The sequence below is a fragment of the Melanerpes formicivorus genome, unplaced genomic scaffold, assembly GCF_026170545.1.
Source record: "Melanerpes formicivorus ecotype bairdi unplaced genomic scaffold, bMelFor1.0.p_v2 SCAF_1, whole genome shotgun sequence".
Lineage (NCBI taxonomy): Eukaryota > Metazoa > Chordata > Aves > Piciformes > Picidae > Melanerpes > Melanerpes formicivorus.
The window spans coordinates 47,358,971-47,613,819 of NW_027142353.1; the positions used below are offsets into that span (position 1 = coordinate 47,358,971).

General features: G+C 41.4%; 1 protein-coding gene across 1 annotated transcript; it reads right to left on the reverse strand.

Moving 5' to 3' along the window:
* Positions 1 to 16,467: 16,467 nt before the first annotated feature.
* On the reverse strand, positions 16,468 to 205,286 carry ANOS1 (anosmin 1). Its single transcript, XM_068141783.1, has 14 exons — positions 204,936 to 205,286; positions 164,223 to 164,270; positions 95,252 to 95,314; positions 91,836 to 92,058; positions 75,553 to 75,737; positions 68,990 to 69,119; positions 57,290 to 57,492; positions 53,966 to 54,113; positions 50,572 to 50,724; positions 32,346 to 32,440; positions 29,919 to 30,090; positions 28,461 to 28,681; positions 23,609 to 23,750; positions 16,468 to 23,283 (listed from the first exon to the last, which is right to left on the reverse strand). The coding sequence occupies exons 1-14, from the start codon at positions 205,281 to 205,283 to the stop codon at positions 23,225 to 23,227; spliced, it is 2,190 nt and encodes a 729-aa protein (XP_067997884.1). The 5' UTR covers positions 205,284 to 205,286; the 3' UTR covers positions 16,468 to 23,224.
* Positions 205,287 to 254,849: the final 49,563 nt, after the last annotated feature.

Sequence of the window (254,849 nt, forward strand, 5' to 3'; positions counted from 1 at the left end):
TGCCCCTAATTTGTGCCCTACTCTTTCCTCTGCAGAGGGACTGATTTCCTCACCCACCCCCTTCCAATCTCAAAATTTTTCCAGAAATTTTCATTTTTTAGAAATTAAATACCTTGAAGTTTGAAGATGTGTTTATCTATGCATTACAAGATGCTAGATAAAAAGTATGTCCATAGCCAGAAGAATTTGTTCACTTGATAACCAAGAAATTTGTTATATTTCTTGACAAAAATCAGAAAAACACAAATTTCTGTGTTTTACCAAAGGTTGTACACTAACTTGCAATGCTTTGAATTCAGCCTCAATTCTTCTGTCTTTTATTCTTGAGAAAGAATTTTGCCTACCCTGCTGACAGGATAGGGGCTATTTCTATTTAGACCTCTGCAATGAGTGTGCTGGACTATGAGAGGTCTCAGGCTCCTTTGACTATATCCACTTCTGTGGTTGTATCCTAAAAGACAATGCAATGAACAGCCACTTGATTATTTGTTTTTATACACACAGTGAACAGCATTAAGGCCAATGTCATGAAAAGCTGACAGAAGTATATTGCACAAAAGTGATGAAGCACGGAGAATTACTGAGAGCAAAAACTTCTAGTTGATACTGATTTTTACTCAAGGGGCAATACTTCTAGGCAATGAATAATTGCAGACATACATGGATTGCATATAGGCCTTTCCATATCTTTGACTTTCTATGTGATTTTTTTTCTATTTAGCCAATATTTAATCCTCCTCTATTGCATTTCCCTGTTAGAAGATATCAAAATGAAAGCAGTCTAACACTTTTTTCCCACAAAATATTTATTTATTTTATTAGAAATTTCAATATATATATTTTTTATCTAAAGCAAATGTTAATATATGACCCTCTGTTATAGCAGTTTTACCACCTAAGGTGACAAAAAGATTTTAAGATTCAGCTGCTAAATTTCGTCTCTCAGACATAGGTGTGCTTCAAAACCAGTGAGAATGCTATGACCATTTTTTTAATGACATTTCTGGAGGAGCATGGTATAACTCTGGGTTGTGTAAGAGCAGCATGACAAAACTGTCATTGAACTATTTGCTAATTACAGAAGTTCACTAACAATTTTGGCCACAACTCCAAGTAAATCACATTACATATTTGCACCCATTGCATATGTATAATGATGCAATTTTTATCTCATGATAAAACATTCCCAAAAGTACTCTTAACTAGTGGAGAACTCTGCTGAATAAGATGTCGAATTCTGTTAAATTAACAGGGAACACACCGTGTTTGGAGTCCATGTTTTCATCTGAGTGGAAGGTTTTCTATAGGAATAGCTAATTAATTTTCTTGCATTCTAAAACTGGAAATTTGACAATAACCACTGTTCAGTACGAGTGTTCCCATTGGTTGTGCATGACTGGAAAACACAGTGCTTGTGCCAAGGCTGTAGAAAGGGTGATGTCCTGCAGAGTGTTTTCTTATTCCAGCCCTCCAGAAGGGAGCCTGTCTCTGAGGAGAGACATTTTCACAGCTCTACTCTGCAACCCAAGGCTATAAAGGAAGGACCAAATGATATCTTTTGACTCCATACATAAGGTGTAGTCAAAACATATATCAGTGTAGACACAAATAAGATGTAACTGATATCATCATTGAAATAATAGTAAATTGATACATGTTGTTACCACCTTGTTTTTTCTTTTTTATTTTTTCCCTCCACAGTAGATGTGTATCCTTGAACAAGAAATCATAAAATAGAAGAAAAATGTTTTTTTCTTCACTCTCAGATGAAAACTAATTAGTATCTTTCCAACAAGATTCCTGAGATAAAAGTATCCATCACTGTTCTGTTGAGTTCTTTGTTCAGAGGCCATTAATCCATACTAGCTTTGTTATTGATTTTTTTAAGTCAAATTTATTAATTCACAGACATATGTAAAATTAATCTTCAGAACATATGAGAAATACCAAGTACATATGAGAAATACCAAGTACAGCTCCAACACAGGCTTCAGCTGGGAACCAGAAGAGTTCTAATAACACTCTACAAAGTATGTTTTAGCAGTGAGAGTGAGAAATTCCTTCCTAAAATTTTTTAAACAGGCAGCACTACAATAGAACAGTGTGTCCTGGATAGGATATGGAAAGCATACATCACAATGACACAGAACATGTGCAGCTGATAACTTTTATGCTTCTGTGATGAAGAGGTTGTTAAATTGATTAATATTAAAGATTAATTATGAGAATATTATTTTTATTATTAAAAATATTAATAATCAAATAATCACTAATTTATATACATGTTCTATGCACGTTCATGAAATTCATGCCATATGTGGCTTAGGATCATAATTAGAACTCGATTGACATATTTCAGAATCACTTTCTGTATTTATATAACAAAGGGTGCAGTTCCACCGCTTGGCCACTAGATGGCGAGTCGACGAGAAGTGGGCAGCTTTTGACAACGTAACAGCAATGTTTCTATGCGTCAGAGACGCGGATGCTTTGAACTGAGAGTTAGTGAGTGGAAAGCACGTGGAAGATACTTTGTAGCTGTTGTTTGTAGCGAGGTTGAGTTCCAGCAGACTACTGTTGCTGGATTGGTTCCTAGGCTGGTCTGGACGGCAGCACTGGGTGGCTCTCCTCTCTCTGCGGCCATGGAGAGGAAATGGAACTTTGGCTTAGCTAGTAAGCACGTTCCCTTGCAGGAGTCTGCAGATTCCTTCCAGAAGATAGGGAGCGGTCCTGTGGGGATCGACCTGGCAGGGCTGGTCCCGGGATGGAGGTCGGCCCTCAGAGTCAGCTCGCACAGCAGGGCAGGGCGACGGTTCCCAATAGGCGGGCTTGGAGGCTTCCAATTGGGCAGAGCAGCAGGTGGGGTGGACCCGGCAGGGGCCGGCCATTCTGCAATGGGCTTGGGGCTGGCATGGAGCGGCCCTAGGGAAGAAGTGCAGCTACAGGGAGCGGTGACTTCCCGTTTATTTGGCTTAAGGACCAGCAGGACTCTCAGAGTGGTCCCGGGTTTGGAGTATAGGCACAAACCGTGCTCTGGATTTCCCTGAGGTTTACAGGACTCAGCATGGTGGCTCCTCTCCTGTGATAGTGGGGTTATGCAGATGTGTGGACTACCAGACTCAAACAAGTCCCTTCTCCCCAGCAACTGGGCAGATCTTACCCTCAGGGGTCCAGTCCTTTGGAGGCACTGTAATAGTTGGTTGTAATAGCTGAGACAAATTAATCATTTATTTGTTAGATTATATAGAAGAATAAGAAGGTTAAAAGTTGTGAGTTGATAGGTGAATATATAATGGAACAATGTTGAAGACCACAATGTTCTGTTTTGCAAGGTATTGTGGGTAAATGGCATAGCAACAAGGACAAGACCAAGTTAGTAGAGTTGTGAGCTGTTGGTAGAGCAGGAGACTCCCTGGCCACCCAGCACTGCTTTTGCTCATTTACCCTCAATAAAAGTTTGATTGGCCATAATTTTGTCATCAATTTATTACAGCACGGTGGGCTCTCCCGGTCGGTGTGACTGGTGGCGACAACACTGGGCTTCACGGGCTCAGTGAAGGTCCTCCCTCTGGAGATAATTCTCAGGGCTCAGGCTCAACGGGCCTGCCTAGATACAGGCTCCTTCTTGTTGTGCGTATGCTTCTAGTTGCTTGCATACATGAGAGAGAAGAGCTAACATCAAGGAGCTCGATGGCAGAGGCAATGACAGAGGCTATGGCATGAGCACTGTCCTCTCAAGCAAGGAGAGGACAAAGTGAAAGAGGGGGCCACTTGTTTACCAACTGGGGTAATACTTATAGGTTCCTTGAGGCTGGATTTGACCAATGGGCACTCTTGTAAATTACTGGCTTCAGCCTATAGAAAGTGTGAAGCTAGAATTATGCCCATACTTGGTAATCACATGAGCATCTCAGGCGATGGGTATGTGCAGGGGTCCGTGCTGACCTGGCTAATGCCTTGGCTTTTGTTTCCCTCATGAAGAAGGGGAACTTGTCCACGTGCTGGGACAAGATTCAATATTTGGGCATAAGGTGCCTTCACCACAGCTTCACAATGAAAAACAAAACTTGAATCTAAAGTCCTTGCAGTAAAAGTAAAGAAAAATTACAGATGATTAAAACAATAGAGGAGAAAAACTTTTCTATGATTTTCTTCTTGCCAGGAGCTTTTCATGGTGTCAATATAAAAAGGGCGCTGCATGAAGGCTAGAGGAGCTTAAACTGGCAAATAAAATGAGGTGAAATTATGCCTGCCTACTACTTCACATCCAAGCCAGTCCTTGCCCCATTTAAGTACTTTTCCTCCAGTGTTTGCTTCACATCACAGAATGGCATGGGTTGGAAGGGACCTCTGGAGTTATCTAGTCCAACTCCCCTGCTAAAGTGGGTTTGCCAAGAGCAGGTTGCAGAGAAACACATCCAGGTGGATTTTTAAATTCTCCAAGGAAGGCAGCCTGTTCCAGTGAGACATCACCCTTAAAGTTTCTCCTCATGTTTAAGTGGAACTTTCATGTTCTAGTTTGTGCCCAGAGCCCCTTATTCTATCACTGGGTAGCACATAAACATTTTATGAAGTGTTAGTAGGTGACAATGTTCAAATAATAAAAAATTATCACAACTTTCCAAAAATTTTAAACAATTAGAAAGGAAATTTAATAAAAGTAACTTCACAACATTCAAAGGATGCCACTGATAAGTAAAATCCTCTAAAAAGCTAATAGAGCTCTGGAGAAAAAAAAAATCTAGATTTTTAGTTATTTTAAAAATGTTTGGGCATGATGGCATTACAGGGCATTGTATGCAAGATGGGAGATGATCCACATCTTTGTCCCTTGACATGAATTCTGCAATAACCACTACAACAGCTAGTTGGGAGAAAGTAGAGCTTTCTTTGAAGTCACATTCTTCTAACAGTATAACTAGCAGCAACATGGACATTTGAGCTCAAAGTACGTGGTGACATTCTTGGGGGGTTTCTCTCTGTCCACTCCACTTGTGCTGCACCTACCCAGATATTCAGCTCTTGTTAAGACAGGCCTTTCTCCCTCCAGTATGAAGCAAGAGCCTGGTCTTCACATATTGAAAGCTGAGACCTTTCAGCATCCATGTTCTTCACCATGAGAGTGGTGAAACCCTGGAATGTGTTGTCCAGGGAGGTGGTCGAGGCCCTGTCCCTGGAGGTGTTTAAGCCCAGGCTGGATGAGGCTCTGGCTAGCCTGATCTAGTGTGGGGTGTCCCTGGCCATGGCAGGGGGGTTGGAACTAGATGATCCTTGTGGTCCCTTCCAACCCTGAATGATACTATGATATTATGATACTATGATGTTCCTGAAAGCAAAATCAATTGTGCCTATGACAGACATTTATTTCAGTGGCTCTTAAGGCCTGAAAAACACATTAAATCTTTTCAGGGAAGGTACTTTATTGCCCTCACTAATACAAAATATTTTCCCAATACTGACATTTGAGTCCATTAGATAGCCATCATTTTGGTTCTCACCACAGCACATAGCTGGAAATAAATAACACTTCTTTGCTCTTTCTGTTCTCTAAATTGCCATACCACAGAAGTTCTTTATTCTTCTACCATAGACCATGATTTCTGAACTTTGATCATTCTCATTTCTCTGTAATTTTGCCACAGTCTTTCTTAAAGTGAGACTGATTTTCAATGTAATACTCCCACAGACGCTGTAGTAGTGCCAAGAAGAGGGAAAAAATGTCACATTCCTGTTTAAATTATTCTGTATAAGTTTGCCCTACTATTTTTGTAACAATACAGTACTGTTGGCTTGTGGAAAATTTTGCTTATCCCTATTATAGCCAGCATTTTAAAATAGACCATACTATTAACCTGAGATTACTTCAAATTCTAATCTTTAAGATGCACTTCCATTATGAAGTCTGCAAATTCAATAAGACCTCCCTGTTTCATCCCACAAAATGTCAACAAGAAATGCACATAATCCTGGACACAGCAAGAGTCCCTCTGGTACCTTAGTTTATGCTTTCTTCAGAATTGGCATGCACCATTAGTAATCACTCTTTAAACATTTTTTGAAATAAACTTTGCCTATACTGTAATACATTCCTCTGAATAACATTTTTCAGGTTTGATCTTAAGAGTAGAACACAAAGCCAAAAGCTCTGCTAAAATCATCATTGGCAGAAAAGCTCTTCCTTTGTATCTTGAATCACAGAATTTTCAGGGGCTGGAAGGGATCTCGAAAGATCATCTAGTCCAACCCCCCTGCCAGAGCAGGATCACCTACACCAGATTACTAAGGGGCCCAGAACCGGGCACAATATTCCAGATGTAGCCTCACCAGTGCAGAGTAGATGGGGAGAAGAACTTCTCTCGACCTACTGGTCACACCCTTTCTAATCCACCCCCCTTCTAATCCACCCCAGAATGATATTGGCCTTCCTGGCCACAAGAGTACATTGCTGGCTCACGGTCATCCTTCCATCCACCAGGACCCCCAGGATGTTTTCCTCTTCACTGTTCTCCAGCAGGTCCGTCCCCAACCTATACTGGTGCATGGCTTGTTGTTGTGTTGTATGAGGAAATTATGCTACTATTATAGTTAGGTTTTTGCAAATTCATGTTGGCTCTTATTTTGTTGCCTACACTATCTTCACGGGCTGGGTGTTGTTAATTTTTTCCATCTTTTTCTAGATGAACTTACTTTATACTTACTTTTTGTGTGTGTGTGTGTGGTGGTGGTTCCCACATCCACCTTCACTGATCTGCCCACAGGCAGTGTGCTTTCTAAGCATATGACATCAATACCTTGAACATTAGTCAAGTTGCAAGCATGGTTTGTTATTGTTTCCCTGTGGTGGACTGGCCCTGGCTAGGGGCCAAATGCCCACCAAAGCCACTCCTCAATGACATTCTGAAATGGATAGGGGAGTGGGGGAAATATAACAAAAGCCAGTAATAAGATAGAAGCAATTTAATAATAATGCTAAGCCAAAGCATTAGAGCACACAAAAGTGAAAGCAGAGAGAGATGTTAGTTGCTGCTTCCCATCAGCATAACTATGGTTGGTCTCAGGAAGCAGGGCTCTCTACGCTTGGTGGTTCCCTGGAGGACAGACGCCATGGACAAATCCCCATACTTATTTCTTTCACTTCATTCTTATATCTGATCTGACATCATATGGTATCAAATACCCCTTTGGCCAGTTTGGGTCAGCTGACCCAGCTGCATCCCCTCCCAAGATCTTGCCCACCCCATAGCTACTCTTGGGGCAGGAAAGTGTTGGAAGAACACAGCCTGGGTACTTGTTCAGCAGTAGCCAAAACACTGGTGTGTTATTAACTACTGTTACCAAACACACAGAAGGATGCTTTGAGAATTAACTCCAGCTCAGCCAAACCCAATACATTTCCTAACAAACTCCAGGTTCTTTATAACATTTTTCTCTGCAGGATTTTGCCTCCTGAGTCAATTAGGTGGTAAAACCGTCAAGATCAAAAGCTTTTTGGACTACCTGTATGGAATTCATACTATTCTACTTTAAGTATCTTCTGCACAGACATGCATGTTTTCATTCAGATTACTTATTTACAATGTAAAAACCAAAACAACCATCAAATAGACATTTTTAATTAACAGTTGCTCAGATCTTAGCAGCTTTTATGTGTTTCTCTTGACTAGAGTGTAGCCAGCACAGATACCAGCAGAGGTCCTCTCCATAGAAGTCCACCCTTAGAAAGGTGAATTCTTTCTTCCATGTCTTGCTGCATTCTTATGCTCAAGCGGTGATCAGTAATTACCAAGTAGTTATTATATTACTACCATTACTACTATGCTTGAATTGTTCTGGTTTTCATCTCCAGAACCATCACTATGATAGTGTCCATTTTCTTTCTTCTTTAACTCCAAGGAGATCTACAGGAACCTACAGGACCCCTACAGGAAATGTATGCTTCTCTGCAATCTGGATCTTAGAGAAGATGCAAGCACATTTAAGAATATTCTCTTACCTTCTTTATCAGTCCTCTGTTTGCCTTTTCTGAGCAAGCTATACTCTTTAATATTAATACTGTGATATGCAAATAATCTGGTAAGTTTTTAATCAGCCAAATGTAATTTATAGCAAAATGTTAGCCATGTAACAAAGCCTCCCTATCCTCCTACATTATCTAATATGTTTGAGGGACCAACCCACCATTCTCTGTTTTGTGTATCCTTTGACCTTATGGTAGATACATCTTTTCTTGCCAATATTTAGGCTTTTGTTAAGGGCAGAGTAGTTCATACTGATCTGGTGGGTTTTGTGAACCTGTCTCAATAAATCAGCAATTTAGTGTGAAAGAGGTTCAGTTTTCCCCTGTGCCATAGGGTTTATGAAGCATCATTCCATGGTCAAGGCAGCTGACTTTCTACTTGCAGCACCATCTGCTCACTCACACATTTAGCTCCATGTCACATCTGTCCCTAAGCCTTGACCTTTGATAGCAAAACAGACAAAAAAGCCTCCTGAGCTCCTGACCCCTTCACCTCCCCATTCCCAGAGCCTTACAGTAGCTTTTAATCTGTGTAAACTCATTCCCAGTAGTGTTATTAACATCCACATGGAACATAAGCACAGAGCAGTATTCAGAGGGTTGGAGGAGCCCTGCCAGCATTTCAGTAGCACCAAGGATTTGGGTTCCTCAGAGGCAGCATGCCTCCCAGAATGTCAAGTCTTGTCAACAGATAGGTCCCAGTGTTAGTTTCATCACCACTATCACTGACAAATCGTACAGTCTTGTCACAAAAGTGGCATTACTTGGTGTTGTTCATGCAACCTAATCCTTTAAATCCTAAACTTCATGAGAACTTCACATTCTTGTCTTCCAACCTTTCCTTCTTCATTACTGTTACTTTTCTAAAATGATAACTTTTCTATTTACAGTGAAAAGCTCAAAAATGTAGGTCCTGACTGGCAAGAAACCATAACAGAAATTTAAATGAAAGAGAAACAAAACCATGTATTTTTTTTCTTAAGAGAAGCCTATGTTTTTTCAAGCATATACAAGTTTAGTCATTCCAAGGATTATTTTACCAACCACAATTAAAAGTAGAGTAGAATAAAACAATATAAAAACTCATCCATCCTTAGGGGAGAGTGGTTGAAGAGAAGATAAATGTCTTTAGTAATAAGCTTTTGTCTTAGCTAAACCTCTGACTGCATTCTTGAAATGCTTCCTGAAATACACTTTTGTCAACAGTGTAAGTTTACAGTGGAATTAACTTACACACACAGAGTGCAGTGCAACAGACAAAACCAGACTTTTGGACCATTGTAAGAGACATAATATAACATCAAATCAATCTTTCTCTGACATAATGATTAGCTGCTGTGAGGATGTATACTTCACTTTCTTTAAATTTATAGCAAGAAAGCAGGCAGCAATAAGAAAGATTTAGGGGAAAATTACTGAAATGAAGTCAAAAGTATAAACATTTTATGGTGCAAATAGTGCTCCATTATGGGAAAAAAAAAGTGTTCATCATTAGAAATATTTACCTTTTTTTCCATTTTTATATTCTTTATGAAAGAAATAGACTAATTTTGAAAAAGAAAGGCAAGCAGCTGCAATCCAGCCTTTTAAAACATTTCTCATAGCTCACTTACCGAATCACCTGGGACAAAAGAACAATAAACTAAATGGGGGGGTAGGAAACTTCAAACAAATCTATGAAGCACAGAACAACTCCTAATGTTCACAACGAGGAATACAATAATGCAATGGTGACGTTATTCTTCAAAGAAGCTAGCAATCTAAAATGTCCATTATGCCCAAACAGGCAACCAACCATGATCAGGAGAAGATAAGTTTTATGAAGTTAACATATACACAAGAAGTGCAATTTTGAGACTGAGGAACTGTCTACATTTAGCCCTTACCTGGGGTTGAACTGCAGCAGCCACTCAATCACCCAGTGACCCCTCCCCAGCAAAAAAGAGGAATCTGCTTGCAGACTAACTATACCTGGAGCCACTGACCAGCCAAGATGCACAGCAGAAATGTTCAAGGAGACTGGTATTCACATCTGGCCTCTTTTTATTTCTGACACCAAACTTCTGGTTGCCTATAATTGGTGGTCTTTATCCTCTCTCCTTCAAAAGTCTTTCAGAAAATCCATATTTTCTCTTCTTCTCTGTGGCTATGGGTTCATTTAAAGGATAACCCTTTTTGTTGTTTCTGAGTAATCATAAACTATTTAAGGAGGAAAAGAAACGTTTACTTGATCTGCAAGAGTTTCAATAGTTCCACATTCAAGATGATTGTGACATATGCTTCACAATGCCTGGAAAAGGCTATCTTTTAATCATAATGCAGCAAGTCATGCATGTAGTCTTGTGTTCTGAATATAAAGGAAGTCTATTGATTTCAGAAGCTTTGGAGTATTTCACAGTAACAGTTGCTAAACCCTCAGTTTAAGTTGCTAAAAATCAGAGCAGCACACTTTTCCTTCATCTGAAGCTAACTACTTCAATAAGCAAAATTGGAAACATGATTGTGCAGAAATGCTTTGCCTGCATCACAATTTCCCCATATTTAAGACAGTTAAGGAACTAGTCATAGCCTCTAGGTCTCTTCATTGCTTGTCTTCTCTTGTATGCAAATTGCCTCCTTTTTCTAATGCTTCACCTTCAATATTCTGGCTATAGTAGGAATTTTACAGCGAGTAAAAAAGTTTTGCTTGAGACCAATGCCTTGCTAGAAGGATTGAGAATGAAGCTCTGTGTTTAAGTTGTGATATGTGATGAGCCTCCTGGTTGGTTCAAATCCTGCATTTAGGAGGAATGTTCCTTTCTTTTGATTGATACCCAGTGCAACTGGCTCAGGACCTCATTACTGTAGGTGCTTTCATGGTGGTTAAAAACAGAACCCAATCATTTGCTGCTCAATCATTTTCATTGGAAAAGGCCCTTAGGCTCATCCAGTCCAACCATTCACTAACACTGCCAAGGCTGGGGCTAAACCATGGCCCTCAGCACTGCATCTCTGCCTCGTCGAAACACCTCCAGTGATGGGGATTCAACCACCTCCCAGGGCAACCCATTCCAGTGTCTCACTACCCTCACTGGAATTTCTTCCTGATTTCCAGTCTGAATCTGCCCTCCTCAAGCTTCAATCCATTGCACCTCAGCCTCTCACTACAAACTCTTCTAAAAATTCCCTTCCCAGCTTTCTTGTAGGCCATCTTCAGGTATTGGCAGGCTGCTCTAAGTGCTACCTCCCACACAGTTTCGGTTCCTAAACTCCCTAGCCCTGCTGTGCACACTTTTCTTGATGCACCCCAGGATCTCATTGGGTCTTTTGGCCACAAGGGCACATGGCTGTCCCATGCAGAACTTGCTGTCCACCAGCACTCCAAGGTCTTTCTTCATGTAGCTGCTTTCCATCAGGGCAGCCACTATTCTGTGCTGGTACCTGGGGTTGCCCCTTCCCAGATGCAGTAAAATACAAAAAAAAAAAACAGTAAAGTACAAAAAAACAGTAAAGTATGAAAAAAAACAGTAAAATACTAAAATGATTGAGCAAATCATTGTAACTTCTGACACAACATAAGGGGAGTCCTGCTTCTATTTTCCTCCTTGGAGGCTCCCTTAGAGCAACTCCAGAGAAAACAAAAAAAGGAACAGCAGTGTTTGCCACAGTGCCAAAACAGTTCCACACAGGCCTACATCCCACCTCTCAAAGTTTTGCTCAAATATTCTCCATCTTGGAGAAGCTGAGGTCCCTAATAGTGCCAGCAGCAGAAACAAAACCCTGTCAGAGCCTGTCACTTCCAGCTAGTATCTCCAACCAAGGTGATCCTCTGCACTCCAGTCCCAGAGTTGCAGCTCTGCATCTGCAGATTTCTGGGCTAAGAGCAAATCAAGGTATTTTTATGAATCTTCTGCAAACTAGTTCAATGGAAGTAGGTCTGTGTGAACTCCAGCACAAGTCGTGTTCATGCCAGTCTTCTTCACATCTTGTCCATCCTTGTCACCCTCTCCTAGTCCCCTCAGAAAGGGAATGCACGAAAGGTGTGATGTGCTCCTCTCTCTCTTTGCTCAGCAGCAGGCACCTCTGTGCTGAATCTTTCTTCCCCTCACTCTGAATTTCTATGGTGGGATGAGAGATCTTCCTACAGCATTTTCACTGAAGGTGCTCTTTTTTTTTCCACTTACAGGAATTGTTCCCCTCTCCCCCTACCATCCTTAAGCTGGGTGTCTGACACACCATCCTACAGGCAGACCAACCTGACCTGCTTAGCTTAGCTTAGCTCTCCAGTGCCCTTAACATTCTCCTTAGCAGCTCCTACCTTGCTAAAAGCAAAGTTACCTGACAAAGGAGGACTAGTAATTTTGGTAGCAGCAGCTGTAGCTTCTCAAACCAAAACCCCATGGCATACAGAAGAGGCGACAGAAATGGGCTGTTGCCATCGTCAATTTAATAGTTCATAATTTGAACTATTGTGTTGAATGTTTTACACTATCACAAGTCCTAATTAACTCAGTTTTGGAAGCTAAGCAGCAAGTACAAAATACCTAGAAACATGGCTGATCAATCTCCCATTTCTCAAGACTTGCAACTAAAGTCTGGACAAATCCAAACATATTGAGAACCTGAAGATTTCGTTTTATGCTAGCATTGACTTCCCAGAGTCAATGCAAAAAAGGTTTCATCACAAAACTACTGAGAATTAAGCAAACCTATAAACTTAAGCTTCAAAAGGGTACTTTTTCCATTTCTTCATAATTTGACAGGTCTGCTGTGCAACTGAAATTTTCCATTTTATGTGGTTTCCCTTGTACAATTTCCTAAATAGCTAAGATACCATTGTTTTCCTTACTGATGTTTCAGAAGTAATTAGAGAGAATGTGGAATCCCCATCCTTGATTATCTCCAAAGCATGAAAGGGCAAGGACCCAAGCAACCTATCTTCTATATGAATGATGCATGCAATGAAGCATTTTGGAGAGTTTGAGATTAGTTAATATAAGAGAACAAGTTTCCTAGATAAAGTCTGACTACATTATTTGACCCATAGTTTTCCAGGAACTGTATATATATATATAAAATTATTTTTTTTAACAGAGAGATTTTTTTTTCAGTCAAAAGTTGAATTTCAGGGAGAGAATATAAAGTTGAAATGTTCATACAGCTGAATTGCACTGGTCTATGCATGTTTTCTGCTGAGTGATTCTGAAAATAATTGTAGGTAAATATTAATTTTTAAATTAAATTAAATGAAAATATCAATTTCTTGTAATTATTTCCCAATATTTTATAAACTTGCTTACAAAATTGCTGAAAAAATAATCAAGGAATCTTATTAGGATCTTATTAAAGTATTGAATATTCTTACTAGTGATTAGGGGGGAAAAATAAACCGTTTAAGTTGTGTCTACCATCTCCTTTTTGATACAATTCACAGTATCACAGTATAACTAAGGTTGGAAGAGACCTCAAAGATCATCGAGTCAAACCTGTCACCACAAACCTCATGACTAGACCATGGCACCAAGTGCCATGTCCAATTTCTCTTGAACACCTCGAGGGATGGTGACTCCACCACCTCCACGGGCAGCCCATTCCAATGACTAATGACTCTCCCGGTGAAGAACTTTCTTCTCACCTCGAGTCTAAACCTCCCCTGGCGCAGCTTGAGACTGTGTCCTCTTGTTCTGGTGCTGGTTGCCTGGGAGAAGAGACCAACCCCTTCCCAGCTACAACCACCTTTCAGGTAGTTGTAGAGGGCAATGAGGTCACCCCTGAGCCTCCTCTTCTCCAGGCTAAACAATACCAGCTCCCTCAGCCTCTCCTCATAGGGCTTGTGTTCAAGGCCTCTCACCAGCCTTGTTGCCCTTCTTTGGACACGTTCAAGTGTTTCAATGTCCTTCTTAAACTGAGGGGCCCAGAACTGGACACAGTATTCAAGATGTGGCCTAACCAACGCAGAGTACAGGGGCACAATGACTTCCCTGCTCCTGCTGGCCACACTATTCTTAATGCAGGCCAGGATGCCATTGGCCTTCTTGGCCACCTGGGCACACTGCTGGCTCATGTTTAGGCAACTGTCAGTCAGCATCCCCAGGTCCCTCTCTGTTTGGGAGCTCTCCAGCCACTCTGACTGCAGCCTGTAGCTCTGCATGGGGTTGCCATGGCTAAAGTGCAGCACTCGGCACTTGGACTTGTTAAAGGCCATCCTGTTGGACTCTGCCCATCTGTCCAGTCGGTCAAGTTCCCTCTGCAGAGCCCTTCAACCCTCTAACTGACTAACATCTGCTCCTAACTTGGTGTCATCTGCAAACTTGCTGATGACTGACTCAATCCCCTCATCCAGATCATCAATGAAGATATTAAAGAGGATGGGGCCCAGCACTGATCCCTGGGGGACGCCACTGGTGACTGGCCGCCAGCTGGCTGTGGCACCATTCAGCACCACTCTCTGGGCTCGGCTCTCCAGCCAGTTCCTAACCCAGCACAGATTGTTGGGGTCCAAGCCACGAGCTGTCAGCTTAGACAGCAGTTTGCTGTGGGGGACGGTGTCAAAGGCCTTGCTGAAGTCCAGGTAGACCACATCCACAGGCACAGTTTATATTGTTCCTGATTCATCTCTCTCCAGACTTCTGGTATTCACTTACATCTTCTGTTTTGCAGCCAAATACAGATCAGGTTTTGTTCAGTCTAAAAGTGATATAGCTAACCTGAACATAGTCTTAATAGCATTCATCAAGCTGCAAATATGACTGATAGCTATCATTTCAATATGCTTCTGTGTTTACTACAATTTCCTGTGCCTAGAATAGCTGTTGTTGAAAAAGACAATAGTTTCCTATTCTCCAAAACTATATTATGCACCTAATAATTTAAATGAGATACAGCTATAGATATACTTTATATCTAAAAACTGTTTCTTTGTTGACAAGTAGCCCTTTATTGAAATAATATTTTAATATAGGAGTGTATATGATTATCTTAATGGCTTTATTTTTTATTGGAAAGGTATAATAAATCTGATTCTTCATAGCAATGTGCTGTGAAATGTGCTTTGAGTGTGCCATGAATGAAACAGGTTCTCATGCTGAATGTGCAGCAAAAGCAGTAATCAGTGTTCCATTATAAAACTAAACTAAACTAAACTTCAGGCAAAATGATGAGACAAAATAATACAATCATCAGATAAACTGGAAGATACCAATTCATCTACTACTGCATCATTACACTCTTAAGCTACTGATTACCTCTGACGAGTTGCTCTTTCATGAAGCACCTTTAGCCATTTAATTAGGATTGTCTGTGATAAAAGGTATTATCACAAGGCAAGAAAAATACCCTCGGGTCTTCTTTGTCTCCAGCATGATTCCACAAACATCAAGCAAAAAGTTGTCCCTAAGTGCTCAGAGAGAACTGCTAATATCCACTAGCTGCCTTTTTTCTTATTTATTCCTGTTTTAAGATTTACAGCTGAATTGATTTTTGCTTGCAAGTATGTTCACTGAAAAACTGAAATACTTCTATTTCATGCACATCTCAGAAGATACATTTAAAATAATATTTTGAATGGTTGCAGATGGCTACTAATACTGGAAATTGGATGTCTGCAAAGAAACACACAGTTCAGATCATTATCCTCTTTTTGTGCCACCTATGCTCTTCTGCCCCCAGTCTGACTCTTCTTTCACTTACATAGAAATGGTAGCGTGGAAATGAAAGCCTATCGCTGAGCATCTGCTAACAACTATGCAGTCTGAACCATTTAAGTCAAGCACCTATTTGTAACTAAAACTATAAAAATCAGAAAGAAATGTTGGCTAATCAGCTAACCTAGTTACTTTTCAACATTGACAGTTTTGAACTCTTTGCACATACACATTACTAAGCTTGTGAAAAAGTTATGCAAGCTCCATTAAGAGATATTTGTGTGTAGCATATCTGCCTTACTCTCCTGAAAAATGACAAATCACTGTTTCCAAAGCTGATCTTCCATGGAGAAGAAACAGACTTCCTGAATGTAGCTTATTGTTAAGTAATATGAATAAATCATCATCACAGCTGAGGAAGTGAGTTCAGAAAGCATTCATAAATGTGTCACATGGCACTCTAGGTAAATGCTTGTAGCAAGGCATGTATTAACTATCACACTATGCTCCTGCCAGCACCTTGACTAGAGGCAGGAAGAAACCCAAACCAAAGGGGACACAGCAATTCTCTTCTGCAAAACGCACCCCCTTCAAATATGCAGGAGTTTTTGCACATTGGCTTCATTTCAAAGTTTATATTCTCACTGTTCTCCCTGATGATTTCCTCACCCTTACAGGTGCTGCATTGCCACAAATGGGCTAACAGTCAGTGTTTTGGCCCAAGGCTTTCCTTGGGGAGACTGGAATAGATCCAGACAATAACAAAAGAACACCTGTAAGAAAACTGAAGCACAGAGGGGGATCTTTTATTAATGTACTGTAAAAAGCTTTCATTGTACTTAATTTTTTTTATGAAATGCAATCTTTTTGAGTGCATTGTTTTTAGAAACACAAAAGCCAAGTTGTACAGAAATACAACCCACAAACCCCCCAGTCAAAATGATTGATACTGTTAAATACATAGCAAATTTGCTTTATTTCACATGATACACATAATCCAGTCAGTCTTTTCTAATTCAGTGTTGAATAAAACATGTACTTGAAGTTGTGGAAATTAAAGATGAATGGCTATTTTGAATTACAGTGTACAGAACACCCCAGCTGTTGATTTTGACAACTTACCTATCCACTGTGATGTATCATTCTTGCCTGGGTTTACTGAACCACCATGGCAAGCATCATTGAGACAGTCCCACTTGCAGAAAATTTAACTATATGGATTTCTGTAAATATTACCCATTTAAACAAAAGCAAAACCAAAACAAAAAGTTAAAGCAGTTATTCTAACAAAGAAAGCGATACTAGGAATTCTTGGAGTTTATGTTCAATTTAACAAAATCAACATGCCTATTAGGTAAGTCAAGATTAAGTCAAAGGTGCATCCCCAGACTAAAGATAGTGCATCTGAAAATGACAGCACATCTATGAGAAGTCTGAAACAGTTAAATGTTTGTACTAAGGCAGATATTTATATTTATTAAAAATATAGAATTTAAATGACGGGATACTGCACTTTAAAAGAGAAAATACTCCAATTCTGGTGTGTACATAGATTTCACTGTCAGTTTCAATCATTAAAATCTTGACTTGCAGGATCAGGCCACTGACATAGATCCAGCACCACTTTAATTATTTTAAGTAAGTATTACAAAGAGTGAACAAACTTTCACTGTGAATTATCCCATTAAAACAGAGAAAGGAATAGCAAGTTATTGAGTCTGATTTTTTACTTCAAGGATTGCTTTTCAACATAAAAGACTCAAATAATGCCTAAATTCATGCTGAGATTATTTTGGTAACTTTCTAAAGAAAAATAAATGCTGTAATAAACTGTGGTTAAAATGGTATGAGTTTGTACACAATGAAATTTAAGTATAGAGCAAAGGTACTTGGTGTGACTGTAAGTTTCCAACTTAAGGAGGACAAAACTATAATGCATTTATGGAGGAGATAATGTAGCAAGATTTCAATGCAGGGTAGTTTATTAACTAAACAGTATGTACAAATTCTAAACATGAAAATAGTGATTTAAAAGAAATCAGACTCTATTTACATTTCTTTACAAATTGTTTTTACATGAAGTGTAATTTTTTTTTCTCTAAATAACAGGACAAACACACAGGACCAATCTTTTCGTATTACAGACATAAATAAATATTGACTTTAAATGAATGTTATAGGAATATAATTTCTACAGCCAATTTGGGTAACAGAGAAACAGTTCTGCTACCTCTGCTACAATATAACTAAGTAAAAAAGGAAAAAACTTTACATATATATTCTGTTAATTACTTTGTAAATTGTACCTTATTAATATATTCAGTAGAGGTAATACAGTTGTTACGTTTCATGCCCACAACTGAACAATGAGTTTTGGCATGCAAAACCATATATAATCATCAACATATGCAGGTATTCATTTACATATTTAAATAAAGGATTTTTTAAGTTATTTAATACTACATGCAACAGCTTATTAGCATCATATTCCTGGTTACAATGCACACCTCTGCATAACATTATTTTTAGTAATTGGTGTTCACAGGTATTGATCAAAAGGTTAGGAATATACTTGGCACATAGTATAAGAAAATGAATTAATAAATAAGTCAATATCACAACTACATTTACATATACACAAGACAAAATTAAAAGAAAAATATGGTGTTGCACATTGAATTTAGAACTGCCTGGATCCCACACTGTTTTCCATAAGATCGTGATTTAAGACAGTATTCAAGCAAGTTTTTACATCCATGTTTTGAGGCATCATTAAAGCTCATTCTTAACTACACAGGTTTACTTCCATCTCATTGACTTATTTTGTGCAGACAGAGGTTTCCTCTTCTGCATGCCTTCCTGACTCAGGGCCTCCCTATCCAAAACTCTCCTAGACTCCAGTGGGGAGCATGGAGATGAAAGTATTGTGGACTAATATTAATGTTTCTGACAGAACCAATGGTAGGTCAGGAGGAAGTTTTACACGGAGAGAGTGATTGCCCATTGGAATGGACTGCCCGGGGAGGTGGTGGAGTCACCATCACTGGAGGTGTTCAGGCAGAGACTTGACAGGGTGCTTGGTTACATGGGTTAGTTGATTAGGTGGTGTTGGATGATAGGTTGGACACAATGATCTTGAAGGTCTCTTCCAACCTGGTCTATTCTATTCTATTCTATTCTATTCTATTCTATTCTATTCTATTCTATTCTATTCTATTCTATTCTATTTGTAGTTGGCATTGACATTGACATTAGCAAAGAGTATTTCTTTGTGTGTGACAATGCCAAACAATATTGCCAATGTTAACATTGCCACATCGTGTCCTTGGCTCTTTCTGAAGCCATTTCAGAATTTCAGAAATCAGTTGCTTATTTATTGTCTATGTGATATATACTTAATGATGATTGTGACAGTTTAGGCTGTGCCTTTAAAAAAAAAAAATCTAAGCAAATCTACACTTGGCTGTAAAAAGGAAAACAAGAGCAATAATTTTAAACTAATTTCATTGGTCAGATGAGTGGGATTTAGTTTTACAATCTTACATTCTGCTCTCATTTCTGTTCTCTTCTTTCTGCTGGCATGCATGGCTGCTTCGCTGAAGGACTCTTAATCAGCAACCTAGAGATAAGCATTACTAGCTTTTCTAACGAAGCTTTTGAACTAACTGAAATTCCCCTAACATCCTTCCTCTTCTCTTTTCTTCTAATTAACCAGAGGATAAAGGGAGGGGAAAGGTTGGGGGGAAGTGGGGCAGTGTCCTCCTGCCCAAGGAGGATTTCTGTACTGTTTGCCTTATATAAACACCTGTATAATATTGTAAATACTGTGTATTTTGTATATGTTCATTGCATTCCATTATTGCTTGTAAAATACAGTTCCATTTCACTTCCTCAACTGCGTTCAACCAAGCTTTTGTTAATGTGTGTGGGTTAAACCATCACAATGATGCAAAACAATACACACAGATGACACAGCAAAAGTTCTGTCTTATTTGAATTTCTCCTGCTCTATAAACAATTCCAAGATGATAAAACGTGGGAAGAGTGTCGAGGCAATTTGAACATCTATAAAACATCTATAAAACATCTATAAAACATCTATACTTTTACAATAAAAAAAGATATAACAAGAACAAACCGTTCTCTCTCAAACAAAAATTACTAAAGAACAAAAAACCCAACCCACTTCACAAAGCAGCTAGCAAAAAATGGCATAATCTTGTAATTTTCCTTAAGGAATAAAGATAAACAAAATGCATCCTGAAGTCAACTGACAAATCCATCAAAATCTTACACAGCAAATAATACATTAATGTAAAGATGTGGAGCATCTAAAAACATCCTATTATCTATATCGACTATTACACAACACCACTAGAGAAAATAAATCTTTAACTAGTGAATCAAGTAGCAAATTACAACTCTATTGCTGAATTAAATGCTTAGTGTGATTTAGTTTAGTAAATTATAACAATACCCTGTATGATTCAGCAAACAAGGCTCTATGAATTAGGGACTGACAACTTTAAAGCTGTACTGCTAAATTCAAAGGATAACCAGGACATCACTTAGAGCTGAGAATTTAAAATCTATGCATGAGCTTTATTGACCTTGTATTTTTCATTTTGGATTTGGAAGATGACTTGAAGGGTGAGCTGATAAACTGATTTCTAGAAGGAAAAAAAAATTACATCATAGTGGACTCTATATAATACACTTGTTCAATACAATTCTATTTTCTCAACTTAAAAAAAAAAATATTTCCAGAATCTACTTTAAAAGGGAAAACCCCTCTATGTACTTCAAAGGTACACTGTTATTTTTAAAAGTTGAATGCTTCAAAGAGGGTAGCATCAGCAAATAGTAACCACTTTGATTAATTTCAGAAGAATAAGGCTTTCCCTCAGTAACAAAGACTAAGGCTATGATGACTCAGGGCTGCCAACTTCCAGTTTATCTTCAAGCCAGATCTGGCATCATTGTAATAAAGACTGACATCCATGTTCCATGCTTTACCATTCCACCATGAATGAGACATAATTTTATTAGTGTTACTGCAGATCTGGTCCAGGATAACTGGAATAGACCATGATTGAAAGGTTGGACAGAAATTTCCAGAGAAGCCTGAGGTAATCACTTTCCCTGATCCCACTGACTTGTGTGCTCAGCAAACATCATGGAGATCACTTCTAGCCTCATCTATGCCCTGTGCGTTCTAAATGTCAAAACAGTGCTGCACATCAGTTTGATTCAAATTGTGTTGCCTTTGTAAAGACTTGTACACATGAAATGCTTTCAACCTGTCAGAAATCTCGGAGTCTCCGGCCTTCTGCCAGCTCTGGCCAGCCTGATCTAGTGTGGGGTGTCCCTGCCCATGGCAGGGGGGTTGGAACTAGATGATCCTTGTGGTCCCTTCCAACCCTGAATGATACTATGATACTATGAACTACAGATTTTATGAAGAAGAGTTCATCTGTTTATTCACTAATGAATACTGCAAAAAGGGAGATTACAGAAGAGGGAATGGAAAGCACCATAGTCCTGAATATTTTTTAAACTACTGTTAAAGGCTCAATCATGTGGCACTAAAAATATCTGGAAAAGTTCTTGTTCACTGAGTGAATATCAAAAAAGACAACTTGCAGAGTGGAACGAGAAAAGAAAAAAAGAGGCCTTTGAAATTGAAAGTAAAAAATGTAGGAAAATTAGATGAGTGAGTCCCGTGGAATTAACCCACGCAAAAGAAAAACCTACAAAGGTCATGTGGCGGGTTAACACCCATTCTGAAAAGAAACAAAACAGGGTGGAGGGCTTGCAGGTGCTTTCCCTCCCTGCAGGGTGTTTTCCCCCTGGGAAACTGAATCTGTTCCACTCCCCCCTCCCTGCCTAGCTAGGGTACAAAAAGGAGGACACATCAGTACAGGGAAACTATTTGGATATTTTGCGAATGCTCTACCGTAATAAATGTAACTCTGATCCTCAGTTTCAGGTAGAACTCTTTCTTCATCTTTGCTTTACCACAAAACAGTATGTCATCAAGAGAAGGAAAATGTATCTACCACTAATGTCTGAGCTCCTCTCATTGAGTATCTTAGACAAATATGAAGTATGGTAGAGTCTGTAGCATCTGCTGGTAGAAAAAGTGTCCACCTCGTTAAGTTTGCCTCCTGAGTGTTAAAGGTATGTTAGCTTTATAAAATGATTCAGGGAGCAATGGAAGCAGGGCTAAAGAACCCAGAAGTGCTTTGGAAGTCTTGAGCACTAGAAGCCGATTATAAGCATTAGTGTGGATGCTTATTGGCAGATACTTTCCATTGTCTCCATAATAAATCCAAGCAGTTTCTGTTTACTATCAAAGTATGTCTCTCTGTGTGGCAAATTATTCTAGACAGTTTATATTGTACAATAAGGCAATATTAATTCTCTTATGGCTAAAAAGGGCACCCTTCTGTCTAAATTTGAAAAATGCATTCAAATAAACTATAAGCCAATGTTTTCCACATGCCAGAATGCTGTCACATAATTCTTTCTGTAAGCAGAATGGCAGAAGAGAGCACAGCCATCCATCCATCCTTCTGTTCAAAAGATCCACAGGGAAAAGAATGACATGCATCAAAATCCAAAGCCAAAACATAGCTCGGTGACTACTTAAATAATGAATGCACCTCAGAACTTCACTTTCTGAAATGCTAATGCATTTTTAACTAGAAAATTGATGTTTTCTTTTTGAGATACCTTGCAATATTACATACCAAAAATTTTGAAATAGAATTTCAAGTAATTCTTCCAGAACCTAACAATTAATTTCATTGATTGCCATTAATGTTTAACACGTTTGTGAATTACCATTTGTTTCTTTACGATAGGTCATCTACCCCGCATGTTTTTCAGCTATTAACTGCATTATTGGAAGATTTACATGCTAAAAGGATAACATCTCAGAACAGATGTGTGATACAAATGTATCCTCCTCCTCCTCCTTGTGTGGTGATACTGCAATTATGAAATATGGACTATTTTAGAGTTTCTGCTACTAGTATTTATTTTCCTTATGTCCTAATTTCAGACATATCAAGATCTTCTTTAATTGAAAAAGACACTAGAGCTTAAGCTGCTGACAGACAGAGTTTTAAGTAAAACATATTATTTAAACACTCTGATGAGAACATGGCCTCCAGTGCTCAAAAGTATGTCTACATCACAGGACAACCTTGCAAATATTAACATTGAAGTGACTAAGAGAAATAGCCATATACACTGCACCATTTCAATCTACTTTAAATATTGACATACAAAAACATCGTAATGAACACACTTCTGGTTTTCTCACAGGTGTTGAGTTGGATGTGACATTCAATTTGTTGAATAGTGATGGTAATCAAATGATACTTGCTGTATGTTTCATCCTGGTCTTGGTGCAAATACAATTCATCATGGGTAAACTATAACGAAGCAGATACAGATCTTACAGGATGGTAACTCCCACTGGAAAACTGGGTTCACTGCTCCTACAGATGTGCCTTCTCTCAGCCCTCATTTCAGACCTCAGTTTTTCTCTGTTATTTGTTTAATCAGCTGAAACAGTCTAATATTTCTCTGGCAGTGGTTTATAGTGATGTGGATGATGTTGCTTCAGATGAGTTCCTAAATAAATAAGAAAATATGCATGTATCAAGCCCTGCATATGTGGTACCAAGGAATCCCAGGCCTGGCTAGCACCTGGACAGGCTTTGAATCCCAAATGCTGTAGGCATAAGCCAAAGAGCTGTGGTGAAATGAAAGGCATTCCTGAGAGAGAGAAAGATTGCATTTCCATCTGTCAGTGTTGATGGACAGTTACAGGGGGAAACCGTCAATATTTTCACACATCCATTGTCTGTGGAATGCTGCTGGAAACAATAATGATTCTAAGGTTCAAGAAAACTGTTTACACATGGACTGAAGTTTTATAACAAATAATGGTACTTACTGTGGGGTGAAAGTGAAGGAAGGTCAGGTGTTTGGAATGATTTTATTGTAGCTGGCCCTTCCCCACCAGTTGTCAGCACCTGAACTTCCAAGCGGTACAGCATTGATGGCCTCAAATTTGGCACAGTAAGTACATAATGATCCTAAAATTAAATAAATCACATTAATTCTCAGAGCATCTGAATATAAACCATGGTTCCTCCACTCAAACAAATCAATGCTTGAAACATATTCCACTACACTTGGTACCCCCCAGATTGTTTCCTTAGAATTCTGTTAAAAGGATTTAATGTATCTATCACTTGGTTGAGAGTTTGTGTTTAATTTTTTGCTTGCCATTCCATTTGAGCAGGTTTCTTTTTTTACCAGGGTGCTATGGTTTCAGTTCCAAGTTGTTCCTTTGTGTTCTGGAAAATAGATTATATGCTCAACACAAAAAGAACCCCAAACCCTAAAAAAACAAGAAAAAAATTCCCAATCTTTCTATTCAACAAAAATAATAAATACATTAATTAATAAATGCTCCCAAATGGGAACACATCTGTTTAAAAACTAAAGAGTAATAAGGAATCAAAAGTCCTGATTTATCTTACTAAGATTAAAAGGTCCAGTCCCAGGATGTGGACAGCAGGGCAGTGATTCCAGATAGTGTGGGCATGGTGTGTCTCTGTGTCCAGCTAGGCTGGGCTGGACAGGAATTTGCAGGGCAAGTTCTTCAGGTTGGCACTGCACCCAGCACCATGAGGGGGCCCTAAGTGCTCTGGGGTAATAACTGATTTGTGTTTTCTGTCAGAGCACACAGTAAAGGAGAGAGAGAAGAGTTGGGGAGAAAAGTGTACTTTTACTGCCAAATTCACATATATTCTGAGATGAGGCTACTTATAATAGACCCTGCTGAACCTGTTCCATCTCATATAAAATACTGAATGGGCAGGAGATAGAGAGTGTAAATATGCAGAGTGCATACATTGTGCTCATACATCATTCTGTATATTCAGGCACTCCTCTGGCTACTGGGACCTGTGCATTTCAGCCCTTCAGTCAGAAGTTACCAAGAATTGGTTAATGTTACATAGAATAAACCAGGTTGGAATAGACCTTCAAGATGATTCTCACTGTACAATATCCTACATTCTCTCAATGTTGTTAGCAGACTTTGGATCAAGGTCAGATGCTTAAGCCTTCTGCTGGCTCTGGTGTATCTAGCAGAAGAATTAGAATGCACTGCTCCTTCATCTGCCTCTGAAGGAGAGGTGGAGAGAAGCTGAAAAAACAAAGGCTGTCTTAAAGGAAACAGGAGGAAGAATTCTAATTGTAACACTGTAACTAAAGATAATGAAAAGGCTGAGGTCCTGAATAACTTCTTTGCCTCAATTTTCAACAGTAAGGTAGGAGGAGTTCAGGACAAGTGGCCTCCTGAGCTGGGTGATGGGGTCAGGGAGCACTGTATTGCCCCAGAAATCCATGAGACTAGACTAGACTAGACTAGACTAGACTAGACTAGACCAGGTTGCAAGAGACCTTCAAGATTATTGTGTCCAACCTGTCATCCAACACCACCCAACCAACTAAACTATGCAACCAAGCACCCTATCAATTCTCCTCCTGAACACCTCCAGCAATGGTGACTCCACCACCTCCCCGGGCAGTCCATTCCAATGGGCAATCACTCTCTCTGTGTAAAACTTCCTCCTGACCTCCAGCCTGAACCTCCTCTGGGGCAGCCTGAGACTGTGTCCTCTTGTTCTGGTACTGGCTGCCTGGGAGAAGAGACCAACCTCTGCCTGTCTACAACCCCCCTTCAGGTAGTTGTAGACAGCAATAAGGTCACCCCTGAGTCTTCTCTTCTCCAGGCTAAGCAACCCCAGCTCCCTCAAACCCTCCTCATAGGGCTTGTGTTCCAAGCCACTCACCAACTTCGCTGCCCTTCTCTGGACTCATTCCAGCAAGTCAACATCCTTCCTAAAGTGAGGAGCCCAGAACTGGACACAGGACTCGAGGTGTGGCCTAACCAGTGCAGTGTACAGGGGCACAATGACTTCCCTGCTCCTGCGGGACACACTGTTCCTGATGCAGGCCAGGATGCCATTGGCCCTCTTGGCTGCCTGGGCACACTGCAGGCTCATGTTCAGCCTACCATTGACCAGTACCCCCAGGTCCCTCTCTACCTGGCTGCTCTCCAGCCACTCTGACCCCAGCCTGTAGCACTGCATGGGGTTGTTGTGGCCAATGTGCAGAACCCGGCATTTGGATGTGTTAAATCTCATGCCGTTGGATTCTGCCCATCTGTCCAGCCTGTCGAGGTCTCTCTGCAGAGCCTCTCTACCCTCCAGCAGATCAACTCCTGCCCCCAGCTTGGTGTCGTCAGCAAATTTACTGATGATAGACTCAATGCCCTCATCCAGATCATCAATAAAGACGTTAAAGAGCACAGGGCCCAGCACTGATCCATGGGGTACCCCACTACTGACTGGCCGCCAGCTGGATGTGGCACCATTCAGCACCACTCTCTGGGCTCGGCCATCCAGCCAGTTCCTAACCCATCGCAGTGTGCTCCCATCCAAGCCATGGGCTGACAGCTTGGCCAGAAGTGTGCTATGGGGGACGGTGTCAAAGACCTTGCTGAAGTTCGGGACCTGCTGAGCCACTTGGATACTCAGAAGTCCATGGGACCAGATGGGATCCATCGTAGGCTGCTGAGAGAGCTGGCAGATGAGCTGGCCAAGCCGCTCTCCATCATTTGCCTCCAGTCCTGGCTCACCAGAGAGGTCCCAGATGACTGGAAACTGGCCAATGTGATGCCCATCCACAAGAAGGATCAGATGGAGGAACCTGGAAACTACAGGCCAGTCAGACTGACCTCAGTGCCAGGGAAAAGGATGGAGCAGATTATCTTGGCGGCAATAACTGCGCACCTGAAGGATGGCCAAGGGCTCAGGTCCAGCCAACATGGATTTAGGAAGGGCAAATCCTGCCTCTCCAACCTGATCTCCTTCTATGATCAGGTGACCCACCTGGTGGATGTGGGGAAGGCTATGGATGTAGTCTACCTGGACTTCAGCAAGGCCTTTGACACCATCCCCCACAGCAAACTGCTATCTGAGCTGTCAGCTTATGGCTTGGACAGCAACACTCCGTGCTGGGTTAGGAACTGGCTGGAGGGCCAAGCCCAGAGAGTGGTGGTGAATGGTGCCGCATCCAGCTGGTGGCCAGTCACTAGTGGTGTCCCCCAAGGATCAGTGCTAGGCCCCATGCTCTTTAATATCTTCATTGATGATCTGGATGAGGGGATTGAGTCAGTCATCAGCAAATTTGCAGACTACACCAAGTTGGGAGCAGATCTGTTAGAGGGCAGAAAGGCTCTGAGAGGGACCTTGACCAACTGGACAGATGGGCAGAGTCCATCAGGATGGCATTCAAGAAATCCAAGTGCTGGGTGCTACACTTTGGCCACAACAACCCCATGCAGTGCTACAGGCTGGTGTCAAGAGTGGCTGGGGAGCGGCCAGGCAGAGAAGAACCTGGGGGTACTGGTCGATGTTAGGCTGAACATGAGCCAGCAGTGTGCCCAGGTGGCCAAGAATGCCAATGGCATCCTGTCCTGCATCAAGAATAGTGTGGCCAGCAGGAGCAGGGAAGTCATTGTGCCCGTTACTCCACACTGGTTAAGCTACACCTTGAGTCCTATGTCCAGTTCTGAGCCCCTCAGTGTGCTCTGACATTTGAACGTGTCCAGAGAAGGGCAACAAGGCTGGTGAGAGGCCTTGAGCACAAGCCCTATGAGGAGAGGCTGAGGAAGCTGGGATTGTTTAGCCTGGAGAAGAGGAGGCTCAGGGGAGACCTTATTGCCCTCTACAACTACCTGAAGGCTGGTTGTAGCCGGGAGGGAGTTGGTCTCTTCTCTCAAACAATCAGCACCAGACCAAGAGGACACAGTCTCAAGCTGCACCAGGGGAAGTTTAGGCGCAAGGTGAGAAGAAAGTTCTTCACTGAGAGAGTCATTCACCATTGGAATGGGCTGCCCAGGGAGGTGGAGTCACCATCCCTGGAGGTGTTCAAGAGGGGATTGGACGTGGCACGATGTGCCATGGTTTAGTCATGAAGTCTGTGGTGACAGGTTGGACTTGATGATCTTTGAGGTCTCTTCCAACCTTGGTGATTCTGTGATTCTGTGAATTCTTGCACTCACAAAGAACAGTGAAATCTAATCTTTAAGTTATTTGTCCATTGTACAATGGTGAATATTGGAAGAGGGGGAAGTGATTTTTATTTTTCTTAGAACAGTGAGTGACTCCACAGGTTGACAGAGCAGCTGAAGATACCTCATCCCTGGAAGTATTTATGAGCATGCTGAATGAGTCTTTAAGCAACCTGGTCTAATGGGAGGCGTCCCTGCCCATGGCAGGCGGGTTGGAACTAAATTATCTTTAAGGTCCCTTCCAGCTTAAGTCATTCTGTGATTCTATGATTCAAAGGAAGAGAATATTCTCCTAAATCCATTGACTTGGACACCAAATAATTAGTAAAACTGTAATAACCACCAAGGTGAACAGCCTGATCACCCAAAGAAGTTAAAAAAATCTATTTCCACACAGATGATCTTTTCCTCCCTTCTCAGGCATTTCTCAGACAATGATTGCTAATTTGACAATTGTGCACAATAAAACATTTGTTGTTTCTTCAAGAAGAGTATCACCAGCAGGGAGGAAAAATCAAGAACATCCTTCTCGAGCTTGCCTGCAGAGCCAGAGAATGCTATGTGTGATGTCTGCATCAGCACTAAATGTTAAAAACAGGCCATGTACAGGAAGACTCATGAAGCCAATAGCAAAGGAAAGTAACAAACAACTTACTGCTGGAAGTATCTGTGACTGTGAAATGATGCTGTTGGGTAAGCTGTTCTGCCGACTTTCTGTGGTTACTTCTGCCCAAGTGACTTGAAACCCTGTCATGGGCTGGTGAATGTCAGCCTTAGATATATTCCAGGAAAAATGACCAGTGATGTTACCTTCCTGAACAATGAAAGACGCAGATAGATTCTCGGGTTTGGCCAACACTTTGGGTAGAAGTGGCCCTATAAATTTGGAAAGCAAAAAGATAAGCTAAACTTTGAAAGATAAAAGCTAAACTTTGAAAGATAATGTTCAATAATGTTCATTTCAATAATGTTCATTTAATCCCACAAATCAAGGTCAGATAGAGCTCTCTTTCTGGTGTTCTCCATGGTCCTGTCAGTCTCCTGACTGCATTTTCAGTGTTAATAATGCCTGTCTTAAATGTTTGGCATTTCTGGCCAAATTCAAAGTTTAAATCAAATAGTGTCAGCTGGAGGCAACAGAAAGGAAAGCCTATGACATGTAAATATGTGTGTGTCACTCATAGGCAGCTGTCCTGCTCCTCTATTTTAGGAAACCTGAGGTCCAAATTTCAGTTTTGACATGACAAGAAAACACACAGTACAGCACAGAACTCCATGGTTCAGTTAAAAAGTAAATTTCATGCTCTAAAACTATAGTACAAGTTAATAGAGGAACTCTGATTAGAGAAAACATATGCCTGAGTTGCAGTTGCCCAGGAAGGCTGCATTGCTGGAAACTGTTGGGAGGAATGGTGAGGAAATGGCAATGACAACCAGCAGGACTTTGAGGTGACACATAGACCACAGGACTATCCTTGGGGATAGCAGGGACTCAAAATGAGAGGGCCACCCTCTAACTGGAAAGGTTTCCAGACTTGGCTGTACAATGCCATGGCTGGCAACCATCCTGCTTCAAGTGTGTGGCTGGACTAGCTAACCCCAGAGGCCCATAATTCTGCCGTTCCTATTAAACTCTACAAATATCAATCGTTGTAGCAATGTTGCAAAAGGTATGAACACCTTGATTTGTTATTTGAGAACAGAACTAATGTAAACAAAATCAAACTGGAAAAAGCAGCTTGCATCAGCAGCAAAACATTCAAAAGATGGGTCATGCCAGTATAATTATGTTTACAATTATTATCCATCATTATAAAAAATAACTGGCAAGCTGTTCCTCCTTACAAAAATAAGAACTGTGGAATGACAAATGTTGTCATATGTTTATAAGCAGTCCACTAAAATTATCACCTAATTGATAAAACAGTAATATACTAGCCAAAACCTACACTGTTCTATATCTTAGTTGATTTTGCATGTAAGCATTAGTCATATTTATATTTGTTCTGAATCTTTAATTTCCCATTTCAGATCTGTTTCTAAAGAATTATTTTAGGGGAGGATTATAAATGCATTTGAAACTATTTGTCTAGTTCTCCAGACTATGCCTCACCTCCTTCAGCAGGACAATTAATGTGACTGTGTTTTTTTTCTTTAAACACAGAGCAAGGTGGGGTAACGAAGAAAGCACTCTCAGCCTTAAATCGACCTTTAGATTTTGCAGGCAAAACAGTCACTTTATACTTGCAGGAAAACAACAAGTCCTTCAGAATCATGTAGTTTTCCTACAACAAGAAAAACAAAAAGATTACATGCTGCATATAGACCTCCAGGAAAACAAAAAATGAATTGAAAAATAAGGTTGGCAGAAGATTAAAAGTTCTCTCCAATAAAATATTTCCTGTTATACTTAACACATGCCAAAATAGCTTTTACTCGGGGAACAAAGCAAACATTGCCTATGTTATTATTTTCAGTAATACAATATATTAGCACTGTATTTGGATACGTCCTTCAACTCTGCACAGTTCCTTTCCCATGCTGCATCAAAGCAACTGGCTTCTAACATTTAGAACAGCCTCTCTGACATGATGGCAGTGGGGGTAGCAATGTGAGGATGTAAATGCTAATGGAATTACATAAATGTAGTAAGTGAAGTTAAGCTGCTGAAAACGACAGGCTTCATCTGCGTTTGACTTTTAAAGTGCATTCAAAGTCCAGCATGGCATTATGGGTTCATTTTTTTTCCACTTTTGTACATGAACTACTTGTATCTTCTTATTAGGAAGAAAAGATCCACAGCTAAATTACAAACACAGATAATGTGTTTGAAGACAATGACTGAAGAAGAAAACTTTACACAAAACATAATTGTCCTGTTAAATCCTTATCGTTGCCTAAAGTAGTTTTGAAACTCACAAGCTGAAAGCTTTAGCACAAATCATATGTAAGAAAAATACTTTTTCTGTTGTTTGGTTTTGTATTTTTTTGTCCTGTAAAGTTGTCCAATAAGGTCAAAAGTCTTTCGCTGCCTTTTACTTCTTTACTTCCCTTTTATTTCCCTTTTACTTACTTCCCTTTTTAATTAATTTCCAGTGTTTTTCTGCATAACTTCCTCTTTTTTCCTAATCTCCAATCGGATTAGTCTAACCTTTACTTGGAAGGTCATTTTCAATGGGACACAGAGATTTGGCTTGGCTTGATGTAGAATGGGACTTGACTCTTTCCCTTCCACCTTCTGGGAGAGTGGTCTAACCTTCTTGAGACCTCACTAAATTTGTGACAGGGCCTAAACTCTCAACATGGGAAATATAAGGCCTTTGATGTATTGGATCCAGTACCAAACTTTACATAGCTTCCTGCTTCTTCTCTTTGCTTGTAATTGTCCTCCTTTTTCAAAGAAACACATAATTTCCCAAAGCAGATTGGACTAATTACCATAAAATGATTGTGGAGAAATACATTAACTAACCCCACAATGCATTGGGGCAGATGTACAGTCTTTCCTCACATTTGGTGAAAATAAACTTCTTAAACGTTAGCATTCTCCTATTTTCAAGAGTGCGTAACTTGAAATACCATGACTGACCATAACATTGTCACAATTTTTTTTAAACACCTCTAATATTTGTTTTGCTGACCCCACAAAACAGTGAATCTTACAAGCTAACAGCCTCCCATATGAGAAATTATGTATTTTGATTTACTCTACTTTTACATGCCACTAACTCCACAGAATAATCTGGCAGTATAGGTCAGGGTAAGAAGGAAAGGTGAATTGTGATTTCTTCTACTCTCCATAACCCACTAAATCAACTGTGATGCACCAATCACATTGCTGTGTTGTTCTCATAACACATTATGGAGATAGATGACATTAGATTGCTAACAAATTGAGCACAAAACCCAGTATTTGAGCTGACTTGTACGTTCATAGAGTTCTTCCTCTTATCTAATGTCTGTCTGACTTCTCGATTGCATGTCTAGTATTTTTCAACTCTTTTTTTTTTCTTATTCTGCTGTTCTCCTTGGGTTTGAGAAACCCACCTGCATGTCTACAATACAACCTAGTTTATTAATTGATATTAATACAGCTCATTATTTGCCCTGTGCTAGTTATAGATAAAGCTCTGTGTTCTATGTGCTTTAGAACTATGTAAGTACTTTGATAGGAATTTTGTTTGCCTACTCTTGTTTTCTGAGTAACAGAGAAAAAAAGGGTAAGATTTTAGTCTAGTGTGTATTTAAAATACCCAAACAACTAAAACCCAAATCAGCCCAGATGTAGAATAGAATAGAATAGCACAGCATAGCATAGCATAGAATAGAATAGACCAGGTTGGAAGAGACCTCAAAGATCATCGCATCCACCACCATCTAATCAACTAAACCATTTTTAGGTTTTACCAAAGAGAAATATAAAAAAGAAACATTACTACTTATCTGTGAAACATGCTATAAAGAATATTGCATTACACTACAAAATGATCTTTTTTCTTGCTGTTTACAAGTCAAATCAGAAGGCTGAATGGAGACTTACATAAGTCAGCTCAGTTACTTTCCCAAGTCCTTTGGTGTCATTGTGTGCACAGGACTCCAGTAACCAGCGGACTTGGAATTGATTCATGCTGATATCTAAATCATATAAAAAGAGAGGAAAAGACATATATTACAATTATCCTTTCATCATTTTAATTTTTCTGGCTTCTCTGGATAAAAACAGGAGTTTTAAATATTTCAGAGCTGGTAGTTTCTCACTTGTTCCTAAGCATACTTCACCAGTATAGAAACAATATTAAACACTTGTGTAATTTAAACCTTATATCTGCTATTGGAAATAACTAAAATGAGTGAATTCACTTTTTTTGGATACATAAGCATGTACTGTTTGTATTTTTTAAAAAATCAAGCACTTGAATTGAACATTAAAAAAAAAGAACCTCAATGCTGCTACTTCCAAACATCTTGCCAATGATAGAAATTACTTTGTATCAACAGTCTGTGACTGTTTGCATTATTGGAGTGTTGCAATACTTCTGCCTGGCACTACTGGAAAAAATTGTGCCTAAAGATATGCAAAAATTTCTGTAAATGCCTGATCTTTCGCCTTTCAGAATACATCTTAAGACCACTTCAGCATCTGTCCAAATAAAATTCTACTCTTCACTGTTAGGACTAATATAAAAGGCTTGACTTTGCTCCCATTTATAGACATTAATGCAGCTGCTGCAGTATCAATCGCAGAATCTTTCAACCAATTTCCAGCTCTTCTACTTTCTTTACTAATACAGAAAGCGAAAGAAAGGGTAGTGAAGAACCAGACAAAAGAAGAAAACCTCACCAGGCTGTGTAAATACATCCTGTCATGTTTCTGGATTTAGTTCTCCTCCAGGGGGTGCAAAGTTCAGTCTGTTATTATTGATTAGCTTGCTCTGACACAGTCACTAATGCCAAGTTCCTGATTGTGGGTTACAGGAGGGAAAACAGTATCACAGTATCGCCAAGGTTGTAAAGGACCTCAAGGATCATCGAGTCCAATCTGTCATCACAGACCCATGACTAGATCATGGCACCAAGTGCCATGTCCAATCTCCTCTTGAACACCTCCAGGGATGGTGACTCCACCACCTCCACAGGCAGCCCATACCAATGACGAACGACTCTCTCAGTGAAGAACTTTCTCCTCACCTCGAGCCTAAACTTCCCCTGGCGCAGCTTGAGACTGTGTCCCCTTGTTCTGGTGCTGGTTGCCTGGGAGAAGAGACCAACCCCTTCCTGGCTACAACCACCTTTCAGGTAGTTGTAGAGGGCAATGAGGTCACCCCTGAGCCTCCTCTTCTCCAGGCTAAACAATCCCAGCTCCCTCAGCCTCTCCTCATAGGGCTTGTGCTCAAAAACAAATACCTTTGATGCCTTGAGAGCTGATCTAGCATTAGACAGCTATGAGCCATTTGGATGCAGAAGGGAAGGATTGCAAACTAAAGAAAAATCAGTAGCATCTGAAACTAACTCAAATGGTATTCTGGTAAAAAAAAAAAAAATTAAAAAAAATTAGAAGCTCCTTGAAATAGATTTTTGCAATAGCTATCTTCGTAGCAATACCTATGCCATTTACCTGATTTCTTTGAAATGAACATGCTTTTCCAAGCAGAAAATTATAAAAGAACTAACTTGCTGCCCTGTGATTTTCCCCTCTCGTTTAAAACTAAAGAAATAAATGGATGTACTTTCACTTGCTTCTTTGTTGCTGGGCTTTCCCACCTGATGTGCCTATTGGATGAAGACACAAACTCACACTGTATTTGTAAGTATGTTTTGTCTCATTTCACTTAGTTTGCTCAGCAGCCTATCACCTGCTTGCACCCCTCTCCTGGGACAAGTAAACAAAACACCTTGCTTCTTGGGACATGAAAACTTCATGCTGTCATGTTAATCATGCTATATTAACAATGAACTGTCTGTTCCAATTCCATGGTTAATCTGTTATTAATTCATATTATCTGATAATCCCAACTTTTTATCTTAAACTATTAAATTATCTGCAAGTAAGGCAGATTTACTCTTTGCAAAGCTATAAAAAAGGCTATTTTCACTTATAATAACTTTCACTTGCAATCCATACATACATCACTCCCTATTTGGGAGAGATTATCCAAACCAATTAAGCCATGCCATTATCCAGATATCAAGAATTGGGTAAGACCCTTACCTCAGGTAGATCACTGAATATCACTACAGGGGCAAATAGAGAAAGATAAATCCCAATCATCAACAGTACAGCATCCAGATATATCAAATATATCAGTGGAGAGGTTTAGCAAGCCTCTGTTCAGACATTGAATTAAACAGGTTGCAACCCAAGATGTTTGGTGTTTCCAACTCCTGGCACAGTAGAATTCTGTTTGCATTTTATTGCATCTCTACCTCCATTCCTTATGTGAACTACTGCTCTCACTCAGCTCTTTTCTTTTCACTTCCTATCATCTTGGACTGCAGACATAAGTTGAAGGTTTTTAATAAACATAATTTCATGTCTTATTTAAACAAAATAGAGTTAACAAATGAATTTTATATTTAATAGTGCTCACATATGGTATTCTGGTAACAATCTGTACTGAAGATAGGATTTTCTTTCTTTTCAGTGAGTATGCATTTAAAAGATATTTCAAAAACATTTTTACATACAAGTACCTCATCTGGAATAAACTGGAAAGAGTCACGACAGCACTAGCCAAGTTTATCCAGAACTTTTCATTTAAGCAGGCCTTTCGACTTCCCTAAACTTTTGTTTTCAAGACTAAAACTTCTTCAATTCTCAATTCCACTTTTGTGATTGCTGTTATCGAGAAGTTTTCAACATAGGCATGTCAATTTCTTTTTGTCAAAAACAATTTAAAACAATAGAACCCATTTTCTCCTTTTAAAGTATCTACCCTGTGAGGGTCTAAAGCCTGAATAATTTGGCTGCAAAACTGAAATATGGTAATAATTAAGTACTTCCTACCTGAGATTTATTTTTTTAATAGGGAAAGCTGGGACATTTTGTGATTAAAGCATGATCTCCTTGGGCAACCTATTCCATTGTTTCCCCACCCACACTGCAAAGAATTTCTTCCTAATATCCAGTCTAAATCTGCCCTCCTCAAGCTTCAACCCATTCCCTCTCATCCTATCAAAACAAGCCCTTTTAAAAAGTCCCTTCCTGGCTTTCTTGTAGGCCCCTTTCAGGTACTGAAAGGCCACTATAAGGTCACTCCAGAGCCACCTTTTCTCCAGGCTGCACAACTCCAGCTTGTCCTTATAGGTAAGGTGCTCCAGCTCTCTGATCATCTTTGTGCCTGCAGTGGCACTGCTTGTCACTGGTCTCCATTAGGACATTGAGCCATTGACCACAACACTGTGAGTGCACCCATCCATACAATTCCTTTTTTTAGTGAGTGGTCCATCCCTCAAGCCCATGCTTTACCGATTTGGTGACCAGGATGTCATGCAGGACAGTGTCAAATGCTTTACACAAGCCCAGGTAGATGACATCAGTTGCTCTTTCCTCATGCTGTAAGTCCATCATAAAAAGCCTCCAAGTTCATCAAGCCTGATTTGGTGAAGCCATGTTGCTTACCACCAATCACCTCTTTTTATTTTCTGTATGCAAAGCCTTCAGGAGGATCTGCTCCATGATCTCGCCAGGCACAGAGGCAACACTGACTGGCCTGTAGTTTCCAGGGTCTTCGTTTTTCCCCTTTTTGAAGATGGGGGTTATGTTTCCCACTTCCAATCAGAAGAAAAGCTTCTCAAGACTTCTCAGAAATGCAGTCACCTACTGAGATCACTACTTTAAATTTATTTCAATTTTGGTTTTTAACTGTCCATTACAAATTTCAGTGGTAGGTACTGGACAAGCTGTCCAAGCTGCAGTTTAGCTGAATGTCAGCCACTATCACAAAAGCTAATGGTGCTAAATTAACCCAAGCTAAGGTTAATACAGTGTAACCCATAACCATATCTTATTCTGAAATGTCATTTGAGCAGTTATTGTTAGCAGAATATCCAGAATCTAATGTGACTGACTGTTGTAGCCAGCTTTATCAGAAAGCTCTCCTGTCCTTTGTAGAATAGAGACATAACACTGGAAAGAACCTGACAAGAGTCCTTCCGTCTGGTTCCTAGATATTTCGGATACCACAGTACAAATCCCTTTTCTTGGTGTGTATAATCCATATCCTTCTTAACAGTTTGGAGTTTTCTTGATTCTGTACTCACAACTAGGAGTCTTTATAAAACTTTATCTCTTCATTTCTCTCATGAAGTATATCATTCGACATTAAAAAGACTGACCTTGCACAAATAGCAAGCATTCACATTTACCAGAACTCAAAAATTTGTGTAGAAACACTGAACCTGAATGACATACTAAGTGCAAGCACTCTATTTGAGCAGCTCTAAGCTTGTGAAATAAGTCAACAGAATAGTCACTTAAGAAAGAGCTCCTTATGGAACTGTTACAGCAGATAGCTTATTCAAACAATTACTTTTATTTCCAAGTTTCTTTAATTAAAGACAAATAAAAATAAATGAAATAAAAGCAAACCAGGAAAATTCCTTTCAAAATCTCGTAAATGTTACTGATACATAAATGACCTCTTTAGCCCAAGTTAAAGATTTTTAGAGCTCTCAGATAGTTGCACTCAACTAACCTGTTCAAATAAACTAATCACTAACATTAATTATTTGAGCTGGGATTTTTAAAGTAAATTTTCTAAAGTATAAAATAAGTTCCTAGACTTAATAAAACATTTCTACACAGGCATCACAAAAGCATACTCTTAACATTCTAGATATGCTTAGTTCTTTTGCAGAACAGAGGTACGCAGCTCAATTTTTTGGACAGAAATCATAAATCTCTAACTAGAAATTTATTAATGTAGAGGATGCTCTATATCATGTTGAAAAGATATCTGATTTCCTCCTTCACATTTCACCCAAAAATAATTTCATGAGCATCTCCACAAAGCTATTTATTGATTGTGTTTAGGAAGACATTCTTCACTAGATTTATCTTTTGTCTCCCCTTCCCTAAATCTTTAGTTCCATTTTAATAAAATGAAATGAGGGGAAAATGTGCATTTACTCTGTAGCTTCAAGCTGTAAAAGCAATTCTAAATCCTACTAATGCCAATGCCAAATATGTTTTTTTGCAACTTTGAAAAATTCAGCTTCATAATCAAAATTCAAGTATCTTGGATTGAAAAGCTCTGCTTAAATACTGCAACATATCCTCAGTCATGGCTGCATAATGGTTAACAGAAATGCCCCAGGCTTACATTCTAGATTGCTAAATGTTACATCTCTCCACAGAATTTGAAGCTCCGAGACCCATTCAGAAAAAAAATCACCCAACACAATGCCAGGTAACTGCAACTCTTCCTACCTGGATTTTCTGCTTTAAATGGTTCTACTGCTTATTGAAAATAAATGAAATAGAAAAGTGCTCTCTCTTCCTCATCTTTGCCAACATCTTCCACATTTCTTTTCCACTGTCCTGTTCCATTACTGTTAGTCCTATGAAAAATTTCATCTAATGGGTTTTTTTTTTCTACCACATTACTGCAGCCAGCTGCTTTCTTTGCCTCAAATACTTTTCTCCTGCTTTATATTACATTTATTGTTGCAGAAGGGTGCCAACTTGACAATAATGAGGAACTGAAACCTGCTTCATAGCTAGAAAACTGGCATAGCATGGGCAGGAACAGGGGTGAAGTTTGTTCTCACAACCCAATGAGAACAACCTACTATCACTCCAGGAGACCAGGTAAATAGATTTAAAGAGGTATGTACGTCTTTGTATTTCTGTGATCCACAGCAAGGAAATTGCAGCAGACTGTTCTGGGAACTGGTGCCAGTTCAGCAGGTGGCTTGCCACAGGGCTTTAGTCAATGTACTTCATGGCTCCTTGCCCCTGTTCCACCCAGTCAAGTGGCGATAATGACAACAATCTCTGCTGTAAAAGCATTTTCAGGTCAAGAGCTGTGTATTATTCTGTTTGATGGGTGTTTGTTGGATGATGTGTCTCTACAATTTTGTATAAAAATTCCAATTAATGCCAGCTGTGACACTGCTAATATGCAGGCTACCAAATTACAAAAACTTATTAAAAAAAAATCAAATGAGGTTTGATGAAAAACAAGACTTGAGAGCAGGCTTGCTCAAAACCAGCAGCTCAAATTAAGGTTTAATTACAATAAAATGTCAGGCATCAATAAACACAATAACATCAAGCTGATTTCTGTATTGTGACAGCAAAGTAATTAACAAGCAGTCCCTGATAGATTTTGCCATTAGAATAAAATATGGGAATAATAATAAAAAAATTAAAAATAGACCACAAAATAAGACATACTTATATGAACCTTCACCTGGCAGCATAGAAGTATTCATTTAATATAATGAGTACATGCCAAAGGAGTACTTCAGAAAAGAGGAAATGGTATTCTCTATTTTTCATCAAGTTATCTCAGTCAACTGACTCCTTCCAAATTATAGCCGTATAATTAATATAGAATCATAGGATGGTCTGGGTTGGAAGGGACCTCCAAAGGCCATTCTAGTCCAACCGCCTCTGCAGTAAGCAGTGGCATCCTCAACTAAATCAGGCTGGGTAGAGCCCTTTTGAGCCTCACTTTGAATATCTCCAGGGATGGGGCCACAACACATCCTTTAGCAACCTGTTCCAGCATTCCACCACCCTCATGGGTGGTGGAATCTAAACCTGCTCTTCTCTAGTGAAGCCATTGACTCTTGTCCTATCACTACAGGCCTTTGTATATGCAAGCTGCATGTCAAAAGCAATTGTTATCAAAGTTTGGAAGACAATTAGCCACAGATTAATCTTCTGTCTTCATTCAAACCTAACTTTTCTTCAGGCAGAATGTCATAAGGAGACTGAAATTCCTGTGACGCTGTTCAGTACAAAAATTACGAGAATTTGTTCTGCATGGAGCTAAATATTTGGTTTCATTATCTATCATTAAATCTGGTATTTCACACAGCAAACTGCAATGATTATTTGTGACGTGCAACAAGGTTTTTGTTTTTCTTCTCATATTGGGAAGGATAACCTTACAAGCTTCTGAGCACTCTGACCCGGATTCAACAAAGCACTTAAGCGTAAGAACAGTAGCACTGACTTTAATAGTTAAAAGTAGCTAATGGATCCGACCAGAAAGCTTTGTGTCCACCATGATCCAGATGCTAATGACCATACACACTATACTTAAAAGATGGCCTTGAAAATTACTTTGATTGTCTTAGATGAACAGGAAGAAGGAAATAAAGGAAAAAATAAGCTATTTCCTTTCTGGATCATGTATCTTGCAGCATTACCACTCTAAAAATAGGCTATAGCAAGTGGTAACAGTTTTTTTTTACTTAATATCGTAGCACAGGGCATATTCTGGGCTGCATCAAGAGAAGCATAGCCAGCAGGTCAAGGGAGGTGATTCTCCCCCTCTACACAAAGATGTGTCAAAGGCTTCCTGAAGAAACGTTCCTGCCCTGTCTTCTAGTATGCAACTGATAGCATACCTTTAGAACTGCAGATGTACTACAACAGTGCAGTGCTGCCAACTCACCATTCTAGAAGAAGGATGAGCAGCAGTGTTTGCTCTGCAGCATAAACTCTGTCTGTAATTCCAACCCAAGAAGTATTATTCAAATACTTGACATAGAACATAATGAAGCCTCTTCTGCTGCCTAATGCTTGCATGCAACTGTTATCAGCAACCATCCCTCTCCATGTCAATACAGAGTTCTACAATATGCAAGTTCCCATAAACAATTTTTCTGCTAAAACTCTATTGCTGAAAGGATCCTGAAAAATATGCAGGGAATGCTTAAATATGGGAAAAGTTCAAATTAACCCAAGAAGCAGTGTTATTTACTGCTAGTTGCTTCCGTTTTGAAGACACGATTAGTCTAAAACAATTGACATGGTATTTATGGCATTGTAATTGCAGTCTGACTTGGAGAATGTCTTGAGAAGGAACACTTCAGAATATTGCAGATCATGCTAAGTATGATCTCACTCAGTACTTGATCACAACACATATTGGTTCACAAACCACCCTATGCCTCTCTGAATGATGGCATTTCTTGCCAACATTTGAATTCTGAAGTTAATGATAAGACAGGAAATAATGACAGAATGTAATGGGTTGGGGCAAACCCCCTCCCCACCACGGGCAGAAACGACGACTCAGACAAAGGGATTGCAAAAGTGATGGAAAGTTTAAATAGGCAAACAATTTAAAAACAAACACCAATGAAAGCTTTACAGAGAACCACAAGCACCGTGACAAAGAGAGAAATCCCAGAACATGCCCAAGAACATCCCATCCCCACCTGGGGGTACACCCAAACCCCCCCAGGGCTCTTTCCTTCCCCCCCAACCCAGCCTTGGGCCTGGGCAGGCCCAAGGGAGGTGGCTCACACCATTTTACCTAGGCTGCAGCTGGGGACGAAAGAGGAAGTGAAGACCCCGCATGGACATTTTATAGGGGAGCAGGGCATTATGGGATTGGAATACCTGCCTGTGACCACCCCCTGGGCTGGGCCCACCCCTTGGGACCTCCCAGGTGTGGTCTATGCAGTGGCATCTGGGCCAGCACCCAGCCTAAACCACCACACAGAACAACAAATGGTTCTTTACTGATGGTAGTTTAGCAAATGCAAAGTTAACTATCAATCTTAGTACACATAGGTAAGTACACTCTACCTTCAATCAATGACAAAATGCTGCACTGATGTGCTACCACATTGTGAGCACCTCTGCACTCTTCCTTGTAAAAAATATGTTGTCCTTCTGTTGTGTCTCCAGCATTTTAGAGAAGCTGTCTTAAAAAAAAAAATCAAACCAGCTCTGGTTCTTTAGATGCCTGTGCATTCATTCATTCAGAGTTAAAAGAAAGAAAAAAACTCACAACCCCAAAGTGTTAAATGTTTGAAGTTCATGGGATTCATGATACCTCTGAGAAAAAGAACTTTTTAATAATCACTTATTCAAGTAGTATGATTAAAATAAACACCAAAACCCTTGCCTGATATTTAAACTTCATTCAATAAACACTTTTTAACAAGGTAAACTATGCTCTTTCCTGCTCTTACGTGGTATATAAGCAAAACCGTAGATTGCGTTTCTCACATTATGCCATTTAAAACAAACTTTCTATAGAACACATTCTTGTATCATAAAATTACAAGCCTTTCTGAAAATCATATTAATAATTAGCATGTAATTTAAAGACAGGCCTGAGCCCAAATATTTCTGTCTATATCTAGACCTGGGAACCTTCAAGGTTTATAGATGTTTATATTCATTAATTTAATTTTAGGATCCTCTCTAAGCCAGATTACCTCTACCCTCACTCTTTTTTCCCACACACAACGTCCTATATGAAGTGAGTTAACAATATCTCATTCTGGTTTTCTATTACAAGGAAATTTGCTTCTTATAAAATCCAAGTCTCAAAAGAGCTGCTTGTAGCCTGAATAGGAAGTTCCTACATTCTCCTCTCATAGTCAGGTTTTCAAAGGTGTCTACACATCCAAAAACTGAATGTAATGAAAAAGAAAAACACACCAAACAAAGAAACAAGTCCAAGGCTCACTATGATTATATATCTATTGACAATGTCACTAGGTACTCTATCATCAGCTTTAGTCTTCTGTGTAACTTTGACAAATCTGAAGATAATTAGGCTATACTGAGGGTAATATTCTGAGAGTCCTTCCTAATTGTAAAGTCAAAATACAGACTCAGTTCACCCTTAACTCCACAAGGTGAGGAGATGCACTTGCTACCCCCCTCTCTCACATACCCTATGCCAAAGCCATATGGGTGGGTTTGCACCATGTACAATGTGTCACCAAGCTGACAAACTGGAATTTCATTGTACTAGTCTCAAGAAGTAAAAAGAAATGTGTAAAACTATGTAATGAGTAGACAGATATTACAGACACAGCATAAAGATGCTGGTTTTGAAAACATTTTTTCCTGAAGAATTAAAAATCAGGCAAAAATGTATTTATTAGGTATCCAGTAATTTATTTATTTTCAATGCACTGAAGTGGGTTAAGTCTTGATAAATGATTTCTCAACACAATATTGGCTGTGTATTTACAATCTGACTCATCCTGCATAATGGACTCTGCCAAACTGTATTATTTGCTGATGTTTCTCATGATTCCTACCAGCAACATTTTAAGTATTTGATAGCATGTCACATTTGGACATAAACCAAATAGCCAAGTCTTGTAGTCAATTTATAAAGTACAACTGGAGATGGTTAGATGCTCCCCTTTCTAGCCTCTCCAGGCAGTGAAAAGGTGATGAGATTTTACAAAACAGTAGTGAAATAACAAATATCTTCTTTCTGGAACTACATTAGGCCTATGTCAAACAAAGTTTGGGAGAAGCGGGAATCTCACAGAGGATACTTTTGACAGGATATTCTTTTAACTCTGGAACAGTTTCCCATAGCATTAAAACTGACAGCATTACTTCCCCAGGCAGGATGCTGGGGAAGCCCATAAGATACAGGAATCTGAGTCAGCTGCAGCACATGTGGAAAAGCAAGATTTTGCAATGTCTGCTGGTGAAACTTCTGAAAAGTCTCTCTAGTCAAAGATTCCTGTGCTTGGGGCCAGCTCTACTAATTAAATCTCTAAATACAAATACACATGATATGTACCCACATGATCAGTCTCTGCTGAGCCAATGTCTCTGTATTCACACAGAAATACGAAGGAACTATACTGGTGTATACTTCACTATAATTAACAGCAAGGTCTTCTTGTTGAAAGAGCCACCTGGACCACATAGCTTCAAGCACAAACATTTTACTGCTAAAATATATGTAATTAGAAAATGGCTAGCTGCTCAAACACTGATCTTCATAGTGCAACAGTTAGTACCATAGTGCAACAGTTGGTACCAAACGAAATAATTCTCTTGTGTTAAGCAACTGCTGCTCAGTTTTTTACATTAACAGCTAGAAGCTGCAACTGGTATTGAAGGGTTTCATTAGCTTCAATGGCACAAGTTCTCTAAGAAAAGACCATATGACAACATAGGGAAAGCTTTCACCTATTTAAAAATCTGCCATATGAAATAACTTATTTCAAAGAAAGAGTCAGCACATACAGTCACTTCATTTATCTCCCTGAACTAAGTGAAAATTAATTTTATTTTCCTAAGATCTGGTTTAAAAGCAATTGTGGCAGCTTTGTTTGTTTTGGCTTGCATTTTATTCTTCCCTTTAATATAGTTAATTATTCTTGTTTGGTTGATTCAGCAGACAATGGAGGATTCTTTGCCTCTCCCTCCCTTCAGTGTTCTCTTCTTTTCTTTCTGCTTTATCATTTACCAGAAACACAAAGAAAGATGCCTGAAGCCAAGTCTTAATGCATTTTAAATATTTGTCTTTTTAAGCAAAACCAAGGGGCAGCAGATAGATTGATTTTAAATATCTAGAAGTACTTTAAGTGTTTAATTTAAACAGCAGACATAAATGCCCATAGATATCATTCAAAGAAAAGTGAAGGAAACTAAAGCTTCACTTTGAAAGTGTTGCTTTGGAAAGAAATCAAACTAAATTACATTTTAATACTTTCATGTATGACTACTGAAGCAATTGATGAGAATTGGTGCAATTAGCTCTTTTTTTTTTTTCTGTCTTTGGGAAATATCTTATTTCATGCCCTCAATATACATTAATTTGCAGTAAATTGAAGGTTTTTCAGCTGACGTTCAAAACCTCAGCTCTCTATCTGTCAAACCACTGAAAAATATGAGAAAACTTCAGGAACTTTTTATTTTCACACTTTCATTTCATTTTCACACTTTGATTATGGAGGATAGCTAGTACTTTCAAGTAAAGGGTTTGGAGTGCATCCATTTTTGGTAATGGACAGTACTCTGTGACTCCAGCACCAAGGAGTTAAAAGGTATTTGTTTAGATTGATTCCACTATTAGACATAAATAGCACATAATTTCTAGTTTCACACAGTCAAGATGGCCAAAAAATCTGGCCACAGGCAAGTTCTTCTTTCCATTTACAGAAGTGGGATTCATGCTGCCTAAGGAATGTACTGAGTTTCTCTATTCCCAGGCCTAAGTCAGAAGCAGCCAGTGTAAGACACTTTCTTCCTTCAGAAAGAAGCTATTGTATTAATATAATTACAATATGGTGTTGTTATGACTCTGACTAGAAAAATTATGTGCATTTGCTAAGCACCTTGTACTGCTTGAAGTGTGGAATTATTTTTGCTAGCACACATCCTGAAGCAGTTATTATTCCCCTCATGCCAAAGCATTCAAACTAAAAGATTACTTCAGAAAGAGATTTATTTCATTGTAAAGTCCAGATCCTACATTCCATTCATGCCTAATGCTTACTGAAGCCTATGGGACTTAAGAAACTACACTTGAAGAACAGGCCTAAATAAATCTTAAGACTTTAACTCAAAATACTGTGCTCACTTCCCAATACTGATAAGCAGTCCTTTCTTTATTGTATAATAAAATCATGTCAGTAATAGTTTGTAACAGCCCTTCTATTGCAGTTCTTGCACAGGATAGAGGTCTGACAAATTCTATCCAGAGGGATGTTATTAACCCCAAAGCTTCAGCCCTGATGACATCATTGTGCTCTTTCACTGGCTTCCTTGATGCACATCTGCAAATGACACCGAGGAATATTATCTTCTTCATGGTAAGAGAAGAACTATCTTTGAATGTGAAGAGACATCGCCATACATTCTGGAAATCCTGAAGGTACACTGCAATAAACTACTCAGTGGCTTCTTCTGCCTGATATTCATAAAGGACAAATTCCCTGTCATTCAGAAAACAATAACAACATCTGTTACAAGGCCTTATGGATAGTACTGAACAACTTGATTTAACATCAGAGTTCTACTTGGAGCAGATGGTTGGACCATCTGACCTCCAGAGGTCCCTTCCCAGTCATTTAAATTATTTTATGATTCTGCTCTATTTTGTGATTTTAGAAAGGTAAAATGGTTCAAATTCAAAAGCAAAACAATTTCGCCACTAACAAAGGGACAAGTTAACGTAATAAGGTAAAACAGCCTTAAAAACATGTTTGTGCTTCTTAAGTGGTCTGAGACTGCAAGAAAGCCACAGAAGCCTTTCCTTCTGTGTGCTTCTGTAATTTGTGGCATGCTGTGATTGTACAGTTATCAAGAGGCAGCATGAAACTCTTCCACGGAGCCAGCTTGGTTTCAAACAGAATTATAATAAACCAAACAACCACAATGTCAGGCCTAAATAGAATGGCAGGGCCACTGTACGCAGGAACACTACAAAAATTGCAGCTATTACTATAGAAAATGATGAACACTTTTACAAAGTGGAGAATTGCTGTTTTAGCAGTTAATGTTTTCATTACAGCTAGAAGACACTGTATCAACATACCATACTTGTCTCAATGTCTTCATCTTAAAAACAAATCCAAATCCTAAATGACATTTACTTCGCCATCACCGAAACTATCCCTTGTTAGGACCATGGAGTCCTAACAGAAGTACAAAACCCTTTGAAAAATCAAACTAGACAAAGGAAAGATTGCTATAACCAACTGAAATTTGGCTTTATTCATAAATGTACAACATATTCAAGCTTGGGACTTGTACTTCATTAATTATTTTTTATGGCAAGGGAACTCTTACCATTATCAATACACTTATTTCACCTGGTTTCATGATTTTCTTAAATTTAATCTGTTTCAAAGTTATATATTCTAATTTAGGACTACAGAATGCCTATGTTCCTGTACCAATAAAAAACAACAAAAAAACCCCAGGCTTTTAATAGCAACCTACAGAATGATGAGAACATTACAGCAATCAATAGGGGCTCCTGTTTTCACTCACCATGTAGAAGACAAAGAGGTCAATTCCCTGTCAGGAAGGATTTGGACTCTGACTGCCTACTTGCAATGAAATTGCCTATACACTATGCCATACACCAGGTTAAAAACAAATCTTTCAGCATTTCCTATGATAGCTTCTGCATTCTTATACCTGCTAAGACTTCCTAAACTGAACTTAAGATATTGCAGTTCATAAAGGAGCAAGACGTGTGTACAGTTCCCAATAGAGCTGGCTCCAGTAACTTGTCTTTCATAAAGACAAGTTACAGCCAATATACTTCTCATGCTGTGTTCCTCCTCCTGCTTCTCCTCCTACGTGCCCTGCATTGTGAAAAACGCTTTCTCTGCAGTAACTCGTCACTAGTAGATTTGCAGTTAGTAACTTATCCATGTACTACAAAACCTACAAAATCCTGTCAGAGATTACAGAAGCTGCTAACTTCTCAGGAGCAGTTAAGTAGCTGTATTTCAGTTCCACATGAGCCAATGCCTTGTGCTTGGTTATGGCATATGTTGTCACTCCAAGCACAGATTTTCTTTTTTGAAAGAAGAAAATATAAAGCTAAGTGTGACAAACTGCCGTATTTTGCCCCTCTTCACATACCTTTGCCATGATTCTTATGCAAGAAAAATGAAGGCTATTTCCACTGCATGGCTGGGGCATATACCTAAACACCATAGTGCACAAGACAGAGCTTGCTCTGACCACGTGACCAAAATGGACCCCTGGGTCCCCGCCCTAAATAACTGAATGCACACAGATTTATACAAGATGGGTCAGCGGCACAGTAAGTAAGTCAGGAACTCAGCTGGTCCATTCCTGGCAGGAGGTGACAGTATGCAATTCATGTTATTTCTAAAACATCTACATCATACCTGTCTTTGAAGATCTCCAAGTGTGGACTTCACACCACTTCCAAATGATGTTATTTTCACTCTATAAAATATTACCTGGCTTCTTTTAATCTTCATTACCTCTTGTCACAGCCACTATGAGAATGCTAACTGCTTTATTTCTTTTTATAGGGATTTATAACTTTTACTACAAATATTATTTCCAGGTGTGTAACACATTGTTTCATTCAACTCCAGATTTAAATATCAAGATTCAAATAACTACATTAGACGTTTGATATCCAAGTTAACATTATAGTTAGTGGACATCTAGTTAAAGATACCTACTTTGGAACAACATAAATATTGTACTGGTCATGATTTTTCCTCCACTAATTATCAGAGTGAATTTGGAAAATTACTTCTAAGGTGAATTTTACTAAAGGTGCTTACTTTTTGGTTATAGGAAATATAATCTGTCCAGCTGCACCTGGACAGGTTGATCAGTTAGGGTGAACTCTACCTGTAGACCTAGTTGTACAACCTATCCTTACACCTTTGGCAAACATTACAGTCTCATCTTTGAATCTTGTCTCTCAATTCTTTCAGTTCAAACTGCTCAACTGGACCTCAGTTCAGAAATGTTAGGCATCTCTAAGTCTTCTAAAATGAGTTGTCCAGGTTCCTTTCTGTACTCTGTAAGGAAGAGAGGCATCTCTAAAGGTATTAATTGCTTCAGAAGCCACCTGATTTTCTTTTTTGGCTATAAAAGGAGCTTTCATGTGTTGACATCTCACTTCCAGAAACCTAAACCTTAAATGCAATCGGTCCCAAACTCAGAATACATAAATCTCATTTCAGATAATTGACAACAGATTGTTAGGTAAGTTCAGTATTCCTAATTAAAATGCTTTAGTTTTTATTTAATCTTTAAACCAGTTCCACCTTCCACAACGTTAGGCAAAAAATGAAATACAGAAATATAGCATACAGCTAGAAAAAAGAAAACTAGCATAGCAAAGAGAGTGACGAATATTTAACGTGTATGTAGTCAGGCTGAGCCAAAGTTTGCAGATTTTATGGAGGAATAAGCATATGATTTAAAAGTATTTGATACAGCAGGGCTAGAAAATTAACCAGCCAAACAAGCAGGTGATTTTTAAGAAGCAAGAAATCTCTCACAATCCATACCGTCCATATTCTTATGTTACACACCATAATCGAATGGTTATATGACCTTTCCTCATTCAGGGTGATGCTGCATGTACCTAAACTCAAAATAACTTTCTAAATCTTTCTAAAATTCTTTGAAAAATCCCAGAAGAAAAGGTGAGGATTGGTTTTGTAGCCCTTTATTCTAAACACACAATTTGAATGGATTCTCCATGTGTGCTACAGCTACACATGTAGATTGCTCCAAGTTAAAATACTAAAAGGCTTAGTGCATTTTCAGGCAGCTGCTATAGGTAAACTAGAGTAATATGTGATAACCTATATGCTCCTAGAGAGCAGGAAAAACAAAATATATATTTTTTAATTTCTGAATCTGATTAGACATTTAAAATTAATGGCATTTTCCTTTACATTGGAAGGCTTAAACACAAAATTGTTAAGATTTTTCTGAAAAACACAAGCATTCACGCAAACCCAATCTTCAGACTTTGCCAGTGGTTGTGGCCAAATATTCCTCCTCTTCTAATTCAAGGCAACTGATAAAGTTTGGCATAAAGCCAGTTGTCACCTTAATATGAGGCACTGTAACTCTAAATTTTATAACTGAAACTACAGTTCAGTTTTTGTGACACCTCTGCATGATTTCCATACGCGTTCATTGCCTGACTCATTACTCAACTGACAAAGTCTAACAAGTGAAACTGCAGAAGCACCAGCAAAAAGTCTGCCCAGAAATCACGTGTGCTGGAGACCCTCCGACCACACTTCAGGGAGACAATATTCATGCCCCAAAAAGCTCTGATGAACATAAGGTTGAATTCTACTTCCCTATTTGAGACTTTAATGAAGCAATTTCCACTGAACTAAAAATTATTTCAAGTCTGGCAACATTCATTGTCTCAACATGACTGATCTGACTTGATAGCTGACTCATGTCATTTTCCTGTAACAGGTATGCATACATCCCTAATACAGTGAGGAGAGGCAAAGTTACACTCTAACATGAAGGTGCAGTGAAGGAAAAAGGATAGGTGTAGGATTTAATTTTGAATGACTGTATAAGGTTCTTATATTACACCAACATTCTACCTGAGCAAAGCCTTCAACACTGTCCCGCACCACATCCTGGTCTCCATACTGGTGACACATGGGTTTGATGGGTGGACCACTAGATGGATAAGGAACTGGCTTGATGGCCGCACCAAAAGAGTGGCTGTCAATGGCTCCATGTCCCAGTGGAGGCCAGTGACAAGCGGAGTCCCTCAGGGATCAGTCCTGGGACCTGTCTTGTTCAACATCTTTGTGGGTGACATGGACAGTGGCATTGAGTGCACCCTCAGCAAGTTTGCTGATGACACCAAGCTGTGTGGTGCAGCAGACACGCTGGAGGGAAGGGAGGCCATCCAGAGGGACCTGGACAGGCTGGAGAGGTGAGCACAAGCCAACCTCATGAAGTTCAATAAGAGCAAGTGCAGGGTCCTGCAGCTGGGTCAAGGCAATCCCAGGCACAAATACAGGCTGGGCAGTAACTGGCTGGAAAGCAGCCCTGAGGAGAGAGACTTGGGGGTGCTGGTGGACAAAAAGCTCAACATGAGCTCTCAGTGTGCACTTGCAGCCCGCAAAGCCAATCAGATCCTGGGCTGCATCAGGAGAAGTGTGGCCAGCAGGTCGAGGGAGGTGATCCTCCCCCTCTACTCAGCCCTGGTGAGACCCCACCTGGAGTACTGTGTCCAGTTCTGGAGCCCCTATTACAAGAGGGATGTGGAGGTGCTGGAAGGTGTCCAGAGAAGGGCCACAAGAATGATCAGAGGGCTGGAGCACCTCTCCTATGAGGACAGACTGAAGGAGTTGGGGCTGTTCAGTCTGCAGAAGAGAAGGCTCCGAGGTGACCTAATTGTGGCCTTCCAGTATCTGAAGGGGGCCTACAGGAAGGCTGGGGAAGGACTTCTCAGGATCTCAGGTAGTTATAGGACTAGGGGGAATGGAATGAAGCTGGAGGTGGGGAGATTCAGGCTAGATGTGAGGAGGAGGTTCTTCACCATGAGAGTGGTGAGACCCTGAAATGGGTTGTCCAGGGAGGTGGTCGAGGCCCCGTCCCTGGGGGTGTTTAAGAGCAGGCTGGATGAGGCTCTGGCCAGCCTGATCTAGTGTGGGGTGTCCCTGCCCATGGCAGGGGGGTTGGAACTAGATGATCCTTGTGGTCCCTTCCAACCCTGAATGATACTATGATGCTATGATACTATGAAATCTGAGGTAGTTGATGAGAGTTCCTCCTTAGAAAAAAAGAGTTAAATAAAAATTTGACAAACCTGTCTTCTTCCAGTAGACTTTGACCTGAAGTTGATTGTCTTGATAGAATGGAGTTCCAATTTTAAGAAAACGAGTGGTTTTTCTTCTTTGAAATGTTGAGTACGGATCAACCAGTCCTTTCTGGGGTTTCCCAGCAGAAGATGGCTGTTCCTCTGCAGGACACAGGACAGACAGGAATGATTTAATTACAGAGCTGCGCAACAACTATGTAAACAGTGCTGAAATTCAGAACATAATTCTATCTTTAATCCAAATTACCTTATTGCAGTATTTTACTTACATTAAGTCCATACTGCTTGAAAAAAAAAAAATAATTTCTTTGAAATTTAATAATAATAAAATTACTTTGGATAAAGAGAGGAAAATGTATTTTAATAGGAAAATGCTCTGGAAAATTTCAAAGGAATAATACGAAGTGTGGGTTTTTATCCCAAATAACAAGAAATGTTATAGGTATTTAAACAGGCATAGTATCTAGCAGTAGTCCTGTATAATCATTTGTGATCTTTATATTTGTGCAAAATTTGTATATACACAAAGCCCAAGGATGGCATTGAGTGTAACCCACACAGTGCCACATGTGGTTATGACATCAAAGTAGAGAGTCCTTTGGTAGGCTGTATAAGAGCACTCTGGCCAGATTAAAGATCTTTCTTGCCCACTCTCCTGTTTCCAATGTTGAGTGGAAAATATTGTAAGAGCAGAATCAACTGAGCAATTCCCTTGATATCATGTGCCTATCTCCCAACAAGCAATGGTCCTTCATCAAGCACTTCATCTGTCAACAGTTAACCAAGATTTATCAGAGTTGACTGTATTTCTAGGCAATTTTAGTTGAAAGGACAGCAATGTGGATTCAAACTGCATTTCACTGAACATTTTCAAAATCACTTCTGATTAAAAGTGCAGTATTTGCATCAGATTAACAGAAGCTGTATTTAATTCAGTAATACATCTAAAATAAAACACAAAGACCCTAATGAATAGGAAGAGGTAAATTTTACTAACTACATACTTGTGAGAATGAGGGAAAGGCTGAGAGCAACATATGAATTTGTGCCATACACATAGCTTCAGATGAAACCCACTTGCTTTTTAGCCAGATTTTACTTTGTCAATCCTTTGCTTAATGTCATAGAATTTCACATTTTATTTGCTTCTTTTAAATTGAAGTAAACCTATCAAACTTAAGTGACTTTTAAGTACAGACGTAAATCTATTAGGTATACCTCAACTTAAAGGATTTTAGTTTTACTAGATCTGTGCTTTGCTCTTCTCTCTGCTCTACTTCCAGAAAAACAGGGACACCAATTTAGAATATTTCTATATAAAGATCAAGAGAAGTCTTGCTGCATTTCTCAGAAGTGAAGCACACAAATACAGTGAGGCAACACATTTCTGAGTGTGGGGAAATAGAGGGCCAGGGTCAAAGATCACAGAGGTCTGTAGGACTAAATTACTTTAGCGCATTATGGACTACCCTCTATTCTAACAATAGGAACAGACACCTAAAAACCCAGAGCTTAATTCCACAGAGAGGAGAACAACTCACAGTGGAACTTCAGCAAAATTGGTACATTGCTTCTGAAGCTACTTCTCAAAGGTCATGGAAGTACCCAGATAAAGAGGGGCTGTGAAGGTCATGTCCTAGATAATATTTCAAGAAATATTACTTTTCTGTCTCTTATCTCTCCATCTGCTTCTGAATATTCTCAAATGTACCTGAAGTAGGACTGGGTCTGTATCTAACTAACTTCAGTTAAGACTCAGAAGGTGAATTTGCATCTCTCTCAGGACTAGATTTTTGGTTTTCTATGTAAGCTATAATTTAGTCTTTTTTCTTTTTTTTCAAATGTCCCCAGAAGTCCAAATACACTTCACAGTAGAGTGTTCTATCCTCTACAATGTGTGGTATCAGTGGTTTAGGCTCAAAGAATCTTGAGGAGTTTACAACATGGCTTTAAAAGAATGGAAGCTCAGATTTGTCTAGAAACTTATTGAAGTATTCTATTGTAAAACAAATCTATGTTTTAGTTCTTGCAAGTGCTGATTTACAATTAAAAAGAAAATCCTACTCATTAACTAAATGGATGTTCATAACTTAAACATAACAGTCAAATATTTGAAGCATATGAGAAAACAGTAACATTACTCTTACTATAGCATTTGGTTTAAAAAGGCAATAAAAAAATAACAAACCCTTTAGTCCAAAAAGTTACCAAAGTAAAATGAAATAAAGCACAAGGCATTAGGAAATCTACACTAATTAGACATTAATAAATAGCACTTTCACAAAAACTACTGATGGACTGTGTTATCAAGTAGAACAGCCAAGAAGAAGGTAAATTGTACAAGCAGAATTAGAGAGGGAATTTAAATCTAGCTGTGATGATGAGAGGAAAGATATACTCATGGATTGGACAGAATGATGAAACTAACAAAGTCACATGTGAGGTATAAGGTATATGAACTCCATTTGGTAGAGGATTTCCAAGTAATAAATCAGATGTGACCTGAATCAGATTCAACTAAACACAATACTTCAGAGAGGGAATAGTGAAACAAAAGTCTTCTTCTCCCAGCACAAACCCATTGGTGATGTAAACCAGGAGAGACAGACTATTAGTGAGACCATGTAGAGTTGACAGAGTCCAGTGAACCAGCTGAAGGGTTTTTCACAGTAACTATAGACTGGTACAAAACCCAACATAATCCAATCTCAGTTACTGAGCTTTGGGTTAGAGTGTTTCTGATAAACAGAAAGTCTTTATTTACAATTATGTTTAAAGACTATGATGATCTGACCTAATGTCAGGACTAGCAATAAAGTCTGACAACTGATCTGTTGATCAGTCTGCTTCCAAGAGAGGAAAGCTTAGAAAACTATTCTGACAGTGAAATGAAAGCAATTCAGCAGCTTGCCAAATGTTACTTTGACTAGGTGTGTATTAATGATCCAAGAACCTGAATTAAGGTGCTACTCAAAATAGTCAAGACTTTGAACAGCACTACAAGCTAAAATTGTCCAGTTAAAACAAAGACACAGAAATGGTTTAATTCCAACCACAGAAAAATACATGTGTTTATTATTGCATTTAAGCAACAATAACAATATTCATTCAAAAACTTGCATTTTCATTGCATTTCTTTATTTCAAGTAAGCAGGATATAAGAAAAAGAGCTAGATTAAAAACTATTATCATTTTTTAGATGAGAAATTTAACATTAAAAGGTTACTCAACTTCAGAGAAACCAGATCACTATTATATGAAACAGAAAGCTTTAAGGTAACACTGATGGTTTATATTTTGAGAAATCATTATATAAAACACTCAAACTCCAGATTAAAAGAAAGACATAAAGCATTTAGGTATTCGAATACAAATGACTCACTATTATTCCTGGTGTCCTGAGTTGTGCTAAAATGAAGAGAAACCTTAGCGCTTTTTAGGCGTATCTGACCCCAACGTGTTACTGCCTGCAGTTCTACATTGTAGTTGCTGTTGGGTTGGAGTCCCTCCAGGACCACATAATTTTGGGCCTGTAATAGAGGAGAATTAATATACAAAGTAGCTGCAGTATTACCGAAACACACATTATTAAAAGTAGGATTGTTATCTTAGGCACAGCACACCTGAAATTAGAAAAGGCATGTATAAATTTCAACAGAGTAAAATTTCCTTTTAAAAAAAGAAATAAATTATTAGACTGTGGTTTTTCTGTATCATTTAAAAAATACTATCCCTCTTGCTGCTTACCTAACATCAGCAATTACTTAGCAAATACAGACACCTGTTGTTTGTGTTAAAACTAATGGGTTTCTTTAACATATAACAATGTTTTTCTTACACTAAAATTATTTTAGCCAAAGAAATTTAAGTGTTTTATTACCCAATTTCTGTCTTGGCAACTGTTTCTACAGACAGTTAGTCCGGAGACAGCTAAAATACAACATTCAGGACATTTGTCAATATTTTCTATCTGTTTCAACTGTTGGAAATAAAAGTTAAAACCAAAAAACCCCAAACCCACAACAAAAATCGACAGCCACCTGAATATGAGCCAGCAGTGTGCCCAGGTGGCCAGAAGGGCCAATGGCATCCTGGCCTGCATTAGGAATAGTGTGGCCAGCAGGAGCAGGGAGGTCATAATGCCCCTGTACTCTGCTTTGGTTAGGCCACACCTTGAGTACTGTGTCCAGTTCTGGGCCCCTCAGTTTAAGAAGGACATCAAAACACTTGAACCTGTCCAGAGAAGGGCAACAAGGCTGGTGAGAGGCCTTGAACACAAGCCCTATGAGGAGAGGCTGAGGGAGCTGGGATTGTTTAGCCTGGAGAAGAGGAGGCTCAGGGGTGACCTCATTGCCCTCTACAACTACCTGAAAGGTGGTTGTAGCCAGGAAGAGGTTGGCCTCTTCTCCCAGGGAACCAGCACCAGAACAAGGGGACACAGTCTCAAGCTGCGCCAAGGGAGGTTTAGACGCGAGGTGAAGAGGAAGCTCTTCACCGAGCGAGTCATTCATCATTGGAATGGGCTGCCCAGGGAGGTGGTGGAGTCATCGACCCTGGAGGCGTTCAAGAGGAGATTGGACGTGGCACTTGGTGCCATGGTCTAGTCATGGGGTCTGTGTTGATAGGTTGGACTCGATGATCCTCGAGGTCCTTTCCAACCTAAGTTATACTGTGATACTGTGATACTGTGAAAAATATCCCTTCGTTGGTAAGAACACTTTTCCACTGGAGAATGGAAAAGAGGGAAGAAAAAATAGTTTCCGCTGACTTATGATGCTGCAAAGAAGACACAAGGCTTTTCAGTATTCTTAGATTTCTAAGGCTTTTTAAAATGTATTCATAAAATTTCCCTTCTAGCCCATATCTCAGACAGAAGACATTACTCCACTCTTTCATTAGTGCCTCTGAAGTTTGACAGTCAGTCCAAAGTGAAAAAGGTAACCACATACTGCCATATTTAACACTTCAGGAATTGTCAAAAGCATTTCATAACAATTACCTATACATCTTTAGTGCTGAGACATTTCTACCATTTACTATAATGCTGAATTAACAGTGCCAATATTGTAGTCAAATTCTTGGAATGTCTATATGGAATGATTTATAATGCAAATCATGTAAAATAAATTAGACTAGACTACACTTAAAGGTAAAAAGTGGATAAAAAACCCATTATGCAATGAAAGATTAGATTTTTGACCTTTTTTTTCTTAATCTCTACAATTTCAATTTTTAGACACAAGAGTTGCTATAATGTTCAAGACTATTGATTATTAATCACAGAATCACCAAGGTTTGAAGAGACCTCAAAGATCATCATGTCCAACCTGTCAACACAGACCTCATGAATAAACCATGGCACCAAGTGCCAGGTCCAATCCCCTCTTGAACACCTCCAGGGAAAGTGACTCCACCACCTCCCTGGGCAGCCCATTCCAATGGGCAATCACTGACAAACAACTCGCTTGGTGAAGAACTTTCTCCTGACCTCGAGCATATAGAGGGCAACGAGGTCACCCCTGAGCCTCCTCATCTCCAGGCTAAACAATCCCAGCTCCCTCAGCCTCTCCTCATAGGGCTTGTGTTCAAGGCCTCTCACCAGCCTTGTTGCCCTTCTCTGGACATGTTCAAGTGTCTCGATATCCTTCTTAAACTGAGGGGCACAGAACTGGACACAGTACTCAAGGTGCGGCCTAACCAATGCAGAGTACAGAGGCACAATGACTTCCCTGCTCCTGCTGGCCACACTATTCCTAATGCAGGCCAGGATGCCATTGGCCTTCTTGGCCACCTGGGCACACTGCTGGCTCATGTTTAGGCGGCTGTCGATCAGTACCCCCAGGTCCTTCTCTGTTTGGGAGCTCTCAGTTCCTACAAGGAGGTATGTATTCAGCAAAATTCCACAGTAGCACCTCCACTGTGTCCAGCCTGGTGTGGATGAACTCAGCACACAGCCTTCATTGCCTTTAGTTTTGATTTTGGTGACTGAGGGATACTCTGTCATTCATCACAGTGCATGGGGACAACCAGGACTAAAACACAATATTAACGTAGACGTGGGACCAAATACTCACAATGCATTTATTAAGAGCACTGAGAATTAAGTTCAGCCTGTTATCTATAAATGATTTCTGCTTCTATTAACTACTTTAAAATAACACACAATATTCTTAAGGATGCCTAAACATATAGCTTTCCAGTAGACCAATATTTGATACATCATTCAAGAAACTAATCAGATCTTGCTGTTACCGAAGTATGTTAGATCTTTGGTGGTGGATGCTATTTAAAGAGTTTTGTGTTTGGTTGGGTTTTTTTTTCCCTTGGACCTATACTGACTCTTTAATGGCTCTATATAATAGTGTAGCAAGTTTTATTTGCATAGTGAAAGAAGAACGTAACAGATGTTAGGCTTTTTAAATAAATCTGTATCTTTATGAAGTACTAATAAAATAACTCTGAATTTGGACAACAAATAACATTCAATTTTCAGTTTCTCTTTCCTGCAAAATCTTATATTATTTATCTGCATTTTAAGTCAGAAGCCAACTTCTCTTACTGAATTAGCAAAAGATATCAATTGAGAGAATGAAATGATGCATTATGTATTTGATGATATTTACATTTAAGACCACTACCAGCTGCTGAAATCACTGCAATTAGTAATTTGTCACATTTCTATCTCATTCACTATTTTCATTCTTACCCCATCAGTAATCTTCCTTCTCTTTTTTTTAGCTGGGATTACATATTTGCTGTATGTCCAGCTCCAGAAGACTTTGTAGTGATGCACTGGGATATCAGGCTCTTCAGGAAGATCCCATGTAATCATTACATTTACAGTCCCATCATTGTTTCCACTGATATTGGCAATTCTGATATTAGAAGGAGCTGGTGGAGCAGATGGATCTGGAATTTAAAACAAAGATTTTAAAATAAAGATAGTCTTTAATAAGGAAAAGACCATCTTCATCTTATGTATTTACCAGACATACAGAAAATGGATTAAACACACACAAGATACTGAAGAAAATTCAGGCAAAATGTTCCCATAATTGATACGGCTTCTTGAAACTGAGAAATTTTAGCTCTACTGAAATTAGAATAGAATAGAATAGAATAGACCAGACCAGGTTAGAAGAGACCTTCAAGATCATTGCGTCCAACCTATTATCCAACCCACCTAATCAACTAAACCATGCAACCAAGCACCCTATCAAGTCTCCTCTTGAACGTCTCCAATCATGGTGACTCCACCACATCCCCGGGCAGCCCATTCCAATGGGCAATCACTCTCTCTGAACAGAACTTCTTCCTAACCTCCAGCCTAAACCTCCCCTGGTGCAGCTTGAGCCTGTGTCCTCTTGTTCTGGTGCCAGTTGCCTGGGAGAGAGACCAACCTCTGCCTGTCTACAACCTCCCTTCAGGTAGTTGTAGAGAGCAATAAGGTCTCCCCTGAGCCTCCTCTTCTCCAGGCTGAGCAACCCCAGCTCCCTCAGCCTCTCCTCACAGGGCTTGTGTTCCAAGCCCCTCACCAACTTTGTTGCTCTTTTCTGGACACGTTCCAGCAACTCAACTTCCTTCCTAAACTGAGGAGCCCAGAACTGGACACAGAACTCAAGGTGTTGCCTAACCAGTGCAGTGTACATGGGCAGAATGACTTCTCTGCTCCTGCTGGCCACACTGTTCCTGGTACAGGCCAGGATGCCATTGGCCCTCTTGGCTGCCTGGGCACACTGCAGGCTCATGTTCAGCCTACCATCGACCAGTATCCCCACGACCCTCTCTGCCTGGCTGCTCTCCAGCCACTCTGACCCCAGCCTGCAGCACTGCATGGGGTTGTTGTGGCCAATGTGCAGAACCCAGCACGTGGATGTGTTAAATCTCATGCCGTTGGACTCTGCCCATCTGTCCAGCCTGTCGAGGTCCCTCTGCAGAGCCTCCCTCTAATCTCCAGTAGATTAACACCTGCCCCCAGCTTGGTGTCATCTGCAAATGTTGTTGAAAGTTCACAAATATTATGAAGCTCTATCAAAATGTACTAGACTCAGTTTTACTTCTGTCATCCACTATTTTAAATACTCAGTGAATGTAAGCCATTTGTGTTCTACAAGTGACCTTGTATAGTCATAACAGAATTGTATGATGGAAACACTGAATATTTTTTCAGTGTTGCCAGAGATAATTCTTAGATGATGAAATAATGGTTTTATATGTGGCATGCATTGAACTGAATTTGCTGCTGATATTCAACACCATGCTACTGTCATGCCAGCTTCAAAATGAAAGTGCTGGCTGGAGCAAAGTATTGTGAGGCTTGAAGTTCAGATTGTAACACAAGCTGCTTCCCTTTTCTGGGTTTGGGGTGTTGGTTTTTGCTGAGCTGGCTGCTGGGTGCTTGCGTTAGGGGAACTGTTTTCATCACCGTCTTCTGCTGCTGTTTCTGCATTTTGCTGAGTGTTTTCTGCAAATAGGCTAAGGTTATTGTGCATTGTATCATTCCCATAAAACTCTTTATGTCAACTCAGTGGGTTTTTTTTTATTTCCCCTCCTGTGGGGTAAAGGGACTTGTGAGAATGGCATGTGTTAACCCAGGACAACATGTTTCTCCAAACTTCTGGTATTGTAACTGACCACCATGGGACATAAAAACTTCCTTAAAATAAAAATAATTAAGATATAATGATGTATTATGATGTCATAGAAGCCTAGAGGGTTGGTAGGGTTTTTTTTGTTTGTTTGTTTGTTTTTTACAACAACAAAAAGCAATAAACTACCACTGTGATTTATTTCCCTACTCTCATTTAAATTCTGGTCAATATCAACTCATATATTATTCTTTCAGCTGTCTCTATTCTGACTCTAGGGTTAAGGACACCTACCAGTCAGAGGTTCATATATTGCACCTTTTCCAATATTGAATGTTAGGTCCTCCTTGTGGGCCTACTATGTAATATTCTGGCCCTGAGTAAGTTGAGTCAATGGAACTTTTGCAAGTAAACTTCCCAAAGTCCAATTTGCTATTTACCAACTCCTACTTTTTGACTTCTACATTTTTATGTGGGTTTTTTTTTTAATGCCCATGGCAGCCAAACATTAGTGACAGAACATAAGGAACAGCAAACCCAAATTTTAAGCAGAAGTAAATACTGTGACACAAAAGAATTAAAAAGTATATTAGGCAGAATAAATTAAATTCTCAGTAAGTTAGGCATGTTGTAAACCTCTAGCCAAGTAAAAACAATCTGATTTTATCTGAAAATGTTTTATTCAATTTCAAATGAGACATCACTTATTTGCCAGAAATAAAACTGAAGGTGTGCAGAGGGGACACCAGGCACTCATTTACCTCCTGGTTCACCTGCATCGTCTTATAATGGCAAATGAGCTGTTAAATAAACTTTCCAGGCATACTAAGTTCATCAGATAATCCCTATGACAAATGGTCTCAATGAAAAACTCCATCATTTAGGTCATGAAAACTGACACATTCAAAATTAATAAAGACATCATTTCCTTTTTAGAGATCAGATGTGAAATAATGGCTTATTCCTGTTATTTAGCATGAGACTTGGTTAAATAACAATGGATGTCTCTGTTTCCTCACACATATAATTCAACCTAACCTTTAGCTATAAAACTTACAAATCATACAGGAAGGCTGGGGAAGGACTTCTCAGGATCTCAGGTAGTGATAGGACTAGAGGGAATGGAATGAAGCTGGAGGTGGGGAGATTCGGGCTGGATGTGAGGAGGAGGTTCTTCACCATGAGAGTGGTGAGACCCTGGAATGGGTTGTCCAGGGAGGTGGTCGAGGCCTCGTCCCTGGAGGTGTTTAAGCCCAGGCTGGATGAGGCTCTGTCCAGCCTGCTCTAGTGTGGGGTGTCCCTGCCCATGGCAGGGGGGTTGGAACTAGATGATCCTTGTGGTCCCTTCCAACCCTGAATGATACTATGATACTATGATACTATGATATCTGAGTTGCATAATTCTGGAAATTTAACTTTATTTTTAAAATCAGGAGAATTATTTATTTTTTCTTACTTGTTTTTAAATGATCTTGCAAGCCAGTTTTGGGTTGGTTTTTTTTCCTGGCTTTTAAGAAGCATTGTCCTTACATGTCTTTCTTTATCTGTGAAGTAGCAAACCACTCCATCTTAAAGCATACAAAGTTATTTATATTGGGGGGTATATATTTAAGAGATTTACTTAGTTAAATAGTTCATACTGTTCCCTAGCACAACTTTTCATTTACTAAGATAATAAAATAAACACAGAATGAAATTTAGGTAAAATAAATATAAACATAATAATATTCATAAATCCAAGATCTTTCATCTTCAGCGATATGAAGTGTCAGGGTCTTTTTATGTCATACAACAATGTAATATGGCAATAAAACATTTATAACCTGAAGTGCAACATGATGATATTACTGTAGGTGAATTATTCAGGTTATCTCCCAGAAGTACTATGCCCCATGTATTATGTATACCTAACATATTGGACAGAGTAAAATATTTCAGAGAGTATCTTCACAAATGATCAGCTACAAGCAAAAAACAATTATGACCATAGAACATGCTTGTCTTTATCCTGCATCTATACAAGATTTTGAAAGTCACTTAAAAAACCCCTAGAAGTTAACTAAAATAGTTCTCTTGGGCAAAGTAATTAAAAATACTAAATATATTTAAAACATACTTTAAACTTCTATTCACTAATTTCTAACAAGCATGAATGCAAATGACAAAGTTACACTCTTCCTTTTCAAATGTTTCTGTCTCCATAAAATTGCAGGAGAATTTGTATGTTTCAGAATATCAGGACTTTTTTTTTCTTTTAAGATAACTTCAAACATTTTTTTTCAGTTACATAAGCAGAAAAGGAAAACACTAAGGAAGAGCTATATGCATACTCAAACCAACAGATCAGTTGACTTTTGTAACAGCAGCATCTCACCTTAGGCTTTCTATAAACTCCACAGTTTATTGAAAATATTACTTTATCAGTAGCATTTCTTCTGTGTTCACTAGCAAATGTCCAGTCAGCAGACAAAATGCATTTAAAAAGAAAACCTTGCTATAGGAGAATGTAAATGTTTTATTAAAAATATCATTGGGCAACTGCAGCCAAGGAAATAACAATCATCCTCTTCAAAGAAATATACATGGGAAATAATACAGTAACAGCAGGAACACATTTTCCTGAGTGCCCCCTTTCCTCATAGTCCCTCTAGTGCAAACCTTGCAAATTTAATCCACAGAAATGCCATTGAACAGCAGGAAGAGTGGTGGTGGCACCAGCAGAAGACAGATGTGAAAAGGCAAGACATTTCTAAGTGACACATTTTCTAGAAGTGTTTTTTTTATAACTACTACACTTAGCTAGAATAAGTAATAAACTAGGATGGAAGATGACAAAGACAAACAAAATTTGTTAGTTTTTGCATTTAATCATCTGAAAAATCTTATGATTGTAGACACAACAGTAACATATTTTTTGGATTTGGAATGTATGACCTGAAAAATTAAGCCACTTAGTATTTTATACAAGCTGAGGATCCATTCCATAGCAAGCATTTCAATATAAATATATTACTTATTAATCTATTCCTATATATTTCTGTGACACTCCTCAGTGTTCCAGCTGTCATTATTTTGTATGTTCCAAACATAAGAATATTAACCTTTTCTTTCACTTCAAAGGGTTGAGTTCCACTAACAAAACAAACAGATGAGAAGGAATAGCAGTAAGATCGAACAGAACAGAACAGAACAGAACAGAACAGAACAGAACAGAACAGAATAGAATAGAATAGAATAGAATAGAATAGAATAGAATAGAATAGAATTGAATTGAATTAACCAGGCTGGAAGACACCTTTGAGATCATCAAGTCCAACCTATCATCCAACACCATCTAATCAACTAAACCATGACAACAAGCACCCCATCCAGTCTCTTCCTAAACACATCCAGTGATGGTGACTCCACCACCTCCCTGGGCAGCCCATTCCAATGGCCAATAACTCTTTCTATGAATGTTATTCAGTAAGTGTCATCTGTTATCAACATGAAAAAAATTAATTACCTAAACCCCACCCTCATAAACAACAAGACCTCTACAAAGCCTGTTTAAAAAAAACACCTAAAACACAAACAAAAAAAATCAAAAAACCACCCCTCAAACCTCAAAAACCTGCTGAGAGCATGCTCCCCCATAATGCACACCTGCCAGTTACTAGGTAAGAGATTAGTTGCTTTTTCCTGATTTTTTAAAAGCCTTTACTATTGCATTAGTGAACTGAAAAGTCACACTTCTACAAGGTGCTCTATTCTGCTTCTGTCTTTGCAGACATTAAAAGCAGTGTACAACTCATGCTGAAATACTTCAAGGCCTAGTAACTGGTACTGGATTATAAAGCTTACATACATAAGGTGTTTCTTAACCTGACAGTGAAGCTAAACTGGCAATCTGCTGACTATAAAGCTAACAGCCATTCTGCTGTTAACTTTCACATATCTGTGATCCCTTTGACTGACTGGCTACATGTATCATTCGGATACTAGATAGAATAGAATAGAACAGAATAAATCAGGTTGGAAGAGACCTTCAAGATCATCGTGTCCAACCTATCACCCAACACCACCTAATCAACTAAACCATGCAACCAAGCACCCTGTCAAGTCTCCTCCTGAACACCTCCAGTGATGGTGACTCTAACACCTCCTCGGGCAGCCCATTCCAATGGCCAATCACTCTTTCTGTGAAGAACTCCTTCCTAACCTCCAGGCTAAACCTCCCCAGGTGCAGCCTGACACTATGTCCTCTTGTTCTGGTACTAGTTGCCTGGGAGAAGAGACCAGCCTCTGCCTGTCTACACCCTCCCTTAAGGTAGTTGTAGAGATACATGAACATTAAATTACTGGAATAGAAACTACTGCAAATTTTTTCCTTTATACACAGAAATTTACCTGAGTGTTAAATCTAATTCTTTGGTTTGCAGAGTAATGTAAGGTGCAGCTTTTCTTTTGCAGTTTATACTGCAACTCCAATAAAATAAAGCATGTTACATACATCATAGAAATTGGCACAGAGAGCTTTCCTCAACAGGAAAAAATTCTGGTCTCAGCAGTCTGACACTTCTTGCTGCTAGAAATGATAGCTTATTTAGGTCAAGGCTGAAGCTGCTGTTCCAGCACATGGAGTTAAGTATTGCACTTGTCTAGATTGTACCAGGCTTAAGTATACCTAAAAGACTTGAATTCTTGTCTTGCTGGCTACTTAGGCATCACAAACAAAACTCTGACTCTAGTTCCAAAAAGGAAGGATTCCTTGCTGCAAAATTGCATATGCATTTCAAAATGCACATCTTCCCACACTCAGATTTGTAAACACAGCGATGGACTATTTATATTCTACAAAATTTGCTTAGTTAATGGGATCTGAAACTATTTTGTAACCTTAACAGAACACTATGGGCAAACCATACACAGGGATCACATCATATCCTGCTGCACTTTGGCTTTAAATGTTGTAACTGTAATGAACACAGTTAATGATTTGGAATATATGTTGGAGAAGCAAATAATTACTTTGGAAACAGAGTTCTTGTTCCGAGTTGTAAAAGTGACACGAGTTTGATTCCAATTTCAGTTCTTCCTTATAGATTACTTTTTCCTGACTGGAAATTGCTATCTTGTAAATATTAGATCTCTAACTCTTAAAAATTTGCTGAAGCTGCTCTACAGACAAGTTTCCAACCATTAAACAATTCCAAGGCATAAGTGCAAGGACTGGCTTTGCCCAATGGAAATGGCACACATAAACTAGCTGTGCAACACTATAAAAAAAATCATTGGTCCCAAAGGAGCAACAGAGAGAATTTTATTGCCAGGAGGGGGTGTCTGTTCTGGTTTTACTCACACTCAGTAATGTACGCATGAAATCACATCCAGCATGGTAGTTATGTGCTGTGAAAACAATGTTGTCTGCCTCCTCCTGCTTGACAATTTACCCTGTGTTTGCTAGCAACTGCCTTCATGTCAAAGATAACCTTCAGCAGAGGTAGGACTGGATGGCTTGGGCTCATTGTGTTTCTCTTACAGACTCTTACAGTCTTAGAAAATGGCAAAATACCTAACTATGGACCAACAAGATAATATATGACATGGAAATACCTAACACTGACCCCTCTAGTTAACTGCAGTATGTTACTAGGAGTTCATTCTCATCAGAAATGACAAGAAGGAAGTCAAATTAGTCTAAAAACTCACCAAAGTGCAGCAAATTAAGGTTTTGTTACTAAGTGTTGAGCACTTCTCATCAGTTGGGTTCAGCTATGCAGTGCCCACTTAATGTGAGAAAAGCAAAGGTAGCTTTCCATCCAAGAAGTAATTAATGGGTCCTCTCCTGCTTCCAAGGAAACATGAAGTAGCTTGGAGAGGGCCAGTCAAAATATGAAGATAAATGTATTTGTATCTTTGGGACTCAAAAATGTGCTGCCAAGCATTTGCTAGATTTATTTTGTTGTTATTGCAAACTGCTGACACTCAGCTGCATATGAAAGGGGAAGCATGCATAATATAAAAACCCTGGAAAATGCACTGGAGACTTTTTGTCAAAATAGCAGAAAGTTTTGACCAGTTTTAGATGACAGTATCAACCTGTGAATCTGTGTACAGAGATCTACTTCTAGGAAAGAACCCACGCTCCTAGGTAGAGCATTCACTTCATCTTAGGGCGACTCTGCTCCAAACAGTCAGGTATAATCTAATCAGTGTTTCTTGTGATTTTGGAATAAGATTTTATTCTCTATGAAGACAAACACACACAAATCCTTCTTCATTTTCTTCATAAAACAGAAATAAAGAGCATAAAAAAATTATCTCTGCTTAGGCCCTGAATATTTCATCAATCTTCTCAGCTGTGTTACTTTATTTCTTATTTACATATTAATGACATAAATTAACATGAGGTAGTGTAAAACAGCTAATAAGCCTTCACCTCATATGTTTACAGTATAAAAGCATCAAGAGCTGCAGTAGATAAAACTTTAAAGCACAACTAAACAAAGAATGGCAAGCTAAAATGCTTGATGAAAGACTTGCTTTCCTATTTTTCCTTTTTTCATGACTGGAAAATTAAGCTAATTTAGATAGTAAGAAGCTTTATTTAGTGCAAAGGTAATGGAAATTACATACCTCAGAAGACTTAATGTTATTTTGAATAAAACAAAAGCTTACTTTGCTGTCTACTTAGAGATCACCTTTTTTGTAGTTTCAAAAAATACAAAATAGTGTAAAATGCTATTGTGGTAACTAGACAAAAAGTCTCCAAGTAATTACAGCACCAATGTTCTGAATGTTCTTAACAGCTTCAAATATTTAGTGACAGTGACTTTGTGGTGCCGTACTCTTCCCTAGATTCAGATCATATAACATGTTTGTCCTCCTAAAAAAGCCAAATAATTCGCTATTCATTATAACTTAGACGCCATTGGTAAAAGTTCAGCATCTTGTGTGAGGAACTGTCTTAAGAATTGCTGTCATGTTTCCTGATCAAAGGGTTTCTTTTTGATGAAAGCTTCGTCTAAGTCTGAAAAAGATAATAATCTTCTCTTGGTCTTAGCACTATAGGATGAACTGAAACTGCAAGAATTAATGCGAATTTCTGTCCACATTTCACATAGATGTAACACAGGCAGTAAGCAACATTCCAACGGAGATGTGCCAAAGTCTGCTTTTCTTTTCCAAACTGGAGGTTAAATGTGCCTGTAGGAGCTCAGCAGGGGCCAGTAGATGCTGGCACTCAAAAAAATAAGCATCTCTGAGCAGTAGTTTCTTACCTCTCTGCCATGCAGGGCCTGCCACTTTCCACTAAGCTCCAAAGTAGTAATTAAATACTTACATGACACTGTAACCATTACTGCTATAAGCACCTACTCAGTGACATGAAGGTTAAGATATACCAATTGAAGCATCCTAGTATCATTCCCACCCACCACCTAGCAATGTCTTCACCTGTGTCACCTAGCACTTCTACATGAACACAGCATCCTTACAATAACAACCGACAATAACATAGAGAGATGAGCCACCAGAGTATCGTGATTTTGGCTATGAAACTGAGCTAACTGAACTCCTTACTGTTCTTCTGTCAATTCACTATTCTCTGCCAAGGGATGAAGTTTAGATTTGAAAATTGTTATTTTGAAGGTTACAGAAGCTTTTTGAAAAACACTGGCTATGTACTTTTTGCCACTATCAAATCCTGTCATTTTGATTGAGTAGTTAAGAACATGTACAGATACTACTGCCTCCTGCAGTCCTTGCCACAGTGTCCTAAAAGTGCTCCCCACCTACATCAGACAGCTGTGAGAAGCATTCAAGTAGAGCAAGTGTTTTAAGGATACCTGCAGAGACCACAGAAAAAGAGGACTCTGGTATCTGACATTTCAAGCTCCTGAAACAAATCACTACATCTGGGAAGCTATTCTGAAGAAATATCCCTGTACAGTTATCCTGCTCTTATGCTGATCCACTTTTGACTGCAGTCAGATACTGGACTAAGGAGACCTTCCATATGACTTGCTATGGATGTTCTGATATTCACACCTACACAACATATACTCCTGTGGCTAGCACACTCAGTAGGGGACAAAGTTTTTGGAAAGCAATGCAAATCTTGCCTGAAAATGTTACTCTTAAGCCAAAGCCTGTGTTATCACATCACCTTCAAGTAACTTCAATTTAAGTGGTTCCAAGCAGCACAGCTGGAAAATCTTTACAAACCCAGTGCTGCCCAGGGAGGTGGTGGAGTCACCATCCCTGGAGGTGTTCAAGAGGAGATTGGATGTGGCACTTGGTGCCATGTTCTAGTCATGAGGTCTGTGGTGACAGGTTGGACTCAATGATCCTTGAGATCTCTTCCAACCTTAGCGATACTGTGATACTGTGATACTGTGAAGTTTGTGGCAGATTCAGCTACAGTGTGCTGTAACAGTAAGCTCAACAATACTTGAAGGAACTGTATTTTTTATGTGACTGAAATGATATGCTATTTAAGTATAATAAACTATTAAAATAATACTTCTTTTATACTTGAAAAAGTTTGTGGTCACAGCAGTAATGGGATAGCTATGCCAGCCAACCTTCTTACCGCAAATGTGGTTACAGCATTAAATAATTAAGTCTAATGCATACTTTTATTCCATAAGTAATTAAACCTTCCATGCCAGCACAAGTAGTTGCGAGCCTCTGCAACTGCATCTACAAAAAGATTTTGTTTCTAGGACTGCATATGGCCAAACAGCAAGCTAAAATCTAGCACAGGAACCCTGAGATGACAACTGCCTGTACTGCAAGATAATTCCGTCTGCAAAAAGAGGAGGAAATGCATTCCTTAAACTATGTGTTACATCAATGTGAAGATTCTGTCATTAATAAACCAAAGAGAAGTCCTATCAGAAACTACCTCTGTCTGTAGAGTGAAGAGTGCTAGATCTCATTCTTTGGCACTGAAGTCACCTAAAACAGTCTGGCTATGCCCCAATTATCAACCGCCTTTGAGGGAGGGTGACTACATCCAGACCATCTGTCTGTTGGGAGTAGTTTCTGGCCTGTGCTCACTCTTACAGTATGCTTGAGAGTCATCAGGAAAATTTTGCTTTGTGTGGGTCAAAGGCACACCAGGGACAATGCCAGCAGCTTCACCAGATAGGGGATCCATTTCTATCTCACCTATCCCCCAGGTACCATTTACTGATAAAGAAATAATTTTCAAAGTTATTTTATTACTCAAACCCTTGCAAAACCTGAAATGGCAACAAAAATTCCTATAATATATTGTGGATTGTCCAACATGCCTTTCTAATTATGAGAAATATGCTACTTAGCATTTATACCCTTTTTATTCTTAAGCCCTTACAGTCAGTGCTAGAAAGGAGGGAGTTTTAGAGAGCCCACAGTTCCATCAAAACAGTGAGCCACAACTATTTAGATGCATGCAACAAAGTATTTCAGTACTTTGCTAAACATATGGAAGCAACATATTTCTCATAAGTAAAAGGAAAAGTAAGAGAAACCCTCAGAATCACACACTGAAACCCCAGTTCCTTCATGCTTTGTGTCAGGGTCATGTTGTCAGATACCAACCATGCAGAAAATGTTTAAAAGGAGATTTACTTGCTGAGGCCCCTTACTGATAAAAGAATAATACATCTTTAACCTCTAATTCCTTTGTTGACTTCAAAAAAATCCCACACCATCTCTAAAGCTCATGGCAAAATTACCAAAACCCCCGCCTCTTAACAGCCTTCTGCCACAAAAGTAGGCAGATCAGGTTGCATTCCACGTGTGAGTGAGCAGAAGGTGAGCAGCAGACATAGCAAACAAAACCCAACCTTTTGAGGATCGGAAGTGCTTGCTGGGTGCTGTGAAGCCTCTCGTCCCATGCACATTCACAGCTGCCACACGGAACTGGTACCACCTGCTTGCTCGAATGTCTGGCAGCCGAACCCGCTCATCTGTAGTCTGGTGGGGAAAACGTCACATTCATTGTTCTCATACAGCTAATTGTGCTATCATCTCACATGCAACACCAGTTAGCCAGACTGAATACATACTAGTATCAGCAGGCCATATGCAACCATCCCGCTTGACTCTGAGCATCATTTTACTCTGTAAAGCATTTACAGCTGTGAACAAAATCATATAACCACCCAATTTCACAGTGCATTTCAGGTATCTTCTGAAGAAAAATCCTAACCTTTAAAAAACTGGTGAAGTGTTAAATTCACAAAATTGGTCTTCCAATTATCACAACCTTCACCAGTGTATGAGGCCTAGCTGTTCAGGTGTTGATGTTTCAGGGAACTTGTTGCCCCAGGGTCATAGGACTGATTTATCCAATTTGCAGTTCTCAGAGATTGAGGTGTCCAAAATGGCTCCACAAAATCCAGCATTATGAGAAGCCACCTTTTCTGGTTCACAGGAAACATGACACCCTCAGGTAATGAATATAAGCCTTCTTCAGATCTTTGGCACTTATGTCAAAAAGACTCTCACAGGCTTAACTCTTCCCTACAGACTTTTCTCAGGTCATAGGAGATGACCTTTCCTCCAACAACACCCACTGAGACTGGTAGTGTCATGAGTTCAATTTCCAACTTCTGTAAAGAGTGTCTTAACTGCTGAAATATGGGATAAGCATAGATGCACTTTGAACCCTTTCAGTAGGTGCTTTATGCACTCTAATTCTGAGCTCTGCTTTCCTCTTCGTTTCGCCCTTATAACTCTTAAAGAGATACCTTCTGCACTGTTTCTTATTTTATCTAGTGAACAAAGCTCAGAATCAAATTCAGCCTCCTGGTACCTGCTGAAAATCACTGCCAAATATGGAAGTAGCAGTTTTGCAGAGCTCTTCAGAACTATGATTCTATGATTAGCACCTCATTCATTTGTTTTGGATTTTATGTTTGCAATTACCTCTTCATTATCTAGTTTTCAATTTCTTTTAGGATGTCATGTTTATGGTATTTTAATTCTTTAATAAAAATACACATGAACCTGAACCAAATGTCCTAAATATGTCTACATAGACTATACATACATTACTGATTATCATTACTGACCAAATATGTAAGCTCAGTAAGACTGTAGTAAGATGAATTTGTTTTACAAGATATGTTTTCTATAACTTCAAAAGCCCACCTTCCTTGTATAGGATTTAATACTGCTTTCAATGACACCAAGTAGATCCCAAAAAAAGGCACAGCTTAATTTCTGGGTTTTACTTCTCTTCTAATCTAACAAAGCAGCAGCTGCTCTCCTAACTTGGCTATAACTTGAGGAACCTTTATTAGAATTAGAATAAACCTTTATTAGAATAAACCAAACCAGGTTGGAAGTTGCTTCAGCTCTCCAGCAATGGATTTTGAGAACACTGACAGATAAAATTTGAAGGTGCTGTCTTGCACTTAATCTTTACATTTGGTGACAAGCAAAATTTAGGGAAACAGATATCCTGTTTGTGTGTGCATGTAAAGGGAGTTTTTCTAAACTGCACTATTAGTTGCTCTCAGACCAGTAAGTGTAGCAGACTTTGAACCCCTCATATAGTGGTGCTGCTCAGAATCCTTCTCCATTCAGATCATTGGCTTTTTAAGCTTAAGCAAGTGCACATAGTCCTGATGTTTTGTCTGCCTCACCTTCTTTCCTTTTCTCAGCTTTTGTGTTATATTACCTGTAGAACGAATTATCTCATCCAATGAAGGGCTTCCCCTAGGGAAGAAAAAGCTACCTGGACCAAATTTTACTATTTTCATTTAATGGAACACTGAAATGTGATAGTTTTATTCCAGCATGCAGGTCAATGTATTAAAAAATTTACATATAACATACATGACAGTAAGCTAAACTCATATAAAGCGTCATTAAATTACAGAAATGAAAATCCAAGCATATATTCAGGCTACCACTGCAACTGAAGTCAGGGTCATGAGCAATATCTAATTATAACTAACTAGTTACAACACCAGGAGTTTTTAAAAACCAGATTTGCTGAATTCATGTTCAAGGCAAGCAAAATCTGAATACATTTGACCCCAAATTCCTCAGCTAAAGAATCTTGTCTGTCATTTTCATCTGCTCAGCTGTTCTGCTAAGAACGATTAAAAAGAAGGATTTCACTTGTGTCAGTCTTCTTCCAGGGCAACTATAAAATAGTGCAAGACCAAATGATCTGTCAATTCATATCACCTTTTTTTTTTTCAATTTATGAACATGCCTTGGACCTATTACTTTCATCATTCATTTTGTTGGCAATGCTCCTGTTAAACTCAATGTCGTGCAGCAGGTGTATATGTAACTCCTGCATTACAAACTACTTTGGTATCTCTAAGCAGCCTTACACAGATTTTAATAACATTCCAGAAGGAGCTAAATACTACTGAGATATACATTACAATAATGGCAAATTGAATTTTTTTTGTTTCATTACTTCAGTTTAGTATGTCTCACTTCCTAAGTATATTTGGAGCCGAGATTATAATATTCTGAGTCACCCTCTTGTCTTACGCTAATATAAGCTCACTAAATGCTATGCTCAGAAACAGAACTGTAGGTGTCTCAGAACCTGAATGCTTTAAAAAGTATTAGTTGTTCACTGGGTTAAGACAAATACAAGGTAAAGCAAGTCTGTCATAATCAAGCTAGCAGTAAATGCTACTGCTTATTTGTTTTAATAAAGGAATAAACTAAACTTCACTGTTGTTTGACTATACGTATGCATGTATATATAGATACAAAGTGTTACGAATATACCGGTGATTCCGTGATTTGTGTTAAAGAGAGAGAATTCAGAGTGCACTGGGACTGGTGCTCAGGAGCTTGCAAGAGCCTGTTTTGAGGACAAAAGGAAAGCTGCATATTTTACAGACTTAAACAGAGACAGTGTGTTTGGCCAATTGGAGACACCAAGGCTGAGGAGAAGCTATATTAAGATACACGCTCAGTTCTATTCAGAACTGGGAATTTGTTTTCTTTAGATAAGAAGCCTGAACAACTGAGCATTTGTTAAAGTGGACAACTTTGAGGATGACTCATTTACTTCATCTTTCGACCCTTGGGAGGACCCTTACCAGGCAGAGTGCGCATGAGCAGGGATATGCCCACCTATTCTAAGACTCATCATCATATGCCTGCCTTCTATTTAGCCTAAGTTTGTTTATGTAGATGATGTAACTATATATAAGATGAAGAAAGCTATTGTACGGCTGCTGTGGGGTGAAGTTTGGTACCCTCACATGCCCAACCAGTTGCTTTGCTTGCTTTTATTGCCCTTTATTGCCTTTTTATGGTCTTTTATTGCCAATAAAATTGTGACCAGAAACTTTTACCTGGAGTCATCTATAGCACATAGACACATATACTTGACATCCACTCACACAATACATATGTGTTCTGTCTGAAAATAACACAGCTGGCATATTTGAATTAATCTCATTAATTAGCTTAACACTACTAAATACCTAAGTTTCTAAGGTAAACAGTAATACTATTATTTCTTCAAAGCATTAGCACTAAACAGAATGGTAAGTTTGTTCCCAAGATATGCAGTATTCTCATGGGATAGTGTGGCAGGTCTTGCTGGGGTGGTTAAACCTTAAAAAAATGTAAGAAACTTGGCACTTAGGATATTTTGTATCATAGCTAACTAGGCTAACTACTACCTTAGCTACCATAATTTTCATATTAACTAATGAAAACTAACCATATTGTACATCAATTATGTCAAGTTTTCTCCAAAATGTTCTTCTGAAGTGAAAAATAAAATGGTTTTCAGTTTGATTGCTTTCTTTATATACTTCAAGAGTTAAATAACTAATGTATTAGTAGACCAAGCCTTGCTACTTAAGAAAGCATCAAAAAGACATGATGACACAATACAAAGAAAATGAGCTTTTTCAAAATTATCTTTCAATACTAAGTAAAAATGTACATGACATGAGAAATTGCTCACAAATTATCTCATATAAAGGCAATATAAATCAGCAAGTTGGGTTGGAGGGGGGTGCGTTGTTTGGTTTTGTTGTTGTTTTTTTAAGTAAAGACCTGAAAATCAATTTATTGAAAACTGTAATCCCATTTCTGTATGGACAGATAGAATATTGGACAAGGAACTGCTAAAATACAATTAGATTTCTTATAAGATTCAAACAACAACTCTACATAATTATGCTATATATGAACATAGGTATAGAGAAAATCAGGTCTTTACCCACAACCTTTTTGATCTGAGACTGCTTCTTACATGCTCTCTCTCTTAAGTTGCAGAACAATGAAAGAGTTAGCATCATCACCCCTGGACTGAGATGCCCCAAGAGTTCTCAGCCAAATAGTTGAGCTCTTCAGAGCCTTTCCTTATAATTAAGGTTTCATCATCCAATATTTTGGAATCATACAAGAATAACTCCCAGTTATAGAGACAAGAAAAGCCCAGAGGCTGTGCACACAGTCAGTTTAGTCAAACTGCATATTCATACTTGTTGCTGATATTACGAGATGGATTCTACTGCATGCACAATACTTAACAAATTTAACCACCTGGTGGGGATGTCTAAAACTACAAATATCATGGAGATGATACATTACTCTATAAAGACAGAAATTCTCATTACTAGCACTGTTCAAGGGGGCTGAGCCTATATGTCTCATAAGACAGTCTCACAGTTCACAATGCCAGTCAAGCATTCTGAAGATTGTTCCGAACTGACATCCCAACTGGGGTACATCGCACAACCAGATACACATCTCCTATGATGCAGAAGGGACAGCCAAGTTCTTAGAAAGATGTCAGTTGGAGGAGGCTTCTCCTGCCACAGTGATTAACTCAGCCCCTTCTGCCCACATGTAACAGACTTCTGGGAAACGCATGTCAGGGTTCTTGTCACTTTTGCAAAGGAACACATTTATGAAACACTGTCCTGTATGTCTACTCCAAGACAGTACAGGTTTACATCTGTGGAGCACATACAATGCATGCTTCCAGAAATGTGGATGAGGTCTGTTTCTGAGATAAGAAAAAAGCACAGTGATGCCTTCGCATGAGGCAGAAGAGTTTGGCTTCTAGTCTAGCTAGCACATATATTTGGAGCAATGACAGTGAAAAGTATTTCAGATCTCACTCATTTTTGCTACATAGCATTTTCCTAGTAGCAAAGGAAGGAGGTATCTTGATACATATGGAGACTGCAGAATGCAGACCGGCAACACAACTGAGAAATAATAAAAAAGTCACTGCAACTTCATCAAGTTTGGAGATGGACACATTCCCTTGGGCTTGTTAAAGCTAAGAACTTACTTCTGTATGTTCAGTTTCACAAGCTTGACAATATTTTAAGATCGCTTTTTCCTACACAATCTGCATTGAGAATGAACAGAAACTGTCACAGAGTTTTAAATTCCCTACTTTATTTTGTAGATAGTTCCATTTATTCTCTTTCCTTTTCTTCCTAGCTATAATGACATTTTGCAGGTCTTTTCAAAATTAGCATTTTACTTTTCTTGTCAGCAGGGATAAGGGTGAAGCAGTTAAGACAAACTTTTGGAACTCTGCCATCCAGGTGGACTGTCAGCATGTTAAAAAACAGATTGAAGCTAGGAAGGAACTAAGTGAAAATTTATGCCCTGTTGGCTGTTTCTCGTTAAGAAACATTTGCTCATGAACCTCGTATTTTCAGTCTGGATTGCACTGAGTGATATAAACATGACATCATAGGGTTTTCTGAATTGCTAGGGTCACAGCTGAAAAAAATAATCAACTTCATAAAGGTTTTTTTTTTACTCTGTTTTGTTTTTAAAATTAAATAGCCATACACTGCATGGACACTGCACTGAATCTCACTGACAAAAGAGCTGTGTCTCTTATATGCTTCCTTCAATGGAGTTTGGTATCTAATTCTGTATTTTTCAATAAATTTGTGGCTTTCATAGACTTTGGCATTCCCAGAACAGATCATGACTGTACAATTACAAGTGCCACTTTATTGGCCTGATGAAAATCAAGCCTCCAGCTAGTTCCATAGATTTTTATGTAGAGAGAGCAAACTCACAAAAAACACTTATTTCAGAAACACAAACTTCTGAGTATTTTTAATTTTGGTGACAAGAAAACCATTACTTATTTCCTCTCTGATATACTTGCGTATTTTTCATGAAGTCATTTACAAACCAAACATACATACCAAAACATTTGATGTTTCTGTAACAGAAGAACTAGAACTGAAAATACTGAAGTTCATTTCTCCTGAGTAAATCAAAAACACACTTAATTGAGCAGTGAAGTAAGGCCTTGGAGATCTGAGGATCCCACTGCATGAGCCTCCCCAGTTGTAAGTCATCAGAAGAGGACCTTTAGGTCATGTTCTGGCTGGTAATAAGCCCTACTGCTTTAAAAAGAACTGACCTGTGCCACAGTTTGCCAGTTAGTAGCATCATCCTCACTTGGATGAATTCCTTGATTCCACCTCCTCTGAACAACATAGATCACAGGCTCAATGGAAATATTGAATTTTGAAGACCACTTCACCTCCAAGTCTCCAGACTGCAGTTCTACAAACTTTAATTCTTTTCGGGGTTTCAGTGGAACACCTGTAATAGGAATGGACAAACAAAACCATGAGTAATTTACAAGACATAATTAAACAATATGTAGATGAAGAACACTGTTGGTCAGAAAGAAGGAAAAAAGGGGGGAACAGATAGGCTGATGAGCATGGAAGTTTCAAAAGTTCTCATAGCTGACCTATCTCTGCTAACAGTATCATTTGTTTTAAAGAAATACATAAAATCAAAACTATTTATTTATTTAATTCTGCAACTGAAAGACATGAAAGTTATAAGCTAGAACTGGTCTCACAGAAAACATTTTACAAATACGTGGTGACAACCTGGAGAGAGCTCCATTTGATCTCAAGCAGAATCAGTTATAGCCAATGTTCACTTTTTCACCTAATTTGTCCTTAAGCACATCCAATTATAGAATTGCTATAGTAATCCATTCCTCTATTTCTTGATCCTTACCATTTGAAAGCCTTCTCACTATCTTGTTTAGTCTTCTCCACTGTATCTTAAACTCAATTCTGCTCCATGAATGTTCCTGGATCTTAATATTCATGGACCTTGGAGAACAGCTTCTTTGTTTCATCTGTGGAGGAGCTTTTTATATATTGCAAGACTGTTCTCATGCCTCTGAATTTTTTCCTCTTCAGTCTAATAACCACAGTGCATTCTATTTTGCTTTTAAATCATTGGGTTTAGACCTTTTATCATTCTTGCAGTTCTCTGTGTAAACTCTCCTGCTGGCCCACAATCCTTCTCCACAGTCAAGCCTAAACTGAACACAGTGTCTAAGCTTGTAACAGTGTAGACTAGAGAAGTAGTATTTTACACCTTTTACATCGGTCAAACATACTTAAGAAAGTTGTTTGCTTCCTCTGTGGCAGCATGATCTTATCGACTCACACAAGATGTATTGTATGATTTATCACTCTGTGCTCTTCCCTAAAGATCTCAGAAGGCAATTCCAAGACATTTTGGAATAAATATGCTATATCTAATATATTTTGTCCAACTTTTACATTGCAGAGATAAAAGATATCTTTCTAAAATTTCACAGTAAATATGCATTACAGAGTGACACTGAAGGGCAGCTATTTCTGTTGTTTCTACTGCTGGCAACATCACCTTTCTAAAAACTTCTGCAATACCTTGAAGAAAAAAAAAAAAAAAACAACTCTTGGAATTTGGCATCTTTTGATTAAAACATCAAAACAAATATTAGAATAAACCTTTATTTTAGAATAAACCAAACCAGGTTGGAAGAGACCTTCAAGATCGTCGCGTCCAACCCACCAACCAATCCAACCCACCCAAACAACTAACCCATGGCACCAAGTTCTCAAGACAGACCTGAGGAACTCGTGCATTTGTGCAGCATTTTGTCACATCAGGATATGTCACAATATTTCTGTGTTGACATATAAACCTTCTTAGTAAGTTATGGCACACACTTTGAATTATTTTGTCATTTCAGCAGGTGTCCAGCTGAATGGGTTGGTTTGATAAATTATTTCCTACCCAGTCTGCCACATATGACTGAATATCAAAATTTCCTCAGGTGGACAAGACACAGATATTAGGAAGCCTTCTGCTAAGTTTCGTTATACCATTAGCTAAAAGTAAATAAAAATGAACTTGTAAATTGTGAAGAAAACTAAAATCAACCTTATGACATCTCAATACTTAAATCTATTAATCACAGCAGTTTAAAGTCTGAATATCCTTCAAGAGCCTGTAGTCTTCCTCTAATATAATAAAGTGTCACAGAGCATGTCAGTTTGGATTTCTGCATTTTAAAATCCTCCTTTAATCATGACATATAATAAACCTGGAATTTGCATATTAAGAAAATTTCCATCTGCTTTACATTAGGGACAGTTGGATTCACTTGATTGCAACTATCTTGGTCTCTCCAGTGATACGTAATTGTGTGCAGATGAAGCACAGCAGCACAAACAAGAGCACAGTACAAGTGCACTTTAAAATACTTTTGTAGAAGCAGCACCATTAATTTAATATCCAGATGTGTAGATCCAATTACTCTTCAACGTGCTTTTCATTATGCAAATGGTAGTCCTCTCATTGTGCTGGAACAAATTAGTCCTCTGAAGTTTGCAGTGCTTAAATGAAACATTCAAATCACCAATTGCTGTATATGTGCTATACCAGAGCCCAGGAAAAACATTTCTAAAGCATCTTTCAAACAGCAGATGCATCGCTGTGCCATGAAAAATAAGTACACACTGGTCCAGCATAAGAATCTGTATCTTAAATGTCAGTTCCGCATCCATGGCATTAGTAAAATTGTAAGCAAAGTTGGCCAAAGACTCATAGAGATGCACACATTTAAAACTGTACACTATTTTTAAATGCAAAACTATTTTCATTAAGTTTTAAACTGTGAGTCATGCCATCATACCCTTTAAACATCATAATCTTCTCTTCAGAATTTACCTTGCCCAGTCCTGCAGTCACTTCTGCTAACACTAATTGCTCCCTTACACATTTTAGGCCAAACTGCTTTAGACAGCATGAACTCTTAACTCAAAAAGGGGTCCTGGAATGTTCACGCAAGTATCATTGCATATGAAAGATCATCAATTGCTAAACAGGAAAAAGGTGAGAGGTAGTTTTTTTCAGCTGTCACCAATTGAGTATAGAAAGAGACAGATGTGCTTATCATCTGTGGATGCATACGTGCACGTTAGACATAGTGAACTTGATCATGCACTTTGCATCCCTTTCTCTTCCTTCCTTTTTCGTCTACATTTATAAACTCTTTAATTTCTGAGCAGAGATATAGCCCTCATTTCTATCTCTACCTTAGCCACTTACTCTTATTTATAACATCATTATGTCCATATAGGTAGGCCATGGAGAAGGATCTTCACTAGTGAAGTCCTTTACTAGTTGAAATGATATAAAGAAGGTGGGTGAGTCAGATGACAGAAGACTGGGAGAGGACATTTTTAAGTCCCTGTACTGGAGACATCAAGATGAAGAGTAAGTAACTGATCAGTAATACTCTCAACAGAGATTATAAAAAATGCAGCAATAATGGACAGCTTGAACATTACAGCAAAACCAAGTCAACAAACAATTAGGATAACAAGTAAGTGGACTTGTTCTATAAATCCAACATTTGCAGTGTACAACTTTGGTGGCAACTTTGGTAGCTATATTAATATTCTTTTAGAACTGGGCTTTAGCAGCCAGAGTAAATCCAGTTTGCATATACAGCAGATCAGATGGGTATATCTGATGTTGCAGCAGATCTCCAAAGCCTGATCAAGACTAAAACTAAAGGAGTGTCTCTAGACTCTTAGATTCAATCTGAATTTATTTTCTAGCTGTGAGTGGTGTCAAAATGATATGAATAAGTACTGCACTTATCCACTAGACCTTAGTCATGCTTGCAGAGTTTGTTCTTCCTTAGTGACAGGAAGGTCATTCACCCTTGGAGGAAATGAAGAGCAAGTCTGCTCCATTCCTAGTTGTTATGTGTTGCAAAAAGACGGGTTAAAGAATCTAATGAGCAGTATTCACCAGCTGAGAAAGCAGCACAATACTAGAGTTGTCCTTCCTCTGCAAGGCATGTATGCTTTTACAAGCAAGCACCTCCAGCAGATAGGTGGCAAGATGTTAGAGAGGGTTAGCTCTGTTACTGTATAATTAGGCTGAGTAGTAGCAGCCTTCCTTATGTGGAGCTGCACAATGCATTGTCATATCCCGTGTCCTCTCCAAAAGCATCTTGTCTTGTTTCATTTGCTTGTTTGTTTTCTACCTTTTCCAGCTGTTACATTTACCAGAATGCTTTGTAGTTGTGGTACAGAGCCTGATCTTGAAAATTATGACATCTACAATATGAATGTCAATTTACCAGTCTGGTCATTTATCTCAAGATGAAAGAAATAACTAAGAAATCAATTTAACTTCTTTTCATTTTGGAAGGTGCTGTGTACAAGGACTCTGTACATTTTTAAAGGGATTGCTCTGAAATATCTTGGAAGCAAGACAATTTCCATTCTGCACTGGAATGAAAGTCTGGATGACAGTATTGCCTGCCATTCCAAATACTTTGAGTGCTATCTTCATCAGCTCTATGCTTACTTAACTTCTGTGACGTCTAGGTCAGATTTTTACCATACATGTAAGTAAATAAGACAGTTGTTCTTGATGCCTTATTCCATACACTCAAGGACAGTCAAAGCACATTATTTCTGACATGCACTCAAAAAGATGCATCAACATTTCAGTCAAAGCAAACAGAGAGGGGAAAAAAAGGGTAAGGAGCAAATCCACTAAACAATAATCTGGAGTCGGCTTGGAAGTAGACAGGTGAAGAATTTTCTTTAAACAATATATATATATAACAATAACAGGAAAGGTTCACAAGGGCAAGGAACAAGGATGGATGGGAGGGGGACAGAAAAGAATAATACAAAACCAGTCTTTCTCTGAGGAGGCAGAAGGGAGAAGGATCAAGTCTGGCCACGTGGCTGAGGAGCAGGAGGGCAGCAACAGCGGATCTCATCCAGCAAAGGCAGGAGCCAAAAGGAGAGCCAACAGCTACAATGTCCTGCTTTTTATACCCTAGCTAGGCAGGGAGGGGGGAGTGGAAGAGGCCCTCAGGGAGGGTAGAGTACCCGCAAGCTCTCCACCCTGCTTTGGTTTCTTTGTTTTCAGAAAAGGGCATTAACCCACCACACACTGAAGTAAGGAGAATGGGTTTCAAACAAACTATTCCAACTCTGTACAAGAAGAAAATAAAATGCTCATTGTTGTGTGGTAGGAGCTTATTTAAATTCCAATAAATTAAAATCTGGATCTTATCTAAGAAAATTTCAAAGTCTATATGTTCTTGCTGATGAATGCCAAGGAAAACCTTCTTTCACAGAATCTTGGCACTCAAATTAGAGGTTTTTCAATAAGTTTGCCTTAGATTTAAATAATGAATTAACATGTGGATATTGTAATCACAAGATATTAACGGTCGGAAGGGCCCTCTGGAGATCATCAAGTCCAACCCCCCCTGCTGGAGCAGAACCATTGAATGTAGCACAGGTCACACAGGAATGCATCCAGATGGGTCTTGAAAGTCTTCAGAGAAGGAGACTCCACAACCTCTCTGGGCAGCCTGTCCAGCGTTCTGTGACCCTCACAGTGAAGAAGTTCCTCCTCGTGTGGAGGTAAAACCACCTGTGCTGTAGCTTCTATCCACTGCCCCTTGTCCTATGACAGGGTGCAACAGAGAAGAGCCTGGCGTCTCCTTCTTGACACCCAGCCCTCAGATATTTATAAATATTTATTCTATCTCTTCCGTCCTCCAGACCAAAATGCCCCAGGGCTCTCAGCCTCTCCACATAGGGCATGTGTTCCAGTCCCTTAATCATCCTTGTATCACCTCCATTGGACTCTCTCAAGTAGATCCCTGTCCCTCTTGAACTAGACACAATATTCCAGGTGTTTGAGGAGTTGCATTGAAATTATTAGTAATTAATCCAAATTTTAAAATGCACACTTTTTTCTTTTACTTCTCTGAAGTCTTGGATTTAAGTATGCAGGTGTTATTACCACTAGTTCTGAGTCGCTGGTTTCATGTTCATTTTTATGAAGCACAGAACAATACCTGTCAGAAAACCTTCAGCTACTGTCTTTGTAAGGCCCTATTTTGCTTTTTCATGAGAGAGTTTTCAACTCAGTCTTTGTCTTGATTAGATGGAGTAAAAGTGGGGGAGACTTATAAGGCGAGAAACGGTTTGCTACTATACTGCAAAATGCACTGCAAATTGTTTATTCAGTAGACTCAACTTGATGCATAATCATAGCAAAGTGAAAGAGAGGAGAGTCTCAATCTCTGCTTGCACAAAGTTGCTGGAAACATTTCTGTCTGCTAGCAGTTTTTCTCCAACACGCAGAATGGTACAACTCCACTAATGCTAGGCAGTCTACTTCTGCTAGCAGTCCAGGGTGCTAGGCTAATCCAAATGCTCTGATGATTCCTCATACAGTAGGAGTAGGAAGATTATTTTTGTATATATGTAGGTTAGAGGGTGTACTCTAATCAGGCCCTGTGAAGCTTATGATGGATGCCTTATGGCTTGCTCCATCACCTGTTTTTCTTGGACAAGTTGAGAGCAGCTGAATTACAGGATACTGCTCAGCCCTTGCTCATTTTGTCCATCTTTCCTTTGCACTGTCTGAGTTGAGATGCCCACTTCCTCTGTCTTCCATGATAGAACAGAACAGACCAGACCAGACCAGACCAGACCAGGTTGGAAGAGACCTTCAAGATCATCACGTCCAACCTATTATCCAACCCATCTAAAGAACTAAGCTATGCAACCAAGCACCCTATCAAGACTCCTCTTGAACACCTCCAATCATGGTGACTCCATCACCTCCCTGGGCAGCCCATTCCAATGGGCAATCACTCTCTCTGTGTAGAACTTCTTCCTAACCTCTAGGCTAAACCTCCCCTGGCACAGCCTGAGACTGTGTCCTCTTGTTCTGGTGCTGGTTGCCTGGGAGAAGAGACTAACCTCCACCTTCCTACAACCTCCCATCAGGTAGCTATAGAGAGCAATAAGGTCTCCTCTGAGCCTCCTCTTCTCCAGGCTAAGCAATCCCAGCTCCCTCAGTCTCTCCTCACAGGGCTGTATTCCAATCCCCTCACCAGCTTTCTTGCCTTTTTCTGGACATGCTCCAGCAAGTCAACATCCTTCCTAAACGGAGGGACCCAGAACTGAACACAGTACTCAAGGTGTGGACTAACCAGTGCACGAGCAGTTCACAATCAACTGGAGGCCGTCTCAAGATCATCAGATCTTGTCCTTGGGAGTGACTTCAACCTGCCAGATATCTGCTGGGAATTTAATTCAGCAGAGAGGAGGCAGTCCAGAAGATTCCTGGAGCAAATGGAGGACTGCTTCCTGATGCAGCTGTTAAGCGAGCCTACCAGGGGACAGGCTCTGCTTGACCTGCTGTTCTCCAATAGGGAAGGGCTGGTGGGAGACGTGATCGTGGGAGGCTGCCTAGGGTGCTGTGACCACGATATAGTGAAGTTTTCAATATGCAGGGAGATAGGGAGGAGCACCAACAGAAACTTCACCTTGGACTTCTGAAGGGCGAACTTCAGTCTGTTTCAGAAACTTATTTGTAAAGTCCCCTGGGTACCAGCCCTCATGAACCAAGGGGTTCAGGAGGGTTGGACCTACTTCAAACAGGAGCTCTTGAAGGCACAGGAACTGGCAGTTCCCACGTGCCGAAAGGCGAGCCAGCGGGGAAGGTGACCGGCCTGGATGAGCAAGCAGCTCCTGGAGGATTTAAGGGGAAAAAAGAGGCTGTATCACCTTTGGAAGGAGGGGAAGGCTTCTCGAGGTATGTAAAAGGAAGTTGTTAGATTATGTAGGAATAAAATTAGGGAGGCAAAGGCCCAGTTGGAACTGAAGCTGGCCACCTCTGTCAAAGATAATAAAAAGCATTTTTATAAATATATTAACAATAAGAAGAAGGGCAGGAAGAACCTGCACTCCTTATTGGACCTGGAGGGGAACACGGTGACTGAAGATGAGGAAAAGGTTGAGGTCCTGAACACCTTCTTCGCCTCAATGTTTAACAGCAAGGCAGGAGTTCAGGACGAGTGGCCTCCTGAGCTGGGTGATGGGGTCGGGGAGCAGTGTAGTGCTCCAGTAATCCATGAGGAATTAGTTCGGGACCTGCTGAGCCACTTGGACACTCATAAGTCCATGGGACCCGATGGGATCCATCCTAGGGTGCAGAGAGAGCTGGAAGATGAGCTGGCCAAGCTGCTCTCCATCATTTTCCTGCAATCCTGGCTCACTGGTGAGGTCCCAGATGACTGGAAACTGGCCAGTGTGGTCCCCATCCACAAGAAAGGTCGGATGGAGGAACCTGGAAACTACAGGCCAGTTAGACTGACCTCAGTGCAAGGGAAAGTGATGGAGCAGATTATCCTGGTGGCAATAACTGCACACCTGAAGGATGGCCAAGGGCTCAGGTCCAGCCAACATGGATTTAGGAAGGGCAGGTCCTGCCTCTCCAACCTGATCTCCTTCTATGATAAGGTGACCTGTCTGGTGGATGTGGGGAGGCCTGTGGATGTGGTCTACCTGGACTTCAGCAAGGCCTTTGACACCGTCCCCCACAGCAAACAGCTGGCTAAGCTGACAGCTCGTGGCTTGGACCAATACACTTTGTGCTGGGTTAGGAACTGGCTGGAGGGCCCAGCCCAGAGAGTGGTGGTGAATGGTGCCACATCCAGCTGGCAGCCAGTCACCAGTGGTGTCCCCCAGGGACAGTGCTGGGCCCCGTGCTCTTTAACATCTTCATTGATGATGTGGATGAGGGGATTGAGTCAGTCATCAGCAAATTTGCAGATGACACCAGGTTAGGAGCAGATGTTAGTCAGTTAGAGGGTGGAAAGGCTCTGCAGAGGGACCTCGACCGACTGGACAGATGGGCAGAGTCCAATGGGATGGCATTCAACAAGTCCAAGTGCCGAGTGCTGCACTTTGGCCACAGCAACCCCATGCAGAGCTACAGGCTGCAGACAGAGTGGCTGGAGAGCTGGCAAACAGAGAGGGACCTGGGGGTGCTGATCGACAGCCGCCTGAATATGAACCAGCAGTGTGCCCAGGTGGACAAGAGGGCCAATGGCATCGTGACCTGCATTAGGAATAGCACGGCCAGCAGGAGCAGGGAGGTCATTGTGCCCCTGTACTCCGCACTGGTTAGGCCACACCTTGAGTCCTGTGTCCAGTTCTGGGCCCCTCAGTTTAAGAAGGACATTGAGACACTTGAACATGTCCAGAGAAGGGTAACAAGGCTGGGGAGACGCCTTGAACACAAGCCCTATGAGGAGAGGCTGAGGGAGCTGGGATTGTTTAGCCTGGAGAAGAGAAGGCTCAGGGGTGACCTCATTGCCCTCTACAACTACCTGAAGGGTGGTTGTAGCCAGGAAGGGGTTGGTCTCTTCTCCCAGGCAACCAGCACCAGAACAAGGGGACACAGTCTCAAGCTGCGCCAGGGGAGGTTTAGACGCGAGGTGAGGAGGAAGTTCTTCACCGAGAGAGTCATTCGTCATTGGAACGGGCTGCCCAGGGAGGTGGTTGAGTCACTGTCCCTGGAGGCGTTCAAGAGGGGATTGGACGTGGCACTTGGTGCCATGGTCTGGTCATGGGGTCTGTGTTGATAGGTTGGACTCGATGATCCTCAAGGTCCTTTCCAACCTTAGTTATACTGTGATACTGTCATACTGTGACAGTGTACAGGGGCAGAATGACCTCCCTGCTCCTGCTGGCCACACTGTTCCTGATTCAGGCCAGGATGCCACTGGCCCTCTTGGCCAGCTGGCCACACTGCAGGCTCATATTCAGCCTACCATCGACCAGTACCCCCAGGTTCCTTTCTGCCTGGCTGCTCTCCAGCCACTCTGACCACAGCCTGTAGCACTGCATGGGGTGCTGTGGCCAATGTGCAGAACGCAGAGGTGCTAGGGCTCAACTGAAAGAAGCCTGGGCTGTCCTGAGTGATCACTGAAACAGAGTGGCAGCCAGGCAAGGTATCAAATGCTGGAGCCTACTTATATTGAAGCTAAAGATAGCCTCATACAAATGCCTTGAACAAACCCTCTGAAGCATTCAGCATCCTGAGATTTCCTTCCAGGAGTGTGTGGTGGGTTGAAAATTCCCTCCAGCATTAAATTGTCAGACCAGCTCAGGTGGAAGCAAATGAAGCTGTATTTGCAAGCAAAACTGCAATCTAAAATGAAATGCAATGACCATGCACGAAATAGGCAAAATTTACACATATTTACAATTTATTAACACAAGACCCCCTCCCCGGGACAAAATCTAGGGGGCTAATAATAGCTTCCCCATTCCCTGCTCCCTACCCCCCCCATACATGCTGGAGGAGAGAGACGAGCAGAGGGTTGTTTTGTTAGTACTTAGCCAAAACAAAGCAATGCAGCCAAGGTCAGCAAAGAGCCAGCAAAAGCACCAGCCAGAGTGAGGAAGCCAAAAAGAGAGTAAGACAGTTTACAGAACTGGCTTATGTAGGTAATTTGTACAATGGGATTGTTTACAACTTATCATTATCTTCCTTTTTACATCCAATGGTGAGTTATTTACATTCTACCACTTTCTGTTCATGATCTGTGGAAAATTTTCTAGGCATAGCCTGACACTACCACAGAGTGCTAGCTGTTTCCCTCTAGAGCCTCCAAGGAAAGTGGTCCAGTCAGCAGGAACTTGGTCTTACTGTCAGCTCAAGATTGTAGATATGAAGGTTTAGATACACTGTGTGGCTCTGCAGCAGTGAAGCAAGAATTCAAAGGCAAGAATATGAAAATGCTGACAGACTTAGAAGTCACAGTCCCTCTGTGGTAAAACTCTTGCTCATTTAGTCTTTACACCTCTGTAATTTGGCACTAAATCTGTCAAAAGAGTTGTAAAATCGGCACGACAGTGGAATGGAGTGCCAATGTGGCATACCATACCACAGCGAGAATAGCACTCCTGAATTAATGAAACTTACTGACTTCAGTGACATTTTATAATGTACCATCCTAATAACTCTGTATACACCACAACATGAATTTCAAAGAACTCCTGACATCCAGTTCTCAGATATTTAGAATAAACTCTGGGCTCTGGGCAGCCTGTTCTAGTGTGGGGTGTCCCTGTCCATGGCAGGGGGGTTGGAACTAGATGATCCTTGTGGTCCCTTCCAACCCTGACTCATACTATGATAATTTATTAGAATAAACACCTTTATTAGAATAAACCAAACCAGGTTGGAAGAGACCTCCAAGATCATCGTGTCCAACCCATCAACCAATCCAACCCACCCAAACAGCTAACCCATGGCACCAAGCACCCCGTCAAGTCTCCTTCTGAACACCTTCAATGACGGCGACTCCACCACCTCCCCGGGCAACCCGTTCCATAGCGCAATCACTCTTTCTGTATAGAACTTCTTCCTAACATCCAACCTGAACCTCCCCTGGCGCAGCTTGAGACTGTGTCCTCTTGTTCTGGTACTGGGTGCCTGGGAGAAGAGACCATCATCAGCCTGTCTACAACCTCCCTTCAGGTAGTTGTAGAGAGTGATAAGGTCACCCCTAAGTCTCCTCTTCTCCAGGCTAAGCAGCCCCAGCTCCCTCAGCCTCTCCTCATAGGGCTTGTGTTCCAAACCCCTCACCAACTTTGTTGCTCTTCTCTGGACTCGTTCCAGCAAGTCAACATCCTTCCTAAACTGAGGGGCCCAGAACTGGACACAGTACTCGAGGTGTGGCCTAACCAGTGCAGTGTACAGGGGCAGAATGACCTCCCTGCTCCTGCTGGCCACACTGTTCTTGATGCAGGCCAGGATGCCATTGGCCCTCTTGGCTGCCTGGGCACACTGCAGGCTCATGTTAAGCCTACCATCAACCAGCACCCCCAGATCCCTCTCTGCCTGGCTGCTCTCTAGCCACTCTGACCCCAGCCTGTATGTCTGCATGGGGTTGTTGTGGCCAATGTGCAGAACCCGGCATTTGGATGTGTTAAATCTCATGCCGTTGGATTCTGCCCATCTGTCCAGCCTGTCAAGGTCTCTCTGCAGAGCCTCTCTACCCTCCAGCAGATCAACTCTTGCCCCCAGCTTGGTGTCGTCAGCAAATTTACTGATGATGGACTCAATGCCCTCATCCAGATCATCAATAAAGATGTTAAAGAGCACAGGGCCCAGCACTGATCCTTGGGGCACACCACTAGTGACTGGTTGCCAGCTGGATGTGGCACCATTCACCACCACTCTCTGGGCTCGGCCCTCCAGCCAGTTCCTAACCCATCGCAGTGTGCTCCCGTCCAAGCCATGGGCTGACAGCTTGGCCAGCAGTTTGCTATGGGGGACGGTGTCAAAGGCCTTGCTGAGGTCCAGGTAGACTACATCAACAGGCCTCCCCACATCCACCAGGCGGGTCACCTGATCATAGAAGGAGATCAGGTTGGTCAGGCAGGACCTGCCCTTCCTAAATCCATGCTGGCTAGGCCTGATCCCTTGGCCATCCTGTAAGTGTTGTGTTATTGAACTCAGGATGACCTGTTCCATGATCTTGCCTGGCACTGAGGTCAGGCTGACAGGCCTGTAATTCCCTGGCTCATCCAACCGGCCCTTCTTATGGATGGGCACCACGTTGGCCAGCTTCCAGTCCTCTGGGACCTCGCCAGTGAGCCAGGACTGCTGGAAAATTATGAAGAGTGGCTTGGCCAGCTCATCTGCCAGCTCTCTCAGCACCCTAGGATGAATCCCATCTGGTCCCATGGACTTGTGGGGATCCAAGCTGCTAAGGAGAGTTCCAACTACCGCCTCATGGAACATAGGGAAACTGTGCAGCTCCCTGGCTCCTTCTGCTAGCTCTGCAGACCAGCTGTCAGGAAGACGTTCTGCCCTTCTAGTAAAAATTGAGGCAAAGAAGGTGTTAAGTATCTCTGCCTTTTCCTTATCCTTGGTTACAATGTTCCCCTCCGTATCCACCAAGGAGTGGAGGTTTTCCTTCCCCTTCCTCTTACTATTAATGTATTTATAGAAGGACTTTTTGTTGTCCTTCACAGTAGAGGCCAGTTTAAGTTCCAAGTGTGCTTTTGCCTCCCTAATTCTCTTCCTACAAGACCTAGCAACATCCTTAAACATTCTGTGGGTTGCCTCCCCTCGCTTCCAAAGGTGATACACCCTCTTTTTTTCCCTCAGTTCCATTAAAAGTTCATGAACCATCCAGGCTGGCCGTCTGCCCCGGCGGCTCATCTTCTGGCACATTGGCACAGCCTGTCCCTGAGCCTTCAACAATTCTTCATTGAAGTAGGTCCAGCTCTCCTGGACCCCTTTGTTTTTAAGGACTTTATCCCAAGGAACCCTCTGAATTAGTTCCTTGAGTAGCCTGAAGTCTGCCCTCCGGAAGTCCAGAGTGGAGGTCTTCTTGCCGCCCCTCTTGGCTTGACCAAAAACTGAGAATTCAATTATCTCGTGGTCACTGGACCCCAAACACCCTCCAACCACCACATCACCCACCAGTCCTTCCCTGTTGGTGAAGAGGAGGTCAAGCATAGCCTTGCCCCTGGTAGGCTCTCGCAGCACCTGGGATAAGAAGCTGTCCTCCATGCATTCTAAAAACCTTCTAGACTGTCTCCTCTCTGCCGTGTTGAGTTCCCAGCAGATGTCAGGCAGGTTGAAGTCACCCATGAGAACAAGGTCCGGAGATCTTGAGACAGCCCTAAGCTGCCTATAGAATGCTTCGTCAACATCTTCCTCCTGGTTGGGTGGTCTATAACAGACTCCAACCAGGGTGTCTGCCCTGCTGGTCTTCCCTCTAATTCTTATCCACAAGCATTCAACCCGATCATCCCTAATCTCCATCTCAATGGCATCTAGTGTCTTTCTGATGTACAGGGCCACCCCTCCACCCCTTCTTCCTCGCCTGTCTCTCCTGAAGAGCTTGTAACCGTCAATTGCAGCGCTCCAGTCGTGTGAGTCGTCCCACCACGTCTCTGTGATGGCAACTATATCATAATTTTCCTGCTGCATCAAGGCTTCCAGCTCCTCCTGTTTGTTACCCATGCTTCGTGCATTAGTGTACATGCACTTCAGCTGGGCTGCTGGTTTCACCTCCAACTCTAGCTTGTCGCCCCCAGACTCTTGTCTGAGAGGACTCTCTTCAGCCCCTTCCCCCTTCGAAACTAGTTTAAAGCCCTGTCGATGAGACCCGCCAATTCCCTACCCAGGATTTTTTTATCTTTGGGGGACAGTCCGTTCTCATATACAGTGATCTTTCCCCTTCTCTGGGACAGATGTACTCTATCTGTTGTCAGCTGGCCTGGTGCAGTGGAAAGTTTCCCAATATCAAAAAACCCAAAATTCTTTTGACTGCACCAGCCTCTAAGCCACTTGTTAACTATAGCTGCTGACCTGTTCCTTACTGTATTCCCTCCTGCAGTTAAAGGTATTGATGAAAAAATTATTTGTGCCCCTGACCCCTCAACCAGGTCTCCCAGGGCCCTGAAGTCATCTTTGATAGCCCTGGGAGTTCTGGTTGCAACATCATCATTCCCTAACTGCATAACTAGTAAGGGGTAGTAGTCAGAGGGCTGTACCAGTTTAGGCAGCCTACTGGTAACATCATTAACTTGGGCTCCTGGCAGACAACAGAGTTCCCTATGAGATGGGTCAGGCCGACATATAGGGCCCTCCATTCCCCTCAGAAGGGAATCACCAATAACAACTACCCTCCTCTTTTTATTGAGGGAACAGGTCCTGATGCCAGCAGAAGACTGTTTGACCTTAGGCTGCTTTGCCTTAGGCTGTTTAATCTTAGGCTGCTTAGCTTTAGGGAGAACCCCAGATGGTGTGTCCTCCGGCATCAGGACCACCTCACCCTCAATTTCCAGTGCTCCATATCTGTTTTCTAAGAGCAGTGGGGAAGGTGAGGGGAGGCAAGGAGGTTTAACTTTGCGTCTTTTGAGAGTAACCTGCGTCCATTCACCTCTGCTTTTTGAATAACCAGCCTCTGCTGGGGGAGCCTGCAGAGCCTGCTTACTCCCATTCAACTCTTTCCTCTTCTGATTCTGATTCACCTCTTTCCTCTTTTGGTCCATCTCCTTCCTCCTCTGGTTCATCTCTTTCCTCCTCTGGTTCATCTCTTTCCTACATTTCCTTACATTTCTAAGGCTAGCAAACTTATCCCTCAGTCTGGCCACCATATTAAGTAGATAGTCAACCTGCTCACACCTTATACAAGAGTTGCCCCCACTACCCTGCGTCTCAAGGGCCAGGCTCCAGCATTCTCTACAGCCAGATACCTGGACAGCTACCTGCTTCTGTTCTACCTCCGTCTGGGTCGACACTGATTTTTTAAGGGAGATTTTGCTGCGAGTTACAACCATGGCTGTCCCTGGCCACAGCACCTACTGCCAATTTAAAAACAAAAACAAAAACAAACAAAAAAAAAAAAAAAAATGGGCGGCGCGTGAGCGTACAGGAGAACACGGGCTGCCCGACGAAGTGAACCCCCCGAGCCGCAGCAGAGCCTTTTAAATTCAGCCGCTCCCGCCGCTGGGACCACGAGTCTGACCACGTGAAAGAGCGGCTGCTCCTTCCCCGCGGCTAAAAACTCGGCAGCGATGGCGATTCCCGCAGCCCGAAAAGGAGAGCAGCGGCTGGTCCCCGGCGGTTGCTGGTCTGGGTGCTGTCTCGAGGAAGCTGCCCGACGAAGTGAACCCCCCGAGCCGCAGCAGAGCCTTTTAAATTCAGCCGCTCCCGCCGCTGGGACCACGAGTCTGACCACGTGAAAGAGCGGCTGCTCCTTCCCCGCGGCTAAAAACTCGGCAGCGATGGCGATTCCCGCAGCCCGAAAAGGAGAGCAGCGGCTGGTCCCCGGCGGTTGCTGGTCTGGGTGCTGTCTCGAGGAAGCTGCCCGACGAAGTGAACCCCCCGAGCCGCAGCAGAGCCTTTTATTTATAAACATTGATTAAATCCCCCCTCAGTTTTCTCTTCTCCAGACTAAAAAGCCCCAGGGCTCTCAGCCTCTCCTCATAGGGCACATGCTTCAGTCCCTTAATCATCCTTGTATCCCTCCATTGGACTCTCTCCAGTAGATCCCTGTTATTCACTACTTTTTTTTCTTAAGACCTGAAGAACACCAATGCCAAATACACTGCCTTGATTTGTACTTTTACTAGATTAACTCACACTTTGGTAATCTTATCTGCTTGTCTTGTAAACCTAAATGGTTTGTGTTTGTTTATTTACCATTCTTTATTTATCATTATCTCTTTATATTTTCCTGCTGCATTCTCTCTCATCTGCATCAAATGGAGATTTCACCTAAATTGACAAGTTTGTTCTGCTTAAGATGATTCATAATAGCCACATGTTTACATCCCACAAATTTCCAGACATAGGCTTCATAAGCGGAAAAAAAATCATAAACTTGAGCAGCATTTTTCTCTGGCTTTCCACAAGAACCTTTTCCTCTTTGTCCCATCCATACAAACACCTGTGAAATCAAAGTCCTGGTTTACTAAGGTTGGAAGTTATTACCCAGTATGAGTACATATTAATAATCTCTACCTTTGTACAGATTTTTTGGAACTTGGCATGTATGACCACAACCATTGGAGCAGCATTTCTTCACTCCAGAACATTCACTATCAGATTCACAGCTTTCAACACAGGCAGCAGCAAAACCACTGGCCTTCTCAGGTGCTGGGCAGTCCCCTTGCTTCACAGACAGGATGTACTTCAGGAATTCACAGCTAGTCAGGCATTCATAATTCTTCTTGGGGAAAAGAGGCTAAAAGGGAAAACAAAAAGAAGTTTATAAACATTTTCAATGGGAACAAAATCAAAGAAGAAAAGAAAAAAAAGATAAAAGAAAAGAAAAAGAATAGAAAAAATTAAAATAAAATTTAAAAAAAAGATAAAAGAAAAAAAAAAGATAAAAGAAAAAAAAAAGTTGTGCATTTTCCAAGTCGTCCTAAAGAAAAATATTTACATTTTGAGGTTTTCCAAGACTATCCCTAAAAATTTTTGTATTTAAGCCACTTCTAAACAAAAGGCATTACAAGTATAGAATGACAAATTCCCCTCAAGTAAGACCACCATCTTCAATGTAATAAAACTGCTTTATCTGCTTGCTTTCCCCTCTTTTCCTTACATTGGCTGGATACAAAGTTGCTCAATGACAGATTAAAATCATTCCCAAAGCACAATTGAAGCAATGGTCAGTCCTTTTTTGATGCCTTTCCCATATTCATCCCTCTGTACTTCATAATAGTTTTACCACATTATCTGATGTAATGCCCCTCTAGATAAATCAGTGAAATCTCCTTTCATTATACTCTTTGAACTGAGTTGGCCAAGAGAAGGTTTTGCAGCATCTTTATGTTCTTGCCAGCATATGAGTAATCTTAGAATTCTTCATACAACTGAAACAGAACTTCTGATAAAATGATCAGTGAAAGTACAGATTAAGCCTTAAATATGGTGATTAAAGATCAAAGTAAATGCTAGTCCATTGAGAAATCAGGTCATAGATAAAGCATAGACATTTTATAGCACATACTACTCAAAGATGTTTGCAAGGTTCACTTAAGCCTGTAGTAAAAAGAACATCTAGCACCCTGGACAACACTGTATGCAACATAGGGATTTCATCTTCTCTTCTATTTGGGGCTTTATTTAGCTTGGTGCAAAACCAGATGAAGTGATTCCCTCAAACTGATCACTGGAACTGTAGATAGACAATCCATGCAACTAGGGTTATCTATAGCCTGCCTTTCTATCTCTGAGCAACCAAAAACCTTCCATGCTGACAGAGCTGATTTACAGATTCTCAAGCTTGCATAGGAATTATAGCCCACCTTCCATCCAACTATTCATGGAAATTCTGCAACTTCCTTCTATCATCAAATCGTTTACCTGTTATTTTTACTGTTTCACTGACTACATATCAGTTTAATTCTCCAGAGTCACTGTGGTCCAAGAACATGCCACTAAGTTACTTCCTCTCACCTTGTCCTGGAGAACATTCCAGAATTTTTAAATCAGGCTTTTAAGGATGCATTTGAGAGTTACAGCTTAACCAGTTTAAGGGTTGCCAAAACGGGTGGTCCTTATATCTCCTACTGCCCCCAACAATTCCTGGACACACAGTCCTGTTATTATCCCCATTGGAATGCACCCAATCCTGTGGTTAGGTAGTTAAGAAGCTATAGCAGGAAATTCAATATAATGGAAAAAAGAGGAGTCAGGTCAACTGTCACCTTTTCTTCACACACAAAGTTCCTTTGACGTTAGTATGTTCATTCAGTAGAGAGAAGTAACATACCAAACAGAGACCTTGAGAATACACAAAGCTAAACTGTTGCTACCAGGATTTTTTACAGAATACAGAAAGATTAAAAACACTCTCAAAATAAAACAGTCTCATTAAATTCAGTCAGTGTCTATGGAACATACATGAATCTGAGAGAAAGGAAAATGGTCCCATGCTTTTTTGTGTGTGAAGCTAATTTCAAATCTTAAAACGTCACAAATTTGCAGCTACTTAATTAAAAACTTTATAGTTCCCTGAGGCATAATAAGTCCTCAAGGTCTCTCCTCCTCACCCTATTTCACAGCTCATTTTTCAGCTAGCTGCTAAATGTGCTGGTCTTCATTATGGTCCTTTGAAGTTCTAAATTTAGCTTCAGCCACAAAACACTCATCAAAGAGGGATGCTCCCTGTTTTCAACTACAATAGAACAGTGTTCTACAAATGTTTTCATTTTAAACAAATTTTGCATGTATTTTCACCCATATCTGGAAACAAACAGACTGAGTGAGAACCAGTGTGTGAGAATGACCTAAATTAGATCCACTAAGACTCCTTTATTACACTACCTTTGAGTTTTGTGCATGAGTTTGTATATGAAGCAGCAATTAATCTGGGTTAATTTTACAAGGATTTACTTCATGAGCACTTTTTACTTTTTCTCATGTAACTACATAGATCAGTAATCCCAACATGTAGTTAGATCTACCTATATATTTAAGTTTAAATTAAAGCCTTTCCTAGTAATTTTCATGATGTTTAAAACCATTTAAGACTTGCTCTTGTACCAGAAAACAGGAGTCCCCATAGTGATGAGGTAGGAGTTTAATCAGTATATCCACAAGATCAATGAATGAATTCAGGTCACTTCTACCTTTTCATAGAAAAAGCTGAAAACTTTCATAAAGACACTTCTAGACTTTAGAATAAAGTTGTATCTCAATATCGATTTAGTTATAATAAAGCAACTTTCTTTTCAAATGGTATTTCCCTTTTGTACTAAAAACACTTAACAACTGTAGAGCTGACTTCCACCAATCAAGCAATGTTTTTAATAATTAAAAAGTTATTATTTTTTTTTACTGGTTTAACCAATCTAGGTTTTATTCACAAGGTTATTCTCAAACAAAGACTTGTTCCGGAATAATTCTGTATTTTCATAGCAGTCTTCTGAACTATGAGTCCACAATTTGGTTATTCCTGGAGAGATACACTTTTAGAAAAGTTGGACTGAATTTCACATACAGGAAAGTCATCTTTTCTGGCTACCCTGCACAAAGATTTTCACACAATGATATTTTTAAACAATTACATTCTTTCTTACACACAAAAGACAGACGAGCATGTGGTAGAAATAGCATCTTACAGGAGAGATTTATCAGCATCTTCGGGGAGAAGCTATGCAAGTGTGGCTGAATCAAGTCTTAAATCTTCAAGCTGAAATAAATAATTTGGTTTAAAAAAAAAACAAACAAACAAATAAACAACAACAAAAAAAAGCCCATCACACTACAACCTCAAACTTAACATGGCTAAATTCTTATATGTACAGACATTCAAATTAATGTGAATGGTATAAAAATTCCATGTTTGTTAGTTGTCTCCTTGAAGCCAGTAATTTAAATGACACAGATAAATCAAAGTCAGAAAGGGTGCCCTTGGACTGACATACCTCACAGAAGCTTTGGCAATGGTTTTTCTTCAGGTCCCAGGACTCTTTGCAGGGCTCCAGGCACTAGGAAGAATCAAGAGGCAGAGAAGTGTCAGGAAGTGAAACAGAAAAAAACACAAATGACCCCATTACTTCTGCCTATAGGAAGTTAATAATAGGCTTTAAAAATACAGTTTTCTGGAGAACATGATTTTGTCATTGAGGTGCTGTGTTAGAGCAAGGTCATTCCAAGCCACGGTTATATTACAAGAAATATTTTCAGTATATCTTACTGCAGAAAGCAATTGCCTCACTTGTTTAAATGCCATTCTATTTTACACATTACCGAATGTAGGTCCTAATATAATTTAACACCATGTCACCAGATCCTAGAGACACCGACCAAAGAGCCACACTAAAGTACAGAAAGTTAAATCTTCTCTTTGATGACTAGCCTAAAGATTGGGCAGACACATTGCTCTCCCAAGTGAGAAACTATACCATCAAGCTATGGAGTAAACTGAGCAGAGGTTTGAGCACTATTCCTACACAAACAGACAATGTTCACTGGTCTGTTAGCAAATCCACCTTATTTCAAGTACTGTACAACCGTGTCTTCACCTTCAACCTCTGTTGCAGTGGTTACACAGAACTGAGATTCAAACTATGCAATCTAGGGTCAAGCTTCGCAGCATAGTATAAAGAAAAAAACCCACATGATTAAGAGCATTTACTGCAGCTGAAACATGTCTGTAGACTTGCAACGGTTCCTCTTTGTAAGACATATGATCTTGGAATATAGTGACATTATTTGGAGTTAATAACACCTACATCTGGTACCACTAGAAAGAACTTATTTCACCAAAAAGACATGCAGGAGGTTGAGAGAGGCAATTCTGCCACACTGCTCTGGCGAGACATCATCTGGAGAACCCCATCTCTGGCATTCCCAACACAAGAAAGACATAGAACTCCTGGAGCGTATCCAGAGGACTACCACAAAGATGATCAGAAGGCTGGAACACATCTTCTACGAAGACAGGCTGAAAGAATTGGGGCTGTCCAGACTGGAGAAAGCTAGATTTCAAGATGAGGAAGGCACATGGTCATACTTGAGGGGAATTCATCATTCTATACATGTAAAGCCTTTTGTTTAGAAGTGGCTTAAATATAAAATATTTTAGGGATAGTCTTGGAAAAGCTCAAAATGTAAATATTTTTCTTTAGGACGACTTGGAAAATGTACAACTTTCTTTTCCTTTTTTTTTTTTTTTTAACTTTTTTTTTTGTTTTCTTCTTTGATTTTGTTCCCATTGAAAATGTTTATAAACTTCTTTTTGTTTTCCCTTTTAGCCTCTTTTCCCCAAGAAGAATTATGAATGCCTGACTAGCTGTGAATTCCTGAAGTACATCCTGTCTGTGAAGCAAGGGGACTGCCCAGCACCTGAGAAGGCCAGTGGTTTTGCTGCTGCCTGTGTTGAAAGCTGTGAATCTGATAGTGAATGTTCTGGAGTGAAGAAATGCTGCTCCAATGGTTGTGGTCATACATGCCAAGTTCCAAAAAATCTGTACAAAGGTAGAGATTATTAATATGTACTCATACTGGGTAATAACTTCAAGCCTTAGTAAACCAGGACTTTGATTTCACAGGTGTTTGTATGGATGGGACAAAGAGGAAAAGGTTCTTGTGGAAAGCCAGAGAAAAATGCTGCTCAAGTTTATGATTGTTTTCCGCTTATGAAGCCTATGTCTGGAAATTTGTGGGATGTAAACATGTGGCTATTATGAATCATCTTAAGCAGAACAAACTTGTCAATTTAGGTGAAATCTCCATTTGATGCAGATGAGAGAGAATGCAGCAGGAAAATATAAAGAGATAATGATAAATAAAGAATGGTAAATAAACAAACACAAACCATTTAGGTTTACAAGACAAGCAGGTAAGATTACCAAAGTGTGAGTTAATCTAGTAAAAGTACAAATCAAGGCAGTGTATTTGGCATTGGTGTTCTTCGGTTCTTAAGAAAAAAAAGTAGTGAATAACAGGGATCTACTGGAGAGAGTCCAATGGAGGGATACAAGGATGATTAAGGGACTGAAGCATGTGCCCTACGAGGAGAGGCTGAGAGCCCTGGGGCTTTTTAGTCTGGAGAAGAGAAAACTGAGGGGGGATTTAATCAATGTTTGTAAATATCTGAGAGCTGGATGTCAGGAGTTCTTTGAAATTCATGTTGTGGTGTATACAGAGTTATTAGGATGGTACATTACAAAATGTCACTGAAGTCAGTAAGTTTCATTAATTCAGGAGTGCTGTTCTCGCTGTGGTATGGTATGCCACATTGGCACTCCATTCCACTGTCGTGCCGATTTTACAACTCTTTTGACAGATTTAGTGCCAAATTACAGAGGTGTAAAGACTAAATGAGCAAGAGTTTTACCACAGAGGGACTGTGACTTCTAAGTCTGTCAGCATTTTCATATTCTTGCCTTTGAATTCTTGCTTCACTGATGCAGAGCCACACAGTGTATCTACAATCTTGAGCTGACAGTAAGACCAAGTTCATGCTGACTGAACCACTTTCCTTGGAGGCTCTAGAGGGAAACAGCTAGCACTCTGTGGTAGTGTCAGGCTATGCCTAGAAAATTTTCCACAGATCATGAACAGAAAGTGGCAGAATGTAAATAACTCACCATTGGATGTAAAAAGGAAGATAATGATAAGTTCTAAACAATCCCATTGTACAAATTACCAATATAAGCCAGTTCTGTAAACTGTCTTACTCTCTTTTTGGCTTCCTCGCTCTGGCTGGTGCTTTTGCTGGCTCTTTGCTGACCTTGGCTGCATTGCTTTGTTTTGGCTAAGTACTAACAAAACAACCCTCTGCTCGTCTCTCTCCTCCAACATGTATGGGGGGGGGTAGGGAGCAGGGAGTGGGGAAGCTATTATTAGCCCCCTGGATTTTGTCCCGGGGGGGTCTTGTGTTAATAAATTGTAAATATGTGTAAATTTTGCCTATTTCGTGCATGGTCATTGCATTTCATTTTAGATTGCAGTTTTGCTTGCAAATACAGCTTCATTTGCTTCCAACTGAGCTGGTCTGACAATTTAATGCTGGGGGGAATTTTCAACCCACCACACACTCCTGGAAGGAAATATCAGGATGCTGAATGCTTCAGAGGGTTTGTTCAAGGCATTTGTATGAGGCTATCTTTAGCTTCAATATAAGTAGGCTCCAGCATTTGATACCTTGCCTGGCTGCCACTCTGTTTCAGTGATCACTCAGGACAGCCCAGGCTTCTTTCAGTTGAGCCCTAGCACCTCTGCGTTCTGCACACTGGCCACAGCACCCCACGCAGTGCTACAGGCAGTGGTCAGAGTGGCTGGAGAGCAGCCTGGTGGAGAGGGACCTGGGCGTACTGGTCGATGGTAGGCTGGACATGAGCCTGCAGTGTGCCCAGGCAGCCAAGAGGGCCAATGGAATCCTGGCCTGCATCAGGAACAGTGTGGCCAGCAGGAGCAGGGAGGTCATTCTCCCCCTGTACACTGCACTGGTTAGGCCACACCTCGAGTATTAGGTCCAGTTCTGGGCTCCTCAGTTTAGGAAAGAGGTTGACTTGCTGGAAAAAGTCCAGAGAAGGGCAACAAAGTTGGTGAGGGGTTAGCAACACAAGCCCTATGAGGAAAGACTGAGGGAGCTGGGATTGCTTAGCCAGGAGAAGAGGAGACTCAGGGGTGACCTTACCACTCTCTACAACTACCTGAAGGGAGGTTGGTCTCTTCTCCCAGGCAGCCAGTACTAGAACAAGAGGACACAGTCTCAAGCTGCACCAGGGGAGGTTTCGTTTGGATTTTAGGAAGATGTTCTATACAGAGAGAGTGATTGCCCATTGGAATGGGCTGACTGGGGTGGTGGTGGAGTCGCCATGATTAGAGTTTCTCAGGAGGAGACTTGATGGGGTGCTTGGTGCCATGGGTTAGTTGTTTACGTGGGTTGGATTGATTGAAGGGTTGGATGTGATGATCTTGAAGGTCTCTTCCAACCTGGTTAATTCTATTATTCCATTCTATTCTATTATTGCTCTCTATAACTACAAGAAGGGAGGTTGTAGACAGGCAGAGGTTGGTCTCTTCTCCCAGGCAGCCAGTACTAGAACAAGAGGACACAGTCTCAAGCTGCGCCAGGGGAGGTTTAGGCTGGAGGTTAGGAAGAAGTTCTACACAGAGAGAGTGATTGCCCATTGGAATGGGCTGCCCAGGGAGGTGGTGGAGTCACCGTGATTGGAGGTGTTCAAGAGGAGTCTTGATAGGGTGCTTGGTTGCATGGTTTAGTTCTTTAGATGGGTTGGATAATAGGTTGGATGTGATGATCTTGAAGGTCTCTTCCAATCTGGTCTATTCTATTCTATACTATTTGATTCGATTCTATTCTATTCCATTCTATTCTATCATGGAAGACAGAGGAAGTGGGCATTTCAACTCAGACACTGCAAAGGAAAGATGGACAAAATGAGCGAGGGCTGAGCAGTATCCTGTAATTGAACTGCTCTCAACTTGTCCAAGAAAAACAGGTGATGGAGCAAGCCATAAGGGCTCCATCATAAGCTTCACAGGGCCTGATTAGAGTATACCCTCTAACCTACATATATACAAAAATAATCTTCCTACTCCTACTGTATGAGGAATCATCAGAGCATTTGAATTAGCAGAAGCAGACTGCCTAGCATTAGTGTAGTTGTACCATTCTGCGTGTTGGAGAAAAACTGCTAGCAGACAGAAATTTTTCCAGCAACTTTGTGCAAGCAGAGATTGAGACTCTCCTCTCTTTCACTTTGCTATGATTATGCATCAAGATGAGTCTACTGAAGAACAAACAATTTGCAGTGCATTTTGCAGTATAGTAGCAAACCGTTTCTCGCCTTATAAGTCTCCCCCACTTTTACTTCATCAAATCAAGACAAAGACTGAGTTGAAAACTCTCTCTTGAAAAATCAAAATAAGGCCTTACAAAGACAGTAGCTGAAGGTTTTCTGACAGGTATTGTTCTGTGCTTCATAAAAATGAACATGAAACCAGCGACTCAGAACTAGTGGCAATAACACCTGCATACTTAAATCCAAGACTTCAGAGAAGTAAAAGAAAAAAGTGTGCATTTTAAAATTTGGATTAATTACTAATAATTTCAATGCAGCTCTTCAAACACCTGGAATATTGTGTCTAGTTCAAGAGGGACAGGGATCTACTTGAGAGAGTCCAATGGAGGTGATACAAGGATGATTGAGGGACTGGAACACATGCCCTATGAGGAGAGGCTGAGAGCCCTGGGGCATTTTGGTCTGGAGGAGGGAAGAGATTGAATAAATGTTTATAAATATCTGAGGGCTGGGTGTCAAGAAGGAGACGCCAGGCTCTTCTCTGTTGCACCCTGTCATAGGACAAGGGGCAATGGATAGAAACTTTATTTAGAATAAACCTTTATTTAGAATAAACCAAACCAGGTTGGAAGAGACCTTCAAGATCATCACGTCCAACACTTCAACCAATCCAACCCACCTAAACAACTAAACCATGGCATCAAGTACCCCATCAAGTCTCCTCCTGAACATGTCCAATGACAGCGACTCCACCACCTCCTTGGGCAGCCCATTCCAATGGGCAATCACTCTTTCTGTATAGAACTTCTTCCTAACATCCAACCTGAACCTCCCCTGGCGCAGCTTGAGACTGTGTCCTCTTGTTCTGGTACTGGCTGCCTGAGAGAAGAGACCATCATCAGCCTGTCTACAACCTCCCTTCAGGTAGTTGTAGAGAGTGACAAGGTCACCCCTAAGCCTCCTCTTCTCCAGGCTGAGCAATCCCAGCTCCCTCAGTCTTTCCTCATAGGGCTTGTGTTCCAAGCCTCTCACCAACTTTGTTGCCCTTCTCTGGACTCGTTCCAGCAAGTCAACATCCTTCCTATACTGAGGGGCCCAGAACTGGACACAGTACTCGAGGAGTGGCCTATACTCAAGGTGTGGCCTACAGCACAGGAGGTTTCACCTCCACACAAGGAGGAACTTCTTCACTCTGAGGGTCACAGAGCACTGGACAGGCTGCCCAGTGAGGTTGTGGAGTCTCCTTCTCTGAAGACTTTCAAGACCCATCTGGATGCATTCCTGTGTGATCTGTGCTACATTCAATGGTTCAGCTCCAGCAGGGGGGGTTGGACTTGATGATCTCCAGAGGGCCCTTCCGACCGTTAATATCTTGTGATTACAATATCCACATGTTAATTCATTATTTAAATCTAAGGCAAACTTATTGAAAAACCTCTAATTTGAGTGCCAAGATTCTGTGAAAGAAGGTTTTCCTTGACATTCATCAGCAAGAACATATAGACTTTGAAATTTTCTTAGATAAGATCCAGATTTTAATTTATTGGAATTTAAATAAGCTCCTACCACAGAACAATGAGCATTTTATTTTCTTCTTGTACAGAGTTGGAATAGTTTGTTTGAAACCCATTTTCCTTATTTCAGTGTGTGGTGGGTTAATGCCCTTTTCTGAAAACAAAAAAACCAAAGCAGGGTGGAGAGCTTGCATTTTCCCCTGGGAAGCTGAGACTCTTCCACTCACCGCTCCCTGCCCAGCTAGGGTATAAAAAGCAGGACATCATAGCTGTTGGCTCTCCTTTTGGCTCCTGCCTCTGCTGGATGAGAGCCACTGCTGCTGCCCTCCTGCTCCTCTGCCACGTGGTCGGACTTGATCCTTCTCCCTGCTGCCTCTGCACCTTCTCAGAGAAAGACTGGTTTTGTATTATTCTTTAGTGGATTTGCTCCTTACCCTTTTTTTTCCCCCCTCTCTTTTTGGAGGGAGGAGGGGGGAGTGGAGGAGAGATTCTCAGCCTTTTCCCCATCTAGGCTTTTAACTCCCAGTTAAGGTTCAAACCACTACAAAGTGATAAAAAATAAATATTAATCAGTTATTTATCTGATAGCTTTCCTGTGGAAAGCCTACTCAACAGATCTCTGCACTAAGGTCTGAGTCCAGACTTATGTTAATCTGTGCATTGAAAAAAGGTAAAATACATGGATGAGACGGTGTTTTTTCTTTTGCTTTAACTGAAATGTTGATGCATCTTTTTGAGTGCATGTCAGAAATAATGTGCTTTGACTGTCCTTGAGTGTACGGAATAAGTCATCAAGAACAACTGTCTTATTTACTTACATGTTTTGTAAAATTCTGACCTAGACGTCACAGAAGTTAAGTAAGCATAGAGCTGATGAAGATAGTACTCAAAAGTATTTGGAATGGCAGGCAATACTGTCATCCAGACTTTCATTCCAGTGCAGAATGGAAATTGTCTTGCTTCCAAGATATTTCAGAGCAATCCCTTTAAAAATGTACAGAGTCCTTGTACACAGCACCTTCCAAAATGAAATGAAGTTAAATTGATTTCTTAGTTATTTCTTTCATCTTGAGATAAATGACCAGACTGGTAAATTGACATTCATATTGTAGATGTCATAATTTTCAAGATCAGGCTCTGTACCACAACTACAAAGCATTCTGGTAAATGTAACAGCTGGAAAAGGTAGAAACAAACAAGCAAATGAAACAAGACAAGATGCTTTTGGAGCGGACACGGGATATGACAATGCATTGTGCAGCTCCACATAAGGAAGGCTGCTACTACTCAGCCTAATTATACAGAAACAGAGCTAACCCTCTCTAACATCTTGCCACGTATCTGCTGGAGGTGCTTGCTTGTAAAAGCATACATGCCTTGCAGAGGAAGGACAAATCTAGTATTGTGCTGCTTTCTCAGCTGGTGAATTCTGCTCATTAGATTCTTTAACCCGTCTTTTTGCAACACATAACAACTAGGAATGGAGCAGACTTGCTCTTCATTTCCTCCAAGGGTGAATGACCTTCCTGTCACTAAGGTAGAGCAAACTCTGCAAGCATGACTAAGGTCTAGTGGATAAGTGTAGTTACTTATTCATATCATTTTGACACCACTCACAGCTAGAAAATAGACTGAATCTAAGAGTCTAGAGACACTCCTTTAGTTTTAGTCTTGATCAGGCTTTGGAGATCTGCTGCAACATCAGATATACCCATCTGATCTGCTGTATATGCAAACTGGATTTACTCTGGCTGCTAAAGCCCAGTTCTAAAAGAATATTAATATAGCTACCGAAGTTGCCACCAAAGTTGTACACTGCAAATGTTGGATTTATAGAACAAGTCCACTTACTTGTTATCCTAATTGTTTGTTGACTTGGTTTTGCTGTAATGTTCAAATTGTCCATTATTGCTGCATTTTTTATAATCTCTGTTGAGAGTATTACTGATCAGTTACTTACTCTTCATGTTGATGTCTCCAGTACAGGGACTTAAAAATGTCCTCTCCCAGTCTTCTGTCATCTGCCTCACCCACCTTCTTTACATCATTTCAACTAGTAAAGGACTTCACTAGTGAAGATCCTTCTCCATGGCCTACCTATATGGACATAATGATGTTATAAATAAGAGTAAGTGGCTAAGGTAGAGATAGAAATGAGGGCTATATCTCTGCTCAGAAATTAAAGAGTTTATAAATGTAGACGAAAAAGGAAGGAAGAGAAAGGGATGCAAAGTGCATGATCAAGTTCACTTGGTCTAACATGCACATATGCATCCACAGATGATAAGCACATCTGTCTCTTTCTATACTCAGCTGGTGACAGCCGAAAAAAACTACCTATCACCTTTTTCCTGTTTAGCAATTGATGATCTTTCATATGCGATGATACTTGCATGAACATTCCAGGACCTCTTTTTGAGTTAAGAGTTCATGCTGTCTAAAGCAGTTTGGCCTAAAATGTGTAAGGGAGCAATTAGTGTTAGCAGAAGTGACTGCAGAACTGGGCAAGGTAAATTCTGAAGAGAAGATTATGATGTTTAAAGGGTATGATGGTATGACCCACAGTTTAAAACTTAATAAAAATAGTTTTGCATTAAAAAATAGTGTACAGTTTTAAATGTGTGCATCTCTATGAGTCTTTGGCCAACTTTGCTTACAATTTTACTAATGCCATGGATGTGGAACTGACATTTAAGATACAGATTCTTATGTTGGACCAGTGTGTACTTATTTTTCATGGCACAGAGATGCATCTGCTGTTTGAAAGATGCTTTAGAAATGTTTTTCCTGGGCTCTGGTATAGCACATATACAGCAATTGGTGAATTTGAATGTTTCATTTAAGCCCTGCAAACTTCAGAGGACTAATTTGTTCCAGCACAATGAAAGGACTGACCATTTACATAATGAAAAGCACTCTGAAGAGTAATTGGATCTACACATCTGGATATTAAATTAAGGGTGCTGCTTCTACAAAAGCATTTTATTCATATCTGATGGCTCAATGATCTCCAGAGGTCCCTTCCAGCCCCTTAATATCCTGTGATCCTGGGAACTCACAAAGCCCTGACTCAATTCTCCCCCAGATCAACAGGAGTGACTTCACTGGTGTTTAGCTTAGCCTTGATGGCTGAATAGAAAGCTGACAGCATTTCCCATCAATAAGAAGAGTTTCAAGGAAATACCTAAAATATCCATAAATAAAGCATTCCCACCCAGCATGTAAAGACTTCCATGTTTTTCCAGATTAGTGAAAACTTGTGAGCCTGTATACTGAAATCCCCTATCCTTGATAAGATGGAAACTAGACAAGCAGCAAATGGCTAGTTTGGGCTCTACTTAATGTAATAAAACAACACTATTACCACCCACCCACTTAAGCTTAGGTATGTAGACGACAGACAACTAACAGGTAGTACGGTAGTGGTGTGGGAAGCATCTTGGCTGTCCATTCAGCAGATGTTACTGTGGCAATGCCAGCAATGACCAGTGTGAGCAATCTGGCAGTGCAGGCCTAGAGCCTGACATGGTGGTAGGCCATGACCAGCATGAGTGCAGAGCCAGCTAGCAGTTTAGCAATACAGTGCTGTGCCTGGAGCATGTAACTAAAACAGGGCACTGGTAGCTATAAACACAGACAGTTATCTTGGGACAACAGGACATGCACCTGCATCATCAAACCTCGCGTGTCGTTAGCAGTTGGACCAATAATCTATAAGAGTGCAATGTGTGGTCACTCATAGGGAACCAATGAAGCCATGCCAACAAGGCACTCCGAGTTTATGTAAGTTGTAGAAGTTCCCTTGCTACGCACTTCTGCCTTTCCTTTCTCTTTTTCTTCTATGCTTTACTTTACTGTGCTATACTCGCACCATAGGCCTGCACCATAGGCCGGCAATACTGGAACAATAAAGGAACAATACTTCATCATATTGGTCAGCTGTATTGACTCCAATCTCTGTCCCGATATCTGGCGCCCAAATATACATGAATCCTCGGGATCCTCAGAGTATGATGGTGTTCGACTCAGCATAAAGAGGTACGTCCGAGCGATACGGAAAGCCGGTCGAACTAGCACTGCCCCGGTGCTGGAAAAATTAGCAGCGCATGCTCAGAGAAGGAAGTGAATCTCACCCTGGCCCTGTGAGCGACTGGGGACGGGCATGGGGAAGCACACCACCAAACAGAAGAGGCTGTGCTAAACACCCTCCAAACTATCCTCTCCATGAGAGGTATTACTGGCGATTCTGGGATCTTAAAAGGGCTATTACCCTGGGCCCAGAATCATCCCCATGGCAAATAAGCTTTTACTTCCGAAGCACGGGACGAAATTGCAACCCAGCTGTGGGATGAGGTGCTAAATACTTAAAAAAGCAGCTTTTCACTATAGCACCATGTGACGGATCGTCACATACATTGCAATCAAAAAAAGCAGAGCAGTCTACTCCCGATTCAGCTGCTGCGGCGTTTGATTCTAAGCGAGACAAAAAAGGGAGACTCGAAAGGCACCCCCGCCCTCCCCCCCCCCCCCCCCCCCTGCACATCGTCTGCCGCTCCATCAGCATCCTCCGCAAAATTTCAATTGGCCGCTATTCCTCCCTCTACACAAATCACGGCTCTCTTATTACCATCCTTTTGCACGGAAAAATCTGCTCCTGCCACGTCAATAGCGGCAGAAGCGAATCCTGATCGAACTGACAAGGCACGCAAAATCAAAATGGAGGTCACTACGCATTAGGAATTAGACAAAGAAGACACCACATCCACCATCTTGGCGAGCACACCATGTTTATTAGACACCACCACAGCCATTCGCACCCAGCAGAGAAAGCCATAAAAAAGCAGCAAAACCTATGGCTCGGCATTTTCAATCCCCTTCATCAACACCTTCCACTAATACCGCCAGCGACGGCTTGGACTTGGAAGCCAAGAGGACTGATGCTGGGAGGCCGGACAGTGCCAACTCTGCCCTACAACTGCTGTTAGAAAAATAATGGAGTGCTTGGAGGCTCGCGATTGCGTCATTCTTGTGACCACACCCCTCCCGCGAGCCCTGGCCACCCCGGTGGTGGTTCCCACCCCAGCAGTGCTCAGCCCGGTGGCCCTCAGCCCAGCAGCACCCACCCCAGCGGCGCCCCACACCCCGGCAGTTCTCCTGGTGATGGCTCCCGTGACCCCCCATGGCCCCCGCGAGTACCGGCGGCTCTGATCAAGGCAGCATCAACCGACGCACTGCAGATACCAGCACTGACACCGGCAGTGGTCGCCCCCATGGCAGCAGCAGGAACAGCCCGCACCAGTGGCCCCTTCCCCCCAGCAGTTTCAGCTGCACTACCCCCCCCCCCCCCGCCTCCTACATTCGAGACATTATCAGCAGAGTATAGCACTCTCATGGAGGTTCCAATCGAGTTCCGATAGGACAATCAGGAGGTGGGAGGGACAGGGAACTGTCCCGCTGTACTGGAGGAAAGGTGCCACTGTCTCATGACTGCTGGACACAACAACGAATGAAGCACCGACAAACAGCAATGTATCTAGCCATAGCCATAGAAGCAGTCCTGAAACCACCAGTACGACCACTGCACAAGGCAAACAACCTGGGTGGAAATCATCGTGCTTCTGTGCAACCTAGGTACCTTAAAGCAAAGTGCCTGACTGATGGACAGACTCCAAAGTGTCACAGACTTAATCATTTTACTCCAGATTGTTGTAGGCAGGGAAGCTGCTCCCGCAGCGCAAGTACACCCCGCATGACGACACCAAACCAGGGTACTTGGACCGCGCCCTCCCTCCCTCCCCCCCCCCCCCCCCCCCCGCAGCCCCCTCTGGCAGCACATAGCGGACCTGACAACAGCCGCATATCACTGTTGAATCCACAAAGTGTTGTCGAGCTCAATTGGCATGGTCCTTTGGGTCACAGACCCTGTGCTCTGTTAATTGGCAGATCGTCTACCTTTAGACAGGGCATCCTTATAATTCCTGGTTCAATAGATACTGATTATGACTGGGCTATGAAAATTATGCTCTATACCATTGCCCCTCCTGTTAGCACTCTTGTTGGGACAGAAATTGCTCAGCTAATACCATCTGAGTCCCGAGTGCCTAAAACTTCAAACAGGATCTGACGGCAAGAAGGCTTGGGTTCCACCGATATGCCCAATACCTTATTAGCCCTAGAAGTCCACAAGGGAAAACTGGAACAGACTGTAATTGTCAAGACACCCTTGTAGACAAAGTATACAATTTTCATACAATTTTCAATGATTGTGGATACTGGGGATGATGTCATCATTATACCTCGTCATAAATGGAATGGTCACTAGCCATTGCTCAGGGCAAATGCTGAAGTCACGGGTTTAAAAGGTATCCAAACAACCTGGGTTAGCAAACAGCCAGTGCAATTAGCTTTTAATTATGGCAAATCAATAATTGTAACGCTGTATGTGTTAACCCTACCAGTTGCTCTGTTGGGCTAAGATGCCTTAAGTTAGCTAGGAGCAAAACACGTTACTATTCCTTCTCTGTAGCGGCTACTAGTCAGCAACCAACCCTCAAATTAAAATGGAAAACAGACAATCCAGTATGGGTGGAACAATGGTTGCTCAGACACGATAGGCTGCAAATCATTAAGACCCTAATACAGAAACAATAGCAACTAGGGTACATCTTGCTAGCCACTCCCAACCCACCCCTACCCCCACCCCCAGAAAAGGAAGGATTTTCTGGCACGATTCTAGTCGACCAAAGCCCTGCTCTGATTTAAAGCTACAGTGCTAATTTCTTAATTTCTGATTGTAATGTCCTTAAGAGATTTGTTATTTAGAGTTTTGCTAAGTTTTCCTGGTAAGCATAATGAATGGTAAGCATTTGGTATTTACAGATACTTAATACATAGTAATTGTAGCAAGGTATACCTACTTAGTAATGAGTTCACATTGTAAGATTTTCTTTTGGTTCGAACCTCCTTAGTTGTGTGCCTAGGCATTTCAAAGGAGCTCCATGTAATATAGTTAAGGTTTGTAGTAAATAGGTATTCATTTTAAAAAGTATTCCTTAGCTAAGGTAACGTCTTTATATTTCCTTCTTAGACATAGACTAGAAAAAATACAAAAAGTACAAAAAAAAAAAGGTAAACAAAAAGGTAACAAGTACAAAACCAAAAATACTTAAACATAGAAATGTATAACAAAAAGTACAAAAACTCTGGATACAAAAAATAGAGTACTAAATAACAGAATAATAGAAAGACGAGCAACAATAAAATGAAATATTAAAAACAAAATATGACACATTAAAAAATCATAAGGATTAATAACACAGAATAGCTATTAACAAAAAAATATAAGAATTGTTAGCAAAAAATAAAAATAAGGATTATCACAACTACTAGATTAAAACAAACAAAGAAATCTATAAAACAAAAAAAAAATTACAATTAAAAATAATAAAGAATTAATAGAAAAGGTTAAAAAATATAATTAAAAAAGCAAAAATTAAAATAAAAATACATTAAATAAAACAAACATGCAAAGGAAGTTAATTAAAATAAAAAATATAAGATCAAAAATATTAAAAACGAGATAAAAATACGCTAAAAAAATTGAAAATAAAAAATTGATTAGAATAACAAATTAAAATACAGATTAAAAAATTACAATAACAAAATAAAACTAATAATAAAGAAGGCAAAAAAGAAATAAATTTTAAAATTACAAAAAGTAAGTTAAAAATAATAATAAAAATTTAAAGAACAAAGTAAAATTAAAATACAATAATAACAAAAAATTAATTAGAAAAAATCCAAATTAGATTAAAATTAACAAAACAAAAAAGTTAACAAAAATAATTAAAAAGTGCAGGTAAAAAAAATAATAAAATGCAATGAAGAAAAAAATATATACATTAAAACAGTATAAAAATAATTAAAATACAAAAATAAAAAATGAAAGATTAAACAAAAAATATAGATTAAAAGTAAAAATATTAAACATATAATTAGTAAATTCATAATAGAAAATTATAACTAAAAATTAAGAAAAAAGAAAATATAATAAAAGAAAATCAAAACAAAATAAAAAATGAAACTGATTTATTAAAAATAGGTTAAAAAATATTAAAATATTAAACTGAAAATTAATTAAAAATTTAAAACTAGCTCACATTAAAAACAAACAAAACCCAGTCAAAATTAGTTACCAAATATGTGGAACCATAGACTCGTGGAATGAGTCAGGGTTAGAAAGGACCACAAGGATCATTTAGTTCCAACCACTGCCATGGGCAGGGACTCCTCACACTGGATCAGGCAGGCTAGAGCCTCATCCAGCCTGGTATCGAATACCTCCAGGCATGGGGCCTCAGCCACCTCCCTGGGCAACCCATTCCAGGGCTTCACCACTTTCACAGTGAAGAATTTCTTCCTCACATCCACCTTGAATCTTCCCATCCCCAGCCTTGTTCCATTCGCCCTAGTCCTGTCATTTCCTGACATGCTAGGATGTCCCTCCCCACCATTCTTGTAGGCTCTCTTCAGATACTGGATGGCCACGATCAGGTCACCTCGAGCCTTCTTTTCTGCTAACTGCAGTCATCGCAATAAACAACGGCAGAAGAATCAAGACCATAAGGACACAGCATTTCCCATGCAGTCAAACATCGATCACAATAACTGCTATGATAATCTGGGATCAAACAGCATCAATCAGAAGAATGTACCACAGCATCATGTGAATTAGGACTGAATATTGTGGTTGCTTGATAACTTTGTATTCTCTCTTGTTAACTAAGTGTGCCTCTGAATGTAGACATCCTAGAGGATGCAGTTTCATCTTTGCATTTTGCTTAGTAGAGATTATTAAAAAAAAAAAAAAAAAGAAAAAAAAAAAAAAAAAAGGGGGGGGAAAGAGAGAATACCCCATAGCAAAAAATTAGCTCATGGCAACCCTAGAAATGCTGTAACCCTAGAAACATCAACCCTAGAAGTGTTGTAACCCTAGAAACATCAACTTTGCAATGTGCTGTAATCCTTTACCACAAGACAGCACGAACATGGCACAACTGTCATGGAAATGACAATCAGCAAACCTGCTTAGCACTGACCACAACGGCGGTCACGATAAACCAAGATGTTAACAGAAAGCATCTAACTTATAACTGAGTGTCGTGACTGCTTAACTGTTGTGTGAATATTAGAGATTAGAATTGCTAGGAAGAGCAAAAACACATTATTCAGTGTAATTTTATATTGGGCAATGCAATGAAGCTCTTGTTGCTTGCCTGCAAGTTTTCTGTCTGTGAAGCTAGAGCCTGGCCAGATCTACCTTTACAGATTAATGAAATCTTGCTACCATTAAACAATTCATGATTTTTGACCATCCTAGAGAAAATAAAGATCCAACATAATCCTAAAGCAGATTGTAAAAGACAGTGCTAAGGATTGCACTTGTGCCTCAATCTCTGTGTGCAATGCGTCCAGGCATAATCAAGTCTTCTCTGTCAATAAGAGGAGTGAAATGTAAAGATCGGAACAGTTAAGATCTAAGTTCTTCTTTACAATGTTTGTTATCTTTGACCATGTATTATGCCAACTCTGTAGAGCATTGTAACTAGTTCAGCTTAAGCTTTGTGCCTTGCATGGGTTACATCAGTCTGTTAGACATGCTGCGCTGCCGAACTCTTGCTTTTGCTATATAGCTTAGCTTTACCTTGCTTGCTTCTGTGTTTGCAGTAGCATCTTGTATGGGATGAGAATAACTCCCATGACCAGATTGCTCACAAAAACAAAAAGGGGGATTTGTGGCAATGCCAGCGACGAGCAGTGTGAGCAATCTGGCAGTGCAAGCCTAGAGCCTGACATGGTGGTAGGCCATGCTCAGCATAAGTGCAGAGCCAGATAACAGTTTAGCAAAACAAATAAAGATGTTAAAGAGCACAGGGCCCACCACTGATCCCTAAGGCACACCACTAGTGACTGGCCGCAGACTGGACGTGGCACCATTCACCACCACTCTCTGGGCTCGGTCCTCCAGCCAGTTCTTAACCCAATGCAGTGTGCTCCGCTCCAAGCCATGGGCTGACAACCTGGCCAGGAGTTCAGTATGGGGGATGGTATCAAAGGACTTGCTGAGGTTCAGGTAGACTACATCCACAGGCCTCCCTACATCCCCCAGGCAGTCACCTGATCATAGACGGAGATCAAGTTGGTCAAGCAGGACCTGCCCTTCCTAAATCCATGCTGGCTGGGCCTAATCCCTTGGCCATCCTGTAAATGCTGTGTGATTGCACTCAAGAGAACCTGTTCCATAATCTAGCCTGGCACTGAGGTCAGGCTGACAGGCCTATAATTCCCTGGCTCATCCAACCGGCCCTTCTCGTGGATGGGCACCATGTTGGCCAGCTTCCAGTCTACTGGGACCTCTCCAGTGAGCTGGGACTGTTGAAAAAAGATGGAGAGCAGCTTGGCCAGCTCATCTGCCAGCTCTCTCAGCACCCTAGGATGGATCCCAGCTGGTCCCATGGACTTGTGGGGATCCAAGCTGCTGAGGAGATCTCTAACAACCCCCTCCTCCTGGAACAGAGGGACACTATGCAGCTCCCTGGCACCTTCTGCCAGCTCTGCAGGCCAGCTGTCTGGAAGACATTCTGTCCTGCTAGTAAAAATTGAGGCAAAGAAGGTGTTAAGTATCTCTGCCTTTTCCTCATCCTTTGTTACAACGTTCCCCTCCGTGTCCACCAAGGAGTGGAGGTTGTCCTTGCCCTTCCTCTTGCTATTAATGTATTTATAGGAGGACTTTTTGTTGTCATTCACAGCAGAGGCCAGGCTAAGCTCCAAATGTGCTTTTGCCTCCCTAATTTTCTTCCTACATGATTTAGCAGCATCCTTAAACATTTCGTGGGTTGCCTCACCTTTCTTCCAAAGATGATACACCCTCTTTTTTCCCCTTAGTTCTATTAAAAGTTCATTAACCATCCAGGCTGGCCGTCTGCCCCGGCGGCTCATCTTCTGGCACACTGGCACAGCCTGTTCTTGCGCTTTCAACACTTCTTCCTTGGAGCAGGTCCAGCTCTCCTGGACCCCTTTGTTTTTAAGGGCTGTTTCCCAAGGAACACTCTAAGTTAGTTTCTTGAGTAACCTGAAGTCTGCCCTCCAGAAGTCCAGAGTGGAGGTCTTCTTGCTGCCCCTCTTACATTCACCGAATACCGGAAATTCAATTATCTCGTGGTCACTGGATCCCAAACACCCTCCAACCACCACATCACCCACCAGCCCTTCCCTGTTGGTGAAGAGGAGGTCAAGCATAGCCTTGCCCCTGGTAGGCTCATGCAGCACCTGGGATAAGAAGCTGTCCTCCATGCACTCTAAGAACCTCCTAGACTGTCTTCTCTCTGCTGAGATCCCAGCAGATATCAGGCAGGTTGAAGTCGCCCATGAGAACAAGGTCCAGAGATCTTGAGACAGCCTTAAGCTGACTATAGAATGACTCATCAACGTCCTCCTCCTGGTTGGGTGGTCTGTAACAGACTCCAACCAGGGTGTCTGCCCTGCCGGTCTTCCCTCTAATTCTTACCCACAAGCACTCAACCCGATCGTCCCTAATCTGCACCTCAATGGCATCTAGTGCCTCCCTGATGTACAGGGCCACTCCTCCACCCCTTCTTCCTCGCCTGTCTCTCCTGAAGAGCCTGCAGCTGTCAATTGCAGCACTCCAGTCATGTGAGTCGTCCCACCACGTCTCTGTGATGGCAACTACATCATAACTTTCCTGCTGCAACAAGGCTTCAAGCTCCTCGTTTGTTACCCATACTTTGTGCATTAGTGTACATGCACTGCAGCTGGGCTGCTGGTTTCACCTCTGACTCTAGCTTATCACCCCCAGACTCCTGCCTGAGGGAACTGGTTTCAGCCCCTTCCCCCTTCGAAACTAGTTTAAAGCCCTGTCAATAAGACCTGCCAATTGCCTTCCTAGAATCTTTTTACCTTTGGGGGATAGGCCATTCTCTATACTGTGACCTTTCCCCTCCTCTGGGACAGATGTACTCCATCTGTTGCCAGCTGACATGGTGCAGCAGAAAGTTCTTCAAGATCAAAAAACCCAAAATTCTTTTGACCACACCAGCCTCTAAGCCACTTAACTATAGCTGCTGACCTGTTCCTTATGGTATTCCCTACTGCAACTAAGGGTATTGCTGAAAAAATTATTTGTGCACCTGACCCCTCAACCAGATCTCCCAGGGCTTTCTCAGCCACCTGGGCACACTGCTTGGTCATGTTCTGTTGCCCGTCGATTAGAACTCCCAGGTCCTTTCCTGCCAGACAGCTATCCCACCACACTTCCCCAAGCCTATACTGTTGCTTGTTTGGTATATTCCTTACAAAAAGGCTAACGAAAGCTGTATAATATATCATTAAATATGCAATCAAGATTTATTTTTATTAATACTTATATAAATAGGATGATGTAGACAACCTGCAGGTGAAATATGGAACTTATGACACACCATTTGTTTCAGATAATTTTCCAGGAATTTGATTTTTCCTATTTTTCCTCACTGTTCTTGTGTGGCCAGCAGGAGCAGGGAAGTCATTGTGTCCCTGTACTCTGCACTGGTTAGGCCTCACCTTGAGTGCTGCATCCCGTTCTGGGCCCCTCAGTTTATGAAGGGCATTTGGACACTTGAACATGTCCAGAGAAGGGCAACAAGGCTGATGAGAGGCCCCGAGCACAAGCTCTATGAGGAGAGGCTGATGGAGCTGGGATTGTTTAGCCTGGAGAAGAGGAGGCTCAGGGGAGATCTTATTGCTGACTACAACTACCTGAAGAGTGGTTGTAGCCAGGAAGGGGTTGGTCTCTTCTCCCAGGCAACCAGCACCAGAACAAGGGGACACAGTCTCAAGCTGCGCCAGGGGAGGTTTAGACTCAAGGTGAGGAGAAAGTTCTTCACAGAGAGAGTTGTTAGCCATTGGAATAGACTGCCCAAGGAGGTGGTGGAGTCCCCATCCCTGGAGGTATTCAAGAGGGGACTGGACGTGGCACTTGGTGCCGTGCTTTAGTCATGAGGTCTGGGGTGATAGGTTGGACTTGATGATCTTTGAGGTCTCTTCCAACCTTGGAGACTCTGTGAAATCACATATTCCAAGTATATGCAAAACATAAAACTGCAATTTTTTAGTAATTTGATTTACTGAAGGTCTTCAGTATCTTAAGCAAATAGAGGAAGCTTTATAATCTAGTATGAGTATTTCCCTGAATAGAGATAGGGAAGGGGCTAGTCACGGTATATTGGTTAAGTCTGTGTAGATATGGGGTAGTGTCACAGGCTTTGTTCTTATAACAGAGGCTTGGTTTCAAAATTTTAGATTAAAAAAAAAAACAAAAACAAAAACAAAACTGTTCTGACTCCAATGTGTCTGAAAATCCACCATTTCAAATCTCCACATACTTTAACACCCTGCATTAGAGCACTTGAAAGACCAAGACCAAACCAAGAGCTTCTGGTCAAATGTTCTGTAAGTTCATGTAACCTCGGTCGTAAATTCCCAGAATTAAACAAAGTGAAAGCTACTAGAAAAGTTGTACATGTACTGAAGGTGAGAATCACTGAAGGTGTTGCAAATGAAGGAGCTGTTCTGACAGAAAATGTTGTAAATTATTTTTAAAATAAGTAATAAATTAAATACTTCTCAAGTGAAAATATCTTTCAGTACTGACAGCTTGATAGCTATCTGTATGGCTCAACTGTCAGGCACATCAAACTTTGCCAGCAGAAGTGTTTGTTTGAAAGGAAAATACATGTTTTACACGTTTCGATTCTTTGTTACCAAATCAAAACCATGGCCATCAATGTCAACAGAAAATTGGCTCCCAAACACTGTTTCCTGACTAGTTCTTTTCAACATCTATTTACAGGGTTTTGTACTAGAGGATGAAACTGGAACACGTACTTTCTTGCCTTTTCCTGCCTCATAGCCTAGAGATTAACAGTCACCAAAAATCCACCTAAGTTTCCGTTCTTACTCTGCCCAGTTTTGAAACACGGAATTGAGATCTCCAACTTCCAAAATTAATCCCATAAAATATTCAATGGATCTTTTTCTCTCCCATTGAAGCTGTTTTGTCCCATCTAAGCAATGAGTTCTTCTCTAGTGGAGAGCCTTAAATATTAGAATAGAATAGAATAAACCAAACCAGGTTGGAAGAGACCTTCAAGATCATAGTGTCCAACCCATCAACCAATCCAACCCACCTAAACAGCTAACCCATGGCACCAAGCACCCCATCAAGTCTCCTCCTGAACACCTTCAATGACGGCGACTCCACCACCTCCCTGGGCAGCCCATTCCATAGCACAATCACTCTTTCTGTATAGAACTTCTTCCTAACATCCAACCTGAACCTCCCCTGGCGCAGCCAGAGACTGTGTCCTCTTGTTCTGGTACTGGCTGCCTGGGAGAAGAGACCATCATGCGCCTGTCTACAACCCCCCTTCAGGTAGTTGTTGAGAGTGATAAGGTCACCCCTGAGTCTCCTCTTCTCCAGGCTGAGCAACCCCAGCTCTCTCAGTCTTTCCTCATAGGGCTTGTGTTCCAAACTCCTCACCAACTTTGTTGCTCTTCTCTGGACTCGTTCCAGCAAGTCAATCTCCTTCCTAAACTGAGGGGCCCAGAACTGGACACAGGACTCGAGGAGCAGCCTAACCAGTGCAGTGTACAGGGGCAGAATGACCTCCCTGCTCCTGCTGGCCACACTGTTCCTGATGCAGACCAGGATGCCATTGGCCCTCTTGGCTGCCTGGGCACACTGCAGGCTCATGTTCAGCCTACCATCGACCAGTACCCCCAGGTCCCTCTCTGCCTGGCTGCTCTCCAGCCACTCTGACCCCAGCCTGTAGCACTGCATGGGGTTGTTGTGGCCAATGTGCAGAACCCGGCACTTGGATGTGTTAAATCTCATGCCGTTGGATTCTGCCCATCTGTCCAGCCTGGCAAGGTCTCTCTGCAGAGCCTCTCTACCCTCCAGCAGATCAACTCTTGCCCCCAGCTTGGTGTCGTCAGCAAATTTACTGATGATGGACTCAATGCCCTCATCCAGATCATCAATAAAAATGTTAAAGAGCACAGGGCCCAGCACTGATCCTTGGGGCACACCACTAGTGCCTGGCTGCCAGCTGGATGTGGCACCATTCACCACCACTCTCTGGGCTCGGCCATCCAGCCACTTCCTAACCCATCGCAGTGTGCTCCCGTCCAAGCCATGGGCTGACAGCTTGGCCAGGAGTTTGCTATGGGGGACAGTGTCAAAGGCCTTGCTGAGGTCCAGGTAGACTACATCCACAGGCCTCCCCACATCCACCAGGCGGGCCACCTGATTGTAGAAGGAGATCAGGTTGGTCAGGCAGGATCTGCCCTTCCTAAATCCATGCTGGCTAGGCCTGATCCCTTGGCCATCCTCTAAGTGCTGTGTGATTGCACTCAGGATGACCTGTTCCATGATCTTGCCTGGCACTGAGGTCAGGCTGACAGGCCCATAATTCCCTGGCTCATCCAACTGGCCCTTCTTATGGATGGGCACAATGTTGGCCAGCTTCCAGTCCTCTGGGACCTCGCCAGTCAGCCAGGACTGCTGGAAAATGATGGAGAGTGGCTTGGCCAGCTCGTCTGCCAGCTCTCTCAGCACCCTAGGATGAATCCCACCTGGTCCCATGGACTTGTGGGGATCCAAGCTGCTAAGGAGAGCTCCAACCACCTCCTCATGGAACATAGGGAAACTGTGCATCTCCCTGGCTCCTTCTGCCAGCTCTGCAGGCCAGCTGTCAGGAAGACATTCTGTCCTTCTAGTAAAAATTGAGGCAAAGAAGGTGTTAAGTATCTCTGCCTTTTCCTCATCCTTTGTTACAATGTTCCCCTCCGTGTCCACCAAGGAGTGGAGGTTGTCCTTTCCCTTCCTCTTGCTATTAATGTATTTATAGAAGGACTTTTTGTTGTCCTTCACAGTAGAGGCCAGTTTAAGCTCCAAGTGTGCTTTTGCCTCCCTAATTTTCTTCCTACAACACCTAGTAACATCCTTAAACATTCTGTGGATTGCCTCCCCTCTCTTCCAAAGATGGTACACCCTCTTTTTTTCCCTCAGTTCCATTAAAAGTTTATGAACCATCCAGGCTGGCCGTCTGCCCCAGCGGCTCATCTTCCGGCACATTGGCACAGCCTGTCCCTGAGCCTTCAACAATTCTTCATTGAAGTAGGTCCAGCTCTCCTGGACCCCTTTGTTTTTAAGGGCTTTATCCCAAGGAACCCTCTGAATTAGTTCCTTGAGTAACCCAAAGTCTGCCCTTAAGGAGGGATGCCCTAGCAGCACTTTCTGATCCTCCTGATATTGTTCTGAAATGTTTATAATACATACAAATATTTTGGGTATGCCTCAGTAGCTATTTCTCCACCACTTCTTTTCTACAGGGATAATACTGTTTTTCCACTCTTTCTTCACTTCCTTGCTTCTTCTACCAACCTTCTCTGACCTTAAAATTGTTATTCCCATTATTCCTAGTCAAATGGTTGCCTCAAAGGCAATTTTCCTGTTCTTCTATTGCCTTGCTTTTATGTGCAAATCTCTTTTTTTAAAACCTCTTCCTATCCTTTACACTAAATTGCCTATTTCTGAGGTTTCACCAACCAAGCCATAAGACACAGTACTGGCAAAACACTGCAAAGCTGCAAGTTAAGAATGAAGCACTAGTGTGCACACAACATACACACAGTGACAAAGTGCAAAGCCATTTTAAGTCAAATAAAGACTGATACCATTTAAAAAGATGTCTATATTTAGCCTGTATCTGGGGCTAAACTGCAGCAGTTAGTCTATCACCCAGTGAACCAGTAAAGAAGGGGAATCAGGAAACGGAGAGAAGACCCTCAGGTTGAAATACAAACAGATTTCATGAAATAGCCAAATTAATACCAACATCAGTACATTACACATAAAGTTATACTCTGCCCAGAAAAGGAACAGCAGTCACAAGAGCCAGGAAAACAGCCTTCAAGATCAGGAAAGGGATGAGGAGCAATCAAAGCAGGAAGCCCAAGAAGGAGGCTCCTTTCTCCTCAGCAAAATTCCTCCTTTACATTGATTGTGATGCACACGGTATGGGAAACACCTACAGCCAACTCAAGTCAGCTGTCCTGTCTGACTCAGAACAAATGGCCTGCAGCCTGCGGCTGGGTTATAACTCTGTCCCAGATAACCAGAACAAAAGGTTAAGTGCTGCCCTAATAGCCTTTCTTCTAACAGTGGTAATACCTTTAATTGCTTAGTGCCTTGCTGCTTCTTTCTGTGACATTCCTTATGTGTAGAATTATTTGGTAGTGTAGCTACCACAGCAATGAATAATGAAATTAACCACCTGAATTAGAAACCAGCACTTTTGCTTCTCCTAACTTTCTTCCCTCAGGCTGCAGTCCCACAGTGCAGTTTACCAATAAACTAATTTGTCATGTTGGCATTCATTCCATCAATCTATTACAGACCAGTCTATGATTCTATAATTCTATGAAAAGAAGCCCATCTTACATTCTAAAATGTTTCTCCTATTTTTTTTTTTTTCATTTCCTAATAGCTGATTATTTCCTTTGGTGCTTACATAATACTTTTAAAGTGAGGATAAATATTTTGACATTATATATATGCACATAATTTTCATTGAGACAACATGATTCTTTTAGTCTCAAACAGACAAGGGAAAGCCTCTTCAAGCTAGCACTTTCCCCTTACAATCTTGTTATGAGGCACCTTCAGATAACCACACAATGTCTTGTTATAAACAACATCTTGCCATGCAACTTGAAGTGCCAGCCAGAGCAGTGCTGCTCTCACCAAGCAAAGTCAAGTTTTTTATTGTTGTTGTATAAATGAGTTAAATTAGTAACCCTTCTGATAACAGATGCCTTTCCTTATACATCACCCTGCAAATTCACACATACATTTCTGAATGAAAGAGCCGCAACTAAATGTTCTTCTTGCTTGTATCCAGCATAGCACCATGGTTTTATAGACCACCTAACAATCAGAGAAGATGAAAAAAGGGGGGCCATCTTTGTCTAAATGGTTACTTTGTTTTTCTTCCTTGGCTTTCTATTTCCCTGCCAGCACTACTATCACCATCAGAAACTACATATTCCGCATTACTAAACAGCAAGAGCCATAGGGCTTTTCACATCTAATTTCACGCTGTAATAAAATGCAGTGGTTGTTTCACTGGGGGACCTGAAAAGCCTTCCTTTGTGGGGCTTGTTTGACAGCCAGGTTAAGCATCACTCTCTGGCAGCAAGCATCTGTGCATGCCTCTTCATGCGGTTATGGCAAAAGGGGAGGAAAAAGAACAGAAAAATTAAAAGAAGGTTGCCCTGAAAAAGTATTCATCCCCTACTCTGAAGCAAGAAATTCACAGTCCATTGCTTGGCCTAAATGTTTTTGAGTATATCCATTGTTCACCTTACTGATTAAACAATCTAATAATACTAAGTCTATACAGTTTTCAGTGTACTCAAAGATACTTGTTGGTTTAATGAAACATTGTTGACCTAAAGTAAAATGACGATACAAATTGGTGTAGGTGAGAGGAAAGAAAGCCAAAATACATCTAAAGAAAATGAAATTAGCATTTTTATTAATTTCAGCGTAAATAAATTCTTTCTTTTTTAAGTGAAGATGATTAGCAGCAACAAAAAAGAAATGTGGTGTTTTTAAAAAGTACTAGGATCGTATTCAATAGAAATACTGCTGAATTCTATAAAACCTTGAGTTAAAATCCCGTTAAACTGAAGTACAACAGGAACAAAAAGACAAAATTTATCAAGGAAACTCTGCAAAGTGTTCCATATTTAGCATTTCCCAAATACATTTAAACTACACAAAGCATGCTTTTCTGCTCTGCGTTTAGGATCCCTATTGTATCCATTGAAGCTTTTGTAGAAAGGTAACGTGATTCCTTTCACAATCATCTCTTCATGTATTTTAACACAGGCTACTGAAACACCAAAACAGTCTATCATTTTACATGACGATTCATACAATTAGCACTGTTGTGTAATTTTTTTTAAGTTATTTCACATATTACTTGAAAAAAAAAAAAAATTAAAATACTTTGGGATTTAAATAATAAAGTGTCTGAACATCTTATAATATTCAAACTGACCTAAACCAGTGATCTTCTTTCAAAGGAATTACTTTAAAAAATTATGGAATAAATGCTTCTCCTCCTACTATTTTTCAGTGCATGCTACACGTGGTACTTGGTAAGTACCTCCAAGTGTTGTCATTTTAAATTTATGGTTACATGATCGGTGTAAGCGAATCTAAATCCATAATGCCACCAAATGAAGGGCAGCCCTGGACTTGGACAAGTGCTCCCTTGAATGCAAATGTGCTGACACAGCCAGCCTGGGCGCGGGGGGGCGGGAATCAGTTTTTATCCAAGCAAACAGTAAACTTCCCCATCCAGCTCACTCAGTAGGTTCATAAAAACTAGCTACCTGGGTTAAGGATGTGCACAAAAAGGGGAGGTCTGTAAACACCTCTTTAATTGAGAGCCTGCACTTAAAACAGCTTAAGCCAGTCATAAAACCTGTCTAAAAAAAGCCAAGTATTTTCCCTCTAAGGCTGAATAATAAAAGTTAATACTGCAGTGTTGAGAGGTAAGCAGGACAAACTGGCAGCTGAGTTAATAAATAAATAGTTCTGATTAAACCGTCACAGATCATAATAAACTGTTAAATCAAATGTCAGACTTGTGCTGCAACAATCAAGTTGAATAAAGCTTTATTTAGAACATTTATTTAGAATAAACCTTTATTTAGAATAAACCAAACCAGGTTGGAAGAGACCTTCAAGATCATCACATCCAACCCATCAACCAATCCAACCCACCCAAACAGCTAACCCATGGCACCAAGTACCCCATCAAGTCTCCTCCTGAACACCTCCAATGACGGTGATAGTTGGATACATTCAAGCTGGATACATTTTCCCTGGCAATAGTCTAAGCCAGATCACTGGCCATTTCTACTTCCAGAGCAGAGGGGAAGGTGATTTGGCTATCCAGAATGATACAGGCTGCACCTCAGGAACACAATCTGCATTCACATTCATGAATGTAGTAGTTCACAGGCATCACTGCATTACTTCACTGTATAAACTTGGATTATTAACCCAAGTAAAATTCTTCTTAAATATGAAATCTAGCTGGCAGATATTATTCCTGAAGGAATTCTAGGATTGTGGCTGAATACGTAGTTTTCTCCTTTTTTTTCCACTTCAGTTGGAAGCTAAGTATTTTGATTTAATAATGTTAGAAATCAGCGATAATTAAACAGACCAATCCTTCCAGTCATGGACTAAAACACATAAAGGGAAAGACTGATTAATAAAGTGATCCATCATGGTGTGCAGATGTTATGATGATGAAATAATCTTTAATGGCTAAACTCAATGATCTTAAGGGTCCTTTCCAACCTAAATCACTATGGTTCTATGAAATGGCACAGAACTGTGATAAAGGTGATGTTGCAACACAGCAAAAAAACAAGTAAAATGGAAATCTAGGATACTTAATGCTTTATCCAGTTTTCTGCCATTCATCTTAATGTGATTCTTGAGCAAGTTCTCAGAGGAATCAGAGTCAGATTATGGAAGCATGTTGGCACTAAATCCCCAGAGAATAACTGTCTGAAAAGCAGCTCTTTGCATAGCACTCTGTATGCCGACAGATGAAATGGATATCTTACCTTTTTATGCAAACATATGCAAGGAACTGCACACCAGTTAATGAAGTATAGCAAATAGGTCACAACTGGAAGTCATAATTCTAGATTAAATCAGCACAAATTGCAAGTGCCCACCAATCTCCCTGAGATTGCTCACAGGAATCCTGTATCTCATGGTTAGGCATGTCTGATAGGGCAGCAGAATGCTTGATTTTGTATAGAAAGCATGTGCCTGCAAGCTGCTCTGTAGTCACTGGCATTGTAAATTGCCAAACCTGACAATCCTAAAAAATCTTCACTGAGGGCTCTGGTGTTGCAGCAGCTCTAACTGGATGTCATTTTTTATCACTCATCTTAACACAAAAGTCTAGGTTAGGCAGCAGTGGTAAGGTGGAAGGTTGGAGGACTCTCTGCAAAAGGAAGCAGAAAAAATGGCACTGGATGAGGGACATAGAAAAGGAGAGTACAGGGGGAAAAAACAGTCCTGCAAAGCTTTCCATGTGAAGTCATGTGTAAGGACCTGAATACATCTCTCAGGGTCTAAAAATATGTATTCAAATACTGCAGCTTTTCATTCAGTCAGGAAGTCTCCAAGTTTTCTGTTTTCTATATAGCTACCTCTTTCAATTAAACACTTTAGGAATTTTCCTGCAAGAGTTAAACTCTCCTATGAAAACCAAATGTCAAGAAAGACACACAAGACATTTGCCCATTCACAGGTATTTATATCCAATATAATGTACAGTATGGCAACTATCCTCCATCTGCCACCCCTAAAAAGCATAAACCTTTTTCCTAGGTATCTGTCACACCTGCCAGTCCCATACAGATGACTCCAGAACTCTACAAAAGTTCTAATGGAACTAAGTGCTCATGTGCAAATGAACAACACAGGCCTTCTATGGGATTCAGACATCTAAGGTGCACATTTACATGAGATAGGAACTCAGGTTACCATTACCTAACAGAGACCTAGTCAATACAATCAAAAGCATGTAGAGAACAACTCAGTGGACCAAACACAGGTGTCTCCTATAGGGTGAAGTAAGTGGAAGTTTCTGACTGTACTAATTTGATCAATATTGGCAACACGAAGAGCCTGGGTATCTCCATCCCATATAAATACTATAACTAGAAAATTCAGGCATCTGATTCTCATGTCCTACCACTTGCCAAAGTAGTGTGAGTCGATTAACATGATGGAATTATTGTATTGCATAACCATTTCTTAGCCAAAAACTGTATTATTCCAGAGCATTCCTGAAAAGAGAACACTTCTGTAACAAGTAACAAGAGGATTTAAGGAGAAAAAGGAGGCTGTATCACCTTTGGAAGGAGGGGAAGGCTTCTCGAGGTATGTTTAAGGAAGTTGTTAGATTATGTAGGAATAAAAATATTACAGAGGCAAAGACCCAGTTGGAACTTAAGATGGCCAGCACTGTGAAAGGCAATAAAAAGCATTTTCACAAATACATTAACACTAAAAAGAAGGGCAAGAAGAACCTCCACACCTTATTGGACCTGGAGGGAAACACTGTGACTGAAGACGAGGAAAAGGTTGAGGTCCTGAATGCCTTCTTTGCCTCAATGTTTAACAGCAAGGCAGGAGGAGTTCAGGACGAGTGGCCTCCTGCGCAGGGCGATGGGGTCAGGGAGCAGTGTAGTGCCCCAGAAATCCATGAGAAATTAGTTCAGGACCTGCTGAGCCACTTGGACACTCACAAATCCATGGGACCAGATGGGATCCATCCTAGGGTGCTGAGAGAGCTGGAAGATGAGCTGGCCAAGCTGCTCTCCATCATTTGCCTCCAGTCCTGGCTCACTGGAGAGGTCCCAGATGACTGGAAACTGGCCAATGTGGTCCCCATCTATAAGAAAGGTCAGATGGAGGAACCTGGAAACTACAGGCCAGTCAGCCTGACTTCAGTGCCAGGGAAAATTACGGAGCAGATTATCCTGGTGGCAATAACTGCGCACCTGAAGGATGGCCAAGGGATTGGGTCCAGCCAACATGGATTTAGGAAGGGCAGGTCCTGCCTCTCCAACCTGATCTCCTTCTATGATCAGGTGACCTGTCTGGTGGACGTGGGGAGGCCTGTGGATGTGGTCTACCTGGACTTCAGCAAGGCCTTTGACACCGTCCCCCACAGCAAACGGCTATCTGAGCTGACAGCTCAAGGCTTGGACCAATACACTTTGTGCTGGGTTAGGAACTGGCTGGAGGGCCCAGCCCAGAGAGTGGTGGTGAATGGTGCCACATCCAGCTGGCAGCCAGTCACCAGTGGTGTCCCCCAGGGATCAGTGCTGGGCCCTGTGCTCTTTAACATCTTCATTGATGATGTGGATGAGGGGATAGAGTCAGTCATCAGCAAGTTTGCAGATGACACCAAGTTAGGGGCAGATGTTAGTCAGTTAGAGGCTTGAAGGGCTCTGCAGAGGGACCTCGACCAACTGGACAGATGGGCAGAGTCCAATGGGATGGCATTCAACAAGTCCAAGTGCCGAGTGCTGCACTTTGGCTACGGCAATCCCATGCAGAGCTACAGGCTGGGGTCGGAGTGGCTGAAGAGCTCCCAAACAGAGAGGGAACTGGGGGTGCTGATTGACAGCCACCTGAATATGAGCCAGCAGTGTGCCCAGGTGGCCAGGAGGGCCAATGGCATCCTGGCCTGCATTAGGAATAGTGGGGCCAGCAGGAGCAGGGAGGTCATTGTGCCCCTGTACTCTGCTTTGGTTAGGCCGCACCTTGAGTACTGTGTCCAGTTCTGGGCCCCTCAGTTCAAGAAGGACATCGAAACACTTGAACGTGTCCAGAGAAGGGCAACAAGGCTGGTGAGAGGCCTTGACCACAAGCTCTATGAGGAGAGGCTGAGGGAGCTGGGATTGTTTAGCCTGGAGAAGAGGAGGCTCAGGGGTGACCTCATTGCCCTTTACAACTACCTGAAGGGTGGTTGTAGCCAGGAAGGGGTTGGTCTCTTCTCCCAGGCAACCAGCACCAGAACAAGGGGACACAGTCTCAAGCTGTGCCAGGGGAAGTTTAGGCTCAAGGCGAGGAGAAAGTTCTTCACCGAGAGAGTGATTGCCCATTGGAATGGGCTGCCCAGGGAGGTGGTGGAGTCACCATCCCTGGAGGTTTTCAGGAGCAGACTGGATGTGGCACTTGGAGCCATGGTCTATTTATGAGGTCTGTGTTGATAGGTTGGACTCTATGATCCTCAAGGTCTCTTCCACCCTTAGAGATACTGTGAAGTATTTCAGGCAGACATTTGTAATCTTGTGGCTGTATTCTATTTCTTAAGTGTAGGAGCACTCACTCATAAAAGCAGATAAAGGAATACAAATGAAGGCATTTCTCAATGAGACATCAAATATAATCCATTTTATTTCACCACCAGTCACTTTTGTTAAATTACTCATTTTCACTCTTACAACCCAATTTGAATGTATGTGACTTTCAATTGCTGTAACATTTCAAACACATTTAGGTCTATGTTTGAAACCACCAAGGCACTATTTCTTTGTTTACTACAGAAAAAAATTGTCTAAGTCATTTTATATTTTCCAATTTCTTTGGGCAAGTCACTAAAGATTAATATGTAAGCACCTTAGGGTAATGATCCTATATTTGTCCAGAAAAAACAAAATGCATCAACTGACGCTGGATAATAAAAACCCCAATGCTCTTATTTCCCTAACCTCCACAAGACAATTAGATTTTTTTTCTGCCACCACATGAAATTGCCACTGCCCAGCAGCAAAACTGCCAGCATAGCGAATCTGTTTAGAGAATTTCTGGTAACATAAAATAGGCATACAGTCTTAACTGCAAATGCCAACTGTTACAAATCAAAAACCGTTCCTTCTTGGGAACAGCTCAAAATTTTGGTACTGCTTTTTATACACAACAGAATGAAGAATATTTTGGGATTTGAATATTAAAAGCTTTTAATAAGGTCTGATGGTGGAGAAACAGAATAGCTCTCCTGCATTTTACAATTGCATGATGGAACAGCTGTGGAAGCTTGCCTGCATCTGACAAATGCATTCTTTAAGTATTCTAAAATTTACTTACACATTCACATAGAAACAACCTGGTTTATGGTTTAACCTTAGTGACTCAGCATCATAGTATCATAGTATCAGTCAGGGTTGGAAGGGGCCACAAGGATCATCTAGTTCCAACCCCCCTGCCATGGGCAGGGACACCCCACACTAGATCAGGCTGGCCAGTCTCATCCAGCCTGTATCATAGGGCAAATTTGTTGCTTGAATTAACATGTGCAATGTTCATTAAAAATCAATAGAAGCCACTCATGCAACTAAGTAGAGTTTATCCCAAAGTATCTTAAGAATAATTTATGTATTTGGCACAAGTTCTGGAACAACATGTAGGCCAATCCATTTACATAAACAATTCATTTTCTTTAAAAAAAAAATAAGACATCAACAACAGCTGTCACAAATTGTTGTCCAAACACATCTTTCTCTTTTTAATTTCAACCTCTTAGACTAATATGTAGCTGCACTTTTAAAAGAGTAATTTCAAATCATTCCTTTTTCAATTTTTTTATTCTGTTCTGCTTCTTCAGACATTGAAAAGCAGCTTGAAAAAAAAAAAACAGTTATTCTTCTAAATTGTAGGCATTACAGTTGATTCACTTACTTTTTCCTCATCTCCTTCATATATCCTTTTCTTGTTCAGTGTAATTACTGAAATCCCTTCCAGGCCTGAAGATGACCAACAGAGATTACTATATCAATATACTTTGGATATAAGAGCCTTTCCAGAAAAGGGGCATTACTGTAGGCAAAGGTGGACTTCATCCACATTAGAAAATCCACACTTGAGTGTATCTCAAGATTTACTTTGGTTACTGAGATTTCTGATAGGCACAAAACTATTGTAATTTAGGTGAGTATCATATAAGGTGCTCTTAAAAGAGACAGCCTATCGCAGTTAAAATATTCTGTGCCCTTTTATGCCATTATAATTGCATTAATTTAAGTACTTTGACAGGGGAGTATGAAAAAGCTCTACTATTCCAATCCATACTGCTCTATGAGCTGTTGATAGAGTTTTATATTTTTCTCCTCTCCTGGACCTGACAACAGCATAACAAAGGTAAGGAAGCTTGAAGTTGCTTTTATTTTCAAAAACAGAAAAATAGTTCTAGCTAAAAATCGTTAGAACTCAGTTCTTGAGAAATGTTACAATATCTCTTCAGGCACAAATCCAGTCCAAGAAGTTAAAACCAGGCCACATCTGTAACACATTTTAAACTAATTTATTGCCACTCACTGTTCTCAACTAACTGACTTACACTGCAAATACTGTAAAGCTAAATCTTTCATTTAAGAGCTTTATTTAATTTTCTTTATGGATCATTTTGGCACATTTAGCTATTTCCCACTGCAAAAGTAGGACTAAATTTCATGTACTCTGCAAACCTCCATGTAGTATCTCAGAAGAGAGAGTGAATACTCTGAAGTTTGTTATTTGCTGCATTAATAACCCAAGGACAATCAATCACAACATTTGCTATATGAGTCTCCAGAAACTGTTTCCTCCATAAAAACATTTTACTGTTTTTTCTAAACTGCATACCACCTCAGAGCAGAAATGTAGCTTTAAAAGGATCACCTTGACTACTATAATGCAATACACAGTAAAAAAGGACATGTGACTGTTTGAAACAGTGACTTCAAAACATATGAAAGCAGAGGCAGACTGAACAGCAGCATCTACTTCCCATATTTACACAAGGAACACTTCATCAGTCCAAAATATTCACCATCCTCTCCCTACACATAAATACGCTCGAGGGTCTGTATATCCTAAAGCTTTACAGGGTGTTTTTTGTTTAGTTCCAACCCCACACTCCCTACCCCCCCACTCCAAGTTATGCCAGTGGCTTACAAAAGCTTTATTCTACTTTATGCAGATGACACACAGTACAAGACCTGTAATGGGCTTTACCTTCCAGTGCATTGCTTCCTGTAGAGCTACTCAAACCAAGCAAAAATTGAGTGATACAAAACCAGAACAATAGTGTATTCCAGCTCATTGGACCTGGTTTAATAATTAGAGAGGGTGTCTTCACAAAGCAATCAGTGAGGGTTAAGTGAGAGACACATGAAAGTATTAGTCAACATGTAGCTGAGAAATGCTGTCCTCCCTCACAAAGTTAAATAGTTCAAGTGAGAGGAGATTCAAGCACTACTGACCTCTATAATGAGAGTTTGCCACCATTTTACAGACATGGGCAGGTGAATCTCAAGAACAGCATAAATCAAATTAACTACACACATCTTCTGGTTCTGCCATCCTGCTCTGTCTGGGCTATCCACTGCATTTAGTTGTGCCCTTCTTCAGCTGAAGAAGTGAACACAGTTTTAGGCTGGCAGTGCTGAAAATTCTCCCTTTGTTGATCTCCACATCGAGCATTTTTTTGCCAGACACGAGTAGATCTTGTTCACTGCAAAATCAGTACGAGGCAGTGTGATAGAACAAGTAGCTGTGGGTAGAGAAGACTATTCTTTGCCACATTAATCAATATATAAAACACCCTTATAGCCCACCTCAAAATGCATCCTGTTTGTAAAAAACAAAATAATTTTCTTTCATGTTTCTACTAAATTTAAAGCTGACAACCAAAGGGAAAAAAAAAAAAAAAAAGTTAATTTTTTTTTTTCCTAGTTCTGCATTTAGAACATGTTAACATAACTCCCAGAGAAAGCCTTATCTGTCCTATTTCTGTTCAAGGTCTCATACACAGAAACATAAACAACCTGAGCATTAGAAAACATACTCAGTAAAAAGACAGTTATGCCATTATGCTTCTCTAGGATTGGTCCAGTGGCTGAACTGTCACATTAAAATTTGTTCATTAAATCATCACTAATAGAGATAATCTGCTACTAGTTCAGGCAGAAAGCTTATATGCTTTTAGACTGGACAATACTATTTGCAGTTACACATTCTGACCTTCTTATTTCACTGTCAAACAGATATAAAGGTGGTTGTTTTCCTAATCTCACATGCTCCCCGTAAGGCATCAGGTTATAGGAGTTGAAGGATTTACCAAGTTTCAGTTTCTACAGTAAGTGTTCCCAGATCCCAGCCAAGCCATGAACTGCCCTGGCCTTTTCCAACTCTAGAACATCTCACATTCTATCTTAACCACAAATTCTTTGCTCTGGATGTGCAAAAGAGTATTGGGTGCATGCAACTTTGTGCAGTTCCTGTTCTGGAGATTTATTATTTAAGCAGCTCAGGGGCTTCTCAAGTTTGTCTTAGCAACACAAATAACATAGGACATGTAAGAAATATTTCTCTCTTCTACAGTCTGAAACTGGTATATTGGCAGATAGTAAAGATATAAAAGAACAGATCTTTATCAAACCCTGCAAAGCTTAAAATGCAAGAAATTAAGATATAATGCTGGCCAAATTAATACTAATGAAAAATAACCAGAGAAAGGGCAAGGAATGGCATTCTGAAAACTCTACCATAAGATTTTTAAAACAAGAAGCCAGTAAGGCTTCAAATCAAAGTCATCTAAAATCAGTGATGACCTTTGCATTCACTTCAGCAGACATCCAATAGGACTACAATTGCTTTAACTGAGTCTTAAAAGATCACCCATGATCATATGATCTACATACTAGCAGACAGCTGAAAGCCAACATGTTGATCACAAAGTCCTTTTTTTACCCACTTATTTACCATCTCTGTAGTCTGAGTAAATATATAATTTGCAATTTGGTATTATTTTGTAATTTTTTTACCATTAACTTCTACACTGAAAGTTTTACATTTTTCAAACATCTTTACATATTTCTGTTCACTCAAGGTGTGAAACAGATTGTGTTTTGAAGAAAAGTTGCAGTTGTTTTACCATCTCCTTCCACTGTAACTCCTTTGGCATTTTACCAGTAAGAAATTGGCAGATCATTTCCACAGCTGAGTACATTTTCAGTGTGATGTCAAAACATGAAACATTTTTAACTGTTTCCTGAACTTAAGCAATTTTATAACAATAAATATTGTAGGTAAAGATTTACATTTTATTGTAAAAATGTCTCCAAAGTCCTAGAAGTTCTTGTCTCTCCCTTTGAAAGATCATCCAAACTATTGTACAGGATTTTACAGGAAAACCTGTCTCCTGAGCTCTTCTACAAAACAGAAGACATTAATTTCTACTCAGCCTTGCAAGTGTACCAGTTTAATCACCTCCAAAAACACCATGTCTAATTACTAACCTTGTGTGTTAAACTTGATAGCAACTTCATTAGCTCAGCTAGTACAACACATAGCTGTTGTACTCACATGTTTATAATAATTGTTCAGAGAAAATGTGTCCAGCTCAAACTAAAGTTCTTAATTGCTAAAGAGGATACAAATCAGCATTCACAGCCTGCATTGCTGTAACAAGAGCCTTTCAAGCTGAAAATAATTTGCAATTCAAAAAGGATTTGGTCAACAGATTCTGAGCACCAAAAACATGTTTGGCACTTAAAATTTTTAAGACCTTTTGAGAACTTAAGAGTTTACATTTTCTTGTTTCCTGGTATTTTTCAGTGAAACATTACAAAATGGGTGTATGATTTGATGAAAACCAAAATTATTCCCAGACATTAAATTTAGAGTACATTTTTTGCTAATATCTGCTGAAATTTTAATCTGTGTTTACAATAGTTCTTTTAACTCCAAATGATGCAATGGTCTTATGGTTTAATAAACAGAAAAAGATTTTAAGAAAAATAACCTTTTATGTAAATTGAAACACACCACCCTTGTTGTCGTAGTTTGGGCTGGGTGCCCTCTGCTTACAGGGGTGTTTCTTGTGTCCAGACGTCCAGCCCAGTGGGTGGACACAGGAAATTAGGTATTTCCTACCATGATCCCTTGCACCACTATAAATTTTACAGCGGGGTCTGGCACTTCCTCTTTCCTTCCTCTCCGCCACCCGGTAACTGGGGGAGAGATCTCCCGGCCATGGGCCTGGCTAGGCCCAAGGCCATGGGGGGATGGGCAGATCTGGCCAGCTGAGACTAGCCTAGCAGTGGGGGGGGGGGGGAAAAGAGGAGCCCTGGGGGTTTTGGGTGCACCCTCAGGTGGGGAGGGGATGTTTCTGGGACTGTTTTGGGGTCTCTCTTGTCACTGTGTTTCTAACCTTCTGCATGCACTCACTGATCTATTTAAACTTTCCATCACTTTGGCAATCTGTTTGTTTGAGTTGTTATTTCTGCACGTGGTGGGGAGGGGGTTTGCCCCAACCCATTACACTTGTCTTCAGAATGTTTGTACATACGTACGGATTTTAAGTACAGCTGCAGCAAAAGGTTTACTCGAAAAACAGATGCAGAAAAAAAACACAGCCGATTTACTGATAATTAAAGTTCTGTGCAACATCAGTACTGAATGTTCAAAAATTATAAGCACTTACATTTTAATGAGAATTTATGGTACACAACAGATCATGATATTTTAAAAAATGAACAGTAATTTCCTATAGCAAAAATAGAAAAAGCACAAACAGTTTGGGTTTTTGCCTGTATGTCTTCGGAAGCCTAAAATATCTAGACATGGTAAGATGGAAGTAATAAGTGGCGTCAGAATTTCTGTGCTGCACCATGCTTTTTTAAGAGTGCTGAAGAAACTTCTGAAATAGTTCTCACAGAAGTATAAATGTGATTTTTCCCCTCGGAGGTCTGTTCATAATTTGGGCAATATATGCCTTCCCTTCATTTGTATAGGGGAAGAAGAACAAAATATCAGACCTGTCAAGTCTCCTATGGAAAAAAGAGATGCTCACCATTTTTACCCTCACCTTAAATCCTTTGTCTCTCCTTTTTAACCTTCAAGCTTACTCCTCTAGCTTGATCTGATATATCTGCAGCACAATGCTGCTACCTGTAACTTCTGCAACTTTATCTGGCCACTTAACTTGCTAGAAAGACATCTATGTTGCAGGGTATCCAAAGTTTTAAGGCAATAAACCATGCTTCAGCAAGTAAAACATGTGCCTAGACACAGAAATGTTTATGTCTACCTGCAATTACACTATTTTTAGAGAAGATCATTGACTCCACACAGAGAATGAGACAGCAGAAGACTAGAGGAAGGTTGTATTCTGTATGGTTCCCAGATAAAGTATTTTCCCTGAATAGTAGAAATGTTCCAAACACATTTCTGTTCATGATGAAACAGATCCAAGTTTTATCTGTGATAACAAATTAACATAATGTCCTAATCCAATGAGGATTAGTAAGAACTTCTTCCTGAAACTTTTAAACTGTAACCATACTTCACAACAGCTACAGCAGGTTTTTCTGTGCATCAGGGGGCACACAAGTTTCACCTCTATTTTTATTCCACATTTGTTTGTTACCGTGCATATTTTTGCTATGCAGGCTACCAATGGTTTGATAATTCAATGTGCTGAGTGAAAAAAAACAAACATGGGAGATCATGTAAAAGAATTTAAGTGCATTTCAGTAAAAATTCTTTGAGCCTGAAACAAACAGTATTTATAACAATTTCACTTCTTATTTTCTGAGCTATACGATGTATTTTGTATTGTCATGATTTTAGGAGACTTGTCATCCAGGACAAAACAAAGTTTTGGCAGATAACTTTTTAGATTATTTTAGTATGCAGCCATCCTTCCAGGGCAACCCTAAAAGCAAAAGAGTGACACTGATGGTTTCTGATGGCAATTTTTTCCCTTGAGGTTGCAAGACACATTAGAACAATTAATAGCTTAATGACTGTCCAGCCAGACCTGCATTCCTTTTGAATAAAACTAGAAATATGATCATTATGGGTTTATCCAAATGCTTCCTCCATCCCCACAGCCCACACATACAAAAAATGTTGTTACGATTGTCTCCCACACTCAGCTAACACAATAAATGCTTTGGTACAAAATCATTCCATCAGAATCTGAAATTAAATTTGTCTCAGACTCACCCTGTCATTCTTTTGTCTCCTACATATGTGGCGGACTGTGATGAATCTGTGGATCCTCTGATGAGATAGGAACAGTTTGACACAGAAAAAAAAATGATCACTGTGTTCCCATGAGAATCTAGAAAGTCCCTGGACTGAATGTTTGAGGATGAGAAACCACAAGATGAGACAGAGGGGCCACCTGTGCTAGCTTAACAAGTAACCATAGCAATGGTATCGCTAACCAGTAAGAATCCGGAGAAAAGTTTGTTAACCAATCGCACACAGCCACACTAAAAACATGCATATAAATATGTGTTGCTTTGCTGGAATAAATGGAGTCTTTTGTCTTTGTCTCTCTACTCTGCTTGCCACAAGTGTATATTTTTGTTGCTTTGGCCATCACCATATACATATTCCGTGACATACATGTGATTTAAATAAGAAAATGAGAGCCATTTTTATTGATGCTGAAAAAAAAAAAAAATCACAAAATAGCAACATAAAGTATAAAACTTCTAGCTTCACAGAATAAGAGAAGGTAAAGCATTTGATTTCCTGAGTCAGATAATTTTTAATATTCTGGGTCACAGTATAGAAAATAAGTAGCACATTTTTATAACCTTTTATATCTCTGCCATCAGGCTTCAAGCACCACCACCAAAAAAGACTGAGATGACTTACACAGCACTATGTGACAGCTTTAGCCCAAGAAAGGGAGAGTAAGCGGGTAGAGGCAGAGATGAGGCGTGACTTGTTAGTTTTGATTCTGCATATAAACATGGAGAAATATTAGTGTAATCTTTTTTAGAGATTCATTTGTGACTCTTGGTCTATGCTAACACTAGCTCTGAAAGCTCATCAGCATGAACCTGATTGTACATAGTACCAAAGTGTAGTGGTTAGATGCAAATGTCTTTATATAAAAGAAATTCATACAACGAAACAGGGATTTCTGATTGATTGACAATGTAATTGAATTTCAGTTCCTAAGTCCTTCATAGCATTGCAAATATTTTTTACTAGATTGTATATTAGCTCTGCATACAATGTTTGCTTCAACAAGAAATTCTAAACCTAACTTCAAAATTTAATACATATATATAAAATAAACCTTGTGGTTAACTCTGCGTAGAAACTTCTGAATGTATCTGGAAAGACCATACTGTGCCTAGTAGCAGCGCAAAGACTTAAATAGAGGTGCAAGAAGCAGAGAAAATACTGCAAAGGCCACCTATTTACTCCTTATTTTCCTGCTCAATTACAGCAACTGTTATCAGAAGACATTACAACAGTACACTGCTAACTTTGGTCTCTGCTGCTAGCCATGTGGGAGCTTACCACGACCAATAGAGTAAATATTCATGACAGACCAGTATACATTAATGAAGTTAAAATATTTCAACCACCAGTATTATCTTCAGAAGGTACTAATTTAAAACAACCTATTAATTTCTGATGTGTAAGAAGAAGCAAACTTTTTATCTAATTATCTGTGGTACTGCAAATAAGGAGCCCAAGTATGGTAGAATTATTTCACACCTATCAGTTATCCTTCAAAAGAAATTAAAATTATCAGAATTAATCCAAAATGCAAGTCTAGCCAAAGAGAACATATATTTCATTGTGACACATTGATTACTCCATAAATATTGCAGTAAAGCTTCTACTTTGGCAAAGCCATTTATACTAATACAGTATAACACTTCTATTATCACAAAGAAATGTAATCAACATAGTTATAACTAGAACAATCTGTGAAAAGGCTGTCTGATTTTTTTGTTGGAGAATATAACGAGTCCTTTTCATCACTGTATTCACTACTCTTGTACTGAGACGTTATGAAAAATTATTATACAATTCAGTGGTATTATCCAAGCAGACATTAGTCACCAGGCACCCTACATGGCTGTATAGGTATCCTTAAAAATAAGTTCTCAGTGTTGCTCTTAGCTGGGAAAAAAAAGAGCAGCAATATAAAACCAAGACTAATATTTAACAACAAAGCAAGCTGCCATCACCCCCAGCTGCCCTTGGTTGCTATTCATGTGTCATGTACCCACACTTCTTTCTTCCTCATAATTCATTGCCAATTTACATAAAAACATAACATTCAGATTTGAGTTGGTGCAGATACCTAGCAAAGACATGGGACGGCAAATGTTTCCTATATTCACTGAAATATTTCACTGTACAAAGACAGCTGCAGGAGACAAGTAATATTTTAATTTCAAACATTATTACAGTCGCCTTTTCCAAAGGAATTGGAATTCTTAGAGCCATGTATTTGAAGCCAAACTTACAAAACAGAATTATTTTTCAGAACAGCAGACCTAGTGGCATCTGTGTGATTAATTAACCCTAAAAAAACATTTCCAGCAAAGTCCATGGGAAATAAATACCATTCCGTTTTACAGATGGGAAAGTTAAAGAGCGAGAGCACAGAATTTGCCAAGACTACTTTAAATATATTAGTGATAAGAATATGTCTTTCAACTCTATCTACATCAAAATAATCTTGCTCCTAACTTGAGTCAGTCACCTATAAGAAACTCACTATTTTAAATAATTTTCTATCCCTGATAGACAGCATAGAAATAAAAATCCTTAAGTAGTATGTTCATACTTTGGTGTGACAATCCCCATATCCCACCTTTTGTCTTCTGTTGTGCTCATTTCACAGCAGGGAATTCAGCACTCTGAGGTTTATTCAGGCAGGTGAGTCTGTGACTTTTTCCAGTCAAACTGAGGCAGGTTAGTAAAAATGGTAACTTCATCCAGCTTCACTTGTTCTGACTGAAGTAGGTTAGGATGTGCTTTCTGGAGTATGAGTAGAGCAGCAGTTAGAGATACTATGGAAAGGGAAGATGTGATAAACAGCCCACAACAAAAAGAAGTGTGATAAACAAACCAGAGAATGCATCAGAACTTGAAGGAAATACGCGTATCACGCTAGCCAGAAAATTTACAGTTAGCATTGCACTAATCTAAACTCAGAACAACTGGTAAATGAATGCTCACAGTGATGAAGCCCAACCAACTGAACTTGAGGAACAGTGAAAGTAGAGAGCCTGAAGGTAAACTACAAGACCCAAAGGAAAGGAGAAAAAGGGGTTGATATAATCCTGATTCACTGACATACAGCAGTGATTTCCCACTCACATCAGCTAAAAGACTGAATGGAATTAAAAAAAACCCCAAAACTAAAAACCAAACAGTGAAACTATTTGGCCAGTCAGCTATTGTCTCCAAGTAAACACTGGTAGAACTCTACTTAATGGTAACATCATAACTGAATTCAGAATAATATATCCTTTTTTTATCTCTCTGTATTTCTCTTAGCTATGAATCACACAGGAAGTACAAGCAGCATCTCCCTTGTGAATAAAGTTAGTTCCAATTATGGAGTGACCAAATAACCATCTGTCCCAGCTACAATACTCCTCAGTGATGGAAGATTGCTTTAAACTAAGCAGCGTTCTTGCAGCTAAAGAGACAGCCTGTACAAAACTAAAATTAGCACAAATCCCTCTCCAACACATTTTATCTGCTCCTTTAAAAAAAAAAAAAAGCAAAACAGATCAAAATGAATATAAATTAAAAGCTGTTCTCTTCTTTCTTCATTTTAAAACAAAAATCTTCATTTCAAAGGAAATGAGACATTTCTATAGGATAATGAAGACAGTTATCTGACAACCCTTTTGTGTTTCATGTTTCATTATTTATGCCTTTCAGTTTTGCATCTTAAAACAACTGGTTCAGCTGTTCAGAAACGTATTTCTGGAGAAGCACATACTACAAAAAAAATCAGAGGGACTCATTTTTTCTTAGTATATTATTTCATGATGATCTCTTTATCTGTGTCAAGAATGGGTGAAGTTGGATGTGATCTCTGGGATCTAGTGCAAACCCCTTTGGCTCAAAGTAGAATCCACTAAAGCAGATGCTCAATATCTACACACAGAGAACAGGTTGCTGTTATCATAGATGCTTTTATACTACAGCAGCAGGCTTATGCGCTGATTACACTAGGATCTTACATAACTATACAGACAGAAGCTCGGTATGAAGAATAAAAGCAGCAGTCCCAAGCACGTTTCAGCCATCTGTGTCAAGTCAGTGTTCTCAGTATGGCATAGCCTATGTTGTCTGCTAGTGCAGAAGCAACATTTTTGAAGTAGCAAAACCAGGAAGGGATACAAAAATTCAAATCCACACTTAGATCTAACGAAAACTTACAGTTTTCAAACAAAAACTCTTCCCAAATTCTTGCCTTATGGAGGGAAGGATGCCTCTATTTATCCAAATGGACTACTGGATCTCAGGGAAAGCAGGGAAATTATATTTTATAATGGAAGCTGAAAGACAAGGTGTGAGATGCGCAAGCGCAGCTAGAAGCAAAAGATGCCAAACATTTGTGTTTCCCTTCTGCCTTTTGATGGCAACTCCCTCTAACCATCAAAAGCACATCCTTGTAAATCCCAGCAAAATTTATAATAAAGGTTAACCCTAATCCATGTATTTGAAGAATCAAAAAGCTCTCCAAGCACTTAGCACCTTTCAAACATAATTTAAGCAACCAGAATTTAATAAGCAAGCGAAGTGAGAATTTTGCACTTCTGCCTAAGTGGAAACTGGTTTACATAGATAATACAGCAGAAATAACAAATAAAAAAAATCCCTTGCTCTCTCTCTCCCAGAGATCAGTTTCTCCTTTATGTTTTTGGAGAATTTTTTTAAGCCCAGCTATGGGAAAAAAAAACTAGACTTGAAATACAAATTCTGTATAAAACCTGACATTTCCTTATCCAAAGAGCCTTAATAAAATCATCCATCATTAACCAGAGACAAAGAACAAATATTTGTGTTTTTTCACAGCTGTCTCCTACAACTTCCAAATAGGAAATCACAAGGTTGGAACCCAACTGCAGTATCTTCAACTTGAAAGGAGTTATTGCTGGGCGAAGACTAAACAGCTTCTGCTCCACCACCATCATTTTTGCACCCATCTTAGAGCCAGGGGCAAGACCCTCAACCAGCCAAGATACCACACAGAAGAGCTCAGCCCCAGTAAGAAGGCCCAATCAGCCCCCATGCATGACACTGCCATCAACACTTTCTCTACTTAACAAGCCTTTATCTTTATCATCACCATCACACATCCCCACCCCAGTATGCACCATGAGGACTCACCAGCAATGAAAATGATCCCTTAGCCCAGATAGACTCAGCTTCTGCCTTTCCAGAGGGGAATTGAAAAGGGGAGTGGATGGGAAGGGCAAAGTGGCCACACCTGGGGTGGGAGGAGACTCCAACAGAGCCCAGGTGCTCTGGGATTTGAGAGGAAAAGGGGGTGGGGGAAAGGGGGTGGGGGAAATGGGGTGGGTAGGGTGGAACAGGAGCAGATTTGGTGGGAAAGGGGAGGTGGTGGTGGTGAAAAAAGGAGATTTTAAATTATTTTCCATAAATCTTTCATAATGTACAGCTGTAGTTCATGGATTGCTTTGCCTCCATGCAAAAAGAATAAACCTATCAATACTTCATAAAATAAAGCACAATGGTGGGTATTACAATGAAATCTTTCAGATCAAAATAACAAGTTTTAACAACAGCAACACAAAGTTCTGCAAGAGTGAACTTTTTCCCTGGATACCAGCAGACAACACCATGATGACTAAGGGACTGGAGCACATGCCCTGTGAGGAGAGGCTGAGAGCCCTGGGGCTTTTTAGTCTGAAGAGCAGAATACTGAGAGGGGATTTAATAAATGTTTATAAATATCTGAGGACTGAGTGTCAAGAAAGAGAGGACAGGCTCTTCTCTGTTGGACCCTGTGATAGGACAAGGGGCAATGGATATAAACTACAGCACAAGAGGTTCCACCTCCACACAAGGAGGAACTTCTTCATTTTGAGGGTCACAAAGCACTGGAACAGGCTGCCCAAAGAGGTTGTGGAGTCTCCTTCTCTGAAGACTTTCAAGACCCATCTGGATGCGTTCCTGTGTGACCTGTGCTACATTCTATGGTTCTGCTCCAGCTGGGGAGTTGGACTTGATAATCTTCAATGGTCCCTTTAAACCTCTAAAACCCTATGATCCTATGTATCAGTGCAGTATCTTCACTTTCATGGAAATTTTGCCCCAGAAAATTGCTATGCTGAATTTGTTCTGTGGGAGGTGTGACCAAGTAAAGATTGGTGTATTCAGGTCTCAAAAAAAGCCTCCTGCGTGAGGCCATTGAATGTCATTGTCAATATCAATTCACCAGCTTTGGTGAGAATAAGCCTGTTTATTTTCAATTATCAAAAAGCAGTATTTTCTTGAAGTTTACATGAACAGGTTTAGAGCACAGAAATAGCCTATAAAAATAATATTTTCAGTGCTTTCAGTAAAAGCTGAAAACTATGGTACAAAACCGATTCACATAATTAGCATCTTGAAAACATATCCCAGTAGCTTACACCATAAGATATAGTTGAAACTTCTTGTATCCCACATAAAGGCTGGTGAATGGGGCCAGGCTGGTAGACATGTATTTTCTTTCATAAAAATTTCCAACACATGTTTACTATTATTCTTTCTGCTAATAATGTATCACTGTTTCTGTACCACTGTTTCCATACCACTCGATATATATTCTGCAAGTAGCATGTAACTGGAATAATAATTTTGGAAAACAATTTTTTATAAGAGATCTGATGGCATGTCACAGTGTTCTGTATTAAAAGGTCCAGGAAAAGGGCCTTTAAGAGAAACTAAAAGAACAGCAAGAGAAGGAAACAACAGAAAGTTGTCTCCCCGTGTGTTTTTCCTTAAATTAGTGTTAGGCAATCTTGGGAGGGGGCATTTCTCCCCTTTCCCCCGCTCGCTCTTTGTTTTTCTTTCCTCTGTGTGAGAATGTGATTATACAATAAAAATGTATTTTCAGTAATTTGTCATCTGCTTTGAAACCATTCTTTTCAATATAACCTTTTCTTAAAATCAAGTGGAAGAACACATTTCATCTCTTTCTGCAGAAAAGCACAAACTAAATTTCTTCCTAGTACACACTGGGTGGAGAAGTCCTACTGATGAACTGCATTACATAAACACTAATACTTAAAGCTCGAAATTGAAGGTATTTGACACACATCATACTTAGAGATATGAAGATTTGAACAACTGCACACTGTCACTTTCATATTCTAACACTTTAGTATCTTAAGATCCTCCTAAAATAGAAATCCATTTACCTTTGTACTTTTACTAAATTATTCCTGCTTATTCATCTTATGTGGAGAATGCAAAAAAAAAGTATTTTTAAGGATATGTTGACTTAGAGTCTAAACTCTTTGTCTTTGCACCTACCCCAGCATCACCTATGAAGTGGCAGTGCTACCATAAACCTTATTTCCAAACAGTTCATATTATTGGAAGTTCTGCCTAAATGCAGACTGCAAGGTTAGACTTTTATGATTGTCCTACACCTTTCAGTAAGTCTGAAAGATGTTTACAAACCTACTTCTTTATAGAAAAATGTCAGCCTGTTTTTAGTGGTCAGATATTTAAACTACCTTTTGTGTCCTGAAGTGCCAAGACCATGCTGCTATTACCTATATTTGTGCATATAAATCTCTCATCTGCTGATCCAGTTCCCCATGAATAGTCTTTTTAGGTTGGGTTTAAAGCAGTGGGAAGTTGACCTACACGAGTTCTCTTGTAAAATGACCGGAGGTCAGTGTTATTGTCTCTGTAGGCTACCAATGGTGCATTTGTTCCACCCTGTGTATGAGCCATTCATTTATAATAAGCTCCACTGTGCTTTGAAGATGCTGGGAGGGATGGGTACAGCAGCTTATCTTATGTCAACTGGCTGAAGCAATACAACTCAAAAAAGAGATGTTCTCAGTATTTAACTGTTCAACTAGATGATGATTAACTTTGTTAGAAACAGAGAACTTACACCCAAATCCCCGTAAAGGTATGCTATAATCACCCTTTCTACTCATTGTTATATACTTCCTTCACTTCTGAAGTTCTCTTTGTGTATAAATACTTGCTGAAGATGTGCACTGTTGATAGCAACTTCCAATTAAAAGCAAAAATAGTTTAAACAATTAAAGTGCAACCACATCCAGATGTGATTCTATATCCCAGTATTTATCTTTAACATATAAAATTTAAATAATCCAAATAAAGTAAGATCAATATTCAACTGAAAGTAAATTACATACAGACTTAACTTCAGATTTTCCAGAGAGCCTAAAGCAGCTAGATGCAAACCCCCTGCATGGTTTGAACAGAGCAGAACATTTCTCTTTTATAGGTTTCTTCAGGGAGTGAGAAAGAAAGGTGAAAGGAAATCAGAATAAAACTAATCTGCTTCAGAATTCCTGCATCACTGACATCTGTAAGGGATGTAGGATTCAAGCTAAATAAAAATATTCTCCTACTCAACATATTTGGCAAAGTATTGACACACTAGCTTAATTTATAGCTATTTCTAAACTACATTATGGAAGCGTTATTTAAATGGTTCTTACAATTTAGCTGGTGTTATTTTTATCCTAACATATTCCACCTCCCTGAGGCCTCTTCTTACAAGTCTTTTGAGCTGTTTTCTTTATAAGATGTGGCATTTTTAGACTGTCAACCATAGAATTAGAGAGAAGTTAGTTAAGGTTTTCTTGATACAAGAGACAAAGGTGTCAAGACAAATAAATTTCTATGGTGTTGTCTTGAAAAGATACAGAACAATACAACTTGGAAGCTTGACAGTTCTTCCAGGCTTTGTTTACTGTTCGTGCAACATTCACAGTAAGCGAGATCACCAATCAGACAAGGTCAGAATATCATGCTGTGTGAATGCTTGATAAAATATAGCGTAGAGCATGCAAAGTGAATGTCATACATCATTACAGAGGAGCTCGGATTACTGTAGGCATACAGTGCCATGCATCAGTAGTATTTGGATTTGATGCAACATGTACCACTTTGACAGACCACCCCAAAATAACTACATTTATAATTTATTTAAATAAGAATAGATTTTTACTTCCTGTAATAATATTCAAGAGGCACAAACAGAAAGTGTAATCATTTTGTTGAGTGCAGTTGCAGACATTACAAAAAATGGGTTTATTTCCATTACATGGCAAAACATTTCTGAAGCCTATTCAAATCCGTTCTAGGTTATATAATGTTTACTTTCAATTCAAGTACCAAACGTGGTGTAATTTGCAAAGCTGAAACAGTATAATACAAACAAGCTGTCTCGATCCACGGAGTAAAAGAGACTCAGTTCTTTTGAATATTCCCGTGTTATGAAATTAGAGGCACAAACAAGGCCAAAATATCAACAGCGAGGCTATTTATTAACAGAATAAAGTGGATGGATCAGAAGGAGAATGAAGAGGGAGAGAAAACAGGAAAGGAATTATATTACCACACCCCTCACCCCCCAAGATAGTTTGGGCCTGTGGAGGAAGGGTACTGCTGCTTTGGCGTGGAGGAGAGGTCATCTTTGTTGGCTGTGGTGTCCTTCAGTGGAGGAGGGAAGGGAGTGATCCCTAAGTCCAAGTCAAAGCCCTTCTCTGAGCAGTCTCTTCAGGTCCATGAGTTGCAGCAGGAGAGAAAGGGTTCCTCCTGGTTGTTTCTTCCAGGCAACATGGTGATATCTCTGTCCTTTTCTCTCCTGGTATTTTCTTCAGAGTGGCACTGCCCAGGTGTTTTCCTTTTCCTGAGCCAGTAGTTGTTCACATCTTTTATAGTTCTTTTAGGTATGTGTCCAGGTAGTGAATATGCATATTCCAGAGAGTATTGATAGCAGTGGCCTCTGCCCATTATTTCCACAAGTCCCTTTATTGTCTTCTTCCAAGGTGCTAAAACAGCTCTGTATTGTTTGATAAGCTGTCATCACCCAGCAAATGTTAGTAATAAAAAAAAATGCACTAGCTTTCCATGACAGCACTATAAAACATACTCTTTTCCCTAAATTCACTATTTGATAAAACTACAATGCAAAGTACGACTGTATTTCATCCTTTCTTCAGAAAAAAAAAAAAGTAAAAATCAAATTGTAATGCACTTAAAATATTACTCTGAACTAACAGATCAGTCAAGCAAATTTCTCTGCAAACACAGAACACATTTGCCAGAGACACATCTGCTTGAATTGCATTTATATGCCCAGCAAATTGTGACAACTTAAGACGGGAAAAATCCTTCACATTATTGCAATGTGAGCTGCTTCCTCTTTTTTAATTCCATAGTGAACAACTTCACTGTTTAAATAAAAGTTAAATACAAGAATATTGCTCATCTGTGTTTGAGTGGCAGGGCTTTGGTAGCGGGGAAGCTGCAGTGATGGCTTCTGTGAGAAGCTGCTAGAAGTTTCCCCTACGTTCAACAGAGACAGTGGCAGATGGTTCCAAGACAGATCCACAGCTGGCCAAAGCCAAGCCCATCAGTGGCAGTCGTAGCACCTATGTGGGGAAAGGTGTTTTAAGATTTGGTTTTAGTTCTCATTATCCTACTCTGATATGATTGTTAAGAAATTCTTTTTTCTCCCCTAAGTTGAGTCTGTTTTGTCCATGACCATAATTGATGAGTGATCCCTTCCTGTCCTTATCTCAATCTACAATCCCTTATCTACAATCTACAAGCAGCGACAAGATTGCCAAGAAGGACACCAGGATAATCAAAAAGGAATTCAAGGCCCTCAGACAATTGATTTGATGGGGCAGAAGCTGAAGTGGTGTTTTGCTCAGTTCCCTTAGTGGCAGGAGTGTACGCTGAAAGGAACCCATGCCATCAACAAACGGCTCAAGGGATGGTGCCAGCAGCGGAATTTTGGATTCTTTGATCAAGGGGCAACTTTTACTGCACCTGATCTGCTGGGCCTAGATGGGGTTAATTTATCTAGAAAGAGCAAGAGACTTCTACCACTGGAGTTGGCAGGGCTCACTGGGAGGGCTTTAAACTAGGTCTGAAGGGAGTGGGTGAGGAAACTAGTCTCTCCGGAGAGGAGAGAGTAGGACATAAATTAGGGTTAATTGAGAAATCAGCAGCCCAGCCGGAGTGCATGTACACCAATGCACGCAGTAAGGGTAACAAACAAGAGGAACTGGAAGTCTTGGTCCACCAGGAAACCTATGATATAATTGCCATTACAGAAACATGGTGGGACGATTCACATGATTGGAGTACTGCACTAGGGGGTTACAAGCTCTTTAGGAGAGACAGGTGAGGGAGAAGAGGAGGAGGGGTGGCCCTGTATATTAGGGACAGCTAAATCTGTTTTGAGCCACTGCCCCTTTCTCCTCCCTCTCTGTTACAGGGTCTGAATTGAGGTCGAGCAGCCTAATAGGCAGGCACCATTAAGGCTGCCTGGAGGGGAGTGGAAGCTGAACCCGATCTCCGAGCCTCACATTTCAGAGGGGCAACTGCACATGTCAGACGCCATGAGAAAAGGCATGTGCGGTTTACTCGCCACATAAACATTTTTAATTGATTGACGGGATTTGAATGGCTGATGTGTCATTGGGCCATTCTGTTTTCAAAATGGGAATTTATAGGGGAAGACCTGCTATACCTTTTGCTCGCTCATTGCTTGTTACAGTCATAGCTTGCATGCTCGTTGTTCTCTCATCTCTGTCCCCCATTAATGGGATTCAAGGTGGCAACAAGCACCCTACTCACTCCTATCTTCAGAGCAATTAGCTTCTTTTGTTTTAGCGGCACAGTGCTAAAGTTGGGCCTTCACTACAGCAGCCTGCCCTCTCATTTCCTCTAAATCTGTGGATACTGCCCTTTGGACTGTAACTACGAACTCAAATACCTCTTCGCTTGGCAAAGGTTTTGGTAGTTAGCAGCTCGGCAGTTCGTGAGTAAAATATGCTATTTTACCTGGTTATTTCTGAGGTTTATAGCTTGTTACCTCTTAGCTAGCTCCATTGTGAACTCGATAGTGGTTCATCTACACCACCCAAGGCAGTACTGTCATTTAGTTTCACGTGTATAGGGAGATTCCAGTTTGTTCCTCTGTATTCCAAGTTCTGATTGTTCTAGACTGTTACTCTACTGTTTATTAGCCTTCTACCATGTGGAATCAACCTGTCGTTAACCGGGCAAACAAACCTGAATAAAACTGGCTCAGGAAAGCAATTTTGATATTTAATAAATAATATTCATACTTTATCATATTTCCAGCCAATAAATTTATAAACTACAACAGGAATCTCTTGATACCACAGAACTTGAGGTTCCAGATGAAAGGATCAAGTGCCTGTGCGTTAAAATCAGAGGGAGGGCTAACAAAACTGACATCCTGGTTGGAGTCTGTTATAGACCACCCAACCAGGATGAGGAGGCAGATGAAATATTCTATGAGCAACTGAAGTCTGTCTAAAGATCATCAGATCTTGTCCTTGCGGGAGATTTTAACCTGCCAGACATCTGCTGGGAACTTAAGCAGGCAGAGAGGAGGTAGTCCAGAAGGTTCTTAGAATGTATGGAAGACAACATCCTCATGTAGCTGTTAAGTGAGCCTACCAGGGGTCAGGCTCTACTTGACCTGCTGTTCTCCAATAGAGAAGGGCTGGTGGGAGATGTGATGGTAGGAGGCTGTCTAGGGTGCAGCAACCATGAGACAGTAGAGGTTTCAATATGCAGTGAAATAAGGAGGAGCAATAACAGAATCCTTACTTTGGACTTCCGCAGGGCTAACATCAGCTTCTTTAAGCAACTTATTTGGGAAGTACCCTGGTTAGCAGCCCTCAAGAACAAAGGGGTCCAGGACGGTTGGACCTACTTCAAATAGGAACTTTTGAAGGCACAGGAACAGCCTGTGCCCACATGCCAAAACATGAGCTGGCAGGGAAAGTGACTGGCCTGAATGAGCAACCAGCTCTTGAACGAATTAAGGGGTGAAAAAAGGGTGTATCACCTTTGCAAAGGGGGGGACACAACTCATGATATGTTTAAGGATGTTGTTCAATCACATAGGAGAAAAATTAGAAAGGCAAAAGCTCAGTTAGAACTCAAGCTGGCCACTTCTGTGAAAGACAATAAAAAACATTTTTATAAATATATTAATGCTAAAAACAGGGGCAAGAAGAACCTCCACTCTTTATTGGACCTGGAGGAAAGCATTGTAAACTCAAGATGAGGAGAAGGCTGAGGTTCTAAATACCTTCTTTGCCCTGATTTTCAACAGTAAGGCAGGAGGACTTCAGGATAACTGGCCTCCTGAACTGGTAGATGGGGTCAGAGAGCAGTGTAGTTCCCCAGAAATTCATGAGGAATTATTTAGGGACCTCCTGAGCCACTTGGATACTCACAAGTCCATGGGAGCAGATGGGACCCATCCTAGGGTTCTGGGAGAGCTGGCAGATGAGCTGCCCAAGACACTCTCCATCATTTTCCACTACTCCTGGCTCACCGGAGAGGTCCCAGATGATTGGAAACTGGCCAATGTGATGCTCATCCACAAGAAGGGCTAGATGGATGAACCTGGAAACTACAGGCCTGTCAGCCTGACCTCAGTGCCAGGCAAGAGGGTGCTGCACTTTGGTCACAACAACCCCATGCAAAGCTACAGGCTGGGGTCGGAGTGGCTGGAGAGCAGCCAGACAGAAAGGGACCTAGGAGTACTGACTGACAGCCAGCTGAACAGGAGCCAGCAGTGTGCCCAAGTGGCCAAGAAGGCCAATGGCATCCTGGCCTGCATCAGAAATAGTGTGGCCAGCGGGAGCAGGGAAGTCATTGTGCCACCGTACTCTGCACTGGTAAGGCCACACCTTGAGTATTGTGTCCAGTTCTGGGCCCCTCAGTTTAAGAAGGACACTGAGGCTCTTGAATGTGTCCAGAGAAGGGCAATGAGGCTGGTGAGAGGCTTCGAGCACAAGCCCTATGAGGAGAGGCTGAGGGAGCTGTGGTTGCTTAGCCTGGAGAAGAGCACACTCAGCAGAGACCTTATTGCTGTCTACAACTACGTGAAGGGAGGTTGTAGCCGGGTGGAGACTGGTATCTTCTCCCAGGCAACCAGCACCAGAACAAGAGGACACAGTCTCAAACTGTGGCAGGGGAAGTTTAAGCTCGAGGTGAGCAGAAAGCTCTTCACAGAGAGAGTTGTTAGCCATTGGAATGGGCTGCCCAGGGAGGTGGTGGAGTCCCTGGGGGTGTTCAAAAAGGGATTCGATGTGGCACTTGAAGCCATGGTATAGTAGTCATGAGGTCTTGGGTGACAGGTTGGATTTGACGATCTTTGAGGTCTTTTCCAACCTTACTGATTCTATGATCCTATGATTTCCTCCTCCCCCACGGAGAGGGAGGAGTAATCAAGCTGCCACGTGGTGCTTTGTTGCCAGCTGGGCTCAAACCACAAAATCTAACATAGGGAAGGTTTTGTAGGTGGATGGCAGAGGCACAACAATTCTTGAAGGTTTCTGCTGACAAGTCACAAATAATCCCAGTCATTCTGAAGCGAAGATATGAGTATGTGATTTGCCTACTATGCTGCTTGTTCATTGCTTCTTCCTCTTATTATTTTATTTACAGAATACCACCAATGACTTTAACATATCATCTGCTAAAAGTGTTAAGTTAAAATAGCCATTAAAAGCAACAGACACTTGACAAAACACTTTAAAAACAGTATAACATCTGACAATCTTTCTACCACTGACATAGTAAAAAGGGGAAAGAACAGCTGTATTTTCTGTCAATTCCATCATTCTGTATTACAGATTAAGAACATTAATTTATATGAAAGATATGAAAGTTTTTGCAAATCTATTTTGCTGCTGATGTTATCTGGATAAAAGAACATCTTTTAAGAACCATGTATAGATACATCCACTTTCTTACAGTAACTACTTTCAAGTGTAGTATAAAATGAATTTGCACAATTATTCCTGAGGAATAATGAGGAATGAGGACAAATAAGCCTTTCCCTGAAGATAATGATGGCCTACTTAACTTGCCATTTAAGGAATTTAATTCTTCTTTCTACACTACTGTCAAATACTCATTAAACCTAGGAAACATGAAAATCAGACTATTTCCCCTTACAGTCAAATATTACTTTGAATGAAGTTCATATTGTTATTTTATACATCACTATTGCCCTTTAATATATTTCCACACAAGAAAGACACATTATTTTAATTCTCATAGTTTCACTTTATTTAACAGCAGGACTATAAATTAAAAGCACTGAACAAGGCAAGAAAGCTGCTAAACAAATCTCCTTTTTTTTTTAATACTAATTTGTTATTCAAATGTATTATGTAACTATAGATTAATTTTAAAATATTCAGTTATAAACAGAAAGATTTAATTAATCTTTTGAAGAAAATGAGCTATTAAAAAATTATTATTTTCTGTATCATGACCCCACCAAATAATGCAGGTCACAATTATCACAGGGGTTCTGTATGATGACGCAAACTGAAAGATCATTTTGAATGAGGAATTCGTGCAGCGGGAACAGTTGAACTCTAAAATACTTCAGTCATGTTCATACCTTCACTGATAAATAATAGCAGGAAAACAGAACTCTAAATAATATATAAGCAGAACTGATCTCCTGTATAAAGATGTTAGATGTTTTCTCTCAGACATCAATGTTTCTTTAAGAAATATTTGCTGAGGCAATGATCTTCTAAGGTGGCATGTTTGGTAATGTTTCCTTTATTTAAATAGTTACTCACCAACTCTCATTGTCTTGGCGCTTCTTTACAGCTACAACTCCCAGCCTTCTAAAAATCTCATTGCAGTTCCCTCTCTTGCTCACTGCCCTTTAGGAGCTTTGTATCTGCCACCCCGTAAGTGAACAATGACATACTCATGTGTCATTCAACAACATGGTCCAAATCCAAACAAAAAGTAACAACTGCAGTCACAGTGATCTCTGCCTGCTGGGTCTAACCACACTTCCAATAAGCACACCTGCCACCCAGAAGCAAATATGGTTATCTTCTCCTAACAACAGCTACATAGACCAGGATGGGGATGCATTTGGGGCTCTGTATCGTATTCCCAAGACAGTTAATATTGCTTCAGAATAGGGGTTGGACAACACAATCTCCAAAACTCCCTTCAAACCCTACCATTCTGTGATTCTGTAATCACAGACATTAGGGAGAGAAACATATCAGAATCCACACAATACTAAAGCATGACTGAAGTACAAATAAGTTGAAGTCAATGATAAAGTGGCAACTACTCTTATAACCAAGGGGTTTGTTATTCACTAGGGCTAACAGGGTGTTCATATTTACGTAAAACAGAAGTCAGTCTATTTCCCACCTGAAGGAGTTCAAAATTCAGTTAGCAACAATACAACATCTTACCTAAGCAATAAAATTTAATGTATTTCATTCCCAACACAAAACTGCTTTAAAAATTCATTTTCCATTCCTAACTCTGGAAAATTTCTTTCTTCAGAGTTCAAGTTCTAAGTGCTGGAACTGATTTTTCCTTTCTTGCTCATGCCCTGATTTATTGTGGATATTAAGATTTAATGTGTTTTGGATACAACAATATTACTTCTGTGAGAAAAACACATAGGCACTTGTTTTCTTACCCAAAGTCTGAGATTGCCAACTCTGATATTTGTTGGATCCCATAAGTTATACATCTTTAAAGCAAGCGCAATATTAGATATCTTAGGGTAAAGACGCCAGTTCGTACTCCAAATGAAGAATTCCTTTCCAGAATTAATTATGGCAATCCTTTCATTCCTAAACGCATAAGCTGAAATCATCTTCCTGAAAAGGAAAAGCCTTTTTAGGTACACATGCACCCACATCAAAGGAGACGAATATAAATAGTTATGCTTTGTTGTGGTGGGTTTGGAAAGGGTAAGGCCAAGAAGCCTCCTCCCTTCCCCCTTGTAAGGTAAAAGGGAAAAAAAAATTGAAGGGAAAGGAAAAAAAAACTCGCAAGCTGAATTAGCAAAGCAGTGGAGCTATATTTACAAAGCAATGTAGGGTTTGCAGGGGAATATTTACAAATTTACAATATCTACAATATATACAAAGATATACAACAGAGTAACACAGAAATGAGAGTGACCCCCCTCTGGACAGAGGGGGTTCCCCACCTCCGCTCTCCCCTCTCTCCCCCCCTTTCCCCAGAGTGGGATAGAAAGAGAGAGAAAAGAGAGGGAAAAAAAAAAAATGTTAGAAGCAGTTTGTGTTAATTGGAAAGGAGTTAATATACAGGCCTGGTATCTTGTTTTCAAGGCCGAGGCCTTGGCAGAAAGCCCAGCACAGAAAGCTGCTGCACGGAGAAGAGGCGGAAGCAAGACTGACAGAGAAGTGCTGGAAATGTCCAGTTCACTCCCAGTTCCGAAGGTGCTTCCTCCCACTTCACCAATGAAATAGTTTAGATTATTCCTTCCGTTTACCAACTTCCGTCCACCATATTCCCTTTCTTAAGGGGGCAACGTCAACCGGCCACATTTGTCTTCTTTCATTTCAGAGTAGTGGAATCTGTCAGTATTCCTCCACGGGGAACTCCTTAGGTAAAACATGAACATAAAGTACCTCTTCATATTTCCCATACGCATTGAATGCGTATGTCATCATTCAACAAATGTGGTTATGATTCCCCCCTTCCATTTACACCCCATGTAGTTGCTCACTTGTGTAAAATGAGGATGTAAACCAACTTTAAATTAAGCTGCAGCAAATAGCCTTTAGATCCATTTGCAGATATATAAGTGACTTCAGAAAGTTTACAGAATTAGAAAATAGGCCTCAGTGTTTTCCTATCACTATCGCAGTGCTGGCAATTTGTATCCATATAGTTCTGTGCTGCCTGGGTGTCATTAAATTCTTCAGGCCATTTCCATAGCTAAAAATATTTGGTTTTCCCAAAATTGGAATGTATGTTTGTAATCCATATAGTAAGTGTGACTATTAAGGAAGAACTGTCAAAAACAATTACCTTTTTGACCGGTTATCATGAGATTATACCTTGAGCTGACTTTAAGTAAAACTTTCAAAGGAGATACAATGATACTGTTTAAAATCCATGGCACAAACACAGCTCTTTTGCACTTTCTTCTCAAGAACATTTTTTCTCTATGACCGGTGCCTGGGATTCTTTTGGCTTACAACATAGAGAAATGTTACATCGAGCACTCTGCCAATTGAGATAAGGGAGTTTAAGATTCCAGTAGGTGAAAGAGTAATTTTGAGTGATGGCTGGGATCCAAAGGTGATTTATGTGATGTGTGTGAATCTGCTGCTGGTGATAGTGATTGCGTACTTGTTATACGCACTGTACCAGAAGAAGAAGGTATCTAAGGCCTGTTTTGTTATTAAGCGTAGATCAAAGAGAAGGAAGCATAGCTCTAACTCTACACCAGAGACTTCTAGTGATGAGGAAAGTGGAGAATCTGTATCTAAGTTAAAGAGGCTATCAGAAAGGCTGCTTTGAACGGTGCCGTTGGTGAGTCTGGCAATCAAGCCAGGAACAGCAGCAGATCCCAACATGGCGGCTCCCACGTCCTCAGCAGCCATTAAAGAGGCAAAGTCATTTTCTCCTTCTTCCTCAGCAGGACCGGAAGTGTTCTCCACAGCAGCTGGTCCATCTCAAAACCTGTCAGCTTCTGCTGAGGCAGCTGTAAATTCAAACACAGCTCCAATTAAGCAAGTAGCGGTTTTACAAACGAAAAGTGGAAAGCGCAAAGCTGATCCAGGAGCAGATGGGGGAGGACAGCAAGGTACTTCTGCTGGGGAGGAAGAGAAGGTTTGTCTTAAAGATATAGCTGAGTTATTGAGATCATCACAGGATGGAGATGCAGGTCCTGCTAGGACAGCAGCTAGTGGTGGTGCTTCTCAGCTTAAAGAGATACTTAGGAGAGTGACAGAAGGATTATGGGGACAACAAGTTGAGGAAGAGGAGGCAAAGAAGGAAGAAGATGACATTTCGGAGTGTTCTTCACCCTGGGAAGAGCTTTGAAACATCCAGAAGGATTACATCAGAGAAGACAAGGAGCCAGTTCTAGCTTGGCTAGGTAGATGTTATGATACAGGTGCTCCAGCTCTAATGGTCAGACACAAGTCAGCAGCTCAACTAGGAACTCTCTCGAAGGATAATGGAATGGATAGACATCTAGGCAAGGCTCTCGGTAAGGTTAATCTGTGGATACGCCTTCTATTGGCAGCTCTCAGGAGATACCCTTCCCAAGATGATCTTCCATGGAATCCTAAACCCTGAACTACCATAGATGAGGGAATTAAGCGTCTGAGAGAATTTGCTTTTAGAGAGGTACTCTATGGTGACCATGAAACTCTGAATCCTGATGAAATTCCTGTAGGAACTGGTCTTGCCAAAAAGCTCATCAAACTTGCTCCTTCTAAGTATGCAAACATTCTGGCAAGCAGAATTATGGCAAGAAATTATGGTGGAGTGCCTCCTATGGTTGGCCAATTCACTGATCAAGTGAGACAATCGGAGGATAGCATGACACGTGTTTCTCTGGTTTCAGCCATTGAAACTCTGTCTAGCAAAATTGAGAATTGCATGAAAGAGCTGAAAGATTCCATATCCCAATTGACACAAGCAAATAATTCCGATTCTTCCTCCAGGTGGACACAAGTTTCATCTGTGAGGAATTAGACGTCCTCCAAGGAGGTCATTCCAAAACAGATCAAACCAAAATAGACCACCAGGACAATCACGTGGGACTATCTGGATAACCCTACGTGATCAGTTTGGTGAGAACATGAACAGATGGGATGGTCAACCAACTTCTAATCTTTTCAGGAGACTGAGGGAACTGCGAAGTGGCAGAACCCGAGGCAGCAATACCAGAAGGGTAGCTGTTACCCTGGGAAAAACATTTAGCACAAGCAACCTGGCTGGTAAATAGTAGAGGTTCAGTGAACCGAGCTGGACCTGCACATTCAGATCTACTACAGGAAGTAGAAGGTGATAGAGTTCCTGTTGTTAGAGAAAAGAATCGGTTAGGTAAAACTGTTTGGGTATTTTTGCCCTCAGGAGAGGCTAGACCTGTCCAAGGGATGGTTTCAGCTGAAGGTTTGGGTCACACTTAGTGGGTAATGCAAGAGAATGGTGAAATTCAGTATATTCCACAAAGAAATTTAACTTTAGCTGAAGGAGTTTAATTTCAGACTGTTGTACAGATACATTGCGCCCAAGGAAGAATCCATGAGGAATCTACGGTGCACGAACCCTGAGAACCCTGAGAGCCCTGAGTCAACTGAGATATCCTGTGTCCCTGTTTCCCTTTTCTTCGCTTCGTCTGTGAAGAGACAAACTGTTTTCCGTTTTCTTGATTTTCTTGAGCTTTTGAATCGTCTACATCTGAGGATAGCTGGAATGGACTACGAACTTCACTTACAATCTGTAGATATTGTCTTAGATTGGATGGACAGTATAAACAGCCAATTAAATTGTTGAGAAGGGGTGGATTGTGACTGTTTTAGTCTGTGCTTTTAAGAAAGGGACAGTGCTGGAACACTCTGGCTGGATGTTTTGGTGTAAAATTAAAACCAAAGATAAAGTCTAAACGAATTTCATTGGTAGATGGCTAGAATGCAACTTTACGTTTTAGTTCAGTTTTAATAATTTCTCAGTTGCAGTCTGTTCTGTCTCTTCAGCCTGTCTGCTTCTGAGCAACAGTGGCGGGTCCTGTTAACCTTGAGATAAGAAAACTAATCCTTGCATGCACTTTGAAGCCTAACAAGAATTTTCTCCTTAATAATTACCTTTTCTCTCTCTCTAACCTTTTTTGGGAAAAAAGGGAGGTAGGGGGAAAGAGGGGTACAGGGGGGGGAACCCTCCTCTGTCCGGAGAAAGGAGTTTTGTTCTGTATTACTTTCTTTGCTGTGTATTTCTGTAAATATTGTATATTGTGTACATATTCACTGCATTTCATCCTGCTTGTAAATATAGCTTTGTTCCTCCAACTGAGTTAGCTGTGGTTTCTTTGTGGGGGAGGGAGAACTGAACCTTCTCTCACCACCACACCTGTTGACTATAAAGTTATTCTAATATATAGACAGCAGTAAAAAGCAATTAATTCTTTAATGCTTGATTAAATATCACACTTGGTTTTATAAAACAAACCCTCCAATTTACATTTTAGAACCTACCATGCATCTGTGCTCAGATAACTTCCCAATTCTTGCATGCACTCAAAAGTGGAAAAAAACCTCAGAGCTTCCCTTACAACTCAGTGAGTTTGTGGAGAAAAGGGCACATCCTTGTCTGTGCACCTCCAAGACAGTTGCATTCCTCTCAGAACAATATCCTCATCTACCTAAGCACGTTTTTATATCTCTTTTAATATTATGGTGATGGAGAAACTCCAAGGCAGGTCACTTTAAAAAGCTTGTTTAAAGCCAGCATCCCTTACTTCAGTGAGTTTTGAATAACGCCCTGAGCCTAGTCAAGCAAAACTCCTGTTAAAGTCAAGGCTAAGATGCAGACATTCATCTGGTTTTCAGATTCTGCCCCTTTACAGCAGCTTGGATGGATATATTTTAGTATTGCATTAAAGGACATTGCAAGTATATTTTATCTTTGTCATTAAACTAGAGCTATATTCAATCTAACTCTGCAGCTGTCTCCCACGAGAGAAGGAAAGGATCATACATTTAAATATACTGCAGTATGTTTTGCACAAAGAATTAATTAGGTTAATGAAATTTAATGAGATAAAGATTCCAATCTCAACTGCAAAGTTATAAATTTTGTAGAGATTCTCTGACATATGTGAGATATTAAAATTCCCAAATAGTAATTCATGCAGCTGAGCTTAGGGAACTGAGATTATATTTGGGAAATCAAAATCTCAGACATACTTCCATGTTATTTATCTCTCTCTGCATATTGAATGGAGAGTTATCGGGAGATGGAAAAGAAAGCAGAATGCCAGCCTCAGTAACAATCTGTTGGGTAGGGGTAATGCATGTCTCCCCTTAGCTGTAGTGTATGTGTAGTGTAGTGCTGCAGGATGCCAGCCCCTGTAACTATCGGGTATGTGTGTATGTTTGTGCACACACACGCCCATGCATACAAATTTCACCCTTTAGCTGTAGTGTATGTCTGTATGAAGACTTATGGTCTAAAGATGGCATTTACATTTTTTGAGACTGGAGTTGAGACCGCTATGCTATTATCCTCAACGCTAGTGTTGGCACAATTCAGTCATTAATAGTTTCATTAATATGTGTCTTTTTTTAGTGAAAGAAGACTACTTAATCTTTGTTCATGCTCACCATTGGCTCATTTGATCAGCATTCAGTTCAAATTTCAAACAGCACAGTGATCAGACTTCCTTACTGCCATTAGAATATGGACCAAATGAAACTGGCCAGAAAAGTCAGCTCCAGAAAAGTTGTTTTTTTTCTGTAAACCCACTAAGAAGATCAATGAGAAATGCAACAGAATTTTGCATTAATGAAAATCCAAGGCATAGGGACAAACAACCAGTATGATTCTTTCCTCCCTACTCATCATAAGGGCTCTAGCAGTGGTCATAATCATTTTGTAGAAGAAAAATGACCATACAAATTTGCCATGAAAATCATCACAGGGATGCAAAACCTCTCCTTCCAATAAGAAGCTGAGAGAGTTGAGGGTATTCATCCTGGAGGAGGCTCCAGGGAAACATTATTGTGGCCTTTTGGTATTTAAAGAGGGCCTATAGGAAAAATGGGGGCAGACTTTTTAGTAAGGTCTGTTGCAAGAGGAAATTATTTTAAAAGAGGGCAGATTCAGACTAGATCCAATGAAGAATTTTTTTACAATGAGGATGATGAAACACTGGAACAGGTTGCCCAGAGAGGTGGTAGAAGCCCCTTCCCTGAAACATTCAAGGTCAAGTTGGACAAGGCTGAGAAACCTTGATCTAGTTGAAGGTGTCTATATTCATTACAGGGGGAGTTGGAGTTGCTGACCTGCAGAGGTCACTTCCAACACCAACTATTGTATGAAAAATTAAAATAACTTGATCCTAACCAATTTTTCTAGAGTGAGTTATCGAGAAGAACTACTCAGACTGAACACCAAGCAAAACAACTTCTGTCATGAGCTGAGATCTGTTCTTCCAGACAAAAACATTTAAGCTGAACAATACAAACCATAAGAGCTGAGAAACGAAAACAACTGTCTGGATATACCCTTTATGTTTCACGTATTCACCCAAAAATAAATCATAGGGCTTAATTTTTTTATTTTCTAGCAGCAGGTAATTCCATACCCGCTGGTGACACATTATTAGACTGGAAGGATGACAGATATGATCCAACATGGCAACAGTGAAGAATTTTAACTTTCTTCATTTTTACATGTTTCAGTGTCTCATATTCTAATATAACCTTTTTTTTGGGCACCTGAAAAACAAAACTTGATATTTATAAATATAAAGAAACACATAACAGGACTGTAAAGTACTGTGAACATTGCTTGGATGACAACTGTTTACTTTTCAGTTCTCAAGGCCCTTAGAGAACAAAGGAATTCCTGTCATCACAACACATTTATATACAAATGCTGTTGTATAAACAAATACTGAATCACAAAGCTGTTTCTTGTACTTCCTTAAACACAAATATCCAGAATCTTCAGTCAACCTACTTCTTAGCTACTTCAGCTTTAACTAAGGTTCTCTCTGCCCTCTCTACCTTAGTTTAAAAAAATAAAAATCAATAAATAATCTATCTGCCTTCTTATTTCTTATATGCTCATAATTACATTATGTATTCAGCACACCAATAACCTGACTAAACCTTATTAATTCTGTTGTATTAAATAGGTTTGTATTTTACAAGTTGAAGGAAAAAAGACAAAACACTTTTCCTTTTGGTAAAAACACCAAAACATCCATTATCTCACCCTTCCATGGGTGGTACTTAATTCACAATAGATTGACAATATCAATAATCACAATTCCTCTTAACTTTTATAAAGCCATCCCTTATCCTACTGTAGCCTTCTTGTGTAAATAGCAGTGGCTGAACATACTTTCTAGCAGAGATGTGAGTTTACAGGCTGTGAAACCTGGAATGTTCCAGCTACTTCAGGCTAATGATCTCTCAAATGCACACTAATATGTTTGATAAAAGTCTCCCAGCATGAGTGCACAGAATGTTTACCATAAGAATGACAGTACTGTGGGCAGGGCAAATAGCTGACACCATTTCAGACTGAGTGAGATGCTGGAGGCACAAATTAGAACCATGAGCTTTCATTTCAGTGGGCTTTGACAGATGGAAGAGTGCATCAAATCTCTAATTGTTTAAACCATTAACTCATCTTCCCACCTGCATTATCTTTGGAAAGAGCTCAGCTGGAAGCCTGAAACAATTGCTCACAGACTGAGTTCAGGAATATGTATTACCCTAGAAAGAAACCAGAGCTGTCTTTTTGAAGCAGTCTCTTTATTTGGCTGCAGCATTTGTAAACTTATTTGTCTTTATTTTCACATTTTTCTCTCAGTTCTGAAAACTGAAAAAAATACCCTTTCATCAGAATCAATCAATCAGGGACCACTGCTTTGGCTGCTGTAAAGAAGAAAGTTGTATTACAGCTCAGTGCATTATGCTGATCCCCAGTCCTTGTAAATGCCACTGCACATGTAGCTCTAAATTATGCCTGCTAGTCTTTTTGACTTTCAGTTGCTTACAGAAAGAAAAACTTCTGTAAGGAGTTTTTAAAAAAAACAAATTATCTCTACTTCACACACTCTCTTGAAATGTCCTTCTCTGTAATTTTGTAACCCCCCCCCCCCTTAGGGCTTAAATACATTTTTCAGCATCCTCCTAGGGCACTTTGTCCTTCTGTGTTACTCTCACTAGCACTCAACTCTTACTGCTGTTTTTATAGGGAAGCACCTGTTATATGCTCTGTACTTCTGAGTGCTGGAGAAGAATGGCCTCAACACTATGGGGCTCACACTGTAAAAGCAAACTGACAAAATGGAGCAGAAACAGCAAACACTATGCATACATAAAGTATAGCAATGCTCACTGTTAAGGTGGCAGATGGCTGCTGGATTTCAAGGACAGGAGCTTTGTGAATGATAGTAGGCAGCAGACATTTTGGGCTTAGAAAGCCTAAGTAGAAAAAAAGGGCCATAAATACCACTAAGGGAGTGAAACATCTGCCACACACAGACAAGCTCAAAGAGCTAGGGGTGTTGAGTCTGGAAAGAAGCTTCAGGGGGATCTTACTCATGTTTGTAAATACATGATGAAAACCAATGAAGGACTCAGGCTCTTCTCAGTCATGCCCATGGACCAAACAAGAGGCAATAGGCACAAAGTGAAAAACAGGAAATTCAAACCCTTTTTTACTGTATGGGTAGTCAAACTCTGGAACACACTGCCCAGAGGCGGTAGTCTTCATCTGTGAAGATACTCAAAAAACAACTGGATGTGGTTCTGCACAATCTGCTGTAGCTGACCCTACTTGGGTAGGTGGGGTACGCTAGAAGATGTCAAGATGTTCTGTCAACCTAAACAATTCACTGATTCTTTGGCAGATTTGAAAGAAGCAAGTAGCTGGCCAGACAGAAGTGTGGAGAGAAAGAAGCAAAATATCACATAGAGAAAGAATAAGGAGTGGCAAAATTTTAAAGAAGAATTCTGTAAACATTTCAAAGTCAAATCCAATACCAAAGTTGTCAGCAGGGGAATTCAAAACACAACACACAGAGTTTTTTGGCATTGTACAAAAAGAGCAAACCTCCAGTGTAAAATTGTTACCCTTGAAGTGGTTCAGTCATCCTTGTAGACTATTTTATGGGGTCCAATTCTGAGAGTGTTGCACTCATCAAGTGGTACCTTAATCTACACATAGCTGTTAGTAAGAGGTTGATCAACAAACTGAATGGTTATTGTAATGCTTTAGTTCAAGTGAGTTATTTGAATGTCAAGGCTGAAGGCAGCCCAGGCTGCAATAATCATGTACTGGAGGAGTTTGCAGTCCTGAGGGATATGTGTCAGGCAAGACTAAAGTCAGGACTCTGAATTTTAGGAAAGCAAAATTCCAGCTCTGCAAGGAGTTAGACAGGAAGACTCCCTGGAATAGAGCTGGTAGACTGTCAAGAATGCTTTCCATAGGGTGCAAGAGCTCTCAATCCCCAGCTGGGAAGGTAGACAAGAAATGAGCATGGCTGGTGAATTTAAAAGGCAAAAAGGAAATGGAAGCAAGGACAAGTGTCCTGGGAAGTATGTATGGATGCTGCCCCCTTGTATTAGGATGTGGTTAGGAAGGTCAATGTGCAGCTGGAGCTGAATGTGACAATGCTGCAAAGAATAATTAGAAGGGTTTCTACAGGTATGTCAGACAGAAAAGAAAGGTCAGAGAAAGCATATCTCCCACAATGAATAGGACTGGCAAGCTGGTCCATTGACCAAGAGAAGGCTGAGGTATGGAACAATTTTGCCTCTGTCTTCACCAGCAATGTCTCTTCTCACACTTTCTGAGTCAATGGATCATAATACAAGGATTGTGGGAGCAAAGACCATCCCACTGCAAGAGAAGATCAAGATCATGACTACCTGAAGAATCTGTAAACACAGAAGTCTGCTGGAACTGATGAGATCCATCCCAGAGTTCAGAGGAAACTGCCTGATGTAGCTGTCAAGGCACTGTCCACTATATTTCATTTTAAGTGCACAAATGTAATAATCCTATCTGTGTAAAATTATTCTCTCAACACTGAATACACATCTCTCCACTCAGAATTTCTCATTAATGTCAATGAGAATTGTGCTCAGAACAAGCTAGAATCCATACAGATTTCATTAAGTGACTTTTATTTGTAAAATCTCTCTTAGAAAAGATGTTCTGAGACCTGTCACTGTACAAAGTGTTAAATAAATCTCTAACAAAAAATATCACAAATATTTCTCCACAGCAGCACTAGACATTCTGGTTTACATAGAGAGAGCCTATTGGAATGGGCTACCTGGGGAGGTGGTGGAGTCACCATCACTGGAGATGTGTAAGAGGAGACTTGATGGGGTCCTTGGTGCCATGGTTTAGTTGATTAGATGGTGTTGGATGATGGGTTGGGCACGATGATCTTGAAGGTCTCTTCCAACCTGGTCTATTCTATTCTAATGTCAAATCAAGCAACAGCATTTTAAACACTGACCTGTCCTACCCATCCCTCCCCAGCTGCTACCATTACAAAAAAAGAGATCAATTTTTTTTTTTTCACATTTCCATTTAGAGGGAAATTTTCCAGTAATAATGAGAATTACAATTGCCATATGTATAACCTCAGAATGCTTCAAAATAATTACTTACATAATTGTTAGTATGAGATATCATAGAAAATATGACTAATAAAGGGGGAAAGAAGGAATAAACCCAAAGAATATTTTGGTTACCTACATATACATGCAACTCATATCAAAATAGTACTTATTTTTATTTTTAAAGGCAGCCTACTGATGACAGGCATGAATATATTTTTAATTAAAATATCAAAGCCAAACATTTTACTATGATTCAAGATTTAATGTCAACTTGCATAACTACACTGAATTTATGAGTTTCAAGTTTTATTTACCCTTCCCAACCAGACAATACACTACTGAGACAGCCGTTGGCAACAGGTGCTGTTGTTCTGTGTAGTCACGCATGCAGAAAAAAAGACGGGAGTGTCTACTCATTTGGTTCTCTTTCCAAGAACGCTTTTGACCTATGTGGTGTCCAGGAATGAGTAGAGATGACTGAGATCCGTGTGCTGGTCCACTGACTGTGTGTCAAGAATATTGAGCCCAGCCAAACCCAACCCAACCCATTTTGCTTTGTCGTAGGCTCTCCACTTTGCAGCTCCATTCTCTCATGATGTTATGAGTTTACCTTCATGCAACTCTGTGAATCTGACACGCTGCCAGTAAAGTAACAGTAAAGTTAAAACCTATTGCTAAAGTAAAAGAAAATTAACACCAAAGTTTAACTTTAACAGAGTATCTGGACATGAATTTAAGTTCCGTATCATGATGTATCAACCTTAAAGACGGCAGACATGCTAATGGCAGTATTTATGCAGTTCATGGGAGCATGGAGGGAGGGCAAGCATTCACAAGCTCTCTTGTGCTTTACCTTGCAAAATAGACCTATGGAGAGATCTTATTACAATTATATATGTTATATATAAAATTATTGGTGGATATTTTGGCACTCACAGTCATGCTTTTGTGACTCACTTAAAATAACAAAAATAAGCAGCCATTTGGAATATAGGTAGTGATCAACAACAGGCCTTGTGACAGCTAAAAATATTTTAATTCATTAAGATTTTTACCTCTTTGAAAACTTAGTATTTCTCAAAGGTATTAATCTTCAAACTAACAGTTGCTGTCCACATATGTATTTGAGGACAATGGCATAATAGCTGGTATTATCTTTAAAGGTACTTTACCAACCAGATGAACTTCAACAATATCTTATCAACTGCTATGTTCAGCTACAGAAGTATTCTTAAAGGTAGAGACCACAGGCTTTCATGAGGACAAAATAATTTTCATTGGATGCTAGTACTAAGATGGTTTTCCCAGTTATTCTGTGAACAAAATTGTGGCCACAAAATGCTTAGAGAGTTTCATGCTAGACTGATCTAATTGTCAAAGAATAATGGACAGAGACTTTAGGACAGTGTTTTGCCAGTTCATACCTAGGCAAAAACAAAGCCAAAACACACATGGAAGGTACAATGAATAGAAAACACATCCAAAAGCCTTCTAATGGATGCTTTACGATGATTTTTTCCTCCCCATAGCTCCAACTCCCATCCAGGACACCTAGTTTTACAGGCTACTGTCTGTCATTGGAATGGAAAAAATACATCTAAAAAAATGTACCTTTTCCATCTTATAAACTGTTCTACGAAAGAGTAAAATAATAGAGAAGTTTTTAACTACATCATCTTATACTGCAGTATCAGGTACCATCTCACACACTGACACAACTTACAAATGTAATTTCTTCACTGTCTACCAGATGCAAATATTTTTGCAGACATAAAGTGCTTCTGTACTTCCAAGTCCCTTCACTAACAAAGCAGCCGCATATTTGCTGTCACCTCAAAAAGCTGTGCTACTAAACACCACAACCACAAAATAAATGTGGACACTGGGAAAATCCTTTAGGAAGAATGTCACCTGAGATATTTATCAAGATCACATATACCAACCTCCTCCACTCAGATGCTAAGAAGCAGTGAAAGGAATTTGCATTTTTAAAAGGTTAACTCAATCTCCTGCATTGCTTTGAAAGTTTCAGTTAGGTGACAGGATTGTTTGACTTGGCATTGCAAAGCATAGAAAACTAAAGCTTGCCTAAAACAAGGACATTCTAGCAATGTTCAGCCCTACTAACAATTGCACTAAATTTATATGCCATTTTTTTCCTAAATATGGCAAAGCTGTTTTCTTAACAAAAATGAATTATCTTCCTAAGAAAGAACAAAGCAATAAGGTAACATGACTGTATAGTATGTTTTGAGCAATTTGAAATACAAACTCGCTACATTCTGGACTACATTCATTTGTAGCATTCTTTCACTAATTTCAAGACTAATGCAATCTTAAGATAAATCTTTAATTTGCAGTATCTTATATATGCCTTATGTGGATTCTATGAACTTGGGAGTGATTCAAATATTCCTACAACTTCTGCCCTGCTTTAAAAGCTGGGCAACTTCTCTTGTCCGATTCCTTCTTCATTAGGCAGACACAAACCACTGGAAAATCATTCATAGTACATACCACAGTAGCCTTCATAACTGAATAAAAAATAAAATTACATCAGGATCACTATGGTACAAGACCTCCACACCTTCCTTAAAAGGCAATTCAGTTGTTATTAAACACATTCTTTGCACATTGTTTGGTTTTTGGGGGTTTTTTTTGAGAATTATTTAAATTCATCGCAGGAGTGCAACTCTTTGCAGCACAACACAGCTAATAGGAAACCTTCTATCCTCTTCTTACAGTGGCATTGTTATACTCTGGGTTTAGCACTGACAAAAGTGATCAGCTTTGTTTTATTTTCCTGAAATGACAGTCAATAACAAAATGGTCCATTTGCGATCTCATTTATTTCAATGGAAGCTAGATCAGTGAACCCAGTAGTCTCACTCTTTAAATCTAGAGAAGAAATTGTCACCACGTTAAAATCAAGAGTTAGCACCAGCATTTACACAGATTACATTATCAAAACAAAAGAGAACAATTATACCTGGATTTTATCCCATTTGCAGTACAACATTCACAGAATAAAGACTAAATATTGAAGTTTTAAAGCCTAATCTATTGTAGAAATATATTTGCAGGAAGCTTAGACAAAAATACTACCTTCAGTATTTTCAAGCAAATTGCCAAAGGAGGCGAGAATCAGTTGACAATTAGCTAACCTTCTCTCTAGGCTTTCAGGATTAAAGTGATAGGATAGGTCAAGGCATCAGTCAAGCCACTGGGATGTGCATCAAATTTTTTTCAAATAAATTCAGTGTCTGGCTAAAAATCAAGTATGTAAACTGAAAGAAGTGTTGACGGTATGACTGACATACCTTGATGATGTTGGAGGAAGACTTTAAAGGAGACTGACAATTTTACTCTCTTATGACCAAAAACACTGAAAGAACACAAATGACCCACCAGATTTTATCCAAAATTTGTTGATAACCATGGAATTATGTTGGTTTAACTAAGTTTAATATCCTCAAACATAATTCCTTTACCCTGAAACAGTAAATTACTCAGGTTTGATTTTGGATATTTTATTATAGGTTGAGGCTTCCAAATGAAATATGAACAGATAGTTCTGAAAACAGGCTAAAGAGGCACTTAATCTACAGCCAAGAGATAGAAAGCAACTAGGTAACTTAAATAAAGGTGGTGTTGGGGGAAGGACATACCTTTGAACACTGTTTATGATTCTGGCACCAAGCAAGTGAGCCATTGTTCTGAAAGACAAAGAAAAAGTACATGCATGTTAATATTTCTTTAAGACTAGATATGATCACCCTAACAAATTTAAACAGAGTATACTGTTTGGTTCTGCTTAGAGAATGTTATGTCACAACAGCAGTACCAATCCTGACTCCAATTCACATGTGTTGAGTCAAAGGCTCAGGTAGAGAGACCAGAGAAAAGTTAGGAAAGCATTTCATCAGGCAAGACTGGGAGAAACTGACTGAAGCACCTTTTAGTTCATCTTTGTAAATACTTGTTGTCTAGACTTGCTAGGAAGCAAAGAAAAGGTAACACTTGTATTTAAAAAAATGACATGTATATATAGTGATTCATAAACAGAAAGCCCATTAGTCATATTTCAATACTGCACAATACTTAAAATAAATTAGCAAGGAAAGATAATGAATGACCTTGAAATAAATGCAAAATGTAATTAAATGGGAAATGAGTTCACCAAAAGTCAGCCATGTTCTGTTTTACATTTTTGAAAAGTGAAGTGCATTTCCCAGATCAGAAAACACTAAAGCTCTCAACTGCACTAAAACCATCAATACAGATTACATGCAAAATAATAGTTTAAGCTAAAGAAAAAGATAACATAATGAGAAAAGAAAGATAAATATGAACTGGCACAGAGACAAGCAGCAACCTGCTGTTCTACCAGACGAGCTTCCAAAAGATCAATTCTGGAAACAGTATTTCCTGAAGCTCAGGAAAGAGAAAAGTGTATGTGGAGTTAAGAGATGAGGCAAAATATTGATTCATAGTGGAAGATAAAAACAACATCAGGAAGACCTGAGTGGCTAAACACAAGAAATGGCGTACAAACTTCAACAGAGTGCAGTTTCATGTACTTAGGAACTTACACAGCTGTATTTCTTCCATAATTCATAAGCTTATACTCCAGAAACAGAACTGATTGTGGTGGTTTTAGGCTATGCCTTTAAAATTTAGTTACAGATTTCAGACAGAAAAGTAGAAAAATATAAATAAATCCCCATTGGGTGTAAAAAGGAAATCAAAAGATTATTCTAAACAAATTCATTGGATAAATACCTAGAACAAGACAAGTTGTACCAAAACAATCCTTTCTTCTTTCCTGATCTCTGCTGTTTTGCTTTGCTCATGTGGCAGTTTTAGGCTATGCCATTATAATTTAGCTGCAGATTTTGAGCAGAAAAGTAGAAAAATACAAACAATTCACAACTGGGTGTAAAAAGGAAAACACTACAGCTCAGGAAAGATTAACCTGTTTGTTGGCTGGCTGAAATTTTTAGTTAAGTCTAACCCAGCTTTCCCTCTGCTTCTCTCTCTTTTGGGACATGGTGGGGAGGGGGAGAAAGGGGTGTGCAGTGGAACAGCTTCCCTGGTTTCTGACCAGGGGAGTTTTCATGTTGTTTGCTAATTGTAAATATCTGTATAAGATTGTAAATACTGTGTATTTTGTACATATTCCTTGCATTCAGTTGTAGAGTGTAGTTTTTGCTTTTAAACACAGCTTCACTTGCTCCTAACTGAGTTGGTCTGGCAAAGTTAATGCTAGGGGGAAACTTCAACCCACCACACTGATGAAATTTCTATGATGGTGGGTCTATGAAGGAGTAGTAGGACATGCTTCATATCCATTAGGCAAGGTATTACATCTGGGAATCAGTCTCCAAAGAAGAATAATTCAGGTAGGCCAAAATGCAAAAGAAATTACAGGACCATAATTTCTCACTCTGGTCTTTTTTTCTTCTTCTTCTAATAAGGGAAGATGCAAATCACAACTTTTTTTGTAGTAAAAATCACACAGATAAAGCCAAAATTATTCTCTCGATGTACAAATTCTACGATTCATAAGCACTGTGACCAAGCCAATTACACCACTTTCTCAACAGTAGTCCTCTATTCTGATACCAGCAAACCCTGTAAGCTTGAATACAGTGACTTGCTACCACAGCTTAATGAAGTTAATGCTTTGAAGCTGGATCTCTCTTAGTGAATGTTTGAGAGATCATGTTTGTGCATGTCCTCATATAGTATGTATTCAGCCTTCACACAAGCTTCCAAGATGTATCCAGCAGGTGAAGGGAATTGATTCTCCCCCTCTACTTTGCTGTTGTTAGACTCCATCTGGCATAATGTCCAGCTTGGGAGTCCTCAGTAAAAGAAAATCATGGAGTTGTTAAAGCATGTCCAGAAAAGGGACACAAAAATGGCCAGAAGGCTGGAACACCTCTCCTCTGAAGACAGGCTGAGAATTGAGATTGTTCAGCTGGGAGAAGAGAAGGCTCTGGGGAAGCCTTACTGCAACATTTCAATATGCAAGCCAGAGATAGGCTTGTCACCAGGACCTATAGTAACAGGGCAAGGGGCAGCAGTTTTAAACTGAAAGAGGGTACTTATAGGTTGGTCACAAGGAAAAAAATATTTACGGTAAGAAAGGTGATAGGCTGGAATAGGTTTCCCAGAGAAGTGGTGGATGTCTCAACACTGGAAGTATTCCAAGTCATGTTCAAAAAGGATTTTGAGCAACCTGATCTTATGAAAGTGTTCCTTCCCAGGGTAGAGAGGGTAGATTAGATGTTTAAGTGTCCCTTCCAACACAAACCATTCTATGATTCTGTGATCCTATGACTATGAAGATTGTTCCAAATACACATGCAGAGAATGTTGGAAGGAATGTCTGGAGGTCTTCTGGTCCAAGCCCCCTGCTCAAGCAAGGACATCTGCAGCCACTTGCCCAGGACCAGCTTTTGAGTATCTTCAAGGTAGAAAACTCCACAACCTCTCTGGGCAACCTGGGTCAGTGCTCAATCACCCTCACCGGAAAAAACATGTTTTGTGATGCTCAAGCAGGAACCTCATGAGTTTCATTTTGTGCTTATTGCTCCTGGTCCCATTACTGGGTACTACTGAAAAAAGCCTGGCTCCACCTCCTTTGTGTCCTCCCTTCAAGTATTTATCACAGTATCACAGTATAACTGAGGTTGGAAGAGACCTTGAGGATCATCAAGTCCAACCTGTCAACACAGACCTCATGACTAGACCATGGCACCAAGTGCCACGTCCAATCCCCTCTCGAACACCTCCAGGGATGGGGACTCAACCACCTCCCTGGGCAGCACATTCCAATGACGAACGGCTCTCTCTGTGAAGAGCTTTCTCCTCACCTCGAGCCTAAACTTCCCCTGGTGCAGCCTAAGACTGTGTCCCCTTGTTCTGGTGCTGGTTGCCTGGGAGAAGAGACCAACCCCTTCCTGGCTACAACCACCCCTCAGGTAGTTGTAGAGGGCAATGAGGTCACCCCTGAGCCTCCTCTTCTCCAGGCTAAACAATCCCAGCTCCCTCAGCCTCTCCTCAAAGAGCTTGTGCTCAAGGCCTCTCACCAGCCTTCTCTGGACACATTCAAATGTCTCAATGTCCTTCTTAAACTGAGGGGCCCAGAACTGGACACAGTACTCAAGGTGCAACCTAACCAAAGCAGAGTACAGGGGCACAATGACTTCCCTGCTCCTGCTGGCCACACTATTCCTAATACAGGCCAGGATTTATATACTGAGATACGTCCTCAGACTTCTATTCTGTAAACTAAACAGCCTTTCTTCCCAGGAGAAATGCTCCAGTCCCATCGCCAACTTCATGGCCCTTCACTGAACTCTCTCCAGTATGTCTTTGTCTTTCATAATGAGGAACCCTAGAACTGGACACAGTACTCCAGCTGTGGCCTCACAAGTGCTGAGGAAAGAAGTATGACCCTCCTCCATCTCCTGGCAATATATTATTCTTGTTTTCTGCAGGGGCATGGCACTGGCTCATGTACAACTCAGTGTCCACCAAGACCCCCATAACATTTTCTCCAAAGCGGCTTTCCAGATGAGTGGCCCCCAGCATACATTGGTGTATGGAGTTCTTCCTGCCCATATGCAGATGAGACTGTGCACTATTGATCATCACCTTCTGGGCCTGGCCATTGAGATAGTTTTCAATCCACCTCACTGCCTTCTCATCCAGCCTGTACATCAATAGTTTCTCTGTGACGATCCTACAGGAAATACTGTCAAAGGCAGTGCTGTAGACAACATCCACTACTCTCCCCTCCTCTACTAGGCCAGTCACTTCATTGTACAAGGTTATCACATTGGTCAAGCAAGACTTTCCCTTAGTGTAGCCATCTTAACTACTCCTGATGATTTCCATGTCCTTAACATCCCTGGAAATGTTTTTCTGAATTAGCTGCTCCATCACCTTCCCAGGGATGGAGGTGAAGCTGACCAGCCTGCAGTTCCCCAGGTCCTCCTTCTTACCCTTCCTGAAGAAAGAAGTCACATCTGCTTTCCTCCCCTCTTTGGCCTCTTCTCCCAGTGGCCATGATCAATTGAAGATTATTGAGCAGCCCTGCAATGACATTTCACAGCTCCCTCAGAATTCATGGGTGCAGCTTGTCAGGATCCACAGACCTATTCATGTTGTTTGCTCATGTATTCACTGACCTCACCCTCTTCAAACAAAGCTACATCTTCCTTCCTCCAGTGCTTTGTCTCTGGTCTGGGACCAGACACTTCTCAAGCCCTTGCTACAATAATCTGAGGCAAAGAAGGCACTTAGTACCTCAGTCTTTTCCATATCATTTTAACCAGGTCATCCATATCTTTGAGCAATGAATTTCCCCACTCTTCTTTTTGTCACCTACATTTACCAAAGTTCTTTTTGCTTTCCTTGACATCTCTGGCCAGATTCAATTCCATGTGGGCCTTCGCTTTCCTAACTTTGTCCCTGAATGCTCAGATCATATTTCTGTAGCAAACACAGTTTACTGGTTCTTCCTTCCACCTTCCACATGCTTCCTTGTGTTTGAGTATTGCTTGAAGCAACCTATTCATCCACACAGGCCTCCTGGCATTTTTTCCCGACTTAATGTTCACTGGGATGGACTGCTCTTGAGCTTGGAGGAGGTGATCCTTGAATATTAATCAGCTTTCCTGGGCCCCCCTTCCCCCTAAGGCATTATCCCATGGGATTCTTCCCAGCAGATCTTTGAAGAAGCCCAAGTCTGTTCTCCTGAAATTGTCCCAAAAAATCTTTGAGCTGTCATAAGAGCCTGTCCCTAATACAACAACAACAAACAAAAACCACACCCACACCACAACACCCACCATAACAAAAATAACCAGAATCCTATTTTTTGAGATGCCATACATCAAAAGGAGTAAAAAGTTCAACAAGTACAAGAAGAGGAAAAGTATGGATTTTGACTCATATGTTCCTATCAGATAGAATGTTGAAAGAAAAACATATAGCAAGGAACATACATAAACCTGCTTGTAACCTAAATACAAGTTATTCTAACAGTTTCAACAGCTAAGTACACTCTTATCTGTACTTGACAGTCCAACTGAAAATAAAGAAAAAAATTAAAAAGGAAAAAAAAAAACCAACCACACATCTACTCCAAGATCAGCAGGAGACTGATATAACCAAAAAAATTGTTTCATCTGAGGGCAGGACCTTTTTAAAAATTTCTAACTGAGATGATTCTGTAGAAATACCAAGGGCAAGTCACTTCCAGGGACAATTCAGAATCACCTTCCACATTTATTTTAAGCTTCTCTCAACAGCAAAGACAAAAAGATGGAGGATAACAATGTGGGTGTTTCAGCCATGCAAGATAAATCATGGCCTTCTTCATTTTGAGCATTAAGCGTATTTTGAATCGAACACAAAGCAAACACAACAGATTTGAATCAGACATTAGGAAGTTCAGGAAGCGAAACTGAAGTATTGAACTTGAATGTCTATTATGATTGCAATGATGCATGTCTGCCACTGTACTGATTTTCTTCTATGATCTGTACTATGGACTTAATTTGCCACGTTTCCCATCGCTTTACATGGTGCTCATCACAATTCAGAGCGATGGCACGTCACATCCAATTTTCTCGCACCCAACCCCTTCTGTCACTGTACTGTTCCTTCTCCCGATGTATTGCTTTTTCTGTGTCCAGCACTCAGGATTTGAACAGCCACGTAGGCCATCGCTTCACATGGTGTTCGGGGAAAGCCAGAGAAACGGCATGATGCATCCAATTCTCTCGCCATGAAATCCTTGTGCTCCAGGTGCCATGTGGGTGCAGTTCCGGGTTGGAACGCTGTTTTGAAGATGCTGTAGTAGCAAGGGGTGCCATTGTGTGGCGTGCTTCCTGCTTCTTGTCACATGGCGCTGCCATGCGGTCCCTGCCATGTGGGACCTGCAATGGCAGCATTCACTGGAATTACAGTCAACATGGCTGCAGTTGGAAGAATCTCTCTCTGAGTTGACATTCGCGGCTCTGTCCCAAGATCTGTCTTTCGAGTTGTTCTTTCGCGGTTTCTTTGTTCTGCTGCCGCATGCACATGGGCTTAAGCTGCGGTGGGCTGGGGGCTGTCTCGTCACAGCTGCTGCCTGCCTCACTGCTGATGTGCCTGGTAAAGCTGGATCAGAGCCGGCTTTTCACAGCAAAGTTCCAGGCTTGAAGGAACTCTCAGAGATCAGTTTAGGCAGGGCTGCAGGGCTTTGTGAGCAATTCCGAGTATGGTCAGTGGCTGCTTTCTCCTGCAGCTCAGGTGAGTGACTGGACAAGCAGCATCTCTCTCCACAGCTGCTAGTGATTTGAAATCTTTTGCCCCAGTAAAGTCTCTTTTGCACAAACATGATTCAAAAATAAACAGTGGTGGGGATCAGGTCCCTGCTGATCAGGCTTCTCTGGGGACCCTTCCAGGACCACATGGTCTGGGACTTCTTTGCAAATTTGTGACAGAAAGTTTTTCTGCTTGTACAAGTGCAATGTGCAATGGGAATAAATTATAAAGCATTAGGTTCTGTGCCTTTGAAGTTTCCAGTTCTTTTTCCAAATAACAATTCTTTTTTTTTTCAAGGATTGAATATTTTCCAATTTACTTTTAAGCTCTTCCAGCACCTGCACAATGCAGAACCCCATCATCACTGTGGGTTGCTGTTACATTTTGCAGTCCTCTTAGCCAGTTTCTTAATAAAATGAACTGGATTTTTGCAATTTTCTTTTGCCCATTTTAAACCCGCATGACCCAACTGTTCAACTGTTCATTGCTACACTGCGCCTTATGTTATGATCATAATGAGGTTATAAATATTCAACACTGGAACTCTTTCAAAAAATATTAATAGCTTTATTAATATAAAAAAATCCCACAGAAAATATTAATAAAACCTATTTACTGGTTCATAATATTTGGTTGTGGAACAGGTATCTCACTGGCAGGAGCATGTAACAATTTAAACAATATAAGCAGAAATCCAGAAACAACAAACAGCAATTTAAACTAAAAAGAAAACAGGGAATATCGGCAACAGAGCCAGAGATTGCCCACAAGAGGTGGTGGGGACGACTCCAGAATTCTCTAGGGCAACAGACCTTCAACATATACTTATAAAAAATCAGATTTTGTAATCATTCACTGATCGTGGTACCACATAGCACATGTGGGAATTTAAACAAAACCAAAATGGCATCAACCATGTGAAAGCTACAGGAACAGTTTCACTTTCTGTTGGCTTCTGCATCTTGTCACTAAGGTAAATAAAGGGTTTATCTCCAAAGGCTTCATAGCTGAAAGCTTTATAGAAAAGAGGTTGTTGCTGAAGCTTGCAGGGCTTGTTGGTTTTGTAGCTTTGCCTATTTGGAGAGGTTTTTCAGCTGCAATCTTCGTAGTGGTGCTCATTGCTTCTTCCAATAAAACAAAACTGTCCCGGGCACTCTTGACTTCTCCTGGGCTTTACAACACTATACAACAAGGGGTCTTGCAGTCTTGTTTGGGTAAAATGAAGCACAGCTCGGATTCTAAGCAAGGCTTGTGACTTCTCCCAGAGCTTGGAAAATTGCAAGGCAAGGCACTGGCTCTTTGGGCTGGTATTTATAGATTTCCTGAGACAATAATGGCCAATGAAAACAGGGAATAAGAGATAAAAACCTGAGACTGTAACCTATAGAAGGAGTTTTCTCCAAACATGGCCAAAGGCACACACACCTGGCCCACTTGGACTCCAGGGCATGTTTAGACAAGCCTGGGCAACATGGGCATTTTCCTGAAAAACCAGACCTGCTGGCTCCTGCCCTATTGTCTGATTCAGAGCGTTTTTGAGGCTTTTTGTCCCTTCAGGACAATGTCACTATTGCACCTTAAGAACTAAACTAAAACAAATAATGCTTTTACCACAGCTTCTAATCTGAACTTATATATGCAATTTCTTTCATATGAGCGACAATGCTAAAAATTTCTTTTCCTGTATTACCTAAGGAGCTCTGGGGATGATAAATGTAAAGATATATCCACTCCTTTCCATTTGAAAGCTTATTTAGGAGCACTTTAAACACTTCAGTTCATACAATTTAAGTTCAATATTTTATGGATATTTATTTTGGTTTATCTTCCCAGAAGATTATAATGCAATCATTAGTTGATTTTATAATACCCTTACTGTAGAATTTGGCTAAAACTTGATTGAGATTTGATAGTGTAAGAATAGTCAACTATGAGCACTATTTTGGGTTCAACCCCGTCAAAATGAGAGACATGAGTAGTAGAAATAAAACTTTAGAACAGTTGTAAATAATAAATGCTAGTAGGAGTATTTTAGCATTACCCTCAATGCTGTATGAGGATTTATTATTTCCATTTACAATTCTAGCCAACAGTAATGTTAAAACAATATTTTACATGCTACTTTCAATTTATCCCCCCTTTCTTCTTCATATAAAATGACAGAGGTAGCTGATTGCAGTAACAGATTAGTAGCAGTTTGCCACTCTTTCTCAGTTATGCTGCTGCTTTCCACTGAAGTAGCAAAGGCACTCCTGCTTTTGAATTGTATCTGTTACTTGAGACAGTGCCATAAATGTCCAGATGTGTAATTTCAACGTCTACAACTGTTTTTCTACTGAAAACTATTGCCACTCAGAACTTTAGCAAAACATAAATTTATGGTTTAGCTACTTCAACTTCATACTACCTAGCATGACATAAATTATCTTTCATTCATTATACAAGGTAAAAGCAAATTCTACAGGCTTCCTTTGAACAACAATGTCTGAGAGGAAGTAAGAATGCTAAATAAACACTCTCCTCCACTCCATATCATAGCAAGTGGTTAATCTAAATTAAGCTAGTGTTCCACTGTGTTCCCCCCACACACACACCGTTTATTTACTATTATAGAAAGAATAGAATAAACCAGGTTGGAAGAGACCTTCAAGATCATCGCGTCCAACCCATCAACCAATCCAACCCACCTAAACAACTAACCCATGGCACCAAGCACCCCATCAAGTCTCCTCCTGAAAACCTCCAATGACGGCAACTCCACCACCTCCCCGGGCAGCCCATTCCAATGGGCAATCACTCTCTCTGTGTAGAACTTCTTCCTAACATCCAACCTAAACCTCCTCTGGCGCAGCCTGAGCCTGTGCCCTCTTGTTCTGGTACTGGCTGCCTGGGAGAAGAGACCAACATCCGCCTGTCTACAACCACCCTTAAGGTAGTTGTAGAGAGTACTAAGGTAACCCCTGAGTCTCCTCTTCTCCAGGCTAAGCAGCCCCAGCTCCCTCAGCCTCTCCTCATAGGGCTGTGTTCCAAACCCCTCACCAACTTTGTTGCCCTTCTCTGGACTCGTTCCAGCAAGTCAACATCCTTCTTAAACTGAGGGGCCCAGAACTGGACACAGTACTTGAGGTGTGGCCTAACCAGTGCAGTGTACAGGGGCAGAATGACCTCCCTGCTCCTGCTGGCCACACTGTTCCTGATGCAGGACAGGATGCCATTGGTCTTCTTGGCCAGCTGGGCACACTGCTGGCTCATGTTCAACCAGCTGTCAACCAGTACCCCCAGGTCCCTTTCTGTTTGGATGCTCTCCAGCCACTCTGACCCCAGCCTGTAGCACTTCATGGGGTTGCGGTGGCCAACATGCAGAACCCGGCACTTGGATGTGTTAAATCTCAGGTTGTTGGATTCTGCCCATCTGCCCAGCCTGTCGAGGTCCCTCTGCAGAGCCTCTCTACCCTCCAGCAGATCAACTCCTGCCCCCAGCTTGGGGTCATCAGCAAATTTACTGATGATGGACTCAATGCCCTCATCCAGATCATCAATAAAGATATTAAAGAGCACAGGGCCCAGCACTGATCCTTGGGGTACACCACTAGTGACTGGCTGCCAGCTGGATGTGGCACCATTCACCACCACTCTCTGGGCTTGGCCCTCCAGCCAGTTCCTAACCCATCGCAGTGTGCTCCCGTCCAAGCCATGGGCTGGCAGCTTGGCCAGCAGTTTGCTATGGGGGACGGTGTCAAAGGCCATGCTGAGGTCCAGGTAGACTACATCCACAGGCCTCCCCACATCCACCAGGAAGGTCACCTGATCATAGAAGGAGATCAGGTTGGTCAGGCAGGACCTGCCCTTCCTAAATCCATGCTGGCTAGGCCTGATCCCTTGGCCATCCTGTAAGTTTAATGTGATGTACCCAGTTGATACTGTTAGTTCAAACTATCGGAAATGCGTGGGGGTTTCTGCAGCATTTTACGTGCTCACAGATTACATTCTCAATTCCCTCACATCTTTTTTCCTTCAAACCCCAACAGGATCTGACATATGCCAATGAGAGTTTTGACTTCAGTCTTTAGTGGTGGCTTAACACTGCTGTGCAGATACCACCTCACGGAATAGTTAAACCACCACTGATATATAAACCTTTCCTCAATGTACCTTCAGGGGAACCTTAAAGTATCTTAATGTATACACTAAAAAGAGAAGTAACTGTGCTCAACAGGACAGGGCAAACTCCAAATATTCCCTTTTCCCAGCACATGTTAGATGAAAGATGTCAAGCAGATGACACTACAAGAGTCTCCATTGCCAAGTAAATGGAGGTAACAGAACTCAGGGCACCACCTGAGCCCCACACACTTTCAGTCTCTCAGAAAGGAAACTGCAAGCAAACAGAATTACACCTTCAACGACCACATAAATACTACAAGAGTTCTCATTCACATTTCTAGGAATCCTGTCCTAGACCTAGGAGAAGACTGTGACTGAAGAACTAAATGGAACACACTGAGCTATACCAGCTTATGTGGGGGCAACATCACCTTGCAGCCGGGAAACAGCAGCCCAGGAATACCTCCCACCCCCACTACCACCACAGGACCATGCCATGCCCTAAGTTTTGCCTGCCGTAAGAGCAAAGAACTCCACGGAAGACATCACACCCTGGAAACATCACCAGACAAGATTAGCTGAAAAGGACTTGAACTTTGGAAACTCCCTCCCTTCCCTCCTCCAGCAGAAGATGGTTATATAATCCCTTTCCTGCTCTCCATTTTAATCTCTCTCTTCTTCTCTCTTTCTCCCTTTTCTTCCTTCATTTTTGTTTACTTTATTCTTTAATCAATAGCATCGCTTTTGATATTTGACCTCATTTGTGCCTTAATTTCACAACATGGGAATGTGTTTTAAAAAGAACTAAGTCTCTTTCTCCTCCTCTGGACCAAGGCCACATTTTTCATGAAAATACAAGCCATAAGTATTTTCAATTAAATTCACAAAGTGACATCCCTAATCAGTCGTACTAGGCTTCAGCAAGTATATGTGTGTGCTTGCTTTCTTCCAGAAAATCACACGTGTTCTTGCACAGTGTTCTGTGCCTTCATTCTCTGGAATACATAACAGTTGTGCAGCATCTAGAAAGGTAAGGAAAAATCAATCTTCATTTATCTACAGTGTGCCCCAGCGGAAAAACAACAACAAAACTCCCAAGCAAGTGAAAACTGGCTTTTCATTGGAACAACAGCAATAAACAAACACATTTCCTCCATTTACACCTCTGTCCATAATTATGTTCAGAGATAAAACCCTTCTTTTGAAAGCTGTTAACAATTAACAAAACACTTAGCCTGCTATTACAATACCTTTATATCTGCTATCAGTTTTGGAAGTAATTTCTTCCATGACCAATCTTCAATTAATTATCTGAGTAAAAACCACTGTCTCTCTCAAGTGGTGTCTCCAGACAACCTGATTCTTTCAAAATTACAAAAAAACATAGAAATAAGATTTTCAACCAACAGTATCCACTGACACAAAACACAGAATCTGAGTAGATAAATCAATAGCCACTGCAATGATGAATTTACAGAGGCAGGGTCCCAACATTTTTCTTAATCTTTCAAATATCTCAATCCTGTGAAATTATATGTAATGGTAAAATATAACTTATACCATGCCTGACATACATTTCCTGACTTGATGCTCATTAAGTCACAAATTAATACAGGGATTTACCTACTGCAGTGCTGTGCATCCCCAGACCCAACCCTAAACTGTGGAATTAAGGTGCAAAATAGAATCAACAAATTTAAACCAGGTTTTCTAGTTTCCAAATACCAAAGTATGCCACTAGGAAAGAATTTTAGAAAAGCCTGTACACTTAGCAGGGAGAGATACCAAACCAAACAGATAGAAAACGCTACAGACAAACCAAAACCAACCAACAAAACAAAAAAAAAATATTGCAAAGCCTTTCTCTTGAGATTAACCACAAACTTGCAGTAAATGCATGGACACAGGGACCACAGCCCCATCTCTCCTGGGCTCTGGTATTTAGTTATCACTTTGCATATAAATTTTAAATTATGGCAGGAAAATGAAAAGGATGCTCTTTTGCACAGCAGCTTAAACACCTGCTGCAGAAGTCTTTCACCAAGCTAGAGAGAATTTAAGCTTGTGTACTTTGAAATTACTCTTAGCAACAGGATAAAGCAAAGACTGAAACCTGGCAAGTGAAACTGAACCAATCTGTAGAAATGAACTGGAGATGCATGGAGTTAGAGATGGTGAACAGGCAAGGTCACAAAACACAACAATGAGGTCCACTTCTGGGAAACAAGACTGCTCCTTCAAAGACAATTTATGCAAACATTTTCAAGCTCCTTCATTTCTGTATGCTTGTCCAACATACACAACTCTGAAGACCATCCAAGTCTTCAAAACGGGAAAACAGGAGAAGCCATGGATAAAGAAGATCAGCCTGAGATGAAACCATCCATAAAACACAACAGAATCCCAGAAATATTCTAATTAGCTTTCATTTGGGGCAGACAGGGAGGATATAGAAACAACTTAAGTGTGTAAATTTTGTTCTTTTTATAAAGTTTCTTATTTCATAGTAAATTATGCCTTAAGGAAAGAATTAATTCCTTAGTAGTGGTTTTATGTTGCCTTATAATGGCTCTAATAAGCAAGTCATAAATTGAATGTTTTTGGACAGGACCATTTCTGATACTTAGATAAACTGGAACGGTGCTTGCACATATAGAAGTTTCTATTACAAATACCTGACCAGGATACTTCATCCCATCCTGATGGAAAATGATCAGACCTCAGTTAGTTATGCTTTCAGCATCTCCAAGAAATACTGAACCACAGAATCATGGAAGGAGACCTGTGAAAATCATCTAGTCCAACCCCACTGCTAACACAGGCATGCATGTGACAACCCTAATTACTTCTAGGAATTTCATTACTGCTAGGAACCTCATGAGGTTCCACAGGGCCAAGTGCAAGGTCCTGCACCTGAGTTGGGACAATCCTCATTAGCAAGAGAGGCTGGGGGAGGATGTGATAGAGAGCAGCCCTGCAGAAAACAACTTGGAGTACTGGCAAATGAAAAGCTGGATATGAGCCAAATTGCATCTTGGGCTGCAGCAAAGAATTTTAGCCAGCATATCCAGAAAAGTGATTCTGCCACTCTACATTGTTCTGGTGACATCTCACCTGGGCTCTGAGAACACAAGAAGGACATGGACCTGAAGAAGGCCCAGAAGAGGGCCACAAAAGTCACTGGAGGGCCAGAGCACCTCTCCTCCGAAGAAAGGCTGAGAGAGTTAGGGGTTATTCTGGAGAAAAGGAGGCTCTGGGGAGACCTTATAGTAGCTTTCAAGTACCTGAATGAGGCCTACAAGAAAGCTGGGGAGGGACTGTTTACAAGGGCATGTAAGCAATAGAACAAGGGACAACTTCTGTAAGGCCACTTGTCCTTCAAGAGCCAACACCACCTCCCAGTTTGATATCAGCAAACTTGCTAATGGTGCACTTAACTCCTGCATCCAGATTTTTTATTAATTTCTTGAGCAGAACTGGCCCTGGAATTGAATTCTGAAGAGCACCACTGACAGCTGTCACCTGCCAGATGTAGCCCCATTCACTACAACCCTTTGAGTTCTGTCCTTCAGCCAGTTACCCAGAATGTCATGAATTCTTCATACAGTTGCCCTTGGCTGCCCCTGACTCTAGTTCATCACTTACCAGGCATGGTTCTGTTGATACCTTGTCACTAGCACCCAGCTCTGTTCATCCTGTGGAAGCCCTATGGAGCTGCTCCTCTCAAAAAGGTCACAATCTGTGGTGGGTTCATCCTTGGCCCCCAAGCTCTCCATCCTCTAGGAATATCAGCCTTTACCAAGCCTGACAGCAGGAAATTGTGCTTTATGGTATATAACCATGTCTTCATTTTTTTCCTGATGCATAAGCAACATCCTTGGAGTCTGCTCTAGTTAACAATAGCATAACGCAAAATTTCAACAACGAAACCAAATAAAGATCACCCGAACCAAACCAAACAAAATATATAAAACCTATCAAAGCAAACAAAGAAAATCACTGCACAAGACTCTAGTGGGAGAAAAAAAAATTAAATACTTAGCAAATATTAGTCATGTTGTTTAATATATTACCATGAGACACTTGGATAACTTTGCATGGTATGTGAAAACTTAGAAATACGGTAGAAATACGGCATTAAACTTCACGGTGTACATATATTTCCTCCACCATTTTACAAGTGCACACAATTTTTTATTTAAAACAACAACAAAAAAATAAACAACTGAGAAACAGTATCCTGAAAAGGAAGCCAAAGGAAATAATGCATTTTGGAACATACTGTTCCAAAACGCTGCTGTGATGCCTTGCAGCTAAATCAAATGTACATTCTCCTTAGCCATTCTATACCACAGATGTTTGAATTGTAGAAAAGTAAATGTTGGTTACTGGTTAACCCAAAGTAATTTGGTTGAAGAGGCAACTGAATGTGAGAAATAGTTATAACACTGATCAGCCCAACAATTCATTCTTGTGACATAACTGGAGATCATACATATAAACCAAAGTTAAATTATCATAGGTCACAGTTTGACTAACACTGCAGTCTAATTTTAAATATCTGGATTTAACAGTAGGATTTAACATGGATTTCACAAATATGTTTTAGAAAGTCTTAGTTAAGTTTTATTTTTAATTTACACATCATCTGTAACACGTTAACTCCTATCTCAATTACATGGTGGTTCCTCCTGTAGATGAATGGGTGCAAAAACGACTGTATTAACCTAAACCTGGCATTAATATCTCCTGAATAATTCATATACAGTCATCTTCAACCTTCCTTCCTACTACAGACTGTTTTCATTAGAGCTTACACTAAAATATTTAAAGCCACAACTTTACATGCACCAAAATAAAAACACAGGTAAAACATTAAGATCAGAGTAATTACAAAATAAATTAAGTACAATCAGCAACCATCACCTAAATCATGAGACACAACAGTATTTGTTCTCTGGCTGTCATCATTAGCAGAAATGATGACATCATCATTAGTAGAAAGACAGTCATTGACTTCTGAAAGTCATTCCCAATGAAATGACAAAAGGTAAGTAACTTTGAAGATACATGCTATGTATTGCTTGGATTAAGTTTGCATCTCAAGTCTGATACGCCTTTTCTCCTTTCACATCACTATCTTCTCAAATGCATAGAAAAAGCTACTAGATAAACACAAGCTGTAAAAACATGAGTCAGAAGAATCCTTGTGTCTCCACTGCCTTCTTGTGGTTTCACAGACTTCACTCTAACCACTTCTAAGACTAATCCCAACTGAGGTCTTATTCTACTTAGTACAAGTTTCTAACAATCTGTAAAAGAATCCAGATGAAGTAAATTTCTCTTCACTCAGCTATAGGAGGAATTAAATATACTGCCACTAGTTTGAGGATGTCAAAACCACATACGTAATCTCACACCAAGGCATATACTTCAGGCCAAATCTTGCACACACTTTGTGAGATTAAGTACTTCAGTTGAAGTGAACAGAAACTAATCTAATAGCATTAATATGGGAAGCAAAAATAGCTTGTTCATTATTTTTTGCAGCCTCCGTCTCAAAATCTCCATCCTTCAAAAATGCCTTTTTTGTCATGACAAAGTAGATATGCTATACAAATGAAATGAGACAATTAAAAGCATATGCAGGCTCTAAGATGTGACAGAAATGTAGATCACTGGAAAATTAACACTAATAAGAAAAAATACATTATAAAAATGCAGTGATTACTTATGCATAATACAATATAAATGCAGGCAGACATGACCTACTTCAGCAGACTTGAAAAAAACAGAACCGAATTCACCAAAACCCGGTAGTATTCCTGGCTTCAGAAATGCATGCATGCATGCTGAAAATTATAGTTCATGTGTATAGTCCACAGGGAGCATTTGCCTGTGCTCATCTGCACTGCCTACCAGCTGATCATTCCAGAGCAGCTACAAAACGTCAGGGTGTCTCCACACTGGGAAGTCATAGGAACCACAGGAAGACATCTGCTGAGTGAAACTGGTGTTGATGGACGTGCTGACTGCAGGGAGGTCAGACTAGATGATCTTTGCAGGTCCCTTCCAGCCTGATCCATTCAATGGCACTCCACATATGCCTACTTCCTCTCTTCCTTCAACTAGTTCTAGTCTGGTCCTATGAACACAATGCCCATTAAAATGCTAAAACACATTAGGTCCTTGTGGATCATCTCTTCCAGCTATGTTAACTCAGAAGAAATGCACTGCATGAAGTCTCAGAGTGGTCCATGATGCTCAGAAAACTCACTTGAAAAGCAAACACTGATCCACATTAAAACACTAATGTGTAGATTCTCCTTAGGTGCCTCTACAATTTCCCACAAACACACAACTGTAGTATTTCAGTGCTTCCTACTAGACTAGATTTTCCTCAGAAGCCATACTGTTTCAGGGCCATTCAGGACATCATTGCTTTTTGGACTTGTAAAATTCTGAAGGTTCTGGTGTCTCACATCCTTAAGAAAATGAAAAAATACAATACAATACAATACAAATGCTATGAGCCACACATTCTTAATTTGTTTTAAATGCCCGTTATAAATAGTCTAACTATAAACTAAACAAACATGGCACAATGCATGCAGTTTGCTTTGTCATGGAGTTATTTCTGACTGCAAAACTGCTTAAATGCATTGTATGATATACTGGCCATGTGATGTTTTATTGTATCTCCTCCTATTCTGTTTCAGTATTCTGGGAGATAATTAGATACTACACTTGTGTATACATACTCTTGCCAAAGATACATCTGCCCTTAAAACTTAACAGCTCTTCAATATCCTTGCTGTTATGACTTAGTATCTTGCACAACCCAATTTTATGCACTCTTGTATTCAACATACTAACTACTTCTAATTCAATGCATTAAAATTCATTATAGAATTTCAGGGAACAGGTCTTGCCAAAAACCTCATGAAACTTGCTTCTCCTAATTATGCTACTATTCTGGCAAGCAGAACTGTGGAGGAACGCCTCCTGCTGTTGGCCATTTCACTGACCAAACAAGACAACTGGAGGATAATCGCACACGTGTTTCTTTGTTTTCAGCCATTGAAACTCTGGTGAGAAAAAGAATAGCATGAAAGAGCTGAACGAGGAACTTAAAACCTCCATATCCAAATTGGCACAGGGAGATAATTTCAATTATTCTTCTTCCAGATGGACACAAGTTTCAGCTGTTAGAAATAGACATCCTCCAAGGAGGCTATTCCAAAACAGGTCAAACCAAAACAGACAACAGAGGCAATCACATTTGGATAACTCTGTGTGATCAGTTTGGTGAGAACATGAATAGATGGGATAGTCAAGCAACTTCCGATCTTTCCAGGAGATTAAGGGAACTGCAGAGTGGCAGAGCACGAGGTAGCAATACCAGAAGGATGCCTGTTACTTCCTCAGTTACCCAGAACAACTCTAATAGCTCTAACACTGATTCCAACTCTGACACCAGACACTGTGCTAACTACACATGTGGATGTATTCCCCATAATTAGGGGTGCCCTGCCTTCCACCAGGGTGAGGAGAGGGACAATGGAGATAATCTATTGGGATGTGTACATCCAGTGGCCTGGCACTTCAAAATTTCGGAAGTACAGGGCCTTGGTTGACACAGGAGCTCAGTGCACCATAACACCATCAAATTATCAGGGATTAGAGCCTATAACTATTCTGGGAGTCTCAAGAGTTGACTAAGATACAAGTTGACATAAATTTAACTCTTAAACAGTGGAAGAAGCGTACAGTTGTGACAGGACCTGATGCACCTTGTATTTTGGGAATTGATTTTCTGAGAGAAGGGCGTTTCAAAGACCCTACGGGTTACAAATGGGCTTTTGGAGTAGCATCTGCAGAAATTGACAGAGGAAAACTGAAGTTGTCTATTAGACCTGAGCTTTCAGATGAATCTGCAGTTGTGGGACAACATGAGATAGAGGATATAAAGTTGCCAATTGCTTCTCAAACTGTGCAGCACAGACAATACAGAACCAACCGTGACTCTTTGTTGCCCATTCAGAATCTGATTCGTCAGTTGGAGAGTCAGAAAGTCATCAGCAAAACTCATTCACCTTTCAACAGTCCAGTGTGGCCTGTGCAGAAGCAGAATGGAGACTGGCGTCTGACTGTAGACTTCCATGCCCTGAATGAAGTAACTCTACCTATGAGTGCAGCAGTAACAGACATGATGGAACTTCAATATGAGCTGGAATCCAAAGAGGCCAAATGGTATGCTAGCATAGACATTGCTAATGCCTTCTTCCCTATTCCTATAGCAGAGGAATGCAGGCCTCAGTGTGATTTCACCTGGAGAAGAAGCCAGTACACTTTCAGCAGATTGCCAATGGGCTGGATCCACAGCTCAAGCATCTGTCATGCAGTGATCCACGATGCTCTGGAGAAAGGCGGTGCTCCAGAACACATCCAGTTCATCGACAATATCATTATTTGGGGTAAAACTGCTGAAGAAGTCTTCGAGAAAGAGCTTCGATGGGGGGCAAGGCTGAGAATCCCTCCCCCAGTCCCCCTTCCTCTTTCCCAATCAAGAGAAAAAAGAAAGGGAAGGAGCAAATCTACTGAAGAAATAATTTTGAATCAGTTTGGAAGTAGAGAAGTAAAAAGTTTCTTTAAACTATATATAAATATGTATATATAAAGTTATATATATATAGTTATATAGTTATATATATATATATATAAAAAACAGTAACAGGAAGGGTTCACAAGGGTAAGGAATAAGGATGGATGGGGAAAATATGTATACAAAACCAGTCCTTTGGAGTCCTTTGAAGAGATGTGGCTGTAGCAGAGAGGAGGAGGACCAGGCCTGACAATGTGGAACCAGAAAGCCAGCAGCAACTCTCTTTTGTCCCCGCAACACAGAAGTAAAAGAGAGCAAATGGCTGCAGTGTCTTCCTTTTTATAGGCTTACTGGACAGGCAGGGGAAGTGGACAGACTAATTCAGTTTCCCAGGGGGAAAACCCCCTCCAGGGAAGGCAAGGCTCTCACAACCCCTTTCAGGATGTGTGTAACCCATCACACAGTCACATTCCAGTGGATGTGGAAAATCTAAGTTCCTTAGGTACAGTGGGATTTTGGAGACTGCACACTCCCGGATATAGTCAGATTGTGAAACCTCTGTATGATGTGACTCAAAAGAGAAACAGTTTCCAGTGGGGTCCTGAGCAACAAGCAGCCATTGAACAGATAAAACAAGAAGCAATCCAAGCAATGGGTGTGGGACCTATCTGAACTGGTCCAGACATTAAGAACATTTTGTACAGGGCTGCAAGTGACAATGGTCCAACCCGGTGCTTGTGGCAAAGAGCTCCAGGTGAGACACATGGATGTCCTCCTGGTTTCTGGAGTTGAGGTTACAGAGGCTCAGAGACAAATTATACTCCAACAGAGAAAGAAATTCCAGCTGCCTATGAAGGAGTAAAAGCTGCTTCTGAAGTAATTGGAACTGAGTCACAATTTCTTCTAGCTCCTTGATATCCAGTTTTGAATTGGATGTTCAAAGGTAAAGGTTCTACACCACATCATGCCACAGATACTACATGGTCTAAATGGATGGCTCTGTTAACACAGAGAGCTCAAATGGGAAATCTTGAAAGACCCAGTCTGGTGGAGGTGATCTCAAGTTGGCCTGAAGGCACTAGCTGTACAAAACCTCCAGAGGAGAGAGTAACTCGTGCTGAGGAAGCTCCTCCTTACAATGACCTTTCTGATGATGAAAAGAAATATGCTTTGTTCACAGACTGTTCCTGTCATCTGATTGGAAACAAGCAAAGGTGGAAGTCTGCAGTGTGGAGTCCAACAAGCTGAGTTGCAAAGGTGAAGGATGGAGAAGGAGAATCCAGTCAATTTGCAGAGGTAAAAGCTGTCCAGCTAGCTCTCGACGTAGCTGAACACGAGAGATGGCCAAAGCTTTATCTCTGCACTCTGCATTCATGGATGTTAGCCAATGCTCTGTGGGGTTGGCTAAAGGACTGGAAAAAGAATGGTTGGCAAAGAAAAGGAAAGCCTATTTGGGCTGCTGATCTGTGACAGGACATGGCTGATAGAATAGAAAGAATTCCAGTGAAGGAGAGACACATAGATGCTCACATTCCTAAGAGCAAAGCTACTGAGGAACAGCAACACAACCATCAGACAGATCTAGCTGCAAGAATTTCTCAAGTAGACACTAACTCTGATCTTGACTGGAATAAATGAGGTGAGATATTCTTCGTTCAGTGGGCTCATGATTCAACAGGGCATCAAGGCAGAGATGCAACATACCAGTAGGCTCAAGATTCATCCAGTGACATTTCCATGGATACTAACACACAAGTCATACATGACTGTGACATTTGGGCTGCTATTAAGCAGGCAAAGTGAATTAAGCCCTTGTGGTATGGTAGCTGATGGGCAAAGCAAGTATCATGAAGCCTGACAGATTGACTACATCACTCTACCACATCCTTGATCTGGTAGGCGATATGTGCTTACTGAGGTAGAGGCAAACACTGGATGGTTGGAAACTTCTCCATTTCCACATGTAACTCCATGTAACACCATTCTTGGTCTGGAAAGACAAATCCTATGAAGACACAGAACTCCAGAGAGGATTGAGTCAGACAACAGAACTCATTTCAAAAACAATCTTGTGAAAAACTGGGCCAAAGAGCATGGCACTGAGTGGATATTCCACATTCCCTACTATGCACCAGCTGCAGGGAAGATTGAACATAACAACAGTTTGCTGAAGACCACTCCCACAGCCATAGGGGGGGCGATCTTTGAAAACCTAGGAGAAATACCTAGCACAACCAACCTCACTGGTAAATAGTAAGGGTTCAGTGAATTGAGCTGGACCTGCACACACAGATTTGCTGCAAAAAGGTAGAAGGTTATAGAGTTCTTGTTGTTAAGAGAATAGAATCACTTCCACTTAAAGAATCACACCAGTTCTGAAGCCTAGCATTTTCTTTTATATCTTTGATATAAACTGACAGCCACAAAAGGAAAACATTATAATATATATACTTAAGCTCATAAAATGTGGGCAACTGAAGTTAATACCAGTTGTCAACATCCTGTACTATCAGCAGGGTTTTTAGATTAAAATTTTCTATTCCTTTAAGTCATTCATTTCTGCAGAACTAAAAAATACTTTAGCTATTCTGTCTTTGAAAATCTCAAGACACTGGTGGCATGCTCCAGGAATTCCATCCCAATTACATTTCCTGCCATTTTAACAGCCTTGTCACCTGTGTAAAGCAATTAAGAAAGACAGTGAAGTGAAATGGGTTGTGGTACTACAAATATGTTGATAATATTCAAGTTTCTTTTTCACTGGGCTGAGGAGCTCTGCTTTATTTGCTTTCTCAGTAGGAAGATCATGGATGAGAGCAACTTGACTGAGGCTTGATATGCACCAGATGGATCTACTAGGTATGAGTAACCATCTTAGGGGCATGAAAACTTGACATCTGCTTCTATTATTAAGAGAATAAGCCATGCTTGTTGATGAAATCTACAGGGATGCTTTGGGATCCCCTGAGGGCACCTGGATACACAAAGTAACAATCAGTAACTGGGCAGTATCTCAAAAAAACAAACAAACAAACAATTCAATATGTATTTAGCAGGAACTCAGCTTGAGTTACACCAAAATTACTTCTACCTTCCTTTACCATCTGAAAGAAGCTATTCTAAAAAATATCTTAATTTGAAGTCAAGGTGCTTTGCATCAGTCAAATAACTGCCAATTCAGTTTTACTTTGTCCTAATGGTATAATATCATTTAATAACACACTGAATTGTAAAGGATGACATCAAGATGCAATAAGATGGTATTTAACAAATTTGAGGTGTCTCTAAACAGGATATTGGAAATTTTCTTCATTTTATCTATAAATTCTGAACAGGTATTTCCAGTATGTTTGCACTGGCCTGAGCTTTCTTCCATTGAAACCACTGGATACATCGCTATAAACTGTAGGGATATATAAGACTCAGGCCAGCAATGAAAGCGCCAGAAAAATCTTGAATTAAACAATTAATCACACAAATAGAAGAACTGACACATAGCAGTCAGAAGGCTGAAAGACAATCAATAGTAATATGCTCTTGTCTTGAGCTGATATATGTTCAAATGTGAGATCAGTCTGGAGAAGAGAAGGCTCTGAAGTAACCTAATTGTGGCCTTCCAGTATCTGAATGGGGCCTACAAGAAGGCTGGGAAGGGACTTCTCAGGATATCAGGTAGTGATAGGACTAGGGGGAATGGAACGAAGCTGGAGGTGGGGAGATTCAGGCTGGAGGTGAGGAGGAAGTTCTTCACCATGAGAGTGGTGAAACCCTGGAATGGGTTGTCCAGGGAGGTGGTTGGGGCGCCGTCCCTGGAGGTGTTTAAGACCAGGCTAGATGAGGCTCTGGGCAGCCTGATCTAGTGTGGGGTATCCCTGCCCATGGCAGGGGGGTTGGAACTAGATGATCCTTGTGGTCCCTTCCAACCCTGACTGATACTATGATACTAAGCCATGCCTTCTAGCTTACAAAAACAAAAAAAGCGCCCTCCAATCTAAAATGTTCATTCCTTTCTGCAAGTTGGAAAATGGCTGAGGTTAAGATTAACTGTCAAAGTTAGTCCACATTGCTACTCTTTTAATATACTTAAGGAAGATTTTGAACACCAGAAGGCGGCTTGGAATAATTATATTTGCTGTTGTACATTTATCACCAGCGTAATTACAGCTCTGGTGTTGTCCACTGCTCAAGTATGTATGTGTAGTTCTATGATTAAACCAAATCTCTTATAAGATGAGCTACTATGCTGCATGCATAGCAGCAAATGTATTCTTGCTCCCATGGTCTATTAGAATGCACTGGATAAAAAACTGCATGATATTTACAAAAAGCCTACTGTATTTCACACCATTTATTCCATTTTTTTAACTCAAGGGAAAAAAAACAAAAACCAACCAACCCCACAATAAGCTGCTAGCTCTAAAAGTCTACATCATCTTTCCTTATTTATTCTGACAAACATGCCCCATAGCTGCAACTAAGTACTACACAAAGAGTGACACACATCTCATTATTTGGATGATTTTTACCTCTTTTTGTCAGTTTGACTAACCCCAAGTGTTCCTTCCACCTACCGCAAATTCAGAATAATGCTCGACCAATTCATTATCTCTCAGTTCAGAGTTGCACAGAAAGAAATCACAAAACAGAAGAAAGCCTCAAGCACTCCTAGCTCCAATTCCCTTCCCAAAATTGCTAGATATGAATCAAATGACAACGTATTATACAGTCTTTGGGACTTAGAAAAATGGAGTCAGGTAACAAGTCCAGGTGCCGAGTGCTGCACTTTGGCCACGGCAATCCCATGCAGAGCTACAGGCTGGGATCGGAGTGGCTGGAGAGCTCCCAAACAGAGAGGGACCTGGGGGTGCTGATTGACAGCCACCTGAATATGAGCCAGCAGTGTGCCCAGGTGGCCAAGAGGGCCAATGGCATCCTGGCCTGCATTAGGAATAGTGTGGCCAGCAGGAGCAGGGAAGTCATTGTGCCCCTGTACTCTGCTTTGGTTAGGCCACACCTTGAGTCCTGTGTCCAGTTCTGGGCCCCTCAGTTTAAGAAGAACATCGAAACACTTGAACGTGTCCAGAGAAGGGCAACAAGGCTGGGGAGAGGCCTTGAGCACAGCCCTAGGAGGAGAGGCTGAGGGAGCTGGGATTGTTTAGCCTGGAGAAGAGGAGGCTCAGGGGTGACCTCATTGCCCTCTACAACTACCTGAAGGGTGGTTGTAGCCAGGAAGGGGTTGGTCTCTTCTCGTAGGCACCCAGCATCAGAACAAGGGGACACAGTCTCAAGCTGTGCCAGGGGAGGTTTAGACTTGAGGTGAGGAGGAAGTTCTTCACCAAGTGAGTTGTTCATCATTGGAATGGGCTGCCCAGGGAGGTGGTTGAGTCATCGTCCCTGGAGGCATTCAAGAGGGGATTGGACGTGGCACATGGTGCCATGGTCTAGTCATGGGGTCTGTGGTGATAGGTTGGACTCGATGATCCTCAAGGTCTCTTCCAACCTCAGGTATACTGTGATACTGTGATGTGATCCATTATTGTCTCTCTAGTTACATACTACTGAGATTTTGCTGTTTTCAAATGGAGCTTTAATTGTCACCTAAATGAAAAGGGAAAAAAAAAGGGAGGGGGCAGCATAGTAAAACCAAAAGAGATACCCTATTCTGTTAGCTTCTGTGTAGGAACATAAATTCTAGGGAGGAAAAAAAATACACAATTTTAAATTGACAATCACTATATTATGACACATTATTGTCACCATTATCACCCCTTCCTCATCATTCAACTATTTGTTGCCTCTCATACCTGTTTATCCATGTACTAAAACCTAACAAAAACCAAAGCCTTCTAGGAAGTGAGGTTAAGAAATGCATTTACAGTCTCTACGTCCAAAAATGCCCTGAGGCCTGACCAGAATGTTCCAATAGTACAAAGAAATTATTAACCCTTTAAAAGTATTATCAGTTAACTACAAGTGCTATACAGATCTATGGCCTAAGTCACAAGATGAGAAATCATTTTTATGTATATGAACTGTGATTACTTGAGTTCTTTTTTTTTCCTTTATGTAAGTTAATGTGAAGGTAACTCCTGTCAAAAATAATCCATTAAAATAAAATAAAAGAAAGAAAAAAAAATAAAACTAATCATATAAATTCTTACAAGGAAGGTTTGCACTAGATTAAGTGAGGACATTATTTTCACCCAGTCATTATCATGGACCTCAATCTCTGACTCTCTGGACAGAACACATTTCTTTTAAAGCAATCTTCTTATTTCGCTCATATTATCTTATTACAGGATGCACAGCAGCTGCACTGCAACCCTCACAGGCAGGAAAAACAGAGTCTTCATAACCTCAGATTTGCAGTTTGAGTGTGACCACTTGAGAAACTACAGTAACAGCAATTTGTCAAACATCTGACTTGAAAGACAATATCCTTGTAGTGGATGGTTCCCAGCATACTGCCTGGGCAGGCTGCTTCAGTTTCTCTACTGCATGGGAATAAAAGACTTGTTCAACTCTTATCACATGACCAAATTTTGCATGTGCAAGACATTAAATATAGCACTTCTGAAAATGAGCAGAAAACATGCCTAAGAAGACTTAAAGAATAGAACAGAATAGACCAGAACAGAATAGACCAGGTTGGAAAAGACCTTTGAGATCATCAAGTCCAATATATCATCCTACACTATCTAATCAAATAAACCACAGCACCAAGTGCCCCATCCAGTGTCTTCCTAAATACCTCCAGTGACGGTGAGTCCACCACCACCCTGGGCAGCCCATTCCAATGGCCAATCACTCTTTCTATGAAGAATTTCTTCCTAACATCCAGCCTAAACCTCCCCTGGTGCAGCTTGAGACTGTGTCCTCTTGTTCTGGTGCTGGCCACCCAGGAGAAAGACCAACCCCCAGCTGGCTACAACCTCCCTTCAGGTAGTTGTAGACAACAAGAAGGACTCCTCTGAGCCTCCTCTTCTCCAGGCTCCCCAGCAACCCCAGCTCCCTCAGCCTCTCCTCACAGGGCTTGTGCTCCAAACGCCTTCCCAACTTTGTTGCCCTTCTCTGGGCACATTCCAGCAACTCAACATCTTTCTGAAGCTGAGGGGCCCAGAACTGGACACAGTACTCAAGGTCTGACCTTACCAGTGCTGAGTACAGGGGCAGAATGACCTCCATGCTCCTGCTGGCCACACTGTTCCTGATACAGGCCAGGATGCCATTGGTCTTCTGGGCCAGCTGGGCACACTGCTGGCTCATGTTCAACCAGCTGTCAACCAGTACCCCCAGGTCCCTTTCTGTTTGGCTGCTCTCCAGCCACTCTGACCCCAGCCTGTAGTGCTGCATGGGGTTGTGTCGTAGTTTGGGCTGGCTGCCCTCTGCTACAGGGGTGTTTCCTGTGTCCAGAAGTCCAGCCCAGTGGGTGGACACAGGAAATTAGGTTATTTCCTACCATGATCCCTTGCACCACTATAAGTTTTGTGGCGGGGTCTGGCACTTCCTCTTTTCTTCCTCCTCCGTCAGTTGGTAACATGGGGGAGAGATCTCCTGGCTTTGGGCCTGGCTAGGCCCAAGGCCACGGGGGGATGGGCAGTCTCAGATCTGGCCAGCTGAGACTAGCCTAGCAATGGGAGGGGGAAGAAGGAGCCCTGGGGGTCTCGGGTGTACCCTCAGGTAGGGATGGGTTTCTCTGGGTCTGTTTTTGGGTCTCTCTCTCTCGTCACTGTATTTTTAGTTTTTTTTTCCTGCACGCACTCACTGTTCTATTTAAACTTTCCATCACCTTTGCAATCCGTTTGTCTGAGTCGTTATTTCTGCGCGTGGTGGAGAGGGGGTCTGCCCCAACCCATCACAGGTTGTTGTGGCCAATGTGTTGAACCCAGCACTTATATGTGTTAAATCTCATGCCATTGGATTCTGCCCATCTGTCCAGCCTGTCAAGGTCCCACTGCAGAGCTCTCCTACCCTCAAACAGATCAACACCTGGCCCCAGCTTGGTGTCATCTGCAAACTTACTGATGATGGACTCAGTGCCCTCATCCAGATCATCAATAAAGAGATTAAAGAGCATGGGGCCCAGCACTGATCCCTGGGGTACACCACTACTGAGTGGCTGCCAGCTGGATGTGGCACCATTCACCACCACCCTCCGGGCATGGCCCTCCAGCCAGTTCCTGACCCATCGCAGAGTGCTGCTGTCCAAGCCACTGACAGCTTGGCCAGGAGATTGCTATGGGGGATGGTATCAAAGACCTTGCTGAAGTCCAGGTAGACTACATCCACAGGCCTCCCCACATCCACCAAGTGGGTCACTTGATCATAGGAGGAGATAAGGGTGGTGAAGCAGGACCTGCCCTTCCTAAACCCATGCTGGCTGGGCCTAATCCCTTGGCCATCCTGTAAGTGCTGTGTGATTGCACTCAAGATGACCTGTTCCATAATCTTGCCTGGCACTGAGGTCAGGCTGACAAGTCTGTAATTCCCTGGCTCATCCAACTGGCGCTTCTTGTGAATGGGCATCACGATGGCCAGCTTCCAGTCCTCTGGGACCTCACCTGTGAGCCAGGACTATTGAAAAATGATGGAAAGCGGCTTGGCCAGCTCATCTGCCAGCTCTCTCAGCACCCTAGGACGGATGTCATGTGGTCCCATGGACCTGTGGGGATCCAAGTGGCTAAGGAGGTCTCTAACTACTTCCTCCTGGATCACAGGGGAGCTATATTGCTCCCTGCCTCCATCTGCCAGCTCAGGAGGCCAGTTTTCTGGAAGACAACCTCTCCTGCTATTAGTATTTGAGGCAAAGAAGGTGTTGAGTACCTCTGCCTTTTCCTCATCTTTTGTTACTACATTCCCCTCCATGTCCACTAAGGAGTGGAGGTTGTCCTTGCCCCTCCTCTTGCTATTAATATATTTGTAGGTGGATTTTTCGTTGTCCTTTACAACAGTGGCCAGTCCAAGCTCTAAATGGGCTTTAGCCTCTCTAATTTTTTTCCTGCACGACCTAGCAACATGCTGAAACGTTCCATGGGTTACCTCACCTTTCTTCCAAAGATGATACACCCTCTTTTTTTCCCTTAATTCACCCAGAAGTTCACTGCGCAACCAGGCTGGCCTTCTACCCCGGCAGCTCATCTTCTGGAACATTTTCACAGCCTCTTCCTGCACCTTCAAGAATTCTTTCTTGATGTAGGTCCAGCCCTCCTGCACCCCTTTGTTTTTATGGGCTGTTTCCCAAGGTACCTTCTGAGTTAGTTCCTTGAGTAACCTCAAGTCTGCCCTCCGGAAGTCCAGAGTGGAGGTTTTGTTGCTGCCCTCTTAGCTTTAGCTTTTCCTGAGAAACTGGAATTACTATTTAATTCAGAATACATGTAAGTAAATCACAATATTGACTGTGAGACAGGAGGCTGCCGTCTCTAGAATATATTTCTGCTTGAAAACTCTCCAGAGAGTAAGTTGATAATGTTTGAGCAGGAATTGAAGAGAAAGCCAAAGTATCCTGTTGCTTTGTCCCTCCTCTCTTACAATCCATCAATATGATTAAAGTCTCTAGGAAAGATGAAGTGAGGAGCAAGTTGCCATTACCAGGACACACTCAGCCCATAAACTGCCTCCAAACTCCTAAGTTACTTATCCAAAATAAATTAATGGGGAAAAAAATATGAAAACCAGCGATCTACGGGTCAGTAGCATTATCTGGACAGGCAGCACACTTGAGTGCCCCTGGTCTGGAACAAGTGTAATATTTATTTGCTTTGCTTGCACTGGTGTTCATGGCAGGACCACAAACTAGCTAGAACATTTTGGTGAATTTTCTTGGAGGTTTTTTACCTGTAATTAGTCTTTCCAATGATGACAAAAGGATTTTCAAATTACAGTTTTACTAAACTACCGACAAATACATATATATATATAATTAAATCAATCAGAACTCCATGAAGATAAAAAAGAACAGAAATAAAAAATATTTACAACTGTTCCTATGCTCATTATGTCTGTTCTGATGCCAAGCTTAGTTTCAACTAATTTTGTCACAGTGTCATAGTTTGGTCTGGGTGCCCTCTGCTACAGGGGTGTTTCCTGTGTCCAGAAGTACAGCCCAGCGGGTGGACACAGGGAATTAGGTTATTTCCTACCGTAATCCCTTCCACCACTATAAGTTTCACAGCGGGGTCTGGCACTTCCTCTTTCCTTCCTCTCCACCACCCGGTAACTGGGGGAGAGATCTCCCGGCCATGGGCCTGGTTAGGCCCAAGGCCACGGGGGGATGGGCAGTCTCAGATCTGGCCAGCTGAGACTAGTCTAGCAGTGGGGGGGGGGGGGGGGAAGGAGGAGCCCTGGGGGTTTTGGGTGCACCCTCAGGTGGGGATGGGATCTCTCTGGGTCTGTTTTGGGGTTCTTTTGTTTTGTCACTGTGTTTCTAGTTCTCTGCACGCACTCACTGTTCCATTTAAACTTTCCATCACTTTTGCAATCTGTTTGCCTGAGTGGTTATTTCTGCGCGTGGTGGGGAGGGGGTCTGCCCCAACCCATTACACACAGTAAAATCAAGAGTGCTCTCTACTCCTAGACAATTTCTCTTCCCAGCATTGTGTGCCTGATGGAGGTCACTATATGTGCCTTTTTCCTTTCCAAGTCTCCCTCTCTCTTCACTTCTCCTGCAAGTTCTGGAGCCATGCTTTCCTCACCTCAGCAACTCCAACTGCTAACCAGAAGAGTTACCTTTTCAAGCTTGATTCAAGCCACTTCTATTTTAAAAGACCGTAACTCAATGTGCAGCCCAATAAAATAAAACTAAAAAAAAAAAAAAAAGCCCACAGCAGAATAGACCAGGTTGGAAGAGACCTTCAAGATCATCGCGTCCAACCCATCAACCAATCCAACCCACCTAAACAGCTAACCCATGGCACCAAGCACCCCATCAAGTCTCCTCCTGAACACCTCCAATGACGGCGACTCCACCACCTCTTTGTGCAGCCCATTCCAATGGGCAATCACTCTCTCTGTATAGAACTTCTTCCTAACATCCAACCTAAACCTCCCCTGGCACAGCCTGAGACTGTGTCCTCTTGTTCTGGAACATGCAGTGCCCATAAAGATATAAGCCTCAGGAGTTGCAGGCTTTTTGTTTTTCTGGTGAAAGATGAAATTATATTCCCTTATCACATTTTTACACATGATGATGTCATAGCTAATTGATAACCTATATAGACATTGGTGAAAATAAGGTTTACATAAGTCAATGAAAATCTGATTTAAACTTTGGGTTGTGGTTATTCTCCAAATCTGAAAATATCTGATATTCTTTATGGCAGACAGAAATTAATCTGTGATTCTTTTTAATCAGAGATGAACAGACTGCTTTCAAGTTTAAAGGGTCCACTTACCTTTCAACACCTCCAGGTCTCCAACTTCATGTCCTGTGATCTCATGGTTATTAAAATACTAAAAAGGAGACACAACTAGAATTGGGATACCATGCTCACAGCACCCTTCTTTGCTGACAACCTTCTTCATACATGGACCTGATCCAGTGGAAATCAACAGAAGGCTTTTCATGAACTTCAAAGGATTTTGAAATATAAGGCCTTGTAAGCCTCAGCTGTGGGAAAGGTCAAAAATTAAGATTCTTGATGTAAACTCCTAGGCAAGTGCTTTTTTTGGTGCAATGTTTACAGTCACTAGGAACTAAATTCTTAATATCAAAACGAAACATATTCATGATACTTGGTAATTAGCCACATTTCTGATTGTTAAAAATACAGAAGATAGCAGCTCTCGCTGTTTACAGAAGCTGGTTATGTAATCAAATCCAGATGATCGCAGAAAGCTAAAATTCACATGGAATCGCCAGTGGAAATGTAGACCAGCTTGTGAATAATAATCTCCATTTGCAAACACACAGAAATTCAGCACTCACACTCTAAAGTTTACCCTTTGCAAAATGACAAATGTTCAGCATCTGGCAAATCAGTCTGGTTTTTGAGTTGTCTCAAATGCACTGGAATTGTCTTTTTCCTTACAGGACACTTACGAAACCAAATACACTTAAATACATTCCAAGCACTAGTTAATCACAGACACAACCCATATGCAGACAATAAATAATGTTTTAATATGAACACTTCCTCACTTACAATCTTGCACACTCTGTAGTAAGTGGATATACATTCAAATGGGGGGGGAAAAAATTACATTTTAGTATTCCCAGCATGTTTCTTTCCGAAGTTTTCTAACGTTTTTCTAAAGCAATATCTCCTATCTCCTCCCCTTCCCAAACACAGCCCTCTGACCTTAAAATGATGCTTTGCCAACATTTTCTATACATAAAGCTTTGTCTGCCTCAAAACACATTAGTAACATTCCTATTAGTTTTATTACATTTGGCATCAGGCACATTTACCACATGAAAAGCAATTTTACTTTTATGAACAAGAAAAAGATAGCTTTATTTTCCCTAAGATATGAGCTTCCACAAGTAAAACACAAGAAAAGGATCCAGGCAACTCTTATTGTTCAATACAGTTGCTCACCATTTGCCTACTTTTTCATAAAGTTCATCTGATTTGTATTTAAAACTCACACTTGAGGCACATGGTGAATGGTGTTACATCCAGCCGGTGGCCAGTCAGTAGTGGGGTCCCCCAGGGATCAGTGCTGGGGCCCATCCTCTGTAACATCTTTATTGATGATCTGGATGAGGGCATTGAGTCCATCATCAGTAAATTTGCTGATGACACCAAGCTGGGGACAGGAGTCGATCTGCTGGAGGGTAGAGAGGCTTTGCAGAGAGACCTCGACAGGCTGGACAGATGGGCAGAGTCCAACGGCATGAGATTTAACACATCCAAGTGCCGGGTTCTGCACATTGGCCACAACAACCCCATGCAGAGCTACAGGCTGGAGTCAGAGTGGCTGGAGAGCAGCCAGGCAGAGAGGGACCTGGGGGTGCTGGTTGATGGTAGGATGAACATGAGCCTGCAGTGTGCCCAGCTGGCCAGGAGGGCCAATGGCATCCTGGCCTGCATTAAGAACAGTGTGGCCAGCAGGAGCAGGGAAGTCATTCTGCCCCTGTACACTGCACTGGTTAGGCCACACCTTGAGTACTGTGTCCAGTTCTGGGCCCCTCAGTTTAGGAAGGATGTTGACTTGCTGGAACAAGTCCAGAGAAGGGCAACAAAGTTGGTGAGGGGCTTGGAACACAAGCCCTATGAGGAGAGACTGAGGGAGCTGGGGTTGCTTAGCCTGGAGAAGAGGAGACTCAGGGGTGACCTTATTGCCCTCTGCAACTACCTGAAGGGGGGTTGTAAACAGGCAGAGGTTGGTCTCTTCTCCCAGGCAGCCAGCACCAGAACAAGAGGCCACAGTCTCAGGCTGTGCCAGGGGAAGTTCAGGCTGGAAGTCAGGAGGAAGTTTCACAAAGAGAGAGTGATTGCCCATTGGAATGGACTGCCCGGGGAGGTGGTGGAATTGCCATCACTGGAGGTGTTCAGGAGGAGACTTGACAGGGTGTTTGGTTGCATGGGTTAGTTGATTAGGTGGTGTTGGGTGATAGGTTGGACACGATGATCTTTAAACCAGGTTGGGAGAGACCTTCTTCTATTCTATTCTATCAATTTGGGAAGCAATGGTTGTGTGTTTGAAATCCGAAATCTGAACTATCAAAGCCACTAGAAAACAGTGATCAGGCTCTGTAACAACCACACTGACATCAACTGTGCAAGACTTCACTGATCCCAAAGAGATTTGTGTTTGGTTATAAGAAAGTGAACATAATTCTCACTGACATTTGGAAGATTCATGCCAGATCAGGATAGAACTTCAAAGACTAACTGTATCTTAATCCCACAATATGGTGGAATCTTTTCATTGAATGAAACCGTCATTATTCAGAATGAATACTTCAAGATTTACATAAGATGATTAGAAGATCAGTGCAACTCTTGTTTACAACAGCAGACCTCAATAATAAGACCACACCAAATGCCAGTATAATTATTTGGATTACATGCCATGCCATATGAACAATAAAGTAATGGTAAATGCTTTCATTTGTCTGTGGAAAGAAATTAACAGCACTGTGCTTTATAAGACATAGGAAATTCAGAATTATTTAACACAAGGACTATTTTTTTGAGAGAAGATGAGTATTGAAATTGCAACTTAAGTAGTAACATGTAGAAAAGATTCTGAACATGTTCCAAAAGAACTAAACAAACTTGGTGCCTGGGCAACCTATCTACAGGAACAGAAACTTCTTGGGAACAGCACACTACATATCCACCATATCTCATTACCAAAGTACTACATATTTTTTCCAGAGATTTCATGATAAACTGCTGATTATCACAGGTGCAATCACTTTGGAGTAACATAAAAATTGAAGTTAGATTTGCTGGCATTTAGACAACTAACTGCCCAATTTGTGGGTAAAGAAAAAATCTGGTATTGGGTATCTAGAGGCAATTGCTTATGCACTATTTGCTTGCAGATACAAAATCTGGGGACCTTTCATTATTTCTTTAAAAGAATTGCCTGGTCTTCCTCAGTAACTTCATTTGTATTGACAGGCAACAATCCACCTATAGCAGCAGAAGCAATCTCATATCACCATACAGTTATCAGTCCCTCAACATAATAAACTTTTAGTGCCTTTATGACTCCTTCTTACAGCTGTTAAACATTATGCAACATCTAGATCTATTAGCCTAAAAAGTATTTTTCCATCCTTTCTAAAACCATTTTGAGTTAGCTTTGTGCTAATTCCCAGGTATTAATTCTTAGACATTACTATTAGATTTATACTAAGCAACAATTAAGAGGGCATATTTGTCAATAATTTCTCTTCATACACCACAAAACTTACTTATCTCTTGAGGGATACCTACACTGTATCAGAGGTTTGAACTAAATCACCCACTACTCGATGTTATTTAAGGTACGAATAGAGAACCCTTATGTGTCCAAACTGGTCCACACTGAGGCTGGTATACTTTCAAACAGTTGTAATGGAATTAATTGAACCTGCTGCTTTTATTCATACCATGCCAAAATCATGCCAGCATCAAAAAGCAAAAGTGCTAACTGGAGCAAAGTATTATGGGGCTTGAACTACAGGTTGCAACATGGGAGGCTTCCCCTTATGGTTACTGCTTCTGGGTTCTTTGGGTGTGGTCTTTTTCTGCTGGGGGGATGACAGGACAAGGAGGGATGGGGAGTAACTTTCTGGTTTGGGCTTTTAGCTCACTTGCTTCTGCCTGCTGCCACTTTGCAACTTGCTTTTTCTGCCAACAAGCTAAGGTAGTTACGCATTTTGTACTATGGTTATCTGACTTTTGCTCAGTAAACTCTATTCTTACCTTCAGCTTTTTTGGTCTCAATCCCCAGTTTTTGTGTGTTACTTTTCCCTTACTTCTGTGATGGGAAAGTAGCCAGGTTAACCCACTGGTTTGGTTTGACTCATTGTGTTCTGATTCAAACCATCACAACAGTACCAATCTAAATGAGCATAAGCCTATTCAAGCAGCAATGACAATTCTGTGTTACAGCACATGTATACATGCCGGTGTACCTAGACTTCCTTCTTAAAAATAAATACATGGACTTAGTAAGATTCAATCTGTCACTGAAAACATCAAAAAAACCCAACAACTTAAAACTACAGTGAGATGTACCAATATCTACAAATATTGGGGGGGGGGGGTCTGATTTTTTTTAATGCACAGATAATCACAATTTTTTATATATGTAAGAAAATGGAAATAGTGAAAATTAATTTAGAAGTATCAGTGTTATACCCTTGAAATGCAACTACTCCTATTCTCTGTTCCAGTCACTCCTCCACATGTGTAGTGCAACATCTAGCATTAGCCCCTACATTACACAGAGAGACATGGACTTATTGGAGCAAGTCCAGCAAAAGGATTGTACCATCTCTCACATCAGAAAAGGCCAAAAGAACTGGGCCTGAAACAGAAAAAGGACTGAAAGAGAAAAAGATCAAGGGGTTCTCATCAATGTTTTTTAATCTGATGGGAGAGATTAAATAACACAGTTGTGTCCAGTAGTGTCCAGTGTAGAATAGAATAGAATAAACCAGGTTGGAAGAGACCTTCAAGATCATCGCGTCCAACCTATCATCCAACACCACCTAATCAACTAACCCATGCAACCAAGCACCCTGTCAAGTCTCCTCCTGAACACCTCCAGTGAGGGCGATTCCACCACCTCCCCAGGCAGCCCATTCCAAAGTGCAATCACTCTCTCTGTGTAAAACTTCCTCCTGACCTCCAGCCTAAACCTCCCCTGACGCAGCCTGAGACTGTCCGCTCTTGTTCTGGTACTGGCTGCCTGGGAGAAGAGACCAACCTCTGCCTGTCCACAACCTCCCTTCAGGTAGTTGTAGAGAGCAATAAGGTCACCCCTGAGTCTCCTCTTCTCCAGGCTAAGCAGCCCCAGCTCCCTCAGCCTCTCCTCATAGGGCTTCTGTTCCAAGCCCCTCACCAACTTTGTTGTCCTTCTCTGGACACGCTCCAGCAAGTCAACATCCTTCCTAAACTGAGGGGCCCAGAACTGGACACAGTACTTGAGGTGTGGCCTAACCAGTGCAGTGTACAGGGGCAGTAATAGGACAAGAGACAATAGGCAAAAACTGAAGCCCAGGAAATTGTCTGATTGTAAGAAAAGATGTTTTTTTTTTCTGCTGTGAGGGCAGCTGAACACTGGAAATAGGCCAGAGACACATGCTCAAAGACTGACAGATTAGCTGAGACTGGACAGTGCCTCTTGGCAACCTTTCTCTGTTCTTCTGACTCCATACCACAAACAGCCAGTCAGTTTGGCAACTACTCACAAATGCCTGCTACTTTCATTTTTACATTCTGTTACACATTCTACCAACCTCTCACTTTCTGACCCAGTAAACAGGATTGATACCTCTTCTACCTCACCAAACTTGTCAAGATTGGTAAGAAGGTAGAAGCCCCGTTTGGTAAGCAGGAAGATACTTGAGAGGCCTGTAACTCATGGTAACTTACATCCATGAGTTCACAGGTCCATGTAAACACTACCTGCTTTCTGTGACATTTTTATGCTGCACCTATTTTTAGGTGTTTTCACTGATGTTCAAGCTCTTTTTCACAAAGACAATGTTTAATCATGCTGTTTTCTGAACACAAGTCAGGTAGCTGACAGTAGGGGTTAGAAGTCAAGCTGTGTTTGCACTCAGCTTGAAAACAGAATGATAGACAGTAATGTATGGAATTTAGTCTCATTCCACCAAAACAGGCAAGTTACACAGAAAAGATCTAGCTAAACTAATGTGCATATTTAAGCCTCTCTGTCAGGCAGCTATACGAAGTGCCTGTTTATAGCTATTCTCTTCATGAATACAAAAACTTGTTCAGTGATTGTGACTTCATGAGTTTTACCCACTGTACCAGGTTACTATGAAATGCAATCCACAAATAAACTTTGGATACATCAAAAGACAATGCATAACATTCTTCTGTGCATCAACTAAAACATAATAGTGAAGTGTCTTAAATAAGAAAATGCTGAGGGAAAGAACGTATGCAAAGACATCTTTCTTCAGAACCTTGTTCTAAAACATCATGCCTTCTTCTGTACAGGATTCATACTCTTGTGGAGCCCAGCACCTTACCTCTTCCTTTCATTCCAGACTAGAGTAGGTATCACCCTTACAAGGACAGCTAGCTAACACACAGGCATGCTCTTTTAGACAACAGCCCAACAGCACTCATGATAATATACAGGACTTTCAGGTTCAAAAAGGCCTCTTCTCCACTGTAGGCAGGCCACTTGACTGTTTGCTCTTGGTTGCAGAGGAACACTCTTGCCACTGTCCTCTACTCAGGCTGCCAGAAATAAAGCACAGCAGTAGTAACTCTGCTCTACTTGCCAGTGTAGTGACACAGGAGCATGGACAGGTTCCAGTGAATGCTCCAAATACTCCCTCAAACATGTTATGCAGCTGTCATTGCAAAATCTTGGTCTCAATAACCAAAATAGCTAAGAGAACTCTAAACATTAGGCTAGAGAGATGCCCTACTCTTTCTGGTCACAGCTCAATAAATGCTCAATTCAGTGCTGTCCAGCAGCCCAAATTACACAGTTAGGATAAAAGTGCTTTTTCCCACCTGCAAAAGTCCAAAAGATGCTGAAGCTCCACACTGCACATGCTCCAGGAAGACAGAAGAGATATGCTGGCATCCCTTCATTCACAGATGAAATATCATTCCCTACTGTGGATGAGTATGCAGTTAATATGCTGTTACATAAAAGAAGAAAACACTATGTCCCAATTCTGTTTACATTTTCTGTTTGCTTTTTTCCTGAAAAGAAAATGTTCTGAGTGAGATTTCTTGGCCTGTAGAGAGGCCATAGATACATAAAATCCACATATTTCATTGGGTTCTAAGATCCATGTGGTGCAACAACTCTCATATTGACCCCACATTCCTCTGGTATAATCTCTACTTGGAATTCTTCAACACTCTCCAAACTGGAAAACTCCCCTGGACATAGGAATTTTATAGCAAAAAGCCTCTGTGCCTCTTCAAGAGGCATTCTGAATATCAAAGATTGAAGTGATTAATTGCTCTTCTAGCCCACATCAGTAGTATTTGGGGGAAGGTGGAGAGGAAGGTAAATGATTTAACCTGTGCATCAGTTAAAATAATTTCCTACTGATAATGCTCCTTCTCCTTTAAAACAGGTTTAGAATAACTCTTTTGACCATTTTACAAATAGGGGTGGTAAGGAAAACTGGATGGAAATTCAGTGCCGGGCAGGGGGGAGTAAAAACACTTTTTGCCAGCATTTCTGGGATCTGAAAAATATTGGTTAGCAGGGAGACAGCAGGCACTGAATTAACCCCATTTACTGGTCTTATTGCCTAATTCCCTCTAAAAGGTTGTTAGTCACGTGGCTTCTGAAGCACTGGAGAGATGCTGTCTCCCTGGCCCCCACCTCTGAGGCTGTACCTAATTCAGGGCTGGAAGGCAAGTGGGTCAGTCTTCTTTCAATTCTTGTCCTAGCTGGGAGACACTAGAGTTCTTTCCCGTTCCAGTTGGGACCTGCTAATATTTGCTTTAAAGGTTGAATCAGATTACAAGATAAGTGTTCCTCCCTGAAATGAAAACAACTCCAGAAATTGCTACCAGTTGAAATGAAAAGGGGGAATGGAGGGGTTAGGAGGAGAGGGGAATGAAAGCAACATCATATCCTTTAGTCCTCGTGGAATACCGTTGCCCAGACTAGCATGTCCTACAGTCCACTCTGCATCATGGGTCTCCTGTGAGAACATCGGATGCCTGCCATACTCTAAAACTCTCTTCCTTTCTCTCATTAAAAGACAATTAAAAGCTTAACTTCTATAAATGAGAGCACTTATCTTCCAAACATTACAATCGTTTCAGGTCTAGCAGGGGTTTAATCCGTGGTAATTTAGATAAATTACCCTGTGCTTTAGCACAGTTTGGGTTAAAACTCCAAGATTTTCAAGAGATTATTAAAAAAAAAAAAAAAAAAAAAGCCAGTTATGAAGTCCTGAGTAATATGCAGCTTATTTCACCCTGGCTAATTAAAATGTAATCACTATTGTTTGGCAATGTGCATTCTGTCAGCAGTTTTACGTCGGAAAAGAAATCTTGCCAAAAAACCCACACACACACATATATATAGATATATATATATATATATATATATAAAAGGCATTTCACCGGGAGTTGTCTTGATTTAAACCGCCTCTAGCCACTGAAACGTAAAGCGAGTAAGTTACAACCGCTTGACAACGCAATTCAATAAATAAATACCTAATCCTTCTCCCAGATAATGAATTATTTTTACGGGCACCCTCCGCCGAGAGCGGAACAGACCTCGACCCCGGCGCAGAGAAAGCCAGGACGCCTCGCGCGGGGCAGCCCACGAGGGCAGCTCGCGGCGCCGGCGGCTGGCCATCGGCAGGGCGGCCCCGTCCCCGCTCGCCCCGGGGCGCATCCTTGGTCTCTTTAGTTCAAATCCAGTTACAGGTACCGAACACCTCCTGCTGCCGTTGAAGCTAACACGTTGGCGTTACTAATTTCCTTTTACATCGAAAACTTCTTTTTAAATAGAGTTCTCCTTCAGTATATCTCCCACATGCCCTTCTGTGCCAACACTTCAGGCTCCAAAGCTTCTTTTACCCAAAACATCTGCCCGACTGGTTCCGGTTTCTAACGGACAGGAACGCAGAGCCGCAAGAGAGTGGCGCGCTTCCCGCTCGGCGCGCTGCAATAAGATGCCATCCCGAAAGGCGGAGGTGGCTCCCGTCCCACCGGGTTCGTTAGTCCATTCTAAAAGGGGCTCCGGGGTTAGGGAGAGGCAATTCGGGGGGCACTTCACTCATTCGGATGGAGTCGACGCGGTTTCGTACTACATCCTGCACAACGTAGGACAGGTGAGAAGGACTGGCAGATGCCCGCTGCTGTTACACCATCTCCCGCACTGCTTCCAGCACAGTCCTTTTCGGGGCTCACTCCCCCTCATTTCATTTTACACCCCGCAGGTGCCCTGCCACTTCAAGCCCACTCCCAACACTACTTTTAGCCAGAGGTGTGCTCTTCTGTCCCAGAATAGAGTTACCCCTATCCTCACCTTCCAAGAGATCAGAGCCAAGTATTACACGTTCCGGACCACGGCTCGTAAAAAAATAAGCTCAAGCTTTCCCACCAGGGTAGAGAAGCGAACCACCTGCGGGCGGCAGGGCGCAAAGACTTGCCCGACCCGCAGGCATGCGGAGCATCGCCTCAGCACCATCCGTCGCTCGGAAGCACAAGTGCACTCCTGACCCGGGACCGTGGACGCTCCGTCCGCCCCACAGCCTCAGACATCACCGGAGGCAGCAGCTGGGGCACGTCCCACCGCGCCAGTCAGCGGCAGGGCGCACCGAGAACCTGCCAGGAGCCAGAGCGGACTCAGCCCCGCCGCACAGCCGGCCAGCGGGCAGCTGACAAGCGTGTGGTGAGGCGCGGCAGCCTCATTGCTGGCAGCCCCAAAGTCCGTCGCTTCCTCCCGGCGACCCGCCACGCGTGGAGCCCGGCCGGCACCCACACGCACCAGCGGGCGTAGGCTCTGCTGCGAGGCCCTGCCCACCTGTCTAGGTGCTCGCGGCAAGGCTCGCCACCCACTGGGGAAACTCGACAAGTTTGCTAAGAAGAGTTTCGGCCCCGTCCGACCTCTCCGCGCCACCCCGCGCCCGCTCCGCGGGTACCGAGGGACGGCCACCCGCTGACCGGGCCAGGCGACGGCAGCGGGGCGCCCCTGCGCGGCGCCATGTCCCTACCTGGAAATGCTTGAAGAAGGCGGAGATGCGGGTTATCTGGAGGCTCAGGCACCTGGAGGTGCATCTGGCAGTGGAGAAAGCTTCGTCCTGCTTGCGAGCAGCAGCAGTGGCGACGCCAGCCCCCAGCCCGACGGAGCTGCCGCAGGCGGCTGTTACCCAGAGGAGCAGGGTGAGCGACGCGCTGGGCACCCTCCGCACCATCGTTCTGCCGGAGAGGAGGGCAGAGGGGCAACCGGGCGCTGCAGGGGACAGCAGGCGCCGGCCTACGCTCCCGCTGGCCGGGCTAGTGCCGGGCTGTCTGGGGAGACACCTCCGCGCCGCAGAAACTACACAAGAAAGTTCAATCATTCAACTCCCCTCACCCCCACCCTCCTCCCGCCCTTCCCGGCCCACAGCCCTCCCCCGCCCGGCAGCGGGCGGGCCGAGGCTGACAGCGGCCGCGCCATTGGCTGCGCCGAGATCCAGCGGCGGGGCGGGCGGGCAGTGTAGCCGGGGTAGGTCGGCGTAGTGTGGCCGCCCTTCGCCGTCAGGGCCTTTGCCTCCCGCCGCCAGCTGTGGGGCATTGGGGCGGGCACCGGGGTCGGCACCGGCCCGCAGAGCCGCTCGGCCTGTCCTCAAGCACAGGCGAGCAGACAGTGGGTCTGCTGCCGTAGAACTGGGCACCGGGGATGCGCGGCCCACGCCCGACCCGCTTAGCCATTAGGGCGGGGCTAGTGCCCGGCGGTGTCGAGCACGGCCCGCTGCCCGCCCCGGCACGGCGGCCTGGCTCGGCCCAGTCACACGACGCTGCGGGCCCGTGGGGACTGACGCAGCTCCCCCGTGCTTTTGTATCGGCAGCCCTGCTGAGGGGCAAGTCCTCAAGGCCCCTGTGTTAACTTCTTTTATTTCTTCCCGTTCGTTAAAGAGACCAGGAGGCGAAAATGCAGAGAAGTCACTTCTTTGAAACTCGGTGTTTCTCACAGTGAAGCGCTGCGGTGAGCCTTTGTCCCAGGGTGAAACCCATACTGGCTCCTCTGAACAGTTACTTAAAAATTAAAATCTACAATTCATTACTCCAAATACCTCTGGGTAATAGCTGCAAAATTAAAACAGTACCTTGAGCGTTAAAATGGCTACCATGCAGTATGTACATAAGCCTGAAGAGCCTTTCTCTCTGTGCCTTCCGTTCAGTTGCATGCAGCAACACATATGTAGCACAGAGGTTACATATCGCATTCCTCCCTGTGCATGCGCTATATGGACTCCTCCCGTTGCAAGTATGTGCCACTAGAAAGGGTAAGTGGCTCTTTTCTCACTGGTGCTTGTGGATCAAGCCTCCTGAACTTGAACATTCCAAGGTTGTGAGAGCTGAAATAAGTCGTCTTTAGGCTATTTCAGGAGTTCATACTAGATTAATTACTACAATAAGTAGTCGTGAAATGTGGCTATCAAACACTATATTAAACAGACTGCAGGCATCTTCTTTACTGAAACAAGTTTTATCTTAAGCACTCATCAGGAAAGTCATTTAAAATCTCCCTAAAAGCAAGTTCTTCTGCCACTCTGGCTTGTACTCATTTTATATGGCTATAATTCCTCCCTTTATAGATGTTCTTATGTACACAAATGTGAAATAAAGCATATCCCCTCGTGTCATTATTCTTACCTGCCTATATGCATACGCGTTCCCTAACACACACATGTGTATATATAGATATATAAAAAATCAAAGCACAAAAAGATGTGTTAAATGCAAACTAATACATCAGTAGTTAAATTCCAGCTTTAGATTCTAGTAATAATTTTGCAATCTTGCTCCAAAAGGCACAGATTAAAAAGATACTTGTTTTCATAAGTACTAGCAATGTACAAATATAATAGGCATCAAGACAAATTTTAGTTTAAATATTACTTTGCATTATGCAGTGTCTTGTCAACCGACCTTAAATCTTCACTTGAAAGCAGCCAGTAGGCTAGGTTCATTCCTGCAGGTGTTAACAAAGTGAGATGACAGTTTGTGCTCTTAGATGTTTGAAGTAGCATAGTTGCCAGAAGATGAGATCACTTGCCGCATCCTGTCACAGAAGTTGCCCTGCTGCACTTTGTAAGCAGCAAACTCCAACAGCCATTCTGGAAGTGTCCTGGTTAGACAAGACTCTCAGCTACACCTCCAGAAGTCATTCTCATCTTGGAGCTGGAGTGACTACTTGGCCTCTGGCAGTGAACAGAGGTCATAAGTGACTCAGAAATATTGTTCCTTATTCTGAATGATTTGTCACCACTACAGAGCCAACTATTTCACCTTATACAGCATCTCTGTATTTAAAAACAACAGAATAGAACAACAGAAATAAATGCTTAGATAAGGCAATATTGTGACAAACAGTTCTGAGCCCACTCAGGGCTCAATATTAAGTTCAGGGCTTACTAGTTTCTAGCTGATTAGCTTTCAGCTAGATTTTCTTAAGCCTTGACTAAAAATTTTCCAACTCTTTGCCTTGAGTCAGGAAAAGAAAATTGCTTCACTGACTCGTAATGTTTACAGGTACACCAAATGCTTTCAATTTTTGCCATATTTTAGCAGATAACTGCCTGAAAAAATATGTCACTAGCTGTAAATCAAATGAAAATCTAGAGAGGACAGATGGTTATTTATATATATATATATATATATACCTTCTATGTTAGTACTAATGCACTTCATGTTGTATATTATAAACTCTAAGTAAAAGGGTACAAATCCTGTTTCTTTTGTTTTATAAAGCAAAGGGCATAGAGCCCTTAACAATTAAAATGTTTGTGAATACACAGTTTACTTAGTTGCTTTTGTTTGAAAGGTCATGGTTGCAGAGATCATCAGCATAGTCTCTGAATTCCTTTTTAGTGAGAGCTGACTCGGTTAGCACACAAAAGACTGGCTGTTCAGTTCCAGTAAAACTGTATTCACACAGGTCCTGTTCTTTTACATGGAGATTAAGAAACAGGCTTGGTAGCTCAAGAATTTAGTAGGTAATTAAAGCCCACTATGGCCTAAATATCCCATGGACTGAAAGACAAGATACACAAGTTTGTAAGTACACTTGTTTTAAAGAGGTTTGTAAATTGGCTAGACAGTACAAACATCTGGAAATATACAATCCACCCAATCTTTAAATAGGGATACAGACACATTCAAAACCATTGCTCACTTTCTTGTATGTCAATAAATGACATTAAATAATCTTTCCATATTAGAAGTAGTAGAATTAGTACCGATAAATTCTTACGTTAAAATTGCAGGGATTGTTTTCCTGCCTGTGCTTCAGAACAGTCTGACAATGTAAAAGCGAGCTTGATTGAAGAGGAGCTTTGCGGACTGCAGGGATAATTTTTCGCAGGAGACAGCGCCACATGCTGGCTTTCTGAGGTGAGAGCTACTCGGATCTCTGATCTGTTTTTGTGCAACGAGTTGATTTTAATCTATTTTAAATTGTCTGCATCTTAAGTAATTACTTCCTATTCCAAAGGGAGTTACCAACCGTAGGCTCTAATTTCAGGTCAAAAAAAATAAAGGAGATATTGTTCATGTTTGAAATATTTATGGTTTTCATATAACCTACTGTATTCTAGCTCACTGATAGAGTTAATTATATTCAATCATTCTAATATGCCATTCTTCACTCAATTCTCCTCAATTTTAATTATGCTATGCCAAAACTATTATAACTCTGGGTACAACATAATCCCCTAAACCCTCTCCAGGAACTCAGTGCTGGAGTGCCTCTCTGATGTGCTTGCAAGCTAAAGGAGGTAGTAAGGGAAGTAAACATGATGTTAGAGATCAGTTTGCACCTGCAGGGTGACAATCTTGCAGGGATCACAAAGACACAGTGGGATGTCTCCCATGACTGGAGTGTTGTGATGGAAGATTAAGCCCTTTAGGAAGGACAGTATGAGAAAATGAGACAGAGGGGCTGCTCTTTATGTGAGAGAACAGCTCAACTGCATGGAGCTCTGCCCGAGGATGGGTGAGGAGCCAACTGAGCATTTAAGGGTTAGGATTCAAGAGAGGACAGGTAAAAATGACATTATAGTGGGGGTCTGCTATAGCAAACCTGACCAGATTACAAGTGAATGAGGCCCTCTACAAACAGATGAGATCAGCTTCATGTTTGCAGGCCCTGGTCTGCAATCCCACCCCAATATTGCCTGAAGAGGCAGTGCAGCAGGGCATAAGCAATCCAGGAAGTTCCTGGAGTACATTGTTGATAAATTTGTCCTCGGAGTGATAGAGGACCCAACAAGGAGAGGTGATATGCTGTATTTCAAACCAGCACAGAGGGACTTACTGTGGATGAGAAAGTAAAAGGCAGAATTGATATCAAACACTGTGAGATGGTAGAGTTCAGAATCCTGAGGGCAGGGAGGAGCAACAAAAGTAAGTTCACAACCCAAGACTTCAGGAAAGCAGATCTCAGCTACTCCAAAGGTCTGCTTGGATAATCCTGTAGAATAAGTCCTTAATGGAAAACAGGGGCCAAGAAAGCTGGTTAATATTCAAGGATCACCTCCTCCAAGCTTAAGAGCAGTTCATCCCAGTGAACAGGAAGTCAGGCAAAAATGCCAGGAGGCATGTATAGGTGAGCAAGTTGCTCAGAGTAACACTCCAACACAAGGAAGCACATGATAGGTACAAGCAAGGACCAGTAAACTGTGTTTGCTATAGAAATATGATCTGAGCATCTAGGGATGAAATTAGGAAAGCTGAAGTGCAAATGAAGTTGGTTCTGACCAGGCATGTCAAGGATGTCTGGCACACCTCTCCTACAAGGACAGGCAGAGGCAGCTGGGGTTGTTCAGCCTGGAGAAGACTACAGAGAGACCTAATAATGGCCTTCTAGTACCTGAAGGGGGCCTACAAAAAGCTTGCAGAGGGACTGTTTACAAAGGCCTCGAGTGATAGGATGGGAGTTTTAAATTAAAGAAGACCATTATTTAGGTTGGAAAGTGAGAGGAATTTCTTTACCATGAGGGTAGCAGAACATTGGAACAGGTTGTCCAGAGAGGTGGTTGAGCTCCCATCGCTGGAGATATTCAAGGTCAGGCTCAGCAGGGCTCTGGGCAGCCTGATCTAATGAATAATGTCCTTGCTCACTGCAGGGGGCTGGACTAGATGACCTTCAGAGGTCACTTCCAACCCAAACCATTCTGTGATTCTGATTTCAAAAAGGACTTGGGTAAGTACATAGGTGACAAAAAGAAGATTGGTGAAACCTACTCACTCAAAGATATGGACAACCTGGTTAAACAGTATATGGAAATGGTTGAGGTACTGTATGTTTTCTTTGCCTCAGACTTCACTAGCAAGATAAGCCTTGAGGAGTGCCAGGTGTCCCATAGTCCAGAGACAAAGCACTGGAGGAAGGAAGATGTAGCTTTGTTGGAAGAGGGTCAGTTCAGTGAATACAAGAGCAAACAACATGAATAGGTCTGTGGATCCTGACAAGATGCACCCATGAATTCTGAGGGAGCTGTCAGATGTCACTGCAAGGCCACTCTTAATAGTCTTTGATGGATCATGGCCACTGGGAGAAGAGGCCAAAGACTGGGGGAAAGCAAATGGACTTCTTTCTTCAGGAAGGGAAAGAAGGAGCACCTGGGGAACTACAGACTGGTCAGCTTCACCTCCATCACTAGGAAGGTGATGGAGCATCTAATCCAGAAAAACATTTCCAGGCATGTAAATCATCAGGAGTAGTCAAGATGACTACACCAAGGGAAAGTCTTCCTTGACCAATGTGATAATCTTGTACAAAGAATCATAGAATCATAGAATTGTTAGGGTTGGAAGGGATCTCAAGGGTCATTTAGTTCCAACCCCACTGCCATAGGTTGGAACCCACACTACATCACTACATCAGGTTGCTCAGAGCCACATCCAGCCTGGCCTTAAAAACATCCAGGGATGGAGCTTCCACCACCTCCCTGCGCAACTTTTTCCAGCATCTCACCACCCTCATGGGGAAGAACTTCTTCCTAACATCCAATCTGAATCTACCCATTTCTATTTTTGTTCCATTCCCCCTAGTCTTATCACTACCTGACACCCTAAACAGTCCCTAGCCAGCTTTTTTGTAGGGCCCTTTAAGACACTAGAAGGCCTCAATAGCATCTCCTTGGAGTCTTCTCTTCTCCAGACTGAGTAGTCACAACTCTCTCAGTCTGTCCTCATAGGAGAGGTGCTCCAGCCCTCTGATCATCTCTGGACGTGCTCCAGCACATCCAGATCTTTCTTGTAATAGAGGCTCCAGAACTGGATGCAGTATCCAGGTGGGGTCTCACCAGAGCAGAGTAGAGGGGGAGAATCACCTCCCTCGACCTGCTGGGTATGCTTCTCTAGATGCAGCCCAGGATACAATTGCCTTTCTGGGCTGCAAGTGTACACTGGTGGCTCATGTTTAGCTTCTCATTCACCAGCACTCCCAAGTCCTTTTCTTCAGGGTTGGTCTCAAGCCAGTCACTGACCAGCCTATATTGGTGCTTGGTATCACCCCAATCCAGATGCAGGACCTTGGACTCAGTCTTGTTGAACTACATGAGGTTAGCTTGGGCCCACCTCTCCATCCTGTCAAGGTCCCTCTGGATGCCATCTCTTCCCTCCAGCATGTCTGCTGTACCACACAACTTGGTATCATCAGCAAACCTTCTGAGGGTGCATTCAATGCCACTTTCCATGTTGCCAACAAAGATGTTAAACAAGACTGGTCCCAGGAGTGATCCCTGAGGGACTACACTTGTTGCTGGCCTCCACTTGGACATGGACCCATTGACAGTCACCCTTCGGGTGTGGACATCAAGCCAGTTCTGTATCCACTGAATGGTCCATCCATCAAGCCCATACTGCACCAGCTTGGAGATCAAGATGTCATGTGGGACAATGTCAAAGGCTTTGCTCAGGTCCAGGTAAATGACATCGGTTGCTTGGCCTTCATTTTTTATTGTTGTGAACTTGTCATAGAAGGCCACCAGCTTTGTCAGACAGGATTTGCCCTTGGTGAAGCCGTGCTGGTTATACCAAATCTTCATTATTCTTCTGCCTCAGCAGTGCCTCCAGGAGGATCTGCTCCATGATCTTACTGGGCACAGAGGTGAGACTGACTAGCCTATAGTTCCTGGGGTCATCCTTCTTTCCCTTTTTGAAAATGGTGGTTATATTTCCCCTTTTCCAGTCAGTAGGGACCTCCCCAGACTGCCATGGCTTTTGGAATATAATATAGAGCAGTTTAGCAACCTCCTCTGCCAGTTCCCTCAGAACCCATGGGTGTATTCCATTGGGTCCCTTGGACTTGAACACTTTCAGGTTCTTCAGATGGTCATGAACCTGATCTTCACTCATGATTGGCAGTTCTTTCTTCCAGCCCCTGCCATTGTCTTCCATTATTCTGGGAGTGCGATGGAGCTCTTACCAGTGAAGACTGAGGTAAAGAAGTCATTGAGAACCTCCGCCTTCTCCATGTCACTTGTCACCAGTTCACCTGTTCCCTTTCTGAGGGGCCCACACCTTCCCTAGTCTTCTTCTTACCATTAGAAATTTTTACTACTCCCCTTGATCTCCTTGGCTATATTTAATTTTATCTGAGCTTTAGCTTTCCTAACCAGGTCTCTTGCTACTGAGACACACTTCCTTATATGCCCCCCATTCCAGCTGTCCTTTCTTCCACAACTTGTAGAGTTTCTTTTTGTGTGACAGCGTGTCCAGGAGCTCCTTGCTCATTCAGGCAGGTCTCCTAGCATTCTTTCCTGCTTTCCTCTTTGTGGGTATACTTTGCTCCTGGGCACGGAGAACACTGACCAGCTGTCCTGGGCCCCTCTTCCCTCTAGGGCTTTGTCCCACAATACTTTGGCCAGCAGATCCCTGAAGCAGTGAAAATCTGCATGCCTAAAATCCAGGGTTGTAAGCTTGGGATACGTCCTCTTAGTTGCCCTGAGGATCTTAAATTCTATTGCTTCAAGGTTATCCCTGAACCTCACATTGCTCACTAGCCCTTCCCTGTTGGTGAGAACAAGGTCCAGCATAGCACCTTTTCTCATTGGTTTCTCTACCATTTGGAGGAGGAAGTTGTCATCTATGCATTCCAGGAACATCCTGGAATGCTGGTACATAGCTGTGGTGTCCCTCCAAGAAGTGAGTGGCCTAGTAGAGAAGGGAGATCCATGGATGTTGTCTATCTGGACTTTAGCAGGGCCTTTGACAGTGTCTTCTGGAGGATTCTTATAGAGAAGCTGTTGATGTACTGGCTGGATGAGAAGGCAGTGAGGTGGGTTAAAAATTAACTCAATGGCCAGGCCCAGAAGGTGATGATCAGCAGTGCAAAGTCTTGTTGTGGTGTGCCCTAGAGGTCAATACACAGTCCTGTCCTGTTTAATATCTTCATTAATGGCCTGATTGATGGGCCAGAGTGTACACTCAGCAAATGTGATGATGACACAAAACAGGGAGTAGTGGCTCATATGCCGGGGAATGACTGCAACCCAGAGGGACATTAACAGGCTGGATAAATGGGCTGACAGGAACCTCACAAAGGTCAAGAAGGGGAAGTGCAAAGAAATGCAAGAGCATTGAGGTCTGAGGAGGATTTTGAATCAAAATTATGGAATAGCTTTGAGAGATTCACTGGACACTCGTCCCAAACATGAGAAGATACATAACAGAAAGCATGAAGGTGTTTAATTTAAAATGTGAGAAATGAAAAATTAATGCTGATAGCATCAGCTGACTGTAGGAAGGATTGAATTTTTCAATGTTCAACTAGAACTTAATGCTCTGTGTCTTAATGCAATGTGAAAAATAAGTGAATTCAGAAATACAAAGAGAGATGACTAAAACAGAAGTCTGGGAGAGCACCCTTTGCCCTGTTGCTGACAAATGGAAAATCTCCATTATATAAAAAGCAGAGAAGTCAGCAGTGTTTAGGATGAAAAATATTAGGATTTTAGCTGTATGAATGGGTAGAAAGGACTGGATATTAGAGACATTATGGCAAGGAATGCAGATTTAAACAAACTTTGATTTTCAAGATAGTGGAGATCCAAGCTTTAGAATCAAAGGTGGTTCCAAAATTATATTCCTGAATGAGGTTTCACACACAGTGCTAAAGGAGACAAAGCAAGACAAATTATGAACATCTTGAACTTGAGATACCCATAAAGAAAGGTCAGAGACAAATAATGCTATTAGCTGAATGAATATACTTACTTCCTCCCAGGGACTCTGATCTTTTTCAGGGTTACATAGGACCAGGCAAAGCCAAGGCCTCACTCATTCCAAGTCTGTGTCTTCAAGTAGTTTGCTGAAATAATTTTTCCAATAAAAATTCATCTTACTGGCATGTTCCCAGCTGCTTCTTGTCATTCCAGTAATTTTGTCTGATTTCTTGTTTCAAACAGACCATAATTCTTTGCCTTTAGTTTTCTATATCCCATACAGATTGAACGAGAACATGTTTTTAAACTGGTATCCACTCTTTGTATCAGAAGATAAAATAACCTGTAACACAATACCATTTTGGGCAAGTCCTTTTGTGGTTGTCTTACCTTAAAAATGCATACCTCATTTCTAGCCTGATTGCAGTGTTTATTAATGTTTTTTTCCACCTTTTTGAGGACTGCCTTTCATGTTGAAATCTACCTGAAGATAAATCGAGATCAATTTGAAGATAAATCTGGGCTATAAGGAGAGGTTACTTGCAGATGATTTATAAATTAACCACTCTGAGATATATTTATGAAGGTTTGCTGTATTGCTTACTTTGTAAAGTTTCTGTGGGTTTTTTTCAGAAACTTTCCAGTCCTGAGGTATATGCCTTATGATTGGGCCTAGTATTCTAGTACTGGTGTCAATAATACCATACAGATGTAATATGATATCTATAGTCGATCTTTTTGTCTTCATCATATATAGTTAAGAGCTACATTAGTCTTAGTCATTATACTGCAGTAAGAGGTCAGGTTTGGTTGGTTACTTATCAGACCCCAAAGGCTTTCATAGATGCAGGCTGTGCAAGAAGCAATTTTCTATCCTGTGAGTGTGACCTGATTTCGGTGCTCCTAGATGTGCTATCCTGCATATGGCAGCATTAAAATGCATGATGTTTAAAAATTAATTCAGATTACTGAGTGATACAGAATCCTCTATATACTATTTATCACTCAAGTCAATAAAATAACTTCATAAGAAGTTATTATATTATATGTTTCTAGGTTACCAATACACAAACTAAGTGACACTGAGTCAAGAACAGACAGCCCTGAACTCATTAATTTCTTTTATTTCTCCCTCACAGTTAATTGTGGAGATGGTATAGTTATCAGGATTTTTTTTTCAAATCTAGATAATACAAATCTTTTACATTGATTATATCAAGTGTCAAATTTTAGTTAGAAAATCACATAATAGTAAGCCACTTGACACATATTTAACATTGCCTTTGCCAATTGTATTTGTAATCATCTCAAAAGACAATGTCAGAGTTGCTTGTATATCTGTATGAAAAGTGGGTTTATGCATGTATATAGCTAACTTGCTGCTATGCTTGCTGTTGTTGCTTTTGCAAAGAAGGCAGACCTATCAAGGTGAAGGCCATCTTGGGCTAGGGTGTACAAAATGTCAGCCCACATGTGGTGGTTCACAGTAGTAAGAGAGGGAACAATGCACACAAACTTGAACATGGAAGGTTTCACCTCTACATGAGGAGAAACTTCTTTACAGTGAAGGTGATGGAACACTGAAACTGGCTGCTCAGAGCTGATGTGGAGTCTCCTCTGGAGACTGCATTGCTGTGTGGACTACCTGGGTGATTCTACTCCGGTAGGGAGGTTGCACTGGATGATATTCTCAAGCTGGACCAGGGGAGGTTCAGGCTGGATGTTAGGAAGAAGTTCTTCATGGAAAGAGAGATTGGCCATTGGAATGTGCTGCCCAGGGAGGTGGCGGAGTAACCATCACTGGAGGTGTTTAGGAAGAGACTGGATGGGGTGCTTGGTGCCATGGTTTAGTTGATTAGATGGTGTTGTATGATAGGTTGGACTTGATGACCTCAAAGGTCTTTTCCAACCTGTTTTGTTCTATTCTGTTCTATTCTATGTGCAGAGTCTAAAAGGAATGTATGACACAATTGTAATAATTCTCTTTAAATAGCCTTAGTCTTAAGCAGCTATCCAGCCTGTTAGACAGCATGTCAGTTCTTCTCAACTCACATCACTGAATAAGTTTAATATCATAGATCCTGTAAGATTTATTTGCAAAGTATTTAAGAAAATGGCATTCAAGATGACAGAACTACAACATAATAAATTAATCACCTAGCTGATAGCTATGAAATCTTAATATTTCTGTTCAATATCTACAATAACAATTTCTACCAAAAAAAATCTAAAGGCGTCATGTATAAAAAAACTCTCTGTTCCCTTGAATTAAGCTGAAACCTTTTGATGTGCTCAAGAGGTTGTTGTTTGTTCACTGTGCCCTTCAACCTAAAATAACACCGAAAGTGATAGAATGAAAAATGACAACAGTTAAGAAGCTGAACCTGCAAATTTGTTTTCATGGATTTTCCTGCTCTGCCTTGCAAATGCTAAGATTTAAAATAAGTAAGACTTCTATTGTTCACAGTTCTTTCTTCAAGGTTAATAAATTTTTAATGCATAGTATGAAAATCCATAGCAATATATTTACCTTTATCCCTAATCTTTTATTAATTGTACTAAAAATAGTTAAGCGTGTGCCTGTGCTTTTTCAGGTGTGGACAGACACATGAGACTGGGGAATGACCCCAGGTAAGTTGCTTTGTTTGCCTCTTCGCTTCACTTGGCAATAAATTTCAGAATGATACTATTCCTTGAGCCAGGGAATTATAGGCCTGTCAGCCTGACCTCAGTGCCAGGCAAGATTATGGAACAGGTCATCTTGAGTGCAGTCACACAGCACTTACAGGATGGCCAAGGGATTAGGCCCAGCCAGCATGGATTTAGGAAGGGCAGGTCCTGCCTGACCAACCTGATCTCCTTCTGTGATCAAGTGACCCACTTGGTGGATGTGGGGAGGCCTGTGGATGTAGTCTACCTGGACTTCAGCAAGGTCTTTGATACCATCCCACATAGCAATCTCCTGGCCAAGCTGTCAGCCCAGGGCTTGGACAGCAGCACACTGCGATGGGTTAGGAACTGGCTGGAGGGCCATGCCCGGAGAGTGGTGGTGAATGGTGTCACAGACATCTGGGAGCCACTCACTAGTAGTGTTCCCCAGGGATCAGTGCTGGGCCCCATGCTCCTTAATATATTTATCGATGATCTAGATGAGGGTATTGAGTCCATCATCAGTAAGTTTGCAGATGACACCAAGCTGGGGCCAGGTGTTGATCTGTTTGAGGGTAGGAGAGCTCTGCAGAGGGACCTTGCCAGGCTGCGCAGATGGGCAGAATCCAACGGCATGACATTTAACACATCTAAGTGCTGGGTTCAACACATTGGCCACAACAACCCCATGCAGCGCTACAGGCTGGGGTCAGAGTGGCTGGAGAGTGGCCAGGCAGAGAGGGACCTGGGATTACTGGTTGATGGTAAGTTGAACATGAGCCTGCAGTGTGTCCAGGAGGCCAAGAGGGCAAATGGCATCCTGGCCTGTATCAGGAACAGTGTGGCCAGTCGGAGCAGGGAGGTCATTGTGCCCCTGTACACTGCACTGGTTAGGCCACACCTTAAGTACTGTGTCCAGTTCTGGGCCCCTCAGTTTAGGAAGGATGTTGACTCTGCCCTTGTCCAGACAAGGGCAACAAAGTTGGTGAGAGGTTTGGAACACAAGCCCTATGAGGAGAGACTGAGGGAGCTGAGGTTACTCAGCCTGGAGAAGAGGAGGCTCAGGAGAGACCTTATTGCTCTCTACAACTACCTGAAGGGAGGTCGTGGACAGGTGGGGGTTGGTCTCTTCTCCCAGGCAACCAGTACCAGAACAAGAGGACACAGTCTCAAGCTGCACCAGGTGAGGTTTAGGCTGGAGGTTAGGAAGAAATTCTACACAGAGAGTGATTGCCCATTGGAATGGGCTGCCCAGGGTGGTGGTGGAATTGCCATCATTGGAGGTGTTTAGGAGCAGACTTGACAGGGTGCTTGGTTGCATGGTTTAGTTGATTAGGTGGGTTGCATAATAGGTTGGACGTGATGATCTTGAAGGTCTCTTTCAACCTGGTCTATTCTATTCTATTCTATTCTATTCTGTTCTGTTCTGTTCTCTTTAATAATGGAGTTTGCCCACCTTGCTTGCCACATCATCAAATAGTTGAGATTGTTCACCTTCCTAAAATAAAATTTCATGACTTTGAGGAAGCAAGGTAATTTTCTAGTGACAAATGATGTTGTGATAAAGTGCTGTATAATAGTTTAGAAGACTTTACCCATCCTGAAAGCCCATTAATTTTTTTTCTCTCAGAATTGAGCAAATCACCCCAATTAACCTAAGTAACCTACTTGTCTACAAATAAATATGGTCAATGTGAAAGTGAGCAGTGGGACCAAACTGTAAAAGAAAACTGTTACTTCTCCCATCTGAGGAAAAATTCTAATTTTGAAGTAATCGGATTGGAGAAGATTGCTTATTACATGTGCAGCCATATGATTTGATTCTATATTGCCTAAGCCTTCCCATCTGCAAAAAATGTCTTGGAGATGGATGGATGGAGAAGCTGTGCAACTGCTAAATAACGGTACCATTTGTCACTGTTGAAGAAAATCTTCAAGACTCACCTTCAGAGCATTTGGAACATCCTTTCATTTTGAGATGGAAGAAATTTCAGAGAGACTGTCCTAAATACATAGAAACTTGAGTCAGTTTGAATGGTACTTAATTTCTAGGAGAAACACCTATCAGTGTATTCCAGAACTATCTGTGTGGCTAAAGTTTTGAGTGAGATACTTAGATTTCTAATTTCCCAGGTATCAGAATGGTGCTTTTTATGCTAGTTTGCTGCACCAAACTGAAGAGACTTAATTTATTGTACTTATGTTCTTGCTAAATCCAGTTCTGTAATTGGGTTCATCATCTAAATTCAGGTAGATAACACTGACAGCTTTTCCTTCATCCACCAGGTCACAGAAGGAAATCATACTGGTTAAGCAAGCCTTGCCCTTCATAAACCCGTGCTGACTGGGCCAAATCATCCTGTCCCATGCATGACACCTGATGTCCTAAAGGAGACATTGAAAATGAGTCAGCTGAATGATACACAGAATCCACTGACTCCAAAGCAAGTCTCAGGTGTAGATGTGCAAATGCCTAACTGCAGATATTTAGTCAGGTTAGTCATGCTTCAGGAACACTGAGTTCCATCTAATAACCATACAGATGAAGTGTGGGGCAGTTAGTCAGCCAAAGATATACCATCTTCTCGGTGTCAGTTAAGTGCCCAGTACTAAAGCAATTAGGTCTACAAAAATCATGCAGAAGAGTATAGAAGATAGAAGCATATAGAAGACAGATATTTAAATAGATTTCAGTATCCTGCATACTTTGTATACTGAGGTAGGCAGTGTGGCTTTCCATGTAAACCTTCCTGAAAATTCAAATACATCTATCAGTTATCTGTTGGGTTTTCAATCAGAAAAAAACAAAAAAGAAAAGATGTGTGTGACATTTTGATCCAGGAGCTCTACTCCTTTTATGTATACCTACATACTTTCAAAAAATATTGACATCATATTTTTTTGAAGAGTACTTTCTGCTATAAATAATATCATAGTGTCATAGTATCATAGTATCAGTCAGGGTTGGAAGGGACCACAAGGATCATCTAGTTCCAACCCCCCTGCCATGGCCAGGGACACCCCACACTAGATCAGGCTGCCCAGAGCCTCATCCAGCCTGGGCTTAAACACCTCCAGGGGCGGGGCCTCGACCACCTCCCTGGACAACCCATTCCAGGGTTTCACCACTCTCATGGTGAAGAACCTCCTCCTCACATCCAGCCTGAATCTCCCCACCTCCAGCTTCATTCCATTCCCCCTAGTCCTATCACTACCTGATATCCTGAGAAGTCCTTCCCCAGCCTTCCTGTAGGCCCCCTTCAGATACTGGAAGGCCACAATTAGGTCACCTCGGAGCCTTCTCTTCTGCAGACTGAACAGTCCCAACTCCTTCAGTCTGTCCTCATAGGAGAGGTGCTCCAGCCCTCTGATCATCCTTGTGGCCCTTCTCTGGACACGCTCCAGCACCTCCACATCCCTCTTGTAATAGGGGCTCCAGAACTGGACACAGTACTCCAGGTGGGGTCTCACCAAGGCTGAGTAGAGGGGGAGGATCACCTCCCTCGACCTGCTAGCCACACTTCTCCTGATACAGCCCATGATCTGATTGGCTTTGCAGACTGCAAGTGCACACTGAGAGCTCATGTTGAGCTTTTTGTCCACCAGCACCCCCAAGTCTCAATAACCCTATTGAAGTCTGTCGTGGATATGCCCTCAGAAATGCACGGCAGATCCATCAACGAAAATATAAGTTTATTTATATATATACAAACTCTGTAACGGGATATTTACAATCGCCCTTCACAGGTATCAATATTCGGTTAGTGGAACTATCTTTACAGAGTGTTATGTATGGGCATTTAAACCAAAATGATTCACAGAACTTAGAATCTAAACTGAGTCAGAGAGTGGCGGGGGAGGGGTTGGTCAGTGACCGGCAACCCTCCACCTGGAGCAATATAAACGCTATCCTAAACGAAGCTCTACAAAGGGCTTGGCTTACTCACAAGCTGAGAACTTCGTGGAGTCTTTCCTCAATAATGTTTATAATCCAGACAACGTGGCATGGATGTGCCGTAATAAGGAGGCAGGAAATGGCGCTGGCCGCGTGGCCGCACTGCGTGGCTCTGCTGTTCTCTCCCAGGATACGAAATTCCTCGCTCAGAGCGGGGGGTAGTGGCAGGTCAGCAACGCTGGTTCACACGGGCTACCAGGTTTTCTCCTACGATGGATCACACAGCGGTTGATCCCACGGAGTGCTGTCCACGGCACCGCACACAGCTGGGTGACGGTGGCAAAAGGACCACGAGGCCTTCCGAAGCACTGGCTGGCACGCACGCACACACAGGCTCCAACACCGAGGTGGGGGGGCTCATTTGCCAAACGACCCCTATTTACCATTTGCCCCAGTGAATACTGGCCCAATAAGCATCCGTTGCCAACGCAAACATTAACCAATGAACTACCAGCTACCAAATATGGCCTGAGTATATGCTATACTCGGGGAAACAAATATATAGCCTGCCTCTAGTACTGCAGGGGTGAGACCACACCCAGGTAGGCTGTTTACCTGGACTCAGTGGCGCCAGGATCCCCCCTGCTGCCTCCAGAAAGGAGGGGGGGACAAAGGAGGGTTAACACATACAGAAATATATCCTACCCAAATGTTTGGGGCACAATCCTGATCATAAGCATCCTTCACTACAAAGTCATGAGGGTACTTGTAGTCTGCCTATGGGAGATTCAGAGACAAATAGACTGAAAGAGACCCCAGGAGGTCATCTACTCTATGTTTGTACCTGCAAAGAAAATCAGCTGTACCTGTCAACTCTGATAGATATGTACCTAACCGGTCCTTACAGATTTCCAATACCTCCAGACTTCAGGAAATCTATTCTAGTGTGTTATGAACCATGTTATTAGAAAAATTTTACTTAATATCTATCTTAAATCTACCTGGCTGTAATTCAAGCCCATTAATTCTTTTTCCATCACCCTTAGGCACAGAAAATTGATTCTTTCTTTCTTCATTCATTAAACATTGTTAATACTTGCACATCATAACAATGCCATTCTCTTTTTTTTTCTGTTTTTCCCAAAGCATTCATTGTGGTACATTTTTACAATCCCATCTTCCTGACAAGAAACTTCCTTGTTTGAAAGTCCAGTTATTTTGTTTGTTATTTTCAGTTAGGTCAAATGATAATTCTACTCGTGAAAACAGGCATTTTTTAACTTTCTTAAGCTTCAGAGGTAGCCTTAGCAAGACCGAATGCACCCATTTCTCTAACAAAAACCTGATTTATGTAGGGCCTTGTCATGGACTGAATTGGATCTGTTGCTGTTATTCATACCATGCTGCAGTCATGCCAGCATCAAAAATGAAAACACTGGAATAAAGTATTATGGGGCTTGAAGTTCAGTCTGTAACATAGGAGGCTTCTTGTTCTGTTTGCTGCTTCTGGGTTCCAGGTTCTTGGGCATGGATCTTTTCCACTGGGACAAGCTGTGCCAGGGGAGGTTTAGAATCGAGGTGAGGAGGAAGTTCTTCACCAAGCGAGTCATTCGTCATTGGAATGGACTGCCCAGGGAGGTGGTTGAGTCATCGACCCTGGAGGCGTTCAAGAGCAGATTGGACATGGCACTTGGTGCCATGGTCTAGTCATGGGGTCTGTGTTGATAGGTTGGACTCGATGATCCTCGAGGTCCTTTCCAACCTAAGTTATACTGTGATACTGTGATACTGTGAAGAAAGGATGGGAAAGTAGTTTTCTGGCTTGGGCTTTTAGCTCACTTGCTTCTGCTTGCTGCTGCTTTGCACTGTGCTTTTTTTTCTGCAAATAGGCTGAGGCAGTTATGCATTTTGTATCCTGTTTTCCTGATTTTGCTCAGTAAACACTACTCTTTGTGTCTCAGTCCCAAGTTTGTGTGTGTTACCTTTCCCTTACTTCTGTGCTGGGAAAATAGAAATACACAGGTTAACCCGCTGATTCAGTTTTATGCATTTTGTTCTGACTTAAACCATTACAGGCATATGTGAGAACATGAAAACTTGTAACAAATGTTGAAGAGGAAGAGGTGTGCAGTCATAATGTTACAAATGATGTTTACTACCTGGAATGCGGAATAGATGACAAACATGTAAGTCTGATAATTCTTTCTTCTATTTCTATCATTTGAATGATTTAGTATCATCATAGTAGTATCATAGTATCAGTCAGGGTTGGAAGGGACCACAAGGATCATCTAGTTCCAACCCCCCTGCCATGGCCAGGGACACCCCACACTAGATCAGGCTGGCCAGAGCCTCATCCAGCCTGGGCTTAAACACCTCCAGGGACGGTGCCCCAACCACCTCCCTGGACAACCCATTCCAGGGTTTCACCACTCTCATGGTGAAGAACCTCCTCCTCACATCCAGCCTGAATCTCCCCACCTCCAGCTTCATTCCATTCCCCCTAGTCCTGTCACTACCTGATATTCGGAGAAGTCCCTCCCCAGCCTTCTTGTAGGCCCCCTTCAGATACTGGAAGGCCACAATTAGGTCACCTCGAAGCCTTCTCTTCTCCAGACTGAACAGCCCCAACTCCTTCAGTCTGTCCTCGTAGGAGAGGTGCTCCAGCCCTCTGCTCATCCTCCTGGCCCTTCTCTGGACACCTTCCAGCACGTCCACATCCCTCTTGTAATAGGGGCTCCAGAACTGGACGCAGTACTCCAGGTGGGGTCTCACCAGAGCTGAGTAGAGGGGGAGAATTTAAGTACTGATGTAAGGAAGCAACGGAAGGAAGAACAGGTCATGTGGGAAGACTACACCAAAGTTGTCTGAGCAGACAGTGATCAGGTTAGGAAAGCAAAATCATAGATAGAATTAAACTTGGCTAGGGACCTAAAGGGGAATAAGAATTTCTTCAGGTACATCAATGACAAAAAGGCAGCTAGGAAGATGTGGGGCCTAGCCAATAGCAAAATGGAGACCCAGTCATGAGGGATACAGAGATGGCTGAGGTGCTCAATGACTACTTTGCCTCAGTGTTCACTGGCAAAGGCTCTAGTTGCACCACTCAAGGTCCAGAAAACAAAGGCAAGGAGTGGGAAAAGGAAGGTCCAATAATCTAAAGAACTTGAAGGTGCGCAAGTCCATGAGTCCTGATGAGATCCACATGCAGGTCCTGAGGAAACTGGCAGGTGAAGCTGCAAAACCACTGTCCATCATAAATTTCCTGCTGACTGGGCAAGGGGAAACATAAGCCCTGTCTTCAAAAAGGGAAAAAAGGAAGATCCTGGAAAATGTAGGCCAGCCAGTCTTATGTCTGTGCCTGCCAAGATGATGGAGCAGCTGCTCCTGAAGGGTTTGCTAAGGCATATGGAAAATGGAGAAGAGGTGATTGGTGGCAACCACATGGGTTCACCAAAGGAAAGTCATGCCTGGAAGAAGTTGGTAGCTTTCTGTGAAGCGTGTTACAGCATCAGCAGATAAAAGAAGAGGAATGGATGTGATATACCTGTACTTGCATAAAGTGTTTCACACTGTCCTGCATGAGAGCCTGGTCACCAAATTGGACAAGTGTGGACTTGAGGGATGGACTACACACTGAATAAGGAATTGGGGACAGAGAGTTGCAGTCAATGGCTCAATATCCAAATGGAGACCAGTGACAAGCTGTGTTCCTCTGGTACAGGGACCAGTGCTGTTTAACATCTTTGCCAGTGTTATAGACAGTGGGATTGAGTGCATCCTCAGCAAGATTGCAGATCACACCATATCCTGAGATGCATCAAACAAAGTGCAATCAGCAGGACAAGAGAGGTGATTCTCCACCTCTACTACAGTTTTGTGAGACCCCACCTAGAGTACTGTGTCCAGTTCTGGCGTTTGCATCCTAAGAAGGACATTGAACTGCTGGAATGAGTACCAAAGAGAACCACAGGGATGATCAGAAGGCTGGAGCATCTTGTCTGCTGGGACAGGATGTGAGAGTTGGGACTGTTCAACCTGGAGAAAAGAAGGCTCTGGGGAGACCTTATAGTGGCCTTCCAGTACCTGAAGGGGGCCTGCTAGAAAGACAGGACAGGACATTTTACAAGGGCTTGTTGTGATAGGATGAGAGGGAATGGATTGAAGCTTGAGGAGAGCAGATTTAGACTAGAAATTTGAAAGAAATTCTTCACAGTGAGAGTGGTAGGACACTGGAACAGGGTGTTCAGGGAGATCATAGATGCCCCTTCCCTGGAGGTGTTCAAGGACAGGTTAGATGAGGCCTTAAGCAGCCTGGTCAAGTAGAAGGTGTCCCTGCCCATGGCCATGCCCATGGCAGGGAGTATGGAACTAGATGATCATTAAGACCCCTTCCAACCCAGAACATTTTATGAATCTGTGAATCTATTTGAGGGGGGAAGTAGTTAGGCAGAATGTACTGGGGGGAAAAAAAGTTGTAATACAGACATTTATTTAGAAGCATTAGGAGGATAAAAGTTCTAAAATGTCAAGAAATGTCTCTTGTACTAGCAGTAGATAAAAGTGTATCACTCTGCTTATGCTTTGACAAAGATTAGAGTCACTTGAAGTTGTAATTAATTCCAACTTTGGCAACTAGAACATTTTGATCTCTTGAGACACATTAATCATTGTTAGATATCACCAATCCTGTACAGACTTATTTTCTTGACAGCAGAATTGTGCAAAATTTCCTCTGTTTTCAAAGTTTGAGTGCATTAATTCTAGGAAGTTTCTTAAAGCAATAGTTTTAAAATTTCTCTTACTTGGGAGCTGCTTAAGCCAGCACCCCACTATCTCAAATGCATTTTGGCTATTCAAAACAATCAGTTAATATCTGCTATGGAATTTTCTCTCTAAATTAATTAAATATTCATGTGGCCAAAGAATAAATCATTGAGGTTTAAGTGCTATAATTGACGAGGGCATTTCTTTGTAATTTAGGAGAGACAGATGAATCTTTCATCATTTATATAAAATAGTGCAGATCCAAGAGAAAAGAAAGAGAACATCCAGTAGATTTAGTGACTGGAGTGGTTTTTCAGGATTTAAACAATCTGGATTTGAGACTGCCTCCACTGTGGTAGAAAGGTACTTTTAAAATAGATTTTTCACCTTCAAGCACCACCGTGAGGCTGAGTTGCAACAACTGAGCTTTCAGCACCGTATAGATGAAGCCCAGGTAGAGTTAGCTACACAATATGAGATTCAGAGATGCCAGCATATTGTAGCTAGGCATCTGAACTTGCAAGTAACCAAAACTGAACACAGAACATTTTACACATATCAGGGATTTTGAGGACTAATATCAAAACCCACTTTCCTTCCTCCCTTCAAAAAGTTTATGATAGATTAGGATGAGCAGGAATCACCCTCTCTCCTGTAGACGGCTCTTCTGTACAAAAGCTGAGGCTGAAGAAGAATCAAGGCCATCAAGTCTCTGAATTGGGCATTGAAAAGAAAAGAGTCTTGATTCAGAACCACATATATATATATATATATATTTTATAATCAGGTTGAGGAGAACAGTGAGAATGCAAGGGTGTAGTTTTCCAGAAGAAATTTCCTAGTACTGGGCTAAGTTATTTTGTTCCAAATCTTTGTCTAGAAGAATTAATGTCTAATGTTGCGAAGTGGTGCATTTTTCATATGAAGCATGGAGAGTCTTTGTGCCTCAACCATTAAGACATGGTTATACTCTTTGTCTGTCTTCCATACCAACAGAGGTGGAAATGTGTGTTTCAAACTTCTTCATCTGAGCTGACACTTGAGAAAATTCTGTGGTCATGGAAAGAAAACAATCACTACTTATTCATCTGCAGAAACATAAATTCCACCTGCTTCCAAAGTAGATTACCAAATACTTTTGTGAGACAACACTTTGCCCTCAATAATCTGTCATATAGTAGGAGTCACACTGAATTATGCTAGAAAATGTTGACTTGCTGGAATGAGTCCAGAGAAGGGCAACGAAGTTGGTGAGGGGTTTGGAACACAAGCCCCATGAAGAAAGACTGAGGGAGCTGGGGTTGCTCAGCCTGGAGAAGAGGAGACTCAGGGGTGACCTTATCACTCTCTACAACTACCTGAAGGGAGGTTGTAGACAGGCGGATGTTGGTCTCTTCTCCCAGGCAGCCAGTACCAGAACAAGAGGACATAGTCTCAGGCTGTGCCAGGGGAGGTTCAGGTTGGATGTTAGGAAGAAGTTCTATACAGAGAGAGTGATTGCCCATTGGAATGGGCTGCCCAGGGAGGTGGTGGAGTCGCCATCATTGGAAGTGTTCAGGAGGAGACTTGATGGGGTGCTTGGTGCCATGGGTTAGTTGTTTGGGTGGGTTGGATTGGTTGATGGGTTGGACATGATGATCTTGAAGGTCTCTTCCAACCTGGTTTGGTTTGTTCTAAATAAATGGTTCTAAATAAATGGTTTATTCTAAATCTGGCTTTTGTACATGTTTTAAATAGAGGTAAGGGCATACTTCCAATGTTTGTGTATATCTGCTGTATGTCTCAAGGTTTTGGAAAGGTCTCAAGGTAGTGCAAAAGGAGCTACAGGAGTGGCCTCTGTGAAGAAGAGACCAGGGCCTGCCCCATGCTGGACCCAGCTGTTTCCAGCTGGCCCTGCCATGGACTTATTGGAGGACACAACTGAGTCTATTAGTCAACATGGTGGGGCTTCTGGGAAAAGGAAGAACATGAGGGAGGAGGTCAAGGGATGAGGAATAAGGAAGTGGAGGCCAGAGAAAAAAGGTGGCTGGGAGGAAGGTGTTTTTATTTTTTGTTTCTCGCAATCCAGTTCAACTTTTAATTAGCAAAAACATTGAATCACTTTTCCCCAAGTTGAGTCTGTTTTGCTTGTAATCTCCTTGGCTTTATCTCTGATCACAAGGTTTTTTTCATCTTATTTACTCTTCTCTCATATTAAAGAATGGAAGTGAGAGAGCAGCTGGGTGGATGTCTGGCAGCTACCCAAGCTCAACCCACCACATTCTCACTACAGGATAATTGTTTATATTAAACATTTTTCCTGCTTTTAAATACCTTTAACATATTTACTGTAAAGAATGAAAATAAGGAAGTCAGTTAACAAATCCTTTCCTATCCCATCCTATCTATCTCTAACTCCATACTCCAAACAATTACAAAGTAGTGTTCAACACCTAGACTTTCTTTCTGTGCAGAGCACAAAAATGCAAAACAAACACCTGCGGCAGTCCCCCCAAACCCTGCACCCCACCTTCCCCCCTCCCTCCCCTGAAGATGGGATGTGGGGTAAACAGGGAAGCTGGGATGAAAGGAACCAGGAGAGATACCTCCCCCTGCCAGGCCAGTGGATCAGTGGATTCACACTGGCCCTTCGCCTGGCCCTTCCCCCAAGACATCGTGCTGGGCCAAGTCTGGGCATGTTTTACACAGAGAACTGATTGTTACCGGTTCCTGGCCCTTTTCAGCTTTGCCTGTGCTTGGTGGTAATGTGTGACACAAAAACTAGCTTGTCTGGATAGAACAGATGAGCTTCAGAGAGCATGTGCTCTTCTCTCTTGTATCTTTGCCCTGCACACACATAAGCAGCAGCAGGTCAGGAGGATTTTCCAATAAAAATAAAGAGGAATTCCCATAATCAGCAAGCAGCATTCTGAGTAACTGATATATTCCTAAAGTCTCTGGAAACTTCCTATGTTTTGTTAGTGGGGTAACATTCTGCTTTGGATTTCTCTTTTTCCAAATACTGTTCCCAAACTAGTTGTAACAATTTCTAGTGTGACGATAATTTCTCATGCGAGTAACAAACTCTTACAACCTTTACAACTTTTGTACATAGTTATGTGGAAGGCAGCACAGATTAATAAATAATTTATATTTTTATTAATTTCTGGCCTTATTACCCTTTATTTGTAAAACCACCTGAAACTCTAAAAGCTTCAGATTGTCAATGATTGCAGCTACAAGGAGCTAAACAAAAATGCCACTTATTTTTACTTGAGAAAAAAACAGTCTTTACTACAAACTATATTAAAACTCCAGCCTACAATCCATATGGTTCCATATGGCCTGCATTAAGAACAGTGTGGCCAGCAGGAGCAGGGAGGTCATTCTGCCCCTGTACAGTGCACTGGTTAGGCCACACCTCAAGTACTGTGTCCAGTTCTGGGCCCCTCAGTTTAGGAAGGATGCTGACTTGCTGGAACGAGTCCAGAGAAGGGCAACAAAGTTGGTGAGGGGTTTGGAACACAAGCCCTATGAGGAGAGACTGAGGGAGCTGGGGCTGCTTAGCCTGGAGAGGAGGAGACTCAGGGGAGACCTTATTGCTCTCTACAACTACCTGAAGGGGGGTTGTAAACAGGCAGAGGTTGGTCTCTTCTCCCAGGCAGCCAGCACCAGAACAAGAGGACACAGTCTCAGGCTGCGTCAGGGGAGGTTCAGGCTGGAGGTCAGGAGGAAGTTTTACACGGAGAGAGTGATTGCCCATTGGAATGGGCTGCCTGGGGAGGTGGTGGAGTCGCCATCACTGGAGGTGTTCAGGAGGAGACTTGATGGGGTGCTTGGTTACATGGGTTAGTTGATTAGGCGGTGTTGGATGATAGGTTGGACGCGATGATCTTGAAGGTCTTTTCCAACCTGGTTTATTCTATTCTATTCTATTCTATTTATGATGAACTGTGTTAATTCAAAAGTGTCAATTAACCAAGATGTTCTTCTGTCCTAGTAGGAAGTGGAAAGTGTTCAAAACAGTGGGAGTTTTATATTTTCACTTTATTGCTTTAATTATTTTAGCAAGAAATCACAGAATTATAAATCTAGAAAGAAATGTGGTTGTGATGATAATGAAAAAGTCAGTCAGCTTTCATTCACATCTTTCAATCTAACTTCAGAATCTAAAATGATGCTTTAAATATTAAGTTAATTTTTACCATTTTATCTCAGAACTGTATTGAGATTCCATATAACAAATAGGTAATTGGGCTATGCCATTTACTGCATAATTCATGTTTCATAATGTGAGAAACGAACTCACTGCTGAAATTTATAAACCAGTTGATTATAAAATAAAGGCAACACAGCGCTGGGTGCAGAGCGTGTTTGCTAGAGGTGCACCCCAACAACACGAGTTATAAACTTATATAGACTTATATACTTATATAGTATATACTTATATATAAGTATATATTCTATTCTAACCCCACTGCCATGGGTAGGGACACCTCACACTACATCAGGTTGCTCAGAGCCACATCCAGCCTCGCCTTAAAAACATCCAGGGATGAGGTTTCTACCACCCCCCTGGGCAATCTGTTCCAGTGTCTCACCACCCTCATGGGGAAGAACTTCTTCCTAACATCCAATCTGAATCTACCCATTTCTACTTTTGTTCCATTCCCCCTAGTCCTATCACTACCTGACACCCTAAAAAGTCTTTTACCAGCTTTCTTGTAGGCCCCCTTAAGATACTGGAAGGCCACAATAACATCTCCTTGGAGCCTTCTCTTCTCCAGACTGAGTAGTCACAACTCTCTCAGTCTGTCCTCATAGGAGAGGTGCTCCAGCCCTCTGATCATCTCTGGGCATGCTCCAGCACATCCAGATCTTTCTTGTAATAGAGGCTCCAGAACTGGATGCAGTATCCAGGTGAGGTCTCACCAGAGCAGAGTAGAGGGGGAGAATCACCTCCCTCAACCTGCTGGGTATGCTTCTCTAGATGCAGCCCAGGATACAATTGCCTTTCTGGGCTGCAAGTGTACACTGGTGGCTCATGTTGAGCTTCTCATTCACCTGCACTCCCAAGTCCTTTTCTTCAGGGTTGGTCTCAAGCCAGTCACTGACCAGCCTATATTGGTGCTTGGTATCACCCCAATCCAGATGCAGGACCTTGCACTCAGTCTTGTTGAACTACATGAGGTTAGCTTGGGTCCACCTCTCCATCCTGTCAAGGTCCCTCTGGATGCCATCCCTTCCCTCCAATGTATCTGCTGTACCACACAACTTGGTACCATCAGCAAACCTTCTGAGGGTGCATTCAATGCCACTTTCCATGTTGCCAACAAAGATGTTAAACAAGACTGGTCCCAATACTGATCCCTGAGGGACATTCCAAATCTGCTACAATGAGAAATATTATCATGGAATCATAGAATGGTCTGGGTTGGAAGGGATCTCTGAAGGTCATCTAGTTCTATCCCCTCTGCAGTAATCAAGAGCATCCTCAACTAGATCAGGCTGCCCAGAGTCCTGTTGAGCCTCACTTTGAATATCTCCAGGGATGGGGCCACAACCACTTCCCTGGGCAACCTGTTCTAGGATTCCATCACCCTCATAAGACAGAACTTCTTCCTAACATCCAATCTAAATCTGCTCTTCTCTAGTTTGAAGTCATTTCCCCTTGTCCTATCAGTACAATCCTTGGTAAACATCCTCTCCCTGTTATTCCTGTAGGCCTCCTTCAGGTACTGGAAGGCTGCTATCCCCAGAGCCTCCTCTTCTCCAGGCTGAACAGCCTCTCATCCTAGCTTTGTAGCAGAGGCTCTCCAACCCCCTGACCATTTTCATGGCCCTTTCTGCACCCTCTCCGTCAGGTCCATGTGTTTCCTATATTGAGGGCTCCAGACCTGGAAACAGTATTCCATGTGAGATCTCACCAGAGCAGAGCAAAGTGGCAGAATCACCTCTCTGGATATGCTGGCAACATATCTTTTGATACAGCCCAGGATGTGATTGGCCTTCTCGGCTGCAAGTGTGCACTGCCTGTTCATGTCCAGCTTCCTGTCTGTCAGCACTCCCATGTCCTTTTCCACAAGGCTGCTTTCTGTCACCTCATCCCCTAATCTGTTTTGATAGTGAGGATTGTTCCAGCCCAGGTGCAGAACCCTGCACTTGCTCTTGTTGAACCTCATGAGGTTCACCTGGGCCCACCTCTCCAGCTTGTCCAGGTCCTCTGATGAACATCATGAGGGTAATGATAATCAAACTGGCTGTCTGACAAAAAAGATACTTTCAGAGTAATTACAGAATGAAGAAACACACATCCTTCATCATGAACATCCATAAAGAAAAATGTACTCTGAAGTAAACTTGAACTCAAGCATTGATTGTATCCATTGAATAGATCCAGCAACATGGATTTCAATAATTCAGTTATTATCAGACAAATCCAGTTATTATCAGAGGGTTTACATTTACAGACATATTTAGAATAATGAATGAAGCCGGCTTGCTGATAAGCATGGACTTTCCAAGAGCCTGGAGATTTAAAAGTATTGAACAAACCCTCTTATTGACATCAGTGGAAAAAAAATGGGATTGCATGTTGGTTTTCAGACAATTTTAGTCTTTCTTAAACTGACAGAAATTAACCAGTCTTCAATGGAATTCAGCGACCATGGAAACTAAAATAAGAAAATGTTTTATACTTCCTTGTATAACACCGTGTAAGTGCACCTAATTATAGAAGCAGTTATTGCTAAGCATAATAGGGATATATGAAATGAGTGGTGAAGTCTTCGTGTCTGTTAACTGCTTACGTGATTTAGCTGTTCATCACAGTATCACAGTATCACAGTATCACAGTATAACTAAGGTTGGAAGAGACCTCGAGGATCATCGAGTCCAACCTATCAACACAGACCCCATGACCAGACCATGGCACCAAGTGCCACGTCCAATCCCCTCTTGAACGCCTCCAGGGACAGTGACTCGACCACCTCCCTGGGCAGCACATTCCAATGACGAACGACTCGGTGAAGAACTTCCTCCTCACCTCGAGTCTAAACCTCCCCTGGCGCAGCTTGAGACTGTGTCCCCTTGTTCTGGTGCTGGTTGCCTGGGAGAAGAGACCAACCCCTTCTTGGCTACAACCACCCTTCAGGTAGTTGTAGAGGGCAATGAGGTCACCCCTGAGCCTCCTCTTCTCCAGGCTAAACAATCCCAGCTCCCTCAGCCTCTCCTCATAGGGCTTGTGTTCAAGGCCTCTCCCCAGCCTTGTTGCCCTTCTCTGGACAGGTTCAAGTGTTTCGATGTCCTTCTTAAACTGAGGGGCCCAGAACTGGACACAGGACTCAAGGTGTGGCCTAACCAAAGCAGAGTACAGGGGCACAATGACCTCCCTGCTCCTGCTGGCCCCACTATTCCTAATGCAGGCCAGGATGCCATTGGCCCTCCTGGCCACCTGGGCACACTGCTGGCTCATATTCAGGTGGCTGTCGATCAGCACACCCAGGTCCCTCTCTGTTTGGCAGCTCTCCAGCCACTCCGACCCCAGCCTGTAGCTCTGCATGGGGTTGCCGTAGCCAAAGTGCAGCACTTGGCACTTGGACTTGTTGAATGCCATCCCATTGGACTCCGCCCATCTGTCCAGTCGGTCGAGGTCCCTCTGCAGAGCCTTTCCACCCTCTAACTGACTAACATCTGCCCCTAACTTGGTGTCATCTGCAAACTTGCTGATGACTGACTCAACCCCCTCATCCAGATCATCAATGAAGATGTTGAAGAGCACAGGGCCCAGCACTGATCCCTGGGGGACACCACTGGTGACTGGCCACCAGCTGGATGTGGCACCGTTCACTACCACTCTCTGGGCCTGGCCATCCAGCCAGTTTCTAACCCAGCACATAGTGTAGTGGTCCAATCCATGGGCTGACAGCTTAGCCAGCAGTTTGCTGTGGGGGACGGTGTCAAAGGCCTTGCTGAAGTCTAGGTAGACTGCATCCACAGGCCTCCCCACATCCACCAGACAGGTCACCTGATCATAGAAAGAGATCAGGTTGGAGACCTTCTAAATCCATGCTGGCTGGACCTGAGCCCTTGGCCATCCTTCAGGTGAAGGATCCTTTATTGTGAAACACAAGGATTCCACGCAGTCTGAGGAAAGATAGAATTTACTGATACACAAACTGAAAAAAAAAAAACAAAACAAAACCCTCTTGAATGAATTACCTATGCATTCCAGATCCATTTTTTAAGATATTTTACCCTTCAATTATTTCTGCATTCCTCAAATGCCTAATGCCATTAAATCACTTTTTCCTTACATTACATTAATATTCTGTAGTGAAAATGAGGAAGAAGTCACGTTAATGATTATCTGCATTAACAACACATAAGCATCTTTGCAAAGGTAACAGGAATCAAAGCAGTGGTTGCAAGAGAAAAAGCTGCACTGGGTGAAATAACCTGTGAGAGCAAAATCCTTAATAGCAGGTGAATAATGTATGAAGGTGTTAAACCTTACCTTAGTACTGCCGATAGGAAAGGAAAAGCAAATTCAATTTTTTTAATATATTCATGTTGGCAGGAACTATATCTCAGCCTTTATGAAGAGTGTGGGATTGCAGAAAGGTCTGCATCAGAGTCTGGTATAAGCAACAGCATCTAATTTATGCAGTCTTTGAGCCACTCACATTAGTCGTGCGAGCTTACCTTTGTCATTGTTATCTGCCTACAGCTTTCAGAATTTAAACACTTGTTAGTTAAATTTCAGAAGAGTCCATATCTGACATGTCTTTGGTCTCCTGATCTGTTTCACCTCATATATAGCATGAGACATATCCAAGAACATATTTGTTTCCCAATCATCAGTGTAAGGGGGGAAAAACAATTAAAGAAAAGGTGTCTCATTATCTGCAGGATGTAGACATTAGAATCTAGTTAGTGCTTTCCCTGAATCATTTTACAGTAGGTCAGGCATGGTCTGAAATGCATGTACATTGATGTGGCATATTTGAGTTTAAATTGATGTGGGAAGAGGTCCGTGTTATTTAAAGCTTTCATACTGCCTAATGCATTTTTTAGCCGTTCTTATCTGTAGCTGATTGGAGAGCGATAATGCTCCATGTATAATAGTAACTGCTATCCACTAACTACATAATCAGTGTTTTAGTATTTTTCTTGGTTTTCTGGTTTGTTATCCTACAGCTCTGAACAAGCTGCAAAATAGGAATGATTAGTTCATACCTTATACTGTCAAACCCGAGTTTTTCAACTTAGTGTTTTAAAGAAACTATGCTTAGTCCTCACAACCTGCTCTTTTGTTTCTTGTAGGTATTGCCTACAAGAAGACAAAAGAACTTTGAAGTCATTGTGTTCCTCAGTGCTAATGGAAAACTAAGCAATTTGCAGTTTTTCACTGATCTGAAATAACCAGGACATCAAGATTAGGGAAAGGTATCTGTTGTGTTTCTTTTCTCTTATGAAATTCAAATAAAATGGGACAAGGTTGGTAATAGAAGAAAATGCTGAAAATGGATTGCTTCATAAAAAATAATTTTGTTTATTGCTTCCATTTACAGCAATAGGTCAGTAACTTAATTCCCTTTTTTATCCCACAGCATTTTAGGGGCATACTGACAAGAAGTACAGTAAGTCTTGAGTGCTTTTTAATACTTCTAACCCAAGGCTTTTCAATTACAAAAATTATTCTGTTGTAGATGTTGAAAACAGAAACTATTTCAGTTTTGACCCCTTGAATGCTCTTTTATTTTCTCTCTCTCTCTGTTTGTTTGTTTTTGTTTTTTTTTTTATTAATAAATTCCAATGGAAGATGAGAGGGAGCTTTTAGGGGTGGTCTTCTTCTCAATCATTTTATATTGCTAAAAGTAATCTGTAATTGAATCTGTAAAAGTCACTGACTATGTCACTGGAAAGCAGATAACAACAATATTGTTAATATGAAAGGATGGTAAAGATACATGGGAGTTCCACTACAGGGTTCTGCTTCTGTTATGCTAACACCAAACATGCACGGCTCATTCAAGGTCTTTCATAAATTCAGGTATTTGTTCTAATGTTTTCTATCATCTCACTGTATGTCTATGGACAGTGGCATTGAGTGCACCCTCAGCAAGTTTGCTGATGACACCAAGCTGTGTGGTGCAGCAGACACGCTGGAGGGAAGGGAGGCCATCCAGAAGGACCTTGACAGGCTGGAGAGGTGGGCACAAGCCAACCTCATGAAGTTCAATAAGACCAAGTGCAGGGTCCTGCATCTGGGTCGAGGCAATCCCAGGCACAAATACAGGCTGGGCAGTGACTGGCTGGAGGATAGCCCTGAGGAGAGAGACTTGGGGGTGCTGGTGGACAAAAAGCTCAACATGAGCTCTCAGTGTGCACTTGCAGCCCAGAAAGCCAATCAGATCCTGGGCTGCATCAGGAGAAGTGTGGCTAGCAGGTCGAGGGAGGTGATCCTCCCCCTCTACTCAGCTCTGGTGAGACCCCACCTGGAGTACTGTGTCCAGTTCTGGAGCCCCTATTACAAGAGGGATGTGGAGGTGCTGGAATGTGTCCAGAGAAGGGCCACGAGGATGATCAGAGGGCTGGAGCACCTCTCCTATGAGGACAGACTGAAGGAGTTGGGGCTGTTCAGTCTGCAGAAGAGAAGGCTCCGAGGTGACCTAATTGTGGCCTTCCAGTATCTGAAGGGGGCCTACAGGAAGGCTGGGGAAGGACTTCTCAGGATATCAGGTAGTGATAGGACTAGGGGGAATGGAATGAAGCTGGAGGTGGGGAGATTCAGGCTAGATGTGAGGAGGGGGTTCTTCACCATGAGAGTGGTGAAACCCTGGAATGGGTTGTCCAGGGAGGCGGTCGAGGCCCTGTCCCTGGAGGTGTTTAAGAGCAGGCTGGATGAGGCTCTGTCCAGCCTGATCTAGTGTGGGGTGTCCCTGCCCATGGCAGGGGGGATGGAACTAGATGATCCTTGTGGTCCCTTCCAACCCTGAATGATACTATGATACTATGATACTATGACATTCCAAAAAAACCAAAGCTGTTAACACACAGCTAACCCAAATACTCAGTTGGCCCTGTTAGTATACAGACAAGCATGCAAATAAGAAACAGCAGGGCTGAGTCACAAACACATGTAACAAATAACATTTGGTAAGTTTTACCTACTCATTAATCAGAGAACCACAGAATTGTCAGGGTTGCAAGGGACCCCAAGGATCATGTAGTCCAGCCCCCCTGCCTTGGGTGGGGACACTTTACACTAGATCAGGTTGCTCAGAGCCACATCCAGCCTGGCCTTAAAAACATCCAGGGACTGGGCTTCTACCACCTCCCTGGGCAATCTGTTCCAGTGCCTCACCACCCTTATGGTGAAGGACTTCTTCCTGATGTCTAATCTAAATCTCCCCTCCTCCAGCTTGGATCCATTCCCCTCTAGTCCTATCACTATCCAGCACCCTAAAAATTCCTTCACCAACTTTCTTGTAGGCCCCCTTCAGATATTGGAAGGCCCCAATAAAGTCTCCTTGGAGCCTTCACTTCTCCAAACTGAACAATCCTAACTCTCTCAATCTGTCCTCATCGGAGAGGTGCTCCAGCCTTAATCGTCCTCCTCATGGCTCTTCTCTGGACACACTCCAGTATATCCAGGGGCTCCGGAACTGGACACAGTACTCAAGATGGGGTCTCACCAGAGAGGGATAGAGGGGGAGAATCACCTCCCTTAACCAGTATGCTGCCCACATTTCTCTTGATGCAACCCAGGATGTGCTAGGCTGCAATTGTACACTGGTGGCTCATGTTGAGCTTCTCATCCACCAGCACCCCCAAGTCCTTTTCTTCAGGGTTGTTCTCAAGCCAGTCATTGCCCAGCCTGCATCAGTGCCTGGGATTTCCCCGACCCAGATACAGGACCTTGGACTTGATCTTGTACTTCATGAGGTTGGCATAGGCCCACCTCTCCAGCTGTCGAGGTCCCTCTGGATGCCATACCTTCTCACCAGCATGTCTGCCACACCACAGAGCTTCTGCAAGTAATGTACACTGACAGAAGCAGTCTGGTCATTACTTTCAGAAAGGACAAAACATTCTAACTTTTATTTTTTGTTAATTTTCTGAATTTTCCCCTCTAAATAAATTTATCCAAGTTGCCAACTGGGCCATAGGTTCAGCATGGTACTGGTAGCTACTCTCCTTTGGGAGTTAAAGAAAAAGTGACCACCTTTAACTCAGCTTTATAGCACAGACATGTTGGATTATATATTACCTAGTGAAGCTAAGTAAATATGGAAAGATGTGGAGTACTCTGATCATTTCCCTAATTTGGATAACCGGAAGAAAGATTATAGTACACACCATGGCAATCACCTTGTGTGGTATGGATTGGCATCCACCACTACTACAGCATTAGGAATTCAAAATCATTGAGAGCTGAAGGACCACCTGGAAAACACAGGCAGCTGATCACCATGAGGAAAAAAATAAAAGTAAGGGCACTACTGAAAACAAGGGAGATAAGGTTTCATGATGAAGTGTCATTACTATGTTTGCTCACTTAATCATTCGTGTTCAAGGCAGAATCAATTTATATAACAATTTTGTGATAAGTTTTCTCATGATTAATAATAACTGAAGATTTTTTTCTTTTCAATGCAGAAGTTAGGGAGTCAATATTCTGAGAACAAGATATAATGTAGGTAAAGAAGAGGAGGCTCAGGGGTGACCTCATTGCCCTCTACAACTACCTGAAAGGTGGTTGTAGCCAGGAAGGGGTTGGTCTCTTCTCCCAGGAAACCAGCACCAGAACAAGGGGACACAGTCTCAAGCTGCGCCAGGGGAGGTTTAGACTCGAGGTGAGGAGAAAGTTCTTCACTGAGTTGTTCATCATTGGGATGTGCTGCCCAGGGAGGTGGTGGAGTCACTGTCCCTGGAGGCGTTCAAGAGGGGATTGGACGTGGCACTTGGTGCCATGGTCTAGTCCTGAGGTCTGTGTTGATAGGTTGGACTCGATGATCCTCGAGGTCTCTTCCAACCTTAGTTATACTGTGATACTGTGATACTGTAAAGAACTCTCTACATCAATGTCCCTTGTGGGGTTTTGCCATATGCCAATATCCCATACAGCATAAGAACCACACCATCTTACGTACCCTAAAAGAGAAAAGTTACCAAGTTGTTGTGCCAAATTAAAAACAAACAAACAACAACAAAAAACAACAGCCCAGCATACTTTTGCCTTTAAAAAGAGCAAAGCAAGTTTGTTGTACAAAGTTCTTTGGTTGGATCTGGTTTAGTTTTTTTCATTTAGTCTTAAATTGAAAGGAAGAAGTTGTTGCTGATAATATGAATCCAACTGAAAGGAACAGAATTTAATGGGTTTTTTTGGGTTGTTTTTTCTTTTTTGTAAGGGTGAGTTGCAGTTGTCCTCTTAAAGAGTCAAAAGTAACTGTAGTGGAAAATTTCAAATATTTTATACTGCTTATAAGCAGGAGGGTGTGGGTTGCTGTACTGTAAAAACAAATGCCAGATAAAATTAGTCCCTGCTGTTGCCAGCAGAACAAGAATGGACTTGCATCAGAACTTCGTACAGTTACTTGTGGATAATGAATTGCAGATCCCAGAAATGGGGGAAATAGCTTTCTTTTATAGGCACACAGCACTGTCCTCTATCAACATACACTTGATTGGTGTTATTACAGCCTACTTGATGGTGGGTGACCTTGGCTCCTTTAAATTCATGTATGGGATTTTTCCACTGACTTCAATATCAACTCAGTCCTTTGACCACTCTATGATTATTAAAAGCACTGATACACATCATTATTCTTAACAGAGAGCATACTTCCAGAATTTTAAATTCCTAGATAAATGTGAAGTATTATTAAATATCATATGCTCTTTACTCTCTCATAGATTCTGGAAATAATTTGCAAGCAACTGGATCCTGTAGTCATTTGCCCTTTTGGGAACCAGCTTTGTTAAGCAGGAAAACTGACATTGCTGCAAGTCTAAGCCTGTGGAGAAAGATGACCTTACATAAATTTATAAATGTCAAATTCTGGCAAGCATAGAGACAAGCCTGTGGGATAGTTTGAGTCAAATATAAGTGTTTTGTTTAAATAAGTATCTTGTTTGTTTTACAGACAGCAGATTTTAGCCAGACATCTTTTTTTATTAATTCTTAAAAAAAACCATGTATGCTTATAAGCATACTTTAAATCATATTATCACAGTATCATAGTATCAGTCAGGGTTGGAAGGGACCACAAGGATCATCTAGTTCCAACCCCACTGCCATGGCCAGGGACACCCCACACTAGATCAGGCTGCCCAGAGCCTCATCCAGCCTGGGCTTAAACACCTCCAGGGACGGCGCCCCAACCACCTCCCTGGACAACCCATTCCAGGGCTTCACCACTCTCATGGTGAAGAACTTCCTCCTCTCATGTCCAGCCTGAATCTCCCCACCTCCAGCTTCATTCCATTCCCCCTAGTCCTATCACTACCTGAGATCCTGAGAAGTCCCTCCCCGGCCTTCTTGTAGGCCCCTTTCAGATACTGGAAGGCCACAGTTAGGTCACCTCAGAGCCTTCTCTTCTCCAGACTGATCTCACATTTGAACATATATCAGCTCAAGACAAGAGCATATTACTATTGATTGTCTTTTCTGTTTAATGAATCAATTAAAAAAGACTTAAGTTTGAAGACGCCAATACCACCAAAACCCCCATACCAAACCCACCATAATTCTACCTTTGCAAAATGTCATTAAATATTCTATTAGGTTATTCAGAGCCTTAAGACTCAGTTTAATTTTCTAGTTCAGCCTATACTTGCTTATAATGAGTTGTCTGGGTTTGCACAGCTGTTCTGTATTTATAGTCTAATGGGAAATTTTGTTCATCAAGGATGCTATGACAAATAAACATGCCATATGTTCATTTTATTCTCAGGTATATCTTTTTATCAACCAACAAAATGTCAAGAAATAGGGTCTGAATCCCTTTAAATGCACACATAGAGAGACTGTATTTTTTCTGTGGCATGTCACAACTGATGGAAATGATCTACAGTTCTATTAAAGAAGTGTAAAATTTGTCTGACCTTGCAGACCTTTTGAGACTCTTTAATACAGCTATTCCCTTTTCAGGAACTCCTGGAATGGGCAGACAAGGGAGGCCTGTGAAAAATCTACATGTCATCAAAATTTCCTATGCACTGCCTGCAGGAGAGTATCTGAACTCTTTTTTTCTCCCTATTATTTCCTAGTATAAAATGTACACCACATCACAAAGATCTTCTGAAGAAACTCCAGCCTAGCATTCCAAAATTCCCAAAAGTCTGAGGTTCTCTAGCCTTATGTTCAGAAGAGAACCTGCAGAAGGAAAATTATGTTGTCATGGACTCTGTGCTAAGGTTTGTTCTTAATGTGTCTGCCAGACAAGGAAATAAGTAAAGTCTTGATATAATTCTTGCTATTAGGTGTTATAGAAGATGAGCCAGTGCATTATAGCAGATGTATGCTATTGACAGAGGTTCCTAGAATAAGTGGGACCTGAAAGGAATTATTAATGACCTTTCACATTTTTCATATACTTCTTGACCTGTTTAGTCCATAATAATTAGTTCCCATTACATTGTCAGAAGTAAGCGTGGTGGTGAGGGAAAATTCAGTTCTCCCACACACACAAAGAAACCACAGCTAACTCAGTCAAAGAAGCAGAAATGAATAAGCTATATTTACAAGCAGGATGAGGTGCAGTGAATATATACACAATATACAGTATTTACAATATATACAGAAATATACAGCAAAGAACGTAACAGAAAAAAAACTTTCCCTCCTCCAGCCAGGAGGGTCCCCCCAACCGTACCCCCCTCTTCCCCTACCTCCCTTTCTTCCCAAAAAGGGGTTAGAGAGAGAAAAAGGTAATTATTAAGGAGGAAATTCTGTTAGCTCAAAGCGTATGCAAGAATTAGTTTCTTACCTGTTAGTGGAAGGTCAGCACCCGCCAGCATGGACAGAAAACAGCTGTTGCTCAGAGAGACTGAAACAGACAGACTGACTGAACTGACTGAGATTCAAACTGAACTAAAGCTAAAATTTAAAGTTGCATTCTACCAATCTACCAATGAAATTTGTTTAGACTTATCTTTCTTTGCATTTTAATACCAAAGCATTCAGCCAGAGCATTCCAGTAACTGTCCCTTTCTTTAAGGCACAGCCTAAAATGGTCACAGTAAGTCATAATGAAAATGACAGGTTCATTTTAACTTATCTTAAAGTTGCCAGACAAGTACTAATTACTGAGACATATATTGCCTTTTTTGTTCCCCCCTTCTTTTTTATGAGAGAATAATGTAAGGCCTAAATGAATTAGACATGATTTGTGTAAGTCATACTAGAACTAGCTCTGAATTGGCATATTTCATGCCAGTTTTGAAGGATAAAAAGCCTGGTGATACCCACAAGAAAGATCAAACTTTCCCAGTTTTCCTTTGGCAAAAGATGTGGGGAATATCAGCTTTGATCAACAGAGAAGGAAAGAAGTCCACTGCACAGGAAAGCTGAGTGGACAAGTAATTATCTGGAGCATCAAGGCAAACAAGGTCCCAAATAGAAGAATAAAGAGTTAGGTAAAACTTCTCTATTATCAGACATCTAGAGTTGAATTGATTTTTCTGCCTTGGTTGTCTCTAATGACTTGGCCTCTGGAGGTTTTTATCTTCCATTACAGTCAATAAAGAAAAACCTAGCTAAGCCAAAGAAAAAGACTGAAATTACGCAAGGTGAATCTCACTTTAGGATTCTCCACCAGCCTTTTTCCTGTGACTGGTACTGGGCTATGGCATTAAAATATGATTTCTGCAGGAAATTAGGAATAAATTAATTTTATTTACACATAGTGGATAATAAATGTTTACAATAACTCTGCTATCTGTTAATGCAACATGCGAAGTGTTACGCTGTTGTAGTAGGTACCAAGCAGCTAAACAGATGTTAGCACTTAGGGATGAAAAAGACACTTCCATAAAGAAATGTCGAGATATATTTTACCATTCTCTGCCATGTGATATGAATAAATGAAGTCAAGTGGAAGTACAGTACAGAACCCAGCGCGTGGCTGGGGAGAGAGGAGGCAGCAGTGAGGAGCCTCAGCACTGGGAGCTTGCTTTTGGCTTTGCTTTGCTTGCTTTTCAGGCAGTAAGGGGCTGGTGGCTCGGGACCTCCTGAAGAGGGGAGGAGGGGCAGCAGGCTCGGGTTGCCTATGAGCCTGAGGGCAGTGACGTAGCAGGGGGAGGGGGTGCCCAAGGATGATCAGAGGGCTGGAGCACCTCTCCTATGAGGACAGACTGAAGGAGTTGGGGCTGTTCAGTCTGCAGAAGAGAAGGCTCCGAGGTGACCTAACTGTGGCCTTCCAGTATCTGAAGGGGGCCTACAGGAAGGCTGGGGAAGGACTTCTCCGAATATCAGGTAGTGATAGGACTAGGGGGAATGGAATGAAGCTGGAGGTGGGGAGATTCAGGCTGGATGTGAGGAGGAAGTTCTTCACCATGAGAGTGGTGAAGCCCTGGAATTGAGTTGTCCAGGGAGGTGGTTGGGGCGCTGTCCCTGGAGGTGTTTAAGCCCAGGCTGGATGAGGCTCTCGCCAGCCTGATCTGGTGTGGGGTGTCCCTGCCCATGGCAGGGGTTTCGAACTAGATGATCCTTGTGGTCCCTTCCAACCCTGACTGATACTATGATGCATTTTTCCAAATAGTATTGCCAATTTAATCTCTTCTTGTTTGAATTATACTGTGAGGAACTTCAGTTCTCTTGACCTGAGTCCTTCCATTTATTACTAAAGTAAAATAAGTGGGATAATACTTTTAGGCTTTTGCAGTGTACCTATAACCGTATCTGTGCTGTTGATAGGCTCCCTTATATACCACAGAAGATATAACAGTTGCCAGCAGAATTCAGGATTTCCTATTTGTAATGGGTTGGGGCATACCCCCTCCCCACCACGGGCAGAAATAATGACTCAAACAAACAGATTGCAAAATTGAAATCACTGAAAACAGTGAGTGTGTACAGAAAGCCGGAACCGCAGTGACAAAACAAAGAGATCCCAGAACATACCCAAGAACGTCCCATCCCCACCTGGGGGTACACCCAAACTCCCCCCCTGGGCTCTTTCTCCCCCTCCAACCCAGCCTTGGGCCTGGACAGGCCCAAGGGAGGCAGTTCACACCATTTTACCTAGGCACTGGCAGGACGAAAAAGAGGAAGTAGGGACCCCACGTGGATGTTTTATAGAGGAGCAGAGAATTATGGATGAAATACCTGGTTTGCTGCGACCACCCAGTGGGCTGGACCCTTTTGGGACCTCCCAGGTGCGGTCTGTGCAGTGGCATCTGGGCCAGCACCAAGCCTAAACCACCACACTATTAAAATGTATTTTTTTCTGAAGGCAGTCATATGCAATGCTGGTGGCAGAGGTCCAGAGAACAGTAACTTTGCAAAGCATTTAAGAACATGTCAACAGATATAGCTAAAAGTATTTAACTTAAATATTGAAGTTACAGCTTGCTTAAGTAAGTGGCTAAATGTTTTATTGCACTGTAGCAGCTATGATGCAAATAACCACAAGTTCCCTGTTCCCTCAATAATTACTCTATAAATTCATTATGTGAATAATTTCTGTCCAGAAGCCATTTCCTTTGTGATGGCAAGATCTTTTGACTCTTTAATGGTATGCCACTTCTGCCACACCGTGGCTGAAAGTTGTGCCCTACAGATCTGCTCATTCAGACTGTGAGCTTATACCTAAATCCAGGCTCACCTCCATCCCATAGATGCCCTAATAACTCTCCTGCTGACCTCTAAGCTTGCCTTCAATGCAGGACAGACAGTCTTTCTGAAGGTCAATGCCCAAAGCCATAACCCTTCTCACTCCTAAAACAGGCTGAGAGATTCTCCAAACCCAGTAGGTCTTTAAAATAAAATCTTCAATAGCCCACAGATTTCTTGTCATTAATCCTCATTGCTGCTCTCTTTCATTTCTTCAGTAATTGAGTTTCTGCCACCTCTGCTCGAGACCAGAGGTTTTCAAGAAGGAAAGGACTGAGCTTCATAGTACATTCAAGCTTTGACAGATTGAGTAGCGTGGGTGATCGCCAGGGTTGACTTCCAATGTGACTAGCGATGTATGTCCACACATTTTTATAATATTCTTATAATGTAAGTCATCAGCAAATACTCCATCTCCCCTAGCAATGCAATTACACAGTTGCAAATGTGGTGCATTTACAGAGTGGCAAATGCACCACATTATTCACCTACCTGACTTGCTAAAGGTTTGTAATAATGCCCAGAGTAATGGGAGCCGAATAATTCATGTCCAAATTAGATATGCATTAATAGTCCCCAGTGCAGTTAACTAGAAAACTAGGATCTGGTTTAGTGCATGCTTAGAGCAATAAAACACTTTGAAGGCTACTGTGACTGTAACTGCTAGGCTGAATAAAGCTGAGTCACAAAAAAAGGAGATGATTTAATCTGTCCTGTTTATCTTCTTTGAAGTATGCTGCTTGTGGAATCACTACCCTAATGAAGACTTGAATTTACATGGCAAAATAAACAGATGTTTGTTATGTCACTATTTGCAAAATAAAACATTTAAAATTTTTATTCAGAGCACTTGATTTTATACATTCTCTGCAACAAAATGCATTAGTCATGAGGTCTGTGGGGACAGGTTGGACTTGATGATCTTTGAGGTCTCTTCCTACCTTGGTGATTCAGTGATTCTGTAAATTCAGATCAATTGCCTATATATTAAAATTTATAGGACTGTCTGCAGAGCTCCACTAAAATTTGCAGCAATATAACAAACTTTTACCACAGTGATATTTCTGTTCAAAGAAGTTGATGGTGTTTGCATAAGGCTCTCAAATAAAATCAGATTTTTTTAATATGTTTTTTAAACTACAAACGTAAGGCTAAAATTGCTGCAGTCTCCTCATGTTGGGGTAGCAGTCCTGTGTGTGTACATAACTAGGTGAACATCTTGTGTGCTTCAGTGAATCCTCCTGTTCTTGCAGCCAATGTTGTGCCTTTCCTATGCACAGTGCTTCATGGTTACTCCAAACCTGTGAGCCACTCCTGTGGCATCCCCAGCCACAGGCCCCAGAAAGGGAGTGAAGGTTTCACCCGACAGTGGCGCTGAGCAAGGTGCGTTGGCACTGAGGTGACAGGAGGTGGCACTGTTTTCTCACGGCTCTTCGGGAGTGGGAGTCGCTGGCATCGCACAAAAGCAAGCCAGTCCTGGCCGGTAAAAGAAATTGGTACTTCCGTTTTTCAGAGTCTGAGCATGTACTTGCAAGGTGGAAATGGAATATAGGGTCAATTTAAAAAAAACATTGCTTAATCTACTACCGGAACTGTATTCATTTTAATAACTAAACCCACTCTTTTTTCTTTCTTTCTTTTTACTTTTTTTCCCTGGTCAGTACTGTTGATTTAAACATGATTTCATGTTATAATTTATATGGCAGCTGTAAACTGTTGTATAGAAAAAACCTCTCTCTCTGACTTGTGCATTGTGTCTTTACCACTGGCTTTACCTCTTCCTTACCCTATTCCTCTGTAATAATTCTATATCCTCCAAATAGTTTAATTTATCCTTTCTTTACCATTTCTGACCCTAAATCACAGTATCACAGTATCACAGTATAAATTTATGAGTAATTAAGTGGCTATAAAAGTGATCGGTCAAAATATATAGATGACAGAGCCATGTGCCCCATTTTGTATGTGTGCAACCATTTTCATCTTAAGGCAGCTCTAATGTTTAATGGTGATCACTGTCTGAGTGAAAGAACAAGATGGCTTTTCTCAGTGTCGTATGGTCTAAGCAATGACACTAAGGAGTGTGCAGAATGCGGTCATCTTTGTACCTGCTCTCTCTTTCTCTTCAATTTGTCTTTGCTCAATAAGCACGATTCAAGATCCTATTTGACTCATTGCATCGACACGCAGACACATTGCTTTATGTATTTGTAATTATGGAAGAATATAAGAACAAATTTGGAATCTTCTGAGTTCCTTCATTTCCATTAGATGGCAGGCTAGTAGCTTAGATAAGAGTATGTATGAGATAATACATAGAAAAGTGTGTAAAGGTACAGTGACTTCCTCTTTAATTTTTATGTTAAAAATATTTTCTATATAATTAGTGAGTCCATAAAGTTTCAGTCTTAAATAGTCATAAAGAAATGTTCTAGAGAACATAGTTACAATTTTTATTTGTAAAACAATGTAAATTTCCATGTAAATTTTACCACAGTAACAGGACAGGTATAGAATAAGGGAATTCAATAATTTTGAGGGAAACTCATCATTGGATACAACCATCTACTGAAAGCAAGGCCAACTTACATCAGGATGTTCAAGTTATTGTCAGTCATATTTGATTATCTGCAGGAATTTAAATTTTACATCTCCACAGGGCAACTCATTCCTGTGTTTGGCCACCCTCATATCCTACTGTTGCAGTTTGAGCTGGGTGCCCCCCTGCAATGTTTACTTCCTGTGTCCAGAAGTCCAGCCCAGAGGGGTGGACACAGGAAATGATGTAGTATTTCCTACCACAATCCTTTGCACCACTGTAAGATCCAGTGCGGAGTCTAGCACGCTCTCTTTTCTTCCTCCTCCGTCAGCCGGTAACTGGGGGAGATGTCTCCTGACTTTGGGCCTGGCTAGGCCCGAGGCCATGGGGGGATGGGCAGTCTCAGATCTGGCCAGCTGAGACTAGCCTAGCAGTGGGAGGGGGAAGAAGGAGCCCTGGGGGTCTTGGGTGTACCCTCAGGTGGGGATGGGATCTCTCTGGGTCTGTTTTGGGATCTTTCTTTGTCACTGTGCTTTTGGCTTTCTGTAAAAGTTCACTGCTTTCTATTTAAACTTTCCATCACTTTTGCAACCCGTTTGTCTGAGTGTTTATTGTTGCCAGAGGTGGGGAAGGGGGCTGCCTCAACCCAGCACATTCTTGGTAGCAGAGGATGGTTTCAGTGGGCAGGGGGTCTGCCCCCAACCCTTTACACCTACTTCGATACAAAGACACAACACGGACTCATGCTCAATTTCATGCACCAAGTCTTCTTTGTCAAAATTGTTTCCCTACAAGTCACAGGCCTATACTGCTGCAGGAGTTAGATTCATCTTAGTTATGCCAAGACTTCAATTTGCCTGTGCTGAAGTTCACATGGTTTCTCTCAACCCATTCTTCAATAGAATCAAAGAATTGTTCGGGTTGGAAGCGACCTCAAAGATCAACTAGTTCCAATCAACCCCACCACCACCCCCAGTTCCCCACTCCCGGCATAGGCAGGTACACCTCACACTACATCAGGTCACCAAAACATTGTTGGGATAAAACCTAAAAGGAAAAGAATAGAATAGAATAGAATAGAATAGAATAGAATAGAATAGAATAGAATAGACCAGACCAGGTTGGAAGAGACCTTCAAGATCGTGTCCAACCTATCATCCAACACCACCTAATCAACTAACCCATGCAACCAAACACCCTATCAAGTCTCCTCCTGAACACCTCCAGTGATGGTGCCTCCACCACCTCCTCAGGCAGCCCATTCCAATGGGCAATCACTCTCTCTGTGTAGAACTTCCTCCTGACCTCCAGCCTGAACTTCCCCTGGCGCAGCCTGAGACTGTGGCTTCTTGTTCTGGTGCTGGCTGCCTGGGAGAAGAGATCAACCTCTGCCTGTCCACAACCTCCCTTAAGGTAGTTGTAGAGAGCAATAAGGTCACCCCTGAGTCTCCTCCAGGCTAAGCAACCCTCACTCCCTCAGTCTCTCCTCATAGGGCTTGTGTTCCAAGCCTGTCACCAACTTCGTTGCCCTTCTCTGGACACACTCCAGCAAGTCAATATCCTTCCTAAACTGAGGGGCCCAGAACTGGACACAGTACTCAAGATGCGACCTAACCAGTGCAGTGTACAGGGGGAGAATGACCTCCCTGCTCCTGCTGGCCACACTGTTCCTGATGCAGGCCAGGATGCCACTGGCCCTCCTGGCTGCCTGGGCACACTGCAGGCTCGTGTTCAGCCTACCATCAACCAGCACCCCCAGGTCCCTCTCTGCCTGGCCGTTCTTCAGCCACTCTGGTCACTCTTCTGGTGGGAGACAAAATGAGCATTCGAGTTCTGACCATCTTCATTCCTGTGCTGAGATACATGCTGTTCAAGGATTATGCAAAATGCTTGATTTTGAGATTAATTGAAACTAATGAAAACATTTTTGGGATAAAACCTAAATGGAATAGCCCAGCACCAAATTTCTTTTTCCATTTCATCACTCTTCTGGTGGGAGTCAAAATGAGGATTTGAATTCTAGCCTACCTGCTTCCTGTGCTGAGATACATGCTGTTCAGTGTAGTTGAAAACTGCGTTTCTGAGACAATTCGAATATAAAAAATACATTGTTGGGGTCAAACCCGGAGGGAAAAGCCTAGCACCAAATAACTTTATCCATATGATCTAAATTCTTGAGGGAGTCAGAATGATCATTTGAATTCTGGCCCCTCTCTATACTGTACTGAGGTACATGCTGTTCAATGCAGATTCAAAATGCTTGATTTTGAGATTAATCAAAACTAATGAAAACATTGTTGGGGTAAAACCTAAAGGGAAATGCCTAGCACCAAATTGCACTTTCCATATGATCTCCCTTCAGGAGGCAGTCAAAAAGAGCATTTGAATTCTGTCCTTCCTCTTTCCTATGTTGAGATACATGCTGTACTCTGCACTTGCAAACTGTACGCTTCTGAGACAATACAAATATAACCAAAATTTTGTTGGGATAAAACCTAAAGGGAAAAGCCTAGCACCAAATTGCATCTTCCATTTGATCTCCCTTGTGGAGGGAGTCCAAAAGAGCACTTGAATTCTGGCCTACTGCTTTCCTGTGCTGAGATACATACTGTAGTCTGCATTTGCAAACTGCACGTTTCTGAGACAATTCGAATATAACCAAAACATTGTTGGGGTAAAACCTAAAGGGAAAAGCCTAGCACCAGATTGCTTTTACCATTTGTTCTCCCTTTTGGAGGGAGTCAAAATAAGCATGTGAATTCTGGCCTACCTATTTCCTGTGCTGAGATACATGCTGTTCAATACAGATTCAAAATGCTTGATTTCAAGATTAATCGAAAGTGATGAAAACATTGTTGGGGTATGTCTCGGCCCGGAGAGGGAAAGAGACTCAAGTTCTTTTGAATATTCTGGTGTTGTGAAATTAGAGGCACAAACGAGGCCAAAATATCAACAGCTAGACTATTTATTACATAAATAAAGTGTAAATAAGAAGGGGAGATGGAGAAAATAGAGGGAGAGAGAGAAGAGAAAGAGAAGAGGAAAGGAATTATATTACCACATCCTTCATCCCCCCCAAGACAGTTTGCGTCTGTGGAGGAAAGGTGCTGCAGGAGATGTTGGGTCTGCAGAGAAAGGGTGCTGAGGCTTTGGCTGTAGAAGAGATGTGGTCCTCTGGGCAGCCTCTTCAGCTCCATGAGTTGCAGCAGGCAGATCTCAGGACACAGAGAGAGGGTTTGGTCTGCTTCTTCCAGGCTCCATGGCCTCTTCTTCGGAGCAGCATTGTCCCGGGCTTTTCGTTCTCAGCGGCATGGTCCTTCTCCTGTGTTTTCCTTCATCTGTGTTTTTGGTTCTCCGTTTTTCTTCTGCATTTTTCTTCCTCTGAGCCAGTAGTTGCTCAAGTCTTTTTATACAGTTTTTAGTCCTTAGGTATGTGTCCAAGTATTGTCCCTCAGGAAATCAGGGGCCAGGAAAACATCCTTAGGTAAGTATCCAGGTATCATTCCCCAGGAAATCTTTCGGTGCATTCCTGTGTGTTTGGGCAGAGGTCTGGATGGAGGGGGAAGGCCTCCGCCTCCTCCTTCCCCATCTACAAGCCCCCACACTCATTACACATCAGGAAACAGGTGATGAATCCATTGTCTTACCCTTTCCAGGGTACTTGATGGGTGGAGATTATCTTGTCTTATGCATATTCGTGCAGGTGGCCTCGGTCCATTGTTGTGAGGCCAGCTGTGGTCCAGTGAGCAATGTTATCTTTGCATCTTCCAGTGGCTCTGCCAAACACATATTGTCTGGGCAAGCAGTGAGTGATTTTATCTTTGTTGAGTCACATCAGAAGAGACAAACTTTTAGTCTTTCACACCACCCCATCAATCAAAGATAAAAGCAAGAAAGAAAGAAAAGAAAGGCATGGAAAGAAGTTTTAAACAATTTTTACAATAGACATAAGTTTTGATTGGCTAATGGCACAAATCTGTTGTACCAGGTTCTGTATTTCCAGGTTCCCAAAGAGAGGTTCAGAGCCACCCTCTCAGGTGATGTCCCTGAAAGAGTTGGATTAATGACTTTGGATGGGCCTGTAAGTATCGTTGATTGTTTCAGGTTCTCTCAAAGCCAAGCTAAACACAAACAAAAGCCTTTTTCCAAACCAAGTACAATTTTTTGGTGATCTCCTGACTCATGCTTCACCCCCCACTCACCACTGAGAAGTGAAGCCTTTAGTTGCCCTGGGGGGCATAACCCTCCCCTCACCAAATGGTCCCACCAAGAGGGGAGCAGTGGCCTCAGCCCTCTTTTTAGGCTCGGGCCAGCATTTCACAATGATTTCTAATTGCCTAGTGGCTACCCCATCAACCACTTCTTTTGGAATACCTTTTTTCTGACCCACCCCCCACCAATATTGCCGGGTATTCAAGTGTTCCCTGCCCCTAGCCAGGTGCCTACTAGGAATATGGCACAACTGGCCCTTAGGGGCTTGGTGGGTGAATCATTTTCACATGTCTCAAGCCTCTAGTTTGAGGTTTTTTCATTTCCTCAGGTATACTATACTGCCTGGCATAATCTAGCAACTCCCTTCCCACTTCTTCCCATGTCCATGGCTTCGTGGAACATAGTGGGGTATCAGCTATTTCTTTTTGGAGCTGGATACCTCTTATTTTAAGCAAGTCAGGGAGACCCCTGGTCAAAGGAGTCATTCTGTTTGCATCCACCAGGAGAGAAAGGGGGGATTCAAAATGATGTTTTAGTTCTCTTTCATATATCATTTGCAGGCATGCAGCCTTTTGCACATTCTCCATTATCTGATTCATCCCTCCTTGCAGAGCTACAGGTTCCCCTCTCTCTTTTGGATCATAACCCCCTGCCCAGTAGGTAGCTCGTTGGGTAAGGCTCCAGGGTCCACTTTTGGTTTTTGCAGTTAGAAACATATTATCACCCCAATAGCCCATGGCTTCAGCTTCTGTTAACATAATCTGATCACCTCCAGTTTGTGAAACTCGCCATACATATTCCACCTCGGATTCCCCAGCAAAGCGTGCAAATTCTTTACGAATTCTGACCATCACAGTGTAGGAGAAAGGTGCATCTTTAGTTGTGACAGTGGGGGTAGTTTCCCCATCCTCATATAAAACTTCAGTTTTAATGAGAGGACTGACATGCACAGCAGCTTCCTTAGCTGTTGTCAATTCTGCCCGAGGGTACATAGGGGCAGACTCCAGGTAATTCACACCCTGTTTTGACTCCAAATATGAATTTTGCCTCCTCTCCTTTCCCAACTGAATTTTAAGATCTGCCACTACATCTTTCAAAGTGGCAACATGGCTTTGTAGTGACGAAACTAAGTCCTGCAAAGAGGAAATAGTTTTATTCTCCTGCTCATGCCATACCTCTTTTTCATTCACTGAAGCAGTTAACAGGTACCTAAAACCACACAAATAAAAGCTTTGCCTTTCCTGGCTTTGGCTCTTGCATCTTTCTGCAGGGCCACAATTCTATCAGCCACACTCTGGAAATTATGCCAATTTTCACGGGCCCAGTCAAGTACCTCTACAGATGGGCAGGCACTATGAGCTTCTAAAAGGTTTTAAAAAGCCTCTCACTCTGGGCCATCTCTTTTGTTTCACAAAGCATTTCTTAATAGGGCACTAAGTTTCACGGGGAAGTCAGATCAAAACCACTCTTTGTACCCACAAAATCTTCCCTGGAAAAACACACACTTTTAAAAGCTTACTCCAAAATAATCTTCTCCAGGAAAAATGCACAATAGACTTTTCAGGAGAGGTCACACACAAGAAAAACCAACCAACCTGGACCTCTCAAGAGGAAGTCACACCATTTCCCTGAGAGAACCCACACTTGGAAAAGCTGAGACAATTGGATTATAACCAAAACATTGATGGGGTAAATCCTAAAGGGAAAAGCCTAGCACCAAATTCCATTTTCCATATGATCTCCCTCCTGGAGGCAGTCAAAAAGAGCATTTAAATTCTGGCCTACCTCTTTCCTGTGCTGCGACATGTGCTGTTCAATGCAAATGAAAAATGCTTGATATCAAGATTAATCTTAACTAATCAAAACATTGTTGGGGTAAAACCTAAAATGAGGTAGTCAAGAATTCAAACGATCATTTTGATTCCCACCAGAAGGGAGATCATATGGAAAATGCAATTTGGTGCTAGACTTTTACCATAGGATTTATCACAACAATATTTTGGTTATATTCGAATTGTCTCAGAAATGTGCAGTTTGCAAACTGCACATTACAGCATGTATTTCAGCACAGGAAAGGGGTAGGCCAGAATTCAAATTATTATTTCCACTCCCACCAGAAGGGACATCACATGGAAAATGAAATTTGGTGCTAGGTTTTCCCTGTAGGTTTTACCCCAACAATGTTTTCATATAGTTTCTATTAATCTCAAAATCAAGCATTTTGCATCTGTATTGAACAGCATGTATCTCAGCACAGGAAAGAGGTAGGCCAGAATTCAAATGCTCTTTTTGACTGCCTCCAGAAGGGAGATCATATGGAAAAAGCAATATGGTGCAAGGCTTTTCCCCTTAGGTTTTCCCTCAACAGTGTTTTGAGTAGTTTCGATTAATCTCGAAATGTAGCATTTTGCATGTGCATTGAACAGCGTATACCTCAGCACAGGAAAGAGGTAGGCAAGAATTCAAATTATCACTTTGACTCCCACCAGAAGGGAGATCATATGGAAAATGCAATTTGGTGCTAGTCTTTTCTCTTTAGGTTTGACCTCAACAATGTTTTCATTAGTTTCGATTCATCTCAAAATCAATATTTAGCATCTGTATTGAACAGCATGTATCTCAGTACAGGAAAGAGGTAGGCCAGAATTCAAATGCTCTTTCTGACTGCCTCCAAATGGGAGATCATATGGAAAATGAAATTTGGTTCTGGGCTTTTCCCTTTAGGTTTTACCCCAACAATGTTTTGGTTACATTCGAATTGTATCAGAAATGTGCAGTTTGCAAACTGCAGAGTACAGCATGTATCTCAGCACAGGAAAGAGGTAGGCCAGAATTCAAATGATCATTTTGACTGCCTCCAGAAGGGAGATCATACGGAAAATGCAATTTGGTGCTAGGCTTTCCTTTTAGGTTATACCTCAATAATGTTTTGGTTATATTCTAATTGTCCCAGAAACACGTAGTTTGCAAACTGCAGATCACACCATATATCTCTGCACAGGAAAACGGTTTGCCAGAATTCAAACATATGGAAAGTGCCATTTGGTGCTAGGCGTTTCCCTTTAGGTTTTACCCCAACAATGTTTTCATTAGTTTCGATTAATCTTGAAATCAAGCATCTTGCATGTGCATTGAACAGTATGTATCTCAGCACAGGAAAGAGGTAGGTCAGAATTCAAATGCTCTTTTTGACTGCCTCCAGAAGAGAGATCACATGGAAAATGCAATTTGGTGCTAGCCTTTTCCCTTAGGTTTTACCCCAAAAATGTTTTGAGTGGTTTTGATTAATCTCGAAATCAAGCATTTTGCATGTGCATTAAGCAGCATTCATCTCAGCACAGGAAAGAGGTAGGCTAGAATTCAAATGGTCATTTTTACTTCCAGCAGAAGGAAGATCCTATGGAAAATGCAATTTGGTGCAAGGCTTTTCCCTTTAGGTTTTTTCCCAACAATGTTTTCATCACTTTCGATTAATCTTGAAATCAAGCATTTTGAATCTGTATTGAACAGCATGTATATCAGCACAGGAAATAGGTAGGCCAGAATTCACATGCTCATTTTGACTCCCTCCAAAAGGGAGAGCAAATGGTAAAAGCAATCTGGTGCTAGGCTTTTCCCTTTAGGTTTTACCCCAACAATGTTTTGGTTACATTCTAATTGTCTCAGAAATATGCAGTTTTCAAACTGCAGAGTACAGCAGGTATTTCAGCACAGGAAAGAGGTAGGCCAGAGATCAAATTCTTTCTTTGACTCCCTCCACAAAGGAGATTGTATGGAAAATGCAATTTAGTGGTAGACTTTTCCACTTAGGTTTTACCCCAACAATGTTTTGGTTATATTTGAATTGTCTCAGGAATGCGCAGTTTGCAA

Excerpts from the sequence above, each read along its gene's own strand:
- ANOS1 (XM_068141783.1), bottom strand. The coding sequence starts at position 205,283 with ATGATTGAACTTTCTTGTGTAGTTTCTGCGGCGCGGAGGTGTCTCCCC. Across the intron at positions 32,441-50,571 it reads AGTCTACTGGAAGAAGACAG|ATATCAGCATGAATCAATTC; the intron begins GTTTGTCAAATT and ends TATATGATTTAG. Across the intron at positions 28,682-29,918 it reads TAATTGTCCTGCTGAAGGAG|GGCCACTTCTACCCAAAGTG; the intron begins GTGAGGCATAGT and ends CCAAATTTATAG.